The sequence below is a fragment of the Symphodus melops genome (assembly GCF_947650265.1).
Source record: "Symphodus melops genome assembly, chromosome: 4".
Taxonomy (NCBI): domain Eukaryota; kingdom Metazoa; phylum Chordata; class Actinopteri; order Labriformes; family Labridae; genus Symphodus; species Symphodus melops.
Window position 1 is genome coordinate 17,352,977 of NC_136694.1, and position 234,307 is coordinate 17,587,283.

A 234,307-nucleotide genomic window follows, 5' to 3' on the forward strand; every position below is an offset into this window, starting at 1 on the left:
TAACATTCAGTTGACAGTTTAAAAAGTCTAAACCCTGCTGTCAGCGTTAAATTGAAGCTTAGACAAACTTCATTACCTATCAGTGCACAACAGATTACCTGTTTTACAAAGCAACACTGATTCCACTATAGTGCTACATGAGTTCCTTCAGCCCCCGCTGCTGTATAATTAACTCAAAAGAAAGTGAGTCAAAAATGCACCACATAGACAAAATGTTAGCAACTAAGACAGGCAGGCTAAATACAGCTGCTATCTTCAAGAGTTCAAATCCATTAAAGAGATAGAAAGAATCAAACAAAGGCGATACGCTATACTAATAAAAATCATGTCCTTGATCACTCTGCCACTGTAGCAAAGATGAGAATACAAAAAACTTTGCAACTTTACTTGACTTTTGCACCAAAATGGCAAAAGTGTGTCTTTTTGTGCTGCTGAAGAGGCAGCAAGGCCTCCTTACTTAATCATCACCACATGTAATAGCTACGTGTGGTATCAACAGGAGAGGGTTTTCCCTCTGTGCCACCGTCTTTTTCCTTCTCACTTTCAGCCTCCCATAGGTTGATGAGAGGAGGGTAGAGCTCATTCAGGGGGATGGAGGAAGTCTTCAGCATGTATTTCTTTAGAGAGTGGTGGTAGTTTTTTCTCTTCCACCTACGGGCCATGTAGACACCCACAGTGCCCAGGCTGAGAAAAGCTAGCATGGTTGCCATGACAGCTAGCACAGCTACACTGGGATGCTGGTCTGAGAGATCCAAGGCAAATGTAGTGCTACGTGTTGTGACGTTAACACAAGACTTGTGTGTCTGCAGGTGTACGTTGGAGACCGTGAGGCACACCTCGTACTCGGTAGCAGGTTGAAGGTGTGTCAGGTTGTACTCATGAACGTCTACAGGCACACGAGCTGTGTAGGTGATGTGTGGGTTGTCGATCTTCATAGTGGCTGACGCCCATTTCAGGTCTGAAGACAAGACATTAGAATTGACTTTCCAGGAGACCAGGATGGAGTGCGACTCAGTCTGCTTGACATAGATCTTCATCACCTGGGCACTGTCAAGAAGGGTTCCATTTACGCGGACGGTAACAACTCGGGTGTCCGCTCCTTCCGTGTTCTGTGCCACACAGGTGTAACGACCAGAATCCTCTACCTGAACATGGGACAGCCGAAGGGTTCCCTCACTGCTCAAGTGATGCCGCTCTGACACAGTGTCGACCGTGATTTTGGACCCAAGAGGAGTCACCCAGTAGATCTCCGGCTCTGGCTCAGACATGGCCCTACAGTCAAGGCTGATGCTCATGCCCAGTTCGAGGTTCAAGTGGCTTGGGAATGTATTGTGGGATATGAGGGGGAGGCATTGCTCAGGGGAATCCAGCAGCTTTAGCCCTCGAACTTGCTGGTCTCTGAGTTCTGGTGGGGAGCTGCACAACATGGCCAGAGGCTCCATGAAGCGCACTGTGGTCCTGTTGGAACTCATCCACTGAATTACACAGTCACAGCGCAATGGATTGCTATGTAGACTGATTTCTCGCAAATTAGGTAGCATTTCCACTGTGTGCTGGTAAAGGGCAGTGAGGGCATTATTGTTGAGCATCAGGCTCTCCAAGGAGGGCATGTCCCTGAAGGCCAATTTATGCACATATGACAATTTAGGATTGTTTGTTGCCTCCAGCTTAGTCAGTTCTGGTAGGTTGTCCATAGCATAGCGGTCAATCGAAACTAACTCCATCATGTTATTGATTCCCAGCTCCTTCAGACGTAACATGTTCCTGAAATCTCCCTCCTGGATTTTGTTAACTGGATTTTTATTTAAGTCCAAGAATTTCAGATTTGGAACTTTCTGAAGAGCCAGTTGAGGGATTCTGATCAGTTTGTTGTCATAGAAAGAAATGCTCTCAAGGGTATCCAAACCAACAAATGCATTTGCTGGAACAACAGTGAGGTCCATTCCAGCCAGAACAAGACTCCTGAGGCTTCCAAGAGGCTTAAAGTTCATGTCTAGAAGGCCGATAACTGGGTTCTCCCCAATCATCAGGATCTCCAGATTGGGTGTTTCTTCAAACCAGCGGCTGTCTATGACATGGAGCTTGTTGGAGTTAAGATGAAGGCGCAGCAGGTTGTGCAGGCCTGCAAATGCTCTTGGCGAGATGGAACTTATCTGGTTGTGGTTGATGTAGAGTTCTTGGAGACTGGAGAGGTTTCCCAGGCAGTGGTCTGGCAGCTGGCTGATATGGTTCTCTTCTAGATGTAATGTGGTCAGGTGCTTCATGCCTGTGAGGCCAACGGCTTCCACCGTGCTGAAGTTGTTCTGGGATATATCCAGCTCTGTCAGGTTGAACAGCGCCTCCAGTTCTCCAATGGTGTAAGAAATGGCATTACTTTGGAGCAGTAACACCTGTGTATCAGTTGACAGATTCATAGGGATGTGTGTTAGCCTCAAGTCATTACAATCCACTGTGGTTGCCTCCTTGTACGTGGACTGGGGAGTGAACCAAGGGCGGATCTCGCAGACACACAAATGGGGACATTCTTTGCTGAGTATAGGCGACAGAGAGGAAAGAAGCAATCCCATGCACAGCCATAGTAGCGGAGGCCAGGGCTTTGAGCTGACTGCCATGTTTCTCTCTCTGCTCAGACAAAGCCTAAACAAGAGGCAGGGTTCAGGGAAAAAGCTTGCAGGGAAGGTTCATGAGCATTAGTCTTCTTTAGTGCTTGCAAGATGCTGTAGGCACTCTCCAGAGTGGTGATTTATTATCCAGGAGAAGTTATTTGCTGATGTCAGGCCAGAAGATCATATGGTCTAAACGTCACTTGTTAAGCCTAAAAAAGACAAAATAAGAGAAATGTTAAAGCCTGCAAGTTGAATATGATAATAGTATCATTAATTTTGATAATCTGCTTGCTAAGAAAAAAAGTTGAGACAGTCACAGACTAATTTTTGGTTTTCCATGTAGGCCCTACAATGAAGGGGGTAACGCATGAGTAAAGTGCGGTTTTCCACAGTGTTACCCCATAGATATTCAAGGGAGAAGGTTGGTGTGTCTCACGGGGCAGAATGAATCTTTCAAGTTTTCTTTTCTGACATGAAAATTAAAGGTCCCCTTACTTTACATGTTGGATATGAACTAGTCTCAACAATGGCCTGAAATTTCCTCATATTAGTTATGAGAACAATGAAAAGTTTTTTGTGAAATACGCTCTGTATTTATCAGTATCACGAAAAGACTGAGATAAGCACTGCCACCCTGATGTGTTGCTGGCTGTGTCTTCAGAGATTACCCACATGTATGTGCGGGGTAGATTATCTGCATACCAGCTTGGTATCAGTGATCCTCTTGAGCGAGTGTGGGGTGAGCACAGCCGGCAGCTCTGGCTGTGAGCCCATTACACAACAGGTTTAATAATCATGGAGTATGTGCTCTTCACTGTTTATCACTAACTACTGATGATACAGGCCACTGGATAACAGTTGTACACATTTAAAGGGCAAGTGTTGAGGCTGTGCTGTGATGGGAGAAGTCAATGACTGATCTAAGACAAGCAGAGATAGACTGCAGTGCACAGACAGACTGCATCTCCATAGGAATTGCACTATTTTATGCCTTAACTGTCATTTGTGACATTATTTCACAAAAATTACACCACTACATCTGCTCTGACTCATTAATTTGTGTGTTATTTATAGGTTTATTGGTTGTATTTGGAAAAAAGTGATAATTATTCAACAAACAAAAAATAGGCAGTCCCTGTATTAGTTTAATTCATCAAAGATCACAGTGGCTTTCTCTCAATAAAACAAATTACCAGTGTCAGTTTGTAGTATGACTCAGTCATAGAAACTCAGATTTAACCTCACAAATAAACTGAGGCTTTACATTCATTTGTATGTGTGTGTGTGTGTGTGTGTGTGTGTGTGTGTGTGTGTGTGTGTGTGTGTGTGTGTGTGTGTGTGTAGGTGTGTGTTTAGGTGTGTGTGTGTGTGTGTGTGTTTATGTAAGAGAGAGAGTGTGTGCATACAATAGAGAGAGATTATTTTGTTTCACAGGAAAACGACAAGTTTCTCTTATATTAACATCATCTACGCACAAATAGTTTTCTATCTCTTCTGTGTCCTGCAATGTGTTGACAGGTTTTTTTTAACCAAAGTATGCAATTCTTCACTTTAGAATGCAACAATATGGTGTGGAAAAAAACAGCATCATCGGATAGATCTGAAAATGTGAACATGTCAAACGTGTCACTCACTGCATGGTTGAGGCAGCTTTGGCATACAGTGATAAAGCATCACAGTATGTCGACGTTTGTTTCCCCTGGAGTGAAGGCACATCCGATGGGCAATAAAAGGTGGCTAGGGCCTTCAATGACTTGGTCACACTCAAGCTTAACTAATTGATTATTTCAGTGTGACTAAAGTTAGGCAACAGGGCCGTGCGTCAGTTCTGGCTCTGCACTGTGGTGTAACTGCTAATCACGTGGCACCTCTTTCTGCTTTGAATTGATCATTTATTTTCTTAAAGTATACAACTAAATGTTGTTTAAATGAAACTCCCTTCCTGTTCATACACATTGGTTTAAAGACATGTATGTATTCCTATCTGTCTGCCTCTGCCTTTCTTAATGCTCAGGTATCAAATAGGAAGAGGCAGGCAGCGTAATCGCTGGTTTCATACTGAGGCCATAAAACTAAGACACCTGGCACTAGGTTTCTGGCAGTCTGGCAGACTGGCAGCACTGTGGGGATCTGCATCCGTTCCCACCTATCTCTCACTGTGCGTACTTGTTGACCTTACTAACCCAAGGAGGCTATGCTGAGTACATATGCTCTTTTTCACTGATGGCCCACTTCATTATTACTACAGAACACTAATCCATACTTACAGGCACAAGCACACACCTCAGGTACCTATTGTTTGGCACAGACCAGTCTACTGATGGTAGGAGTTAAGCATCATACTTTAAGTTACCTTAAAGCTAAGCTATACTGGCCAAATATAAGATTCCTCACTTTACACCTATCTTACCAGACTCCTGATAGTTTAGAGTTTACATACGTGCTCTGCTTCCCAAGATGAGATACTTAATCCTATAAACAGCCGTCTAAATCAGATATTGTTGACTTTATGATGAAGATAATAGCTTTCATTAGAAGACGTACAACAAACTAAACTTCAAAGCACAATGTTTATCTAACACCAATTCACATTTTTTCCTCTTATCGTTTAAGTACCATAACCTTCACACTTATTCATAATTCCGCCTCTCTGATATAACACCCCTGACTTCTGGTGTATGCAAATGAGAGTAAAAGCAGTATTTTGACCGCATTCATGCATTTTATAATGTGCTTGCTACGTGCAAGAATGACTTTGGTATTAAGATCAAATAAAACAAAAAGCTGAAAATTGAAAATACTACAGAAAGTATAAATGTATCTTAATACTAAAAAGCCCTTATCTAATGTTGGGCCACATATCAAAACTGTTGATGTGCACTTCCAACATTTCAACTATGCAAATCATGTTGTTAGTATTTATGTGTTTCTTTATAAGGTTACAAGGAGGATGTATATTATCAAGAGAAGTTCAGTTTATTTGTTTTTTTTGATCAAAGTCTATGTTAGTCTTGCAATTACTCTCCTCTACACAACATTAATTACACCAGAGAATAAGCGTATTCCCACAGGATCATATTTAAGAGATGATGCTGTTCAGAGTCACTTTTTTGAAAATAAAAATGTTGTTCTCTGGCATGTAACACAGATTAACATTAATTCTCTCACTATCATAGCACGATCTGACCATTTGTGCACCAGCACCTGTATCCTGAAACTCTATCGCTAATCTCTTGGCTAGAGCTGCGAAGAGCAATTACACTGCAAGGAGCATATTAAAAATGCATGCATATACATATGTGTATCTGCAGTGCATCCATCTCCAAACTGCCACAAAACCCATACAGTCTGTTTTCCCACTTGTATTTGGCATACATGCATACACAAAGCACTGGAAGGAAACTAAAAAATCCCTCAACAGATCGGCATTATCCAGCTGTCTGAGCTGACGCCTCCAGCAGGAGAGATTTACTGTCTTTGCTCACCCAATCCTTATGAGTTTTTAATCTATGCACACATTGGACATTAAACACACACACACACACACACACACACACACACACACACACACACACATAGAACACACACATACATCAACAGTATCTGTTATTTTTACTAATTTTGCATTTATTCTCAGAACATCACAGGCCTGGAGGATCAAAGTGAGATGGTGAGATGTAATTGTGGGACATAATGAGCTCAGTATGCTTGATACTGTGGCCTCATAAATGTATTTATATGAAAGGGTCTCTGGAAAGCACAGGGAGCAATAAACTTAAACAGGGAAACATGGTTCTGCAGATTGATGCGGAGAGCTTTTTTTTTTTTTTTTTTTAATCGGTGACCTCTTGGTATTTGTGTGCAGGCGGCAGTGTTTGTTTTCAGTTGAAGAATCCAAAAATGATTCTCTGTTTTGCAGGGCCTTAAATAAATTTGGGAGGTTTCAAGAAATGTTCTTTCACTAGTTTAAAACGTTCCTAGAATTCACGTAATGAAAAACACTTCAGCATGTGCCACTGGTGCAGCCAAGAGGAACCTCACTTAAGAGCAGATTGCATCTTTTTTTATAGGACTCTGTGCTTTGCACCCCCACCCACCCCTTTCAGTCCTCAGGCCCTTTTCATCAGGTGCAAAAGCACTGTTTCTGAATCAGCAGCCCTACAACAGGCTTGCAGACATGCCATCTCCATAGCAACAGCTATGCCACTGGCATGTCTGTTTCAACACCACATGAGAAAACAGCTATTAGTGGAATCAGGAAGCTAAAGTAAGTGCTGAATGTCCAAGAAGGTTACTACAGGTTACAGCACCTTTGTAATAAGAGTTTTCACCAAAGCTATCAGATTTTAGATACAACTTTCAAACTAGAGCTATGATGAAGGGCCTGAAAGCTGAGTACTCCTGCCTGATGTTTTCTCCATGTCTTTACTGCGCTGGTCTGCCTGTGAGATTTCCTGTTCCTGCACCATTAGTATGCAAGCATCTCCCTCCACATCACACAGAGCTTTGGTGCAGCTGCTGATGGCAGAGGTGTGGAGCCGAGGAGGAGGAGGAGGAGGAGGAGGAGAAGAAGGATGAGTGTCCACTCAGTCAGAGAGGAGAGAGAGAGAGAGAGTAAAGAGGGAGAGGGGAGCTCTGTTTCAATTAGAAGGCCACAGGAGGAAACCGCTGAGCTGAAAACACTACAAGCCTGAAGGTAAAATTAGTAAAATCTGAAAACCACATATGGATTTAAAGAAGACTAACTTAAACACTGTGTCTTTAGACTCTATTACGGTTTAAAAAGACATGCACTATTCAATCTGGTTTTCTTTTTTTTCGCTTTCTCTCCTTACACACACACACACACACACACACACACACACACACACACACACACACACACACACACACTTAATCTGTCCTTACAGTTGCATTGCTGGTGAAATGCCAATTTGTCATCACTGGAGAATCAATCAATAAAGCTGACAGTACCAAGGTTACTAATCTCAGGGGAATCCCTTTTTGAAACAATGCAGGTTTGAGAAGACAAACACACACAAGGAAAAATTGACCTCCACCACCGAAAAGGATCCAACGAGACCTGATTTTCAGAAATGTTTCTCTGCTTGATCTGCTTCACAGCTTTGTGTACTCATTTTCCAGCTCTAATCTCATATCAATTCAGAGGGATTTAATTTCAAAATAGTTTCTTATTTCAGTAATGAGTTTAATATGTATGATAACGTCACAAAGAATCAAAGTCTATTTCTAAACCTTTCTATCTAGAATGATTTTTCATTTCATTGCTTGAAAAAAACAAAACTGCTGCCTCCGTTTTTTTTGGGTTTTTTTAATGAAACCTCTAATTCCCATGTTCCCCAATTTAGAGCACGAACACAAAAGGCTGAAGGTCAAGCTGTTGCACCATCGCCTCTGCCTCGGTGGAAGCCTCAGCACCAGCACGTTTTGAAGTTAGGCCTAATGATACAATAGCTCTTGCCCAAACACAGAGACACGTCTTTGTTTGTGGAGGTTCTCACACTCGTCACTACCAGCTGAGGAGATACGTCACTGTGTATTGTGAAGATTGGGGGAAGGTGCCATGGCCCTTTAAACTCTGCAGCTCATAGGGTGACATATGTATCAATTATCTGTGTTACTCCCAAGACAAAGAAGGCTATACATTAATGTGTATGGTAACAAGAAATGAATAATTTGCACCTTGTCTTTACTTTTTTTTTTTAAGTGAAACTAACTCCCATGTGATTTTTTTGAGATGGTATAATCTCAATAACAGGTGCCAGTTTAATGCAGCAGCTGAAACAACAGAGGCCACTTGACAAAAGTGACCGGAACAATACCATCACACTCCCCGATGTCTCAAACTTCTCAGTAGAAAACACTGGATAGTCTTTTTCTTTCTCCTCGGTGTCTTCACTTCAGACATCTGCCAATTTCCTGACCCTTAGACATGCAAATAGGCTCTATGGAGCAACTGAGCCTGCTGTTTCAGCTGCTGTCTGCTCTGTGAGTGATGCTGCAGTTTGTGTAAATGTTACACTGTTAGGTGAACCCTGTGTCACAGATCAGTGAAATGTCAGGGCTGCAGGTTTAATAATGAGCCCCTTAGAGAACCACAAACCACTCAGATTTTTGGATTTGCAACAAAAAAAGTCTAAAAATGAGTTTAAAAAAGGGCTTAATTTAATGAGTGTATGTGGTGCAAATACTCTAGTCCTTGTTATCTTTGATTTCCCTAATCTGATATCTGACTCAGTCATATTATCACTAGTCTAGAGCTGAAAAAATGTCATAACACTCTTGAGTTTAATATAATGCAGAGGCGTGTGTACTTGCAAATCAAATGTTAATTTGTCAATTTTTGATTCGCATCGCAGTTAAATGACAATTAGAAATCTTTTAACATGAACAACTTGTGTGGCTCAATTTTCTATCCAAATTTCTATCCCAACCTTTCTTTGTTTATGCTTTCAGAAAAATACTATTAGTCCTCTCTGCGGTATAAACACGCGGCGCACGAGGACCCACGCCATGAGGAGAGACGCGTTATTGTTTCATTTTTGTTGATCTATGCATTTCCAAAAAGAAAAGAAAGAAATCATGAGAACGCAGACTTTTTTTCTCTGTCTGGACTGAACTGAAATTGTCATCATTTTATCATCATTCTCTACACAGCATCAATTAAAGTAAGCATCCAAAATAAAAACCAGAGATAGATTATGTATTGCAATTTTGGAAGCCTGCATGAATAACCCACGAAGATTGCTCTCACCTTTTAAGCGCCGTATCCTCTCTGCGCGAAGCTGCTGCAGGCTACTGTGTTTGACCCATGCGGTATCCGCAGCTCCGGGATTATGCGCGAGGGGAGCAGAGTAGCCTAGATGTCAGAATAAAAATAATCAGCCGTAAGAACGAGAATGAATCACGTCGGTGGGGAAACAAGAAACCTTGCTCTGATCCCCGGTGCTGCTGGAGACACACTGACACTTCAGCAGCGCTGCAGCGGTGCACCGTGACGAGCAGCTGCCTGGCGCAGGTCAGCTGGATTGAAACGACTCTGACTCCAACAAAACAGGCAACCCTCACCATCTGTTCTGTCATCAACATGCACCATGGGAACCAGAGTCCCACCCTGTCGAACATGAGCTTTGAGGTGCGAGTGTTGCTGTCAGTGATTGTGGAGCCAATGATATCAGACTTCAAAGACTAACATGAGCTGCAGTATTTTATTGTAATTTTTAGAAAGGAGAACTCGTGTTTCCAAAGTTATTTTACATGTAATGATTTCCTTATTAATAACTATGGACTTTAAAAATGTTCAGATACATTTCCCTCCTGTCTTCCCCCCCTCCTCTCACACACATACACATGCAAAAAAAGAGGGAGAACAATATTTTCTGTCAGATCTGTCCCTTGTTTGCATTCTTCTTCAACTTCCTCCTCCTCCTCCCCCTCCATTCTTCTCCAAGGGGAGCAGTGAAAATGACAGTGTTTCATCACTTGATGTTTGATGAGCTGCTTTGGGAGCTGTCTGCTTCTGCTTCTTCATCCGTACTGTAAAGCTATAAAGAAGGAGTGTGATTGTCTCAGTGATGGAACAGGAAAGTGCATCGGACAGTTGTCACCTACAGGAAATATTAGAAAGCAAGATGTATTTACATAGAGAGGTTCAATTATAAGCCCTCCTCACATTTCTTACCTGTCCACCACAAGCCTGTCTCCTCTTGGGAAAGTAGTTGTTTATCTGTTTGACTATTGCATGTATTTTGTGCAAATAAACAAACAAATGCTCTTATAGCTAGTCGACACTTCTTTTCATCCTTTGTCATAGAACAAGAAACATATAGAGGGTCAGGCACGTTCAGCTTCCTCCATCTCTGCTGAATAATCTCTAAACAGAATATTGGATATCTAGATGAATCGGGATGATAATCTTCATGTGTTTTTTAGGGCGTAAAAGAATCCAGAGAAGCACGTTCGACATGTCTTGCCTTATTAATGAAATGCATGAATAGTAAATGCAGTTTGATGCATTTATCTAAAGCTTTATCCAGAAGACAAACAGGTTCAACAAAGCTGACAGCCTTTTAGTTCATCTTGGGTCATGAATCAGGGTGTTTAACCTGATTTAGCTTTAACTAATGTAAGGTTTTGTAAAGTCAGTAATTCACATCCTCTTCTGTTTTGTTTTTATCACAAAACATTCAAATACTCCATGCTCTTTTCTCTGAACCCATTACCAGCTGATGTAGATTTAATCCCAGATATAAAATCACTCTCAACAAAGGTTAAATGTTTACTAAAAGCACACCAGAGCTGTACTCATTAAGAGCTTGTACTTGTTTGTACCAATTTGAATTGGACTATGGAAGTTATTTTTTGTTATATGTAGCCTTAACAAAAAAAATCTAATCTATATGCTTAAAGTCAAAGAAAAGTATTGTTTGAACAGCATCAATTTTTTCTCATGGAGACTTGAAGTATACATTCATGCAGTATGAGACAGTTGTCCTTTGTGGGTGGAATCCTCTTCTGCTATCTGAGTGTAAGCCTGATTTATACTTCTGTGAAAGCTGAGTAACACTGCAATACTCTACAACTATCGGAGAGTCCATGGTGCATAATGAAAGGTAATAGAGTCTCCTTAAGGAGTCAGAAGAGATGACTTTACAAAATAAACTTTTTAGCTGTTATTTCATACATGAATATAACGCTTCACTTCAAAAAAAAATTGTATCCATCTTTTGGCAATTAACCTTATTTTAGTTTTGGACAGAGATAGGTGACAAGACCTGTACATAAAAAACAAACCATCTTAAGTCTTAACTTAGCACCAAGATTTAAAAAAAGAGTGAGACACCTAAACTGGGTTATCCATAACAAGTTCTGTCAGTATTAACTCGTTAATAGCGATTAATTAAGGTCTGAAATAAATGTGTTCATTCATTTTATAAATCGCGATTAATCACACACTATTTTGAACTTTTAGGCGCACCGTGTATAAGCTTCCACAGCACTGTGGACACAGTGATGAAAAAGAACAACACGTCTGCATATTTGAAAAGCTTATTTCCATTTAAAAAATAAAAAAAAACCTCTTACAAAGCTTTGTGGACAAATCAGAAATAATATCCAGCTCTTTTACCATTCCTTTGGCTCTTATAGTTTCTGATCTGTTTCAAGTAAATTTTTCAGTAGTTTAATGTTATAACCTTCGACCAGAAGGTCCATACTTTATTTCAAAATATATTGATTCAGCTCATCATTGATTCAAACACTCTCAGCTTAAGACAGTACAACACATTCAAAATAAAAGCCTAGCAATTTATTTCTAAATGGGTAAGAATGGAATTTTAAACGTGATGAAGAATTTGTTCAGTCGAAATTAACTATTGAAACCTGGCGATTGGTCACATAAAGAATATTGTTTGACATTCCTATCCACAACATTGAAAACTTTTTGAAAATGATGAGTCTTTGTCTCAGAGCTATTAATATATCATGCCTGAATATATCCTAGCTTGAAACGGCTCATCTTCTTTCCAGTCTTCCTGCTTAACTAATCTTACTGACTGCTGACTCCATACATAAAATGGAACTTATCTCAGTTTTCTCGGGGCAAGAAATTGAATAAGGCTTTATTTAAAAACATGCCAAACTGTTTCTTTAATAAAGAGATTTGAGCTTGGAGGACTTCAACCTCCAAGCTGCTGAATCGATATCCCATCCCTGCTGATGAGTCATGCTACAGTGCTATAAAACTACACATTTTATTACAACCTACAACCAATCGTGATCTTAAACTTCTACATAACTCTGTACACCAAAGTCATCTTAAGGATTAGAAAGCACGAATAGGGTAGCTGTTTGAAAGATTCCATCTGAGTAGATGGCATTTACAGATTACAAGACTTAGTCAAAACAAAACCACTGAGTGAAATTGAATTCATTTGGCTGGGAGACCAACTGGAACTTTTTCAAAGAGTCTGTTGGTGTCCAAAAACTGCTCTGTGGGACTGCTCGTATCACTCTGCTTCCCAGGAAGGCTCAAAGTGGATTCAGCAGTCACACTGTGTGCTACTTGCAACCAGCAAATCATAATTTCCCACCATTAACCTGCAGCGCTTGTGGTATGGTTGCTATGGTAACAGCTCCCTCCCAGGAAAGGCGCTGCAGCATATCCACGGGTTTATTAGATCTCTGATCACACAGCTCCCTCCACATGGCCATCTGGGAAAAACAGTCTCACAGAAACGTATGCCCCCTGTTTTACCTCCCCTAAGTCATCATTTTGCCGCATTACACTCTGCTTAATGGGAGACAGGGTGTCAACTCTCCTGTCAGGGCTCAGTTTTAGTTGTTGATGTGGTATACAGTATATTAAGCTATAAGTGTTAAAGAGAAAACGGCAGCTTAGAAGAAGTCAAAAACACAGCTGGTTATACTTTTATCTGAATAATTATTTTTGAGTGTACTGACAGTTTATTTGGATTATGTAAAAAAAAAAAAAAAAAGTATCTTAAGTTGGTACTAAGAAGTTACTGTTAAGATATGAAGTACTTTCGATTCGATGCTCCTGATTAAACTGTTTCTGACTCACATTAAACAGCTTGATGCTGTTGGGAGCTGTAACCGGAGCAGGTGCTTTTAACAAATCTCTCACCTTTTAACTGACTTCACAATTACACTATTCTTGTTATCATCAGCACCTTCTGCAAGATACAGCAAATACCGCTGATAAACAGCAGGTGTTGATCCAATTTCTGGCGGACACTCACACACATACGCTTTCATGTAGGCTCAACGTACACAACAAACCTTCCATCTGAGTCTGTTTCTCTTCACCTGCAGGATGATAATATGAGGCTTCTGTGAGGTGGACACAAAAATGCCTTACAATAGGCAGTCGAACACAACAATAACACAAATTATAGCCTGAGAAAATCCCCTCTGAGTTGTGTCAGCACCTTTAAGTCTCAGGACAAATTGAACATTATGAGCCTCACCGAGGTGGAATTTTATTGCTACAGAGTGTACCGGTGGGGTACATATTGTTTCTCATGTTGGCCTGTGTGGTAGATGCATGTATGGTGGATGTATTTAACATCCTATTATACATTGTATGACTACAAAATACTCTATTCACTTCTATAAAGGGAAATGGTTTCTGAAATTCATTGCTTTATTGTCTGTAGGCTTACTTTGAAGCCAGAAGACGATTGTCTTCGCTTAGTATAGAAACTGGAAACAGAGAAACCATTTGCCTGTATGGGTTCAAGGATAACAAAACATGTACTTATGTATCCCTTATATAAGATATGCTATTTCTCATTCAACAGCACATTGGGGTTTTTCATGAGCCATGGATGTCATCACTGCTAGATTACCAGGCAACCAACGGAGAAACCAGGAAGTTACCACTTCAGGTATAAAGATTTGTTGATTGTACACATCAATATTTAAATAGATTAACTTCTACAACTTATAAAGCTAATTATTTAGCTTTTGGGGTGCTAAAAGATGCATTTTGTTAACTTTGAATAGAGCCAGGCTGTTTCCCCTTCACTTCCAGATTAAGCTGGGCCAGTGTTCGATGGAAGCAGTTTGATTTTGTTTTGACTTGTTGGTTGAAGTAATGTTTGGTTTTGAACATTTGTGAACACATGTGGGTCTTGGATTGATTCATTATCTTTTTTTTTTTAGGACTTTTTTGGGGTTGTTGTTTTTTTTTCCTTTATTTGACATAAGACAGCTGAAGAGAGACCTGAAACGGGGACGACATGCAGAAAAAGTGCTGAGGACAGACCTGAACCCACTGCCACTGTAAAAATGACCACAGCCTCAGCACATCAAGCATGTGACATAACTGCTCAGCACCCCTAGATTGATTACTTTACTGAGACACTGTGTAAAGTTTTCTGCACAATATATTTGTCAGTCATAATCTATCCATTTTAAAAATGCAGGGCAGAGGTCCTCCATTGCTGTTGGCTTAGACTATTTACATCCATCTCTACTTCCAAGGTTCAAGGTAAGGGTGAAATGGCTTAATAGCCACAGAGGTGATGAGGTCCTGATTCCTGTTACACATGTCACTTTGTACTAGTGTCCTCATTAGAGCCCGCCACTTCACAACCAGTCAGAGCCAGTTCACAACAAAATCAACAGATCCTTTTATAATTGCTCCTGAGCAAAGCAATTTAGGGAAGCTCTAGGGACTGGGTTTCATTTGGGTTCGACATACACAGGCCTTGCCTGATTTGTTTTGACCCAGTTCAAGATGAAAACAGTTTCTGAAGCATGAGTGTGTGACTTTTAAAAAAAAAAATTGTCTGCACTCATTTGCGATATAAAAAATAAAATAAAAGTAATTGTTATTTAGATGTGTTACTCCTGTGATAAGATAAAAAAAAAGAAAATAAATTGTATTTACCTATCTCTCAGGTGATGAAGCTTTTTTCCTTCCTTTTAGTCTATTCTGACAACACAATTTATATTTAAATGACATTACATCAGCAGTGTTTACTTCATTGATGTTTTGCAAAATAAAAGAAGAGAACATATTTTACCACCTCCACTAACTTTCAGAGGAGGCTGACAATCCATGTGGAGAGAAGGCTATCAACTAAAAATATGGTTGAATTATGAATTTAATCTAATCAATGTCTAAGTAACACAAGCAATGAGTAAGAAAAGTCTTAACTATTTCTGTCTCATCAATTACTTATTTTCAATACTGTTAGTCCTTTAAACTGGACAGACTGTTTTTGGGCACTGCAAGCATAGGGTTTAGGCTGCGACACATGTAGGTCATTGTCCTCCCAGCAGACAGCCTTGGTTCAAGACCAACCTGTGTCTCTTTTTCTGCATGTTATTTCTAACTCTCTCTTCTTGATTTTCTCCTCTATTGCTTATATGTAAAACACGGCAAAAGTAAAACTAAAAACACAGACAAATGTTTGGAGTTAGTAACGAAGTGGGTGTGCTTTTTCTGTAGGTCAGATCAACAGTCTAGATCTGAACTTCATGCTGGGAAGCTTGATGTGTTTTCTTGTTTACCATGCTGATACTGCAAATATACAATAAATGATAGTTCAATCCTTTATGTGAATAAGTTATGATAAAACGTAATAATAACTCATTGACAAATGACTTCAAACATTATATTTTTAACCAAAAGAAGACACACATTGACCATTTTTACATTAAAACATTTTATTTATTGTTGCACATCAAGTATATCTTGTTAGTCACCTGTTGCTCCAAAGACTTGAGGGCACTATTCTCTCTCAACCAGGAAGTGTCAAACAGAGCTGAACCCAGACTTGGATTCATATGGGGTTGTGTCAAGTGGAAGGTGCCATGTTTGGTAGAAATGGAGGGATGTTTAGGTTGTTGAGATTAAAAATTGTATTTAAAAGGCACTTTTAGTATTTTCTTAACTGACATGCTTTAGCTTTATTGCAGATCGTGTGCGTTGTTTTTAATACTCACCTGAGAGTGAACTGATTTCTACCCCCTTACGGTTGGTTCCAGCTCCTATAAAACAGGAGGATTGAGAGCCTCTTAGGCAGTTGGAATTTGGAGTTGAAGAGGAACAGAGCAGAGCTGGTAAGTTTCAACAAATTATCATAGAGTGTGCAGAGCTGAAGGGCCCAGACTGGTATTGTTTAGAGCTCATTTTCTTCGTTTGTCTGGCACTTTTTGCTTAGGTATTATTTTCATTTTTACAAAGGAGCAAAGGAGGCCTACAGGCCTGGAGAAAACCCAGGAAAGGTAAGTCAGCAAAGGTGTAAGAGTACTTAAATATTCTACTCAAGTAAATGTATCCTTATCCTCTCAAAGTGTAGTTAGACCACTTTGACTGTTGTATCTGAACTTTGTTGATTTGGTTCAAAGGTTTTCCAAGAAGACGGATGTTATCGTCCAGAAGAAGTCTCCTGCAGTCAACATGTCACCATGCTACTGAAGAAACCCCCTGACTCTGAATGAGACTTCATACACGTCAGTCTGCTGTCTTTCATTGGTATTATTATCTTTATAGGCATTTATTTTGAGTATATATTGTTTATTTCTGATTGATTATGAATATGTAGTTTTTGTTGTTGTTTGACAGAGCGACACTGGAATAATGCTGTAGAGAGGAACAGTGACAAGCCATACGACAGTTATCTCTCCTCTCCACACACCCAGACTCTAGTAATACACACAAGAGCTAAGAACTAAAACAGAGTCCTTCCTTTTTCCTGAAGTCAAACAATCTGGTCACAGGACTCTTTTTTTAAAAGGTCTAATGAAGCTTAGCTCTCTGTTCTGACCTAAATGTTTTGATGCATATTTTTAAAGACAATTTGTTTGTTTTGTTTGCTTAGTCATAAAATCAATCAATTTATGAAGAAGATCCTCTTCCCCATACTACATAGTGCACTTCTGGGACATAAAATGTAATATTAGAATGAATCTGTGTTTTTAATAACTAAATTTGCAGTATTTTTGCAAAAACTGTTGATATTCGCCCATATGTTCCGATATTGACAGTAACAAAGCGAGTCCATCTCTATCGTCTCAGATGCTTTAATGTTTGGTAAGGATAAGTTACTTAAGACAAATTTAAGAAATTACATTTATTGCATACTGTACATAATTTAAAGCAGAGTCTAAGTTGTCTGTTTACTACTCAAAACCTTTTGAGCTGGAATCTTTGGGTCACCTTACAGTTTGTTTATTTGTTGTTGTTGTTTCAATTTGACAGTAGCAGCATTCATGTTGACATTGCCCTTACAAATAACACTAACTTTATTTCAATCGTTTATAGGTTTGTATTGCTTATTTTGTATATCACATTAACGCATATTTTAGGCAGTTATGTGTAGCCTAGAATAATGAAGTTGTATTTTTAGTTGCACTGATATTACAAATGTTTAAAATGTTGAATTTAGTTATTTTATTATCTATAAAAATCAGAGGGGTATCATCATTATTGCCACTATCATCCCTTGACTGGTTGACACCTTTTAACACCAGACAGTGTATCGAAATGATTCTGCATGTTGATCACATGACTGTTTCCATGCTTCATCCTCAGGTTGACATTTTCAGTTCAGTTGGAAAGTCTCAGTTGTAGATCTTCCTAAGCCATAAGAAGGATGTAAGTCCTCCTCATTAATTTAAGTTATTTTGTAGATGACTTTCATGGAGCACTACTTTCAGGTTGAAATTTCAATTTGATCATTGCTTTTGTTTATGAATAAAAATCTGCCAAACTTTCTTACCAGCCTGAGCTATTACTGTGTTTAATGCTAGTGCATTGCAACAAATACTGGCATTTATAACACACAAAACATACTGCTAAACATGAATGTTTGATCAGTTTGGCGACAGCATGCAGATAATGTAATCAACAGTATATTTGCATGCTGGTGGAACTTTTAGCTCAAACTTGGCTGTGACTAAATAAACTAGTCCTGTGTTAATTTGTCATTTTCCCCCCAAGCTAAACTCTCTTCAAAAGCATAAACTGCTTGAAAAAGGAATTCAATAAATACTACATTTCATTAAAGTGTGTTTAATGGTCAGTGCCAATAGAATTTCCCGTGCTTTCAGAGACACCAACTATCACGGATTTAACCGCCCTAGCAACCTTGCAGTGTTATGTAATCAGAGCAACATACCCACAAATTTGACCTTTTCCCAGAGAATATTCATATGCTAAGCGATTTCATTAGTGAAAATAATTAAAATGAAAACCTTATAAAATTGCATTTTTTTCAAAGGATGCCATGAATTTAAGCATTTTCGGCTACACAGTAATGTCCAACATCTTGCAACTCAGTTTTCTGGGTCTTAACAGGTAGAATTGTGTACTGTATGTTGTGATGATGAGAAGTGGAATTTTGCTATGCTGCTCTTTTTGGATCTCAAATAGAAAAGGGGAAATCAGACTCTTCCCATCCTCCATCCGTATTCCTCCTTGTTCCCCCTCCCTCTCCTGCTTCAGCTGAACAAAGACAACTCCTCTTTGTTAGCTACTTGCTCTGTATGATGCATGAATATGTCTTCTTTTTTCCCCACTGATGGCAGATAGTGAACCTGCTGCTCATGTGTGTCTATGAGCGGCAGAGATGGGGGGGAGGAAATAATCCTGAAGATAATGTCAGGCCTTGAGCCCACTTGGGTTTTTTTTTTTTCAGACAACTTCAGTAGAAAAAGAATGAAAAGCTATCTCTTTAAAAGTGCTAGCACCTATTTCTTGTTCAAAACGCTCCACCTTTTGTTTTGCTGCTCTTGGTGTTTCTACTTGAAAATATCTCAGCTCAAAAGAAAGCAGTGCACTTTTCCTGTCAGCAGAATGAGTTGTTGTCAAAGGAACAGTACGCACAGCAATTTTCTTTTCTTTATCACCACACAAGCACTTAATCTCTGCAGCTTGTCTGTGTTTTTTCTGCATAACAAAGTGTCCAGTGCTCATAAGGCTTTGGGTTAATGACAAGCTTGGTTGTCAAGCAAGGTGTATACATTAAATATACATTTGGTTCATACTTGGGGGAAAAGGGATTTTCAAGAGAGAGTGAAGGAATTCCGATTCTCCCTACCCCACCCATTTTCCTCCATGGATGGCAGTGCTAATTTGCTGGGGGCTGGTGACGTGGTTCACCAGTCTGTTTTCTGGGGGTATTTGGGTTAGCGTGTAGAAGGGGGTTGGGTGGCCTTCTTTGCTAGTCTAGACTAGATTTGTCTCCTTTGAAAATCTTCTTTGTCTGTGTTTCCTCTTTTTACACCTCATTTTGAGAGCACTGATTGCCTTTTTTTGCTGGTTATTTAAACTGTACTCTGAAATTAAATAATAATAAAAAAAAAAATTGAGGATATTGTATGCATATTTAAATAAGTAAATGTCAGTGGGTAAAGATGTGCATGTGCACTGCAAGAATGTAACAGTGTAGGAGAGTCCCATTTAGAGGTTGAATCCTATGGACTGTTAAGGTCAGTTCGTGAATGGGACGATTTAACTCCATTTCCTGGAAGGCTAATTTCAATAGATGGAGAGCTAAAGAGCCTGAAGAGTGTGGGCGGCTATTAGCCCCTATAAATCTCACTGATTCTAGAGTAAAGATAGAAGTGGAGACAGGGAGAATGTAGTAAGTACGAGTGAAGGATGTCAAAGGGAGAAAAAACTACTCAGAATCTACTTGAAAGTGTGTTATTTAGTCCAACAATATGACCAACCTTCAAAAGAGATGCATGGCAATCTGTTTAACTGTACTTTTATTCAGTGGTTGCCTTAGTATACTGCACTCTTCTTTAGTCATCTTTGTGTTTCTGTGTGGTTTTCAGCTTTCCCTTATCTCTTAGATAAGCATTTCTTAACATCGCACAACCCTACACCAAACATTTTAATGAAATATTTTTGTTTATTTGTTGTTAAATATTTACGTTATACGTTCATACACAGTCTGCAATGTTTGTGTGTATAGACATATCTGCCCAATAAAGCTTATTCTGGTACTAATTCTGAAAGATCAACCTTAGGGCTCTATGTGCCACCATATGAACACGTTACATACACAGATGCAATATCACTATTTACTTGTTGCAGCAGTGTTCGACAAATAAGAGGTTTACACACAAATCAATGCTGGGTTTGTGTGGTAAGTAGAGATCCACTGATACAGGACATCTCTGCACATCTGTACATACAGCCAAAAGCTGTGGCACTTATTGCTTCAGGATTCTTTGCTGTTATTGGAATAATTAGGGATATTTAAAAAAAAACTTTAAATCACACCTATCACACCAATCAACCTATAGTAATGAAGAAAGGTAATTTTTCCAGACTCTGTAACTGTGTTGTCAATTTTTAACCAGTCAAGCGCTGCGTGTTTCCCTGCCACAGTCTTTGTTGTGACATCCAACAGTCAACATCAGCTGCAGTGGAACTGATTTTCTCTGTCAATGCTGTCACATGGAGTTTATGTGTTGTCAGTTATTGTCTCACATCAGCAACGGTGTGATTGAAATGAATCCAAACCAAAAAGCCAAGCAGCTCACATATCAGCTGTGATTCGTTTCTCTACTGTCACACCATGGTAGTTTCCTGTTCAAGATCTGACTTCCTCGTGAAGGCTGCTAATCTGAGTCTGTGTACTGATATCACATTTAAGTTTTCACCTTCAAGAGAAATGTTGTCCCTTTTAATGTCACGAGATCTGACGAAATTGTCCAGGTGAAGGAGAATACAGCAAAGAGCTTTGGAAGGAGAATTCAAATTTAATAGGGCTACTTTTGCATCCACAAGTGAGACATAGTGCACAGTTAAAGAAGCCTTTCCAGGAAACACTATAGAGCATCCAGAAGTAATGGTGAATGGGCAGGACTTTAAATACTTACCATAACTGCTTTAGGCCCGAAATATGTTCAACATTAGTACCAAACGGACACGTACGCGTTCTGATTTTCACTCGCGTTGTCTCTGCTTATACTCGCAAAGTCCAAACGTAACATACGTTTCTTACCGGAGGCCTCCTGTAGGGGGCAGGCAGCCAAATAGAGCTCGGTTTGTCAACCTTTTGTGTGGTCCAGAAACGGATATCTTAAAGATGGTTATAATCATGAACCATATCCATCAAACGCTCCTCAAACATATTGTCCTGTTCCGTCATTTTTAAAAAACCACCTCATATATGCACGTCAACCGCCAAACGTCCGGGGAAACCATAGAAACCAGCGACTGTATATGTTAAGCCCACGAGCGCCTCTAGCGGGACTGACGATATTGCAACTTGCGGACGCGTAGTTGTACCTCGCGCATTTTGGTGCGACCACCAACGCCAGGTACGCAAGTGCGTATCATGCGTTGTCGGCTGCGTATCTAACGTTGAGCATATTTCGGGCCTTAGCCAGCAGGAAGCTGAATTCAAGTATTGGATGTTGATTGGTGCTTATTTAGTCAGAGACTGTGTTTGCAGTCTGGGATATTCTTTTCACTGAGGACTGTCCAGTCAAAATAGATGTATTAACCTATCCAGAGAGTTCATGTTGACAGCTGTTTGGGTGTTAGGTGTTCTCCAATGACGGATTCAGTCCTGTATGTCAAATTCTGAGACATGCATTATAAGTGTCCCAGTTTTCTCACCAGCGTTTTCCTATTTGTTTTTCAATAAGTGATTTACCTTCTGCTTCACTTACCCGAGTGATTATGTTTCCTCATGTTTGTGATTTAAGAGGTTGGATAGCCATAATGTCGTCGGCCTCATTCCTTTCGATCCCAAGATGTCGAGTCCTCATGCTGAAAAAGTGATTGTGAGAAATGAGACGAAGAGAGAAAGGGGTACGGCTGGCTTAAACACAGGTAATGACACGTTTGAAAGAGATGATGTGCACAGTTGAGTGATTTGATGAGAGAGGAGTGGTCCTGTTCCTGAATATGCATAATTAGTCTTTTTTACGACAAACTCTGAACTTTCTCACTAAACGATTTATCAGTGACTGACATCACAAAGGCAGCATCCTCTTCTTTAATACACTGAATATGACTGTGGGAGGGAACCACTTGTAGCCTATTGCAAAATCAGTGAACTCAGTCTCACGAGTGAGACCTTCTGACTCATCCCTGACCCACCTGGAACAGCTGTGTTACCCCTTCTTTACCATCCCAGTGCTGTGGTTCTGGCACTCATCAGAACATGAAATTTAAATATTAACCACCTCCTCACACATACTCTCTGGGAGGGTACAGATGGAGGGTAGTGGTGGAAACGGGTTAAAATGAAATGAGTTCAAGAAGTAGATCTGTAGATCTTCAATGGTTTGAACCACATCCATCTCATTAGAAATTAATACTCTTTTATCATTGAAGTCACGTGGTATGAATTGACCTATCAGGGTCCTGGAAATCTCTCCTCTAGACAAGAGTTAAAATAATGTCAATGTTAATTATGTAGACCTACATAATAATGAAAGTAGGCCTACATATTGAACTAACAATGTATGATCCTTTAAATTCAGAGTGCTCTAGTTGGCTTAAGTTGGCGGATGTATGAGTCATGTTTAACCAGTTTATGAACTTCACTATCATTTAGAGCCTGAGGGTGATGCTGTGGTGACAAAAGAACAAAATAAATACATGACTGATAAATTTCTTTCAGCAGATGCAGCTGAGAAATGTTGAGTTAACTAACTACTGAGCTATCTTGACCTTATACTTAAGTCCGTTTGTTTCATTGAACCAAGGCAAAGGCAATGTACTCATGCCAGAGGTATACTTTTTTGCCAGCTGCGATATAGTATGACACCACAGTCACACTGTCTGCCAGTGGCTTCCTGCTTTCTTCATGGAAATGAGGAAGTGTGTTCAAGCATGCCTGTTGTTCCCCAGTGGAGAGTGAGGTTCCATTTGGTATTTAAATGGGTCAAACTGTGGTGATTTATTCATGCTCTGAGTCTTTAGTGCCACTCAGTCTGAAAGCAAAGCTTCAGGGTCACAGACTCAAACATAAACTCTATACACATTTACTGTATGGAAAATCTATTTACAATATAATTTATCTGTTTAGGATAGTCTATCATTTCATGTCTTAATACCACTATGTGGTACAAAGTCTTGTTGTGGAATATCAGAAATTTCAGGAAATGTACACCACAGATCAGTCGAAATGTAATTGTTATAGTATAGTAGTAGTATGTATGCACTGTCTCTAAGGCCCAACTATAGATACCTGAGAGCACACCCGTCACTATTGGCAGGCCATAGGGGGCCGGGCCCGCCCACATGAATGCTTGTACCCCCCCACTTGAGGCACAGATCTTTTTTCTTTTTTTTTTAAAACTTAATATTAAATTATCATAGATGCAAATTATGTTGCATTGATGTTGCATTCTTTATCAGTAAACCATCAAAAATATAAAGAAACAATGGGATGTTGCAATGTGATTGTGTTTTATGGGAATTTACACTGCAACAGCCTATAACGGACTGACTAGAAAGAAACTTAAACTACATACGTGATGTAGCCTACGTCGCTCCACTCGACGTTACCGTGGATTTCCGAATGCTGGATGAGTTTCCGCTGGCTTACTCGCTTATTTTCGCCATGGATATCAGTATAAATCCAGGCGATGCCGACTGTTCTCACAGCACACCTTTGCACTAACTTTAGGATCCTCTACAGTCATGTGTGAAAACTCATTTTCCATGCTCCAAAGCGTCTTCTCAGCGCATCGGCGCATTATGCTGCTCGGAAGCAAGGCCCAGCTTATTCAGCTTGCTTTTAAAAAGAACCTTAAACAAGTTTAAGTCTGGATGGAAGGATGAGAAGGTTCTCTGACGCTGCACCCAGCTGTACTGACAGGAGGACTGGTGAGAGGACAGCGCTGCGCTGCTGCCACTTAAAGTACTGGTAGTTTCCAATTTAAGAATATTGTTAAAGCCCAGATAGATAGTCAGTCAGTCAGTCAGTCAGTCAGTCCTCTCACCATTTGGCTGTATTCTTTTTAATCTAAATACAACTAAAACTGCCCAGAAGTAATATTTTTACACGATGTAAATCTAAGCCTCATAAATTACTTGTTAAAATCAATACCTAGACAAGCTAATGCTATTGAGGATCTGTCTGTATCAAACATCCTCTGCAATCTCAATGAAATAAGATATTAATAAGAGTGTAATTTGTAGTTTTAAAATCCGATGCATGTAGATGAAGCAGGTCTCGTTGGTGTGTAGCACATGTCCTCCATATTGTGTTTCCTTCTCTGAAATCTGCAGTTCAAATGATCCTCCAAAGATTCTCCATTCAGGAGTTGATCACTTTGGGTATTTTAATAAAGAAAACTGAGAAAAATAAGCAGTAGCATATTTTTAGAAACAAAAAACAAACAATTTAACATACCACACTAGTGACCACGCTCCAAGTTCTCAAGGCAACACCCTCTTTTTAAAAAAAAATACTGTAGTGTCCTGTAATTTAAATTATCAGTATACTGTTTATGGCCTTTGTCAGTTTGCTTCAGGGTGAGCATCACAATGCATTGCTAACTACAGTTCTTAACTGTTATAGATCAAAACAGTATTTTATTGTTGAAAATTGGCCGTAGATTAACAGCAATTGCTTTCAATGCAACTTTCAAATAAAGCTTATTGTTTTCTTAGTGCAAATACTTGATATCTTTCTGATATTGTGGTGCAATACCATCACACTATAGCCTACATTAACATAACATACATAGTTTACCTCAACAGTGTCTCTGTCTCTCTGGATTACTTTGCTTGCTAATTTTGTTTTGTAATGTAGCATCATAGACTGTAAACAGAGACACAACATGTCACCTTGACCTCTTCTAAACTGTCACTATTTCAAGTTATTTTAAAGATGATTAATAAGGAAGGCTCATGGTTGATGAAGAATGAACATTTTTTTGTTGATGTTGTTGTAGCATGAACCGACTGAATTTGCCACCAAAATGATAATACACTCTGTCTGTATGAGTCTAACAAAGAATAGGACCCTTGGATGCTACACCCATGACAAAAGGTATCACAATGTATATAATTTTGCCTCTAAAAAGTCAATTTTGTCTCTTGTTTGTATTTCCTCCATCAACAAGCTCTCAGACGATGCTGTCAGATGTGAAAGTAACAATGACCCCTCTCAATCTTGCTTTGAAATCTGCCGACTGGCGCTTTCATTGACTCCAGGTAACCTGTTTCAGTGAGCACTACAAACGAATGGGAGCATTGTAAAACACTCAAACATGAAGAAATACTCCAGAGACAAACATATACCCTGACAGCCACTGACACTCAAAGTTGCATAGTGTTTTTCCACTCCTGGGAGAGGAAAATGATGGAAAGACAGAGAAAGGAAAGCAGAAGGATGGCAAGAGGTCAACCCCTGACTCGCCTCCAGTGAGAGTCCTCACAAAGACTCCCAGTGTGGTGAACAGAATGTGATTCTTATCAAGGTCACCAGACAGCTGGGTGTAAATCCATTTCTAACATTTATATAGCCTATAGAAAGGTCAGCTCTCATCGATAAATAGCATCACAATCCATTCTCCTGTATCATAACCTTCAGCATATCCATTCATTCTAATGAGCTTTGTCTTAGAGGCTTGTTTTGGACTCTGAAACACAACGCTACCGTTAAGTATGCAAATTTGAGTCTATAAGTGATTACTTTAACATGCTCAATGCTTGTCATGCCAACTTGGTTGAAAAATGTCTTTAAAAAATAGATAGAGACTTAAAATGGTGATAAAAGGTCCCCACTTGTTTAGAATCAAGTCTGTGGCGTTCACATCGGAAGTCCCTTAAAGGACATGATCAACAGGATTCCCAAGAAGATATATTCACACATGTGTTTAATACAAATAATATATGAAGACTTACAAAAGCGTATAGGAAAACTAGAAAACCCCCAATGGTATTAATTGTTTAAAATATCCCCAGTCTCGCCATTGATAACATTTTGTTAGTCACAGAACACATGAATCTGTTGTTGTTAAGTCCTGGGAAATCCACAGTAGTTCCACTAATACATTACCCTCTCAGCAGGCTCATTTGTTGAGACTCCAATAGAGTCGACCAGATGGTCCCCTGAGCCCAGCAGTCGTCCATATTCATGAGGCAGAGTTTGACCCTGCCATCTCTGAAGGGCTGACCTCTAACCTGGACCCTTTAAAACATCAATAGTATATAGAAGAGGGCAGAGGGAGAGGAACGGCACCAGGCATAATAACCCCCACCCACAGTCCCATGGGTGAGCACCCCACCCATCTGACTGAAGGCATGGGATATGTGTGAATGCTAGAGCAAGCCAAACCGGGCAAGCCTTCACACGAGTTCCCAGGCTCTGAACATCTGTCCCGAAAAAACTGAGGAACAGGTTGGGGTTTTGAGTGCAAAGACAATGCCAGGGAATCACACTAATGATGTCAGACCATGTCAGTCTTGTTCAAGAGCATGCCACTGACCTTTGAGCTCCCAGGATGTGTTTGTAAGTTTACCCAACCTTTTGGACCATTCCGTTGGCTTACTTAGTATTTAAAAAACTGCTATGTGTGATTATTTCCTCTCTTTGTTCATGGTTCATGGTGGAATGATGTATCTAATACTCCACACAACAGCAAAACATGTTATTATTTATGGGATTAACAAATGTGTCAAAATAATACTAATGGAAATACTAATACTAACATACTGCAGTTTAATATAACCCCAAACAACATACAGTAACTAAAGAAGATATGTTTATTTTTGTGTTGTATATCATTCTTATTCATCAAGATTAATATCTTGTGTAAAGAAATGGTCTATACACTAAGTTTGACAAAAAGGTAGATCAAATTGTTCTAAACGAAAAAAGATGGACTTTGCTAAAATCTCCTCATTAAAATAATAATTGATAGAATACAGTCAGTTCCTGTAATCCTTAAACACTACAGAAAAAAAACATTATTAAGGAAGCTGTACTGTAACATTAAGTCAGCCAAAACCAACCCACACAGACATATTGTGCGGTAGAGCTCCTGCTGTGGAGGCAATGATCTGTTGACATAAATGTATAAGAAATACATGCAGCTTCTGTTTTTCATTCCAAAAGCACAGCCTGAAGCCAGATTTAATGACTACGTCTGTTTACTGGCAGCAGCTCTGCTGTTACTCTCTCACAGACGTCTTTGGCACTTTCTGTGTGCAAGAATCAGACGCTGTAGTAACCTAACTATTGTTAACAGTCAGACGAGATCTTAAGAGGGTGAAATCCCAAAATAAACCACATCTTTAAGTGACAGCCATGTAGTTTCATAGAGGCTTTTACTGTTTCCTTCATGTGGAGTCAGTCCTTCGAATAACAATAGCATAATGTCTTCTGAGTTTCTTGTCAAGATCTGTCAAATCTGGGAAAATAACTGGTAATGTCAAAGTGCAATTTAGGGGCCCAAATAGTTTGTTCAGATAGAACAATATATTGTCATTCACACAAATTTAATTTGAACACCTAACAGATTGAGCAACTGTTACGATGTTCCAAACAACTCATGAACACGCTGTATCAACATTTGCTAAAAGCAGCTAGTAGAAACACTCCTGTTGTGTTTATTCTCACTTCCTTTCTCTGAGCACTTCAACCAGTCTCTGCTTTTACTCTCTAATCTTCATACATCTATAAATCAGGTTATTAAAGCCCCAGGATAAGGGTGATTTTTTTTGTTCAAAATAGATCATCACTCCTCTTCATTTAATTTGTTCTTACAAGGATGTGTCATAAAAGCTATTTATCGTCCATTCAGCGATGTTCCAGTTCGAATGGTATTAAGTCTCATGATAAGGTTAGATTATTTATGGCAACACATTCTGGTAACCTCTGTTATTTATTTTAGTGAAGCTGCTGTAATGGCACAAACATCAGCTTTGTGGTTCTTTATTACAGATTTTATCTGGGCCTGTTCGGTCACAGTAATTTACAGAGCCGATGTGCCTGCATGGTGGAGATGAGCCAGAATGCAGATAACGCTGCATATCAATCTGACTAATTAGCTCAATAATGCAGGCAGAGGTTAAAAAAACCCTCCTCTATCAGCTTGTTCTCACAACTGAATTTATGGTCAATCAACCAATTAAAAATGTAGTCAATCATCTCATTCAAGACCTTCTGTCTGCAATGCAGGTTCAGTTTATGTATTTAATAGAGACGTACAATGCTCTATCTCATTGTAACTGCTTATTGAATGTGGACTGTAAAAGCAGAAAAAGACACAAATGTGCAAAGCGGTGCTTCCTCTGGCAGGCTAAAAGCCTGCAGAGACAGGATGTACAATAGGGAATCATGCATATAAGCAGATTATGCTCCTCCTGGAGATGATCATGTATCACTTTATTTTTCAGTAGCCAAAAATGCTCTGCAAATTATAGGCACAAAGGGATCTAATTAAGTATTCATTCATAATTTGAGACCCTTCACTGTTATTGTCCTCATGCTCGATAGGCTCTAACAGCAACACTGGAGGTTTAAGTGTCTTTTTCACATATGCTATACCCTCGGGGGGTGTCACACACAGTGCTGACATGCTATCTAATGACATAGGATAGACAAACTGTCCAGGCCTGTCAACATGAAATGCATGCAACTTTTTCCAACATCACACTTGTCACGAGGATTTCTGCTGCTGTCGATACAGTCACTGTCACAGCCCATGTAGGAAGTGACAGCAAGGGAGTTTAAGGAAATTGATAATTTGACATCAGTGACGTGGTCAATGATTTATCATGTCACATTCATTCCATCAGAAATGTCTATTTAAGAGCTTTTTTAAATTTTATTTAAAACAACAATTTCAAATGTTTTTCTTGAATGGAATGTTTGGTACTTTTTTTGCTGCGTCTTCTGACTCCCTCATTAACCTCAAATTGTTTCCAATTTACTATGGATACAACAAATGAGCTACAAGAAGTGACCATGAACTGTTAAACAGTATTTAGCCATTTTCGAAGGCAGTATAAATCATTATCTAAACATAGTTAAAAAATATCCCTGTGGCTAGCATACTTAAGATGGTCTGATCAGGTATCAGGTCAAAATTGGAAAAAAGTCCATATCCCTCAGGAGCAAATATGTATACATTAGTCCTCTAGTAAAGAGCCCTTGAACTCACTGTGACTCTGTGTTGAAGCATTAATGTGAAGGTGTCCATGCTGCCATCCCAGCTCTGACTAAGACCCACTTCTCTCTTGCAGGGATCAAGGCCTGAACAGTCGATATCTCACAGACGGTGGCGGGAACAATGCGATCCACGCAAGCCATTGGTGCCATTTGACTCATTACTGGGAATGGGCAGCCTGGGGTAAATGGGGAAAAGCACAAGGTAAGGAGGTGGTAAATGATCCCACAGCTGTAGGAACAGGAGACGCCACATTAGGTTAGTAATGAAGCACTGAGAGGAAACAGACGGCGGGAGGCTTTTCATTTCTGAGGGGAGTGATTGCTGTGTGACACAAAGTAATGTTAGGTATCTACTATTACTGATATTCTACTCCAGGGTCGGTGAATTAGCAGGTCAATAAGGAAATTCAACCTTTGACCTCAGCCTATGACATTCATCAATTACTCTGCCACCAGACTGCCATGCTTCATTAACTCTGGAGTTGGTTTAATCAGTATAATGACAATGAAACCATTGGGGAAAATGTCTGCGCCTTTTTTTTGCATGTAATTAATCATCACAACAATCTTTGTGCTGTTAGTTTGCAGCGGTAGACATTTCCACTAAAACATGTTTACAACAGCACAAAGTGTACCATGAAGGAACAGATGCTTAATGTTTAAAGAGGCTGCAAAGAAATCTTTACACAGTTACAATAAAGTGTGAAAAACGCTACTATTTCTATTGCAATACAAAAGTCAGCTCACCAGCAGGTTTAATGACAAAATGATTCTGCTTTTACATCAAATGGTCCATTTATTTGCCAACACCCAACCCAAGGTGATGCCCTTTATACTAAAAAGAGTGGCTGACCTGTCTGCCAATCATGTGCTCTCTCAGATGATGGATTAGTTCCGCTCTGTGACCGCACACCATCACTCAGAGGGAGGAGAAACACTCATCAATATTAATTCTTTGTCTTCTCATCTATATTCATATCCTTATTCATATGTATCACTGCTTACACGGCACAGATTAGAGGGCTTTGTGTTCATTTCTGACGATCATTGTTTGAGATGAAGAGGTGGAGAACCACCATGATCTTCTTACTCACACCGACACAGCTCTGTGTCTGCAGCTTGAATTCAATTTGGACTGGAAAAGGAACCCAGGAGGAAATGGAAAGTTTGAGTTATTGTTCCGACCCTGCTCATGAGTAAAAAGAAGCAATGTAAAACCAGTTGTTTTTGGTAAATTAAACTTTTTTTTTTTTTTTTTTTTTAAAAGCAAATTGTGATACACAACAAAAGGGGAGGCAAACTGAAAGGGCCAACGTGTGCTGCCCAAATCAGAGACATAACAGAAAGTATATGAAAATAAAACCTAACTAACCAAATCAAACAACAAATGAACAGTATTCCTAAACCTGGTGTTTCTAACTTAAATTGGAGTGTGTGTGTGTGTGTCTACAAAAATACTAATACATGCTGCATCTGTTGACAATATTTTCCCTTCACATCCTCCTTTCTTCTTCTAGTACCTTGCCTTCCTCTGCCTTTTCACCTTTGCTGTTCATTCCCTCAATCAGAATCTATTTAGCTGTAACTCATCAATAAAGGCAAGGACAGAAGAGTCTTGCACACCCACACACAAACACTGAACGGACACATGAAATAGCAAAGAGAAAACAGAGGCAAAGCTGCTACAGATAATTGAAAATGTTCTTTCGCAGTCATCATTTTTAATGACAGCTTTCCTCTCTTCCTGTGCAAAAACAGATGAAAGACCAAATTATAGAAGAAAATGTTTTAAAAAGAAATCTGAATTGGATGGTTGCCGTACAAAAACATGCCCAAACGTTCTGCCGTACTCTTGCTTCTTTGTTTTTCTGGCAATGGTTACCACACAGACCAGCTACTTAATTTATTATTCAGAGATACCAGCTAGATCAAGCAGGACACACTCTGTCTGCTGTGATGTTATACAGTATTCAGAACACCTGCTTAGGTGGAGCGATAACTCCCAGTGATGTTATACTCTTTTGAACGTCCCCCCTGTGACCCACACGAGCTGGGGAGAGGGCTTTCTGTTTTTAAGCTCCTAAATTGAACTCAATGCCCCAAGACATCCGAACAGAAAGCTCTCTGGGTATTTTTTAAATGTAAGCTGAAGACTCAACTTTTCACAGTGTTTCATGTATGAATGTTGGTGTAAAGATAAAGCTGAGTTAATATATAGCAACACTTGTGAAAAGCCTCTCGTTCAATTAGAATAGCACAAACTGTTGGGTCATATAGTTTACCTTGTGATTTACTGAACAAACACTTTGATCCACTGAGATTTTTTTGTTAAATGTATTGTTCCAGCAACCAGCAGCATTGATCTTTGTCTGTTTTCTGCATTGCTTTTGTTACAGAGAACGCTTAATGTTGACATTTTAAGGCCAAGTGTCATTTTAAGACTATAGAGTTGTTCTTTTCTTGGTTTCAGCATGTATTGTAGCTGCTGTAATCAGCAGAAAATTATTTTTCATCCTGAACAGTAAAAAAGCTCTTTGTCTCTCCTACGCTAAGCTGAGCGAGGCAGAATCTCTGCCCGTACAGCAGGTGGGAGAAACAGCATGGTCTCTCAGGACACAAGACAAGTACAGGACAGAGAACTATGGACAGACTCCTCCTCTGAGTCTTAAATACACTTCACAAATGTACTTTCACATCCCTTTCTCTGGCTTAATTTGTCTTGACCTCTATAAAAAAAAGAGTCCTTGTTTGATTAATATTCCTCATCTTCACTCATGTGAGGATTGATTTTGAAATGCTGGTCCCAGCGTACTAAAAAGCAGATCTTGCTCTGGCACATTCAACAAACCTTTAAACCCTTTAAGATCTCAGCAGGCAGACCTCCAGGTTTAAAAGAAGTAAGAAAAATCCTCATGAAATACATCCCTTTCCCACCTTGCCCCCATCTATTTAGCTTAAACTCACAGCTGCTGTCAGAAAGCAGCACTTTTTTCGGTGTGATTTTTAAATCCCGACCTAAATCCTACATATTCTCCCTGTTTTCAGACTGTGCATATCTGTCTAAATTTGAAGGGATTAAACAGTCTCTGTGCAGTTCAGGCTTGTTAAGGCATATGCAGGAGTTGTTGTACCATAGCTGAGGGTGAATAGTTTCAACAGTAGTTTCGAGTATTGGGCACAGAGTACAGCCCATGACCTCTGCCACTTCAATCCATCTCTATTTTCAAGAAGAGACGAGGACTGCTTGAACTGAGTCTGAATACAGTTTTCATCTCCAGGATAGTTTGAAATGGCTGCTGGCAGTTTTCTACACCTTTTTTTTTTTTCATTTCACTGGAAATATCAATTGTGACCCCTATCCCAGCATTGTTATATCTATATTTAGACTTAATAAAGCTTTTTTTCTTCTGCCTTCTTTTCTTTACCCCCCTCTCAGTCTTATGCCATTCCATGTTTCCATGCTGAGGTACTTAGTTGTCAAGTTTTCAACAGAGCTTAACTTGTGTGACTTAGACACCATGATTAGCTTTTGTTAATGTTCCTTTTAAAATCCAGTTTTGACATTGTGTGAAATAATGAGAAAAAATAAACACACAAATTGCCTTTGCTGAGATGACTCTTATAATACTGCTGGAGAAATAAACAATAACAGAATCTGATCATGCAAGAAGCTCAGAGACAGTAGCAGAAGATGTTTTAGTCAAAATGAATGACTGTCAGCATTCTGTGTGTATTAAAACATATACATACTAAGGACCTTTCTAACTGCAAATGTTTATCTTCCTATCTGAAAATGAGCTGTGCATTTATATATAACCCTTTTAATTCTCACATGCATGCATACTAAGTTGAGTGACCTTTATTTGTTAGCGACAAAAAGCCATCAGTGGAATCAGGTTTGATTACCAGATACTAAAGCCTAGTGTTTTCTTTAGGGACCCAATAATAAATTGTGCCTGAAGATTTACAGACTTAAACAGGAGAGATAAACCAATATAATTTGTGTTTTCCATCTACATTTGTTTTGTACATTTGTTCCATCAAATCAATAATTTGTGCAGTGACACAGTAGTAACAATAGAAAAGGATTATGTTCAAATCAACTCTTATGTACTTTCATTATGCCACAAACAATACACAAAATTCCTCATTCGTCCTTGGGATAGAAGAAATTGTTACTGCTCGCTCAGCCTCTTTCGCTTTGTTCCCCCCACCCACTCCAATCTTGTTTGCTCTGCGACAGGAAGCGTCTGATTAAAAATACTATCAGCACAACCGGAGGCCGCGTGCCTTCTAATCAAACTATAATGGGAGTTTACCATGTATTATCTCTGACGGGGATTTAATGAGACTTTAGCATGCATTATCTCAAAGTGAAATTTAACAGCAGTATCCTGGGGCTTTCGCAGTCCCATCTGTATCTGTTTGCCAAGTCTGAGTCAGAGGAAACAACAGCAGGAAAGGTGAGGCGAGGCTTGTCTTGGGAGCTTGGATACATCCCTGCAACAGATGCTCTACCTCTGTTTGCTGTCGATGCTGGTTTGACTTTCCATCTGGTTGCTTTGCCCTTGTATGTTTGTTTGGAACATGAAGGTGGCAAAATGAGCAAAGAGGCTGTCCTTCAGCTACCAGAAGGCTTTAGTTTGAGCCCCCTTTGCAGCCAGAATCACCCTGCTGAGGTGTCCTTGAACAAAACTGTGGGATTCTGTGCAGTTTCAGGGACAAAGTAAAGTAGCTGACAGGTTAAAACAAATGAAAAGGTTTTCTTTGAAAACTTTTTCGTAAAATCTTCGACAAACAAATAAAGCAAGCTGAAGCTATGTCCTTTTGTTCTGCAGATGAGTGAAGATGGTTCAGTGCTTTGCAAGTATTACCGCCCATTGACTTCCCACATGTTACAGTGTGTCAACACTGTGGTTGGACATGAGACGTTTGTTAATCTATATCTGAGTCATTCCACAAAACCGGTAAGATTTGAACAAGCATTGAATGACTTTTTCATGAACTAGAACAAATAATTAATAGAAATGTAGAATCTGGTTCAGCTCAGTTGTTGCTTCATTTAGTGGGGTAACAGCACTCTAAGCATCAGGACAAGGATCAACCCATCGCCCTGACCTTGGCCTATGATACACGTCTACAGGCTATTCTGTCAGTAACGGCAGAAGGTGAGAAAATTCATCAAAAAGAAAAAAAGGTATATTCAGGAAAACAAAGAGTGTGGTGAGCAAACTATGAAACAGGAGTCATAACCAGCCTTTAGGCATCAGTTCTCAACATTAACTCTATCTTCTTTCAAAAGATGCACTTCAACGTCAACTAGCAAGCCAGTGTCATTTTAAGTCCTATATCGCTATGTAGCAGAAGTAGGCCGTTTCTCCCAGATGTCCTTTATTGTTTCCAGCTGATAACTGATGGGTTGGGATTTAGTCACCCTGCTGAATTCAAAATGTTATCGTGTTTTGTGTTTTACAGTATTCAATCCTAATAATACAACAGTTTAAAATACAGTTTTAAAATGTAAAACTATGGCAAAGGTCAATGGGACATTAACTAGGCAGATGTTCCTAGTTAATGTTAAATGGCTGAAATTAGAATGTAAAGATTGAAGCCTCTGCTCAGATCTCACTAAATGTTATACATCTTTCCATCAAGTTGTGAAGCAAAAACTTGGAAATGTTTCATGGATGCAGTTATTTCAGCTCTTCCATGTTGCAGCAGCAAACAGCAGCTACAGTAATATCAACAGTAAGAGCATGTCACCCTGTGCAGCACACAGTGTGCTGTAGGACACACTCTGACTGAAAGAGGGCCACATGCTCGAGCCATGTGACTGTGTGACCTCTGCCTGATTGTATGTTTGTGTGTGGGTGTTTGCCCTGCTACTCTGGTCAAGCTGTAATGGAAACAATTGATGAATAATTGATTCGACTCTAATGGATGCATTTGTATTTGTATTTGTGTGTGAGAGTGTATGCACTATAAATTTGTTTATATTCAATGTACTGTACCTTTGTGCGTGACCAAACATCACCAGGAGTTTTTTTCATAGTGTTAACCTTTAGTGGGAACCAGAGGCATTATAAATGAATGATCATAATACGAAATGGGCTGATAGACAGTTCTTCCTCCACGCAGCATGTCGCCTGTTAGTGTTTTTTTCCCATGTTGTGAATCAAGAAGTCATCACCTCAGCATGTCAGCCTGTCCACAGGTTCGCTACTGACATCATTCCTGCAAACCTAATTAACAATATCTTCACCATCAGCTGCAAGCTCTTGAAGGCATGACAAGCAGCCAGGAGGGGAGTGTGAAAGTATTAATATTTATGGCTCTATTCAGTTGTGAACAGAGAACTGGACTAAATTAGCAAGTCTAATGCTTTTCAATGCTGTAATGCACTGCAAGAGAAGGGGAAATTGATACAGTATACGCTCTCCAAATCACAGGTGGAGTGCTGCCATCAACACTGATTTTAGCCTAAGAGGCTCTATTTTGTGGTATTTTGTGCCATTCCGCACATTCAGAATGGGATTTCCCTTATGGTGCTGTATAAACTACAGATGGTTCGGGCATCTGCAGTATGGCATTCATCTCTCTCTCTCTCTCTCTGTCTCTGTCTCTGTCTCTGTCTCTGTCTCTCTCTCTCTCTCTCTCTCTCTCTCTCTCTACCCTCCTGTCTCATACTCAGTCCAACAAACTTTTAATGAGTCATAATCTGTGTAGGCAGTGATGAGATTTAATGAGGTGCCAGTAACCTTGGGTTGACTCGACTCCACTGCAACACACATTTTTGATCGAGCACAAGTGAGACGTGGACTTCATGACAGCAGCACCACGCAAGTGAATACAGGATTACGGTTCAGAAAGTAGCTGGGATTTTTTTCGTTTCTGCGTCTGTAGTAATTGGTAGCGATGTCAAACCTCGATTGAAGAGTTTGCAAAGGAAGACAGAACTTTCATATTAGCATTCTGTTGTCAAATTCTGTTCCCACATCTTCCCCAGAGTGGGAGATCCTCAAAGATTGCTGTGAAGGTAGAGACGAGCAATGTTGACTTCTGAAGGGGGAAACAAGTCAGGAAAGAAAAGACAGAATTTCTGATCTGTGACTACCTTCATCTCAGGGTTGTATTTAACAAATTAACACATTTTGTGTCTCACATTAGTTTTGCATTCCAGCTAGTTGATAACCTATAATAACTCAGAGAATGCATAAATTATCATTATGAGAGTTGAATATTCTTCATGCGAAAAGATGAGTACAGCATGTAAATGTATAGTGCAGATTAATGACACAAAACACTGAAAACTGAGTGTAGATCATGAACGCCTCCTGTGTTAACACTTATTAAGAAGTGCCAGTTATCTGTGGCCTGTCTCCATATTTTTGTAAGACCTAACAAGTTGTCATCCTCATCAAACTGGTGAAGAGTAGCTTTGATGGGATGGCTGAGTCATAAGGCGCTGTCATGCTGCGTATGCAAATAAACTACTGCCTTCACTTCACACTTGACAAAGCGATCTCTGTCAGGCCAAAGGGCTCTGTGTTGAATGTTGCCTTTCCACCAGTAATGAGCTACTTTAGCAAATCAGCTCTGAGTGCATGTTTTCAATGGGATACGCACACACACACACACACACACACACACACACACACACACACACACACACACACACACACACACACACACACACACACACACACACACACACACACACACACACACACACACAGTTGAAGACGGCACGTTGCAAATAGCTCCTTGTCCTTCATCTGGGTCACGCTCTCAGCAGTTGAGAAGGGATCTTATTTGTGTGTGTGTGTGTGTGTGTGTGTGTGTGTGTTTGCACACTCACTCTGTGAGGAAGTTGGTAGTTGTGGAATTAATCTGCTTTGTTGATGGTAAACATTAGCAGAGGTAGAAGCATCTTGACCAGTTATAATGACACGCAAGAAAAAATGACATAATTACATTCTATGTTTGTATCGGCTACTGTACGTACAGTATGATTCGTTTAATTTAATATCCTGCAATTTCACAGATCAACATTTTTTTTCCAAGTACTTTGTAACTCTCTGAATAGGAAGTAAAACTATGCTCCATAAACTTCTAACATTTAACTTTTACTGCACCTCTTTAAAACCCATAAACCACAGAAATGAAAATGATCTTCTTGGAATGAAATTGTTGGATTTAATGACCAACAAATGTGAGTGCTGTTTGAGAGCCAATGTCTTTTGTTATAAGCTTAAGATTCGGTAGAAACTGCTAGATGGGATGGTTTGTCAAAAACATACATTTTTCTTTCCATTCATTTAAGACAAGGGAAACAATTTCAGGCTGTGAGGTTTCTATTGAGATTCTTTCCTCTGCATGTCATTCCCAACTCTTTGTCCCAATTTCCCTTTCTATCAACTGTCCTATCAAATAAAGGCAAAAAGTGACTTGTCACAAGCCGATTTTCCTTTTTTTTTTTTTTTTTTTTAAATTTAAAGCAGATTTAAACAGCTCTTGTAGAAGCTCTTGTCGTTTGACACTTCACAAATTTTAAGTGTAGGTTTATACTGTATCTACTGTGTATCAGTTGGTCTGTGATTTAAATATCTTGCTTTCAGAGCAGACAAGATTACCATCCATGGATTGACACAAATATGCCCAAATGACAAATCTATCTTGGTTGATTCACTTGAAGAAATGATCACATCACTTTATCTAAAAGGTAAATCAAGTAAAGAAAAATGGCTGATTTGCAATACCATACCAACTCTGAGTACACTTTGAGTGAAAGCGACTGCTGAATGAATTGTAGAAAATTGTACAATTCAACATGTTATCAGTACATTTACACTATCTCCAAATTATTTCAAACTTGTTAAGTAAATACTAAATCACTTTGACCAACCTTAATCTAAGCCTTGAAACAATCTTTTGACCTCATTCCCTACCACAGAGTCACAGGTAAGGGACCCCTACCCATATGTCTACCTAGAGGCAAGAGACAACGTAAGAGACATTTAAGTGACCACAGGTGCTTTAAATAACTTCAGGCCAATTAATGGACCCGGACCAGGGAAGGAATTGACCTACTTCTATGGGGATGCATTCAAAGCCAAAAGGGAAAAATACACTGACCTAAACAACTGTTCTTTCTAATACAAACCTGATGAAGCCACGTGGGCAAAAGGTGTTGTTTGTTTGTGTATGTTACTTTAAAAAAAGCAATTCAACCTTCTTTTGTGTGGTGAATCTCTTCTCATTTCCTGTCAAACTGTTCTTGCTTGCACCCTTTAAAATCCACTTGCAGGGACTTGGCTCAAATTATAGCAATGCCTAAATATATTCCTGCAGAACTGCTCCCATTGGTAAAATACTATTGGTCTCTCACACTCTCCACACTTCTTTTGGGGAATGGTTAGCCTGACCTGCATTTCTTTTTATTTTTGGACGATTTCAAAAAATACTTTCCATTAACCCACATATATACATTCATTATCATCACAAAAAGGCCCAAGCCAACCAGGAACTTCAAGTATCTGAAGTATATTCTGCTTAGGTATTTATTTTGTTGTACATAATGATGTGTTGGTTTTTTATTCTGCTATTCTTTACACCTCCAATCTACCTTGCAATAAGTATTGTCTTAGTGCAGATTTTTCATTACATACTGTAATGAGCCTTTCAAGAAAGGCCCCAGATGGGGGATTGAAGCACAGAACAATCACACTGCAAGGCAGCAGTGCTACCCACCACACCACTTACCCTCTGTAAGTGCAAAGTAAGAGGGTCTCCACACTCTCCTTTAGGGTCACCATTAACGCTAACTTGCACGCCCTTCACAGAGAAACCTCCTAACACAGTCAGCAGTTTCAAACCCTCCAACCTTGTGAGAAAGAGACAGCCTTACACCTTGAACACCTTAGCACACTGTGACATTTCCTTAAAAAAAAGTAGATTTATCCTTTATTTTGTCATAATCAATAAGAAATGTTCCAGACCCAGGATTTCAAACCACAACCTTTCTGACGAGGTGTAACGTAAACCAATACACCAACATGCTGCCCTGCATCTCTATCCTTTTCCATTACTTCATGATAATTCATATGGACCATAACCAGGGGATCTGAACCAACAACCTGATCATCATTAAAAACATGGCCATACATGGAAACAGTTTTGCTTTGAGGCAACAGAGCTAGCCCAGACACCGCTGTACCATTGGTGGGCAGTGGTACATTGATGTATGGTGGCACATTTTAAAGTTTTGCAATTCTGTCTTTTGGGGAAGTAGAGTAAGAAGCCTATTGCAACAGGGGTGAGCTCTAGCCCAAACCGGCTTCTTGCTCTGGCTCTGCCTCCCTTTGCCACTAAAATCTCTCTGCAGACTCTCTTTTCTGTATCCCTCTTTTTTTGCCTTTGTTTTTTTTGCCTAATTATTTGTTTTATTATTTGTCAATGTACGTTTTCTTTTGCTCCTTGTTTTAATGTGTTGTGCAACTTGTATTTGAATGTCATTAAAGTGCTATACAAATAAAGCTATTGTTACTTTTACCTGGGGCTGAGAAATGGTATAGAGCCAGTTTTTAAGGAGGAGGAACATAGATGTTAAATGTTGGAAGATTTTTTTCCAACCAAGAACATTCAACATTGTCAATATTCAGTTTAGGCGGATAGCAAACACACCGTAGGCCCTCAGCAGCACGATTGCCCTTTATCTACAGTGTGTCAAACAAACGAGACCACCTCTCTGCTGCTCTTCTTCTGAGACCTGCCATCTATCTCTCTCTCTCTGACTCATTTCCTGAAATGGGAACCACTCCTCCTTATTCACCCAACGGAGAGATTACAGGCTGGAACAGATGAGATGAAGAGCTCAGCAGTGCTGAGATATGGACCTTCAGTCTAAAGCAGACAGAGAAGGGGAGGATGACATTGGGCTTATGCGCAAGAAAACTTGAGACATCACACTTAAAGGTTTCATTTTATCAAATAAAAAATAGAGCAACTGTATGTACGATTATTAACACATATTCACAAAGCTAAAACAGTTTTCTGAACTAAAAGGCAGTGCAGTGTCCTTGCTGCCATGTCCTTGACGGAGCAGTCAAACAAACTGATTAATGCTCCAGGAGTGAGAAACACACAAAGGCAAGCAGGTACTTTGGGAATCAATTCATCACACTTTATTTAGTGTGACCCTGACCGGTAGTGGCTAGAGAGCTGCACAATACAGCTCTCAGCACAAATGAATGAGTGTAGTATAGCCCACATGCACCAACAAACATCATTTTAACTCTTTATTTGAATAAATGCAAAGACAGAAAAATCTCTTCTTTTCAACTGTTTAAGATTTAAAATAAGAAAAAGAAATCGGCCTACAACAAGCAGGCCAAAACAAGCATGAAGGACATGTTTAGGTCACATCCATTGCTATTTAGACACATGGGGACGCTTCATTAGGAGTGAGCCATTGGGGTCACTAGGCCATCTCTTTAAAGGTCTGCAGGTGCTGGCTGAACTGGTCAGCATTTTCTTTGGCTGTAAGAAGCTGCTTTTCACACCACTGAACCAAAGCTTGCTGGAAAATCTCCACACGCACGCTCTGGAAGTGTTTAATCTGGGGGTGGGGGAGGAAAACAAGCATGTCTTAAGATGTAAACAAACAGGAGGTTACACAACTCACTTGAGATACTGATTAATATATTTGTGATGATTTACCTCGTTTCTTGCCATTTCACAAATCTGAGCAAACTCCGCCTCTGCTGCTTCCTTCGCCTCCTCCATCTGATGAATGTGAAGCATTTCATCATCAGTGTGCAAGTTAGTCCCAAGAATATACGAGCTATACTCAATTCTCATGTCTTCTTATCGGATTTGGTTGGATCTATCCTCTTGCACAGAATATTAGTAGAACAATACTGACACCTGCTGGTCACATCATAGTATTTACAAATTGTACTGCATTGGTTTGTTGACTCACAGCAGCTTTCTTGACAGGTTTGGCCTTCTCCGCATTCCTTCTTGCATTCTCCATCTCCACCAGTTTACAGGTCCGCCTAAAGAGCATTTCCTGTATGAGAAGTTGTAGGCATGTGAAACTGTACAAAAAAGTTTTAGAAAATTACAACGTATCATATTCAAAAGAGCTACATGTAAAGAAAACAAACAATATAATGAGCATACAAGTACTTGAGAACCAGCAGACAAACCTTTTCGGCCTCTTGGTAGCGTGAATCCAGGTCCAGGCCGAGACCAACGGTGTTGAAATCGTTCTCAGCAACACTTGTCATATTTTTCTGCGCACACACACACACAAGCATATAACTTGCAGATTCCTCTGCAGTGCATTGAATCATCATCACATGTAGTGTTGTTCTATTAAAGAGAAGAAACTTACCTGTAGAGAATTAAAGACTGCAGATAATTTCACACAAGCCCTATAAGAAGGACATGTTAATTTTCTCTTCTTTTGTTGTTTGTTATTGTCTTTTGTTGTTCTCATATATTTCATATTGTATACAGATTTTAGACACATTTACTTTTACTGCATGTGATGTTTGCATGTGACTGACACTATTCTTTGTCTCACTTTGTGAAAGCCTGTTTGTCTGGCTCCTCCCCTGGTTCCACAAAGAGATGCAAGGCAGTGGCAAAGTGCCCACAGGCAACTGCTATTTCTGCAAACAAAGATAAGAGGAGCGAAAAACTAACATGAGACTTGGGACAAATACAATTTGTGATGTTGTTTGGCGAAACACTAAAAACTAAAAACCTGTGCTAAAACAAACATAAACCACTATATCTGTATGAAAATAAATGCCATATAACACAAATTGTAATTGGTGAGCACTTCATGTCTGTGTTTTTAACCCTTCAAACTAAAACAAAAGTCTCCTTACTTTGCTCAGCCAGCACCACATCCAGGAATTTCTGTAGAAAGAACAAAGCCGTATTTGTATAAAACACTATCTGGCCTGCTTATATAAGGGGAAAATGGGAAGTGGGGTGAACAAAAAAAAAAAAAATTGACTGACTCACCTCAGCTGCAGTCTTGCTGCAGCCAGTTAGAAGAACATTGTGATCACGCTCAGTTTGAAAGAACTCATCCACATCCTGCGGACACACACGTATCACAGTAAAAAAACAAGCTAACATACAGGAGCAGAGGCTGTGTCAATTGTTTGTCTGAGTGCCTGTTTTGTACCTTATGGCCATTTTTCCTCTTTTCCTCCACAGCGTGGCTCAGCCGGTTGAAAATACCTTTTCTTAGCTTTTGTTTGCCTGGAGGCTGCACACAAGATCACAAATAAACAAGCAACGTTTGTTCAAGTAAATACTGCTTCTTTTGCAAAGTAAATAAGATGCATGAAACGAAAGCTTCCTCACATGGGAGGATGCCTACAGGCCGGAGAACGATGATGCAAGAAAACAAGATGCCAACAACAACATGAACTACATAACATTTTGTTTGTTTGTTTTAAGCCTTTTTAACCTTAGGACAGTGGATAGAGTCAGAAATTAGGGACAGAGAGAGTGGGGAAAGATGTGGGAAAAGAGCTACAGGTTGGATTTGAACCTGGATTTACATTAGGCGTGCACCATAACCACTTGGCCGACAAAACTCCCAAAGCCAATTAGCATTATGCGTAAACATAATTCTTATTGGGCTCAGACTTTGAAATATTAAACTATAACTCTGTGTACTTGTTCCTGCTGTCATAACACAGACATCACTTTATAATCTCTCTCAGGTCAGCTGATCAGCTGCCCCTGAGGGTGCCTAAAACTAAACAGGAGCTCAGAGGGGACCGCGCGTTTGCTGTTGCCTCAGCACCTTAAACAGGCCTCTTCTCTGTCTGTTTTTAAAACACGTCTTAAAACCCATCTCTTCTCCCTGGTCTTTGACACCAAGTAAGATGTTGATTTTATTTATCTTATGCATATTATTTCTTTTACAGCATACCATGAGTCATGTTTTTTAATCCTTTTAAATTATTGTGTATTATTTATTTATTATTATTGTGCACATCCTTTTTAACTTACTTTGTAAATTTATTGTACATCACGTTGGTCAGCTGTGTTTGTGCTTAAAGTGCTTAATTAAATAATGTGAGATTGGATTGGTTAATAGACTGAATAAATAATTAGTTATTTTCATGGCTTTAAAAAAAGTCAAGCTGTTTGATCACTCTATTTAGTTAGAATCCAAAAATCATGTGAAAACTGTTAACTTTATAGAGCATGTTTGTCTTTAGGTATTTTTGCACACCCTTGGTAACATTTGCACGTGTTTATTCAGTAAAATTAACTTCACCACTTTGTACCTTTGAAACACTTCGGTGTTCTCTTCTCATGACGTTTCACCAGCCTGTTTGATATTTTTTTTTATCTAACAGTACTGTATCTGTGTCCTAACCATTCTAACCAAGCCCACATAACTGATAGCAGACAAGCCTGCACAGAATAGGTACGTCCAAGTGTGGACATGCGGACACCACTGTTGTATCATGTTGCTATTCTGTCTCTTATTTTCCCTTCTGAAACGAAGTGAGTGAAAGTTTAACCATTTATGGCCCGCCTTTGTCATAAAAAGCCATCATGTTGATAATTGCAATATAAAATGATTCCCTTTTACCCGAGGTTAAAGCAAAACACGTATCTGGAAAGAAAGTGAATAAATAGCTGTTCATTCGTGTTCACTTACATCTGAGCTTGTAAGGAAGATTTCCAGAGCTGTATTTTTGCTGAGTGTGCCATGTGCAGCAACCTGCCGGAGGAAGGTTTCCAGAGCTTTACAGTATGGCTGCCACTCTCCTAAACTAAGGAGGCCTGCGAGAAAACCATCAACATTTGAACACCTCATATCACATTGATTCCTAATAAGAAGAAAGACAGTATGATGGAAAATACGGCTGTTAATTTATCTTTTCAATCTTTCACTTTGCCTGTGGAGGTGGTCATTATCACATGCACTCACCCAGCTGTTTCATCACCTTGGCAGATGGGTTCACCTGAGCCTTCGGAGGAAGAGGAGGAAACTACAAGAAAGAAGAGAGTTGACTTTTATTTTTTTCACATACTTATGTTCAAAGTAAGACTGATCTACTGATTTCTTCAGAGACATGTTTTTTTCATGAGGTGCTTGGTCTGATAGGTGAACCAAATAAGGTAAGTGCTTGTTTAAATGTGAAGTGCATGGATACAGAGATTCTACCTAATTATTGTACAGAAACTCAAGCAGCTGAATGACATCAGTTTCCATATTATTAAGAAAAGGAGGGAGTAAAGAAGGAACATGGGGGTCTTTTTAAAAAACAAAAGGCTTCTGATACTTGGTCTGTTACAAGAACTCTTCATTAAAGTTAGAACATTGAGTATATAAAGCTTCAAATTAAAAGCCTAAAAAGATAACATGCTCACCTTGGAAAGACTTTGTCAACAGTTCTACATAAACTGACAAGAGTGGGCGACAGACATGTTTCAGCTCGAACAAAACCTTCAGGTCGGAAATTTGTGCAAAGGTTTACAAAGGGGTCTATGTGCAAAAAAAATGAAACTGACTATGATTCCCTGTATCCCGGGCACGTCCTCCTGGGAGAAAAGATGATGCTGCAGCCACTCAAAGTCATCGTAGATCCGAACCACATGGAACTCTCCTGTCCCTGATAGCTGCCACACACAAGACACATCATGACGCCCAAACTTTCTGCTTGGAAAACATTGTCATTCAAACAAATAAACTGACTTGTCCTTCTGGTTTTACACATGTACACAGCATTAGAGTAAACAAAGTTGGCAGCAAACAAGTTAACATAAGGTTTTCTTACCTTTTGAGATATAACAAGGAAGGTGAGAGTGTCCCCGTCTTTCATCAACTCTGAAACCTTGATGGTGTGGCCATGAACACTCAGAGCTGATGTTGCTTCTTTAAACTCTTCCTGTAATATTGAACATTTAACATTAGTTAAGTAAAATCCTAGAAGTATGCAAGCTAATTGCTACATGTGACGAAAATGTTCTTATTGTATTTTTTTACTTTGCAAACTGAGATTAACGGAAATTAACAACGCTCCTGAACAACAACATACGGATGTCTGCATGGAGTAAAATGCTGTCACATGATTGTCAGAGGTTGGCAGAGAGAACATTTGAAGGCATACTTACCATCATTGTATAACTTGCAACCTAATCGTTCTTGTATTTCCTTCTCTGCTTTGTAAAATTCTTCAATCCCACTTTATCTACTTAAAAACAGCAATAAGCTGTGGAGCTCTTTTGTCTAAATGTTGGCTTTAGAGAGCTCACTCTCCAACCGCTGAGCAGGCACAGGATTTCCTTTCGGTCAAAGTGCACGCTGGTCCTGTATGAAATGAAGTCGAACAGCCAAATGTAAAGTGCTGGCTCAGAGAAAAAGATGTGTAACTTCTATGTTAGTCAGTAACTCAGGAGCGTGGACACACCCACTCAGTAAAAACTGGCAAAATGGTCCAATCAGCCCCCCCAAGGTGTCAACTTTCCTGCCTTAAAAAAAGAAAAGAAAAAAGTAAACATCCACTAAACATACATTTTCCTATAAGATAAACACAGGGAGCCCTACTTAGAGTTATGTTAACATCTTCAATGCAAAACACAGACAACGAGTTGATCATTTAATATGAAAACTTTATTATCAATAAAGACAATGCATTAAACCATAACCTGTACAGGCCAACAGGTACAGGACAACAGTGCAGGTTAGCTATGTGTGGTGCTCTTCTTCAAATTCAACGCCATCTCCAAAATAAAAGCTGAAGACAGGCTCCTCAAAACTGTAGTAGTCATAGGGACTGCCCTCATCCTCCATTTCCTGACCGAAGCTCCAGTGTGAGACCTGCTCCTCCACAAAGGAACTCTCATCGAAGTTATGAAAGAAGTCTGCAAAACTGAAGTCGAAGCCTGACCCATGTCCGTCCTCAGGGTTATAGGAGGTCTCCGGATCATCTAGGAAAGCGTCATGCCCCTCACTGTCGTACAGCCACCTCTTCTCCTTGTCAGAAAGCACCTTGTAGGCTAGAAGAGTAGACCCCAGAGGTAAGACGTTTAGATTAAGAAATGAAAGAACAGTCAGCTGTAAATTCGTTAGGTACATGTCAGTGTGATGCTATAATTGAATTGCACAAATACAATGTTTTTTCTTTTTTTAACCAATGATTCAATTTTGGGCCTTAAATGCATTTCAGTTTACCAGCATCACACCCCTTCAAAACCACAGTACAGGCCTACAATTTTTCTATAAATAGCATACAATGAATTGTTATGCCTAAATCAATTGAGAAAACATAAATAAATCGGCTTTTAAAACTTAAACAAACAAGTTATAACTATTGCAAGCATGGTTTAGCCTACCTTCGGCAATCTCTCTAAAAGTCTTCTCTGCATCTGTGCTCTTGTTCTTATCAGGGTGGTATTTTACTGCAAGCTTGCGGAAAGCCTTCTTTATCTGGCTGCCACTTGCTGTGGGCTCAACGCTGAGAATATCGTAGTAATTTCTGCTCGACTCCGAGGCACAAGCAGGCAGGATTTGAGATAAGCAGAGCTGCAGGACCACGCAGACTTGCATCCAGTGGAAAACACCTTGCACTGCCATGTTGGGCGACTTCATGTGCACAGATGAGGAACCCTAAGACAGTTTCACAATAAAAAAACTTATCAGGAATTACAGCTACCTTGCGGTTTGACAGCTCATCTCCATATGCACTGACAGTTATCTACACCACTACACGTCAGCTGTCTCCAGAGCTGTGGGCTGGTGTAAAATGCTGCAGCTAGAGGAACTAGCTTTGAGAGTCGAGTTGTTTCAACAACACGTGTTCGACTTGGGGAAGTTACAATGCATAAAATGCAACCTGTTTTGATAAACACTAGGCTATATATTTCTAAGCGACATGGCTGTAACTCTCTTCTGTGAGACTTTTGAACCAGTGAAAAAGCAAGCACTGTGAAGACCACGTCCTCGGTGATAGAAAAAGGTGATAACTCACACGTTCAAGTGCGACTCTCCATCAGGACCACTAGAGGGAGACATTAACACTGACAGAAAACGGTTGAACTTGTTATTGTCCTAATAATATGGTTATTTTACACTCAGAAATGTGAGGTAGAAAGAAGACTGAGAGAATAATGTGTCTGGATTTAATAATTATATGAACTCTGGGGAAGTGTTTCAGATCATCAGCTGATACAAAGCAAGTCGGTTGAAAACACATTCATCTTTTGGTTTATTGTTTATATATAACTGTGTGCATAGTATATGGCGATGAACTTGCTCTGAATCGGAAAAACAGTACTCAGAAACACACTTTCCATATAAGCAACACACAAGCGGATTATTTACCCACTGTGTTCAGATAAGATCAGTAGAGCATGTTTTAATGGACTGCAGTTCTTGTAAGGGTCACAGGAGGCAGTTAAGGGACAATTTCAAATAATTCATGATCAGCTAAACCGAACAGAATATTCTGGGAACTGGATCTTGTGAAATTCACGACATTTTAAAAAGTATGACAAATAACAGACATGCATTAAGGTGTTTATCCTCTTTTTTTCTTTCTAATGTGTACTGCCTGTTTTATGTACTCCAGTCCAGTAGGTGGCGGTAATGCACCTTCGAGCTGGTTGCATTTGACCAATTCGCCAGAAAGAAGAAGAAAAGAAGAAGTGGTAAACAAGACGGGGCTCTCAAAAGGAGTGTAAGAAATAGCTCCCTTCTGTTGAGAGTTTTAAGAGATAACAGTTTAAATGTTAGTGAATCAGAAGGCTGTTTCTTTTTCTTTGTAGGACTCAGTCGATACTTATCCTGGATCCTGCTCCTCGCTCTCCAGTTAGACAGAAATGGTTCGCTAGCCAAAACATGCTAAAGTGGTGCTAAGAGCAAGACAGGCTGGCTGCACCAACTCAGCTTTAACGTGACATATTCAGATTGATGAGACAGCACAGGGGGCTTGTTTACCAGCTGATAACCTGTGTGCTCGGTAGTCTTGCTTTAATGTTACCCAAACATTGGCTGTTGCTTTTAATGGAGTGATGAAAACGACACTCAGTGCTGGTTATAGATGTGTCCTCTAATGTGTTTCATTAAACATGTTGCTCAGTTTGAAATATACGAAAAGGAGCAACACAATATACTGACAGGTGAAGAACTGGTACAGAATATCAAAAGCCATAGTTGCTTTATTACCTTTTTGGTTGCTTGATGTTTAATAATAAATCATATGGTAGAAATTGTTTTTGTTGTTTTTCAACATTGTTCTAAAGTGCAGCATCTAAGTAAATGTTCTCAAATACTTTCAACCACTTTGATGATATGTAACAATACTAAGAACTTGTTGTATTCATTATACTGTACCCATCAGATAATTTTCACGTCATAGTTTTCCTCATTTCAAAGCTCAACTTTGGTTTATATTTTGTTCCACAGATCTTCGAATGGGAGATTGCACTTCTCAAAGGAAAAGGTTATCCTACACTTGTATGTGCATGAGAACATTTGACCGGTCACATCAGCCCCATCATACACATGAGTGCTGTTTTCTCCTCAAGCTGGGCCAAGCGCCATGCCTGACCGGGACACATCCTACCTGTCAGGTGGTGGTGGGAGTACTGTTGGTCTGGGTGAAGAAGGAGGACCTGGGTCTGGTCTGGTAGGGGGCTTAGTGGAGGGCAGAGGAGGCTCAGGAGGAAGCGTTGGAGGAAGCTTATCGGGCTCTGGCAGCATGGGGGGAGGAGGGGCACTCGGAAATGGTAACGGTTGCGGGAACGGTGGAAGTGGAGGGCAAGGGACGGGACTGGCTTTGGATGGTGTCTGCAGGGACTTCATACGCAACGTGTGCAAGAGAGGGAAGCGCTGCCGCTTCAGACACCCAGACTTTAACGAGGTGCCGGACTTGGGAGTGCAAAAAAACGAATTCATCTTCTGTCATGATCACCAGAACAAGGAGTGCATGCGCTCCAACTGCCGCTTTGTCCATGGATCTAAAGAGGATGAAGACTATTACAAGAAAACAGGAGAGCTGCCCCTCAGACTCAGAGGCAAAGTTGCAGCACGACTGGGCCTGTCCCCAATGGATCTCCCCCATAGCCGTGGGGAGGTCCCCATCTGCAGAGACTTCCTGAAAGGCGAGTGCCAAAGGGGCAATAAATGTAAATTTCGCCATGTCAAAAAGGACTACGAATATGAGCCTGCCAGGGTTGGAGTGGGGGGTGTAGTGGGTCCTGGTGCCAGCGGGATGGTGAACACAGGCGTAGGGATAGGGGGTGGAGGAGTAGGAACTTGTGGAGGGATGCAAGGACTTGTAGGGGGGGGAGGTGGAGTTGGCAGTAACATGATGGGGATGGGTTGCCCCAGCCTGGGCGGATGCAGAGATCCAGTGATCTCTGGAGTGGGTGGAATGGGTGGAGGTGGGATGAGTGGTTGTCTGTCTATAAATTCTGCAGGTCAGCGGCGTTATGACAGGAGCTCGTGCTCCGTGTATGACCCTCTGCTGGAGAGTGGACTGTTTGATGCCAGCTCTCTGGAGGCTTCCATGGACCACACTGCTCTCCAGCTGAAGAGGCGGCGGTTAGAGGGGATACGTTTTGCAGACGGGATAGGAGGAGGCCACTACGAGCTGGGAGTTCAGGCCACCTTGCAACCACGGCCCCTGGAGTGCAGGTTCTTGGAGGAGGAAAATTCCTTGCTGAGAAAAAGGGTGGAAGAGTTGAAGAAGCAGGTACATTTTAAGATGAAAATTAGTTGATATATTAAGATCTAGTTAATATGTAATTAGGCACTTTAAGAAAAGAAGATATAACTTGTATTTGTAACAACGGATACCAGATACTGAAATGTGCATTATTATAGCCACATTCGTCAAGAAAAAAAAAGTGTAATATATTGTGTTAACTAAGTCAGAGCTTTAAAAAACAAGGATTAAATCATCTTAACAAAGGTTATTGAATGCTGCCCTGTAGCATTACACAGCGTCACATTTGAAAAGGCTTGAAATATATCTAATATATATATATATATGTGTAAAATGATAGGTAAGGTAACATTTCTTGGGCTGTACAGTACACAAAAGCTTACATATTTTTATCCAAACAAGAATATTACCTCTGCATCTTCAGGTGCTGGTACGTCAGTCGAACATTTTTAACAACCAGTGGTTTCATTATTTCATCGACACATTCATTTGAGTAGATTTTACAAATAACAATTACCAACAATGGAGGATTGCAACTTGTCAAATGTGACAGTGTTTATGCTTTTTCCTTACACTGATAATGATAATTGTGTTTCGAGAAAATGTAATGGAAATAGTTTTTTCTTTTGAGACATCCTGATCAGTGGATTCAAAGAGAATTGTCCAGGTCAAGAACTCAGTCTGCAGCTTTTCTAATCCATATCTCTTGTGCATCTCAGGTTTCTAATCTTATAGCCACAAATGAGGTTCTTCTGGAACAGAACGCCCAGTTCCGGAGCCAAGCCAAAGTGATGACACTGTCCTCCACTCCTGCACCCACTGAGCAGAGTATGGCGCCCCCTGTGGGTGCCGTGAGTTCCTACAATCATGGCATCGCTCAGACCCACACCACCCTGAGCAGCGCAGGACTGCAGCCTCGACCTGTCACTCAACAGGACCTTGTTGTTTCCACTGGAGCTCCTTCAGCTCCCCCATCAAACGCTGCCCCACCTACAGCCCCTCCGCCCCACCTCAACCCTGAGATCACCCCCCTCTCTGCCGCGCTTGCACAGACCATCGCCCAAGGGATGGCACCTCCTGTTTCTATGGCACCGGTTGCTGTTTCTGTGGCGCCAGTGGCAGTGTCCATGACGCAGCCTCTGCCAGGCATTACCATGAGTCACGCCACTACCCCAATGGTTTCGTACCCGATTGCAAGTCAAAGCATGAGGATCACCACACTGCCTCACTAACTGATAAGGTGCAAGACTGAAGTATCCACAAGTCGGATAGTAGCATCCTCAACAGGGATTTTTAACAGATGCTTTTGTTGTTCGTGTCTGAAACTGACATCATGAAAACGTAGCTCATAAAAGGGTTAAAAAATAGTTCTCCAGCAGAGGGCAGGAAAGACTTCTACGTGCTGCCCCCTGACTGTGTGCTTTCTGTGCTTTTCAGCAGCCACATGAGAAGGTATCTGCTCACACATGGATACAAATAAAGACCCAACTGGCACGCCTTTAAGGTCACGAATGATGTTTGAACCACTTCTAAAAAACTGCTGCCGCTCTCTACAATTGTACATGAGGACTTTGTGCAGCTTGTGTTTATATTTTTGTGCATCGCTTTGCTGTAAACTAACTTTGATACTTTGCACATTTAAAAAAACAAAAACAAAACAAGAATAACATGTCAACTTTAACTCTTGCTTTGTCCGTAGCTTTATTTACAGTTGCTTTCATATTACTGTTAACACAGGTAAGAAAAACAAGCCATGCCCAGGGATTCAGGTTCTTGAGACTAGCATGATCTTACAGTCTCATTACTTGACTTGGTTGGGTGGAGGCACATTGTGTAAACTTGAATATTATACCATGTGCTTCTTCAGTAGCCTCACATCCGCGTGGCTGTCTAAACAAAGGGGATATGTGATGTTTGTGTAAGAGCAGCCTGGGAATCATGGCTCTGGCATGTGAGCTCCGGGGATTTAGGGATTGAGAAAAAAAATGCCCAGTCTGCTGTTTCAAAACAATGCGGGGATGCAGCAGAAAAGAGTTGATGGATTAAGAAATTGAGAGGTGTTTGTAAAGCTGTCTCAAAATATTACCCTTGAAAATTGAGCACACTTGTAAAATTAACCGGGCAGGTACAGTTACATTTCAAGTTACTGTAAAAGTAACATTTGTATGTTTACATTGCCTTGGAAAATCTGAGTAGACACCGACCCAATGCTGCAGTAATCACGATGATTACTTGATGTTTGATAAGTGTGATGCCACTGCAGCGAAAGAGTCAAAGATGCGTTCAACGCTTCAGACAGAGGGCGTGTTTTCATCTACATAACGGGACTCCTGAAGAGCCAAACACGTCGTCGGGCCACTTCCCCCAAGTCTGTGCTTACTAAGCAGCCGAGGACACAATCCAAATCGGTTACCAAAACAAAAATCAATACCTTAAGATGCGGCATGGAAAAACGGTGAACTAGCGAAGCTGAAGTAGCAGGACATCTATGGTGACGTAGCAGTACGTTTGTCAAACGGTAAGTTCGCCAGCCGACGCTGGAAATGGGACATTAGAGCAACCGTCCGAACACACAAAGACGCACTCAAATAAGTGTTTTTTATTTTTTTATTTTTTTTAAAAGGCAGCTTACTTACTTATATATTGATTTAAGAAGATACCACCATGCAAAACGACAAGTCTGAACCAAGCGAAGCAAAGGGCGCAGCAGTGTGTCCGAGCGCGAGCTCAGCGCTGGTCCCCGCAGCAGAAGAGACGGATCCTCCTCAACCCAAAGGGATCAGTGCGGTCGCGGTGCTTTGGACGTTTGGGAAATGTCTGGGAGCCCTGCTGCCCGTTTACCTGGCCGGCTACTACCGGGTCAGTACCAGCCTGTTGGTGTGTGGGATGATGGTCTACACGGGATGGAAACATGCAAGAGAAGCCAAAGAGGCACGACTGCAATCAGCCATTCAATTTCTCAGCAGCGAGGAGGAGTACACGTCCTCCAAAGTGTCCAAAATCAAACGAGATCTTCCTTCGTGGGTAAGACAATAACAACCCTGCAACTTTTGCGAGTGTCACCTAAAGTCAATTATCCTATCCTACCTGAACCCTCTTTGACCTAAGATAACCCTACAAATAACAAGAGTGGACCCCCAAATCACAACTACAGGATGTGATAGTTGGTTTCCTGTGGCTAAATAAGCCTAATCATAGTTTTCCACACGAGGTGTCACTTTAACGGTGTGTGATTATTATTATTTTCGGGGTTGTTCACTTCATGCACATATATAATAATGTTGAATATTTACTTGATCACTATTTAACTATAGTTTACTTGCTTGCAATGGTCTGTGCCTGAAGTCCTTTTTTCCTAAAGCATAAATCTGTTCCTACATGATTTCCTCTTAGGCACATGTTAAATCTGCTTTGCGTTTGATTCTGCAGTATGTCATGACTAAACTTGTTTGAAAGAATAATTGGAGCATTGCTGAATGCACTGCAGAAAGTACAACAACACCTAAACCTTTTCATCCTTGTGCAATCTCAGTCAAAGGTGTTTGTAGCATTTGATTGAGATTTCACTAATGTTGCATGGAGTGAAACACTGCTTTGCATGTCATAAATCCTGAGAGTCTCCTATGTACCCAAAATGGAAATGTTGTTTACCACATGGGCCTGCTTTGACTCGTGTAGCCACACCCAGAAGAGGTTCCTGTTTGTTATACTTTAATGCTGTGAGTGATTTCAGGGATTTCTTGCACGTCTGCCCAGCATGCATACTTGTCTTCTAACTCAAAAAGAAGCATCGCATCCTCATGTTGCTCTCAAGCATGCATAACAAATGTGTTGTTAATGCAAAGATAAACATCATAACAACCCTCTTAAAGATTTTAAATGATCTTTGAATGGACAGTAGCTGCACTTATCTGCCTTTCTATTCTTTTAGAATGATTTGCCCCTCTCTATGGCCCAGCGCAGAAAGCACAGGGATGATATCAACTGTCATATTGATTATATTGACAGACCTGCATCAGCTATAGCTTATAACTTCCTTAACCTGGGGTGTCTATTTCGGGCTCTCTTACAAGCTAACTGTGCCTTCATTGTCCTTCTCTCTCCCAGGTCAACTTCCCAGATGTTGAGAAGGTTGAGTGGCTAAATAAGGTAAATCAATCAACCAGTGGATCCTATTTTTGCTACCTCTTTGCTCATGTCCCGACTCAAAGGGTAACAGGTTTTCATTCTCTATATGGCACCCACCTCTACGTTCACTGTTCAGCTGCTCTGCTGCTCTGCTGATTGATACTTTACTTTAGTAGGCTCTTTATTAGCTTGTGTTAGCTGATAGATGGTAGCACTGCTGCTGTTCCAGAGAAGGCCACACCTCCCACTAGTGTTAGCACTGTGTCTGTACCGCAGAGATCAGGCCCAGAGCCGAGCAGGCCCAGAGCCAGGCAAGCCTTTCAACATTTCCATTTCATTGCAGGCTCGTTCATAGGAAGGGGGAGGAGCTGCCCACTTCCCCCAAACTAAATACAACTGTGGCCATTGTCTCCGTGCCTTTCTTCTAGCTCAGAAGTTCTACTGTAGAGCTTATAATTTTGACATGTAGTAATAAAATTATTCCTGCAGGCAAAAGCATGAAATGAATTTGCGAGGGAAAGGAACAAGAAGAGGTTTGAGACTCTCTCATGGAGAGGAGGTCAGCAGATTGCCTTGTTGTTCAGGCTGCAAGCAGCCGATGACTCACGCTCCACTTATGCCAGGCAGAAACCAACTCTAGGGATTTTTTTTCTCTTTTCAGTCTCACAAGCAGACAACCCGACCGAGCTACTGATTTCATGTTTTTGCCCTATATGGATCAAACGTTTACTCGTTTATGTGTCACATGTAATATTTTGATGACACATGTGTCACATGTAATAAAATGGTAGAACATAGAGCTATGTAAGGACCTGGAGTAGCAAATGAACAGCTGATAAGACTGAGCTGGCTACAGCTGTCTCTGCCAGTCCTCTTTTGCTGCTAAAGGAAGCGGAGGAATTTAACAGTTAGTTTCATTGCTATGTGGCCTTAATGACAACATTACTTTTAGCTGTAGTCTCTGGTTGCAGGCATGTACACTGTATGCTGTATGGTATTGTATATGGCATTCTGAGTCAAGTATTAAGACGCAAAGCTTATAACCACATTGTGTTTTGCTTACATAGGTGCTGCAGCAGGTGTGGCCATTTGTGGGCCAGTACCTTGAGAAGCTGCTTGTGGAGACCATTGCTCCATCCATCCGCGCCTCAAGCACTCACCTCCAGACCCTTAGCTTCTCAAAAGTGGACATGGGGAACAAGGTTAGGCCAGCAAGAGCTCAATCAAAGCACATGTATGTTAACTGATGAGTGTAGATAATATTGTGCAAACAAATATTCCTTCCGTTTGCTACAGGCCATGAAGGTTGTCGGGATCAAGGCACACACAGAGAACGATAAAGGACAAGTCCTGCTAGATTTGTATATAAGGTGAATCTTATTATGTCTGCTCCTTCGATTTATAAGTCAGCACGCACACTTTTTGAACTTAAAGAAGGGATTGTTGAAAATCACATTCTTGTTTTTTACATCCTCAGCTACGTTGGAAACGTAGAGATCAATGTTGAAGTGAAGAGGTACTTCTGCAAAGCTGGAGTCAAAGGAATACAGGTATGTCTTCTTTAGAGTTTAAAGTGATGTTTGGCTTACTTGCAGAGTTAAAAAAAGACATTCATACAGATATGTTGCCTTACTAAAGAGATAACTGACAACATTAACAACAACTTGCCATTCTGTATATGTGGATCCATATTTTTTTTTAACAAACATCCCTTTCTTCCCTCAGCTACATGGGATGATGCGGGTGATCCTGGAGCCTCTGATCGGCGATGTACCCATAGTGGGAGCAGTCACTATGTTCTTCATCCGTCGGCCTGTATGTCTATTTAAATTCACCTCTATATGTCCTTTTATTGTTGCTCCTCTCTCCCCATCCTTGCCACTATCATGTATCTCAATATGGACTCGCCTGCTTTTCATTCTATTGATTTCTCATCAACCCAGGCTGCTTGGCTACACACATAACATTCCCCTGTCTTATCTTCTTCCAGAAACTAGACATCAATTGGACTGGACTGACTAATTTGTTGGACATTCCTGGACTGAAGTGAGTCATCCAGAAATAACCCTTCATAGACACACACAGCAACAACTTTCTTATTATAACCATCAGACATTTTGTCTATGTACGGGTTTTCTCAGACCTTTGACCAGGCTGAAGATTTTAAAATGCCTCCTCTCTTTTTTTCTCAGTGTCATGTCTGACAGCATGATTATGGATGCCATCGCCTCCTTCTTGGTCCTGCCAAACCGCCTCGTTGTCCCTCTGGTTCCAGGCCTGCATGTGGCTCAACTACGCTCCCCTTTGCCCAGGGTAAAAATAAATATGCAAATGCACATGGATGTAAAGTGTAATTTCATTTCATGTCTGAATCAATGCTGTTCTATCTATCTTAAGGGAATGGTACGCATTCATCTACTGGAGGCACAGAATCTCGCAGCAAAGGACAACTATGTGAAAGGGGTCATGGCTGGCTTGTCTGACCCCTATGCCATATTGAGGGTTGGCCCCCAGACCTTCACCTCCAAACACATTGACAACACAGACTCCCCAAAGTGGGAAGAGATGTATGAGGTAAGACCAAAGGGGTTTATAAGGAGTGTGGATTTTATGTCATCATGTCTCTGCATATAAAGGCGTGAGAAGAATTGTTCATTTATCATTTCATATTGTTCTGTTGCACAAGCGATTAAACTGTTACAGGTGGTGCTGCCAATTTTCACATCATTCATGGTCACATGAGGCCACAGCCCGCGTCCATATAAACCGTCCTGTCAGTCCTCATGTCCCTGTGTGTGTGTCTGGTACATCAGGTCATTGTCCATGAAGTGCCTGGTCAAGAATTGGAGGTGGAGGTATATGACAAAGACACAGACCAGGATGATTTCCTGGGCAGGTACATATGCTGCATAGTTCATGTATCTTGTGTGCATATGTTTAACTCAAGCGTTGTCACCTTTCATCTGCCACCTTTTATGAGCGAGATGAAAAAATAATGTTACCTTTTATGTTCAAGCTTGGAAAGTAAGAGTCTTCGCGTTCAGTGCTGAATCCTTTTTTTTTTTTTTAAACGTAAACATGTGCTTGTACAACTTTTTAGTTACTCAGTCTCACTCTTTTCCTCCATGTAGGACCAAATTGGATTTGGGCATTGTGAAAAAATCCATAGTCGTTGATGATGTAAGTAGAAAGCTGTTTTTTGTCATCGTCACCATTTTCATCCAGAAGAGTCTGAACTCTTATCAGTTAATGTGTGCCCGTTGCTGTCTCTCCAGTGGTTCACTTTAAAAGACACTCCATCAGGAAAGGTTCATTTCCGACTCGAGTGGTTGACTTTACTGCCAAACACAGATAAACTTGAGCAGGTTTGAAGCACCTATTTCCATTAATACATAATAGATGACTTTAGAGTGTTATACATCTGCATGTGGCATTCAGGGCAATTTATCACATTGATGGATTATGAAAAAAAATCCGATTTGTTATTCTCCCACAGATCATGAAGAGGAATGAAAGCATTAGAAGTAAGGCTGGTGATCCGCCTTCTTCAGCCATCTTGGTGGTGTATCTAGACAAGGCTGAGGCACTTCCTGTAAGTCAAATATCTCTACCCTCTCCGTGCCCACAATTGTGTCTGCTGAGTGCTGTTTCCTGCGTGCGGTTGAACTGTGGCAGAACTGTGACTACCACCTGTCTAACATTCCTCAAAGCTGTTGCCTTGGCCTATAACCCTGTTCATACCATTTGTACAGTATATGCTTCAGTGAGGCTGTTAAACACTCACTTCTGCTGTCACATCATTCATAAAAGAGTGGCACACTCTTTGCAAGAAAACTCAGTCGTTGCTGTTTAATTCAATGCAGATTTACACTTCCTGATTAAGCCATGTGCTGTGCTACTTCCTGTTGGTTGTTTTTGCTGTTGCTATGGTAGCCTTGTACACACTATTATTCACGTCAACCACGTGTTTTCAGGATGGAAGAGAAGTCTATTTTTGCTCTGCTCTTGGTCACAGAATGTCACTGTATACATGCCTAAAGGTGTTTTCATATTTATTTTGAACTTTGTGTCTTTAGATGAAAAAGGGAAATAAAGAGCCCAACCCCATGGTCCAGTTGTCTGTGGAGGACGTCACAAGAGAGAGCAGGGTATACAAAGTGGTCAAATTCATGACAGTACTGGAGAGTCTGTTTTCACTTCATTTTAAAGGATGCTCTTTATTCTTGCATGTAGACTTGTTACACAACCGTTGATCCCCAGTGGGAGGAAGCCTTTACCTTCTTCATTCACAATCCTCACAAGCAGAACATTGACATCCAGGTAAAAGCTCGTAAAATTCACCTCTGCACTGGACTTTGTGTTTGGGATTCTGAAAACTAATTGTGGTCTCTCTTTTTGGGTGTTGCTTCACTTTAAAAAAATGAAATAAAAATAGGTGAAGGACGCTGACCGTGTGCAGACACTGGGCAGTCTGACCATCCCTTTGTCCCGCCTGCTGTCCAATTCTAATCTCTCACTCGACCAGTGGTTCCAGTTAGACAACTCTGGGCAAGCCAGTCGCATCTACATCAACACAATACTCAGGGTAAAAAGGCACCAAGACCATTTCACTCCTACTGTCCTACATGACAACAAATAGTGGCTTAATTGTCTTTGACAGCAGTTTTTAAGACATCAAATTGTTGAATTATCTTTTTTTTTCTCTCTCTCTACATCTCCATTTTTTCTTTTACACATAGGTCCTGTGGTTAGATGAGGAACGTATTCCATCCGATGTGTCATCTAATCTGGAGGCTGGACTGTACAAACAGCTGCCCCAACAGACCTCCCCACATCCTAGCTTTGCCACTGAGGTAACAAAGAGCAATGCAATTTTGACTCTGACAAATGGCTTTGTTTTCTAGTTGCTAATTTTCCTTTGTTTGTGCTTCCCCCCCCCCCCCCCCCCCCCCCCCAGGGTCTGCTCAGAATTCACCTACTGGAGGGGCAGAATCTTGTTCCAAAAGATAACATGATGGGGGGAATGGTGAAAGGCAAAAGTGACCCCTACGTCAAGATCAACATCGGGGGTGAAACATTCACAAGTCAGGTTATCAAGAGTAACCTTAACCCCATGTGGAATGAGATGTATGAAGTAAGTAGAATAAGGATGCTTCTTTGCAGTTGGTTGTGAAACTGATGGAAGTTGTGGAATTTTGATGTTTACTGTCTTGTTCACCACTCAGGTGATTCTTACCCAGCTGCCTGGCCAGGAGCTGCATGTGGAGATGTTTGATAAAGACATGGACATGAAGGATGATTTCATGGGCAGGTACAGTACTTACCAGTAGTTTGATTATCAAACATGATGACTTAATTCATCAAAATAACACTATACCCCCATTTCCTGACGTATAGGTTGAAGATCAGTCTGAAGGACATCATTGACTCCCAGTACACTGATCAGGTGGGATCTTCCATGACTGTGCTGCGTGATTGGGTTCAAAGAGTTTGCAAAGTGGTGCAAAGGCCACTATGAAGCTAACCTGTTGTATGCTGCGTGCATGTTTCTGTTTCTGTTCTCAGTGGTACACTCTCAGTGATGTGAAGTCAGGGCGGGTTCACCTGGTGCTGGAATGGGTTCCAACATCCTCAGAGTCCGAGAGAGTGGACCAGGTGAGGATTCTCCAGATAAATCCTGGACCAACGGGCCTGTGATGGTGAGCTCCATCTATACTCGTCTGTTCTTTCCTGTGTTTTCAGGTTCTTCAGTTCTATTCCAGAAAGTCCTACCAAAACAAGGTGGTCCCTTCTGCTGGCCTGCTATTCCTCTTTGTTGACCAAGCGGATGGCTTACCAGTAAGCGTTATATATTATTGATTCTACGGATGATGTCCAGAATATGCAGTTCATGTTTATTATACTTTGATTGTAATGTTCTCTCTCTCTCTGCAGGTTAAAAAGAGCGGCAAGGAGCCCAAAGTGGGAGCTGACATTACTCTTGGAGAAAAGTCTTGTAAAACTACTGTAAGACCTTAAACTTTCTTTAGTTTACAATATGCAGTGTATATTGTTGTATTGTAAGTGTGTCACTATATCTGTCACTGTATCATCTGACTGCTGCACCTCTTAAGGTGTGTGATCGTACCACATCACCTCGGTGGAATGAGGCTTTCTGCTTCATGGTGAAAGACCCCAGAAAAGATATTCTTGTAGTTAAGGTAAGCAACCTTTAGTGCATTTTAAAGATGACCAGAAAAAGTGTCAATGATACAGATGATCCCACTTTGATGCACAGTTAAACCTGTGCTAACAGCCTACAATGCTTCTCTTCAGCTTTCACACAGCTGGACTTTGCCCATTGGTTCCTTGGTGTTTCCCATCAGTGAGCTGCTCTCTGAGCCAGAACTGGTCCTGGACCAGTGGTTCCATCTGGACGGAGCCACACCTGAGAGTCAGGTTCTTCTGAGGGCTGAGCTCAAAGTGAGAGAAGTCTTTGTCTGCTGCTCTGTCATGTTCTCTGCTTGTGTTTTAAGTTTCCTTCCCACTGTCACTTCATCACTCTCCCTGTTGAGCCCTAATCGCTCACGCACCAGCAGTTTCCTACATTTTGAAGGTGAGCTGAGTGTGCGAACACGTAGCATCGATATTAAGGAAACAGCCTTCATCATAGTAATGAAATCTGATGCCTGTCAGCCACCTTATATCCTACTTTTTATTTCATGCCCCCCCCTTGAGAATAAAGAACTCAGGGGTTGGCTTCCTGACATTTTCTAGAAATGTTCATAAGTACGTGTGTGAGTGAGAGCAGCTCATGTTTGTCTCTTTTCCAATCCCTCTGCTGTTGTATCGATTTCTTTTTGTCTGTCTTACTCCTTGTGTAGCTCTTACACCTCTTTGGGTCTTATTCTGTATTTCTTTTAATCTTTTCAACAATGTTTAATATGTATGTTGATGTTTTATCATTGTTCCATTGTTTCTAAACTACAGATGCTGATTCCTAGTAAATGCCCAGTTCCCAGTGATAAGGCTAAGGACATTTCTGAGCCAGAACCTCCTACTGCCCCTGAAAAGGAGACAGAAACAGTTCTGAGGTTAGATAGTTTCACCTGTAAGTTTTCGCTGACTTTATTCTTTTGTTTCTTCAATATTTTTTGCTTCTTTTACTGATGTCTAGGTCAAGTTCAGTGGACGCTCCCCCTGTGGAGACTATAGTCTCTTCACATGAGGATGTTGATGTTAAGGAAACAGCAGCAGATGTGATTGAGGAAGAGCTTGAAGAATCCGCCAGCTCTGCCCTAGCTTTACCTCCTCACACTTCTCCAGACTTAAGCTTCGCCAGCGAGGTAAAACACTTAGTGAAGGACATATTCTACAGAACATCTCACCTTGAAAGGTCAGATAAAAAATAATGATAGCGTTTGATATCCTCCTGTAGGGGCTGCTGAGGATCATCCTGTTGCAGGCTCAGAATCTGGTTGCTAAAGACAACAAGATGGGGGGGATGGTAAAGGGCAAGAGTGACCCCTATGCAAAGATTAATGTTGGAGAGGTCATGTTCAAGAGCAGTGTGATCAAGGAGAATCTGAACCCAGTCTGGAATGAGATGTATGAGGTTTGTAAGAAAGTGGGAATTTAGAGTTGTCATCAAGATGACTATGAAAATTATTCATGTTAACCACCTTAATGTCGGAGAGTGAACTGTTCTGTGCTCATTCAGGTAGTGCTGAGGCCTCAGTCAGGACAGCTGGTGCAGATAGAGCTGTTTGACAAAGACATGGACAAAGACGACTTCCTCGGCAGGTAATGGACAACAGCAAAGTTTAAGCTGTCCGACTATGTGGGCTCATGTTTAAAGACCCAAACTGTAGTAACATCAAAGATACATAGACACCCAAATGACCATTTGGTGTATTTTTAAAGAGGTCGAATCTGCAGTGTGTTTTCCTTCATGACAACAGTGTTTATTATTGTAGACAAAATGTGAAAGATAATTTTTAGGACAGATTGATGTGTAAAATGTGCTTCAATGTTTTTATTGTGAGCAGATTCCAAATCAGTGTGGCAGACGTCATCACTTCCCAGTACACAGACCAGGTTAGTATGCCATGCTTTACTGGATCTTATAATTATTGCTGCTGCGTAATCATACCCTTTAATTCAATGAGTGTACGTCTGTGCTTCAGTGGTACACCCTGAATGACGTCAAGTCCGGAAGCATTCGCCTCATACTGGAGTGGGTCCCAGCAGTGTCCCACAGTGCAACCCTCCAACAAGTCAGTGACATTTTGTGTCATCTTTTGCTTCTTTTCCTTCTCATATTCATGCAGAAATGAATAATCTATGTATATTTATCTTCTAATTCTCAAACATCGTTCCCTGATGAGTCCACTGTGCATGTCTTTCTGTGCTGCAGGTGATGCATTTGCAGTCGCTGCAGTCTTTTCAGAACAAGGCCATTTTCACTGCAGCGCTGCTCTTCGTTTATGTGGACAGAGCTCACTCTTTGCCTGTAAGTTCTTCCTAGTTTGACTAATTGGTGTAAAAAAAAAACCCAAAAAACAAACAATGCCATGTGCTGTGGCACTTCCTGTCGGTCGTAACTACAATTTAGCAATCTCTGAATTTTAGATAGACAACAGTTTATAGAGCACATGTGAATAAAAGATGTTCTGTCGTATTTAACAGTTAGTTAAAACAAACACCTAAGAGTTAATTCATTTAAAGCTGGATGAAATTCAACCTGTTTTGTTGGAAAGTGTAGTGCTGCAGTGTGAGTCAGGAATGTTTATTGTTTTAAAGAAAAAGAACTGTTGCCCCGATTATAATGAACAGAAACTTAGTCAAATATTTGTTCTGTCTTTTCATGTTTAGTTTAAGAAAAGTGGAAAGGAGCCCAAGGCCGGGGTTGAGCTTGTTTTTGGTGACACAACCTACAAAACCAAGGTATGTAACAGATACTAATGACATTGAACAAATACACTTTGGATGAAACCATTGAGTTTTTTTTTTATCTTAGCAATCAATAAATCCTTTTAAGTAATAAAGTGTGATTAACTCCCCATCACAAACTGATGTCCTTTTAAATGTTTCAAAATCTAATGAAGCGGCTACATAAAGTTAAGTAACTTGAACTTTGCTGCCCCCATCTGGAGCCTCTAGAAAAGACACTGGGATTGATAGTTATGCCAGCTAGTACAGAACCTCATTATGACCTTCAGACGACCTTTTTTAAAATAAAATGAAGATCAACTTGAGAAAAGATCATTCATCATCTGTTATTGTTGTTTCCAGTTGAAAAGATCACTTTCCCCTCCTCTCTTTTTTTTCTGTCTGAAGGTATGTGATCGCTCCAGATCACCTCAGTGGAGTGAAGCCTTTTACTTCTTGGTGCGTGACCCCAGAGAGGAGATGCTCATACTGAAGGTGATTTTCTCAAAGTTCTTACAAGCTGTATATGAAGGAAAATCTCTGCCTCTGACCAACATTGTCCATGGTCCTTCCCTGTCCAGCTGTCCAGTGCATGGGACCAGCCTCTGGGATCTCTTGTAGTCCCTGTGAGAGAGCTGCTATCTGAACAGCAGCTCGTCCTGGATCAGTGGATGCCTCTCGACGGAGCTTTACGTGAAAGCGAGATTCTTCTGAGGGCTGAACTAAAGGTAACGGAACACACACACACACACACACACACATTCATATTAATGTTACAGGTTATGCTGGATAACCAATTGTATATCAACATTGTTGACAGATCCTCAGCTCAAGGATGACTGAAGCTCCACAGCCCTCTGTGATTGGTTCAGAGAAAGAAGAGACGCTCGTTTCAGCTGAACAGACATTCAAAGCAGCCAGTGAGGACAAGAAAAGCTCCGAGCTGCCAGCAGACGAGTGAGTGTCATGTGCTTCGTTTGATAATACTTACATAAAACCCTGCAGACTTTACATTTGTCTTATTAAAAACTCGCAAACCACAAAATGACGTGTTTCTCTAAATCTGAGGACAAGTAAGCATCAGGTCAACACTGTATCAAATGTGTAGTACCTGTTGACTAGATAAGAAACAGAAGGATCTTTATCAAAAGGCCCCTATAACACACTCCTCTTAACCCAAGTGACACTAATCAAAGCTAACATTTCCTCATTTAAGTCCCAGTCAGAATGGTTGAGTGTTTTCTGACAGCAGTGTGTATTTACAGAGCTGTTTGTCCACCAAGTCAGTTCAAACACTTTGAAGCAGTAACAGCAGCAGCAGAAGAAGAATATGCTCCTCCTGCTGAACCTGCAGACATTCACAGCACTTCTGATACATTCCCTGTTTCCACAGTGAGTCATAGCACGCTCTCGTCCCTCTTTACTATGTTTAACCTGTCTGCCGTCACCATCATAACCTTCATGTTATTCCCCTGCATGTCGAGGGACCAGCTGATATAGAGGAGCCTTCCTCTCATTCAGACATAGCAGCTAAAGGAGACTTTGAACCGCAAAAAATACAAACAGAGGGGTGGGTTTCACATCAAAGCAAATTCAACATGTTTCCCTTTTATTGAGGAGATAAAGAAGAAGAAAGGCACCTAATTGCGCCCTTGCTTTGTGTTTTTGGGTAGAACTGGTTTGGGAAACCTTGCTCAGGCAACTGTGACTGGTCTTCCTGTTAACACTGTGGGTCCAGCAGAAGTCCCAGAAACCCCCAAAGCTGGGAAAGTTCTTCCACCAAACACCAACCCCAGCCAGGACTTTGCAAAAGAGGTGGGTTTAGTTTTTTTTTACACTGCTAAGCAGGTTGTAAGTTGAACATACATGTAAGCTTTGTGCTTGGCATACTTACTGTATGGTTTTCTGCAATCTTCATCCTGTAGGGGCTACTGAGGATTCACCTGCTGGAGGCACAGAATCTGGTTGCCAAGGACAACCTGATGGGGGGCATGGTGAAGGGCAAGAGTGACCCCTATGTGAAGATCAAGATTGGGGATGTTGCGTTTAAGAGTCATGTTATCAAGGAGAATCTCAACCCAACGTGGAATGAGGTGTACGAGGTATGAAGGAGTGTTCAAACCTTTTGTGTGTATCACTGCGGGGTCAGTGTCCCCGTACAAATATCAACTTTTATTTTTCTCTTGAACAGGTTGTTCTGAAGGGAAACAGTTTTGAGGAGATCAAGTTTGAAGCTTTTGACAAAGATTTGGATTCTGATGACTTCCTTGGCAGGTGTGTATCTTAACCTTGTTTAATAAGTTACCTATATCACTGCTCAATAAATGGACCCTGTTTACAGATATGCATGTGAGTAATTGACCGATGAGATAAACCAGGGACTCCAAAGAAGTCCGCACTTTTATCCATAAGTGCAGACAAATGTCATTGCATCTGGTCTGTCATTTTAATGTCCACATTAAATAAAAAGACTACATAGTCTGTGCTGTTTTTCATAAAGTGTTTGTTTCTTAAAGTTAGAGACTGAAGTAATTAAACAGAGTTGTGTTTTGTTGCTCCAAGGTTCAGTGTCAAACTTAATGAGGTCATCCGCTCCCAGTACACAGATCAGGTTAGTCAACATTTCTAAACACTGTTTGTTTTCATTTCCTTATTTACAGGGAGTTGTTCACTTATTCTGTATCTGACTCCTGTCTCTGTTGCAGTGGTTCACTCTGAATGATGTGAAATCTGGTCGGGTTCACTTGATACTGGAATGGGTTCCTGCTGTGGCAAATGCAGACAGACTGGACCAGGTAAATATTTACCTGTGTCTGCAGCCTCTAAACACTCAAATCCAAAGATTAACATTACAACATAAATAATCCGACCTGACTGGGTGTGCTCTGTGTCATAGGTACTGCAGCTTCAATCTCTCCAATCTTATCAGAATAAAGCCGTCCCCACTGCCGCTCTGCTCTTTGTCCACATGGAGAGTGCTCATTCTCTACCTGTAAGTCTCCTGCATTCTGGTTCCAGACTGTGCAGAAGTGAAAAAGAGTGAAAGAGTGTAATGAAATGTGTATGCTGCTTTCTCTCTTTGACAGTTGAAAAAGAGTGGAAAAGAGCCAAAAGCAGGAGCGGAGCTTATTCTTGGTGAAACAACCCACAAAACCAATGTAAGACTTCTGATGCACAGTCATGTGTAGTGAGTCAGAAGGAGGAATCATCCTTCTAATACCTTTTTTTCCCTTCATAATCTCTCTGAAGCTGTGTGACCGCAGTACCAGCCCTCAGTGGAATGAGTCTTTTTACTTCCTGGTTCATGATCCAAAACGTCAGATGCTTGTAGTTAAGGTAACAGGACATATATATTTGTTTTTAGTATCTGCACATAGACAGCAGTAATACTGAGGATTTTTTCCTTTCATTGCAGTTATCCAGTGGTTGGGACCAGCCAATGGGATCGCTGGTTGTTCCTGTCAAGGAGCTGCTTGGAGAGCCACAGCTGGTCCTGGATCAGTGGTTCTCTCTGGATGGAGCCTTACCTGAGAGTCAGATCCTGTTGAGGGTTGAACTCAAGGTTAGAATCAGAAACGCCTTCTTTTTTCTTTTTCTTTTTTTTAAAAAGTTGATTAAAAAATTATGCCTTTTTTGTGTTCTCCATTTATTTTCAACAGATTCTTGAATCCAAAATGGTGGATATGATCAGTGAAGAGTCTCTGCCCTGCGCGACCTCAGGATGTGGAGCTGGGAAGGTGAAGCTGTCTTTATCGTACGCCTCGCAGGAGAGGAAGCTCAGCGTCATTGTTCATGGCTGCAGGTGTGCTGCTTCAAAACGTTGTGTTCTAAACAATGATGGACCATTAGATGGATCATTTTCATTTACACGCTTCAAACATTAGCTTTAGCTTGTGACGCTTGCCCCCCTGATGCAACATCTAATATGGCTAATGTGAAGTCCAAAGGAGGAATAATAGGAACATTTGAAAACTCGACCAGTACATGTCATAGTAAAAAATGTGCAAAAGCTTCACTTTGCCTGGCAATTCTTTCTGCTGCCGATGAAGTTATACACCTTATAACCTCAAACTTCTAAATAAATAAATGTATCTTAATTTGTTAAATAAATGAAACTGTGATATGTGTGTCTTAACAGAATGGTTTTGTTTTTCTGTGTACAGAGGTCTGACATCTCAAAGTAAGGAGGGGGTAGACAGCTATGTCTCCCTCATGCTGCTGCCAGACAAAAACAAAGCCAGCAAGAGGAAGACAGCAGTGAAGAAAAGAGATCTCAACCCAGAATATAATGAAAGGTAATTAATAGTCTTACTGGGTTTTTTTTGTGTGTGTTTTACTTTTACTGCAAATTGTGTTTGTCAACATCTTCAAGGTTTGAGTATGATCTCGCTGTGGATGAGACGAGATTCAGACGCCTCAGTGTATCGGTGAAGAATAACTCAGCCTCCTTTAGGAGTCGTGACGTCATTGGACAGGTCAGTCTGAAGCTGAACTCCACCTGTACCTCTGATATGGCTTCCACATCAGAATAGAATAGAATAGAATGCCTTTTATTGTCATGATACAAATTGTACAATGAGATTACTTACACATACTCACCTTAGTAACATATAACATAATTTACACAGCTGCAAGCTAAGGTTGACTTACACATGACTGTTTTTAAGATTGTCTGTTTTTTAAATGTCTTTTACTCTGAGGTGCACCGACTACATCAGTAAAATACTATTTGTACTCTATACAGACTCTTAACTTTTCCTTTCTGTTCTTTAGGTGCAGATTGAGTTGGCTCGACTGGACCTGACTTCTGGTGTTACAGAATGGTGAGCAGGCTGCATATTCCCAACACTGCTATTGAAATATATCAATATTTACATATATACGTATCTGAATATTAGTAATCACTCACCACGTTAGAACTATAACTATGGCTGAAAATGTGTATTGTTCCTCTCAGATAGTGGCTGGATGAATCACACATATTTCATATAAAGTCTATGTAATTTGTCTTAAAAGTGTTCTTCTTTCTTCTTCTTCTTCTTTGAATTGTTTGCTTAAATGACAGCTATGTGGATTTCTTCAAGTGAAGCATTGAGGAAGCTAAAGTTAGGAAACATGGACTTTTTGTGAAACATTAAATATGGAGACATCACAGAGGTCATTTATCCCTCAAGCTGAGAATGACAGGTTTCTGTGGACATTTGGAGAGTGTCACTTAAAAACACTGTGAAATGAACATTGATTTAATCCACTGTTTTATTTTACTAATACTATCTCTTTATTTACTCCAGGTTCAATCTAAAAGAAGAAGATGAATAATCGTTTTGAGTGCCGCTCTCGTAGTAAAATGCCGACGATGATGTCATCCCTCTGCTCAATAATGTTCCACTGCTGCAGCTCACACAGATGCCTTCTCCTGCCCTCTTTTGCATACACAACCACTATGACGGCCCCAACTGCATCCACCCATATCTCTGTATTAGCACACAGTATAGTGCAGAATTCACTCCACTGTATATTCACACACATCAGTACTCTCACCAAAGATACAGTCAGTATGCTGAAGTAGCTTCATCACAAGAGTAAAGTGCAAATTCTCAATCATTTAAGATGACTTTATATGAAGACATGATGATTTTGAAATTGGGTACAGTAAGTAAAAGGTGTAACGGTCCAGGTTTTACTTATTTTGTGGTTTTGTTTGCTGTATTATTATTCTTTTGTTTTGCTGCATGAATGTTTTTAATGTCTTCATATCTTGTTTGAAGTGCTGTTACATTCTTAGTATTTTGTATGTGTTGATCATGATTGATCATGAAAGCTAATGCCATATCAGTATTTTGGATCTGTTTACATTTGGCTTACAATTATTTTATATTCACCGCACTTTGCTTTGTCTGTTTGAGAATTGTGTTTGAAGGTGAACTTTTATTATGTTTCTTTTATACGAGGCATGTATATGTTATGCCTTTGTCACTGTTAGATTTTGGTTCTTATTTGATGTGTGTATATTATGACAGATTATGGATCAAGTCCAATATGGTTTGTTAAAAGATGAGGACAAAAATAAACAGATTTTGCACTGCTAATTTTTCTACAGTATTGTATTTAAGATGGTTCAACATTTGTACTGATTTTAAAATCCTCCCTTCAACAGCTAACCCAGTTCATCTTTTATCCGCTGTGATAAATACTGTTTGTGTGTAGGAATATATGAATGATAGACTGTGTTTCAATCTAAACATTAAAATAAGATCATCATAAAAAACAAAACAAAATAAACAACAGTGTCTGAAAAGGATTAAGTAGAAGTAAAATATAGAAACACCTAACCCTTCAACAATTTTCTTTTATTTCTTTATTTATTATTCCAACAAATGTGAGCATCTATTTATAACTTATACAAACGTGTATATTTGAAACAGTGATTGATTCAAATTGTTGCTAAATGCTGTTTAATTTTAGGTTTATACAGCTGTGTCATTTTGTAGAGTTAGAGATGTTGTTGATCACACTCGTTACAATAATCATAGCTGTAAATTACGTTAATTGTTTAGTTTAGGTAAAGAGTAAAATTCTCTGAAGACCACAAACACTATTCATCCGTAAAAGTGCAAGCCTTCAGTGTGACGTCACGAGTCTCGCACAGCTTTCACTTTCATTTAACAGGAAGAGTCGAGTGAGAGAAGCCTGCTGAAGGTAAGGCAACTGCGTTAGTTCAAGTTAAACGATCTTCTGCTCTTAAGAAGGTATAAACATATGTGTGGCGCTGTTTGTTTAAATGCTGTGATAGGCTACAAGAAGAGAAAAGGCAAAGTTATTAAAAGTTGACATTAGTCCGTCGTAACCGAAAGTGCAACCAAGCTATGGCGTATGTTGTTTTGTGCGAAAATCAGAAACCTTAAAGAAATAGTCTTTATAGAATTGAACCATACAACTATTATTCTTTGCTGAGGCCGCTACAAACATTGTTGTCATCGCTGTTGTTGCATGTAATGTGTGTTGCAGGCAAAAAGACTCAAAATGGCAGATACAGATGAGCCAATGGAAGTGAGTTGAACTTAGTTTGAAAGATTACTCTTAAAGTACTATTGATTTGAATGTCTGATTTCTTTGTTCAGTTACAGTGCGATGACCAGTCTTCGACAACTCACGCCAATTGTGATGAGGTCAGTACACGGTGTGCGCATGCGTGTTTGTGCACGCGCGCTCGTCATTATGTTGCCGCGTTGGTCATTTTTCATCTGACGAGCATCCATTAAAAATATTGCTTGTGTGTGTTGTACATTTCCTGTAACGTGAAAGCGAAAGCATAAAGTCAAATTCTCAGGATTGTTCTAATCTTAAATTATCACAGGATCCTCTCTCTCTCTCTCTCTCTCTCTCTCTCATTTTTTTTGTTGGTCTTTTTCCTTTTTTGGGGTCCTATACACAGAGCACATTCTGTATGTTATACAGTATATCTTTGTAAATGCTAAATGTATCACACAAATGTAGTGTAACTGGATGTCATGGAGTTCTGTTTGTGCTAGCTTTCTTATAATACAGTGTCATTAACTGTAACTTGTATATTATTTACTCTCTTACACCACAGGACGAAGAACAATTCACTCTATCTGTCCAATGGTCAGAGGGAACTCAGCCAGAGAAGAGTGATATAACACTGGAGCTAGCTCTTCAGTCATGGTCCAATAAAAACAAAACGAACAGCAACTACAACGTTTCCAAAGTTTTAGAAGATGGGAGAGCTGTGATAAAGATTACACCAAGTCCAGGTGCTGTATGACTGATTATTAAAGTAAAATCTGAATTTTTCTATTCAACTTTCGAAGAGGAATTATTTGTTCTTTCTTTTTTAGACCTGAGAGAGCTTAGGAGTCTGTGTGGACAAACACTGAACAGGAAAGATGGCAAAACAGTGACAGTGATGAATATCACGCTGACACCACCAGGGCTGGAGACACAAATACCAGACAAGCCTTCAACGACCTCTCCTCCTCCTCCTCCAGCCAAGTCAGAGCCCCAAGATGTATGTACTGTGTTTAAATCAATCACATTTATTCCAGGTTAAATCATTTGTTATATCTGTCCAGTAGAAGGACAAGTAGGGGGACAAAGTAATGACATGACTACCTCTACTTATAATATCCCTCCAACAGATCAAGATACAAGTAGAGGCAGCTTCAGACACCTCTCCTCTTTCCCAACTCCAATCACAGCCCCAAAATGTTTGTACTGTGTATATTAATCACATTTAATTCAGATTAAATTACTCTTGAGATTTATGTCCAGGTAGCAGGACAACTAAGGAGACAGAGTAGTGACATGACTACCTCTACTTGTGATATCCCTCCAACAGATGGACACACAAAGTGCAGAGGCAGCTTCAGACACCGCTCCTCCTTCATCTGGGTCAAAGCCACAAACTGTATGTACTGTGTGGTGAATCATTGGGTTGTCACACTAATTCAAATGAACACCTTTCATGACATAAGTGCATTGTATTTTCATCCAGGAGCAACCTGTGGAACAAAGCAGCACCAGCAGTCCAGCAGCAGATTCCACAGCAGATGAAGTGACGCATAGTCTCGCATTGAGCATTTTATGGTACTTGAACTACATCTACAAAAAGGAAATTGAAGATATAATGAAAAAGAATCAGGTTACAATTACTTCAAATGCACAAGTGACATTTAAGGCAAATGAGAATGGAAGCGTTCAAAATGCTGTTTCTGAATTCGAAAAACTCGTCGCCGAGTGTTTGAATGGAAGCGATGGCACAGAGTTTCCTGTCAGCAATACAGATTCAAAAGAGTTAAAGGACGCACTGAAAAACATCCAGGACATCCAGGAGAAGGAGAGCAAGCTTCTGCTGACTTTATCCTCTGAACAAATGATGGTATACGGGCCAATCCAGAGTGTAAGTGCTATCGCGAATTCATTCAAACGATCAACAAATATGAGCCCTTCGTTTGGAGCGTTGAGAGAGCCGCATCAAGACAAGTCACCAAGCATCCGTATGAGCATCAAAGACCCTCTCCTCCACTCTGGGCTCAGTGTCGAGGAGAACTGCTGGAAACTGATTCAAACTTCCTTCGGTGAGAAATTAGCAATGATAAAAGAGAAGTTTGGTGTCGACTTTCAAGAGACAGGCGTCAGTCAAGGCCAAGTACAAGTCAAAGCTCACAGCAACAGAAATGGAGATAATGCATCAATGGAAAGCCACGCTCTCAGAGCTCTTCTCCAACTTTACCAGAAGAGTGCGACATCCCCCCTGAAGTTCACCCAACCCCACGGTGCCCCGGTGCTCAATGGCTCACTGAAGAACTCTGATGCTGCTCACGCATCAGAAGAGTCCTCCAGTGGAGCTGAATTCAACAGAAGACCAGGATACAACATATACTACACCGATGAACCTAAAGGAGAGGGAGCCACAGCTGGAGACAACAAAGAAGAAGACAACTGTCCGATATGCATGGACACATTCAAAAAGAAGAAACAGCTGAAGTGCAAACATGAGTTTTGTGAGGAATGCCTGGAACAGTCAAAGGAACGTTTGGGACCCTTCTGCCCTGTGTGCAAAGATGTCTTTGGTAAGATGGAGGGAGACCAGCCGAAAGGAGAAATGAAATGGAAATACAGTACCATGAAACTCGATGGATACCCAAAATGTGGCTGTATTATCATCTCCTATTATATTCCAACTGGAACACAGACGGTAAATACCTGATTTGACGTATTTGGTGAAATATAATGTCACTTTTAAACTGTTCAGTTCATTTCTTACACAGACGTCAGTTTTTTGAGTGTTTCACTCATTTTGCAGGAAAAGCATCCGAATCCTGGAAAGCTGTATGAGGGTCTCGCCAGACAAGCATATCTGCCAGACAATCAAGAGGGCAAGGAAGTTCTGCAGCTACTGAGGAAAGCTTTTGATCAGAAGCTCATTTTCACTGTTGGGACTTCAAGGACAACCGGGAGGGAGAACCAGGTGACTTGGAACGATATTCACCACAAAACGTCCCCCTCAGGAGGACCACAAAGGTACACCCGAAATATTTATTCTTTCTCTTCTATCTTTATTCTGTTAATGTCAAGTTTAACAAAAAGTTAGAAAATTAACCTTAGTTTTGTTGTATTTTCCACAGTTTTGGGTATCCTGACCCAAATTACCTGAGCAGAGTCCGAGACGAGCTGAAAGCTAAAGGCATCGTGTGAGGAGGAATCGTTTGATCGAAGGATGAAAAGCACACATTCATTGAGATATTACAATTCATAAAGTGGGCTGTTTGTAATCTTTTAAGTGTTCTTAAAAAGTAGCAGATGATTTAAGGTGCAGCGGGTCGCATTTAAACCTTTAATAGCTTGTTGAATCTTTTATTTGAATCCTTCTCTTCTTTATGAAGTATATCCATTTATTGCAGCTGATTGATAACACTTGGTTTGAGATTGTAATGGTTTAAGAATACATGTTGAATATATAGCTTGAACACATAATGTGATGTCACGTTTTCCTTTTAATGATCATTAAACAAAGCCACACACTCATCAGTGTTGTTCGATTTATCAGACACATGAAAATAACAACACAAAACACAGAGCTGTTTTCTGTACAATTTTTAAAATTTTATTTATAACAATATCTGTTATTTAGTTTGTAAAGTACTCCAGCAAAAATTAAACATTATTCTCTTTCCAGAAGAAAGACTGAGCCTCCATGCATTGTGTACTATAAAAGCTGTGTCATTTTTCATTAAAAAACAAAAACAGGACTAATCAGAAGAAGAAAAAAAAAACTATTTTGAAAATGCATGTATGATTTTGCAAAAATGTTCTTTAGGTAAAATGATTGTACTTATCTCTCCATTAAAGACAAACATACAACAGCATAAAATAACACTCGCTGGCAAGTAAGCAAAATAAAAACTTGTTATTGTAGTTACATTAAGAGATTGGTGTTACTTTTCACATGCAGTAAGATATGGCTGACACATTTCGGACAGAAGCAGCATTTTGGGACAGGCTGAGTGTGAGGACGTGCCAGAGCGACCACAATGGTAGCATTAGCAGCAGCAGGGCGACAGAGAGAGAGATAAGAAAGAGTAGAGAAATGCCAGAGAACATATGAATGAACATAATGCACTTAAGACTGAGCCTATACAAAACTGTGAACATACAGACATCACTCCTCTAAAGGATAAAAGATAAATGTAGACACAAATCCAGATGGTATCTGGTTTTTACAAAGGAACTGGACAGAAGAAATAAAAGACAACCAAAAGAATCTTCTGGGTCACCTTTTTTCTTTCAATTTTACTTTAACTGCAGCCACTTCCTTTCAGGTGAAGACCCCTTTAGAAGACAACAAACTGCGGACGAGAGGGGATCCATTGGAGTTGTCTATCTGCTGCGGACCTCCCGTGATCAGCCGCACGTGAGGACGTCCACCCTCACCTTCTCTACACGTCTTTGATCGCCACTGTCCACTCAGCCTGGAATGTTTAACCCAGAACCAACCTCCTCAATCTCCATCATGTCAAATCAAAACAGCACTCATCCTCTCACTTCAGCAACACGAGCTCCAAACGATCACACAAGGTCATAAAAACAAACATACCTGTTTTACATCTTAAGGTATAAAGCCTACAGTATACACTATACCGTAAAGTATGTATCCTGTGCAAGGAAGACAACACAATCATTTCATGAAAATTGTCCTCTGAGAAAAATTCATGTGGAAATACTGTAGTTGCCATCTGGTAATGACATTGTACATGTGCTATACACAAATGGTGCTATCACAAATCTGTCTCTCATGATCTCACTAAGAAACCCAGCAAGACAACAAATGTACCGATTTAGAAAACTTTGAGTTTTACCTTTCCCGCTCAAAGTCAACACAAACAACAAACAGTTGGCACTGGTGAAATGGAACAATGTTTTTTCTTTTCTATACAATTCATACAAAAATAAAAAATTAAAATTGCTCCAATGATAGCATCTTTCCTTCGGATTTTTCTTGTTTCCATTTCATTTTGCACAGAGGTAGTGGCTATTTAGGTAAAGGGTAAGGGACAAAGTGTAAATTAAAAATCTCTCATAGAAAATGTTATTCATTTTTGACCAGAGGAATCTCAAAAGAACAAAATATAATACTGCAATCACATACAAAAGTAGTCCTTCATTTTTGTACATTTATACAGTGTTCACACTTTTTGTCAATTTTCTCTCACACTTTTTAAAGATTTTTTTTCATTCGTTTTTTTTCTTTTTTCTTTTTTTGTTAAAGGCAAGAAGAGGGGTGTGTTTGGAATATCATGATTCAGGCCTATGAACAGTCTATGCCAGGGGGTCCACGAGGGGCTCCTCGTCTCCACGGGATAACAACTCCTTCTTCTCATCTGTGCTGGCCAGAGAGTTTCGACTGTTCTGAGCCCCCATGTACAGCGTGGCATATACTGGGTTTGTGAAGTTTGTGGGCTGGAGGGTAAAAGAACATACACATTACTTGAACTTGCAAAGCCTTTGATGATCTGCGTATGTAAATGTATACCTGGTGTCTTTCCCTTACCTTGTCAGGGTCAAGTGTGAAGTCTACGTCTAGGAGCTCCCCTGCGTCGTCATCAGGCTCACCCTCGTAGATCTTGTAGGCAGGGTTTCCAATCTCGACATTCATGGCCCCGTTTGTCATCCTTTGGTGCTGGAAGCCTTTAGCCCTGCAAACAAAATATAAAGCACACAGTCACACCTCTGTGCCCTCATTGAGATTAAATGACCCTACACAGAGCAAGCAGGGACACAGCCACATTATGTAGTGAAGGGTGAGGCATCGCTTGACTCTCACCATCATCCAGCCAAAGAGAACTTAGCCACAGCACTGAACACAGAACCAGCAGTCATGTAGCACACAACATATTCACAAACAGAGACCTTGAATAGCATAATGGGAATGTAACACACTTTTTTTTTCTTCTTTAGGATAACAACCACAAAGAGATACAACGGATGATCTCAAATGCTGGATTTTTCACATTGCATTTTCCAATCTGAGCTTGGAAGAATGCTGTTACCATCGCTGCCACACTACCACGATACAAACAACAGCACACAACAGGAAGTACAATATGGAACAACTTTATGGACAACACTATGGCGTATCTACACAACTGGTAAGTGCATACACATCTATTCAATGCATATATTCAATAGATCCGCACTGCAGCTGCTCTGATGAGGGCCTTCAGACAGAACTACAGCTCCCATGATCATCTAAGAGTATGTTGCGACATTCACCACAGGACCAAACACTGTACAGCAACGAAGACTTATGGGTAAGATAGAAAGAGAGAGAGAGAGAGAGAGAGAGAGAGAGAGAGAGAGAGAGAGAAAGAGAGAGAGAGAGAGAGAGAGAGAGAAAATCAAGATGCAGATTTGAATGAGACTGTGGAAAGAAGGCGTGGAACCCTGGCAAAAGTTACCGCAAGCGTCTGGAGCCCGTTTTGCCGGGCCGGCTAGACCTGAGGAGCAAAAGACATGCCATTACAGGGAGGAGAGGAAAAGTGTAGGCGAGAGGGAGGAGAGGAAGGAAGGAAGAAAAAGAGGTCTTCATCATTGCTTGTTTTTTTTTTTTTGTTAAATGTGTTTCCGTAACTCACCCTCTGATTCTTCTTCTGTACCAGAACAGAGCTCCCGCAGCCAGCAGAACCAGCAGCAACAGCAGCAGCACTGGGATCACTATGGAGGCCGTTCCTACGAGCACACGTACATGAAAGAATTGAAGCAGTCCTCCTCAGTGTTTTCAAATGAAGGAACTTCTGTCTTCCAATAACAAAGGTCAACTTACGTCCGGTTGAACTAGGTTCAACGTCAATGCTGGCCACCGACTCACAGCGATGCCCCGCCCAGCCAGGAGAACATCTACACGCACACACAAAAGAAGAGGGTAGAAAGGATTGTACATATATTATACAAATATATACATCATTGTAGTAAATAGATATTTTTTTACCACTTTCCTTCCTCACCTACCTTATCCATATCGACTCTACCAACAGCTAAAAACTGCTTGAACGAGCATTATTTATCTGTTTTCTTTTGAACGAGTGATTCTGGTTCAACTTGCTTCTTTAGGCTCTAAAGCCGTGTTTTTGCCTGCCATACAAGTCCTTGACTTCGGAGAATAACAAATCTGGTACCAAGTATCTCAAATGCCCTGCCTGGATGTTTTTATTCCCAGGATGATGGTAAACGTTTAAATCCGAATTTCCCACTAAATATGTTGTCTGCTGTCCAAATCTGTTTATTTGGAACAGTAATATCCACTCAAGGAGACGAACCTGAATTCTGCACTTTTCTATCTATAGCTTTTTGAACACTGATAGCTTTTTTTTTTTTTTAAAAGTGATTCTGTGTGTTTGTATCTCCTCGGATAGTTCTTTTGGGTGGGATTTCATGTCAGTTATGTACAGGATCTACTGCAACTGATCTCCTCACCTGCACTCTGGAAGTCGGGTTAGTGGGTTGATGGAGCACTGGCCATTTGCACAGTACTCGTTTGTATCACAGGTGTAACAGCTGGGTTGGATTCTACCATTGGAGCAGCTATTGGAGAAAGAAAATACATGTGAGTGTCTTTTGGAAAAAGAGCGTACTTGAGATTAGTTTGCTTGTTTTTGTGTTTGTTTGTGTGTGTTCTTACCGGCAGGTGAAGTCTCCTGTAGATGTAAAACTGTTGCTGGGGATACATTCTCCGTCTCTGCAGTAGTGACACTTGTCAACCTCGCACATGCTGCCACTGTACTGAGGCAGACAGCGGCACAGTTTGGAGCCATTTTCCCTCTGCAGACATGTTCCTTTGTTCAGGCAGTGGCCCTCACAGCTCCCTGCACACACAAACACATGGAAGGGAAATGCTGACCAGCTACATTACAGATTGTTTTTACTGCATTTCTAATTGCGTTGTTTGGTTGGAAAGGGATTGTGGACATTTTGTGAACACTTTCAAAAATCCAATATTAGCAAGACAGTCGGAGCACTGACTGTATTGGCACTGGTCGCCCTGGAAGTCAGCGGGGCATCGGCAGGCCGGCTGGTTTCCTGCACTGACTGTGCAGTTGCCTCCATTTTTGCAGTAGTCCTTACAGGTGTGTAGGTTACAGTTTGGTCCTGTAAATCCGATCAGGCACCGACAGGTAGGAGAGCCTGTTGATGAACAGAACATTTAGGGGTTAAATAGATGGGCGACTTCATAGGAAAGCTGAGAAAGAAATGATATGCTACTACAAAGGGAAAAAAACAAAAACATAAAGGTCTGCAAAGCCATATTTTTTAGCTTTCAATAACCCTACAGTATCATTTAATACATTACAAGCACAAGATGAAAAAACTGTTGCGCTGTCCTCTTCTTACCTGTAGGGGAGGGTGTGCATGTGCCTCCATTCTTGCAGTAGTCCCTGCATTGATCAATCTCACAGCGATCCCCTCCGTAGTTGGGCTGGCAGCGACACTTAGGCTGCTTGTGAGCGTTCAGGAAACAGCTGCCCCCGTTCATACACTGCACCAAGCAGGGACCACTGGGGGGTGCTGTGGGTGACGAAGTGTTTTAGTCCTAGAGGTTTACATACCAGTGTCTGGGTGTTGTCTGTACAATAAGTGGAATTGTGTGTCAACTCACAAATAGGAGACAGAGTGGGAGGGGGCAGCTCCACACATGTCCCGTTGTCCAGCGTGCGGCCATTAGGACAGATGCAGACGGGACCACTGGGGCTCAGAAGACACAGCCATTCACATTTCTTCCTGTCGCAGGGATTAGTCACTGAAAAAGACAGGAAGGAAGATTTAAAATGAGGAAAAAAACTATTTCACTCTGTTAAGAGAGAATTCCTGCTGCTGAATGTTGTCTACTCACTCTCAGGTTGCTTATAGCGGTGGTACAACACTATATCTGTGGCGTGGTTCATTCCAGTTGTCAGGTTCTCAATAGGACCTTTACCAAACTTATTCACCCTGAAAACATAGTTGTTGGTGTAGGTGACACCATAGATGAAGTCCTCAAACACATCGATGCTGAACGGGTGATGGAGCTCTGAGTGGAAACAGAGAGGACACGTTAAAAGGAACTTCACAGTGTTTCATTGCAGCTGAGTCCTCACCATGACTGACAATCTGTCTGAATTAAAACAGTGTTTCTCTCGGGGTTCCAATCACCCTCGTGGTTCATTAAAGAGCTTTGGGGGTACCACAGATTTTTATTTAACTGTGTTCATTTAGAAAATAAAATCCTTGTAAAAGTCTTTTAAATTCTTAAAGCTCCTGTGAGGAACATTTAGGTTGTACCTATGTTGGTATAACTTGTGTCTGTTTGCTGTTCTTGTCCTGTACAATGTTTGTGTTTTCTGACATTAAATGTCCTCCCGCCTCAATTTAAATGCTGAATGTTCAACTCACCATGACTACCTGGTAGTCCAGGTGACACGCCTACAAAATGACTATGTTATGTAAGTACTTGTTATTTTAGCCTTATTTCACCTGTTACCTGTTTTTTTAAGCACATTTTACAAAGTGTTTAAGGACCCTTGGATTACAGCACAAGTCGTCACAGAGGAAAGTGTGCCACTCAACTGTTTTTGATGCTGTTTACAGCCACAACTGCATCGCTTCCATTCAGCCTCACACTGCAGATCAGGGAGAGTTTAGCATCGGCCCAGTACAGACGCTCGTTAAAGTAGTCCACTGCTAGACCTGTACACACACAGAGCGAGAGAGAGAGAGCGAGAGAGAGAGAGAGAGAGAGAGAGAGAGAGAGAGAGAGAGAGAGAGAGAGAGAGAGAGAGAGAGAGAGAGAGAGAGAGAGAGAGAGAGAGAGAGAGAGAGAGAGAGAGAGAGAGAGAGAGAGAGAGAGAGAGAGAGAGAGAGAGAGAGAGAGAGAGAGAGAGAGAGAGAGAGAGAGAACTTTTAGAAAAGGTTTGAACGATTAAAGAATTACATGTAATATGTTTTGTGTACAGTATGTGCATGTTTTACCAGTCGGCCACTGAATGTTTTCCTCTACCAGCGTCTCTCTTATGGTTCCGTCCATAGCAGCAGTTTCAATCTTTGGATGGTTCCCCCAGTCTGCCCAGTACATTTTTCTAAAGAGGCACAAGTGAACCCTGTCATTCATCACTGCTCTTATAACCATTTTTATCACCACTCACATTCTTTTGTTTTTCTAGCTTTGCTGAAGTGATCAGCTTTAAATCCCCATAGAACCACTTACCCTCTCTGGGGGTCGACTACAATGGCGTAAGGCTCATCGATCATGCCTGAGATAAGAGTCTTTCGGTGGCGTCCACCGCTGAGCTGGGCCACCTCGATGACATCTCGACCAGAGTCAGTCCAGTACAAGTTCCCCGCCACCCAGTCCACAGCAATACCCCGGGGCATCTTAAGATCTGGGATCTAAAAAAAAAAAAAAGAGGAAAACAGAAACAGAGCTCAGATCCTCCACATTTAGAAACCTAACCTCTCCCTCTTGTGACTTGTTAACATCATAACCAAGCACAAGCAACATTGCATTCAGTGTTTACACACTCACCTCCACATTGGTGACCCTCGAGTCACTTTGGCGGCGGTTTCGGTTGCTGTTTGGTGAGTTGGAGGACGAAGGCAAATCATAAGAAGAAATACGTCCTGTGTGCCAGTTTGTCCAGTAAATACGATTGGTCTTGACGTGCAGGTCCATGGCATCAATGCGCACGTTGGCATCGCCCTGGAAGATCTGCTCATAGCGCCAGTTTGGCATAGAGGGGTCGAGGCTACGTATCTCATTGTCGTCAGCGATATAGAGCACTTGTCTGGGAGCTGGGGAGGTAAAGCAGGTGGAAGAGAAAATTAGAGCTGGACAAGTTTTCTTTGTTTGTGATCTTCTGCTGACCATTTGACTGAAATTCCCTAATTTGCCTGCTTTGTCTGGAGAGTCTTTTTTCCCGTCATGTTTACAGTTTTGCATGATATGCACAGATGGATAAGAGCCACACACGTTCCTTTCTATCAGTTATTGTTCCATCCACAAATGCTACAGTCCTCAACAAATCGGCTGCAGGTTTCACTCCCTTTTCTACATGTCTTCCAAGCGCTCTCCTTCCCTTTTTTCCTGTTTCGATTTGGTTAAATCAGTCATGATCTCAGAGTTGATGTTGGCCAGTAAATGTGCAATGAGGCAAACATTAAAAATAAAAAATGCTTTAAAAGGTAAAATACATATCCAGATGTCGTAGTGTAAGGAGTAGAAGGGGAGTTAATGCAGTAAAATGAAGGGAGTATAGTGAAAAATTTCAAGAAAAATAAAATCCCAAGTGAGGCACAGATACTTGAAATCTATGCTTAAATACAGTACCAGAGTATTGGTTTTTTGAGACTTCACCTCAGGTGAATATATAGAGAAATGTGTTTCATGGGTTACACGTGGTAGAAGTACCCACCGTCAGCCTTGCAGGTGTCGTTGATTCTGATGAAGTACTTGTGGCAGCTGCACTTGTGGGAACCCTTCGTGTTGTTGCAGATGTGGGAACAGATTCCAAACTGCTTACACTCGTTCTTATCTGTACAAAAAAAGACCAACCATACAAAAAAAAAAAAAAAGGCCACATGATTCATGATATGTCATCCTTTTTCAGTCCCCAAAAGCAGATATCAACAAATGCAATCCAAACTGCATGAAGGCTGCACCTTCACATCTGTTACGCCCATTGGACTGGAAGCCCGGTTTGCAGGAGCAGAACGAGTCGGTGCCGTTCACCACACAGTGAGCTTCATCCCCATCTCCGCACACTGTCCTGTTACTGCGGCAGTCATTCAGCACTGTGTCTGCAAGCGAACAGAAGAACAGGCTGTCACACATGACATCACTCGTGTCAACTATTATTAAAACTGAAGAATTACAGTGCAAGACTACAAACCCTTCTTATTGCAGGTGATTTCATCAGAACCGTAGTCCTCACAGTCGTTGAAGTAGTTACAGCGAAGCACGGAGCTAATGCAACGGCCATTGGAGCATTGGAACTCATCCTTTTGACATAACAGTGTGGAAGGAGGCAGTACTGAAAGAGAAAAGGGAGTCACAGAGAGGTGAGGACCCCGTTCATCATATGCAAAGCCAACACAACCTAAGATGAAGCCTGATATTCCTTCGCAGTTCGAATAAAAATTTATTCTGTACTTGTAAACGTGAGTTTTAAGGAAGCGAGAAAGACTTCAGCTTTCTTTTTTAAAGGTCAAACACATGCAAACAAACTCACAGCAGTTGACTTCATCGCTGCTATCTCCACAGTTGTTGACACCATCGCAGCGTTTTGATAAAGGCAGACACACGCGGTCATTATGACAGCGGAACTGTCTCGTTGGCGGGCACTGGAATTTAGCTGAAAGGGCGGAAGCGGAGAAACAATTCAAAGAGACGCGACTTCATTCAAACCAGCTGTAAAATGGCCTCCAGAAGATTTAAGAACAAAAATCACTGGTTCTCACCACACTCCTCTGGATGCTCATCCGAGTTGTCTCCACAGTCGTCCTCACCGTCGCACATCCAGCCAAGCGGTTTACAAAGAGTGTTGTTGCACTGGAACTCGTCCAGGGGGCAGTGTCTACCCACTGAAACATAACAGCAAGGAGGAAGAATGATTGTTACATTGTAATCAGATGCTATCCTCCTCTTCATGTGTTTGCCTTCACATGTTTTTTTTCTTACCGCCACTGTCACATTTCTCCTCATCACTGCCATCCACACAGTCAGCATCGGCGTCACACCTCCAGCGGATGGGGATGCAGTGGCCGTTTTTGCACTGGAACTGATCACTGTCACACTTCACATCACAGCCATTCTGGACCAAAAACACACAGTCATTCTGTTATTGCCTACAACCAGTCTCATCTTCAAAGCAGATTGTTCATCAGTGGTTGAGGGATACCTCGTCTGACCCATCGGCACAATCGTGGTCCCCATCACACTTCCAGCGGCCTGCAATGCAACGGCCGTTCGTGCAGGAAAACTCGCTCTCTGAGCACTGACGAGGCACTGAGGACAGAGAGAGAACGCCTTAGAAGAGAATACTTTAGAACAGACAGAGAGTATAGGCAGGGAGCAAGGACAGGTGGTAAGGAAAGGAAAAGAGAAGAGAAAGGTTGGAAAAGAGCTGACAGCTATAAGAACACGCAGTGCTCTGTTGAAACCAGATACACAGGAAAAAAAAACAAGGCTAATAATTCATACCACGGGATTGACTCATGGGGCACAGAGGTGGGGATGGTACAACAGTCTGGGCTTTAATTAGCGGAGGAGCTAAAGGAGCTAGTGGGATTATGGAGGAGAGAAAAGGCACACAGAACAAAAGACAAGCCGGGGGAACAGGAAGGACTGGGGAAGCGGAGGTTGTGGACGGTGGAGCTGAAACTGTGAAAACACCTACCTCTGGCTCACATCAACAGGCCAGTGTGAAAATGAAAATAGACATGAGATGATGTGAGATGTGCAGATGGGCAGAACCAATCAACGCAAAAATAAATCAACGCTTAACCCGACAAACACACGGTGAAATGTGATACTTTGCTTAACGTGCTGCTTTGTATGTGAACAGTCAGCACACAGATCTTTTTAAAAAAAAAATGTTTTCATGCAGACTTTTGGTTTGTTTAATAGGAGAAAAACTGACAGATCTTACCACACTTGTCTTCATCAGAGTTGTCCCCACAGTCGTTGTCGTAGTCGCACTGCCAGCGGCCGGGTACACAGCGGTTGTTCTTACAGCGGAACTGATACGGCTCACATGTTCGCTCATCTGGGGATCAAACCACAACAGTCAGCACTAGCTTGGCTCTGGTTTCCTACTTCCTGTCATTTTTTTCCCCTTCATAAAGCATTCATTCCTTACCACACTCCTCTTTGGGTTCATCTGACGCGTCTCCGCAGTCATCTTCTCCGTCACACTTCCAGCGTGCTGGTATGCAGCGACCAGAGTCCTTACAGCGGAACTCGTCGACTCCACACGTCATTTGAGCTGAGACAGAAAGACAAACATGTTGACACTGGGTGAAGACTCATAAACCTCTGTTTTTGTGCACTTTTTCCTCTAAAATGTATTTTTCATCGAGCCTCTCATCGATACAATCAGTTCGGTCTTATAAGAGAACGATTTTCATGCTGCAAAGGAGAGAGACATGATTCTAGAGCAGAGGTGTTTCTTTCAGTAACAAAGAGGATGTGTCTCACTGCAGTTGGCAGGCTCATCAGATCCATCCACACAGTCGTTGTCCCTGTCACACACCCACACCCGTGGGATACAGCGCTTGGTGATAGCACACTGGAACTGGTTTGGGGCACATGTCACTTCAGCTGCACAAAAGACAGACAGATACTCAGTTTAATAGAGGAAAAAAAAAATCACAAAATGAATCAAATTAAAGTGACTCCAATAGAAAAGGCCGCTGAAGGCTGCAGTCTTTAGGAGATAATTGATGCTGATTTAGCTCTTCTTATAGCCTTGTGGTCAAAAGTGCTAAAATGTAAATTTGGACTTTAGGATGGTGTGGCAGAACAGATTATTTTATATTCCCCTCTGCGCAGGATGAATGTGCTCAGCAAATGTCATGGCAATTATATTGTGCAACATCATTTGGCTGGAAGATGTCCCTAAAGGAAAGGTCAGAATGGACAGACATCCTCTGGGGAGAATAAAAGGGTTCATCTCTTTCCTATCTGCTCAGTGGATTGAAAGATTTAGCACGTAAGTGGAAACTTTTTGCTTCAGGGAAGGGATAGGCTGAGGAGTCACTGTAAACCGCAGGGTTAATCCTGTCGACACAAACTCAAGCCATGATTGAAGTGCAAGATATGTTCAGCCCTAGACCAGTGTTTCATACTGTTCCAAGTTCCTCTTTGCTAAAGTGACTCTGTAAAAGTAGCAGAGGGCCTAAAGGAGGGCACACAAACTCACGGCAGTCCTTCTCATCCTCTCCCTCTCCACAGTTGTCCTGTCCATTGCAGCGGAAGATGCCGGGGATGCAGCGACTCGGGTGGGTGCATTTAAACTGACTTGGCAGGCACACATGGATGTCTGGAGACAGAGAGACAACAGGAGATGAGTTGCAGTGAAAATTGGTTATCTCGATACACGAAAAACAGGGGTCTCACCAAGAATTTCACAGACTGGGTGCAAAAGAAGTTGCCCTCTAAAACCTAAGTAACGTTTAAAATCAACCTCCCGCAATCTGCACAGAATTTCAATGTTTACTAAAATCTTTGTCTCAGCCTCTTAATGTAAATTAAAATGTCTTTTACGCTCCTGGTCTAAATGCGTTAACCTAATCAATCACAGCAATGTTGCATCCACCTCCATCAACATGGTTACACTGTACTCTATTATTGTGCTATTAGCAATCACGTTTATCAAGATGTATGATAAACAACAAAGGAAGAGAAAAGCAAGGGTGTGTTTTTTTTTCCTAAATGTGAAAGATGTGTGTGTGTGCCACATCGGCAGTACGAGTGTTTCAGACAGCTATGATTCAACGCATAGCATCAACACCATAAAGACATGGCAACTTCACAATAAACAGCAAACTCTCGGTGAGGTCTTATTATACCTCCCAGCAATTCAAAAGAGGCCAAAATGGTGGCAGGACTGTGAGGAAGGGATGAGCACAGTGACAGAGATGTTGCTTGAATAAAGACTTCAACATAAGCGCAGAGTCGCTTTGCTTTGTAAGCACTGGGTTGGACATGTGTATACAAGAAGTGGCTTTATTCAGCTGCTTCATAACTTGTGATACAGTATGGGACTTAATGTAAGCCATGTCTGGAACAAGCTCTTTTCCTTTTCCAAACAGCCCTGAGAAGAAGGGAGCCCCCTGCCTATGAAGCAGTTTTAAACCCAGGAAGAATGACAAGGTGTGAGTACCGCAGTTGGCCTCATCGGAGTTGTCCTGGCAGTCATTGTCTCCATCACAGATGTAGGCGGGGTTGGTGCAGATGCCTGTACCGCACTGGAACTGACCCGGTCTGCACTTAAACTCAGCTACATGGACGACACCGCAAGCACATCATCAACCAAATTAAACACAATCATCCTGCAGAGATGCAGTGTCAAAACTATTATGGTCCGAATGCAACCATCACTCACGGCATTCTGCAGGCTCATCTGATCGGTCCCCACAGTCATCCTCTGTGTCGCACTTCCACCAGAAAGGAATGCACTTGTCATTTTTGCAGACAAACTGAAAGAAGAGAACGGCATTTCATTCATTCAGTGATGTCTTAATAAAGGTCAAATGTCGAAATCAAGAGCATCGATCTGATCTCTATCTCACCTGACTTGCAGTGCAGTTGGACAAGCACTGTCTGCCGTCAGCTGCTAAATAGAAGTTAGTGGGGCAGGCACACTTGTAGCCGCCTCCAGGTGAGAGCAGACACAAGTTACTGCAGCCTCCGTTGTTGATTTGACAGGGATGACCATCCACTGTGGTGACAGGACACAAGTAGAATTCAGAGAAGAGCGCACAAACTTGCAGTAGAAAACGGGTGCGCTTGAAATAAAGGGGATTGGGTGTTACCTTGAGGCTGGCGGTATGGGTGGTATATGTGGACGTCCATGGGTCTGTGTAAGGTGCTTATCAACACTGTCTTGTTGACACCCAGAGTTTTGTGAGCTCTGTTGATCGACTTCGTCTCCCAGTCTGTCCAGTAGATGTACTCCTCAAACAGAGTCATAGCAAAGATGTGGGGGATATCCTGAACCATGACTATAGGAGCACAAGCACAACACCCCAAAAATGAGTAACAGCACACACACACACACACACACACACACACACACACACACACACACACACACACACACACACACACACACACACACACACACACACACACACACACACACACACACACACACACAACATTCCAATTGAGTTCATGTGTTTTTTTACGTGTGTGTCTTTTGGTTCCATCGAGGCTGGCGAATGCGATGTAGTCCTCTCTAGCATCAGCCCAGTAGATGCGATCGTTGACAAAGTCCAGAGTCAGACCGTTGGGCCAGGTGATCTTATCTTCAATTATCACACTTCTGTTGCTGCCATCCATCCCAATCCTGCCAATGTGCGGGCTGTCACCCCAGTCGGACCAGTACAAGTACCTGTGGTGATGGGCTGCATTAGTTTGGTCTCAACAAAATAAAGCAACATCTACTTCTTTTAAACACTCTTTGAATGTAACTATATTTCTAACCCTCAAGTAAACTAAGCAGTGTATTAACTGACCAACAAACAGAATGAAACAAACTTTGCTAGCTTAAAGAAATCTTTTTACCCACATCTGTAAAGTCTTGCTGTGCTGCTCTTACCCGTATCGTACGTCCAAAGCCACCGCGCGTGGCTCCCTCAGGCCGCTGTTGACCAGAACCGTCCGGTATGCTCCATTCAGCTTCGAAACCTCGATGGTGTCCCGTCCTTTATCACACCAGTACAGGTTTCCTCCCACCCAGTCAACTGCCAGACCATCTGGGTTGCTGAGTGACGTGCGATGAAGGACCTAACGCAAAAAGGGCAAGCAGAATAATCTTTAAAACATGTTCATAGATTGTCGAAAACAACACAAACATCAAATCATTTCAAATTGGTCTCTAACACTAACGAGGTATTATCAGCTCATGAACCCTTTACTGCCTCAGTCAAGATCCTCAAACACTGACCTGAACATCGCTGCCGTTGAAGTGCATGCGTCGGATCATGCTGCCTTGTGTGGTCACATCGGTCCAATAAATCATCTGCTGGCGGTAGTCAAAGTCCAGAGCCACAGCATTGTTCAATCCCTGTCAAAAGGAAAGGGGCTGCATCAGTCCGTGCCAAAGATAAGCCTCTGCAGGGTCATTTGCAGGATTTCTAATTGCATCCACAGAACTCTATCTGCAGGTCTCACCTGTTTGAGCAGCGTGTAGTTGGATCCATCTAGGTTCAGCTTTCTCAGGTAGTAGCGGTTGGCAAAGATCAAGAAGGGTTCTTCATCTGCGGGGAAAGAGGCGTAATGTTTGAGTGAATTTACCTTTAACTTCTCCTTGGAGCCATTAATCTTGTCATGTTCCTTACCGGAGGTGGATTTGCATATGGTGGGGTTTTCAGGGCTAAGCTGGAAACCCTCCACGCACAGACAGTGGAAGCTTCCGTGAGTGTTGATGCAGCGCTGCGTGCAGGGATAGGTGGTGGTGCACTCGTCTATGTCCACGCACGTCTTCCCGTCATCCTTCAGACGGAAGCCAGGGTGGCACCTGCACTGTGAGGAGGCAGAGTGCAGACAGAGCTGATAAAGCAAACTGCGCATGCTCATCTGACTTGCGTCTATAACAACAGAACCCACGGCACAGTTCCACGCTGTCCTTTTACCTTGAAGCCGATCTTGAGGTCTTCACAGAGCTGAGAGCAGCCACTCAGTTTGCTGTTCAGGCATTCGTTAATGAAGCAGTTCAGCTCATCTGAGCCATCGCCGCAGTCATCTTTATGATCACAGAGCAGTGTCTCGTTGATGCAGTTTCCATTATTGCAGGTGTAAGCAGTGTCGTTACATTTCTTCTCTGTTTGATGGCAAAATGAAACAAAATGAGAAACAAACGGAGTGTGAATGTCAACCTGTGCAGCTCATATAATCCTAGTATTTTAGCATTGACAGGCCTTTCTAGTTGCCCAATACATAATACCAAACAACGGTGTCAGTATAAATCTCTTTGCATGTCGGAGCAGTATTGTAGTTTATCCTCATTTGACTTCAATTTTCTCATTTACATCCTCAAGCTCAAAGGTGACAAATGAAAATAAGAAACATACATTTGATGCAACAACATCTAATTCATTCTAATGACAATGACTAACTAGATTATTTAAATCAAAGTTTACAGTTAACAAGTTAAAGTAAGAAAACGTTTTGTGTGTCTGGAGCGGTCGGTGTGGATCTAACCTGAGTCGGTGCAGCGAGGGTTCTTTGGGGCTTCATCTGAGCGGTCATGGCAGTCAAAGTCTCCATCACACTCCCATGAACTCTGGATGAGGCAGCGACCATTGGCACAACGGAACTCGTTTGCTCCACATGTTGGATATTCTGCATTGGGGGGACCAAAGAAGGAGAGTTGTTAAAAGCAGGGATGATGGGGCAAGAGCCTTTTTTTAAAATTGGCCCCGTCAGAACTGAGAGGTCATGGTTCCACTCACCGCACTCCTGAGACTCGTCTGAGCCGTCGCTGCAGTCGTTGTCATGGTCACACACAAAGTGTTTGGGGATACACTGGCGGTTCTGGCACATGAACTCGTTGCTGCTGCACGTGTTGTTGAACACTGAGACAGAAAAATATTTGGTGAGGAAAATACGTTTCACAACCCCTCTGATGAACTACATTGAATACATTTGTTGAGATGGTGACCCTTGCACTCACTACAGCCAGCTTTGACGCTCTCGTCAGCCCCATCGGGACAGTCTTTGTCTCCATCGCACTTCCAGCGCTGAGGGATACACAAATGTGACCCTGGACACTGGAAGGCCTCAGGACTGCAGGTTTTGGCTTCTGTGATGGAGAGAAATTCATATATTCAGATATCCTTTAGTGTCCCCATAGGGGAGGTACTAGACATTTTATTAAAGATCATTTTGAATCTTTCCTGTATCCTAGGTAACCAAAAGGCTATGAGCTCCAAAAGGAAGCACATAGTTTTATCAATGCAACATTTCAGGGACAAAACAGGCCCTCAAGTTTTCATACTTGTTTTTTTAGAATAATTCTTTGCCCAATTTTTGGTAGTACAATGCAGTATTCATCAGCAGCTTTTTGTAAGTAACATAGATGGCAAGAAGTAAGAAAAAATGACTATAGAATAGAATAAAAATGTCCACAAATAAGCAGATTCCTTTAAGTTTGAGATTAAAACACATTGTTAGTTTTTTTACTGATAGGTAAATATGTTATCAGCGTTTGTATTTTTATTCACACAAGCTTTGTGCACAACACTCACTGCACTTGCTGTCCTCGTCACTGCTGTCCCCACAGTCGTCGGCTCCGTCACACACCCAGCGGTTGGGGATGCAGCGATGGTTCCCACACTCGAACTGAGAGGCTGAGCAGAATTTATCTAGAGGTCCGAAAAAAAGAATGTCATGAATGCAAAACAGAAGCAACAAAACTAAATACTGGTCCACCACAGCTCCGCTTGTTTAGGAGTTTTGAGTCTCGACTTACCACAGTGAGCCTCGTCTGCACCGTTCTCACAGTCATTCTCCTTATCACAAGTCCAGCTCATGGGGATACAACGACCACTCGGACAGGCGAAGAAGGGCGTGGGGCACTTTGTTTTCCCGCTCCCTGGCAGAAACACCCAACAGTTAAAATAAACTTGTTGGTTTTTCCAATTGAAATGTATTGCTCATATCATTCTGTGAAACACATCTTTTCAATTATTTTCTTAACTACTGCACATGTCGAAAAAAAGTAAAAAAGCTGTGTGTATTCCAGGAGGGGATGAAATACCTGGGCAGTTTCTTTCATCTGAGAAGTCTCCACAGTCATTAGCTCCATCACACAGCCAGGACGGAGCATAGCAGAGTGTGGTGAGCTCACACTTCTGAAACGTCACTCCCTTCACTCCAAGGTGGAAGTAGCTGGAACAATCCGTGGCAGCTTAACAAAGAGAAGAGCATGACTTTTTATTTTTACCAAAGTCTGGGAGAAGGTGTGATCGTGAAAAAAAAAAAAAAAAAAAGTTGATCATTTTTTAAACTTACTGCAGTTCATCTCATCACTGGCATCGGCACAGTCCACTTTCTGGTCACATTTGCTGGAGTTGGAGATGCAGCCACCGTCTCTGCACTGGAACTGATCAGCTGAGCACAGTGTGGCTGTTTAGCAGAAACAAAGGAGTCATTTAGGAGGATCTTCTTTTGAAAAGATCAGGTGTGAGAAAGCCGTTCAAATCAATGGACTTGACTCACTGTTACAGAAGACCTCATCAGAATTGTCTCCACAGTCGTCCTGCCCGTTGCACCAGGAGCTGTGCCCCACACAGCGGCTGTTCACACACCGTCTGTAACCCTTCTTACACACACGGTTTGCTGAGAAGCACACATGAAGAGATACAGAGTCAGTTAACAAGTGTCAACAAAACAAACACTATACCAACACTGTTTATAAAGCTCACCACAGTAGGACTGTTTCTCATCAGACTTGTCCTTGCAGTGGGCCATGCCGTCACAAGTCAGTGTGTAGTTAACACAGTCTCCGTTTCCACACTCAAACTCATCAATGTTGTTGCAGGTTGTGTTGAGAGCTGTGAGACACAAACAGAGTAGTTTCCTTTAACAAGGCAATAAGCATGGAAAACTGAATCCATTCCACACCTAATCCCAGTTCTTTATTATAACCTGATTAGATTGTGATTAGATTAAAAACAAGTCCTTTACACACCAGTATCTCCAAATTCATTGATACAACTTTAATACTTTAATTAATATTTTCATTTTCATTTTCATGCTGTGCTTGGGAAACTTTATTAACCTCTGTGTGATGTCACATCTGCTACATCCGTCTTAATCTCCTGCCTTGTATTATTACCTATGCATGTATTGTCTTCCAAAAGCTTCCTGTCGCCACGGCAACTGCAGTTGACCCTTCCTTCAGAGGTCAGCAAACACAGGTCCTGACATCCGCCGTTGTTGACACGGCACATAGAGAACTCGCCTGTGCAGAGATGAGGAGATTTAGGCAAGGTTAGCCACACACACACACACACACACACACACACACACACACACACACACACACACACACACACACACACACACACACACACACACACACACACACACACACACACACACACACACACACACACACACACACACACACACACACACACACACTGTATCCACATCAGCAGTGACACAGATACACTTTTGTGGCTCTGCTTTTGCTCAATGCATAATTCAATATGACTCAATCTAAATGGGATTTGCAGCTATGACTGCAGACTCTCAGCATGTATGCTCGCTCTGGGTATTGGAGCGTAAGCGAGTACGAATGAGGAAACTTGAGGCAGAAGATGGCTGTAGATATGGAAGAAAGTAAAATGTAGGGTACAATACAGATACTAAGTCGGGAACAAGATGAGGTGAAGAAAGAAATGGAAAAGTATGGATGCAGTATATCTGTCATTTCATAAATTGCTCTGTCGGGTCAGAAAAGCTGCTTCGTTCACATCTTTTCAGTTTGTGATTGTGTCAGTGCAACTCTCAACTGAGAAGGAGGCTACTTAAAAACTTCTCAGTAGAAGGGTTTGATTTTTAATTTCATGTTCTTACCAAGGAATGGAAAACTGTATTGTTACAGATCACTAAACACAACGCATTATAATCTAAAGAAAACGCTGATATGGTTTTTTGTCCAATCTATAAGCTCCATATTGATCTGGGTTCATGTTAAGTTCTATTAGATAACACAATGTTTTACATGTTGAATTGGCAATACATTTAAAACATTAACTGCTGTTTCCAAAATAATCAATTTTATTATTTTTACAAGGAATTTTTTTGGGCAAATGTGAGAATAAATGCTTTGACTTTTAAATAAACTTGTTAAAATTAATTTTACATTCATACAAGATGTCAATACATATGAATAATTCATAAATATTGACATGTTGTGCAACTTTTGTTTAATAGATTTTTCTCACATCGACATCTGTTTTATTCATTAATACACCCCATTTTTATTTTATTTTCCAGATGACCTTTTTGTGTTTTATTATCTCATGATAACCTCCCTTTGATTCTCCTCTATCTTTCCTTTTTACATTCAACATTAAGATCTGTTGCTTATGTACAGCATCGTTCTTTTTATAAGTGCTATACATCTGAAACTGTACTTAAACATCCATGTCAACAACATGTCTACTGAAAAACATTTTTTCTCTCACATAACTTCTAAGACAATAGTAATGACAGACACACAAGCACACTCACACACTGCCAAAAACTGCTACTCACAGCTGTTGGTGTCATTGGCCACAGCGACAATGCCCATTGGCTGCTGGGGAATGTCGGCTCGCAGCACCTTCATATCTCCTCCTGTGTATTTGTCGGCCCGGAGCACAGCCCTCCTCACCCAGTCTGTCCAGAAGATATAGTCCCCGTACACAGACAGGCCAAACGGGTGCACTGGCTCGTTCTTCAAAACCACCTGCAGGGGGAGACATAAGCACAGACTTCATCTCATGTATTCAGAATATTACCATTAAGGATAAACACAACTAATAGCCGTTATTAGGCAACATCAGATTACAATCATGGTGCAGAAAAGTATTTTTCTGAAGCTTGATATGTGCCAGTCACACGTGTCTGCGTGGGAGCATCACTCACATAGCGTCTGGTGCCATCATACTCGCAGCGCTCTATCTTGTCCAGTGTGGCGTCAGAGAAATACAATTTTTCTGCACGGTGGTCAATGGCGAGGCCATTGGGGGTTCTGATGTCATTGCCTATGATGACCAGGACATTGGAACCAGTCAGGGTGGCACGCATAATACTGGGAGACTGCTCGTTCCAGTTGGTCCAGAACATGAGGCTGCAGAAGAGAACGCAGGTCAGTGATGTCCACATGCTGACATTTTTTGCAACAAAAGGCAGGTGTGCTCTGATTTAATGAATTTATTCCAACCTCTGACACTCGTCAAGGACAAAAGCTCTGGGGTGGTCGTCTCCAGACATGGTGACCACAGTGTGCCGGTCTACGGCACCCCAGCGGCTCTGATCCACCGTGTGCCGGGTGATGGTTGAGGTAGTGTAGCTCGTCCAGTAAAGCATATCCCAGCCCCTGTGGTAGGCCAAGCCCTCGACCGAGCCCACATCTGAAAAAGATGGAAAAAGAAGGCAAGGGGAGAAAGATAGCAATGAATACATGAATGTAAAAAAGAAACAGGAAACGCAAAAAAGGGAGAAGACTTGAGAGAAAAGAGTGAAGGAAAAAAAAAAAAAGCATGTCAATCTCAGCACTGTGTTAAAAGGCCAAGTGTGGATTCTGTCGCAGCAGCTCAGTGCTGGCAGACTGTTATGTTTCAGCACAGAGTCAGTGCTGCAGACATGACAGCTTGGTATAAATGACCAAGAACACAGTGTGATTCAAGGCTTTTATTCAGCAAATAGCTCACTAAAAAGGTCACATTAACAGTTGCTGGCTATCGCGTTATTTTCCATTGCACTACCTCATTACCGGATGAGAAGTACAGAATCGGTTATTCTTTCTGCTCCTCAGCGTTGAGCTAAGCTCCCTGCCTGCACAGAGGCCAAAGGACGGACAAGAGTCCACCAAAACTGGGGGAGAAATACATTTCTGTAGCGGAGGAAAGAAACAGCTGCTGGAATTTAGAGAAACAATACTTGCCCAGAGAAGATTTCATTTGAAAACATATCAGTCCGACTTGACACTGTGACTGCAGAGGAGCTGTGAAGGTTTAAAGATTATCGGCTTTCAAAGCATGGACGTGATCTCACTCTATCACAGCTGAGGCCGCAGGATCAGTGAGGTTCACTGCCAGGTGGGACACTTTACACTACACCTCAAAATCTCAAGTGCGAGGCAGGCGGGCAGACATGAATCAACATTAGTCTGGCTCGTGCTAAGAGGCTGTGAATGAAGCCAAGCATCTGGCAGTGCACAACAACAACCTCGTCTCTGCTTTTTGCCCTCGTAAATCAATGCCCTGCAAACCAATGAGAAGAACCATGAAATCCATTCTCTCCTATTTCCTCTTTCTTTGGAGCTGTTAATGAATTGTAAATCTCCAGCTTCAAGCCCTCGCCACTCAAATTCTTGCTTTTCACTTCTGTTTGTCACCATTTTATTGACCACAGCCTATCTCGACGCTTTTTCCTTATTGTTTACAGCTGGCACATGAGCTGAATTATAGCTCTTGAGCTCAGCTGGTTTCACTGACACTTACTTTTTATTGCCTTTATCTGCAGTGAGATTGATAGTAGTTCAGTGTTTCGCTGTCAGTCAGGCAGTCAATAATTACCCTGATTTGTCAAGGCAAACAGTATTCCACTCGGCCTGTCTCTCTTTGGTGAACCACATCTGTGCATGTTCTGTTTATGTGGTGTGTGCACAGACAAAACTTTTAAAAAGCACAGGTATCCTTTCAGAGTGTGAATGTAGGCGATGAATCATGGGAAAATAAAAACTATGTTTGGCTTTAACCGGCCCTCCCACAGAGAGAAGGCCAGCCCATCTCCTGCCGGCCTGCTGATAATCAGTCCAGAGTTCACCTGCAGCTTTACTCACTTTCATCGTCTCTTTACTGTCGTGGTATTTGCCTCTCTTTTCTCTCTCTCTCTCTCTGCCACAATTGCGTTTCTTGGCAGGTCTGTTCCTCGGAGGCTGATTGTGGATCGCCGCGCACTGATTGAGATGTCGTGTGGAGTAACTGCCTGCTCTGAGGTGACAGGAAATCACACAATCGGGGGGCATTTTGCCCTCAGCGCTTGTGTCCAGGGAGAGCGCTGAAATCACCAGCAGCAGACAAATCGGAAGGGGTCTTGACTTCCACAGAGACGTCTAATGTTATTTCAGTCTCGTTTACCACCCTCAGCCAATCAGAAGAGAGCCTGATTGCAAGGTCAGGAATGGATTCACACACAGAATATTTTCAGCAGCTTGAACTCAACTATGAAAAACAATGACAGGAGGAATTAATGAAGGAAACCTTCTTCCACATATTCACAATATAAGAAGCCATGTGAATGTATGGTATGTTTTAAAAGTATTTCTTAATGTATTTTAGTCCTTATTTGTTACTTTTTACATCATCAAGGGATTAAGTGACATCACTGTGATGGAATGTATGTATGAAACTGCTAATGAAGCACTGTTTGACTTGTTATTCCAACATGTACTATCAGTAGTTTTATGACCTGCTTGGGCATATTTGACCCAACCCAAAGCAAACTGTTCACAGTGGGAGCATCACTAAATACAGGATGCTGCTGAGGAACTCTACACGTGCAGAGGATCAGATTGGGAACAGCAGTGGCTCAGGACAGAACAATGTGGAGCAGGTCCTTGTCCCGATATTAGACGCTCTGATTGTCATGCTGGGAGTTGGAGGACACACGATGGTGATGGTGATCCTGTGTGGGAGGCGGCGGCGACGCGGGGTCGGACAGTCTTCTCAGAGTTCCCTGACAGGCACCGGAACGGACGCACTCCTGCTCGCTCTGAGTGCTGCGGACCTGCTTCTGCTCTCCATGCTGCCCTTCCACACCGCCGCCATAGTGATGCAGCGATGGCCTTTCGGGGACGCCATGTGTCGTCTGGTGGGCTTCTTGGGATCGGCCTGCTCCTCTGCCAGCGTCTTCACTCTGGCAACGCTGGCTGTGTCTCGCTATCTGACTGTGGTGCACCCTACCAGAGCGTACAGCCTTCTCTCCCCTCGGCGGGTGTCTGCAGCTGCTGCGCTCCTCTGGGTGCCCGCCTGCTGCCTGGCTGCTCCACAGCTAGTTTTTCGTTTTGTAAGAACCTCAGGACGATCCCCTGACAGTCTTGCTTGCTTTGCTTTCATTTCCCACCGAGACCAGCTCATCTATGGATTGCTTCACTTCCTCGTGGCCTTCTTGTTTCCACTGGTCACCATTGCAGCTGCATACGGCAGAATCTACACGTTTCTTTGGCTGAGCAGGCGGACCGGCAGAGCCCCTCAAGTCGAGCGCTACCAGAACAAAGTGACCCACACGTCGGCCATGCTAGTGCTGGCTTTCACACTGTGCTGGCTGCCGTCCTACGGCTTGACCCTGGCATTACTGGCAGATAAAAGCTCAGGGGCCACAGGCGCCTCACCACGTTATGGACCATTTAGCACGTTCGCACGCCTCATGGCGACTTCTTCGACAGTGATGAACCCGATCCTCTATGTTCTGATGTCCCAAAAATTCAGACAAGATCTACTGGGGCTCTTCAAGAGGAGAGGGCAAAGGAGCAGCGGGGTTGTGGCCATGGCTCCTGCATGACAGTATCACTATGAAATGTACTCTGATTTAACTGAATACTTGAAAAAGGAACTTTTCAATCAGGACTTCTGGAAATCACAAGAACACTTTCACAAGCTGTTTTGCTGGAAGACTTTTAGAAAATAAATGACACAGCCATTACCTTTATGTGGAAAGCTACTGTAAACAAGGCACAGACAAGAGAACGCTCGCTCTAACAACACTCACGAGTCTGAACATTGTACAAAAAGAAATCACGACAGTAGCCCTGGAATGTGCTGCAGCACAGAGACTAGGGGACACAGTCTTGAATCACGTGTCTTGTAAAAATTTTCAAGTAAAGGCACTTTGTTAAAACATTAACAGTGCACCTGTGTTTTATTGAGCTGAGATTGAAGGAAGGAGGATCTATCTATTCTCATACACAGATAATAAAAAAAAAAAAAATATAAATAAAAAAAAAAAAGGTATGTCCTTTTTTTGTTTTGTTTTTTTGGCAAAAACTTCAGAATAAGAGCTGCTTGTTTCAGTTGAGATCAGTGGGAGTGTGATGGGTGCCTCCAGCTGTTTTCTTCTACATGAGCACTTACTAGGGCGATCTGATGTTAACAACAAAGCTTCTTTGTTATAAAAATAGTAAAAAAAAAAAAAAAAAAGACTAATGACAGGCCCACTATCAGCTATGGGAGTGGGAATACAACAAACACATTGTTTGGTAATAAATCATGTGGAGGTGTAGCGTTGAAGAAAGACTGTTATGAAAGCTCAACACAACGTTCTGTGTGGGAATACTCACTCTCTACAACAGTTTTTCGGTCTGATCCGTCATCACTGATCCGCTGGATGTTGCCGAAGTGAATATCACTGAAGAATATTCGATTAGCACCCTTGCCTCCCCCTCCTCTGTAATCAAAGGTGAGCGCTATGACGTTCTTCATGTGCTCTGGGTCCTCGAAAGGTTTTATCGGCGCGTTGAGGTTGTTTTCATCCGACAGGTGGACACTCTTCAGTATGGTGCGCTCTGAGTAGAGCAGGTAACCGTCATAGTCGCGGCAGCCACAGCCGTCTTCAGCTAGCATGCCATGGGCACAGGCACATGTGCGCTGTGCGTTACCGCGGTAAAGACAAAGCTGCTGACACCCGCCATTTTTGTCTTTACAAACGTTCGTTCCTGCAGATGATATCAAATTCATTAAATCATCATCAAGTCTGCAGAATTTACAAAGTGAAATGTTTCCAGTGACCTTTGGTGAAGTGACTGACACGCTCATGTGCTTACCTTGCTGTCTGGCCCTGTTGAAAACCTTGATATCTTTAAGCTGCACTCCAATACCGGTCCTCAGAGACACAGAGTCTGTGGCGTTGTCCTTGCTGCCTCTCTTTATGGAGCCATTAGCATGAGTCCTGGTTCAAAGAAGACAGACACAAATGTAAACAGAGGATAAAGCTTGAAGGAGAGATAAATATTAAGACTCCAGATGAATACCGCTCACAAATAGTTCAAAGAGTAATTTATCAGTGTCTGACCTGTCACTCCAGTAGATGTAGCTCTCAAACACAGACACTGAGAACATGTCCATGTTGTTGTTGGCCAGTACCACCTCCCTGTTCTCTCCAGTTTCCAGGTTAATTCGCTCAATCTTGTCCGTTCTGGCATCGCACCAGTACAGCAGACTCTCCTTCATGCGGACAAACAGTTGTGATTCAGAAAACGCCCGCTGTGTGCGCTTTAACACAGAGATAATAATGCCCTACGGTCTGTAATACTGCACCTCGTAGTCAATGGAGATACCGTTGGGCCAGCTAATACTAGCATTGACCAGGACAGCCCTCTGAGTTCCATCCAGACGAGAGCGCTCGATCCGTGGGTACTGGCCCCACTCTGTCCAGAACAGATAGCTGCACGCATAAACACAGACACACAAAGCAAAGAGGTCACTGTTAGTAACTGATAGTGAAGGAAAAACAACAACAGGGGACTAGAGTTGTTTCCTCTTACCCTTTCTCAGGGTGAACAGTGATGGCTCGAGGTTTGTCCAGGCCCTGCGATATCACCACGTAACGGAAGGAGCCGTTCAGTCTGGCCACCTCGATCACATCAAAGCCTTGGTCTGTCCAGTAGATGTTCCCTGTATTGGACAGACGAGAAACACTGATGATCTTTGCATTTCTTTTATATAGATATCAAAAATAGAAAAAGCTTCCACACATCTATTTCATAAGACAGGTGCATAGGAGAGCACCATGTCCATCAACAACTCCTTAACACTATCTAACAAACAAGTTAAGACTAAGTGTGCATGAGTTTACCTTTAAGCAAACAGATATTGACCTGCATGACACCCACAATAACAAATAAGGGGACCTTAATAAAAATCAAGTCCTAATCCAATTAATCTTTTTTTCCTACTGGGTCTGTTTATGCTTCTCTTCACTGTTTGTAACAGTTGGCACAAAAAGCCCCTTTTGTATTGCTTCAGATTGATCTTCCTTTGCACTCTCCTCCTCTGGGTAATGATTACAGATACACTGACAGCCAAAGTGAAGCAAATGCTCATCTTCATGTATGAATTCTCATCAGGTGTGTTTTACGCCATGTCTCGGGGAATCTCTTACCTGCTATCCAGTCGACGGCGATGCCCTCCACCCTACCGATGCCATTCGTGACCACGTCCTCTCTCCAGGTTTGGTCCCTCTTGGCCCTGCTTATAGTGCTCAGGCCCATGTCCACCCAGTAGATAGTGTCATTGTCTGTGGAATTTGCATACATATGAAATATATAACATGTATTTTTTCTTAAAACATTTTTAACATAAACCTAAAGTACCTCCATGCTAGTGTAAAGATATTTCACAGATGAGGGAAAACATTTACCAGCATGGAAATCAATGCCCACAGCCAGCGATGTGCCAGACACTGGTACCAGAGCGTCCGACTTGTCTGATGGGTCCAGAGGAATTCCACGTATGCCTTCATGCACAGAGTACAGCAGGAAAGAGCCAACACCTGCAGAAAACAAACAGATATAAATCCCTGTTCTGAGCAGTTTCAAGGTTGTGTTGCATCATTTTTTCCCCCCGTTTCTGTCGATTCTCTTGAGTTGTGACGTACCCTCACAGGACTGTTGCCCTGTGCGCAAGCTGTATCCTGCCGTGCACATGCAGGCTCTGGTGGTTGGGGAGGTGGGGAGACACAGCTGGGAACAGTCTCCATTGTTATTGCTGCATAGGTTTGTGCCTGGTAACACATAAGCACAAGGAAAAAAAGAACAAAGCACATCAAAGAGGAGTTGAAGAGATATAAACAGATGTGCTTTGAAATAGATAAACAGGCTTGGCTATTACGCAGCAAGCAAAGTCATCCTTCAATGCTACGATGAAACACATTTATTTTTTGGCTTCGTTATTTAACAAAAACAAATGTTGCATGGGCTCTCAAAAAAAAAGAAAGAAAAGCCAACCTTTCTGTACAGTTTCATTGTAGATTTTCATGTGCATCATGGGGGATGTGCTATTTCTCAAGATTTTCCAGCTACCACCATCCTGCTTGTCACAGGTTCCAATCTGGTCAGTTCCTTGGTCCGCCCACCACAACTTGTCACCTAAAGAATACAACACAAAGCAGGAGGGCAAACATTTTCAAGACCCATAAATTACTCTGAAACAACCCTGAAAGCGGAACATAAAACAACATTTAAAAGGCACATAGGAAACAGAGCAGGTTGTAATTTGTCATGGCTGAACTCGCAGGTTAAATTTAAGATTTTCTTGGAGACTTACCCATGATTGCCAGAGCAGTAGCCTTGGTCAGCTTGCCCTTTACCCCCTCAAGCACCTCCAGTCCGGAGCCGTCCAGTTTGCAGCGGTTTATGGTGCTGTTTCCAGAGCTAATCCAGTAAAGCTGCTCAGTGTCGAAGTCAATGGAGAGACCTGGAAAAACAAAGTGACGGAGTGTTGTGACTAGGGCTGAGCCCACATCGAATACGACTCATTTTTAAGAGCTTCGAATCAGTGGAACACCTGCTAATAAAACAAGGCTAATTCTAGTCCAGCTATACTGACTGTACATTACAAAAAAGACTTTAGAAGGTTCAACTAATTTGGTTTTCACCAAAAGATTTCTATTTTATGTTGGAACAAGTAGGCGTCCTGGATGGAGGGGATAACTATTTTATTTTAAAACAATACTTTTTTTGTATTACAGTCTGTTTTGCAGAGATTTTAAATTGATTTGATATACTTTATTAATCTCCGAGGGGGAAATTGTGCTTTGCACTCTGTTATTTTAGAGACATGCTTCTCACACACTGAGGCCTGAGTCACACATGTGCACAAGCAGGACCTGTGGACATGCATTAATGGAGAGATGTCAGAGTGTGGCGGCTCCCCCCACTGGAAGAGTCCCCTGAGCTGGTGGGGTGTCATGCTCAAGGGCACCTTGGCAGTGCTTGAGAAGTGGTCTGGCACCTTTCCAGCTACCAGACCAACTTCCCTATTTTGGTCTGCATTGGGACTTGAACCAGCGGCCCATCCGGTTCCCAACCCAAAATGTGGAAAAACTTCACGAATTTGCATCATTTAAAAAGCCTTTTTAAATGTAGAGGGAGTTCAGGTACATCTAACTGCTTCAATTATTGTTGTTGGAATTTCAGCAACATGTAAAGCCCGCAACAAAAAAAAAAAAATCAATGATTTGATATGAGCAACTTGACACAACTACGTTATAAACAAACGTTTTGTAACCAGCTACTCTGTCTCCATTTTTACTTGAAGTGAAAAATGTTCTGTATCGTTATGTCACCCTAATGCAGACTTAATAAGTGAGAAAGAGGATGGATCAAGTCAAAATCTGAACAAACAGATTGGACCATGTAACTCCTTGGAAGTGCCATTTCACTAGGGTGCAGTCGCACAGAGCTCGAGAATATAACTCACCAACAGGGCCTTTCTGGTTGCTGAAGAGGATGCTGCGGTTGCTGCCGTCAGTGTTGGCCATGTTGATGGTGTCCCCATCGGTCCAGTAGAGTTTTCTGAAGGATGTGAGGAGAAAGAGAGTCAGCAAAGATCACAGCACACATCATCATGAGAATGTTTAGAGATAATTCACCCCAGATTCTCTCCAAAGGCCGTCTGATTCCACAGATAAGCTTCAAAACACAGCCTGACGAAGTGACTAAAACTACATTGTTATGAGGAGTTCCTGTTGCACTGAAACCAATCCATCTCTCGCCTTTTTTTATATTGAAATCTCCATTACATTTAAGTAGCTGAGAGATCCCATATTTAAACACTAATGTTGACTGGATTTGGTTACTCCTCACAAAAGGGAAAAAAGTCTACTTGGATTCCTGTTGCACATTGTTATGGAAAATTTTACTCCATGTGTACTACATGTGTACTACAAATCTGTCATATAAAATGTATCTGACATGTCTTAGAATACTACATGCACAGCATATTGGGTGTTTTGTTTCCCATCATTTTGTTCCCTTAATTCTGTTTCTTACACTCTGTACATGTGGGAAGAGTCACCCAGGCTCTTTCTCACTGGACTCCATCTCCTTCTCAGCCTTGGGAGATGGTAAATAGTCATGTAGTGTCTTTTCTCACACTAGGGGATAGATTGTGCCCTGCCAGGTGGGCAGTGTCTCTATGTGGCGTGATGGGGGAGTGATCTGTGTAATGTGATGGAAATGTATAAGTGTTCATGTTTGCCTTTTCTCGGGGCCTCTTTCTCTCCTCACCGTGTGAGAGAGGGGTCTTCGAACGCTTATCTTGCCTTCGAATAAATGTTCATTGAGACCAGATCGATCTTGGGGTTCCTTTTTGAATAGATCTTCTCACTCTTTATTTTCACTCCTTGGTAATGGAAAAATTCCACAACAATATCTCAAAGGTTGTTTCATGTAACCTTTTGTATTTGTCGATAGTTAGATGTCTGATTTGAGATCTGTTGATCTGTGGCCTTCGTTTGTAAGCTAGTGTTGTGGTTGTTCTCTAAATCTTCTTATCTTATTTCCTCGCTTGAAACCATGTTCTGGATTACATTATGCCTGGTTACATGAGTACGCATTTACAGCCAAAAATCTGAGTGACATCTGGTCTGTAAATCACAACAAACTGTATGAGACTTTAATAGGAATTTATTTTTTAATGCAACACGTGTTCTTCATTTAAGGCTGAAAATAGTTTTAAAATGTCTTTAAACAAAAGTAAAGCTACGGTTGCAAACTGGACTGAATTAAACCACTGAAAAGCTTTTTGAACCAATCGCTGAGGAGCTGAAATATGATACATGACTGGTGTTGGACGTCTAACATCCAAACCCTCAAATCTCTCACACACCTTTTTTTAGCCTCTGGGGTTTTTTTTCCCTCATACTGTCTTAACCCCTCGCACCAACACGGGGAGAATACAGTCACAATGTGATTGTGCTTCTCTGTTTATAGACTTTATGTAGTGTGTGTTTAAAGGGCATTTATCCTCTGCCCTCCCCTCACCCACTTCCTTTTACCACATCCACCACACCCTTCAACGTGTTTGTTAACAGGCCTTTAAATAAAGTTTCAGGAGCATTTAAACACCCACATGCTCGTCTTTTTTTTTTTTTTTTTTTACAAGTCCGTCCCTCCCTGACTCTCTCTGCCTCCGCCCTCTCCTGGACATCATCATCTGGGCTGTGTGTTTGTGCGCAAGACACAGGAGATGGCCCCAGCATGTGGATCCAGCATCTGCTTCTCATTTTTTCCCCCCACACCAACTATGCACGAATCGGAAACATTCCTCTGCATGAGTAGACTAACTCTTTGAAAAAGAGGAAGGAGTACACAAAGGGCAGAGACATTTCTTAAGGAAATATCCTATCTTCATCCACCGTAAATACTCTAAGTACAAATATTCCTACAGGACAGAAGTCAATCTGTTTTTTTTTTGCTCTTTGCTGTCCAGGTTCTGTTTGGGGAGCTGAGGGGGTAAGAAGTTTCCAGAAGGGATGTGGAGGGAAGAATGGACATTTGCTAAACAAGACAGAAGGGAGAGGGGGGGGATGTGAGATAAACACAGGCACAGAAATAGTGACAGAATGCGACAGAGACACTGACTGTGAATAATTCATAGATAGTCTAAGAGCAGAAGCTTTCTTTCAGAATAAAAGTGGAGGGAGATATAGAGTGAGAGCGACATAGAAGAAAGAAAGATGACATGAGTGGGGAAAAATTGGAAGCACTTCCTGAGTGAAAAACTGTCAGAGGTCAGCGACCATCAATAGCACACTGCTCAGCCTGTCAACAGCCACACTTTATTTCTGAGTGTGTATGAGTGTTTGGGCACTACTATTTGTGTGTGTGTTTGTGTACGTGTTTTGAGTTTTAGAGGGAATCAAGAGGCTGTCTCAGAGAAGTTTGTAAAAGCTTCATTTTTACTAAAAAGCAGTCACGAGAAGTATTGAGTGTTTGAAGGGGGGGGGGGGACCTTACCCAAGTATTGGATGAAGCACTAGACAGTGTGGTTTGTCCAGGCCCTGGATGACAGCATTTTTAAAGGAGCCATCAAGTCTGGCAACATTAATCTGTTTCTTATTGGCATCATAACTGGTCCAGAACAGGTTTCTGGACACCCAGTCCACCGCCAGGCCATGAGCGTTGGGCAGATCTGAAAAACAGACAAACATATAAATCTTTTTATAACAGTTCTAACTCACATTGTTTGATATTCTAATCAAACACAAATCAAAGCTAGAGGACGGACTGCAAAAAGATATATATATACATATATATATATACATACATACATATATATATACATACATACATATATATACATATATATATATATATATATATATATACACACATACATACATATATATATATATATATACATACATACATATATATATATACATACATATTTATATATACATACATACATATATATATACATACATATATATATATACACATACATATATATATACACATATATATATATATATATATATATATATATATATATATATATATATAAAATGTGCTGTAAATGCAGATGGACTGCTTTAGTGAGAACAAAGGTCAGAGCCACAGGGATGTGGTTGGATAATGTGCGTTTGGAGGACTGGTTTACACAACACTCAATATAAGAACTCTCAACAAATACACAAGAACATACAAGAAAAAGTTTTCAAATAAATCTGAGAATTTTTACATTTTCTTTGAATTTCAGAAAGCAACTTCCTTCTTTTATCGTGTTGAGGTTAACCTGGAAGGACTTTAGATGCCGACAAAATTCTGAAAATGAAAAATTCTTATAAATCTCCTTTAATAAATTAGCACAAAGAACCTCTTTGATAATTAATTGTATTTGGTGTTTTTTCTTTCGCTTTCTTTCTTCGGGGGTTCAGAACAGTGTCTCATATTAGCAAGGCCATCAAGCTTTTAAAAACACTATGTGTGAGTTAAAGCTTTAGACATATCTGCCTGTCTTAAAAATATTTAATTTTCATTCCAACAATCTGAGCTCAATTAGCCTTAGAGTACGCTGTATGGTGTGTTCTATTATGCTGTTGCTCCGTACCAGCAGAAACAACTGTCTCCACTCCGGTGCCGTTGATGAAAGCTCTCTTGATGGTCTGCGTGCGGACATCTGACCAGTAGATCCGGTGCTCCAGAGCGTCGTAGTCCACCACGGTCACGTTGTCGATGTCCGGCACAGTGAAGGAGATGATGTAGTTGTAGTAAGGGTTGTCGATGTCCACCCCTCTGATCTCGATCTGGCGAGCGTAAAGCAGGAACTGACGGGATTCTACGGGCAGACGGGGGGGGGGGGAACATGTTGAAACGCATCATTCAGTGACTCACCAAAACTTCAGCCTTCAATGGGAGCAATCAGGAGTTAAATGCAGCTTCGAGTCAAACATCAAATGCTTCAGCGCACTAATGCTAGAGTTTGTGGGGAAAGGTCTTTGCAGCACGGTCGGGTGCATGTGTGTATTATCCCTGCTCACTTGAACAAACTGTTGATCCAATTGCATCGTTGCCTCTAATGATTGTGTCTGGCCGGCTAACTCAATAGCGCGACCATGACAGCGAGAGTGAATTCAATCAGTGCTGATGCATTACAAATGCATCGGTCTCAACAGGCCTATCATCATTTAACCATGTGCAGCTTAAATGACAGACAGGCAGAACAGCAGAGAGACAGAGAGAGTAATGACAGAGCTGGGTCGCAAGCGTACGAGGTGGTGAATGTGGAGAGTCGTGGCTGATGCCCGCATCAGACAGAGTGGGGTTCTCCATTTCATTATCCCCCGAGATAATAGAAAGTGCTGCCCAGAATACTAAACTCTTAACCGAACAAACAAGCCTGCTCTCTCGTTTCACAGGCGGACACTTGGATGTGCTCCTAAGCTGTCACGGCGATAGCAAGTCAACGTGGAGAAAAAAGTCTCCATTGTTTCATCTGTTCTCTTTTATTTCTCTCCCCTCTCTCGAACACACACTCTTAGACAGCACAAAGAAATAGAAATATAGGCTTCTGCAGGTACAGACTGAGACTTTATGACAATTTTGCTGAAGCAAGCAGAGGGGAGCATTGTGTGCTGGTTGAAAGGATTATCAGAGAGCATCTTTGCAGACCCTGCATTGACGTACAGTAAGTGTGTTCTTGCTTACCGTAGCACGTGCGTCTGTCGGGGCCGAGCTTCATGAGGTGAGGGCAGGCACACGAGAAAGTCTGATTGTAGTTTATGAGGCAGAGGTGTGAGCAGGGATCCTTGCCATCTTTAGCAGCACATGGGTTCGGGGCTGTGGAGAAATAGGTACGGAAAAATATTACAGAGGAAAGGACACTCAAACCTCTCATAGATCAGGGTACATTTTTAGAAGTTAATTAGAGTCACCATCATAATAAACATTTTAATTTCTTACGTTTGAAGGCAGCTATATTGAAAAGCTACAACAAAGTCTCCACTACAGTTTGACAGGAGGCGTTAGTTCACGAGTGTTTCTCTCTCACCCTGCGGCTGTCTGGATGGATGGTACACCTGCAGGTCAAACGGTTGCGTGTTGGTTCTCTGAACGACAGTGACGTTGCTTCCTGTCCACTTGTTGGCTTTAGCCAGCGTGTTGGTCCTCCAGTCCGTCCAGTAAACCTCTCCTCCGTACATCGTGACCGCGAAGGGATGTGACAGATACTCGTGTCCCCTCAGAACTTCAATCAGTCCGGAGCCATCGTATTTGGCTGAATAAATGGCATCCGACCTGCGCACAGCACCATTTTTTGTTGTTGTTGTTTCGTTAGAATCTGCGTCGACCTGGGATATTTTGTACATGAATAAATTAATCATGTGACTGTGTTAAGGCCTGTGCCCTTTTTTCTTGCCTGGCATCGATCCAGAGGATGCGGCGCTCCAGATAGTCCACAGTGAGTCCGTTTGGCCAGCCTCCGTTGCCCGTTTCTTTATGGATGGTCTTCCTTCCTTCTCCACTCATCGAGGCTGCTTCAATCCTGGGCAAGCTGGCATCCCAGTCTGTCCAGAAGAGGATCCTGCAAACATTGATATGCAATTGTTAACACAACAAAAAGAATGTTCAAGATCTGTAGATAGAAAGCCTTAAAAATCTTTTTTAACTTCATAAAACACTGTTGTTCTTTAATTAAAGTCACCCATCGCGAGGATCCAAGGCGATGGCTCTGGGGTGCTCCACCTCTCCAGCTAGTAGAGTGGTCCGCATGGTGCCGTCCAACTTGGCCACTTCTATCTGATCCAGGTTGCTTTCCACCCAGTAAATGTTTCCAGCTATCCAGTCCACAGCCAGGCCCTCGGGGGTCGCCAGCCCGTACTGGATTACGACATCGAAACTGGTTAAAGCTTCAAGGATGAAGAAAAACAAAGGAGAGGAGGGGTCAGTTAAGTTTAATCTGCCTTATCTTCTTTAAAGGTAAGTCAACTTCCCTTTTCCCTATTCTGAATAAGAAAAGTAGAAACTGCATTAAAATGTTATTGTGTCTACCTTATTTTCTACAGTAGAAATGTTCGAAGAAGCTGGGGCGGGTTTTCATTCTTTTTGAACAAACTGGATCTCATCTAAATATCTTGTTATTCAATAAAAAAATCATTCCTCTGAGGCTCTTTAATGAATTAACAAAATATGTCAATATGTACGCATAAAAGGCATCAAGCATGCAATTGGCTGAAGGCGATGTTTCAGATTATGCTGCACTGATCTTCTTTGCCTCTCAGTCTTTCAAATTCACGTACATGTTATTTGGATTCATCGGTGAATAAACTGAAATTCCTTGAAGCGAAAGGTTAGACGATATGATCAGGGTAAAAACAAACATGTCAGTACGGGGAACGGAAACAAAAACAAATGCAGTAGAGGCTCAGCAGGGGGGTGTTAGACTACAATTACTGTGTGGGCTTTACAAAAACTAAACATGTGGCGTACTGCAGGGCCGAAGAGACATTTCATCAAGCCTCTTCCTGTCTCCTCTATTTTTCCTTTGGAACCCTAATCAGAGGGAAATGTCTAATTATTTCACATGAGTCATTATTCTGTCTGGAGCAATGAAAACAAACACAACACACACACACACACACACACACACACACACACACACACACACACACACACACACTTTATGTAACCCTGTTGGCAAACCTTGCACAACCACATGTACGCACACATAAAACATTCAGGCCTGTACACATAATATTGTTGTTATTACTGCTTTAGTGATGTCAGGGCAAATCATTTGACACAACACGGCTGTGTTGGATATTTTCAACCCTAGGACCATCTTACAAACACAATAATACTGTCAAAATTGAACTCTGAAAAAGTCCAAATAGTTCACCTGACCAGAGTGAAAAGCTGGTGTGCAATGTCGTATTCAGGGATTAAAATGTTATGACTCATAAGTGTCTCTAAGTCTGTAAAAGTCAATATAGTAAATTGCCCCTGACACGGAGGAGCTTAACTTTTGAGCAGAACATTTAAAGCAAGTCTTACAATCTAAATGTCTCCCTTTACTTCATGTGATGGTTCTGCATGAATTTGTAAATGCAAATACCGTGACGAGAACGGATGTCAACGTTACCTCAGTGAGAAGACTGTGCCATGTGGTCAGTGGAAACCTCAGTGTCTGTCATATTATCCAAAAGAACTGATTGTGTTTAAACTGCTCACCTCCATTCTCAGACAGCTTCCCGCGATATATCTTGTCCTCCACCACGTCCGTCCAGTAGAGGGCGCTCTCACTGAGATGGAAGTCAAGAGCGATGGTGTTTCTCAATCCTGGTACCAAAACACTGAATTCTCCTTTATTCAGATCAATGCGTCGGATCTCGTGGCGGTTGGAGAAAATGATGAAGGGTTTGAAGGGATCTGGGGGTTTAAACCGGAGAGATCAGTGGCCAGGTGGTAAAGAGTTAAACTTCTTGGCTTAGTGGCCGTTGATTATAACTGAAAATACTGCAGAGCAGCTTCGCTTCATGGCGTAGAAACCCTCACATCCACGCTTCACTGCGGACCAGTGAGAGAGGAGCTGTGCTCAAAGCGGCTCTAATCCCCAGTAATTAAAAGACAGTGTAAATAAGACAGGAGTTATCACTAGCGAACAGGCAGCCAGACAGGCAGCAGGGTGAATGACGGGGTGTTGGTGGCTGCTCTTAAAGACCTGGCAGGGCAGCACACAATCTTTATTTCACGTTTCCTATTGGCTAGTAGCTGCAACTATGAACAATATCATTCTAAGATTCTTTTTATAATTTGGTTTTCTTCTCTAAATAATGTGTTCACATGTAATATAAGTATACGGTACAACTGTATTGTAAAATGTGTATTACATGTAAAAACATACATTCTTTAAAAATTTAGATTAAAAGAAAAATTATGAAGGGAGAGAAGGGGTGAGATTAAACAAGTTTATACTTCTTCTAAGGTGAAGATTACATGTATATACAAAGTATTTGAGAGCTCGTTTTGTATGATCTCATTCATTGTTTTTCCATATTTTGCTTTCTTCTCTCTTTTCTTTTTATTTTGCATGTTGGAAATAAAATCAACAAAACTAAGATTAAATGTGTCTGAGCTGTTTTCCTTTATCTTCTACTTTGCCCCCAGATGACTCAAATGCTGCTCATATCTGATCATTAGGTTGTTGTTTTTTTTATTTCTTTATAAAATAATAACAGCCATAAAACATTTCCCAGGTCTTTTAATGTTTCCTTTGTGGACCTCTTCCCTCCATCTTATTCCGGTTTGAGAGGTATTCAAGCTTCTCTGTTTTTGTCTGCAGTGCTCTGTCTATTGTCCAAATGAGTATCGCATTTTGGCAGAGTGAGCCTTCTCCAACCACACAGTTTCCTGCATGGGCGGTCTTCTCCTCTGCTTGAACCCCACACTACACTTCTGGATTCTGCAGACTTGAACTCTGACAAAGCCCAGACCGCAGCCACTTCTATAGCTTCCTCCCTTACCGTAGCATTAGAATCAATCAAGCGTTCTAATTCCTCACTGAACCTCCATTTTCATCCATTCGCCACTTTGCTGCTGTTTTTTCTCTTTTCCTTACCAGTGCTCTTGCAGTTCTCCATGTCAGGCTCCAGCTCCCAGCCCTCGTAACAGGAACACTTCACACTGAACTTGTCTTGCTCACAGCGCTGACTGCACTTCAGGTGTTTGGCGCAGAAGCTCTGGATATGACAGGTCTTGTTGTCGGCCCCTAACTCCATGCCCAGTGGACAGGAACAGATCACCCCCTCGCCAGGGGCCACAGTGCAGTTATGGCTGCAGTCACCATTGTCGAGTGAGCACAGGTCTGTAAAAGAGAGAAAAGTAAAGAAACTCTGACACGAGTGCTATATACAAAGAACTGTTATGTCTCCACTGAGGACATGGTTTTTAGATGCAGAGTTTTGCTTGCTGTTTTTGGCATTCCCTGTCCTAAAACCCAGCCTGTTCTCTGTTGTCTCTTACCGCAGAGTTTCTCATCAGAGCCATCTGCGCAGTCATCAGTGCCATCACAAAGTTTCTCTGCAGGCAGGCAGATGGTGGAGTCGTTGGCACACACATGGTGGGATAGTTTACAGACCAGCGCCTCACAGTTGTCCTCATCCGAGTTGTCCTCACAGTCACTGTCGCCGTCGCACACCCAGGCTTTGCTGATACAGCGAGCTGTGGACAGACAGCAGCAGTTACTTCGAGAACAATTCATCAAGCTGAGTCGAAGTGAACTGCATCGACTTGGAGTGTGGTATCCTCACCAGAGTCCCTGCAGCCAAACTTCACAGCTGGATCGCACATGTGTGTGACGCCCTCGCAGTTCTTCTCATCGCTCAGGTCCATGCAGTCGGTGTCCCCGTCACAGCGCCAGCGCAGAGGGATGCACAGGCCGTCCATTCGACACTGAAACTCATCTGTGTGACAACCTCCAGGCGGACGGGTGGCTGTGGAGAGAAATATGTCATCAGACTCAGGACACAGGAGATCTTCTTTAGATTACCTGCTTCACTCACATCACGACACACAGCGCGTGCCACATCATCATACACTAAACTAATGAGTTATCTATTAGAAACACGGATGGCGAAAAAGTGTTAGCCACAGGAAAGGGATAGAGATTCAAGTATGCAGTCATTGTTTGAGTCATAAACACAGCTGTGAATGACTCATTTTGTTACTCCTTCAATGTTGTTGTTGTTTTAATGTTAACCACAGATAAATGAATCATCAGATTGTAAGAAGGTTTTAAAAATCTCTCTGAAAGACAACAGTTATTATATCACGTAAATGAAATGTATTATGTGCTAGTAGTTTTCTTGTACCCATAATAGTGGTTTGTGCCAGTGTGACTAATAGCAACCAGAGAGCTCTAAAGTCTACTGACTTCATGCTGAAATCCCTCAGCATGTTTGTAGTGCACGGTGCACTTCAGGGAACACATGACAGAGCAGAGCACAGATGCAACCATCCGATGAGATAATAACACCCACCTGTCACAGATGTATTCAATCAATAAGGCAGATACAAAGAGGTACAGGGTTCCCCGTTTGTTTCTTTTTGTCAGTAAGGGCTTTTAACATCAGCTTTAGTTGTTATACTGTCTATGTGACTATTGACTCAGGTATGACGTGGTGGTTAATTCACTCTTACCAGGTATAGTGTTTAAATAGTTAATGGATATGTAAGCCTTGATGGTCTATTTGATCAAAGTGAAAACATGTCGTTTCCCTGCAGGTTTCTGTGTGAATGTAACAAATTCAGACTATCCAGCTCAATATGAGAGCAAGAATGGTCTTAATGAAGCTGCACAGTGACTTTGTAGTTGTATGACGATGTGCTGTCCCTTTTTGTAAGAGAAGTTTACCAACAGTTGAACATCCTTAAATATTAATTCAGACACTGTTTCCCGTACACTGAACTGGAGCTGAGAACCTTTGAAACACCAGTGTGAAAAAAAAGATCTCTGAGGGGAATACATTCTGCTAGACTTCAGACCATCAGAAAGAGCCACCAAAAGGAACATTTATTTATTTTATGTTTTTACTGGTTTGCATATCTTTACTTGAAATATTTAAAGAAATACCACTTTGAAATACAAAGTACAACTCACAGCTCAAAATTCAGCAATTAAAACCGTAGATGTTGGATGAAGCAGTGTGTATTTCATTGTTGCTATGTAGGCTAAGAGTTTCAAGGAGAATACATTAGTGGATAATAATGTAAGGACCATAAGAATGTATTATTGTTTCCAAAACACCTGATCGTGATTTTTAGGTTGTATTGGAGCCATTCCAGTTACATCTTTCTTATATACTTTTTTTTTGCTGCAGTGAAATTATTTAACAGTCAATTAATGTAGGGCACCTCGCCTCATCCTCGGGCTAACACTCACCCTGATTGGTGCAGTTAGCATGGGTCTCGTCGCTGTAGTCCCCGCAGTCATTATCTCCGTCACAGGTCCAGTAATCGGGGATGCAGCGGCCGCTGTTACACTTGAACTGAGCGCTTGAGCACGAGTGACTACAGCCTGCCTCATCGCTGTTGTCCCCACAGTCATTATCTGAAAAAACAAGCAGTCAGACAACACTCACTCTCTCACATTACGAGGCGCCCGCTGCCTCAAAGGAAACATGTGAATATAAATATACAAACAGCATAACACAGAGACGGTGAAAACAATGGAATACAAATGGAACAGAATATGAGAGGGTAAATAATGGCAGAAACTGCATAGATCACACCATGCACCATGAGGGAATGTACCGAGCGCTGATACATTGAGCTTTGGCAGCAGAGCATCATGAGCACTTCACGCTCATACTAATGTTAAAGAAAACTTAAAGTATCACTTCTGCACTTTTTAAAGAAGTTAATGTCATATTCATTGGAGAGAGAAAAATCTATCCTGCTGTTTAACTTGATTGTTTACACTTTCAGTTTCCCTGTGAATTCGGCTGCTCTAATAAAGCGCTTACATTTCATCACATTTAAATAAGCCTCACACCTCTCCTGCAGAAGCCTACAGTTCATCAATGGCAGCAGTTTTTGGCCTCAGCTTGTGGCCGTGTTCGATTAGCAGAGAAGCAGCCCTAACAGTTTATTAAGCCGGCCTAACTGGACGCTCCTAGAGCTCGGCTAGCATCACGGCTGTTTTTGGTGCATGTTGATCTATGCACTAACCGGTCAGGTTCGGACAATTCAACTCATCAGAGCCGTCCCCACAATCCTTTTCTGTAAGACATAACCAATGGAAGACAGCAGAGTGGGCAAACACGGGACAACAAAACCAAACAACATAGAACAACAGAAGACAGGCAAGAAAGTAAAAAACACACAACAAGGTGGCAAAAAGTAAAGTGTATGAATAACATGCAGAGCAAACTGTGAGAAAAGGCAGGGTGTCGCCACCTTAACAGGAACACACAGACAGAGAGAGAGAGAGAGGACAGGAGAAAGAGCAGACACTAACCATTATCACAACGCCAGTTTATGTTGATGCAGCGGCCGTTGTTGCAGGTGAACTGGGTGAGGGGGAAACATGTGGGGTAGGCTGTGGACAAAACAAGAGTTTCAACATGTTGCTCACTTCATAGCAAAATAGCATCTAAGAGGACTAGAAATCCTCCAAAACCTGAGACTGAACCAGACTACAAGGATAAGAGGACCAACCGCATGATGCAGGTTCATCCGAGCGATCGCCGCAGTCATCATCCAGGTCACACGTCCAGGAGATAGGGATGCAACGCCCACTCGCGCATGAGTACTGATTAGGAGGGCAGGTACGAGCTAAAAGGACAACACAGAGGGGATCATAAGGGGAAAAAAAGAAAAGGAGTAAAAAGCCCACTGAGGTTTCAGTATGGGGACGCGTTTGTCTGTCTACCTGAGCAGGTGGTGTTTGATTCGTCCTCGTCATTCCCACAGTCGTTGTCCCCGTCACACAGCCAGCGCAGAGGGATGCAGCGGTTGTTCTTGCACTTGAACCTGTCTGTGGGGCAGGTGTGCTGGTCTGGAGAGAAGAGAGGAGGCATTGAAGAGTGTTGGGGAGAGGAAACGCAGCATATTTAATGTGAGAAAGTGGAGGGATGTGAGGCGCAAATGAGTGAAAGATAAGAGTTATTCTATTTCATTTTCAATTTTTCTTCCTGGACCGGTTTTTAATATGTCTGAGAGAGGAGGTTGTCTGCTCCACAACCACAGACAGACACACAAAGAGCTTTCCCAGATTTCATGTGCTCACACACACACAAAATTAGATGGCTTAAACACACTCACTAGATTTCAGCTCCCTCATTTCATTCTGGCATGGCCAGACTGTCAAATTCAGCTTCTCTGGGATCATGTGACTCAGTACCAACAAGAGGAGAGCTGTTTTGAAGAACTGATACACGAGATGAACTCACGGCACAGCTCAGGAGCCTCGTCGCTGTTGTCCAGACAGTCGTTGTCTCCGTCGCACTTCCAGCGCTCCTGGATGCAGCGGTTGTTCTTGCAAGCAAACTCCCCGGGTTGGCACTGCGGAGGGGGAACGTAGGACGGGTTGGCTGTGGAAGAAAGAAGTTGAGGGGCAAAAAAAAAAAAAAAGAGTTGAAAGAAATGTGAAAGAGAGTACAAAATCCTGCAAAATTCAAAACCAAACTTGTGGAGAAGAGCAATTGGAAGATTAAAAACAAAAAAAAAGCCTGTTGGTTGAAACCAGCTCTCTCTCAACAAAAAAAACAAAAAACTGACGCTTAGAAAACTAACACTTGAAAATAAGTTCACACCTTCAAGGGGGGACAGAACAACAGATAAAGATTGCGCAATATAGGGTCTAATCATTTTCATTGAGACTTTGATGAATTTGTCACTTGTTTTGTGTATTTTTATTTTTATTTTTTAGAAAAAGAATTATTGAGGCCATTTTCCTTTTGGTTCTTGTTTACAGGGATGTAATTTATGGTCGTGCAGCCAGCACCACTTTAAAGCCTGCAGATGCAGTTTATCACTCTGCAGTTATTTAGGATGGTCTGCTTTTAGTTACTATGCACCAAACACCTTTGCTTCAGAAACAAGATCAACATTGAGACAATTCAAAAATGTTTATTTCTGATTTGATTGATTTTAGCTGTTTTTGCTTTTAACATTTTACATTTTCACTAATACTTAATTCAGTCCTCTATTTTTTATATTCATACATTGAATTTTTGTCTTTTTTTTTAAACTGACTGCACTGTTTTATTTCTTGTTTCATTATTTGCTGCATCTTGTTAGGATTTAAATAAATAAATCATGATCATGATAAGTGTATAATCTGAACACAATCAAAGCTTTAAAAATGACCTACTTACTGCGGGGGATTTTATTGGGCTGAATTACATAATGCAGCTGCTTTTGTTATTTTGCCCACCTCTACGTGTTCATTATTTTTTTGTCAAACACTTCCAACAAAAACCCATAGTCACACAGCCTGACTCATCCTCTCCAACATACCACAAATAAAAGCTTGATGTGGAGAAAATTAAGTGCAATGAGAAACAACCTTTTAGTCACACACACACACACACACACACACACACACACAAACACACACACACACACACACACACACACACACACACACACACACACACCTTTGCAGCTGGTGTTATCTGCTGGGTCGAGTATTTGGTCTTCTGCACAGGCACACTGCCGGCCGCCCGGGATGGCCAGACACAGACTGCTGCAGCCGCCGTTATACACACGGCACGCATTAGAGCCTGTAAATGAAGAAACATCAGCGGATATATTAGGGTTAATACACACACAAATTGGTTTCTTTAAAGCCTCATGCACTGTATTTATAGAGTCCTAATTTTCATTTGGAGGGACAGAACAATAATCCCTTGTACCTTGCTGCTGTTGGGGGTCATACATGCGGATTTCAAAGATGGGCGGCCTCTCATTGCGCAGCAAAGTGGTGATGCCAGTGGTGGTGTCCAACTTGTAAATGCTGCCACTGCGATACTCGTTCCAGAACAAGAAGTGTTTATAGTGGCAGAGACCGAAGGCGTGGTTCAGCTCCTGACCTTCGTACACAGTCTGGTGGTGTGGGACAAGCAGCAAAATGGTCAAATATTCTTCCAAAACAGACAGCTGCACTCTGTGCTCAGTGTGACAAACAAACATGTTCATACAAATAATAATGGAACAAAGAAGAAGTGTGATGTTTTCTGTTTTCTCCTTTTGACATTTCAATCAACTATTCTAACATTCTAAAAAGACAGGTTTGATAAGAAAAATTAAAAAAAAGCTCCTGGATCTCTCTGGAAACAAAAGACATTCTCCAGTATGCACAATAAGTACACAATGATTTTATTTATTAAGCATAAACTTCTAAATTCCAGACACTGAATTAAACTGCCTATAAAACAAGCACACAGATCCTTTAAAACAACAAACTCCCCAGGAATGAGTAGTATTTAAAAACAGCTTAAGCCCACACTCTTCAGCCTGAAGGACCACACACAGTCCTCCACTGCTTTAAAATACATTCTTTATGAGATCCCTCAGCAAATGCCAGAGCCCGTCAAAATAATCCCCTGCCTCTATTCCCGTGCACCACTCTGCCTGTTTACTGCATGAAATAATCCTGGTGATGGCAAGCGAGTGCTGACCTTGCGTTCTGAGCTGTTGAGGTAGACCATCTCGATGCGGTCGTAGTAGGCATCCACCCAGTAGAGGACCCCCTGTGGGATGTCCAGACTCAGACCATTGGGCCACAGCACTGTCTTACTAGTCAGGAAAACGTTTCTGTTGGAACCGTCCATCCAAGCCCGCTCGATTTTGCCCCTTTTGCTCTCCTTCGGGTCCTCCTCCCAGTCTGTCCAGTACATCCACCTGAAGACACACAAAAGGGTGGACTGTAATCTTGACTGATGTGGTAGAAAAAAAATGGAATATATATTCAGTCATTTTAAAGAACCTCTGGGCATTAACAGAAGCAATTGCATATTGGTGAATCTCTAGCTACCCTAAAGTGCATAACGCATAGTCATAGTCATCAGAGCATCTCGGTAGCTCCACGGTGTTTCTCAGCTGATCACCCACAGGCAAACCAGGAACTTAAAATACCTGTCAATCTTCTCCACTGATCTCAGCCTGTGAGACTCAGCTGTCAAGGAATATTCTGCCAAACTAGACACAATCCCCCATACTGGAAGATGACTGGCATTAGCATTAACATTTCATATTCCCTATTCTGTTCTTTTCTGCAGGTTTCCCCTCCTCCTCCTCTCTTCTCCCTGAGCCTGACTGATTACAGGCATTAGTGAAGGCGAGTGCCTTTCCCCTGGGAAGTGTGTGGACACACATCACCCTGTCACTAGCAATCCAAGTGTGTGTGTGTGTGTGTGTGCCTATGAGAGTGTTTATTTTTTTATGAGAGAGAGAGAGAGAGTAAGGTCAGATCGATAATACTTATCCATAAAAAGCAAGATTAGGAGCTGTTTGAAATAAGAGATATGTCTTTGTTTTAAAAGCTTTGTAGGAAATCTATCATTTAACACAGAACATTATCCATATGCTTTAATACATATTGGTGATAAGTTTAATGTACAGCCACATCACATTTTTAAAAGTCTCAGTGATCACAATTTACGACTGAAGAGATCAAACACATCTGGAATTATTTGAACGGCTGCCTAAATCTCTTCCCGGCAGAACAGCTCTTCCTCTTCATCCTTTTCAGTGACCTTTATATACTATCTGTGGACTAAAAACATCTGACTCCATCATTCCCCGAACCTCTTTCTCCTCCTTACCCGTTGACAGGATCCACTACGATGGCTCGAGGGTGAGTCATTTTCCCCTCGATGAGGGTTTTGCGAGTCTGTGAAGCCTTTTCCAGCCGAGCCACACTGATGGTTTTCTTAGGCCCATCATCTGTCCAGTACAAGTTGTCAGCCATCCAGTCCACAGCTATGCCCTCGACTGTATGGATGCCTGTCAAACAAACATAATGTTTTTTTAGGACACACACTGAAGCAATACTGACTGCAAAATCTCTAAAACCTCATCCTTTTCATTTCCTACAGTAGCATACAGTACACTAAAAAGAAGTACACAGCATGTATTGTTGAAAGATCAGGAAGAGCTATGCAATTTTGTTTATTTCTTTTATTAGCGTTTAATATATTTATCATTCTTATATTTGGATTTTATTACCATTTAATATATTGATCATTTAACCTTCATAGCATATAATCATAATTGCTTTGAATAGCATTTACATTTACATTTATCATACGTGCATTCGTTAAGTGCCTTTGCACCTGTGAGGGTTGATTATCACAAAATGTTAACCTGTTAATAAATATCATATGGTTTCTGAAAGTGACTGCACACAAATCAAATATACAACTGCTCTCATATTGTACTTTTCTAATCCAGAAATTGTTCCATCATTTTTGTTAAGCTAATTATGCATCTTACCTTCCTTCACAATCGTATCTCTCTCCGTTCCATCAATCTTCTGTCGTCCAATGATGTAGCTGGTGGCGTCGGCAAAGTAAATGAACTCGCTCTCTGAATGAAAGTCCAGAGCTCGGGGGTTCATCAGATTCTCGATTGGAATCATGTATTCGTCAGGCACCTTGGCGTTCAAATCCATGCCCCTGATGACCCCTGGCCGACCTTTACCATACACCAGGAAGAGTTCATGTTCGGGTTCTGCAGAAAAAAATAATCAATCAGAGAAACAAAAAGACTGTAGGGTAGACCTGGATTTATGCACAGACTAAAACAGAAACATTTGACACTAACTTATTTCACCTGCCTATAGCCTGCTCTGCACTGATTTCTGTTGACAAAGAATAAAAAAACTAACTGCTGACTCGTGATTTCCTCTTTTCCAAATAATGTGCATTGATTAAACAAGCAAATAACATGCAAGAACAGCAAAATGCCTAAATGAAAATTAAGTGATTTTCAATCATGGCAGAGAGAGATTAGCAGGAGGAGAGGGCTGTCTATAGTAGAATCAATTGTATTTTTCTCAAGGACAGTTTATTCTCAGCAGGCAGATCGATGTGATTTCAGTATTGGTTGATTGATAGAATATGAAAACACCTCTCAGAACAAGCTGAATCAGCCTGACACCTTTATGTGGAGGTCAGTTCAGAGGTAGAGAGTTGGACCTCGTTCTCTGCTCTTCTTTTTTGTGCACAGCTTTCTTCCAGCCTCAAGCCCAAGGGAGAACCACCTCCCTGATCCAACCTTGGCTGCCCTTGTCTTTAGGTCAGTAGAGCTGAATCACTGCAGCCCCTGACTTAATACTTACAGATAGGGTGGAAGCACGCACAGATCAGCTCTGGATGTGCTGAGTCTACAATACAGTGCAGCAGCCCCCTTCTTTATCAGATATTCATCCAAAGTCCTTTAGATGAGCTTCCAGGCAACATATGTGGTAATATGAATTTATTTGAAACGTGTTTTACTTGAAAACATTAAAATACCAAAGTAGATTTTGCATCATTTTATTTAATCACAATTAAACTGTCTCAACAATGTATCTCAAATTAAGTTAGCTATTCTTAACCATCATCATTAACACAACTTTTAGCTAACCACAAAGTATTAAACCATTGACGTATACTGCTACTTTGCAGAACTATGACAAGCTAAAGTAGCCTTCAGCTACATGTTTTTTATTTTGTTAATTTATACATTAGAAAATAAGGAACTTAAAATTTTGTTTTTGTGTGTTGTTTTTCTTTTTGTTTAAACCTATCTAAACCACAATATAATTATTTGAAGCTAACCGATCCAATAGCTAGCTCACCAGATGTCACCAGTGGTCTTCACAAGGGTCTTTGCATACCTTGTGTAAAGTAAATTAAAGACAAAATTAAAAAGAAGGCAGACATGAAACTAGTTTAACATAAAGATAAGTGTTTAGCTTTTTGTAACTTTAGCTAGTTGCCTATTTTAACTATTTGCTCATTTAACCTAAAGGTTACATCACCCGTTTTAGTTTAAGTGGAATTAAACCATGTAGGCTATTCATAACGTTGTGTGTTTTATCAAACCACACATGTACATAGTTTTACCTTACTCTTAGGTCTGAGACTGGGTTCATTCTGCATCTTTTGAAAAATACTTTCAGGAAAAAAGGCCAACCAAAACACTACCTTTATAACAACTGTCAAGCTAGTCATTACTTTGGTTAGCTAGTAATCTGTTTTACAAATTCAGCCACATGGAGTTACTTTTAATCAGATTTGTTTCATCCATTAGCGTTCGCTTACTTGCATGTTATTAATCAGTCACACAATTGGCATTAGCGCCACCAATATATTTACAAATGTCTGCACTTTCACCCTCTGGATATACTTCTGAAAGCTAAACGATGAGACAACGGCTAGGGACAGCTTCGTTTTAAATTTTTAAATTGTCAGGGTTAGGTATAATTATCTAGTTATCTAGTCTAGTTATGCAATGTTTCAATAAGGTGCCAGTTTCTAAGTGATTTCAAAAATGTCAATAAAAAAATAAGCCTCAATATGTTTCATCACAGTTAACTCATAACTTTTTTTGTGCACCTACCTACTAATTGATATTGGTCTATATTTATATTCTAACAATTCTTGAGCTTTTCATTCCCCGAAACTTTCTATATTTCCTTCAGGAAACTGCAGCCGTACCCTCAGAGGCACATTTCGGCTACCTGAATAAATGTTACCAGTGATGTGTGAAAGAGTATTGCGACAGCTATCTCACAGTAACAACTGAAATCTCTTTGTAGTCATCATTATTTCATTTCACTGTAGTCCTACTCACTTTTGCAGGACTTGCCATCACTGCCCAGGCTGAATCCAGAGCGACAGCGGCAGGTTCGGGTTTTGTGGCCGTTTCCCAGCAGACAGATGTCCGAGCAACCTCCAGCCTTCCCATTCTGGTCCACCTCACATGCATGGCTACGTACTGCACACCACAGAGATGGGAAATTAAGACCAAAGAACCAGAAGCATCAATACAATTTTTACAAGTGCTTAAAATGAAAAAATGCTTGAGTCTACCTGGTGGCTGGCGTCTCTGGTGGTAGACATGCAGTGCTCCTCCTTTGTCTACCCTGGTCACCACTTGGTAGTCTGTGCTGTTGAAGCGGTTAACTCTGATCACGCTGGTTTTCGGCTGCATGTTAGCGTTGTCTGAGTTGGTGGCGTACAGATAGTTTTCAAACACAGTCAGCCCGTAAAGGTGCTCGATCTTGAAGTCGGGAAAATGCAAAGTGAGAAGATAATGACGTTAATGGAGACTCGGGGATAAATAAAGTTTCCTGATTGATTGATTGATTGACTGTAACAGAGCAGTAATGGTATTTGAAATAATGTTTTTTACTAGGTAAGCAACATGTGTTGTGGAAAAAAAACAGTTTTTCACCCACTTTTCCCTCTGGACCTTTTAATCTTGTACAAAGCAGCAACGCCTGATACTATGCTCTATTATTGGACCATGATGGATAAAAATCTGTGATGTTTTCTCCGGTGAGTCCATCCTTTTTCTTATATGGAAACCTTTGTCCATTACTGCCATTATACCATGGCAACTTACCACAAAATATAATTTATCCTCCATGTTTGAAAATAAATCACTTTTTCCCCAGTTAGTTACATTTTACAAGTGACATTAAAATAGTAATCTAGCATGAAGCTGTATCATTCGTTGCCATGGTTTTCTGTTCATTTAAAAACGTGCTGTGTTGTGGTGCATTGTTAACCGTTTACCAGAAGTCTTTTAGAGGGGTTGTTTTACGTCTCTCTGGCAGCTCTCTGACTTTGGTCCTTATATATATTATTTGCTTATGGTACACAATAGTGTTATACGGTGTCGTAAACGGTGACTGCGAGGAACCAGAATAGCTTCCTCTTCTTAAAAAAAATCACTGACAAACTAGCCCTCTATCTCACAAAATGAGGAAGAAAAGCAGGGCTAGGACTTTGAGATCTGACCAAAGATAGTCGGTGACTCAGTGTCCCATGAGACAATGTCTGCAGCAGCAGAAAACCTGAGGTGTCATTGTGGGAGGCTGCAAGGAGCTCGCTGGACCAAAGAGAGACATACACAGGGACACGCACAGTCAGTTAGATAAAAATGTTACTATCATAGGCTGAAGAGCAAATCTCTGCTGAGGTGATAGTCTCTATGAAGACCTGCTGAGCTATCAGACTGTCAAAAAGGGGGGGGGGGCAGATGAGTCCTAGAGATTAGGTTGTGCTCCATGTACAAGTGAGTGAGTCTAGATCGTGGCTCCTTTCCTGTATGTCATTCCCTCTATTCTTGGTGTTCTGATCTAACCACTGTTCTTTCTAATAAAGTGAACACGGCAAAAATAATTCTAAAAACAATAAGCAAAAAAAAAAAAAGACAACGCCATAGTTGAGGTACTAGTTCAGATCAGTTGGTAGCTAGAGTCCTGTAAGCATTGGTCGTATGTTCAACTTTTTAAAGTTTCACCTTAAAAAGAGAGTATGTCAGGCCTCGTAAAAGATATACACTCTTAATAAAACCACCCACACTAAGCCCCATCAATAACAACCTTCCTTTTAACCTTCACTTGAAGGATCAGCAACTTCTAATGTCCTATAACAGGTGCTAACACACACACAGAGAGCAAGAGAAGTGGTTTTGTTTGTCTATTTTCCCTCAGGCTCGGTGAGTAAATGAAGCCATTACTTCTTTACAAATCACAGTTAAAGCCATGGCAACACGTTTAAGACCCTCTGCGCTTCACCGGCACTGCAACATTTATACAACAGCTTCAGTATTAGACAGAATTAATCAGCCACTCGAACAAAAAGGCGAATGTCCACCATCTTTTCTCTGCTCATTAATCAGTGTGTAAGAAGACACCAGGGGAGCAGGCAGGAGAAGCATCAGGTGTGCTATAAATGTAAATGGAGCAATAAACTTTGTAGTTTTTCAAACATTTTTAAGGATTCACAAGACAGCAGATTTAAGAGAGATGATGTGATGCTAATGTCGTAAACAGTAGCTGTTCTCACCAGCAGGCCTTGGATGATGGTGTGTCGGTTCTTGCCCTCATAGTCCACAACCTCGATGTAGTCCAGATACGCATCAGCCCAGTACACCAGCCTGCTGACCAGGTCCAGCGTGATGCCATGTGGAAACACAATCTTACTGTCCACTAGCTTGGTTCTGTTCTGGCCGTCCATGTCGCAGCGCTCTACCTTCGGGATCTGACCGTAGTCTGTGAAGAAAACCTTCCTGTGGACAACAAAGAATCAGACCTGATCAGGACAGATGGGCAGATTCAAGTGGAAAAAAAGTTACATATTTTTTGCTGATTTAGCTTTTTTATGATTGATTGATCAGCTTATCTCTCCACATGGCGCACAATAACAGTTAGGATTTTCACTTGGTCAAAAGTAGAGAGGTAGGAGACATATCTGATGGTAGATAGGCAGGAGTTATGGTTTAAATCCAGTTTGGGAATAATGCTGAGGATTGGCTGAGAATACCTAGTTATTTTGAGGCTCTGGAGTGAATCTGTGCACATTTGTAGTTTTCAGTCAAGGAATATTTTGAAGGAAAACATTTACACTGGAAACCAGATTTACCAAGTTGCATTACGAAAAGGCAAAATCGTTATTTTCCTAAGTTTAACACTGCTGCTTAAACAAAAACATAATTACATTTATCAAATATCTCGGGGGTTTCCTGTCTTAACTAAACCTTAAAAAAACAGCAATGCAAGTCATTTCGAAACCAGTAACCAGCCAACAAAGAAAGGGTTGGATTTTTTTTTTGGGTGAGATTTCCTCCTGGGTTTGTTTTTTTTTTTACAACAGAAAAAATGTGAGATGTTTTGACTTGTGGTCATTGATCCTTTTGCACAACAAATGACTTTACTGTCAAATGTTGTTACTGCTGTTTTTCTCCCCCTCGAATGACCCTGTAGACCTAACAAAAGATAACAGCTCCTGGGAATCCACCTAACCTTGTTAATGGGAGAATCAACTACAGCCAAGGATATGTACAGGAACGCATGCAGCTCCAAGCAACCTACACACATGCACACATGTTCTCCTTTTCATGTACTTATTTTGTTTTCCCTCTCAGACACTCACCAAGGTTATACAAACACAGTGATAAAGGCTGGTGCTAAACGACAGAGCTGTTACAAAATCATGCTTTTTTGTTTTTTTCAAACTAAAATCTCCGGTCAGCATTCCACAGAGAAACACAACATCTGTATTCAATTACTCCAATGTCAAAGACTCCAGTTAGCCCCTCCCCTTTTCAACTTGTTTAAAAAATGTGGTAGAAATGACAGATTACAAAACATGACTCTTATGTAACTGTTAGTTTATGTGGTTTAATTAGTGGAAATCTTGTTGGAAGTATGTGCACTTTGAAAACTAGCACATATTTAGTATCTTTAGTATCCTTTGTTATGCATTGTTTTTTAAACTGACCCCATGGTGGGGTCCAGGGCGATGCCTTTGGGGTTGTACAGCTCCTGGTCCAGAAGGGTGACACATGTCTGCCCGTCCTTGTCACACACGAAGATCCTGTCGTCCACGTCATCGACAAAGTAGAAGTTTCCGGTAAGCCAGTCAATGGCCATCTGTTCCACATCTGGAGAGAGAAGAGGGCGGACCCAAAGTGAGAGGAGAGGAGAGGAGAGGAGAGGGGAAGACATGGACACAGGAGATGCAGGAAGAAGGTATACCATTTCAGTGCGTGATGTTTTTGTACACACTCGCACAGATGAGTAAGAGGTTTGACTCATAGTCATGGGATGAAATACGTTTGTCTGCAATACTGTGTTGCACCTACCTCAAGAGCTGCAAAAACACACATTCACACACACTGCAGATTTTTAGGTTCGGATTTGGTGTAGTTTTCCTGACTGACAAATGAGATGAGAGACGAGGCAACTTCGCATATGTCTAAGTATTATGTCTATCATTCAAAGTTATTCAGACAGACAGATTGTTAGACAGGCTGTTTGGTGCCTCAGGTGTGTGATTTTGAGGAGATGTATCTAAGCCATGGCATTTGTGCTTTTTTTGTTACATTTCTTTTCCAAAATCTCAGCTCCAGGGAAACACTACATCCCTCCGCATAGATGGAAATCAAACATTTAGACGCATTACATGGTTTCACACACATGTTATGGAAAATTTACAGTCCACAGAATTACAACAGAGACTTAGTCAGTGAAAGAGAAAAAAAAACACTAGATACCCCCGCTCCTTCGCAACTATTCTCAATGTGGTTTAGGACCACATAGAAGGGTATGTAAGTAGAGAAAATAGTGGGGAAAAAAAGGAATAACACAAGACATTAATATACCCCTCTCTGTCTCTCCCTCTTCCTTCCTTTCGTCAAACACCAGCTCAGCCACACTGAGCCCGAGCCAAGGATCAGAGACAGAAAGCTATTGTTAAAGCTGAATGAAAGGAGATGAGGGAAATAAAGGTCCAGAATGATCAATTTACTGCAGCCAGTAGGAGGTGGAGAGCAATAAAGTTCACCTTAACATTGTACCTGAGATTCTTGCTCTTTTGTATCCATTCATTCAACTCCATATTTTTATGCAAAATATTCCACAGCTAAAGAAAGTGACTTCTCTGCAAACTTAATGGAATTCATTTATTTAAGTAAGTAGGTAATCAGTTATTAAATGTCATGCAGTGCTAAACAATATATCAAACCACCCAACAGTATAAAAACTGTAAGAATAAGCTCCACAGGGGCTCAGTGTAGACGAGCGGCCATGTAAAGCGCCCTGTGTGCCGAGGCTATTGTCTCCTTAATGGGCCCGCTGCTCCTTCCCGGCACGCCATTCCCCACTCTCTCATCGCCCCTGTTTTCAACTCTATCCACTGTCCTTCTGATACAGACGTAAAAGCCCAAAGACAAACTTTAAAAAGGGGTTCGCTCCCCAATTAAGCTAGCGCAATACTTTCAACAATTCATAAAACAATGACAGTTAACAGGGGTCTACCTGCTTGCATAGTTGCAACTTTTCGTACAAACTAATAATCTTTAAAACAGATTATTGCTCAAGTGAAATGAAAACCAGCTTTACACAGAGCACTGACACATTGTTGAAAAGTTATCATTAAGCAACAGTTGCTCTTTCATTCCTGACTTTGGTTTTGCAAAGGGACTGCCTCATACTTTATCAAAGCATAGACTTGATTTTGTTTCAATAAAGACATCTGAAAAAAGTGAAACGAAACTCGACATGGACATTTAAATGAGCGAGTGAGAGAGGGAGGAAAGAAGGAATGGGGAGGAGGGCTTTACAAACCACAGGATTTGTATTTTCACAGCTGCCACAAGCTCTGCTCTCCACATCCACACACAATAACACTCTGACTCTCACACAACCTCTCCGATTCTGGGCCGAAGCCGTGCTGCAGGGGGCCTTGGTCATGCAGTGGGAGGTGCTATGGGTGGAGGGGTCTAATAAGGTGTTATGTTTACTAAAGGTGACGGGGTCACTGTGATGATTTGGGGAAAAGTTCACTTTGGGAAAATGAAAAAGTGGATTTGCCACCATAAGAGAACATTTCAAAAAAAAATTCCGGATGAGAACTCAAGATTTAAAAAAAAACTGAAAAAGCTTCTCGGCAGAGTGTGAAAAACAGAGGTCAGGGCACTCAAAAACTTTAGTTTGAGTCATTGTGGAAAACAGAGAAAAGAAAAATGCAGAGAAAAGAAGAAAAAAAGGGAAGAAAAAGAGAAGGGGTGATCCAATTTCCACTAAGGCAAACTTGGTCGTTGTGTAAAAGCATTTTTGAGGGGGGAGGGGAGGGGGGGGGCATAGTCCCAAAGGTGTCCTTAATTCTTAAACTGAGAGTTCTCCATTTAAATACTTCCAGCTGCCCAACAACACGCTCATTCACTGATTAAGCAACGGATAAACAAAAAAAAAAAGCAGGGGGAGAGAGAGATTGAGCAATATTGAAAAAGTTTACAGCAGACAAAAAAAAAAAAAAAGTTCATCGCCTGCTTTCCATTTTCCAAAATGGCTCCAGTGAGGTCAAAGACATTTTCTATCTCCTCCCATTCTCCTTCTCTCTCCTCCTCCATGCATCATCCCCCTATCCCTCCCCTTTGTCTGTTCCCCAGAGGTGGAAAAACAGTCTGGATTCATTAACTGCAGCTCTGTCTGTCTGAAACTAGCCTATAAAAAAACAACACAGCATTATTGAAAAAACAGAACCGGCTGCCTTCTTCATTTTTTCCCCCCCAGCTTTCTCTAAACAACTTGTTGTCTGCATGTTTTCTTATTCATCCCCTGTTGGTCCAAGGAAAACAACAGGCCAGTGAGTGGATATCAAGATTATGTATTCCAAATTTTGCAATGTTAGTCAGACTTCTTTCCTTTAATGACTGTTTGTGAGAGAGCAAGTGAGGAGCATACATTTTTACAGAGACGAGCTTGTACTATGCCTCAAACTCTGGGAGTCCGTAGTGTCGTGAGATCACTTGAAAAAGGTTTAAAGCATGATATTGTATGTCTTTTTTTTTTTTTTCAAACTGTGACTGAAGCTTTGACCCTGACTGCCCGAGCATCCCAACCCCCACTATCCCTCGCCAAACTCAAACTGTCCAAAACACTCCCTAAAGCATCTGGTGAAGGCGTCACAGCAGAAAACACACAGGCAGGGGGAGCATGACAAAAAAAACAAAAAAAACAACAACGTAAATTTAGTGTGTGGTTTTGTTCAGACCAAGAAGAAATACGAAGCTAGACAGGAAAATGTGGATACGTTGACGCTCTAAAATGTATTTCATAGCTCAGAGAGGGAATGGTTTAAAGCTGAATAAAGTGTTGAATTGAGAGATTTAAAAATGTGCTGACCGGCCTGCCTTTTAACAGCACATGACCTCTTAAGGAGATTTCAGTCCGGTGTCTGTGCTAAGGAGCCCGCTGTGGCTCGCTGAGCAGGTACTGGAGCTCTTTCAGTACAAGCAGAGAGAGAGAGGGGGCTCAGTGACAGCTCTGGAATCAGCCCTCCTGTGCATAGCTTGACATGTAATATTCCATGTTTAGCCATTTTACTTACACAGGGAGCCTCCTCAGCCCCCCTATGTTAGAATCAAAGAAATGCTAAGAAGATGTTGTTCATGCCCCGGAGTCCCTAAAAGTACAACAACCTGACCCTAACCCAACAGCTAATGTTTAAAATGCACACTGTGTGCTCTGCAAATGGTTTTGTTCATGCAGTCTGGCTGTCTTACATTTTTACTGTCACATGGGCCTTACATCACTCCTTTTTTTTCTTCACGACTGACAATGACTTTGTGTGACATGTATAATTAGAAATAGCAAGTTAGAGACGGAGACAAATATAGAATGAGACTAAGTGTATGTGTCATGTAATTTGGCAGAAGAAAGTGAGACTGAAAAAACAGCCAAAGGGAATGTAATGAAAGTGAGAGAGAGAGAGAGAGAGAGAGAGAGAGAGAGAGAGAGAGAGAGAGAGAGAGAGAGAGCGCAACGGGGGGCGGGAACACATCTGGACAACTCATCGTGGCATACTGGGGTCATGAGTCACTTCAACCACAAGCACATCATTTGATGCATGTTTACCCCTGCCTTTGGTTGCTTTGGGCTTCCTCCATGTTGACTGTTAGCATACACTTGCTCCTCCTGTCCTATTCTGTCACAGTCGCACCAGCGACCCGTCCAAGAGACCCACTCTGTTGTCTTGACAGTCACTCTCGATTATTGGCTGGGACAGACGACAAAATCATGCACTTTTGTGTTGTTGGGTTTTTTTGTTTTTTTTTCCTGCTGACACTGAGCATGCTGTTTTTCCTTTAAGACCTTTAGACATAATAGTTACAGTCGTCATAAACCTGAAGGTTCATACTTGGTTACGCCTGAGATTTTGTTGCTTTTCCTCTGCAGATATTTCGTGTTTATCTTGTATCTTCCATTTAGCTTATAATGTGTAATATTGACACAAGACAATCCCTTCAGTTGTTTGTTTATATCATCAGTTCTGCTCTAATCGTCCATGATTAATGATTAGCATCCCACCAATGCTCTTTAAGGCAGCCCTTTTTGTCCGTCTCTGTGCACATTCTATCCCTGAGTTTGTGTTCAAGAAGGCTTTGCTGCAGTTTGTGTGGGAGTTTGCATGTGTGGGGGGACAGCCGTGTAGAACCCAGCTAAAGCTGCTGGAATTTCCTGCAGATTTTTCTGGTTCTTAAATAGTCGAGTCCAATGTGAGCCAAGCCATTGGGTAAAGCTGCACCAAGTGTAGTATAGTGTTTTGTTTTTTTAATTACCCTGATCATTATTACTTTTAATAAACTGTGTAATAATGTAATGTGTAATTTCATTTGAATGCAGACTGTTGTGGAGCCTGGTTGATTACAGTGTGTTCTGTATGATATGCTAATAACAAAAGTTCCATTAGCAAGGCTCAGCATAAACAGAGAGGTACAGCAGCCTAATCTTCATGTTAATTCTGTGAGGGACACGGCCGCCTCATGCATAATTCCTATAGTTTGGAGCTTGTCTGGTGTCAGCTGATGTGAAACAAACATGTTTCCAAATGACAGCTAAACCACATTGTGCGTGCGTGCGGAGGACAGAGCTGCTCGACCGTCATCATTCGGTGGTTTCATTTTCTCTGATGGTCAGCACTAAGAAAGTCCTTTCTGAAATGTTAAAGCAATCGCTGTCCATGTGGAAAAGAGATTTTTACGAAGACAAGCCACTGCACACTACGCTCATAATTCTTGTATGCAAGTAAAAAAAAATAAATAAAAAAAAACAAGTGAGAAAGAGGCGTAGTAAATCGTAGGTACGTTGCTGTCATTTAAATATGTCTTCGTTAAAACCCTCTGGAAATGTGACTTTAAACAGGAAATTGTCCATGTCTTTCTAACTATTACAAGCCCTGGTTGATAAACAGGTAATTAAATTCTTCAGCTCATTCTAAGGACATGAGGTGAGGTGTGGCAGACTTAGCAGTTAGCATGAGCTGCTAACTGCAAACTTTGCTTTGTTATGAGAATGTAAGCTAAGATGTTTTCATAGTCATATGAATACTTCAAATGTGGTGCCATTTTTTTTTTTTTGCTCCAATTAAAGGTCGTACCATATTTGGAACAGAAATTATCTGTACATTTTGATGCCCCTATGGTCCAAGTCGGTCAACAGAAATTAGTCCTTGAAACTGACAGCAATCGCCCGCAAACAATCTAAGCATCCCGCAAAAACAAAATGAAGTCTTATGATTGGTTTTATTTTTGATTGCATAATTAATTGTAATATATATCTAAGTAAATATATATTTTAAATTTTTCTGTTTGAGAGATAAATAAGGAATTGTCTTGTCTTAAGTTTGACAATGAATCAAACTTTACTTTCAACGTATTTGTAATTCTTTGTAGATGGTCACAATCATGTACCACAGACCCTAAACGACATAGTTGTAAGTACTGACACTTTCATTGGCCTTTGTACTAACTAGCAGCAGAAACAGACTAATGACTAAGTGGACAGAAATGCATGAAGCATAAAGTCCTTTCACTAATGTTTGCAGATAAGTATGATAACACAGACCATGTCAAACCATTGGCAACCAACTTACAAGAAGACACTGTAGTCCAATGACGCAATTGTTTGTATAAATGTGTTGTTTCTGTTGCTGCGTTGCCTCTGAATCACCAAGACGACAAGCTGGCCAAAACTCAGGCCAAAACAGGGCGAGAAACTCTGGTCTTGAGCGATGAAAGGATAAAGGAAGGGCAGAGAAGCTGGCAGGTTGTCGACACTCAGGATCACACGCATGTATACATATCTGTGTACACTTACGCCCCTTCAGATCGCCAGAGGGCAACTTTTCAGTTTCACTTCTCCAAACAAAAAAAAACAAAAAAAGACCGAAATGTTTTCTACAAAGAAACTGAAGTCATGGAAAAGCACAGCTGCCTTTAATGTGCAGCCACAACAATACGTCTGACTCACAGACACAAGAGAAGAGATGCTGCGTACACGTCTATTCCACAGGTCTTTATGCTCAATTCAGTCTGGCTACGTTTTCCTGGAAACGTCTTTTCTGAAAATCTGACAAAGATTAGCATTCAGAGGTGGGATTATTGAAGACCTGTTTCGAGGATGAACTCTATAACACCTTTTACTGATGGGCAAGAAAGAATGTTCCAGAACAAAAAAAAAAACACAGCTCAATCACAATTATCTAAAAGTCTAATTCCTTGGTTAAATGTCGTGAGGACCGACACAATGCAGAAAGCAACGAGGACAAAGCCAACATCTGTTTCCATCTAGCTTTAGTGTTTTTAACAAACAGAAATCAAATGTTTCATATTCATTTAATAGTCTCAGGGCTCCTCTGCTGCAAGAGCCAAAGCTAAATGGACATCTGGTGTGTAACTTTTGTTAGCTTTTCTACTGTTGTCGGGTATTGTGTTCTTTAGCCTGTGCAGATTCTACCGTTTACTGATTATATGTACAACTACTTTACTAATATGTCCCAAGGTTTACTTACGGTGCAGACTGAGCGATATGTTGATGACTCTCTCCTCTGTAAAGCTCTTCAGATTGGGGATCTTGGCACATTTGAGGTGTGTGGAAGAGGGGGCATCACCCACATGGATCCAGCAGACAGTCTCCTGTGCGTAGAGGAAGTCCATGGCAGTGGTCTGTTTGGTGCTGGTGGACAGCAGACTGTGGACCGTGGTGCCGCTCAGGGAGGTGGCCTGGATGTTCTGGGAGTTGGCGATCAACAGGACAGGCAGACGGTCTACTGGCACTGAAAATAACATGGACATGACTTCAAGCTTAACTGAAGGAACAGCTACAGAAAATCCTAACAGGCTCAGTCCTGCTGCGGTCTGCTGCTACTCACCATTCTTGGCCTTGCAGGAGCGGTTGTCTGGTTGGGACAGGTAGCCCTCCACACAGGAGCAGGTGTAGGAGCCCTCGATGTTGGTACAGGACTGACTGCAGGTTCCATACACGCTGCACTCATCGAAATCTGAATCAAATAACAAGTGATAGTTTTACTGCTCAGGTATGACAAATAATAAAGTGGAGTTCTGGAAATGGACAGAAAAAAATGACAAAAATTTAAAAAGACATTTTGTGACATTATTTAAAATAAAATGAAAAGTTTTATTTATAGGTTGATAAGCTTTTAGGGTTTGTAATTGAAGGGAATGCTCCAAACTCCCAGGCACTACCCACTGCATGCTCTCCACTTGAATCAGTTCAACAAAACCTCCGTAAACACTGGTGCAGCTTTCAGAAAAACTTCCATACACGAGGGAAGTTACCTGACAGGTAAACTTACAGGATAGAGTTTGCTATTAATTAATTCAATGTCGGATAGATTAAGTGATGAACAAAAATGCAAAGACAAATCATGGTGGTACCATATATTATAAATATCTGCAGCACATGCCTAACCACAGTTTTCATGGAGGGTGGCCATTGCACAAAAGGAACTCACCTTTGCAGGTCTTTCCATCCTGACTGATCTCATAGCCGCTCTTACAGTAACAGGCAGGTCCTGCTGGCGTCACCGCACAGCTTTCCTGACAACCCGCGAGAGAGCAGTTGGATATAAACTCTGAAAAGACACAAAAAAGGAAGGGAGGGGACAGAGGGAGAAAACAGGGGTGAGTTTTGAGGTCACACATTGTGCTTTCCGGCAGATGACACAGAGCGGTGTGCCTGTAGGTAAAAGGAGCAGGTGCTGCTTAAGTTAGCATAGTAAACATATTTACAGCTTAGCGTGGTGATGAAGTGTGTAAATATTTGATGAGGGGGCTAAATTGTTGACCTACCCTCTCTGTGGCCTATTTCTTGCCAATGAGGGGACACAGAAATAATAAGCAGACGACTTGAAGACACATCAGCTCATCATCAATCAGCATTAGATGAGATCCATGAGAGTGATGATGCACAATGTTTGAATTCATGTCAGCAATTTAGAAACGGACTGAAAAACAAGCAGTCGAATATTCCACCAGGCAGAGCCTCCGATGAGAGGAAACAGTTTAGAGCTCATGAACCTGACACACATCAGGACTTTGGGAGTTAAATATATTAGTGATTTTAAAGATGAACCCTTCAAAGTCTTATGTCACATTGTTTTGACTCACCGATCTGAAAACACAACACATTCCTAAATCTATGACGGATACATTTATGGCTGTTGTGATCCTGAGTGAGAACCAACTGAGCATGCACAGTGAAGGACCACAGGTGATGTGTTGATGTATTTACTGGTGCTGACAGTTTTCACCTGCGGTCAGTGAAATATATATATATATTTTTTAGAGTCAGTCTCTGATCATTTTCAAGCTCATTCCACATCTAATGCATTTTGTAATATCTCTTGAACCCGTCACCTAAACATCAACTGATATCAGTGTTTGTATTTCCACTGAGCCTGGCTATGCATCAGCTGAGTGTTAAAAAAACATGTTCACGCTTTTCACTTTATCAATGAAAGGGCTTTTAATCAAGATTAATGGCTCAAGTTTAACAGTTAATTGCAAATAATCACATTTTTTATGGCAATTTCTATATCATGCACTATGGCTTTTATTTTAAATTTCTGTACTGACTTAAGTTAAGAGTTTTCTTCTTTTTTTTGGTGTTTAAATACAAACCTGCTTTTAAGTTGGCAGATTAAAAGCAGGACCTTCTGGCAGATTGAAGGTCACTATATTCACCTAAACCACAGAAAAAAAAGGAACTTGGTACGAGTCGGAAACTAAATGAAAACAGCTCAAAGGAGCGGTAAAAAGTGAAATGTTTGATGTCCTGAGGAGGACATTACTTCTGACTCGACAGCTGAGCTGTTGTGATTTTTTGAAAGTGAAATGTGACATTTAAAGGCACAGCCGTGTCGTACATGTTCATCACTGCGACTACAGGGAGACACTGCAGCAGCTTATCCACTACAGAAGGTAATGACATTAATCAAAGAAGCTTTTCATGCTGATACCCTAATTTATATTTATATATACTTGGGCTTTTATGTCTTTATTTGATAGGAAAGTTGGAAAACAGAGAGAGAGAGAGAGAGTGGAGAACGACGTGCAAGAAAGGAGCCACAGACCAGATTTCAACCTGGATGACAATAGCCTCTATACGTGGGGGGGAATCTTACCGCTGGTCCGTCAGTGCCCAGTCTAGGCCATGGGCGACTCCAGAGTTTGACTTCTATGGATTTAATCTATAAAACACTTAAGGCTTTTGGAGAGGGATGATTTTCTCCTCAAAGTATAACCCACATTAAACTTTAAACAGACTATATTAGCACTGGAAATCCTTCCGTACTTCACTCACAATCAATATCTGTGCTCTAACCCTGACATCTCCAAAACTGCACACACATCAAATCAAATGAGGACGCGGCACAAGCACATCATGCTACTCTCACACCTTCCAGTCAGCTAACCGTCTCATAATTGAGTTTTCAACAGTGCAGTGTGCATCCTGTGAGATCCACTGAGTCATAGTCAAACAAACACAGTTGTGTCAACCCAGGCTGAGATCTATCAGTCACAAGTGATTCACTTTGCCCAGAAACAGGCGAGGAAACTTCACACTAACGCAACACCTCTGCATAGAGAGAGAGAGAGAGAGAGAGAGAGAAACAGGACGAACAATCTCAAAACACTTTGAGGTTGAAGGAAACAAACGCCAACATTTTGGTGTTATACTTTACTGTACCTACTGTACTCCTGCAGTACAGAAAATGCATTTCCTTATATCAATTCTAAAGTTGTACTCCAGTCTGAAAAGTTTCAAACTGTTTAAAGAAGAACAAATGAAAATCAAGGCTCAGCAGAGTCCCATTGTTTTTGTGCAAGGTTAGCTTTTGTTATCCCAGACTAGATCCTAATTTGCTCTACTTGTAAATAAAGAGGGTTACAGCATATAAGCAGTGCTCTGATTGAAGCTGAATCTGTGTCCATCAGGCAGGTAAGACTATGGAGTCAGGGACTTTAAAGCACTAAAACACTGTTAGGCATACAGAGCAGATCAATTACCATTGACCAATATGAGGAGTTTTAATATAATTTGTATCCTAAGTTCTTATTTTTTGCTCAATGTCATATTTGTATATCTTTTTTATATTTTTATATTCTCAATGTTCTGTTTTGAACGCTGTAAAGCAATATGAATTCCTCTATGGATGAGTGTTGCTCTATAGAAACAGACTCGCTTTGCATTGCATTGATTCTAATCCATAAACAATTCATTGAATAATGTAAAAAAGTAAAAAAAAAAATAATTACAAAAAAAGTAAAAAAGAAACTCCTGCTGCAGACTAGAGGTTTGGTGAGACGACCACAGGTCACATTACAGATGTGCCCGGAATTTTCCAAAACAAGTCTGAGAAGTGTTTACACAACCAACATGGGCGAAAATGTAAACAACCTAAAGCGACACATGCCGCACTAAATATTTGATCATTGGACCAAACTACCTAAAATGACACCTTAGACAACAAAACAAAAATCAACAAGAGATATGACTGACACATTTTAACATACTCTTAATTTACCCTCGAAGTTTAAACCCTGAAAAACAGCTGCTGTTTATTCGAACACACACACACACACACACACACACACACACACACACACACACACACACACACACACACACACACACACACACACACACACACACACACACACACACACACACACACACACACACACACACACACACACACACACACACACACACACACACACAGGCCTGAAAGTTCATGAAATTTTAATGCTCTCTTCCATGTTCCTTGAATAAATATTTCAACCCCACTCAAGGTGTAGTGGTGAAAAATATCAGATATGGAAAAGACTATTGCACAGAGCATGCCAATCGGAATCTCAGAGCCTCCAGGCAGAATACTAAGTTTTCTTTTTTTACTTTGAAAATCAATTTGATTTTTCAGACTTTGTTGGAGCAAAAGATGAGTTCCAACAAAGTCTGCAGGAACAAAATTTGAAAATGGAATTATATTTGAATATTAAAATTAATAACAATATTGAAATGTTTAATTACCATTCCATTACGTAATTTTGTTATGAATAAAAGATTGTTTAAAATAGTTTGGATAACGAGTGAATAAATTCAAGTGAGGATTTTAATGTTCTTTTTTTTTTCCATTTAAAATCTATTCAATCAGGAGACCCTCACTGACATCTTATTTACAAGAGTGTCCTAGCCAAGACGCACGCCGGCTGTCCACACTGCAGCCGTTAAATATTTCAGTTTCCCCCTGAGACCAGCATCACATCAGAAAGGTTTCCTCCCGGTGTTGTTGACACAAATCAAAGCACAACATTTCAATCACAGATGTGGATATTCTTATTAATACATCGTTATGTCCGCTTTGCACAACAAGCCAACAAGCCAACAAGCTGGGCTGAGCGACAAAAGCGAGTGTCAGTGCCTTGTAGAGCCCCCACCTTCTTTGTTCCTCGTCCATCAACACGAGCGACAGAAAGGGAAAGACAAACGCTGCGTCGAGGTAAAAACTGCGAGCTGTGTCGCTCTGCATGCTTTTCATACCAAGTGATAGTTAATCTGTGCCAAGTTTCATGATCAAGAAAATGACATGCAGCAGCCTAGTAGTGCAAGGTTTTACCGCAGTAATTAGTCAAACTGATTTTAGTTATCGTATGGGATAAGTAGTAGCCTACTACATTTTTGCATTAAAAAAAAAACATACTGTATATATTCCAACATTAAAAATGATAAAGCATAGCATAGCATAGCATATTAAAAATGATAAAGCATAGCATAGCATAGCATAGCGGCAGCGCGCGCGTCGCATGTAGCGAGGCTATGGTCCTTGCGCGGGCGGCCCAGGTTCGCGTCCGGCCTGTGGCTCCTTTCCCGCATGTCTCTCCCTGCTCTCTCCCTAATTTCCGCCTCTATCCATTTTCCTCTCTACAATAAAGGCAAAAAAGGCCAAAAATAAATCTAAAAAAAAAAAAAAAAAAAAAAAGAAAAATGATAAAGCATACATTTGAATAGGATTATGGAGGAATAGCTACAGCCCTTCTATAAAGTATCAACTGAGCTTAGCTGGCGCCCCTGCCTGCTAGCTTGTTTAAAACCTATTTGGCTATTTCTTTAAAAGACAAAGCAGCTTGATGAACATCGTTGAATTATCTCATAGACTGTGCTCCTCTGCTGACCTTTAGAAAGATATGACTACATGAAGAACATTCCTCAGTGCTGTTTTACTTCCCTTTAGACCTTCACTCTTTCCTGTAATTACTCATCCCTCCACCGCAGACGCACTGTATACACGTACTGTTTTGCACAATCAAGATCTCGTTCCTCTCATTATGTTCAACAAGATCAGCAGATTTTAAAAAGGGCACCACATTCGTCAGCCTCATCATACATTTCTTTCCGCTTCCAAAATGACCACTTCCCTTATTTAATGCTTCAGAAGAAAGATGTAATGACAGCCTGCTTCAAATATACACAGATAGAGGATGTCACACAGAGGATGTCACACATGATGAGTCATCATCAGGCCGACTCGAAAAGGAGAATAGAGAACACTTGATGAACACAGACAGTGATAAGACATAACGAAGCACAATCCAGTGTTGTTTCCATAGATGTGATAGGGCCATTCTGCTGCTGTTCTTCACCGAGGCTCCACAGTGTGAAGATTTTCAGAGGTGAGAACTGTTCGATAAGGAAGCGATAAATATAACTGGGAGAAGAAAAAAAAAACAGAAAAAAAAACAGCCAGACACCTTTCTCCCATTGCTCTCACACAGACGTGACACACAAACTCAAGAACTGTAAACATGCGTGTGTCTCTGCAGTTGCGCATCGTGTGACAGTGGTACCTCTGCAGTGTGGTCCCTCATCCCAGCCATCGGTGCAGTCTGGAGCCCCGTTGCACAGTTTGCTCATGTGGATGCAGAGTTCGGTTCCTCCACACTGGTACTCGTTGGCAGGGCAGCGAGAGATGGTGCTGTGTGGACCTGAGAGAGACGAACACAGTTTACTGAAAAGGCCAGGACAGAATAAGAAGTGCTGTTGGATTAAAAATAAAAATAAATAAAGATTTGCAAATGATAGATGGTACATATGCTGTTAGATTAGACTGTAAAGTAGAGCCAGATCAATTACTCATCCAGCCAATAATATCACATGACGTGTTGCATCAGCTCAGTTTATCTCTGATATGTGCTGATACAAATACCATAAAAAAAAAAACTACATTACCTTTAGAATAATATGCTTCAATTAAAACCGCAAGCGGTGATGAAGGGACCGAAGCACCCCGCGCATGTCGGCGCGTGTCGCGACCGCGAGAGTGCGAGTGCAGCCGCGACAAGTGGCCAAGCAGCAGGCCTTACAGTCATCGAAGGTTCAAAAATTGGAGTGCGCCGAGACATCAAAGTTTGATGGTACGCCGTGGCCACGCCCTTTGACGAAATAACGTGCGGAGCACAACAAGAGATCTTCAATATGTCTAGAACACACTAAGATTGTGTTCGCGATGATCGGATAAACGCTTTTGGAGGAGTTTGTTCAGATAGCTAACCTGTGAAACGTGAATTTCAGCCATTCAAAAAAAATATGGCGGACTTCCTGTTCGGTTTTGACCATTGGTGCAAGAGGATTTTATGTAGCTCCTGACATGCCCAATGAGCATAAAACATTTCATGTATGTAGGACAAAGAAAGCTTTATGGGGAGGCCATTTTTAAGAATTCATGGGGGCGCCACTGAGTCATGTAGCCACGCCCACTTATTAAAACAGCATGACAAGTTTATTTTTTCTGCTGGGATCATGTGTGTTATGTTTGATGACTCTATGTCTATATTAAGTACTATAACAAACTACTTCCTGTTTATGAGGAACAACGCTTACGTACGACCACGCCCTTTAACGACATATTGTGCAGAGCACAACGAGAGATCTTCAACATGTCAAGATCACACAGACACTGACTTTTTGTCAATCGGATAAACGCTTTTATAGGAGTTCGTTCAAATATGTAACCTTCAAAATGAGAATTTTCGCCATTAAAAAAAAATATGGCGGACTTCCTGTTTAGTTTTGACTATGTGTGCAAGAGGATTTATTGTAGTTCCTGACACTATTAACATACAAAAATATTGTCATGCATGTCAGAGAAAAAAGCCTCTATGGGGAGGCCTTTCAAAAAGGAAAAATAGGGGTGAGCTGAGACATCAATGTTTGATGGTACGCCATGGCCACGCCCTTGAATGAAATAACGTGCGGAGCACAACGAGAGATCTTCAACATGTCTAGAATACACTGACACTGAGTTTACGATGATCGGATAAACGCTGTTGGAGAAGTTCGTTCAAATAGCTAACCTGTGAAACGTGAATTTCGGCCATTTTTGTTGCATTCATAAAAATATGGCGGACTTCCTGTTTGGTTATGACGATAGGTGTAAGAGGATTTTATGTAGCTCCTGACATGCCCAATGACCATAAAAAAATGTGTGTATGTAGGACAAAAAAACCTAAATGGGGAGGCCTTTTTGAAATTTTCAAGGGGGCGCCACTGAGTCATTTAGCCATGCCCACTTTTTATGCCAGCATATCTAGCTTTACTTTTCCACTGGGATCATGTGTGTGATGTTTGATGAATGTATGACTATATTAAGGCCCATAACAAACTACTTCCTGTTTGTGACGAACAACACGTCCGTATGACCACGCCCTTTGAGGAAATAATGTACAACGAGAGATCTTCAACATGTCGAGAACACACTGACATTCTCATTGTGTCAATCGGATAATTGCTTTTGGAGGAGTTCGTTCAAATAGCTAACCTGTGAAACGCGAATTTTCGCCATTGAAAAAAAATATGGCGGACTTCCTGTTTGGTTTTGACTATGGGTGTAAGAGGATTTTATGTGAGGTCTCGCATGCTGAATGTACCTAAAAATTTTCGTGCACGTACGATGAAAAAACCTCAATAAGGAGGCCCTTTTGAAAATTTGAAGGGGGCGCCACTGAGTCATTTTGCGAATTTTCTTTACGAAATGACGAGAATATCAAATTTTTCGCCAGACCCGATGACATTGGAGATTTTGATGAGTTTTCATTCACGTTCAAGCCGTCAAAAATGGCTCCAAAGAGGCGGAACAAAAAAAATAATAATAATAATCATTTGGGTTTCAATAGGGTCCTTCGCACTGGTCAGTGCTTCGGTCCCTAATTAGGGATGTAACGACTCACTCAAGTTTTGATAAGCTACGATTCGCGATACTGGTTTCACGATACGATTCTCTCCATTTATAATGATTTATTTTACAAAATGAGACTGAAGACAAATTATAAGATGATATCCCATTTCATTTTTTCTTGAAAACACTTCTTGCGCTCATCTGGGCGAGTGGGGCTACAAACCTGCATGTTTTGTTTTGGCCTCTGCAGCTGCCATGATAACAGAGGCTTGTAACAACCAACCTCCTCAGCTGCTGACGCTCACTCCACCACTGCAATTTGTCATCCAGAGCACCGATGTGAACCTTGACACCTTTGAATTTTTAACTGAACTTATTGGAATGAATGAATGGATCAGTTTACCACTTCTTGATCGCTGTCAACTACTTTAGATTACATTTTCTCTTCATTAAAGTTGTCCAGCAGCATACTCTGTCCTTGTGTGCAACTCTAAACTAAATTCACTTGACTTGTTCGTTCTGCATGAGCTGGCAATAAGAGCTACTCAGTCAGCATGCAGAAACATGAGCAAAATGTCAAGCAAAAAATAAATAAATAAATCCAAATCTCAATAAATCTCCTGAAATGTGCACGCAGATCCAGCTGTGCCTCCTCAGTCACACAGTTTGTATGAAGCTTTGTACCCACATACAGTACCATGAAGCTACGATTCCCTCTGATTGATCCCACCCTGGGATCCTTGTCAAGTGTCGACTCTCTTTGTCTCTTTCATCCATTTTGTTTTGACTATAATCTGTTCTGTAAAGCAGAAACGCTTTAATATCATCGGTCTTTATAAAATGCGACTCGTTCATTCTGCCAAATGGATGACAGACTTCCTGACAGACACCGGCCTCTCTCTGCGGCTGACAACAATATTTGTCAGAGTGTCGAGACACAGAAATCTTTCTCCACCATCTCCCCCAGTGAGCCGCACATCCAGCTGTGACGACTCTCATCACAAACAGTTATATACACGGCAGCAGCGACCTGTGGCGAGTGTGCTACGAAAAAACAAAACAGAAAAGATGCCGAGTGACTGAGAAACGCTCATGTTCAGCTTCGCAGGACGTGGATAGACGAGCTGGGCCTCTTCACATAAACCCTTTCGTAGCAATCCACCACGCTCAGCCACACAATCAATTTGAGTCCAAGCATTCTTTCAAAAAGTCTTCATTTGAAAGCCTGTGGTTCTCTCTCACACACAGACGTACAGACATACATGTGTGTAGATAACACATTCATGTTGTTCGAAATTGACATTGTAACAAAATTCACTATAGGATCTGTCTGAGTCAACGAAAAAAAGGGTACTAATCACTCCACATGAACTTTTCAGTAATTCATCAAAGTTGTGCATCAAAACACACAGAAAACAGAATATATGGAAACCCTGTAGACAATCGTACATCCTCTTCTTCTACTTTGTGTTCTGACAAATGTTCAAAAACTAATTTGCTTTCATTGACCGTCTCTGCAAGAACATCACAAAGGCAAATTCAGTTTTTTTCTATGTCATCAGAAATGGAAATTGATTTTTTTTTTTTCAAGAACTGTTCCTTTCTCATCCAGCATGAATTGAAATTCATCTTTTGTTTCCTGCCAACTAAGCAGGCAGAACCATTCGGAGAAGCAGTGTAGCAGCAAAAGACGGGCACTAGAGAAAACTAGCTGGTACTACAAACAGCCTATTATCCAAGCAGAGCTGAGCCAAATGACTACCTTTGCTGCATCTGCAGCGTACACACATCCATGCCAGAGGCACAACACCAACACTCCTGCCAGTGGATAGGGATGCAGATGGTACTGTAGAAAGGTTCTGAGAAAGGACTTTAGGATCCATGGGAGAGCTACGTATTTAACTTGGAGGGATCTGCGTTTGGCCATAACTTTTCCCTCCATGACACTAATTCTCTGCAGCTATACATTGAGAAGCATGGCCTGATTACTGAACTTCCATCCACATAAACACCAATGACTCAGCACCAATGACTCAGCACAATTCTTGAGCCCAACTAGCGCATGTGTCGTCCCACAACTCTGTGTTGTACTGTACATCACACTGCTGTCACCACTGTCCCAAGTTTCTCTTGTTTAGTTGGTTGACGACCAACAGACCAATCAGACAGTGGTTGAATTTTGCTTCAATAACAACCACAAATAAAATCCCAACTAAGAACTTCTCATCTGTGCAGTATATGTTTTTACATGATGCTTTCGTTAGGGCTATTTAAAAAAAAAGTTATATTTGAAATATGGTAGACAAAGTTCCTTCGACTCTTTGTGCTTAACTCTTTCACCCAGAGTGAGATGAGAAGATACCTGGTCCTAATGGCTGTGCTTAGCTTAGCATTAAGTATAAAAACAGAGGGAGCAGCTGTGTTCGATAATCTTCTGTGGATGATGCTAACTTGATAACTTTCCCCATATCATTTCCCTCTCTTTCTCCCTCCCTCCTATCCATCTCTATCCACTGTCCTATCTGTCAAATAAAGGCCAAAAAAGACATGTCGATCTTTTGTATTTATGTATGCATTTATAATAGGTTAGCTTTAACGTGTCTTGTTTTTACAGAGGGTTTCTTGGCAGTTTCCTAACTAAATGGAAAGTACTTGTGATTTACCCATCGGCAAGAAACCAACAAACGCACTTTCCTCATTTTTTATGTATTCCTTTATTCTAATTAAATACCTAAGTAAGATGCATGGACTTCTACATTTCGACTTTTTCATTTAAGGCATGAACTTTATTTGAAAACAATCGCTCCTCTACAGAGTTCATCATGCTCGGCAAATGTGAAAAGTCTGTCCCTCCTCCTCTTCACTCTCACTTTCTTTTTTAATCTCCTCCCAACATTTTTTTTCCTCCAACATCTGTTGACCCATTTATAGTTTAAGTGTACAAGAGGAGGAGGGTGATGTGTAGGAGAAAAATACAGAAAGAAATAGATCGAGAAAGAGAAGTGAGAGTGGCAGAGAGAGAGAGAGAGAGAGAGAGTGGCAGAGAGAGAGAGAGAGAGAGAGAGAGGCAGAGAGAGAGAGAGAGAGGCAGAGAGAGAGAGAGAGGCAGAGAGAGAGAGAGAGAGGCAGAGAGAGAGAGAGAGAGAGAGGCAGAGAGAGAGAGAGAGAGAGAGAGAGAGAGAGAGAGAGAGAGAGAGAGAGAGAGAGAGAAGAGAAGGAGAGAGGAGAGAAGACCAAGTGGAACACCTCAACCACAGGAAGTGGATGGTGCCCCACAAGGCCTCATTCTTGTGTGAGCTGGCAGCGGTCAGGCAGGACTGCAGTGGAAAAGGCGTTGCTAATTTGAATTAAACAGGGTCTTTTATTTAACATTCCTTCAGTTCAAGTGAGCCAGGTTAGCTGGCGCAAACTTTGGGAAGTTTCTATTAGCTCTATTTCTTTAAGATCTACACAGGCTGGTCTGTACAGCGTCAACTATTCTGTTTGGCATCCAGAGAAGAAGGGAAAAAAGTCCTGGTGTCTCCATCATCAATCCGTAACTTGTGACAGAGCTAGTGGCTGAAAAAACTGAGGCTGAAGATTTGACTATTCTTTTCCTACAGACAATATGTTCCAAGTCTTGATTTCTCCGCTACGGACGTCACACAGACGCAACCGGATACCACAAGAGATTTTATTTCTTCCAGGTTTAAATGACTCAACAAAATCACCTTGGGACACGCCATGAACTTCAACCTTCATGCAGTGCGATCACATGAACACAGAATCCACATTTCTAAAGGCAACAAAGTAAGCATGAGACCCAAACAAAGACTTTCTTCACTTAGCATATGTCAAAAGTTGATTGCAGCATGACGGATTCCAGACACCTTGCACGAGTCTTTAAGCCGCAGCACATAGATCACATGCACTTTTTCAGTCCGAGGGCGTGAGGGCAGAGGGGGTGGCAAAGGGAGGGAGAGGTGGGGGCTGACAAGAGAACTGCAGCCATTGTTTGGATCACACAAATCCGCTGTGGCCCCCTACAAAGCAGGCTGAGCTGCAGTCCTGTAAGCAGCGTCACGTGCCATGCCTGATCTGAACTGTAACACGGCCAGCGGCGCGGGGGCGGGGTGGGGGGGGGGGGCGAGTGCTGGGAAACTGTGAGGGTCAGGGGCTGATGATGGAAGGTGAAGCTGACCCTTACTTGTTACGTGCCGTTTTAGGATTAGCACTCCAAGATACATTTTGCTAAGTCGAGGACCTTTTCATCGAAAAAAGGTTTTTGCAGTTACTCATCTTGGAAAGCAGATCTTGATCTGTGTCTCCTCTCCAGTAGAGAAAGGATTCCAGATCTGGATCTTGTTTTCCTGAGCACAGAGCTTGTTAGGCTGTGGGGATTTTCCATTTACTTGTTCAAGTTTCCCCCTCCACATGCCGGTCGACCCAATGCTTATTCAGCCAATAACAAACGCACAAACAAATAACAAGATGCTGCCAGTGATGGAGCGAAACATAAAAGGGACTTTATGGGGCCCAGAAAGAGGCCAACAGTAATGAGCAACAAGGCCGCTCACTGCCTTCATTTATTTCTAACATGTGAAAAAATGTGAGAAGTCCGCAGAAAACATCCAGAGTATTAACTCACATTCTACCGACAAGTACGAGATGATTAAAAATAATCCTGCTACTTTTCCCAGACATCAACCATCCAGATTGAGTTGAATAATTTAAAATGTTGATCCACAAATACACATCATGAATAAATATTGCTGCACCAGTTTACTGCCATGCACCTCTTAATGACACTCTAATAACGGGTTTTTCTGACCATCGATGACGGTATGCTCATAAACCAGCTGGCCCTTCTCAACCCACATGACATCGCCGTCGGACGAAGCAACTGAATCCTGACCAAGCACCCCCGAGGCACCCCTTTGCCCCCCCCCCCCCCCCCCCCCCCCACTTCTGCCCCTCCTTCTCCATGGCCTGCCAAAGAAACAGACTTTACACAACTAGGACACAGCACCCAAAAAAAAAAAACATCAACACACAACAACAGCAGAGCTTCATTGAGGCTATGAGAGGACACGGTTTGAGACGTGAGAGTTTGTGTTTTTATTTTGTTCCTCAACAAAGTCTTGACAAAAATCACAGAAGCAGTCGGATGGCGAGCAGCACAATAAGACTGCGCCTCTCTGCAGTGTATTTGCGACCACTGTCCTCGTACAACACATCAACCTGCAACCCCTCCTCTGGATGCCTCGTAAATACTAGAGTGAGTTTAAATTCAGGGTGGCAATACATCCCAAAATACTTGGGACCACACCATACAGGTCGCATAAGATGGACAGCCCTGCCAGATTCCTAAAAGTGAAGCCAATGCGGGTCAGTCTCCCCCGAGTGGCGGCCTTTACCATTAAGCCTGCCTCCTCCAAGTTAACAGATGGGTGTTACTTAACGTCAAAAATTCTCCGCAAACAAACTTTTCTCTTGCTTTCTGCGTAAACCTCAGGGTTCTTTGGGTTTTATCGGTAAGTTCAATGTGTGTTTTTTCGGTAAAATAAAGTACCATCTGAACTTCAGCTTAACCGGCCAATCTCGACAACTGGGGTCCAAATGAAGGAGCCGGCAACAAGATGTCAGTGCCAACCTTCAAATGTTTTTGGCTTCCTTTTGGACAGTGATACGGATTGGAGACATACTGTCCATTTCTATACACAGTCAGTGATTCACACCATTTTAGCAAAGCTAGCATTCTGCTACGCCGGATTTAATCACGGAGAACTCGGTGTCCTCTCCGCCAACCCTTGGTGGATGTTGGACTTCATGCTCCCTACTCATCTCTGTCCTTCATAGCTATCATCACCACATTTTCATGTCATGGGGGGGGGGGGGGGTGGGGGGGGGGGGGGGGGGTGCTCCAGAGGTGGCTGGCAGGGTGACAAGCAAAGCAGGAAGGCTAAATGCAGCTCGAGGAAGCACAACAAACTAAGCGTTCTCCAAACACAGCAGCACCACTGCTCCCCAGGGCAGAGAAACCACAAAGCAAACAGTTCTATCAGCAGAGTAAAATGCAAGATTCATGCAGGACAACACAGCCAGATCCTCTGAACAAATAAACACATTGAGCAGGATTGCTTATGAAACAAGAAAAGTAAAGAAATATGCATACAAAGGAAATCAAAAAGTCGTGTTACTCACTCCGAGCACATACTTCCTTAAGCTTATGTATAAAAGACAGATAATAAAAAATAGACTCACTGCTGACCGAATAAGGCTCTTTCAAAGCAACCCTATTTCAAAGATGGAAGAGACTCATTATTTTATTCATTCGCTTCTTATTTCCTCACAATAAACTGAGAATTAACTAAAAACTATTAGTATTGTGTAAGGGTTTCTTTTCCTTGAAAGGGGACGATACAGCTGCCCCAGAATGGCTAAAAATAAATCTGTTTTGACTAATAGAGTTCTCACCCAGAGAGCAAGAGATCCACTTTAATCATCACAAGTTAAACACCAGGCCTTCTCTCAAGACAGTCGTCCTCATTTGTTACAGAGTTGTTTGTCCTTTGAATGTGTTTTTTAATTATCACATCAATGGAAAAAAAAAAAAAAAACAGCTATGCTAATAACAGGAAAGGCCCAAGGGGGTCAGAGAGGAGAATGAGAGTAATCGTCGTTGTGAGTGCCAAGAAACCCGAGGAGACCCGAGTCAGACAACGGCTGCAGCAGACGAGCTGTGTACTCAATAATGCAAGCCTCTCAAATAGGATGTAGTCATTCATTAAAGCTACTCGTCAGACACAAGAAAAATCCGGCATGAGCTACAGCCAGGTGTTTTGTTTCTGCTTCCGTTAGCCAAATCATCATATTGAAGTTGTTGAAGTCTCTCATTCTTCTGCTTCAGGAACTTCCCTTTTTATCTTCTCTTCGTCTCGGTCTTGCGCCCTGTCCTCCCTCTTGGGTGCCTCCAGTCTGCCCCGCCCCCTGATGGGGAGACGGCCCTGCTGTGATTACATAATGCTCTTTTTAAAATTTAAACCCCTGACACGCTTTTCTTGGCTGAACACTCTCGTCTGCTTCAAGGGGCCAGCTTTGCCCTCTTCTGGCTCAGCCTCAACTCGCTCGGCGAAAAAAGGTCCGGCTGGTGGCCGGCGGATCACATCCGCTTCACCACACCCATAAATAGAACATAAATAGAACATGTATACACATATTAAGTTTACATATGCTGTCCGTCTGTCAGTCATACATCTATGCCGTTACAGCAGCACAATCTCTGTCTGAAATAACTCCCTTTGAGAGCCTTATGAGTCTTTGGCTTACATGAGGTTTGACTTGACCTTATATAAAAACTAAAAGCAACAATATGTCTGATGTTGGTTTGGTGTGTCTTGGCACCCAACGAAGGTCTCTGCGTGCAACTGCACTGTGGTCAGACACAAGTGCATCTGTTTACAAGCAGAGACTGAGAAAGTTGGCAGACATTGTTTAAAACTGACAAGCTACAGTAATATTACAAGACTTCGCCCAAATATGACTCTGATAGCGTCTTCACTCTGTTGTTTTTGAGCTGTGTATACAGCTGTTACCATGACATTTATTAACCGTGGCTACATAGCTAAATTGAAGTGATTTATTTTGCTATAGAGGTAGATTTGCAAAGTTCCTAACTTGGAAATTGAGAAAGGCAAGACCATTTTTTGTGTTCTGATGTATTTCTAAACAAACCTTAGACCTAACTTGGGTTAGGTAACTTTCTGCATCTGGAAATGCAGACAACAATCAAGACAACAGTGACACAGATTATCTAAGCTTCATGCCTCCCCGTCCTCTTTCTCTTAGCCTCAGCTGTTATATCAAACTGCACTGGCTAACATTGAACTGGCCACGCAATTTTAAAAAGAAAGCAGGTTTAAACTCATATCTAAGGAAAGATTAATATTGCCTCTACTTTTTGTGGGAAGCGAAAAGAAGAGAGGTGAAAGCAGAGATTGGATAGGCGCTCGTGCTCACGCTCATGCACAAGGTGCTGCAGGGTGTCAGAGTCTTTCATGTTGAGCCGAGCTGGTTTTCTTTGACATATTGATAGTTATCTGGACTGGGTGGAGGCTGCCTTTGGGAGACAGTAACAGGATCAAACGGGTCACTTCCTCTTCTCTATCTGAACAGTAGAATCACTGACTGTGGGGTCGACTGTCTGCTAAATGACACCACTGATCAAATAAACACCAAACAATAAAAGCCACATGTCTCAGTGCAACTTCTGTGGTTCTGACTTCTGAGCGACTAGATGAAAGAAAGAAAAACTTTTAATTTCCACTTATTAGTTCTTGATTTCTTTTCATAGGAGTCGGTGAGACTCACACTACAATTCAATTCACTTTATTTGTCCCTGCGGGGCAATTCAAAAGCACACAGAGCAGCAACGAACGACAGTGCAGCTCGACTAAAAGTTTAACCAAAGATAACCAAAGTGACATCATGATGAAGTTATCCACTCTGAAAGTGGCTGTTACTGAAGTGTTTCATCTCCTAAAAGCTAATTGCAGCCTAGGTGGCAACTGTCTTTAAACTTCCCCTTAAACAGGCCAGAGGCAAGCGGGACGTCATTGCAATGTTACACACTTCCTGGTTGCGCTTACTGTACGTATTTATTATTTCACACCAATAAAGTGTGCAGTCTGAGGAGCTGCCCTACCTGTAGGCTACGGAGCAGACACTTTGTCTCCCTGTTTAACTCTGTTTTCAATTCTTCATTAATGAGGAATGCAGATCAAAGTACTATGTAAAGGTCATTTGCCCAGACATCCATTTTGTTTTTGTTTTACTCTTTCAGCTTCCCCCCCCCCTATGCCAGTCTGACCCAGCACCCAGGGGTACAAAGAACTGCATTGTGGGGGTGACACAGCAAGGCAAAGCAGCTGCACTGGACAGTGGCTGACTTCCCTAGCAATAGCCAAAGCACTGACAAAGGCCACTGTGAAGCCCTGTCCACATGATTGAATAAATAAACCTCTCTCATCAGGCATGGTTCAATCACCAGCATCTGCAAAAGTGACCTCACAAAGAGCACTTTTATTTCATTATCAAAGTCAATGTAGTAATCAATTTATTGGGGTTGTACATAAAGTTTCGGGAACATGTACATAAAACTCTCTCATATGAGAAAGTTGCATTTTAATTTAGTTTTCAATTCTCACTGTGAGACAATTGTCCGGCTCAGAAAAGTGGATCTGGAATATTTGTCATATTCACCAGTATTTAGTTCTATCGTATGTACGGTACATATGAGCAAAGTAAAGGCAACTTAACCATATTTCACCAAACATTATGATTTTCAGCTTGAACTCAGAGTAACATCAGATTTAACTTGATCGATTACTGACAGCACAGAGCAGTAGTACACGTGTGGAGGGATGGGAAACGTGTGACAAGAGTCTGGATTACATAATGGACGCTGTTTAAGTCAGCAAACAAGATGCTCGAGAAAACTAATCAAATAATTCTGGAAATTTATTTATTTCAGTTTTCAAGAGCTTACCCCAAACTAACGAGTTAGTCAACTGCTCAGTACTCGTCAATTGTCCTGTTTCTAACTGTCAGCCGGGAGTCTTGAAGAAACCTTTATTTTATTTCTTTTAAGTGTGACAGAGAGTATTCAAAACTTCATTAGTTTTGGACCAATTTATTCAGTGCAATTGAGTATGGGAGCGTGTACTGTATGACTGATTTCAAAAGTGCCCAGATTCATTGTCCAGACCAACTTACAAACAATTACTCTCAGTTTAGTTGCAGTGGAGCTTTATCAAGAGGTGCAGCCCAAAATGTCTCACTACAATCAATCACAGCAACATAACATGGTTGTAAACTGCTAGGCTATTGCTAGTGTCAACCGCAATTCATCATATGAAATAACGTGAATTTGTAAGCCAACACATACGATTTATAGGTTGCATTAATTAATCTCAAGCCTGTGGATGGTAAACAAACTGCCTCGAAAGCTATAAACACATCTTACTACAGATAAATGGTGCTGATTTGCCCTACCAGGAAAAAGGTTGAATGGAAATCTCCCAGAATACGAGGACAATGACATACATGGTGTGCAAAATAAATGTTACTTTGAAGATTTCACTCCTCAAAGTTACAATATCATCGTAATGAAAATGATCACACAGTGCAGGTCACTGATCGGTTTGGAATAAACAAAGTGGCAACCTCTGCTGTTTTAAAAATAAAGCCATTGAAGAAGTGCAAAAATCTGCAGTTCCTTGAGGCTGGCTGCAAAAGCCTCAGAAATCCCAGAAACACCCATTTCTAAAATGAACATTTAACAGCAAACATAAAACATTTTTACAGCCTGGTTGAAAAAAACAAACAAATTTGGCTCGATCAAATTATTTCTTTACTGATGACTGATGTGAAGGACAGGAGTTATTCATAAGTGGCGTTTCTGTTTGCCCCCCGAGGCTTAAGACCCCCTCAAATCCAGCTGTCTGGAGCTCCATCGATGGGCCTCAGAAATCTGCTTCAGCAGCCAATGGGTGACGTCACTGAGATTACGTCCATGTTTTTATCCAGTCTATGGAATAGACCTGTGTTTGCCACAAGCCTGAAAAACACCGTCAAAAATCTTGACCTCAAATCAACAAGAGCATTTAAGATAAGTGAAGGACAATAAGGACTAGCATCTCTATTGTCTCCCTTAATTGTTTTTTGTTTTTTGGGTTTTTTTTAGGTTTCCAACCACAAGCTGTGAGACGCCCAAAAGAGCATGACTCCTTTAGCGTTTAGGAATAACCTAGAGTGAGTAGCAATAGATACATCTTTGAGTTACTGTTGTTTCTGTCCCAGATAGAGACAGGGAAGGAGGCTGGCTCACAGATGCCTGTGTAAAGAGCAGGTTGTGAAAAACAGCAGGTTTCTCCATTGCCTTGGGCGAGTCTCAAATGACTTCCAGACCTCCTCTCTGACAGTCTGTTGACGTCTAGACTGCAGCTCCAGCACTCTGCCCTGCCCTCCAAGTCGCCCGCTAACTCTCTACCAAACCGACCTCACACTCACACACAAACACAAACAAACACACACACTCCCCCCCCCCCCCCCCCCATCCACCCAAAGCCCTCTGTCCTCTTAAAAAACGACAGGCGTTTTGAGAGCCAACCAAAAAGACACTGTTGCTTTCATTCCCTCCCCAGGGTTTCTGCTCGGAAGAATCTTAACTCAAATGAAGACTTTAAAACGACAGATGGATGTCTTTTTATAGAAATGCTTTCTGCTTGGGTTTTTTTTTTTTCTTTCTGAAAGCTTTGGCCACTTTGCTCTCAAGGCGGAAAGAAATCACATGAATCTAACAAGATAGACTCGTACATTTCCTTAATGAGCATGAAATGACTTGTGTAAATGCAGAATGACCTCTATCACACGCTGACAAAACAAACCATTGTTTTCTTCAGCCTTGCTGCTGTCAGCCAAAATAAATCTAATATGTTTCAGTCTGTTAGCTCAAGACAGCTTTCAAGTAATTACAGTCTAAAACATTTACACAACACCAAAAAAACATCTGGTACTCAGACTGGCCGAAAATGATTTTTGTCACGTTGTGATGACAAAAATCAAAGTTTTGGCACATATGGCACATTGATTTGTAGATTTGCTCTCTTAATCCGCTGTAATAACTTCCGTATTTATATCTCAGAGGTCAAAAGAGCTTCTATTATGAAAATGTACTTTTATTATTGAATGAGAGAAATAATTGATTACTAACCCTTACATATATTCTCTCTCTCTCTCTCTCTCTCTCTCTCTCTCTCTCTCTATCTCTCTCCAGACTCCAATGTTCTACCCTGTATGGTTACATTTTAACCAGGCTTCAATCTGGACCAGTACGATCATAACAACCAGTGCACACACATGCAACAATGTCTGTATACTTCAGTCTCTTTTCAAACACTTACAAACATCAGGCTCCTCATCAGAGCCGTCTGGACAGTCCTTCTCTCGATCACAGCGCCAGCCCTTGGAGATGCACGTCACCCCGTCTTTACACACAAACTGCTTGGGGCTGCAGGTCTTTGGGGCTGAAAATAGACACAGAAAAAAGGTGATTGAATTAAAAGATTCTCAGATGAAAACCGCTACTTTTGTGTCACTGACTTCGATTGCAGAGGTCTCATTAGCAAGCGGGGTCTGTTGTGGTCGGAGTCAATAGTGGCCCTCACTGGCCCTAATTAGGCCCTGGAAAAGTGTTATTTGGCATAGGGGAAAGAGAATGGATACACAAAGCACTCTCTCACACACACACACACATACGCAGGACATTTACATAAACCTCCTGCACTTCAATATCCAGGTCAACATCCCCAAGCCAACTCCAGTGATGAAAAACGTCTGTAGGATATCAAAAGAACATCTTGTTCAGTACCCCCCCCCAGTACCCCCCCCCCCCCCCCCCGACACACACACACACACACACCCGTCATCCATTTATCTTTCAATCAAAAGCTTCCATTAAAAGAAAGACTCCCCACTTCAGCCAAAGCCAGAAGGAGGAGGGAGGAGGAATATTCAAACCCACGTTAAATGAAGTCCTCTATGATTGGCATATAAACATTTTGACAAAACACACTCGCAGGCAAAGCTGAGTCACCCTGAGGAAGTTCAGCTGAAGCTCTTGATGAGGGGGTTTGATAAAGCCTACAACAGCTTGAAAAAGCCTGTGTTAAAGAAGCAATAGACCGAGGAATAAAGAATAGTCCCATATACGGGAAGACTTGTACCTGTTGCACCGTTTATAACTTTTTTTGTGACACAAAAGAAAGAGTACTCTGATTAGACAAGCGTCAAGGCATTCCATGACCATGAGCAGAAAGATCACACTCTGCCTCCACCAGGTGTTCTGAAGACAGTATACCTGATTAGACAGTTTAACCTAATTAGTGTAGCTGGTAACTCCCTGTATGACAAGTTAAAACAAACAGATTGATGTCAGGAAAACTGACATCCGGTCTGCGGTAACCAATGACACAAACATTGAATTCTTCCAAGAGTGCAATAGAACCTTTGGGTTGCTTGGCAACCGGTCAGTTCCAGTTTAGATGTGGAGCTAGTTAAATTGTTGGAGTAAAGAATTACAATCTGCTGCTGTTTCACTTTTTTTCTTCTATATGCTGGTTATTTACCGGTTGTATCAATGAGATACTAATTACTTGATCCCGATAGGCTAATTAGACATATCAATGGTGTGCTATTCCTTTATAAAAGACTGTTGTTAAGAAGAACAAACTGATACTATGAAGAGCGGACGTTGGCAGGGACGTGGCTATAATAACAGACTCTGCATGATTAACTGTTATCAGATTAATCCTCGAAAAGAAGTCTGGTTGATCTGATGTTGGTCTGTTTACTGTGAGAAAAGGAGAAGGAGGCGATAACAGCAAAAGCCAGAGGTTATGAGACCCAAATCTGCAGGATATGGCAGAGAAATCTAGAAGACTGAAGATTGGGACATCAGGTTAATAGGGATAAACGCAGCTAATTAAATCCCGCAAATAAATCAGCAAAGAAGAAAAACGCGAGACAGTAAACAAAGACGGCTTTAGTCAATAGAAACAAAACAAAATGTGTGGCGTACCGTGACAAACCATATTGAACTGCTGCTTTGAAAATCTCACTGTATACATACCTTATATTTTACCTTTTGAATATCAGTGATCTGGGAATGCCTTTCAGCATATTTCAGATCTCTTTTCAACCAACAGAATTTCTAACATTAGTCTGTTACTTAGGTAAGAATATATTTCACCGATTAGAAACACAAATGTTATGCGAACTTAACATTCTGAAGGTATGTAGCATGACGAATAGAACAGGAGGAAGACAGTGGTAGAAAAGGGGTGGATGATGGGATGAAGCAGGATAAACTGGCTTGCTGTATTTACATTATAACCAAGCCGCCAACACCAGCAGTGAGGGGGATGGAGCTCAACCTAAATACCATGAATTCAACTTGACATATTGCCGCACACATGGACACACTCTCCACTTATCCACCTCTATGTACTGCTGTGATCAGTGTGCGTAAATGTGTGAGTGTGCGGGCGAGTGAATGTGTGTGAAGTCCTAAGGATTTGAATTATTCATACAATGCAACCAGGCATGAGTCAAAGAATTCTCTCATTGCTCACCATCTCTTCCTATTTTGTACAAGTGTGCATGTTTATCTGTTTGTTTGTTTAGTGTTGTCAACAACGAATTTTGCAGGCAGCTAGTCGGGTGTGTCGTTTGTTTAGATTCTGACAAACTAAAAACTGACATGTCCATAACCTGGCTTACAATAATGGCTGTGGGTCGAGCTCACACCAGTCTCATTCTCAACCACAAGATGCAGCTGACAGAAAGATATCGGGGAGCATAGGAAGTAGGTCAGGAGGTTAGCTAGCTGAAGGTGAAGGCAGGCAAGCATAAAGGAAAGGTGCAACTGGAAAATCAGCTTGCTGTGATGGTTATTGAAAGGCACGACACACACAGAGTGCATGTTGTACCATTAGAGTCAGTCTCTGGTCATCCAAAATGGAAGTACGACATACAGGAGTTAGATGTCGTGATTTTTAATATCTGCTTACTTCCTTAGCATAGGACACTGGGGGTCCTCACATTTCTGTATGATATCTATCTGGAGATACCATCTGCTCTAATTATTAGAGCTGCTGAGACTAGTTCACACTGCTGGTGTTTTTAAATTGTGTAGAGGTATATTAATAAAGTTCTTGTTTCTGTATTTTAATTGTGTTAATAAGAGTAAGCTTTAACTCTTATCCAGCCAAAGTTAAAGTATTTTCCCCTTATTTGTTTTTTGGGTTTTTTTAGGTTGTTTTAACTGCTTAACTGACAGCAGGTATTACTTCTGTCTTTTGGTTGCAAAGGAAATGATAAATGGCCAAACGTATGAAGCCGAAAATAAATTTTACAAAGTAAGATATAACATAGGATGAAATAAAAGTACCTTCTGGATGAACTGCAGCTATGAGACCAAATGTAGAGGGCGAAGTGAAATACAAGTCAAAGGGGGAATGCTCTCACAGCTCGGTTCAGGGCATTAAGATCTGAGAACTGACCAAGCTGGGCTGGGATACTAAGATGGGATGGAGGAATGTCACACATGGTATCAATGAGCTGCCTGTGTGTTTACCAAAGTGGTGGCTGCAAGAAAATGCTTTGGGTCATCGCCATTTTGGACAAATTACAAACGCACTGCCCTCTGCCCCCACGGCTGTCTGCGAGTCCTCCAGGATGAGCTCAGTCTGGTTTGAGGAAGAGTACAAACACAAGCCTCGCCCCCAGCCACAGCCCGATTTCCTCCGACACCCACAGCATTGCTATAAATAAGCTGAAGGCCTGCCCTCTGAGATCAACCAGGGAACTACAAGCTCAAGTGGACACCAGCACCTCATCACACATCACTCAACAGAAGTTGAAGTAAAGGTGGACTTCAAGTACTGTTGACAGAGGTGCTGAAAGGAAGCCTAAGCAGTATGGGATCCAGCTTTCAAAACTGTGTAAGGTATCATACTGAGAGATCATCCTTTAACTGGACAACAACAATTCAAGTCCCCAAAAGAACAACAATCTGTCACAGTTACACTGCTGTTTTTTTCTGTTACTGACCAAGAGTGATGACCTCAAATTAGAGGTGAATAGGGATCAAATAAGTAATTGCACATTTGTATACCCTGATCAGCTATCAGCCCCATTGTAAAAACACTAATAATCCACAGTCATGCTAGCAAAAATAATACAAAGGTCTCATTCACACACACACACACGGACACAATCCAAAGAAAGTACACAAATCACTAACAGCACATTAATTAAGGCACAAGACTAACGTTTCGACACACTGCGTCTTCCTCAGAGTCAGATAGAGACTATAGAGACGATAGAGATATTTGAATACCAATTAGCTACCATGAGGCAAAGGCTAACTCAAGAGTAACTAAGAGATACACAAAAATATTATCTAGAATGTATTTGTTAGCATAGCCTTCGAAGTTAACAAGCTAACATGCAGAAGCTTAAAGTCGCGTTAGCTAGAATATGTTCCTCTACAACTGTATGGAGTGATACAATCAAACTGTTATGCTAGCTTGGAGGTGGCAAATGTATGCATGTACGTAAGCAGTTGTACGACACTTGCTTAAGAGTTATCAGATATGCGGTTTTATCTTGAAACAAATTCTCATGTCGCTCCAGATTTTCACTTTTAACTTCTTTTACTGTCTTTTTCACTTCTGGTCAAATAGGAATTGGTAAAATAACTTAACTCTATTTTATATGATTTTTTTTAACCAGCACTAGTAGGTAGCTCAATGTTACAACTACATTTACATCCATTTACATCCATGCATATGGTTAACATACCAAGATTGGCAAGCTACCATGCAAAATTGTCAATGCAAACATGTTTAACAAGCCTCTTAGGCATTTATAAATAGAATCGCGATGATGACTTTAATTTGCCATAACTGGCTGCTTGCTTTTTGAGAAAAATAATACCTGTACTAAATTTCATAAAAATCCATCAAAATTGTGTTGAGATACCATCCAATTGATTACAAGATTAAGCCTGTGGGAAACGTACAACAATCTACAATTATTCACCAAATCTTTGAACAAATAATTCAGTCGATTTAAATGGCAGTTAGACAGGCCCATGTTGCCTTCATGGAGATATGCTAGCACATCTCTGATTCTTCAATACTCTTTTACACTGTGGATGATTAGCTTTGGGTAATGTTTGTTACACAAGTCTAATTTCTTAATCTTGACTCTAACCGTCTCAATAGTCTGGATTTCCCTGAATGTAGTACATCAGGAAGAATAGATATAATGAAACACAAAGCAGTCAAGAGTATGCACAGACTGGAAAAATAACTTCTTAAAGGCTGTGTCCACACAGATCAGGGGAAGTGATTCTTTCTGACTTATCAACCTTCATAACTGATTCATCCAAAACTGTTGAAAATAAAACAACAGGCAAGCTGCACAAAAAGCACCAAGTGGGTGTGCTGGATGAAGTGAGTGTAGGGTGAAGTTATTCGAAATGGTAAGAGAGTATGCTGCAATGTCTGAGAGGGGAGAAACAAAGTAGTTTAGTCTACTGAAGAGAATTTGTACTCACAATAATAAAACACTTCAACAGTTTCTCAAGGGTTGAGGATGTTCCTGTTATCCCAAATACTTCTGACACAATAAAGCTGCATTATCTTTTTAAATATTTATCAAAGGCAGTTTCATTAACAAAAACAATGTTGGATTCTGTGTAAGCTTATTTGAACATTGACGCCAATTGGCAAAACCTTGAGTTTAACATTGACTGGAAATGAGAGAAATAAGCAGCAGAAAAGTCATGCTAAGCAAGTGAACAAGAGCGCATCAAAAATGAACATTTATGAGCATTTAGATCCAGTATAACTGGAGCCACCTTCAGATAATGATCTCCTTTTTAGATTTAAATAACACTGGCCAAACCCACAGTCAATCTAAGGAAAACATACAGTACAGGAAGGTACTGTGGGGGGGGGGCGTTGGAGTCTATTTTGCCTACTTTTGGGGGTTCTCTGAACCCCTGTCACCTCCTTATTCTCCTTCACAGACAAGGCAAGAGCGTGAAAGGACTTTGAATTGAGGTAGTGAGGGGAAGGACGTGAAAAGAAGTTTTCCAATTTGTCATGTAACAAATAAGCTAATACATCCCAGCTGTGCCTCTTACATAAACCCTTGTAGCAGGGTTAGAAGAAATACACAGTTCACAAACAATTATCAAATTGAAATGTAAAAAAATACATATAATTATGTCAGAGAATGGACAACATAACCTTTCCATGTTTAAATAGCAGAAATCTGGTTTACAATTTTTTTTGAAAGATGGTAACAAATGTAGACGTTTGTGGATTGTGATTGAGTCATGTTGTAAAATACGTGATGTGTTTTTGTAAACACTATTTGAGTTTGTAAGTCTACAGAAGCTGAGCAGAATTAACATCAGGAATGTGCTCATGTCTGGTGCTAGTTGCCAAGTAAAATGGAGTGTTGGCTAGCTGGATAGCATAGTCCTGCTGTGACTGTTATATTTTACAGGTCCGAACTGAACACAAACTCCTCCAGTCTGTGTGGCACTGAGAGTGAATGACTGAAGCGGAGTAATTAAATGAGAACTTCATTAAGAGCTATTTGGAAGTCTGGCTGAAAATTCACCATGTCTCAACCCTGGGGTGATAATAAGCCATGACATGCCATTTGCCTATGGTCAGTGTTAGGGATCAGAGAGAGGAGGTTATGACCTCTTTCACATCCACATAAGGATTAAATCAAATCTGGCAGCGGAGTGGGGACAAAGACAAAAAACACAAGGTGTGATCCACCTATCAAGTTAGTCAGTTTAGACAAATCCCTTTGCTACACTAACGCTAGAGCCCACACTGTTCATAGCTGCACAGGGAGAAAACTGACAATTAAGCCTACTTAGTATGTTGCAGAGGGAAACATATTAAAGAAGATTATATGAAATTCTTTAGTGCCTTTTCATAAGACCCGGGCAAGTTTCAAGTCTCAGAGTGACGCACAAGCTCCACTTCACTCTCTAGAAGGTTCTCTCAGATTCAGGATTCCGGTGCGAAAGAAACCTGAGCACCTCACATAGCACCTACAACTAACAAAAAGTGGTCCATACCATACACTTGTGATTAAGAAACACTGAATTTGACATTTTAATAAAGAAAGTCTAATGGAAAATGTTAAACAGACGTCAGAGGTTTGTGACCAGAATTGTGAAGCAGGGTATTTCAAAGCAGCAACCATAAAAGAAAACACTTTTAACTCTTAACTCCAACAGTTTGAGTTTCCAGAGAGCAAACAAACCTGTTTGCTCTCTGTATTAAGAGAAGACGGATGTCAGTATCTTGTCTTTCCAACAAATGTAAGACAGCTACTTAGCTTTGCTAAGTTTTGTTAAGCCATAGCTGAGAGACTTGAAGGGGAAAACATGTAACCTAGCCAAGTAACTGCACCCAGCCAAAAAATATTCAAGTAACTTCCCGTTACTGTGGAATGGTGGCTAACCAGACAAAACCTGTTAATTAGGGAACTTAAAATGGGCTGGTGAGCCACATTTGGGCACATGTTGAGGGACACATGTCAAATACATTTATTAAACAGTGTCAGTTGACAAATAACGTTTTTTGAATTGAATTAAGTCTACTAACAGTACAGCAGATTATTTCCAAAGAAGCTGGAAATGCGGAAAACTAATGACTGCCAACACATAGAGATGAGCGTGGGGGATAACCTCCACAGTACATACAAAGATAATTTACATGACAACGCTGTACAATACTCAGAATTGCATTCATAGATTGATTGGATGTGATACACCCACGTGGCTTTTGATCAGGCGGAGGTCAGAAATAACTACTGTTTGTCCACTACAGCCCATGTGAGGAGATTTCTGCCACAGAGTGAAGGGTGAAGGCCTGCTTGAGGGATTATAGTTACCATTAGGCTTATTTTAAGGTTATGGTTGGGTACTTTGTGTTAAGGATTAGAAGTTTGAAAATAATTTAGGGGAATAAAAGGGGAACTGAATCTTTTTAGGTTTGTTATAGGGACGCACTGATACCAATACCAGTATTCAGCATCAGTCCGATGCCATATTTAAGCACTCGTATTCGTAAAACTACGCGGCTACAACGGCACCGATAACACTTTACAGCGGGCGCACCCCAATCAAGTTAAGCGGGTAGAAGCGAGATGTCAGTGGTTTGGAGATATTTCAGTTCACAGAGGTTGTTAAAGTTCGCAGCGTGAGACAGCTACAGCCAACTTTGCACTATCTGTCCGTCTTTTATCATCTTAAAACTAAGTTATTCCTCCATTTAAGTGGCATTAATAAGTACTCGTAACGGTACTCGGTATCGGTACCCAAATCTAAGTACAAGTACTTGGTTTGCAAAAAAAGTGGTATCGGTGCATCTCTAGTATGTGAAATTGGTGTAAATATGGTCAGTAACAGGTTGTTCACAAAGGAATTAATTTTAGTAAATATTACTTTCTTCTGACACATACTACTCTGTATGTCTTATATACAATCTTACCAATGAAGACGCAATTTGTTTGCAAATTATTTAGAAAGTATGATCTCAAAAATAGATTGTTACAAGTGACACAGGATCAGTAATTAAGTGTTTTTGATACTGAACTAAACAAAGCTTTGGTATCAAAGCAAAGCAAAGCAATTTGCACATGACTTATAATAACTTATTGTTTCTGACATGGTAGCATGACATGGTTATTATCAGTACATGCTGATTTCTAACAATGGATCACATGGACATACATGGGTGTGATTAGTTGTTTACGTGACACTTGATTCTCCTTAGCTCTGCTGAAGTGTATTTAAGCTTGGTGTTTGTTTGTTTTTACCCTACTTATTTTAGTTACCCTTTGTCTACTCTCACTGCTTCACAGGGGGTTTTTTCCAGAGCTCTATAAACCCGTAGTTTGACACTCACTTGACCATGTATGCCACTCTTTTCTCATATATTGAGTAAGGTCTTTTACCTTTTTCTTGTCAAGTGTCTTAAGATAACACTTGTTCTATACAAACAAAGATTGATTAATTGACTGCTCATCTGCTTGATGCATTCATATACAATAGTTTGCTCACCTTTTTTTTCTTCAACTTAATAGGTTATACAATTTCAGTGTACCGATAACTGGTTTCCTTGCCAACTAGTTACAAAAAATTGGACACACAGTATTTCAAGTTCTTAAATTTCTGATGTAGTTTCTTTCAAGTAATCTTTTCATTTGTGTATCAACTGGTTGTTGTTGGTTGTACACACTGACAATGTTACTGACTGAGTAACATGGATTGGCTGGTATTGTTGGTGTTTTACTAAACACTGCACTGTACAGACATATATAACAACTTAAAAACAGTGAGGTCCTTGAAATGTGAACGTCTCTGTAGCCCATAGATGTAAAATAACAGATTGTCCTAGCAGAACGGCTTCCCTTTTAGCATTTGATCAGAGCTATGAATCTAAGCGACTGCCAGAGAGGCCTTTGCATTTTACTCAGCCTTTCTTTAACAAAGATTTAAATCTTGTCTTTCTACTGGCATTGAGAGCTTTGTGTCAACAGCTGCCTGTTAAATAAATTGTGAATACTCTTGGCCATGATATACCCTAACAAGTTTCTGTTCATATTCTTTCAGAGGGCTTCCCGAGACCGTCTTCTATCTTCAATCCTTAAATAGCTTTATCTAGATAGTGTATCTCAATCACTGGGTCAAGATTGTAAAGTGGGTCACAGTGAACTGAACCTCCCTGCTGCAAAGAGCTTAAGCAGTAAAAGAAGATCGCCTTTATAAGACTTCACCAAGGTTTTCAGATGATTTAGCATTTTTTGGAACATTTAATTTCTGATTTGAAGTGAACAAAGAAATTTTGATGCATCCAACAATTTTGACCAAACTTATTTTATTCTTGCACACATCTATTGGGAAGATTTAGTTTATGATGTCTGTATTTGTACAGTATCACTGTTTCTTTAAGTCTAGTGATTGTATTTGAATTCTAAAAGCCGAGCCTGGGACAGGGGTTGCATATTAGCCACAAACAGAAACCTGTATGCATTGCATATACATAGTATGTAATACATGAAGCAATATTCATTGTATGTTTCCCTGTTAAATAAAACAAATAAAATGAAGTAAAATAAAGGGAAAAGATCAATGCCACACTAATATTTATGCTTGCAATACATAGCTGTAGCCAAGAGTTTGTTAGTGTAACTTAACTTTCGGATTCTACTCCAGTTGGCTTAAAGCTGCAGTAAGGTGAATTTAAACATTTTAATAAGGCTCATTGTAGTCAAAATGTTCAGCTAAGCTAACCCAACAGCTGACAGGCAATATACTGATCACAAATAGTGTGTATATACATGTATATTTTTAGATTAAATGTCAAACCATTACTTTAAGGCTTAAAATCCTGCGTTGATATCATGACAGAACAAGACAGATGGAAGAACTTATAGTGTTGTATGTGTTTTCACAGATTGACAGAACTAATGTGGCCATTAAAAATAGAAACCTCTAGGACACTACGGTTTCAGATATAGGGTGATGTACTTGTATTGACAATTGTTTTGTTATTAAGGCTTGTGTCAGTGGAATCTATCTGCAGTGTTTCCAGCATTTCACATAATCAGTGTACTAATGTGACTGAACTTAACTTTGCCTCTGAGTTGTTTTTCCTGAGAAAAAAGCTGCTGAACAAAGTACTAGATTTTATATCTGCTCAAATATGCAGTCATGGCTGGTTTTCAGTGTCATAGAAGCTATTTAGCCAGCAACTGACATTCTTTCAGTAATGCTCTTACACATACTCATAGCAGTTTTTAAATATACTTGTCTTCTGTTATTTACACTAAGTGCTTTTCCGCTTTTAACTCTTGCTAGCGTGACAAACACTCAAGAGCAAAGAGGGACCCCCCCTCGATGTCAGTAAACAGCTATGTGGAAACCTTTTGGCCATGTGGATGCCGTTGTAAAGGCAGGGTCGTATCAACAACAGCCAAATGCTGGGCCAGTTATAGGACTTCCACCAAATGTTGCAGGAGAGGAGTCCACAGGGGGAAGAGTGGCAGTAAGTGGAAGCACTGTTATTAAAGAGGAAAAAGCCCATGCATTAGGATGTGTTAATCAAAAAGGTACGTTTAAGATTTTAAAAAACCTGAACTAGAGAAACTGGTATATTAGATAGATAAGACTTAATAGAAGTAAAGGGTCTGTTTATAAAAAAATCTCTTTTTTTTTTTAATTTTGTGACGTTTTCAGGTCTTTACCACCATTTTTTGCATTCAAATAATCTCTTTTTACAATGACATTACAGTACTTTCATTAAGTGGAACAATGTAAATTCTTTCATTAAGTTCTTTTTCCACTGGTTCCCCAATTAGTGGCGTCTTCTGAACAATTCGAGACTGTTCATGGAGGTCCCCTCTGGGAAACAAAGAGCAGTTTGGACCCAATTAAAGTCAGGGTTTGTTGGTGGCCTGAGGACTTTGCTCTGGCTACAGTACTGACATACAGTGAGAGAAAATCTTCAGAGGTTTGGAAAATGGAAAAAGAAGAATTCAAAGCAAGAATGAAAACTTTACAAGTAACATGTGTGGTTCAAATGGGCTCTGTGGATTAAAGAGGAAATCAAAGACGTTATAAAAGCAATTTAGCCATGCTTGGCAGAAGGTAACATGCTCTCTAGCTTCCGATACAAGTTACATGATCAAGAAATACATCAGGATTACGAGGACCCAATAAAAATCCAAGTTATTAGTTAAGTCTCATTTTCAGTTTCACTGATTCATACGAGTCAACTGTTGACAATTTCAGTATGTTTCCTCAGTCAAGCACAGCTGCACCCCAGAAGCTTTTCCAGTAAAGCAAAAGACAATCTGTTACACTGCACAGGGCTGACTCACTGTATGAAGGCATGATTACTGACAGAGAGGAACATTTCACGAAAACAATAACCGTGAGTTGAGGGAGAAACTGTCTGATGGCAGGATTTCTCTGCTTATGCTGTTTGACTGAGGAGGAGGAGGAGGAGGAGGGTGAAACGGCAGGTGATTGGAGGCTACCTCAGTCTATCTTCAAGGTGATCATTTACGTGGCTTTTGCTCCCCAAGAACCTCACAACACTGGATTGCCAAGTCGATGGGACTTCAAAGGCAGAGGGAGAAGCTTTTACAGCCTGACAACACGTCTCTAAAACACAGCTCAGTGGTTGAATTCAGTCATGCATGCATGCAGAGTCTTACTGAATTTAATGAAATGTTAAATTTAGAACCCTGATTAGCTTTACAGCAACCATTCCATATTGGAAACATTTTCTAACCAGTAAAACTCATCTAAAAAGTATTCCTAGACCAGACATTCCCAAGATGAATGGTAGGCATTAAGTATCTTTCAAAAATAGAGTCCCTTCTTTTTTTCACCTGTAAAGAATTCAACAAATCTGTGTGCAATCAGTCTTCTGTGATAACGCCCTTTTCCTTTTCTTACCAAACAGAGAACTGTGTGAGTGGGACTGTGTGGCTTAATCGTTTCCAGAAGTTGTTCCAGTCTATGAAGGTGGTATGGGGGGGGGGGGGGGGCTGATTTCAACTGTTCCCTATCTGTCTGCAGATCACAATATGAATGTTGGCATTCAGGGGGTCCTATAGCCCACATCACGTTCACTGACTAATCAATCTGATACACAACATTGACACAGTGCAACACAAGCCTGTTCATGGCAACACTAAACATCTGAGCTGTTAGGTAAAAAGAAAAAAAAATGGTGATCCATAAATTTGACATAGATTGATATAGTGATATAAAAAAAAGGTTTATTCAGCCCAATTTTTAAACTCCCTCTCCAACAAAAAATGTAAAACTAGAGTTGTTTGCCTTCCAGGTAGGCCTACTGATCATAAGCTACTCCCTCCTTAACACTGTTGTCTGTTTGTTTCATGATACATGCAACCTGTTGATTTTTTTGCTGAGGCTAAAGTATTGTGATATCAGATCGCAGCGTTGCCTGACTGAAAGCAGTTGCAAGATAGGCCTTCCATATATCAGGCTGTATTGGAGGTTGATACTGCTACAGGTATCATAAGGTATGAGTGTAGAAGAACTAGAGAAGAAAAAAACACAAACACTTTAAATTGTCATCTGGGTTGAAAAAAAAAAAAAAGGTTACCGTGTTGTAAGATTGAGCAACGGCACTGCTGTCAACCCATCAAGTCACTATAAACTGATAAACTACAACTCAATTAAAACATATGTTGCTGATATTTCTAAAGATATGACGCCAGGTACGGCTTTGCCTTTGTCACTGAAGCAATCAAAACTATTGTGATGCGAAAAATCAAAGCATCAATCTGCATACCGGGGCCTTTGCTACAGTTCCATCACTGACTGTCAGTGTGAACGTGAGACCAATTAGAGGGGGGGGCTTGCGAAAATGTGCGATCACTGTGACATTGCAATATTCACGTGTGGTAGAGGGGGACAGAAACAAAAGAGCGCTTTAATTGTCTCGCCTCGGTTTCATCCCCTCCACGTATAGCTTCACTCAAACAGAGCAGCGCTTCCTCCAAGGTACAGACTTCTTTACTTGCACGCAGACACATAAGACAATAAGTATTACTATAATCACCATGACCACAGTTATAGTTAGAGGCATTTTATTTATATCACTGTGGTTTATGGGCCAATCAGCGCTGCTTACCATCAATAGCCCTCCCTGGAGCGATTACTTCCAAACTGTGCAACAATCCCAAGAAAAGCAATCCAGTTGCCAACATGTTGGCCGTGGCGCGCAACATTGTAGCCTATCTTAAAGAAAATGAGTCATTAATCGCCTCTTGGTCCTGTCAAGCTGGAGGTTGCAGACAGGCGACGACGTGTAACCAACCGAGCCCAGGCTATGATGCTCCTCTTTGGAAATCCGCTTTCTGGGTGCGCAATGAAGCTGACAAGGATGCTGCTGTATGCCCACTCGGGGGGGGGGGGAAAGATTTTTCGCAGTCTGTCAAGGCAGGAAAAAATAAAGCCGAGGCTTCTCCCAGCCCGGGGTTTCTTTAGGGGCTCCACGGATGCATGGGCAGCCTTGCCACAAAGGCTGCTAGCAGGCTGAACCGAGCATCAAGCTAGCCCGGCGTGCAGGAGAGATGCAGGGAAGCTGGCGCCTCTGGTCGGGCAGTTCTCTGTCTTTTGTTCTCACTGTGTAGAAACCGCAGGAGGAGATGAAGAAGTGGATATATTGTTACTCTCCTTCACACCAGCACCACCACCGCTGCTGCTGCTGCTGGCCGCAGATTGAGCCTGAAGCCTGCTGAGGCTCAGTCAGTCAGCTCTGAGTGACGTCGCAGCAGCAGCAGCTCGCGGGCCCTCCCCTCTATCCCTCTCTCTCCCCAGCACCCAACACACCCCCCCCCCCCCCCCCCCCCCCCCACCCCCCCCCCCCCCCACCCCCCCCCCACCCCCCCATAAGGACCCATCCAACTCCATCAAACCACACTCTGATCTGTAAACCTTCAGTCCAACTTCTCCTATATTTCTGGTCATTTCTATTAAGGTTCTTTTAACTTGCACCCAAACTTTGTGTTTTACCAATATTTGTATTAAAACAAGTGGAAAAGTCGTAAAAAGTGAATGTATCTTTTTTTTTTTGCATAAGCAACCAATAATTTGCACGAGCTAATTTCGTTCAGCCTAGTCGTTTCTCATTCATTTGAATCTTTAGCCAAAAACTGATAGATTTTCAAACTTTATGCAATAACTCCTAAATCATTTTTAATACAGGTCGATTTTTTTTTCCCCTCAGAAGATGCATAGAAATAAATATGGAGAAGCTGCTGATCTTTCTTAAACTACATCTTCAAATCAAATGTACAGGAGTTTTAATAAAGCCAAGAGAAACAAATTGCTTTTTAATTATGAGTGTGTATCAATAGGGGGGCTCAGTCCTCAGCTCCTGCAGCTACATTTCTGATGTGCTGCTTCACTGGCAGCGTATGAATGTGTTTCTGATGGTCACTTTAAATAGCAGCCGTTACGATCAATGTGTGAATGGACAGTGTAGAACACTTTGAGTAGAGATAGATAGATAGATTGATTGATTGATTGATTGATTGATTGATTGATTGATTGATTGATAGATTGATTGATTGATAGATTGATTGAATAAAAACCATAATAACATATCAGAAAACCTTTTAATAATTTAAAAATATAATTCTGACTTGAACAAGTAAAAGGAACACTTTATCCTGTGTGTTTTGTTTTGACCAACCACCTACTCTCCCATTTTTTTCTATTTGGCAATATCTTGTGTGCTTGTGGATCCATGAATTCTTAATAGGAGAGTTTGAATCTGTATTCAGTAGACCCCCATTTCAAGGACTGTCTTCTTTCAAGTATGCTGACTTTATGTGGCCTTCAAGTCCGACTGAATGTATGCCTTTATTGACATGAAACAACAGACGATTGTTACATCATCACATAATCCTGCTTGCAGTCACAGGGGGACAAAAACATGGACCAGCATGCAAATTAATTTTAGAAGGGTTGGTGGCAAGTTGTGTCATTCAAATTCTAGCAAAAAAGGGCTACATTATGAGAGATTTGAATGAGTCTTTCATATGGCCTTTTTGTCTCTAACTCCTGCATGTAAGTCAGAAATTCAAAGCAACTCAACAGAAAGAAGGAGCCAAATACACAAAGGTTTTCATAAAAAAAAGAGCCAACCAGGCGAGGAAAGCCAGGTTTGTTTGTAAAGCCTCCTTTCATCAACAAGGGGATTCAAAGGGTTTTACATAAGACATTAAGAATAAAATAAACTTCAGACAAACGTTGCTTTAAGTATGTGCTACTTCAATGACACATGCTGTTTTTGCTCCATTTGTCGTACCTGTGTTGAGTTTCATATAAGACATCCAACACAAGAGGTTCAGAGAGTCATTCTCCACAAAATCTCACTGCGTAATTCAAAACAGCCAAATTTTGTGTTATGGACTCATGACATTTCACTCTCCCAATTCTACAGCAATGACTTGACATTTTATAGCTTTGAGACATAACATTTTTGTCATCTCCTTTTAGCAGATTTATCCCAATGGACATAATTTAATCTGCTTTTATGATGTGCTCACAACACCCAACTTTTTGCATATACGTACTGCTGACAAACACATTTTCAGTTTTATCAATTGTCTTCCCATTTAAAGGATTATGATGTTCAAACACTTCCAAACAAAAACACTGAAGATTGAGGCCCCACACTAAGTAAAATACATTAAATCCCACAACCTATATTCTCAGCTCTCCAAAACTGTCCTGGCCTAAGATTTGCCATTCTGCCTTTCTAAAAGTCACTAAGCAGAGCAGCTTTGTGGAAGCCATAATGAGCAAGACATTTACAACGTCCCTCTGAGTTTCCCCCTTAATTATTGTGAGTGACATTATCAACCTGTTTGGATCCCGTGTGCAGCCAAAATCATTGGATCCCTCACCAGATTCAAAACTAAGGATACTGCAAACTGTGTCTTTTGGAATTAAATCTTGGACAGTGATACCAATATAATGATGACTTAAGATATCCCTTTACTGCATTGCTATCTTGACAATACCCAATTTTGCAAAAAATCTCCCTTTAAGAAGTAGTGGGATAAAGACACTTCCAACCAAACATCTCATGGACTCAGGTTCCATCATTTGTATAATTCCATACTCAATCAACCACATAGTTTTTATTGGTGACATAAGGTTTGGCTTGTTACTTTGGAAACCCAGCTGAAAAAAACGTCACATTTTCTTTGGAAAAAAAAAAAACCCTGAACTTTTATTTAATTTGAACAACTTTGTGGCTTTCATTGCTTTTACAAACGTCAGAAAACTCCCCACACCCTTCAGAGTACTAACATTCTTTTTTTCAGATTTAACATGATGTGAAAAGATTAAAAAGAGAAGAACATAAGAGATAATATTAGATTCTGGTAATCTACAGCAGGTCATCTAAAAGGGAATGGATAAAGGAAGTGAATCTGACATATTTCCATGGAATTGGGTTTTGTTTTGTCTTCCACAACAAAGCTGTGTCATCCAAGGTCAGGTCCCAATTCTGAAATTGTAACGACATAGGAACGCGGGTTTTTTTTGTTGTTTTTTTGTGAGAAATGTTTTTTCGAGGAGTAAAACGTTTTCAAAGTCGTTTTAAAAAGTATAACCACATAAAGGTTAAATGTTTCATCTTAACTTTTCATTTCACTTTTAAACATAACAAGGTTCCTCTATTAAGTTTCACATTGATAAAGTCCATTGTGAAAGAACAAATTAAAAGCAAATTTGGACTTGTATAAACAACACAAAAGTAAATGACACTCAATTAGATCAATGTATTACAAATACAGGCAGGCTTTACCCTTCTGTTACATCAGGACAAGGACATTAAACAATCCTGTTGTTTAGTTGGAATCAGTCACTCTGAAGCAGAACAAGCGTAACTGACCTTCAGCCTTCAAACACTGGCCTAATGGTCTGCTCTGAGGTTTGGATGAGTACAAAGTAATTTAAAGTCACAAGTTCAAATCTAGTCACAGGTTAATTGCTCCAAATGTAAGCTGGAGGACTTGTGACCTGAATCCACAGCCAAATTGCAAATCATAAACTCTGGGAAATGTCATTTACCTCAGAGTTATCACATCTCCTCTTCTATTGGTAAGTTTTCACACCTATTCGTAATGTACATGTGCCATTCCAGTGGAAAAACACAGTCAGGAAACATCTGGCAAAGAACATTAGAAGAGAAAGAAATGCGTCGACGTGTCTTGAAATGAACAGACTTTTCAATCCAATCATGTTGACATCTTTAGTATGTTTCGACAAGAGCCCATTTAGTAATTCTGTACCTGAAAAAATTTAGGCCAAGGCATTCCTATGAAACTCTTTTTATGTAAGCTCTTTGGCATTTCTCAGTTTTCTGATTTAGTTAAGGAGATTTACACCAACTGGTTAACAGCTCTTGTCTGTGAAATGCTGCACAGCACTGACCCCTAGTGGGTCTGCATTGGCTGTATGACATTTTGAAGAACAATAGATCCTTTGTGTCCTTTATTCATTCATTTTTAAAGTAATACAAATAGAAAAATAAGTTATCCCATAAAGAGTCTATCACAACACTTTACAGAGCTGTATCGAACAGTGTAATTGCAACCATCTTCTCTTGATTTTAGGGCTTTGCTTTCATTTTATTTATTGAGCCGTTTCCTGTCAGGCTGCTGGAAGGGAAACAGCTCTTTTGAACAAACTACTTCATTATCTGAAATGAGGCTGTTATGCTTTCAGAGGCAGACAAAGTGCCACTTTAAACAAGCTTTGTCATGTGATATGACAAATATTTTACTGATTCAGTCTTCAAAATGTTTTTATTTTCCCTGAGTTGTTTAGCAAGATTTCAAGTGCTTTCTTTTTATCTGAAGGGTTCCTAAGGGTTTTCATTCAGCCAGGGTAAACAGATGTTTGTTTGTTTTGATTTGTTTTGGTTTTTCGCATGTTGAGCATTTATCAGGTTATTTGGGTTAGATGTAAGAGAATGCTGATGTAAGGTAACTTGGACATCTGATATACAAATTATAAATGCTGGTTGTGTAGTTACTTCTGGACAAGTCTGCTTACACTATGATCAGTGTCAGGATCTGAAAAATGTCCTATACTTTTACATTTCAACTTCTCCAACAATTCTGGCTCTGGGTTACCACTCCTCCATTAAAGACACTAAACTTATATCGAGGATTCGCAAGAACATACAACTGCACATTGAGGTGTCACAGTTAAAAAATAAGTGTAGAATTACAAAGCATTGCTTGATGGAAGACATATAATACTCACTGAAGTGGAGCTGAATACATAAATAATCAATAACTCTGGCGCTTACACAGACATTCCTTTGGCTCACTGAAGAAGACATGTAGTGTTTCACACAACCTGTCAGCAGAGGGAAGTATAACACAGATAACAGATGTCGCTGATCAGCAGTCAAACTGTCCTTTTAACTTCAAAGTCCAGTTTTTTTGCAAATTCAAAACAGAGTTGAAAGTAAATTAGTATCAGTGTTCCAAATAATAATTTTACAAGTGTGTGTGTGTGTGTGTGTGTGTGAAAGAGAGGCTCAGAAAGAGGAGTAGAGCTGTAGTTGCTCATGATGATATTTGACCCCTCAGTCGATAGAAAGTGACTCACTGATTCTATATATATGTGCACATCATTCATTAATCTAGCACTGTGCCCTCCATTATTGCTCATTTATCCCTCAGCTATTTGCTCCTCCATCTGCAGCTCATTTTCATTGATCTATGCCACTGCAGAATCATGTTGTAACATCATCCTCAATCTGTCACATGACTCATGTGTTGCATGTGAAGGATTCATTCATAACATCATTTTCCTTTTAACTATACGGATTTGATTTTCAGAGTTCACCTCAAGTAACGTTCAAAATAAAGTACAAGAGTTTTATTTTAACATTTATAGTAAAACCTTAAGTTGTTGCCATGTGTTGGTAGCCCCCAGTATTTAGAAAAAACAAGACAACATCAAAGTAAAGTATCAGTGAGTGTGAAACTGTCACCATAATGCAGTACAGGACAACAGCTTTCACTTTCTCTTCGCAGGATTAAAAGCTGGTAAACGTGTTTCAGTAGAGCGACAGCGAATGAGCGATTCCTCTCCCAGCAAGATCAATCTTCACACCTTCACTGTTACATTTCAGCAAAGTGCAGGTTATTAGTCTCCTGCTAAAAGAACTGCCCTGTTCTGCCAGCGAGTTTCTATCCAGGGCGATTTTATTGACGGAGTAAATGAAAACACCATTCATCTGGTTTGTGTCACGACTGGAGCAACTATTTCATGCGTCATTCTTTCATCCACAGCTCGGACCCATGATGCACCTCCACCCAGCTCACTGCAGCTGTGATGGAAGCCAGGCTGGAGTAAAAGAGAGACAGGTCACTGCGTTACTCATACGATACATGGCATTTCTAATTATCCGAGCAATCAACGATAGACGGCTTAAAGATTTCACATCAATATGTATTTTCATCTGAACACATCAGACAAAACAAACAAACATATCTGCCACACACATCCATAAATGTAGACTGCATCATGATTTGGGCCAACATCATCACTCACCCTTTACACTCCCTCTCTCCCTCCCTCTCCTCTGCATTCGTCAGTGTTCTCGTCCTCTCCTCCCTCGCTGCAGAGCCAGATGGATTACCTCATCAATCAAAGTTCCCAGAATCACATCCTGTGCGTGTGTGTCCCACCAGTGCAGAGTCTCAAGTCAGGAGGAAAACAGAGCAGGGACATCACTGCAGCCATTTTAAAACAACTAAAATGTTTTTGGTTTTTTTTAAATTCTTTTTTTTATTTTTTTTATCAGCTCTTCTTTTCAACTACTCATTCAGAAGATGACTCACAGAACACTGCGTGCCCTTGCATGAATTCCTCTTTTGCAGCTGATGGAGAAATGGGCTTTATAAATGGGGGTACATGGGTAGTTTGACACATTGAGGATATTAAGAAGAAATTAGAGGCGGCTTACTATTTGATTTCTGATGCATGTGTTTTACAATCAAACGTTTCAAAAGTCCAAAGTTAAATTCTGGGTTACAGTAAAATAAATGACCATGATGTAACAGATTATTTGTAGCAGTTATATAATAAAACTCGGAACATTTTCTAAACAAGAACTTCTTGCGAGTCGATCGAGCTACAAGACATTGAAAACAAAATATTTTATAGATTTATTTAATAGAGGGAACATGCTCTTCAAAAGAATCCCAACTTGATTCAAATCTAGAACAGTAGGTTATTAAGAAGGTTTTAATATCAATGACAGGGAGAAAGGGAAAACATATTCTTTCATCTGATTCTTCAACAATGTACAAAGAGGTTAAAACTAAACGTTTTAAAGATCAAAGTTACAGACGGCATTTCTTGAGGACGTCCAACAGAGACAATGCTTTACTGGGTTTAACAGTCAGTAGTTTTTTTTTTTCCTCTTCCGAAGGAACAATTATGGACCAGGCAATGCTGATAACACCTTAGGAATTCAAGGCATGCACAAACAGCCCTTCCCCCAACAGCTTTGCCTCCCCCTCCCCCAGCTCACCTCCCACCCCGCTATCCCTTATCCCCTTCCCTCCTTCTCTCCTTCCCTTGCTCCATCACCAGACTTTCTCTGTTTCTACCTCTTAACACTCACATTTGTTGCTCAGATTATTTCCAGCTGCAACCAGAATCAAACAGCAGGCTCAGGAAAAGTTGGAAACCTCATTTGCCAAAAAACATAAAATGGTGGAAAATGGTGAAAATTGGAGTTCAGAAATGTTGTCAAAAAGAGATATAGCTATGATAGCTTTTTGTTTTGTTTGTTTTTTATGTCTGGTTAGATTTTTTTGAGGTATTGTGAATAACTGTATCCAACAGTAACGACTGAATTTCTATCATCAGAACTTGGATAATCCAGTAAAAAAAAAATAAAATCTTTAATGCAGAAAAGCAAACACAATGTAAACCAGTTGACAACCTAATTAGATTACCTACGTGCATACGAGTCTTAAAATAGATGTGGCTTTAAATCAAGTGTGAAATATTTATTTCATTTGAACTTTGAAGTTTGTTGGAGCTAATGTCAATGTGACCATTATGTTTTTGATGTTTAAAAAAATATCTATTGAGAACCTATCACCATGTAAAATCAGGTGATGGTGGTTGTGTTTGCAGATGACATTAGACATTAACATACATTTATTCTTAGCCCTTAAGCTAAGGACAGTTTAAAATCCCAAATCTTCACTGCCAAGTGCTAAAAAAAAAAAAAGAAAAGGCAATCACGGGGCGTACACCATACATTTTTATCACACCATTTAACACACATAACAAAACACTGTCCTGTTTTCTGAACTGGAGATTTTGACGTGTTTCATCCACATACATACATGTATACATTCACAAATGAAACAGACATTTTTCTACACAGTGTTTGTTTTGTTTATGTTCAACCATTCCCCTCAAGCCTTCCTCACCAAAACTTCCTCTCTCACACTCTCGCGCACAAACACATTCCAACCACAATGCTTGACGGATTGTCTGCCGTCTGAGTGTGTGTGTGTGGTCTTCTCAGTGGATGTGTGAAAAACAACTCTCTCTCACGTGAAGCATTCATACACATTCATCTGTTAGTCTGGAGCTGTTTTACAAATATTTTCAATGTTTCTACTTGTTTGTTTCTTTACTTTATGAATAACCAAATAACCTGCTTTATGACTTGAATATGTGGTATTTTATCGTGTCATTAAAAAGCTCTGTTTTTAATTTACATAATTATTTCAGAAATTAACCAGTGGATGAAAGGTTTATGTCTGATGCTAACAATTATTGATAAACACTGATAAAAAGCTGTTCAACCTCAGCTCCACGTTTACAGAATTTCCTTCTTCGTTTCTATAAATCAAAGCATGATTGAAGATTAAGAATGTGTTTTTATTCTTTTAGTATACTGAACGAATAAGAACACACTTTTCTTTACATACACAACTTTCAAAAGTGAACTTTTCCTTTTGTCCACCTTCTGTGTGTTCACCTACTGTTTGTTGTCTCTCCCCCTCTGTGAGCTACTGTGACCTTGAACCCCACACTGACAGTCTCAATGACCGAGTCCCTCACTCACACATGAACTCCCTGAACCCACGCGCACACACACACACACACACACACACACACACACACACAGACACAGACACAGACACACACACACACACACACGCGCACACACACAGACAGACACACACACACACACACACACACAGACAGACACACACACACACACACACACATGATCAGCCTCTATAGCATGGGGGGTGAACCTCTGTCATCAAAGTGGGCTGCTGTTTGGGGGAAAGGAGGAAAGGCAGCCTGTCTGTGTGTGTGTGTGTGTGTGTGTGTGTGTGTGTGTGTGTGTGTGCGTGCGTGCGTGCGTGCGTGTGTGTGTGTGTGTGTGTGTGTGTGTGTGTTGCAGGCAAACGGTGGAAAGGTGGTATTTCCCCAACTTGTGCTGTTGTCCTTAAAGGAATACTTCACCCATTTACATGAAGCTGTGTATCATTAGAAACATGGTAGTAGTTTTGAATGGTCATGAATCCAACCCTCATTTTGCCCTGAGACGAGAAAAATGTGTTTTTCTTTGCCTGGAAGTTTTCTTCATGTGGTGCACAATGACGCTTTTTGCATCACATGAAGAAAACTTTCAAGCAAAGAAAAACACATTTTTCTCTTCTCAGGGCAAAATGAGGGCTGGATTCACGACCATTCAACACTACTACCATGTTTCTAATGATACACAGCTTCATGTAAATGGGTGAAGTATCCCTTTAAATAAGTTATGTTAGGCTGCATGGTATTTGTTTTGCTGTGTTAAGTGCACAATTGAAAACTAAGACAAACTGTCATATTATGCTTTTTTTTAAGTATTATTTAAGAGAAAGGAACTTCTTCAAAAAGATAGACCATGAAGTCTCAAATATATGGAATAACCTTTCATCTCTGTTTTGAAACTCACAAATGTTAAATATTCATTTCAAGATGAAAAAAGGCGCAATGCAGCATCTCCTCAATCCTCATTAAACACCATTAGGCAATTCAGCAACTTTCACTCCCACATTTACACTTATGAGCAGTCACACACAGACGGCTTAGTTACCCTAGAGGTAATAAGGCCAGAACACTTGGGATGGAGGGGGCCGGGTTACTTAGCAACCAGCCTGTTGACGTTCAAACAATGTTCATGTCGTCAAAGCGGTGCGTCGTGCCAGACTGAGGTTCTGCTGAGTGCAACAATGTCACTGGTGTGTTCCTGAACGCAGCTCACAGACAGGCAGTCTGAGACTGAATGAAGCAGCGCTAATTTAATGAAATACTGTTTCCACCACTTAATTTGTCAAAAAAAATAAGATGAACAGAATCATTCAATCTTCATCTCATTTTTAGTATACTATAACTGATTTGAACTTTGTATGGGGCAAGAGGCAAACTTTAGTTTCAAGGATTGGCAAGGTCGTCCAGCTTAGCTCTCTCATTTAAATAACAGGCGCATACATTCTGAGGGAAAGTCAATTCTGCCCACCAGCTGTACAACAAAATCAAAGTGCGGTGTGAGAATCAGCATGCAGCATGCTTGCTCTCACATAAAACTGTGTTTGGTATCACCTCTATGTTTGAAGAAGATATGTGCTGCTTGTTTTTTGTTTGTTTGTTTGTTTTTTAATACTGGACAAAAAATGGTTTTGCACGCTTGACCAAACATGCCTTTCATAAAATGTGATTTATCGTGCACAAAGCAACAGTGCACTTGAGCAAATGTTAATAACTGCTTTGCATAGTTTCTGATAACTTTGACAGCCACCACATTTTATGAATCAGGTTTCAGCAGTAGCCTGCAACAGGAGAAAGTGAAAAGGTTTATAAATATAGCAGAAGTGGATAACAAGCCTGAGTCTCTGAGTAGTCAGCCTTAGATAGGATGTGAAAGGTAATGTCAGGACAGTGCTCATTCACACTCTAATGGCAAATGTTTAGGTTTAGTACCTTGTGTGTCTGCTATTTAACAGATTTATTGGTCTGTGAACTTCAGAGGAAGCTGAAGGACAACGTTAGCGCGGGAACCAGATGCAGTGGACTTGCTGCATTATAAACCAGGACTGGTCCACATCGTCTGCTCATACGTTTACTTTAAACCATTTGGAAGACCTTTGTAAAGGTTTCCCCTGGCATAATACCTCCACTTCCTCTGATTAGGTGTTACGCTGCATATTTTGTAATCATGGTAATGACAGAAGTGATGTCTTCCTTTGAAGGAAATCGGCAGAATCATCAATACTTTCAGCACGGATAGGGTAGCACCCAATCAACCTGGAAATAGTGGAAAATATTTTAGATTTCTTGCTGGTAAATTAAATCAATGAGTGAGAAGACATTAATAAATCCTTTGTTATGGCTCTGATTACACAGATTAGTAGACACACTGAAACTGTAACATATTGTGTGTTTTAAAGGTGCCCCTGAAGGATTTTAAAGCCTCCTCTTGCTTTGATGAATTATTTGAATTTATTTAATTCACCAAGGGAACCAGCAGAGATCTTTAACTAAGGTTGTTTTTTAACATCGCTTGGGCAATTTTGTTTGTAGGGCAAATTTCTACTACAGAGGTTAAAGAGTGCTGAGCAATCAATACAAACAAACACAGAGAGAAGGTTAGACAAGCAAAGAAAAGGACAGTCGGAGAATCAAAGAGCACAGACACACACACACACACACACACACACACACACACACACACACACACACACACACACACACACTTTATATAGCTTTATAAACCTGTATTGACTCAATATTTTTTTTAAATGGAGGCATATATTTTATGATTCATACAAACTGATAGTTGTTGTTTTTGTCTATCAATTTTTTTTGTTCTTGTTTTATAACTGAAATTACGAGAAATGAGCAGTAAATACGTTTGTTATGTGTCTTAAATTGTTGTTGCAAAAGGGATATCACTTCAGAACTGAGTACAGGAAAGTAAAGCAGTGTTTTACAGACCCCCATATTCACATATGCCCCCCAAGAACTGACAAAACAAGTCTTTTATTTATAACAGTTGAGTGAACTTTTTTTTTTCTCATTCTGTCCCAGCAAAATAAAATACAAGTTGCTGTGAATAAAGCTACACTAACCCCTTTTTCTCTGTGTGGACCTCCTTGGAGTCTCGTGATGGGACCTCTGATGTAGCCCGGGGGCCAGCAGTGGGGGCCCCTGTCTGCCTGTCCTGCCGCCGCAGCAGCAGCACCACTCGCAGTCAGTCAGCGGGACTCCAGGCTCTCACTTCCCCAGCTGCTGACGTCAGCTGGCAGCCTGGGCTGAGCTCACGGCTCCGGACATAGCGCCGAGAAAAATGCTGCTCTCCGTACCGCCAAGGGCAGGAATCAACCCTTACAACGGCTATAACAACAGAAACAGCAAAAAGGTAAACGCTTTGGGGATTTCCCTTTGTTTTTTGCTTGTTCGTACTGCAGGACAAGTCGCCCGCGTTTGTCGCCACATTAAAAGGCTTGTGACAGTAAGCTGCAGTGTCCTTGAAAAGCGTAACGTAGTGAATTTAACTTGGGATTTGGTGGAGTGAAAACACAACAGGGCAGCCGGGCTCCGTGTGTGTTCGTGCGTGTGTGTGTGTTAATGGGAAATTCGCTTTCGCTCAGTCTTGTCATGTTTGCCGTCTGTTAGTGTTTGTGCTTGAGTGTGTGAATGTGTAATTCAATAAAGGATGTCGATACGGCTCTGCTCACTCATTTGTAAAAAAAAGTCAATGGTGGAGAGCAACTTTTATGGGTAACTGTGCCGCGTCCGGATTGCGCGTCCGTGCAGAGTCTGGATGTGTTTATGAAAGTGGGGGTAGGGTGAGAGGCAGGACAAGAGCGAAGGATGGGAAAAAAATTAATTCGGCATCTTTTCTTCTGCGAGCCCCCGGGGGACGCTCATATCTGATGTTAAAATCAGGTATTCATTGTCTCCGCTGCCGCGTAAGTTTGCAAAGTTTTTTTTTTTTTTGTTCCTTGTTTCCCCTCTGAAAGCGGGATATGCCCCACCCCTCGAAAAATCCCACAGACCTTCAGGACTACATTCCCAGAATTAAGAATCGCGCTCTCGTGGTTGCGTTCAATGTTGACTTCGTCACATTTGAACCCATTAGGCCCGATGTCAGGGAAGGACTTCTCCTGTTTAAGAAGCCTAAACGAGGTTTGATGGGAAGAAGAAAGCAAATGAAATGCCTTGCCTGCGCTACAATCACATTTTAATACGACATTACTTAGCAAAACGATGCCTGAGCTGATTTTTCACTTCTTTTTTTTTTTTACATAACTTTTGTGCTTCAAAATAACCTATTTCCCCTGTTTTGTATTTAAAATGGGACATTCTGAGGATGCATGTATCACGTGTAGGCTATTCTCTCAATAGACCATCGTGTCTCAGGGGTGATATTATGTGATGCTACATGCACTGGATTCCCAGCAGCTCTCTGCTTGCACAGATTGTGTTGCTGCCTCTGAATGGCCTTATGAAAATGTATATAGTCTTCCTGTGATCTTGGGAACCGCCTGGCTGCTCATCCTCCCAGATATGATGTCAACACTCGTGTCTGTCTGAGGAGAACAGCATTGTTTGAATAGTTTGATTTACGCTCACATACACACACACACACACACACACACACACACACACACACACACACACACTAATGCCTTTTTAAGAAATTATATCCTATTTTCCTGTCTATACATTAAAGACACGTATTCATCTAAGTATCAACTATAGCTTTGACCTTGTTTCATTGCTGTGAGGAAACCATTTGAAAACCAATTCTTTCCCTAAACTATCGAAGCAAACCATTTTTAGCTCATCCGGGACAAATAAAGAACTTTGAATGTCACTTTTAAAAAGAGTCTCATTTCTGGAAGCGTTTCTAAAAGATGATACTTTTTTCTTTTTTTTTTACCAGTCTATATGATTACAAATGGTTTGCTTAAAATGAGCTGTCCTCATTTTTAACAAGGTTTTCTTTCTTTACTCTGTTAATTAATCATTTTCACCCACATCAAATTGCTGGATTATCTAATTTGTATGATTGATTAATCAGTTCTAATCTCTTTTTAAGAAAACAATTGTGTGTGATCTGTGATACCAGCTTCAAAGATTCTGTTTTCTTTTAATCCTTCATGACATTCTAATGAATATCTTCTTGTTGTGGATAAAACAACAACCGTCTCATTTTGGGCTTTGTCTATCACTGATTAAAATGTTTCACCATTTTCTGACAGATTAATCACCAAACTCATCCGACATGATGGTTTATTGAAGAATGACTTTTTTTAGTAGAACAAGCAATTTGATGATCGTATTTCAGGTTGTATGAGGATGCAATCCTAACCCTAAAAATATATATATTTATTAACCCTCAAAAGCCTTGTGCCCTCATATATTCATGTATCCTGTGTTGAATGAGTTGGTGATGTAAAAATCCTGGGGCTGCTGTTGTGGATATTAAATCACTTTGCTGAATCAACCACATTTATGGAAATACATTTCCCTTTTTTAACTATAAAATTCACCTATAGGAATTGAAAGAATCAAGAACGATGAAAAGGGTATGAGAATAGAAGTTGTTGTGACATGCTTTTGACTTGACTAACACATTACTATGAAGAATTAAGGCCATAAAAAAGGAAGTAAAGATGTCTCATCCTGTTTTTTTTAGTGCTACCAGGCTCCTCTAAAGTTCACAAAGAGGTCAAGTTCCTGTGTTGTGATTTTTATGGTTTCTTCCTCCCTTTTCCAACCACCTCCTCCCAACTCTGTGATCTCTTGCTTGCAGCCTGCCATACCTGATCTGCACAAGTACATAAAATAGTCTCATCACTAATGCTCTAAAGAACTCTTCGGGTATGCCAGGCTATTGCCGACTATGACGATGACAAAAGGGTGTTTGGTTTCTGTTGTGCTTCAAGCCAACTGCTCCTATCCTAACCCGGAAACTAATTTCTCCCCTCAAACTAGAATGAATGTTCTCAAATCAAATTTGGTTGGTATGTGTGTAATGCTTTCTGGATGGAAAAATAACAGGAAGCAATTTTGGGCATTTAAAGATATCACACATCTTTCTCATACCCCTGTCACAAGGCTTTTCATTCTTGTCAAAGTCGGCAGGGGTCTTTTCAATAAAAAAGCTGTCTGCTGTGATTTGAAGATCTAATGCCTGAGCACACAATGTATAGATTACAGTATCATACCAAAAGAAATGAAAGGAAACACAAACAGGTGCTGTGAGAGGTGACACGATGTAAAGAGCCTCATTTTTTTTTACCACCCTCAGAAGCCCTCAAACATCACCAGGGCTTCATATTATTAGTTGTTTTTTAATGTGTGGGTCCTTACTTTTCAAAACACACCAAAGCCCATTTCATAGTGCAATTCCAGCCATTATTCTTTCAGACATTCATATTGATTATGCAATAGCATTATATTTGTGTCCCAGTCTGTGAATTCATATTGCGTTGTGGAAGTGCAGGAGATCATAGCACAGCAGGAGCTCCACACAAACGGCGCTGCTCCACCGATCCTGTCTCACCCCTGTAGCACCTCTGTAGATGTCACATCGTTTTGTCCCCCAGTTACGCCTCTACAACATTTATATCGAAGGCAAAACGTCATAAGGATGTAAATATTGCGCCTTGAAAAGGTTGTCTGAAAAGGGCTAGAGCCATTTTTCCTAGATATGCTTGCTTTTGTAAAAGTCCTCCAAGGCTTTATGTAGAGCAGGTGGTGATGATTCACTTTATTCCTAACACTTGGGTGAGAGCGTCATGCAACCGGCAAATATTACATATTTTATTTACAACATAGCGGTTATATATATATACACCACTTGATTCCTTAAGATGATTAAGTGATCAACTATCATATAGCTGGGACCATTATGTGTAGAAAAGAAAAAAGAATATCATACTTACGTACAGTAGTTATATGTGAAATCTGTCAGCGTGAAGAGAAGGGGACAGGTGATTAAGTTTTGCATGATAATGATAAAGTAAAACTATTAGTTTTGAATATCATTGGCCGAAGTCCATCATGTGAGGTTATTTGTGACAAATGTGCTGTGGTTGAAATGTCCCATTATAACATAGAGGCTTTAGATCTATGATTTTGTGTTGCCACGGTAACGTTTCACTTGTTTTAGTTGATGACAGCTTATACCTGAGAGGATGCACTTTTGCCAGATTCGATGTCAGCCTTTGTCTAATTTACAAAAGCATTAGTCCTGTCAAATGCCAGATTTCATGTGTCCTTAAAAAACACCAACATGGGGGATTTTTTTGAAAGTCACTGGTGTATCTGGATGGTTGATATATAGACTAATAAGTTCAGTGAGATGCACTACTGTACCTACAGTCTGTTCAAACATGGTCCAAGTTAGTACAAGCCGAATCTCTCATTCAACAGAAAAATAAATAAACCCAGATAGAAACTTGCTCTAAAAATATGTTCTACTTTTGAAATCCCTAGTTATATTTTTCATGATAATTAAAAAAAAACATTTCGATGCCCAAGACTGTCGATGAAATTGACCTCACAGTGACAAGTCTGCAGCATTACTTAGATTTTTTAGCCCTACGACCATTTATTCTTTTTATTCAACTGCTTTCATACTTATGGTGTTGTTGAGTCTTACAGCGTTCTTTGCTCCTTTTTCCCAGTAGGCAGCAGTTCCCAACAAAAGAAGCTCCAGGTTTTAGATTTTGGAGGGTCCTGACCATAGACCTTGATATGTGATTGTAGAAAATCAGAACCAAGCCATGTTTGGAGTTGAAGTGTCATTGCGATCTGATTTCTAAATTTGCATTTTAGTGCAAAAGGCATATACTATATCAGCTTTCCAAAACCCTTTCCACAAATGCAAAAAAAAACAAAAAAACAGGGAGCTGCAAGTGAAGGGTTGACCCACATAAATCATGGATAAAAGTTAAAACACACGTTGAAAGAAGGGCTAAAAAGCAGTTTAGTGCATTAAGGAGAGCACCTCCAGGCTAAAGTGACGATCATTTCCAGGTATCCATGCTCATGTTTGTGTTTAGTGTTTTTAAAGGGTTGCTTTTAAATTGACAGCGGTTAGCCATTGTAGCTGTTTGACTGTGCGGGCTGTGCAGGTTCTTCATCGTATGATATCGTATGATAACTGTAATGGAGTTCTCTTACTGATGCCCATGTCATCACCACGGCAACATATGGTAGGCTGCTGATGCCCTTATGCTCTAATCCAATCTGATCACATGCTAAATATCGCAGACAGTCTTTCTTATGATGATGTGATTTTAGAAACAAATCTGATTGCCTGATGTATGAACAAAGCCATGAGAATGAGACTTAATGTCTGTGCCATTCTGACTCATATGATAAACTAATCCCACCTGTATTAGATTTATATTCCTCATACACAGGCTAATACATTTGCTGTGTCTATAGGTAATGGCCAATTGCGAACATTGGATCATATGGCTGTGAACTTTGAGTCTCTTTGGAATCTGGTTTGTTTTTGGACTGTTGTTCCTGTGGTGATCAATAAACAGTCAAAGTCAATAATTACAGGTTTAAGCAAGGAGCAAAGCACAGTGTAACTGACTACCACTCTTATGCTGTTATTTCACATCGCCGCCTATCTACATAAAAGTTATAAAGGCAGAGTGGGAGATGTATGAAGTCATAATGCCTTGAAGATAGCCGTGCAGGTATGTACTGTCACACCTCTTTTGCTCCCACAATGTTGTAGCCTGGAGTTAAATCTCACACTGAGACACAAACATGATCGTGTTAGTTTGTTCAGCGTAGAACATCTTGTTTCTGCAACTGTATAAAAAGGACTACAAACAGCCTTAGAGAGAATAAGCACAATGATATTGACTTTTCATTGTCCAATTAGTTACATCTTGGTTATGTACTGAAAAAAATTCCAAAATTCATGTCCATTCATGTGAATTTTCTTCAGGAACATTTTCTGCTCAGTATGAATCTTGGTCCCAAAAAACAGGACTGTATCGGGACTAAAGCGTCTTTGTGGTTTGTTTTAGTCACGTGTGTGTATCCATGTGTGTATCAACTCAACTCAAAAACAGGAAATACAAGACATCTATAAGTCCTTTTCACCAACTTGGCTACTTTTGCTCGTGCGAATTCAAGCAGCTGGAGTGAATCTATCCTGACTGAACTCTCCTGTACAATCACCTTTGTCCCTATGGCCTCAAACCATATTTGTGTTTATCTATCTCCTTGTTTATTGTGTCAGATGTTTTGGATTGGACCCCAACTACAGTTCCAGCCAAATGAATCAGCCAAGGTGAACAGGTAGAGAGGGAGATCAAGTCCTTGGAGAAAGCACAGCTGTCAGAAATCTGATGCCAGGTACTGCAGTGATGCTAGACAGTGTGCCTTGTGGTTTTCTGGATCTCTCGCTGAGCCGAGGGCCGCTGTTTGCAGTATCTGATTCCAACCTCCTGAGCTCTGGACACCTGACCTAGCTTGAACTCTGTGTGTACATTTGCATTTGCACCAGGCATTAAGTTGTGATCAACCTTTAAGAGACAATGCAGTTTGAAGATTAAATGGTGGATATGAAACGACAAAAGAAAGGGGAGACTTGCAGACAGAAAGGAAGGAAAGAGGATTCAGGAGCGAGTCTGGGCGTGTTTGGTGTCCCTGTCACCTGGTTGGAATGCAGAGCTCCTCATTCAAATGGCTGTGCGATAACATCAGGAGCAGACACAGAGGATTTCCTGTCTGCCGCTATACTGCAGCTTTACTGCTTTACTAGACACACATGCTGTTTTCACATATGCGCTCCTGAAAATATCTAGATAATTTCAGGACGACTGCTACAGAGATTCTCCCCACCTGTTCACATGCTCCTCAAAGCGGGAGACTTTCCCTGTCAGACGGGGGTCTCCTGAGGTAAGATGTGGAAGTTGAGGACCAAGCAACATAGTCCGCTATATGACACTGTAAGAAGAGCAACAAAAAAGTAGTTAAGCACATTATTCACGTCCTCCAGAACTTTGCTTTTGTTTGATTGTTGCCCCCCTTCTGTTGCAGCTTTTTAAACATTGCAATACAAGATGTGGTTTGAACATTTTTTTTAAATTAAATTGCAAGAGAATAATTAAAGGTGACATTGTGATGAGTTTTATTAGTTTCCAAAAAATGTCAGTAACGCTAAGATCTTGTTTTAGTGTTACTAAAAGGAGAATCTTCTTCTTGTTTTTTACATTGATGCTAATGTACTATTCTTATATGATTGATTAGAGAAGGGGGTAACTTAAAAATTGCATGGATGGGAGATAAGCTAGATGTTTGTGGAGGCTTCTGAGGTTAGCTCAGCATCTTTATCCTCATTCAGCTAGCCAAGCTATACATCAGGGCATTAAGGTAAAGAATCCGAATATCAATAACAGAGCAGAGAAGACACTGGCAAACAGAAAACATAATGCAGTAGTTTAATTACGTACATGTAGATTGTCTAATTCTCCTGATTATATCCTGCTGCGTTCTCACATCAGCTCACTGGACTTTCTGAGGGTGAAACTACGGATACAGTCAGAGTGAAAAAGGTTGTCTGTTTGCAGACCAGCATGGCTCTCTACTGAAGAGAAGAGAAGACAGGCGTAGCAGTGGGGAGCAGGCAGTCAGACCCCCCAGCAGCCAGGAAATCCATGGAATTCAGAGGTCAAACTAGGGTTGACTTGAGAAACCCCACAGGGAGAGACGGGCTGTTTTTGTAACTACTCCATACATGCTGCTATCAAACATAGTGTGCAGTACTTAGTGCATACTACGTTCGACAGACTGCCAGTATGTGGTTATTTTGTGGCATGCCAGGCATAAGCTAATCTAGTTTCCAGTCTTGGAATGCGAACATAAACAAAAACCAAGCTAAGGGCAACATTGCTACAATGTGGCATCCACTGAAAAAAACTGACGTGATGTGTTTTTCAGGATTTTGAAAATTTAAAAATGGTAATTGGTTGTATCTTTGTGAGGTTTGGTTTGATTATTTGCCCTGGTACAATGGCCTTTCCTGTCTGTCAATTTGATGTCTGACCTGACGCTTTGAATTGTGGGAAACAAGGAAGACGAATCAGTTTGACATCTTTGTTTTTTTTGGCATACTACGGATCTCGTATTTGTTCGCATACTGCAAACTGCCAAATAAGTACATACTATACTACTATAGATGTCGGTATCTAAAACAGCCACAGAAATGAAAACAGAGGTGGAGTGAGACTATAAGGAAGGTGTAACATTGAAAGATAGAATACTGTAAAGATACAGCATCCAAAAAGATCAAATTAAGTCATGACATCATTCACGAGAGCCTTTTAAACCGTTTATGTTTGATGTATTAAGAGATTAAAGTCAGTCTGTACCAACAGCATGCAGTATTTATGTATCAGTGTTAATTTAGATAAAGACAAAATTTTATTTATAGAACTTGTACTTATTTATCTTAAGATGAGTCTAAAAATATCCTGAGATATTTTGAGCCTTTCGTCATGCATTTGAAGTGGCTCAGCAAAGGAAGATAAATAAAGCATCTGCAAGCCATCAGAATAGTGTAAGATTCATAGACACTTCAATCTTCATTGATCTCTGACCTTTCCAATTATATGACATTATGCAAGAGTTAAAAACAAAACAAAACAGTGTATCCATTTGGTTTTGTCATAATCTTATCAAAGTTCCTCTTGCCTTCTCCTCGGGTTTAGGTTTCAATTCCTATCATGTCAACAGTTTGACCCAAGTGACTTAAATGCTGAGACTGTCAAGTAGGATGTCCTGAATTAGCTGTCAGAGAACATACAATGACAAAAAGGAATTAGATCTCCTTACATTTATGCACTTTAAACAAATTTGAAGTCAGCTACATTACACAGAAAAGAGACGGGGCTTTTATCTGTCACAGCATGGACTTCATGTTTGAGTAAGTCAATTCTAAGTCAAAGACACCAAACAAGTGTTCTATTAGAGCATTTACACTTACAGAAAACTCCTGATATTTGTCGGATGAGCTGTATGTGTGCACGCTAACAACCACATTTTAGTTCTGACCTCACCTGGAGTTTCTCTCTAGACCCCTAGTATTTCTCCGCAGCAAGTCCAAGTGAGCCGATGTGAGAACGCAGCAGGATATTTTCCAGAGTATTCCCCCAACGGGGAGTGATGTTTATATCCTGTGAGTGTATGCATGACATGCGACCACTACGATCACTGTGCCTTTAATTAAACTGCTCCATTGCATTGCCTGTTCGTCAGAATTTTGTTCTCTCTGTGGGTCTTTTGGAGAGCAAGTTCCAGTTTTGGCTTTATTACCTAAAATTTCTGTTTGTTTGGGATATGGTTAATCATATTTCACAAGTGATTTAAAAGATGTATCATAACGTCAGCCAAGGTTCTATGATGTCATTTAGCTCTTAATACTTTACCTTTTCAGAGAGCTGACAGAGGGGGCAACAGCTTAGGTTCTTCACTTCAGGATGAGTTAGCCTACTTTAACCTTTCCTAATGTCTGTTTACATGCAGGTGAACAGACACTGCTTGATTTCAATGGTGATTCATTTGTTATTAAGCTGAATGAGTCAATGAGGTCAATACAAAATCAAGTTCATTTATTACTAAAAGAAAATAAAGAGTTTTTTTATTGTCATTATCAAGGTCTAATGCGTAATTTTTTGATCTGAGATCTTATGCATCTTTTAAAAGTTGTATATTTGGACAGGAGCGATTTCCATTTGTGTTTGTGGTGAATGCTTTTTTTTCCACATTTATTTATTTTCAACAAACAACAACACCGCCACCCAAACAAAACAAACAAACAAGCAAGCAAAACCAATATGACAGTTGGATAGACCAACGAGAACAGAACAAACAACTTAAAATTAATAAAGTTATTAGGATCCCTTCAGTTTACATAAATTCAACAAAACATTGCCAGTCCCAGTACGTTTTACATATCTGCATGGCATGCTGAGCCTGCCTCCAGCAAAGCTGGCTCCGCCTACACAAGACCCATTAGTCCTCAAGTCAATCCACCGCCACAGGACCCCCCTCTCCCTCTTTAGCTGTATGGAAGACCTGTGCATGAACACCAGGCTTCGTCCCACCCAGGACACCGGCCAGGAACCAAGTGTTTGGACCTCCCACCTGGCATTGCTCTTTACATTTTTTTTTGCATCTTATCATTCATAAGTACAGAAAAAGTGTCCCATTTCGCCTTATGATGTTCTACTTTATACTAATTTATAGCAATTATTTTTTCCAATTTGTTTTGTGGTGAATGTTTGTGAGTGCATGAATGCATGTGCTTGCTACAGTGTGGTGATTTAAAGGGTGCTGCTGCAAAGATCTTCTCCTGCAATGAACTGAAGCTTGATTGGGAAATGGCACTTTGGCTAAGAGTGCTTGAATGAGATTATAGCTCTCTGCTGTCCTGTTCTTTCAATCACAAATGAGCTGTCTTCAAGAATGTACTCATCATTACTTACACTGGAACAAGACAGATAAATACACGTTCTCCTTCAGGCTGGTTAGTGCTGTTTTACCTTGGCCCTTCAGCATTTTTCTTTTGTTGTGATAAAAAAAAAAAAAAATGATTGAAATGTATAGTGAATGGAAAGATGAGTGAAGAAAATTGACAAGATATTGTAGCTAAATATAGCATCTTTGCAAACAATGATTTGATGATTTGAAAATTATCTCATTTACTCTTTAAAATCAGGGTTTAGAGGCATCCATTCATCCAAAAAGTACCATTTATAAAGATAGGTTGACAATGTATGTTGCTGGTGTTAATGTCCTTTTTCTCATTGACTACGTAAATATGAAAGTGCTGAAAAGAAAAAACAGGCCTTTATGCGTGTTTTTATTGAGCAGGTTGAGTCTCCATCTTGCCCAACATGAACAAATGTGAACTTTGCACGTTTGCTCGAAAGTAGAAGAAGAGAGAGGCCTGTTGTTGAATGGCGGCCATGCTGCTGGCAGAGTAGAGGTCAGAGTGGCCTTATGGGTGGTGTCTAATTAGCAGGATTGGTTGATGTTGCTGGTGGTCCTGGTATGACAGATGCTTCCTGCTGGGCTTTTCCTAAACACCACTGGTCTGGTCAGTGACCCTTTCTGTGCTGCTGAAATTAACCCATTGTCCCCTTGTCGTCTCTGTCCAATCGCTCTTTTAAATGAGACCGCCTCATTGAACCAAGCTCAGACAGAAACCATGTTTTTTTCTCATTCCTTTGTATCCAACATGGAATTAAAACCTTTGCCTGTTGGATTAAGAATATCTAAGCTATTCTCTCAAAGCAAACACACATTTGCCAGTTCTGGCATGTCTGGTCTGCACTCAAGTGCTGCTATTTATTGCATGAGTCTTGTTTGGAAAACAGCCAATAGAGCTATTCTTGGAAAGTGTGCACTTTTAATGTGACTTCTTGACAGGCTAAGTGATAATGAAACCACATTTATCCAAATAAAAAAAATATGAGTCTGCATGGTTGCACAATCTTTTGGTTGATTTCTCCAAGGATGGCAACTATCCCATTGTGAGCTGGGACAATGCACTGAGTAAGAGCCTCTCATGCTCCCAGTCGTGAGTCATGGAGTAGTTGCCTGCCATCGTTTACGATGAGTGTTCACCGGCTCTTAGTCCTTGTAAACTGATGAAACAAAACAGACCAACATGAGACTGGTTACGGAGGTATCCTATCAGAGCAGACATTCAGAACCAGAATACAGTCATGTGACAATGTGTTGTTCTTTTATCTTTGCTGTCGTCTTACTTATCTCTTTCTATTGTCCTCCTGCTTCATTCTGATGGATGGACGTGTATTATAATGTGGACTGTACTGAACAATGCTTGTAACTCAAGATATTGTAACTTAAATGCTTGAGATAGAAATAATTGCATTGCAATCATTATTTATCCTGCCAGGCTGATATCATGTTAGTTTTAGAGTTTGAAAATCCACCAGAGGATTTTTTTTTCAGTTCAAAAAGTAAAAAAGAAGTTACTCAACACAGAGAAAAGCATAAGAGGCCCCTTTTCACTATATAAGGTAGGCCGCCAAGAGGCCCCACATTCCCCTTAGAAAGTAGTATTGGTGAGTGTTGACATGAGGGCTGCGTGATATTATTTTAAACAGCTTCCACATAATCATCTGCCTCTTCCAGGATTACCTTCAGATGCTCAATAAAACTCCTTAAGTTTCTTTCACAGTTTAAATTGAATAAAACATTGCTGTACTTGTCCAATGTTTGTTCACGCTTTATATACTTGTTCGACAATGCATTTGTAGTGTCTTCTTGCTCATAAACTAATCCAAATGTTGTTGTTTTTTCTGTTGCAGCAGGCCTATGTGTCCTCCAGCCACCAGATGGCGCCCCCCAGTCCCAACACCAACAGTAGTAGCAACAGCAGTGGTGGGGGAGGGGAACAGTTGAGTAAAACTAACCTGTATATTCGTGGTCTTCATCCTGGGACCACGGATCAAGATCTGGTCAAGCTCTGCCAACCGTGAGTCATTATCAAAACAAATTGTTTTTATTACAAAGCGTTTCTTTTGGAAGCTGCACTGCAAATTAAAATGGAAAATGGCGTTACATCACACCAGATCTATTGTGTTAATTAAACCCAAGATATTCAACAACGAAGAAGTGGATTCATAAAGAACAAGTGTTACATTTTGGGAAATTGATTTTATACTTTTAGGTAAATACTTAATATCATGCCCGATCTTGCACACAATCATCTTAACAAAAAATGATGCACTCTTGCTCCATCCAAAAGTCATTAATACACATTGTAAAATCTCTTAAGCTCTGAAGATAACATACTATTTCTTATTTGTATAACTTTACATACAAAGGATAACTAATCATTTAATATGAAACTGTTTCCTCATAAACAAAACCTCATGGCAACCAACCCACAATGGAAGTCAGTGCTTCTGGAAGTTAGTCTTAAATATGTCATTGTCTTAGACTCTGCCAGGCTGATAAGCATAAATCAGAATTTGGTTACAGTATTTGGTGCACCAGACGGGCAGCTTCAGTTGGATATGTTTTAAGACATTATGTTAATGTCTTAAAATATTCATTCCACACGGCTTCTGCTGGTATCTTAAGTAAGAAGAGATGAGAACCCGACACCCAGGACCCAGACAAAAACAAGGAAGTAAACAAAGCAAGATATACAGTAAATGCAAGGTCATTTAGTTTTATTAAAGCTTTAAATAAGCAATAGTAACATACATTAAAGTCCACGTCAACTGGTACAAGTTTATCTTTTGATCTTATGATACTCATCTTTGGCGCTTCATACATACCTTACATACCTGCCAACATTAGGGTTTCAGAATACGTGAGGGTACATTGGGGTGCTGTGTTAAAGTTGAGGCACAAGTACTGAAGTTTGTGTTGTTTACACTTTCTAATGTAAACCTGATATGAGCAGTAAATGGCTCAGTTTAAACAACACTTGTTTCAGTCATCTTTAAAATCTTCCGCTAGCTTCACAACAATAACAGGGATCCTGTGAGTTTGTCTCTCTCTACCTCAACACTTTAGCATGTCAGAGAAGATTGATGCCACAGTTTTACCAGGACGTGAGGGCGCTTAATATTGAATAATGTTTTGGTGCAATAATTTGTTGATGCAGAGAACGAGAGACACAGACTACCAGCAGATGAGAAACATAAACATGAGGCTGTCCTCTCCCAACATTTTCAGCAAGCTTTCCACTCTCCTCAGAGTGCAGCTGCACACACACCCTCTTAATCAGGTTGTGGGTTGTTAGGTCGTGGTGACAGAGGGGTTAAATTATCAAGTAGTTGTTAATTGTTTGTGCATGTGTATGTGTGTGTATGCGTGTGTATTATAGGTCATTGATGATTTGGTAACTTTGGTATATTCAGATAAGCATATAAAACCTATTGGTCAAGTCATAGGATTTTTTATAATAGGGTGTAGTCACTTGTGAATCACTTGTGACAAAATATAAAAAAGATAGGATCGAGAGATGACATTAAAATATGGGAGAAACCTAGGAAAACGGGAGTGTTGGTAGGTAAGGCTATATAGGAGGAAAAAGTCATGTAGAAACCAACTTAATGTGAGTGGATAACATCTGTTCTGTCTGAAGCTTTGCTATTCATCTGTTAGACACATGAAATGAAACTGTTTAAAACTGTTAATGGATTTTTAAGAAAAATTAGCTGTTTATGCAGGAAGGAGGCAAAAGTGGTTTACGAATAAACCACAACAAATGTTTGATTGATTCAATATTGATAATCATGGTAATACAATAATTTGTCAGCAAAAGAATTGTGTATTAGAGGGAAAGAGACCGAAGAGGGAACAAATAAGAGTCTGGAGAAGTTTTGGATCTGGAGGAAGAAGAAGAAAAAGAAGAGGAGAGGCCAGAGAAGGGTTCATGTCCTGATCTAACCTTCAGCTTTTGTAAGGCGGACTTGACTCCAAAAGCCATGAATGTACAGTACGCACCCCAAGGCAAACAGCCATGCCTCTATAGTATGTCAGCTTTACACACACAGACACACACACACACGCACACACGCACACACTCATAAAACCCAGTAATAAAGCACCCAAACTGGTTTTGACTGCTGCAGGCCAGGGCTGTGCGTGTGTGACAGAGATGTGGTTTTTGAACTTTAGCCACACATCCATCATCATTGTGGGTCAATCACAGGTACAACATACCTCAATGAACAATCACTGGCCATGTATAATAGAATCTGACTTTCATGACGTAATTATACCAACAACACAACCCTTGCCTGACTTATAATTAGTATTAAAACTTTATATACCCATATACTTAATATTTTTATTTTCACGTCTAAACATTCTGACCTTAAAAGAGGAGGCCTCAATTAACATCTGATAATTAAGTTCATATTGGAGGGCCAGTGAGCTGCATACACATGGTCAAAGCTGGAACATTTAAAAAGAACCTGACATCTGTGGTTGGAATGTGAAACAAATTCTCCAGGATCTACAGAGATGTCATTGTGGAGAGGAGACACCGGTTTTGGAGGCAGGAGTCGGGGGGCTCCCCATGAAGGGGAAACTTAAATGAGTGGGAAAAGAGTTCCTGCTGACGTAGAAATGTCAGACAGCACAGAAATGTGGGTCAGAAGTGCCATTCAATTCTGTTTGCTCCACTGCTGATGTTGTGCGGCAGAGTGTGTGAGGTAAACGAATGGTCGCTATACTTTTTGATCTTCGATTTCTGCTCAAGACACTAAGTACGTTTACATACAGAGTTGAGTCAAGCTACAGTAAAAGCTCGATTCGGCCATTTAACTGGAATACTGTCTTTATCCTCGAAAACAAGGAAAGGGAGAGAATTGACACAGAAGTGTCTGACTCTGCTGCAGTAGATTGTTATTTCCCATTTCAGCTAGTTACTTTTCAACTTTCTTTCAGCAAGCAGCAAACTGACTATGTTTATTCAGGACAACATTACCAACTTTACAGCTCAGTACATCACATTAGGAGTGTGAACATTTCTGGTCTGATACCAATATCGGGCTGTGGATATTTGCCAAGTGACAACCTCCAGTGTTGAAAAAATGAAGCCATTGCGTAAGTGCAAAATCCTACAGTTTGCCAAGTGTGCTCTTGAAGCAAACTGCTCCAACAGCCCTAGAAGTCCTGTAAATACCACGACCAAAGAAGCAAAAAATAAATACAGTTTTTAAACCATGAATTAACATATGTACAGCTAATATAAATAAACAGTCTATGGAATCTGCCAATACAAATCTGAGCCGATACTAGTGTAAGATTAATATCCTCTAGTTATTGTGAGCATCGGTTTTGTTGCCGTTGAGCTTCAGGAAGTTCCTGCTCATCCATCTCCGGATCGAATCTCCGGATTGGAGAAATGGATGGCAGACAGTCTTTGACGAGGGAGGTGGGAAAAGAAAAGTGATCTTATGCTTCTATGTCTACACATTCGCCAGCAGCAAAGACTTTGTAGGCATCAAGGATTCTTCGACAGTGAAGTCAGCTGGCATCTTCTACTTATCCTTAATAGTTTGGTTTTGGGCAATAACAGAGCACAACTCTGTTGCACTTCATTGACAGCTCAGAAAACAGCAATCCTAACACAAAGCTGCTGAGAGGGGAGTTTAACGACTTATTATACTCGATATATTTTTTCTGCCCAACACTGGTGCTTTGATGAAAACGTAATTTATTTTAAAAATGTTCTTCTCCGTCACTGGTCAACTTCTGATTGAGAAGCAGTGTTTATCTTTGTAGTTTTTTAGCCTCGAGCCCCCCCCCCCCCCCCCCAACACACATCCAGTCTCAAGTGTTCAGTCTTTCCTTTTTTAATTGAACTTGTCATTCTAACCACCACCTCTAAAAACATTAGCTGTAGTTGTAGAAGTTGTTGCCGTGAAACTGCGTTGCCTCTGTTGTCAGCATCCTCCAAGCTGGCTCTGTCTAGTAAGATCCACAGGCCCTTTGATTATCTAAGATCTACAATAAATCATCGTTTCATTTGATCAATCTTTTGTGTACTTGCTAAATGACGACTTTGCAGCTCTGAGATGACAGTAAGAAACTATAGACATCGTCAATGCAAAGGTCATCAGTTTAGCTATGACTGATGAATCTGTCAGCCCTGCAGAAGTTTGCTTTGTACTGTTTCTATTCTTGTCATTATTCACAATAACTCAGATCAATGACTCTTGTGTTGACGGACTGTACAGTGTTGAGATTATAAGGTGAACTAATCAATTCTCTACTGCAAAGATGGATAAGATTAATGTGTATGAATGTTCTGGTAGCTTGAAGGATATTTTAGCATAAACACTTAAAAGTCTGGTTCTCTGTATGTCCGTCTAATCTGAGTCATCTGGGCAAATGTCCAGTAAAAATTGGTGGGAGTGTAGGACCCAGCGTCAGACTATAATGCGAGGGTGGAAAAACAGAGTGAGGGAGAGGGAGGTGGTGGGAAGGAAGGCCAACCAGAGGGGTGAAGTATCAGGTTACAGTGTACATTCCTCCCAGACACCATGTCGCCCAAACAGAAGAGCACCAGCCACCCTCATTTGCTGGATTTACCATCACATGCACAGCCTTATAACACTCATCCTTCAGTCTCTCAATATTAAATGAAATTCTTCATTTACTGCCTTAAGGGTGCCATGCATAGTCTATGCGTGTGGGTTAATTCATTACATGACTTTTCTTTTTTTCTGATTGTCCTTTGTTATGCTTTTTTTTTCAATGTAGTTCGAAAAACAAGTAAAGACACCAGCTCATGTTTTACACAGTATCATCTAGAAGGGTGGAGGCAGATAAAGTTTTCTGTGACACTTGATTGACACAAGCTGCATGAAAGAGCTGGTATTCATGTTTACACCTGTAGTCAGCCGGAGGAAGTGTGACAGGATTGGTATGTGTATGGTGGGAGCAGATTCCTCCTGTTCCTCATTCATCACTGATCCTGTTTTTCTGTCTCACTGTGTGTCCCTAAAGGTATGGAAAGATTGTGTCCACCAAGGCCATCTTGGATAAAACCACCAACAAATGCAAAGGTAATTTGCTCCTTTTTTAATGTTTGAATTGTATGCTAATTTAAGATTTCCCCCCTTGCTCCTAGTCTTTATGCCAAGCTGAGCTAAACGTTGCCTGCTTTGCATGGCTTTGACTTAATAAAGAGAAATCAAAGTACTATTGATTTGTATATTCAGCTTTGCAAGAAAGATAACTTTTAAAACTAAATAGCTTCACTGCAATGTTGATATGTCTGTTTCTGTCTAACAGGCTATGGCTTTGTGGACTTTGACAGTCCAGCAGCTGCTCAGAAAGCTGTTACAGCCCTGAAGTCCAGCGGGGTCCAGGCTCAGATGGCTAAAGTAAGAATAAGAGGATTGTCGATAGGTTACCACCATTTTTACCATAACATTCAACGATAACCCATGGGTTCAACTTGTCAACTTATGTCTTTTCTGTCAATCTCTAAAATAACGCTCCTCAAAGAGCCAGCTGCTATGTAATCTCTGACACCCCCCAGAAGTCTTAGTCCCCTGATTCACAAGTATATACACCCCCCTCTGTCATGTAAAAGATGAACTGCTGCATGGTGAAGTCTGATTGGCAGCAAAGTGTCCTGTTGGCATGAGTTCAAGATAAACTCTGGCTTATTAGTAGCATGTGCTTGGATATACTGTACTTCATTGGGCGAATCTTGGCCTATAATGGACAGTTGAAGGATTTGCCTTAATGCAGCTTGTACTTCCTGTCCTTTCATCCTCATGTTGTTTCTTTATAGCCACCCCTCCCAACCACCCTGACCCACCAACCCACCCACGCTCAGCCCTCATCTCTCTGCTTGTGTATGTTGCTAACCTGCTCCTGTCGTAGCACTTGTTCTAAGCTCTTTGTCCAAGTGTTTTCAGTCAAAGCAACTCTTGTCGGCCCATTAAGCTGATCCCTCTGGCTCTCAGCCTCCCCATTGAGGTAGCCCAAGGGAGGGTGCTGCTACACCCACTGTCAATGGGACCGGCACAATGGGCGGGCATTGTCCATGGTCTGGGCCCAGGCCTTGGGCTGACACTAACACTTAATACACTCCACCCTGGTGTCCCAAGGCCCCTCCCACTTTGTCACTGCATCTCCTCTGTAAGAGTGCCAACACAATCCTAAGTGCAACTGGACACCAAGACTTGACTCACCCAGACAGCATGTGCTTAGTCAGAGGTGTTGATAGCTACGATAAAAACCTAAATATACACTGCTGCTTCACAGTCACTGTGTCACCTTAGGTCAGAAAAAACAACCTGCATTCCAAAATCAGTTCAATATCAAACTCTTCACCTGCACTGTACCGTGTGTGTACATTCTCCATGGCTGCTGCATACTGTTGTTCACAAACACGACAAGCCACACCTTGTAATCCCTGTCCTCAGAGAATGCTTGGTCCTCAAACAGGCCAACCGCCCCCCAGGCTGCCGGCCCAAAGGAGCAGTATTGCATAAGGACCAAGGGAACTATGGCAAAGTTTAAAAATAGGTCCCTGTCTTACTTCCCAGCACCTCCCTATTCAAACTCAGACGTCAGCATGCAAGTGCTGTTTGACACACAAGCAGGCAAAACTGACAAAGACAGAGACACACCTTCAGAGACAGGGCTCACCTAGGGCCAGGCACAAAAAGCACTGTGACGCATCAGCAAAGCCCATTGACATTTGACTGGCTTGGCCTGAGTCCAACTGCATTGTTATATCTGCAGCAGGGTGGATATGTGTTTGAATATGATATTGGATATTGTGTGTGCAAGCAGAGGTAAATTGTAAATATAAAGTAAAACATGATATGAAAGGTCCTGTTTCATTAAGACTTGAACTCCATTAATGTCATCTGCAGTGGATCCCTGTGTTACATTATAGTCGTATTGCCACACCCAAGATGACGACAATCACAGAAAAAATGCCAGGTGGCATAGAGGAAGCTGAGAAAAGAGGCACGTCATACAGGCAGTAAATCATCAGTAATAATAGCTCTCGAATCACTTTGATAGCAGACACCCTCAATTCCATTTTTCTGGATCAACAAACTTGTTGAACACCTGTCAAATCTGTCTGAAGAGTAGTAATAGCATCTTTTTCCTGGCTGTTCTCTTCAGTTTAATGTAAAAGTACTCTAATCTAATCCGTTTTCTTCCCCTTATCAAGACTTTACAGGCAGCAGAACTATCTGACAGCACTGCGTGTAAGGGAGAGGGCACAACATGTAAAAAGATAGAGATGAAAGATATTTTGATGAAAGAGAAGAGCCAGTTAATCAGCAAGCACTCATTTATCTTTTCTCTTCTTTCCTCTTCTCTGTCATCCTCCTCTTTCATTACCCAAATTACTGAAGACTCCCACCACTTCCAATCATGTCAGTTCCCTCTTCTCTGTACGGAATATCAGCCTTTTAAGCCACTTACTTCTCCCTCCCTTCCTCTGCTCTTTGCTCTTCCTTTGCTCTCTTGTTTTCCCTTCCCCTCTTTTTAGCCAGGCCTCTTTTCTCCTGGTTGCCAGGCTCCTGTTGCTCTCTGTACTCTTTAACTTCATGCCTGACTTCCTGTCTGCCTCAGCACAGTCACACAAGGTTTCACTGTCAAGCTAGTGCTGCAAATCACGTCTGTGAATAATCTCTTTTCACTCTAATTTTCTTGAAGCTATCTCTTAATTAGACTACCTTCCTCAGGAATGTGACTTAATCTTTGCAGACAAATTAATTTCTGCATGTCAGTAAATGTGTGCTAGTGGAAAAATCTGTCTGTTGAGGCAACACAGGCTGACAGATTATTCACAGATTCAGTTTATTCTCCAGGCCTTAATTACCTGAAAATATTGTATCTGTATCGTATCCTATTTAAACTGATGCTAAACATGGTGCACAGATATGATGAAGCATTAATGTGTCGGGAGTCATGGCAGGTGTTGATGATTACTGCAGTGTGAAAAATATTTTGAAAGTGGCAAGAAAATGTTCCATTTGCAAATGCAATCGCATAGATGTTTGGAAGTGTGCTGCTAAAAAAAGATACAATTTTTATGAAGTACTTTAAGCTAAAAGCTAACAGTGAAACAACTAAAAGTGGTGATATAGTAAATAAGAATAGGTGCCTCCATTCAACCTTTGTATCAACATGTTGTGGCATTAAAATGTCGTGTCCGATTAATTATTTATTTTTTAAGTCTCCAAAAATATCTGATAGTAGTCTACTAACTTCACAGCAACAAGAGCAGGACCCCACCAACCTCTACATCTCCAACCTGCCAGTATCTATGGACGAGCAAGAGCTGGAGAGCATGCTCAAGTCCTTTGGCCAGGTCATCTCCACTCGAATCCTGCGAGATGCTAACGGGACCAGTCGCGGTGTAGGATTTGCAAGGTAAGACTTTAACACCTTGACAATAAACACTACTTTATGATGTTGTATGAAGATGATATATTTGTGTTTGAAATACTTTGAATGAATAAAGTTGACTGTATTTCAGAATGGAGTCCACAGAGAAGTGTGAGGCAATAATTCAGCATTTCAATGGCAAATTCATCAAGACTCCACCTGGAGTGCCTGGTGCGTGGAGTGTTTGTTTTGTTTCATTGGAACCAAATATTGTTGCTGGATATGTTTGTTCCCCAGTGTGATCATTAAAACCTGTCCTCTTGTTTCATCCTTTGCTTTTGCAGTGCCCACAGAGCCCTTATTATGTAAGTTTGCAGACGGGGGTCAGAAGAAGAGGCAAAACCAGGGAAAATACCTGCAGAATGGTAGGCCCTGGGCTAGAGATGGTGAAACAGTAAGTTGGTCATTTTTTAATCAGGATACTAAAAATGATCTTCCCTTGTGTTCTTGTTACATTCCTTGTTGTAAATGAAAGAAATAAGTACTTAAAATGTGCATTTTGACTATTGCTGCTCAAACTGCACTCGTGTTTGCATGACCTCACTGGTTGTGAATCCTGTGTATTGTTTTCCCAGGGAGGAATGACGCTTGCGTATGACCCCACAGCCTTACAAAATGGGTGAGTGGTATGCACGGACTGACTGGAAACAGCCAGAAAACAAGAGTAGTTTTCAAACTGTGGTTAAATACTACCCTCTGCTGGGCATTGCAGTAACACAAACATGTTGTTAATGTGGTTGAACACATACTGTACAGTAGATTGTTGTCACTGTAATATTATTTTAAATGTTTCTTTGCCCTGTCTGTTTGCCAGCTTCTACTCCTCGCCCTACAGTCTGGCACCAAACCGAATGATCGCCCAGACTTCCCTCTCACCCTACATGCATTCTCCTGTCTCATCCTACCAGGTGGGACTTTCTTTGTATTTAGAATGAAATCTGTTTGAAAAGGTTATGGTCATTTAATTTGACCTAAAATCTCTTCTTAAATTATTTCTGTTCCTTTCTTTGCCATACCACTCAATATGGTGTCCATGTTATTTAAAGACGCTGACAGGGGTTTACTGGTTATGAAACAATGACATTCATTCTGATGCTTCATTATAAACTACAAAGTAGACAGGATCTTCACCTGGCAGAGTAATTTGATGCAGTTAACAACTGCTGCCACACTGTTGGATGCCAATAAAGTGATTTATTGTTAACAAACTGAAACTCGTTCTACATTTTTGTGTAGCATGTAAGCTAGTTAAAAAAAAACATGACACGCTCACATGTATAGGTACAGTTCTCAGGGGATGCCAAAATCAACACTATGAAAGTTCCTCACAGCTACTGTAAGCTATCATATACGTGTGGAAGAAATATTTTGACACATTGGACGTTGACTGTTAAAAGAACAGATGAACATTTCTGGTGAATTTGAAGCTGTCTTTTTGCTCGGTAGGTACACAGCCCATCCTGGATGCACCATCAGTCATACCTCATGCAGCCAGCTGTGAGTATCCCTCTTTCATCACCCTCTCCTTCTCCTCAAGGACCACATTTACACTCAGCCACTTTTGAGCAACCTTGGCTGATTGAATTGCTATCTCATAGCATGAAGCTAAGTGTCAATACAGGCAATAGTCATTCAAGCGGGATAAAAAATACTTTGGGATGCTAAGCTAAAGTACTAGTACAATTACTAGAGGTTTAATCATTTAACATGTTTGTTTATCTTTAATAACTTTACTATTGTTACTCCCTGTGCAACGGTTATCCCTTTCCCAACTGCAACATGCTTCAGCCAGGCTTCGGGCTGAGTCCACTGAGAAGGATATCAGCCCAGTTTTAGCTTGTCTTCACTGGCTGGTTTGTTATTACAGCCCTGTATTGCATAGCCCCTCTCTTACGTTATCAGGTCAGGCCCCTAAATCAGAGTTAATGTTGGTCGGTATTTACAGGCTTTTGGCCAGGGATCATGTGGAGTTGTTCAGCAGATATTGATCTCAACAACCAAAATGTCCAGCCGATAAATATGCCAAAAAGACACAACTGAAAGAGAGTTGACTGGGTGGCTTTATAAAACATGGAGCTGATGAATAAGCTACTTTTAAAATAGAATAAACAGGGAAAGAGAAATGAGAAGAGATAAAGTGGATCAAACTGCTGTATTTAGGAGAGGAGAGGCGTTGGGTGTAGGCGATTGTGTGTATGGAGAACTGACGATTGACCTACTTTGTGATGGACTTAAACACGTTCATGATTCGGTTGGTGATCACTTACCTTTGTGTTTTATTGTTTTTCTCTGCTCTTACAGGGGACAGTTCTTACCCCAACAGTGGAACACGCCATGTCCATCCAACCCACGTCCATGATGGGACCTCTCACCCAGCAGCTGACCCACCTTTCCCTGGGCAGCACAGGCACAGTCAGTACTTACACACAAACACACACACTTAAAGCAGACACAAGCTATATGCATAATGAACTAAACTGTCCCTTAGCTAATGTCCTGAAATTAACAAGATCAATATTTGTGTTTTCCTTTTCTGCCTTCCCTACAGTATATTCCGGCCAACACATCTATGCAGGGGACCTACCTCCCCCAGTACACCCAAGTGCCTCCCTCCAGTGTCCCTGTGGAGGTATGTTAACCTCAACCTCAGCTGCCTACATTGAATATTTCCATGAAGAGAAAGAATGAAAATTTGAATTTCTCATAAGGACATATTTGCTCAGACCAGGAGTGACAGAAGAAAGCTTTAATTCTTTAGTGTCCTTTTATAAATAGATTTTGTCCTAATTTGAATACAGACCTTGAGTGTTAATTGAGAAATTGCATTGAAATCAGTTTCTTTCTCTGATTCATACCGCTGAGAGTGAAGCTTTTGATTAATTTCCTTTTGACAGCTAAACTAAGACTCAGCAGAAATGGATAAACTGGCAGTACTTGGGGGTATATCAAGTTTCTTAATGAACTCAAAACAATGAAGTAAATGAAAAGGGAAGACTTGGCTGGAAGCATAGACTGTATAAAACATGGGTGCAGTCTCTGTGACAACACCCATTGGATTTTTAAGCAGACTTATAAAGCCCACTGATGGGGGTCACCATGTTGAATATGCTGTCTCACATTAACTTTTCGAGAGGAATGTAGGGAAAGTAAACTGAAATCAGAGTGACGTTTGATACATTTCAACCACTCCTTGATTTATTTTTAAAAAATTTAAAAAAAAAAACTCTGAGAAAATACGTCATTGTTAACAGATTTCACCAGTGAGATCTGTTTTGGGCTAATTTGGCTAATTATGTCTATTTGATGGGGAGGGCAGTGAGAAAATATGGCCTTTTTAATTAATCAAACCTGTTTCATTTTTACAAATTGTCAACAACTATCTAGAAGCCTTAAAGTCATCAATCATCTTTTTCAGGAGAATGGTGGTCAACAGCAACAGGTTTCCATGGAGACCCCTGCCGAACACACAAACTACTCATACCAACACAACAAGTGAAACAAAGGTAAACTCACTCAATCTGTGCTGCAAATCTGCAATCAATCCAATTGTCATGTATACTGATGAATAGTGTCGAATTACCACGACAGTTATCTTGTGACAGATTACATACAAAGGTCTGCACTGTGCTCTTTGTCAAGTTCCATAAATCAGGCTGAGATCAAGTACCAAGAAGATGAAGTAAATGGTAAAATAATTATGTCATCATTTTTAAAAAGACTGGTTATGTCATTGATAATATAAATCAACTCTTGTCTTATTTGGAAATTACAATAAACATGAGCTAAACCTTTCTCATGACTCAAAATATAAAAAAGGGGATTGCACTGATTATCACCTTTACGCCAGTTTCAGGCCAAACTATGACAAACTATGAAGTTGTTGTTTTTCCTTTTGATATAAGTTTGTCTTATAATTTTAAAGACTTATCCTGTGCTCTGAGGGTTTATTCATTTTGCTTTCAATGAACTACTTTCTTAACATTTGATTAAATGACTTGATATTCAGCACATTATGGTTTTTATAAATATTCATCAAGATCCACCACATACTGTATGTCATCCTAACTTACTGTTTTAGTTCAGGAAACAAATAACAAATGCAGATTGAAAGAGCTGTAAGCTGATTCATGAGAACTGTCAGCTTATTTAAGTGATGAAAGGCAAAGTCATCTGTTTCCTTGGGTTGTCATCATTTAAGAACAAATGCCATTTAAGAAGTGAGAACTGAGTTGGTGTTGTGAAGGAACATATAAGAGGGGAATAATAGCTCCACAGCATATAAGCTAAAACACATTCATTTCACCACCATTGTGCTGCAGGATTGTGTTCAACTCTTTTGCATTGACTGTTTTTAAGCGTACAGACACTTCCATGTCAGGAACACTGAGAGACTGTTTTAAAGTACATATTTGCTGAATATTTCATGCTGAAAAAGCACAAAAAACCACAATTCAATCCAGTATATATTGACTTTGGTGCTGTGTATTAGGTCGTGCACCCGACTTAGATAAGCGATAGTCCTCAAAGCGGATGGCCCAGTCTCGACCCATAACACTTGTCGTTCTTCGCTCTCTCGTGGTAGTTTACGACGTTCCAATGTTTTGTGGCTTCCAGCAGGGTGGGGCCAAAAGCAGGAGAAAAAATCCATCTGCTGAAAGACAACTGTGGCCCACACCAAGCACCCGGACTTGAACATGGATAACAAAAGGAACGTGTGTATGTGTGTGTGCGTGTGTGTATGTCTGTTTTTTGTTTGTTTTTTAAGAAAAAGTACAACACCTAAAATGTCTGACTTTCCTGCTCACATCCTCAAGAGTTTTTCAACCAAAGGTTGGGAATCTTCCTCACAGAAGCTAAGCTCTATTTTGATTACTGAAAAAGGAACATAACAAGAAGCTGAAAAAAATTTAAGAGAGGAGGAAAAGACACAGAGCATTATTTTTGTGCACGCAATGTAACAAATTCTTATTTTTTACAAAGCATTCTGGATGTTTCAGGGTGATTCAAGAAAGAGTTGAAACACAATGTGTCTTTTATTTTTTTGTAAAATATGCAAACTTGTATGTTTGTTTTTCCTGATGTCTGTTGTTTGACTTTCTATTGGCAGCAGCAGGGACAATAATTTGTACAGATTTCAGAACGTACACAAACTTTATTGGTTTGATGTGTCTTTTCATTAACCGTTTAAAGCTACTTCTTCCTGTAACTGCTGCAAAGACAATATTTACATTTAAAGTTTAATTTAACTTGCAACCATTCATTCATATGTGAACAAAAGACAATCAATTATTTGTATTTATATTGAATTAAAGTTTTATTTTGTGGAGTTGTTACATCATTTAGACATACATTTATAAGGAAGCTATTTAATACTTACGTTTTTAAAGTCAAGTTGAGAAGACTCTAAAGGATGTGTGCCCAACATTAATAAATACCTCTTACATTTCCCCATGAAATTACATCAAAATTGTCATGTAAGACCTGAGTTAATACTAAATGTAGTTGTGTTGTGTCATAGACCATTTGTTGTTGCATCCGTGTCAATGAGAAGTGGTTTTAAGCGGTTCTATTATGACATCATTGGTTACATCCTGCTTTAGAGTTGATTGGTTACTGATAGAGTATGTGTACTAAGAGCAATGCAGTTACTAAATTATAATGTAGTTTTGCAATAGCAATGAGGGAAATCAAATAGAGAACTAATAAAATCCCTGAGAGTAATTAGTGTGATAGGAAAGGGAACTGTAAGTCTGTTTTTTTTTTCCAATGCTGCTGCTGAGTTTGATTTTTCTTCCAGTGATGTTTAGTTTGTAGAAAGTTCATGTTCTTTGTTTTCTTTTTGTCTGTCACTTGAAAACCTTCTGAGCTTCTTTGCCTTATTTTTGATGAATATATCTTTGAAGTAGATTGGATTTTAGCTTTAGGATGACCTTTTGATAGAAAGTAGATGTTAGTTTTATTTTTCTCCACCTTGGGATTGACGCTGTTTTCTTATGCACATAGATTTTTCTCTTGCTTTGTTTCCACACGCAACAAGAGAACAACTGTTCTTCACCTCGTGTCTTCTGTCCTCATATTGTGTGGCCTGTGTAGAAAGCCTTTTGATGAGGAGTGCTGAACCAAACGATGACTTTTGTTTAGTACTGATCCAAAAGATTCATACTGAGGCTGTCTCTGCATTGTTGCTCAAAGACTTCATATGTACAAGCCCAGATATGCTTTGACAGTCCATCCAAATATGTTGAACTTTAATTTATACAGAGATCATAAACTGTAGATATGTAGATAATAGGAATCATGGTTTTACAAAAGTACCGCTCACTAGACCATGGAAGTGCCATTAAAGACGACTCTTAAAGACTTTAGTGAGACAGTTTGTCTGAATTAATTTGTGAGTGATCCAAAACTCAGCAAAAACGATTTGAAGCGAAGCCTTAATGTTTTCTCTTAGGAAGAACTGCCTTGTGTCTCATAGGATCAATACGTAGTTGTAAATACTATGGTAATTATGACAGGCTTATTTGAATGCCATTCAGGTGGCCGTTGCGTCAGACAAGTTAGCTGTACGGTTGCCAGGTGCTTTTCCTTCCTGCTCCTCAACCATCCATATTCAATCCAGTGGGGAAAAAAACAGTGTGATCACGACTTTCTCAAAGCTTGCAGTTTGATGATTCTGTTTTTGTCTTTATATATTTTCTTCACGTTTTTGTGTGTTTTTTATTCATTTCTACAACCAAAGATGTTGTCGCCACCAATCTTTTTTAGCTCGTTGTCTCTGAATAAGGAGCTCTTTTCTGGTTCTGATGGTTGGTAACAGGCACAGAATTTTCTACATTTTTTATCTTTATTTTCTTTTTAATGCAATTGTTCTCAGAATACTCCAAACAAAACAAAATATTTAGTCTTCAAATTAAAAGGATTTTTATCACCCTGTGTTAAACAGTTTTCCTCATACCTCATAGATTATTTGAGAGTACACATGACTCTTTGATTCCTCAATAATGTGTGAGAAATACAGACCAGTTTTCAGACACAAGAGCTAACGTTGTATAAAGTCCTTTTTCTCTCCTTCCACTTCTAATCACACAATTTGTGTTCTTTTCTTCTTCTGTGTTTTGTGATCTTTTTTATGATTTATGCCATGTCCAGAAAACACAGTGATAACCAATTGTTCAGATTCAGTGCGCCATGAAGGAAAATGTCATGGATATTGTTTATATGTTCAGAGAAATGATATTCCATGTGTTAGCCATTACTTTTAATACGAAAACAGGTTTTTGAAACTATGAAATGACCACTTGTTACAATGCAACGTTTATTTATTTTGTTTTTGTTCTGTTTTTATTTTCATTTTAGATTTTATAAAAGATATTTTGGTGCTCCAAATTGAAAAAGCATCAGGAAAATCATTTAATCTTAAAAGCGGATGAAATTTTAGGACTGCTTCGATCAATGGTGTGCAGTATAGAGAGCACGCAAAATTTGAAACAAACAAAAAGTTGCTTGCACTTATTATTCAGTTGACACTAATTTAATATGCTCTATTTGTCAATAATGTCCATTTAATGGCTTATTTCATAGATTCAAAATGTTTTGCTGCTAAAACAGGATTTCTAAGCAGATGCTAAGATGTTGCCCAGTTTGGATTTTTTAAATGTGCATATTTACTTTGATTTGGTTACAACAGAATATCCATTAGTTTTATGTTTGCAACAACAGCATCATGATAATCATGTACAGAGTATAGAATAATAATAATAGTACCTGTTATTTCGTATTCTTACTTGATTTAAAGAAAAACATGTTGACATTTTTCAACCTGAAAAAAAGGCCTTGTTGCTCCTCACTTTTGAAACCAACTTCGTGTGAATTCCAGACATTTTGGAAATCCTCTGGGCTCGTCTCACTCTCCTGCTTGAAAACACTTTTCTTATTTATACAAAAACTCATTTTGTACAGTTTTGTTAGAGGAAAGAGGTTTTGATATTTGGTTATTTTGCAAAGCCACTTGGCTACTTTTGTCTTCCTGTGCCAGAGATGCTAAAATTGTCTGTAACTCGTGTTTTTTTTATTGATTGAGATAAGATTGTTTTTTTCTTGGTTTTATCTTTGAATTTGACCACGTCAATTGTTTCCTTTTTTTTAAAAATAAAATCCTTGTTTCAATGAATGTTTGAACTGTGCTTTATGTCTTGTGGTAATTATTAGAGTCCAGAGGCTCCATACTTTGCAGCAGGTGAGTCTTGGCTGTGGCTCAGTGGTAGAGTCGTTCGTCTCTCAACAGGAGTTTTGAGTCCTTGGGCAAGACGCTTAACCCCAAGTTGCTCCTGCTGTTTCGTCTGCAGCATATTTATTTTTTTGTATGAATGGATTGGTTACTATTGATAGACCTAATACATATAGCAGCTCCTGTTAATGTGAGTGGATGGGTTGGTATGACCTGCCTTGTAGAAGTGCTTTGACTTACTCTTTTCTAATCTTCTAATTACTCACTATACAAGCTAAAGTCCAGTTACCATTTAAGCATCTTGTGACTTCAGATGAAAATGGGGTCACTGTTTCAGGTTGTGGGGGACATGGCCCCTCAATGTTAAAAAATATAAACTGAAAAATACTTGTTAGAAATATATTTGTAGTATGTGATGAATGAGCAGCAGTACTTGTATATGTTCTTTTTTTATTTACTCATCTTTTTCTTAAATTAGCATTACTTGAAAAAAGCCTACGTTCATTACTATGTGCTTACCAAGATTGTATCATTTTAAAAAGTGTTCTTATTGTGCTACAAAACTTAAACCCTTGATGTGAAATGTGCAACATAGTTGTGTTGCAGTATATTGTACCTACAGTAAATCTTAGTACTCATTTCCACCACACACATTTAAGACACTGTACATTGCTTGTTTTTATTGCTTTATTTATGATTATGTCAGAATGAAATAGACAACTCAACAACAAGTTTAAATGCTGTGATTTCACTCTACAGTTTAGATATTTTTAGTAACAGTCATTATTCTATTTTACATTGTAAAGGCCACATTAAAGTTACAATAGAAATTGCAACTGCTCTCTAATAACCACATGTAGTTAAAGGATGTTTTTCTATGTGGTTAGTGTCGTTTTTTAGCTTTCAGAATTCATACAAACAGTATTTTCCATAAAAACACACGTACACAAACTAAACTTTTTTATACGAAAATATTTTACACAAATACAGTTAACTATTAAAAGTTTTGTTGTGTATTAGAAAGGAGTATAAAACAAACTGAGCCTTGTCTACAAAGGTTTTAAAATAGTCTCTGCTTAAATTAATCGGTTTCTTGAATCTTCCCATTTTTGGCCCCATGAGTAAAACTAATTACATCTGTCACATCACAACTCTCTTTGGTAGGTTATTTACTTATGGGTTTGGTGAGTGTTTTGTGTGTGTGTGTGTGTGTGTGTGTGTGTGTGTGTGTGTGTGTGTGTGTGTGTGTGTGTGTGTGTGTGTGTGTGTGTGTGTGTGTGTGTGTGTGTGTGTGTGTGTGTGTGTGTGTGTGTGTGTGTGTGTGTGTAAACCATAGACTGTAAAAATAAACACACACTGGTTCGGGGTCGGGATCACAGTTGGCTCCTGAACATTCTGAATACAGACCATCAGAATGTTTAAGAGTAAACTGAACACTTACATTGTGGTATCAGAGAAGTGACAGACCTAGCACTATGGGTTTGACTACCATAACAGACCAAACAGATGGTTCTTACTTCAAAGAAAAGGGACAAAACTTCAATATAATGATTCAGAGAATTATAAATCCCAGATGTTGTGAGGGGATGTGTGTTTATTAGGGGAAAAATCCAAGTTGTGATGCTAAGAGTCTGGATATTGCAGCTGAGGGGCAAAAATACATGTTTTAATCACGCCCTCCTCCAAAAATCTGTAATAAGAAGCTAAACAGGTAGATAATGTCCAGGTAGATACTGAGTGTGGCAAAGACGTACTCCTCTGGACTGATAGTGTAGCGCTTGTTCCCGAGCAGCAACTGAGTGTCAAACGCCAGGAACTGTAACAGAAAATGAGACGGGTGGGGAAAAAAGTAAGTTAATGATTTAGAAAAATATATTGATTATTTGGTTTTGCTATTATATCTGGTTCTCACCAGAGTAAAGAGGATGGCTCCTATCACAGCATAAATGGCATGTAACCATGGAACCTGTGGTGCAACAAAAACAAAGCATTACAAAACCCAGATAAGAAGGTTAGAAGGATGCTAATTGAAAAAAGACAGTACAGAGCACCACTAGATTATCCACGAGGTTAATCCCTCCTCACACACCTGAATATGGACAACAGCACAGAGGCATTAGGCTGCAAATGCTGTTTAGATAACTGCTTTGAACTGCTTCTGGAAAGTTGTTTGTAGACGTACAGTAAAAGGGTCAGGGAGGGACTTACATATCCAAATGGGACAGCAATGGAGATGGTGATGGCACAGAGGAGCATGACCATACACAAAGAAAACAGGACACCTTGACAGGATGTGACGTCAATCTGTGACAGACAAAAAGACAGGTGATGGATTTATTTAACTTTTTGTCATTCTGTTTTGTTACTTGGATTCTGTTTGAAGTTTGGTTTAAGCTCTTCTTCTCACCTTGCTCTGGAAGCTGAAGATGGTGACAGAAAGACAAACCACGGATGTGATTCCCAGACACAGAACCACTGACTTAGTGTTGTAAAAGCTAGAGAGGAAAGAAGACAGTCACGTTTTTATTGACTTTTATTATGAAAAGGCTTGGATGAGTTGTCTCAAATCACAACATGTATATTTACCTTGACATGAACCCCATCATGAAGGCCATGCTTAAAGTCTGATGGGAAAAGTAAAGATGAAAGCTATCATGAGTATCATGTGAGTGTATAAGTAAAGTACTGTGTATTTTATTACATTGTGCTGTTATAATGAAGAAAAATACTCACAAAGAGAACTAGCAAAATAATGTTCCAAGGGAACTGCCTCCTGTTAAGATAGAAAAAAAAAGTATGTTTGCACATACATTACATTACGAGTATAAATAATAGTTTGCCTTTTTTTAGTGATACCCAATTAATTTTTTCGTATGTTTTTTTTCTTTTTGCGTATTTCTTTGAATTGTCTGGATGTTATTCAAAATGAGGGCTTGAACTCAGTGATTTCTCATGGTGTCATAGGGTTGAATGAATCAAAAAAAAGCTTACCTCAGCTCTCCACAGCAAGACAGTGCGATGTAAGTGGCAAAGAACATTAAACTAAAAAAACGGGGAAAAGAAATGTATTAGTGTATTTTGTACGGCCTTGAACTTTGACCCTTCACTTCCTGGACAACTAAGCAAGCTGTGGTGAGCGATCTGAGCAAAACTATTGATGACACAGACGAGCAGAATGGTGGATTAAGTCCACAGAGATTTCTATCCATAATCGTGCCAGATCCACTCAGTTAAGACTTGAACATTGTATTTACATACCACCTGCTCTCTACCATGGATCATAATGTGTCTTCATTTAAGTGCAATAAAAAGTAACTATTTTCATTGTTTCTGGCCATGTGTTGAGATGCAAAGATATTGGTCTGACACTGTGTTTTAATTATCTGTTGTTTTTGGTGTTCAAATGGACTTAAAATGAATGTGCTCCTCCTTGGTTTTCTTGATGTTCATATTGCGAAAGCAATACTTTTGCCAAGAGAAGGACAGGTGTGCTTTTCTAGATCAAAGACTCTATACCTACACAATAAAAGTCCTTGCGCAACTTATAATGTAACATATTCATGTGAATATATTACATTCATTCAATAATACTTGTTGGACCATTTCTATAAGGTATGGGACTCGTTTTACTGGTCCTATATGTTGTCAGCTTCTATATCTCCTTTTTGTCTCTCTTATTCTAATACCAGCCTTGCTATAACCTTGCCTTCTGTTTACCTTGTTGGTGCTACATTTCTTAGAAATAGTTGGACTGAGAGGTGACTGGGTCTAGATATTTCAATGTACTTTTTTTTCTTTAACATTCGTGACAATCTTTTAGTTTTGTTTCTTGTTATTGCTGCATTATTTTGTTTCTTGCTTTGTGTGTATTTTTTTTAAACTTGTGCTTAACAATTTTAAGATACTTTTTTTTTTTTTTTAAATCGAAGTAACAGGAAAAAAATGTTTCTTTGTGTACACTTACTAAGATGCCATGTACAAGCCAGGATGAGTCTGAATATAATATCTCACGGGTGCACTGTATAGGAAAGAGAAAAGCAATGAATTCAGTTAAGTTTTAAAAACACATACTTTCATTTTTAATGGTGACATAGAAAAGCCAACGAGTAGGCTACATACCAAAATGAGAACAAAGCCACAATTGCCACTGTGACAAGCAGCTGGACCATGAGAATGGCATAGACCTGCAGGAAGACAAACACCATGTCAAAGTACTTGAAGTGTCACCATGATGGGTATTTTATTTTAAATAAATGCTTTAGTACCTTCCTGATGAAGGTCCGCCTGATGGTCTTGTCATCCCAGACAAACTGGGCCTCCATCTCACCGTAGCCTTGAGAAGGAGATAAAGCAGGAAACCTCTTACTTTTCATAAAGTCATTTTCAACATGTGTGAAGTCCAACCATAACATAACACTCAAACAAAGTGTTTTTTTTACTTAATCCGACTTATATTATCCACCAGTATTTCTATTCACAAGTTGAAATATGATTATGATTATATATGCTGTGTACAGTCTATACAGGAGTCAATACAGAGCTTGATGACATTAGTTAGACAACACATCTTTTTGTGTTTAATAGAATGTTAAATGGTCAACCAAAAGGAGTTACACGGAGAGTTATTTACCTGCTGTCGCCTCCTGATAAGTAGGGGGCTCATTTTCATCAATCACCTGCTGGGATAGAAGAAATGTTTGCATGGACATACCAGTATCTAATCAGTCATCAAAAGCATCATTCTTTCCATTAGGTTTCATGTTTCACACAAGAAATATCCGACCGGTGGTTTCACTTTTACCAAAGTTTCGTTGCTGTTAAAGTTTCCTGTACACAATGGCAGATTTTTCTACAAAACTACCTCTATGTTTCATTAGGTCAAAGGATTAGGACGGATCTGATGGGCCTCCATCTTTTTGTAGCCACTGCCGATAATACGGTACAGAGAAACCAATCTGTATTAAATATGATTCCTCACACTAATTGAAAATTAAAAATGTAATCGTCATAATTTGTTTGATTATTTTTCCCTTCTGTTATATCGTCTGTGCAATTCTTTAATCTTCTCATTCATTTTGTATTCAAGTTCAAGGAACAGACAGAAAATGAAACATTAAATTGTATGAATCTTTTAAAAAGATCAATGAAAAAGTGATACCACAAAGCATGAAAGTAAAAAACATACCTTTCCCTTTTTCATGATTATTCCCTTTTTCCCACTTATGACGTTGTTGATGAAGAAGTCTCTTCTCCAATCACAGGTCAAATATATTTTTGTAGTTCAGTAAATCCAGTGTTTATAGGAAACAACAAGATAGTCTTCTCTTGTTAAACACAGAACTGGTGGTAGGACAAACTGCAAGCAGAAATGTTGTCTGTAGCATAGATGTTGTTCTGAATTTATCTCCCGCATGCGGATTACTTTGAAGCTTTAAAGGCCTCCATGTGGTTAATCTCTTTCTAACCCTGATCCCAGGCCACCCCTATCATCGGTCTAACAAGGACATTCTAGCAAAGTCCAGGTAGCCTAAAAGACTGAGATGAAGCCAGACCATACCACTACTGTTGCTAAACAGGGGTGTTTTTCATGTTTCTCTTGAATGGCACAAAACTCTCCAACAGTGTTTCAGGACAGTTAATCATATTAGTACCAACTATAATGACTCAGAGTCCTTACCTATCTGAATTACATGTGCATTACACAAGTTTTGCTCCACTTCAAGGGGGGCAGGGGGAGGGGGTGTGGCTATGACATGAGAAGAAATGTCATAACCAGCATTTCTTTATTAATATGGTAAAATCTTCAACTACGCATATTAAAAAATAAAAAAACGTACACATGTACATTCGTTTATTAACACAGTACATTCATCGACAACGTGGCTTCATAGTGTTGTATACAATAATATAATATGATGCTTGACTTTTGACTTCAAGTTCAAGTATGTCATCAATGTTTTTGTCCATTCCTGTAACTATTCATATGAATAAATTGAACAAAACCACTTTGGACTTTACTTAAATTATGTGTGCTTGAATAATGTGGCTACACCACAGTAATCTGCAGAGTATATGACATCATGTTTTGCGTGTGTGTGTGTGTGTGTGTGTGTGTGTGTGTGTGTATTTGTAAGAGACTTGCTTTGTAACAGGTAAATCAGACTAATGAGATTAAAGTTAAGAACATTACGGAGCACACACATAACCAGAGATAATGAGATGTACTGACAGCACTAACCTTTGATCTAAAGATGAAATGAAGTGTTATCTGATAGACAAAGAATTTAATTGATTTTTTTTTTTTTTTAAAACACAGTATAAAATAAGGCTCCAAATAGAAAAGTACTGTCCACATTTCAGGGTTTTCACATGTTCCTTGACACAGTTCCTGTCTTTATCATTCTGAGACCATAAACAACAAGTTTGGGATGAAGGACATCATGTCAGGAATGTGGTGTGGACGTGTCGAAGCAGTATAACTTCTTTTGAAAGAGGATATGAATAGCTGAATATAAAGATTCTGACCAGAGTGCTTCAATCGCAATGTACGCAACTGAAAAATAATCGCTGGCCACAACAAAAAAATGTTTTTTTGTTTTGTTTTCTATATTTGACAATTGTTAATAACCAAATAAAATACAATAACCCAGAACAAAACAAGAAAGGAATGTAAAAAACACGAAGGCCAGTCCTGTAAAATAGCATGCTATTATTATCAATGTAGATTCTATTGCGCTTTCTGAATCAAAGTAATTTACTTGAACACCCAATTTGATCCTTGAAGTTATTCTGAGTCACACTCCTTATCAGTAGGTGGCGCAAAATGCACCAGTTCGTTGTTTGCCAACTACCATTAAAACTTAACGAAGAAGCAGTAGAAAAAGTAGCTGTGTTTGTGGGTGCTGTCTTGAGTTGAGTGAGTGCAGTTTAGTGTAACTGTAGTCGGCTCACGTCTGTGTCAGTTTTTCGGTGAGTGATAATCGAGTACTATTTCTTTTAAGCACCAATCAGCATGTAGCCTATCTGTGTCTGTTCCCATCTTTCTGCAAAAAAAGTTTTGCAAGGTCCCCAGAACATCAGAAACAGAATCAGCTTTATTGACCAGGTATGTTCAACACACAAGGAATTTAACTTTGGTAGACTGTGCTCTCTCTGTACACTGTAAACATTAAATAATAACAATCAGCTAAATATATGAACAGTTAATTTAAGACTAATATGTAGAAGACTAAATAAGATAATAGTGCAGTGATGAGTAGTGCAAAAAGGATGATGGAGTAAACATGAGGTAGTTATCTTTTGCAGTATTTACATAGGAGAGTGTGTGTAGATGGTCATTGAAATTAAACAATGTATACATTCACAGTGACAGAGTAGTTCCAGGGTTATTTCACAGCAGCAGGTCTGACACTCTGTGACTGTTTAGTGTTCATCAGAGTGACAGCCTGGGGGAAGAAGCTGTTCTTATGACAGGTTGTTTTGGCATATTATGTAACACCTGCCAGAGGGGAGGAGCTTGACCAGTCTGTGTCCAGGGTGTGAGGGGTCTGCTTTCCTGACCCTGGACCGGTATAAGTCCTGAAATTGGGGGTAGGGAACACATATAGACTGTAAAAAGACCAGTCTGTAAAGTGCAGCATTCTTCCAGCATCATCACCCCAGTGTTTACGCTTACTGCCACCAGGTGGCATCAGCAGATGAGAACATGTCCTGCGATTGATATTCAAAAGGGAACATGTGCCAGACATACAACGTTGTCATTTACCTTAATTATGTGCTTTTGTTCTTAGGGAGGTATATTTACCATTTGCAGCACACCGAAAAGACTAGCCTATAGCAATTATTCCACTTCCACTTGACATGTGATAGGCATACTTCCCAATTCCAACTGTACAATCCACCATTCTTACAAAGTAGACAGAAACATTGTTAGAGTGGGGTTTTTTTTTATTTGCAAACTCTATCTGCTGTTTAAGTAAACATGACATGGCCGAATGTCTCAGACCAGCTGTGAGCTGATACTGTTTTCCTAGTGATTCAAATGTCATGGTGTTGCCCTGTTTTGAAGTCTTTTTATGATTTGATTAAATGTACAACAGAAGTAGAGGCATTTGTATGTTTTTTATTCACATATGGTATGAGTTGCGGATATTTGTGTCTCTCTGTCTACTTAAACATGACGTCACGGCCAAAAGAAGTTTCTGTTGTTATGGTTCTGTCCAGCAGGTGGCATGTGAAGACCACTATCCATTTCATAGAAATTACTAGAACACTGGTTGATATACTGCAGAGATCTTTTTTTTTCTTTTTTCTTTTTTATGGCTAAGTTTGAAAAAAAGAAAAGGTTTTGGAGGCAGCTTTTGGTTGAGATATGTAGAAAACAGTGGCCTTTTGCGATGATATATATATATATATAATTATTTTTTTTCACTTAAAAGCGAATTTTGAATGAAAGCATACATGTAATTCTAAATGTGGGAGAATAATCTCCTGATTTTTAAAAATGAAATCATAGAAGGGGGAGGGGCTGCTAGTCACAGTCCTTACTTTCTTCTGTATATTTTAGAGTAAATGTGAGCTTCTGTTAGGATTTCATTAAAGAATATCAGGATATGAATAAAACATTGAATAAAAGATGAGATTGATGAAGATGAGAGTCCCCCCAGTGGTGGTGGATTCCTCTTGTGTCGTCTTCAATCCTGACTAATCATCTGTGGAGCATTTCCATGCTACGTCCTTAAAAACCTCCAGTTCACGTGTGTTTCACTGAACATATTTCATGAAACAGAGTCCATCTTAGTTAAATGTTTTCTTCCCAATGGCTACTTTGTTGGCTTTATTCTGGAGTTGCAAAGAGCATCCACTTCTTAAGTGATTGTTATTGAAATTACATGTATTTGTTATCACACACTAAAAGATCAAGTGGTGTTTCTTGTTAGCAAGGAAGCACCCAATTGCTCTTAACCCTGGAGCACGATTGACTGATTGCTTCTGTTGCTAAGCTACAGCAATACTAGTGGTAGAATCACAATAGGAGGAAAAATGATAATAACGGAGTACAAGGAAAATGCTTTATGATGTTATTTAATAATAGTACTCTATGGTGTCACCATAAAACATTTACAAAATATTCACAAGGTGATACACTCAGTTGACAATACATATATCTCAATTATATATCTTCAAATAAAAAGTTTGTACTTGGAGCGCACAAAGTAAATGCTGCTTTCTCTTTACAGTCTGTATAGCAGTCTATTAGTCAAGATATTATACAATGTATCAACACAAACTTCATTTACATATTTTATAATCTGTAAACTAACAAGAACAATAAAAGTAATGTACAAAATTTACAATAGAACACCTTAACACATAACCCCTCATACATGGTCTAAAATGACCAATAATTTCTCCCTGATTATCGCATACAAATACAATGCAGCTTACTCTCATTTCTTAAAAATGTTATTCACTTCTCAATCACGGATGATTTTTATAAAGATTTCTCACATGTTGACATTTTGTGAGAATAGCTTATTTCATTTAAACAGGGCATACACGTCCTTCCAACTGCTTGTCATATATTTCTATTGCTATGTTATATATTCGACCTCAAGAGGTCTTCTGAATGGATGAATGGAAAAAAAAAGTGCCCTTTGCACAATATAGCATGGATTTAGTTTTTATAAAATGGTAGATGGTGAATGTTTGTACATGTTTCTGTTTCCCTGGGCAAGCGTATGTGCTTCCCACTGTTAGCCCTTGTGAGCTGGGTGGAGTTCAAAGTCTGGTGAGGAACAGCAGGCTCTTTCTTCTTTTTGGTCTCCGGAACAACAATACTGACAACTATGACTTGGTGGTCTCATGTTTACTTGAAAACCAGAGGAAGAACACAGTCCAGGTTGTTGTTAGGCAATTCTGAAGGAAGAATCAGTTTGAGTTCAGGAGCCCACTTTCCTGCCGTCTTTCACTGATTTCTTTATCAAGATCATCTCTCTTTCATTGCATCGGACTTTGCATGGCCCCCACAACAACTGTCCATCATGCATAGGCCAGTGTGCTGGATGTGGCAGGCCAGGCCAGGCTTGCATGGGGAGGTCCCCAAAGCAGATACCTCTGTTGAGTTAAGCTCTTTGAGCTCATGGATCTATGCGGAAAGCTAAAAGCTTGTCAGAGTGGTGGTTGTTCAAGGTGCGTAGGTCTGGCAGACGTAGCAGCAGCTTTGGGAAGAGAGTGCTGTCATCTGGGCGACGACTGGTGATGAGAGAGCGAAGAGCTTTTATAAGATTCTCCTGCAACTGCTCCACTGCTCCAACCTCGACGATACCAGAGCGATCTGGAGAAAGAAAGGGGACATTTAGATTCGGCACAGGACAAAGCGTGTCAACAGTGTTTGCTTGTTTAAATGTATGATGACGTGTCTTACCAGCAGAAACGAGCACAACAGCCATGAAAAGGGCCATCTCATCTGGCTCCAAACACATAGATCCAAGCTTCTCGCTGAATTCAAACATGCCGTCCAATAAGGAGCCCATGCCAAGAGCCCTCAGCGATGCCAGGGAGTATGTCTGCCCATTAAGGAATGTCACTGTCCTCTCCTTGGGATCAAATAATGAGCAGAACCTCACCATCAAAACCTGTGGACACAACCAGAGTCAAGTCAAGATCAGATCATACGTAGGCAACAGAATAAATAGTAAAGAAAATCTCCCAAGTTACCACCAAGAAAATGTAACTGGTTGTACCTGGAAAGTGCCGGATTTGAGTAGCATGACCTGATCATGCTGGCTTAGGTTCTGGAAGCCTGGGATGCTCTTTGCAAACTCCACTACCTCTTTAACAGCAGGAGTGAAGCATTGGGAGAAAGACTCCCACACCTCCTGACTTGAACGACTGGCTGGGGCCACTGGACAGGAATTGAGTGGACAAGCCTACAGAGGAAAGGGGAGAGAAAATAAGTAAGAATGTGTCATGGACTTTTCATTGACAATCAATAGATGTTCAGATTCTGGATATGACAAAAGGAGGAGGACAAAAGGTCTCACCAGCACTTTGGCTCCTCCGTTCAGCTTCCAGGGACAGGGACTTTGGTTCTGAGAATCTCTGGCTATGTAGCTGCTCTGATTGGCTGAGTAGGCCTGAGATGATTGACTGCCACTGAAGGGACACTGATTCTGATTGGAAGAGAAGTTGTACTTGGAGTTGTCGACATTGGTGTTATTGGAGTTTCTGTTGTTGCTGGGTGCCATGGGGCAGGTTGTGGTGACATGGTAGCTTGATGTGATGTTTGCCTGCTCGGCCCGAGCTGTGTGCTGCGTCTGGGTTGTCGAGTGTGACATGGAAGCTTCTTGAACCTGATTGTTTTGAACTGAGGAAATGCCTGTGTTACTGCTGACAGCTGCCATCATGGGTAGGTCCTCTTCGGTTTTAATGAAGCGATTGCGGTAAGACTGTGATATGGAGCCTGCTCCTTCATTCGTCTGATTTGGTGGACTGCAGGGAGCGTCGGACGGAGATGACACCTCCATGTCCATGGAAGCTGATTCGTTGAGACTGTTCATGTAGCTTTGCATCTCATCCAATAGTCGCTGCTTCTCCCGTTTGGGAATACGCCCAAAACGCACAGCTGAGGACAGAAGAGAGCATCCTCTGTTAGCAATTAATGGCATCGAGCTTTAATACCACTGCCAGATTCTTAATGCCAGAGATGCAGAGTAACATTCAGACACGTTAAATGATTATCACATTTTACAATTCAGAGAAACAAGAACCTTTTTTATACCTCTTTTATATTTTCATGTCTGACAATTGAGCAGTAATTTCTATGAGGATTACTAATCCAGAGACCTTTATTTAGTCTCTGAATACATTCAACCCAATACAGACACTCTAGCCTTTATCCCATCTGATGGCCTCATCCTCCTTTAATCTAACCTTTACAATCCTCCCTTCCCCCTTTTCAATACTGCACCTCAACTGGCAGCCCTATTAATAGTCCGCTGTACGCACCACCTCCTCCCCCCACCTCTCTCTCCCTCTCTCTTTCTGTCTTCATGTTGAGAGCTCACTTTCTTTCTTTTCAGGGGAAGTAGGTCACTGGGTCGACAGCACTGAACAAGATGTCATTAGCAAAGTAACAAAGTGAGAATTGGAAAGGTAGAACAGAAAAGAGAGACAGCTAGGTGAGGTGAAGGGAAGGGAAAAGATTGGATGCTTAAAATATGTACCTGTGCCCAGGGACCATGTTAACAACCCAAACATGAATATAAAATGTGGCTTTTGGGGTGTATAGCAGTTTTGTTGTGGGCTTAGGTAGAACATTCTGTTTATATTCTTGCTTTCATTTTTCTGCACATTCAGAAAATTTAAACGTGTAAAAAGATGTTGTTAAGTAAAAAAGTAGGCCTCCTGTTCATGTGATCATATAAATCAGCAGGTGATTTCTCATTCCCATATTTTGGCTTTTTTGGGTCAGCTAAAAGTGTTTGCTCCATAAAACCCATGATTTATTATCACCCAGTTTAGTCACATCCCAGGAGATCTGAGTCCTACAGTGAACAAAAGCAGCAGAGCTGATTAAGTGTAGCAATAATGTTTTAATTTCAGCTAAAGCTCTGTAGGTTTTGATTATGAACATGATGGAATAACATGTTTGTTTGTAAATGTCAACACTGAAAAACAATAGCATGGGCAGCGTTTCACATCTTAGTGAGCACATAGAGTAATCAACTCGCTGTGCCCCAATTTCCTAAAATAAACTATATTTGTCACAGTTTCTCCGTGACTGATGACTGCTGGGATTTCAAATGTGCCCTTCCCATAAATCAGACAGCATGCATGGAGGGAGGGAGATGGAAGGGACAAGAAGGCGAAAGGAGGAGAAAGCAGAAAGAAAGATGAAAGGAGATAAAGAGAAATGAAATATCAAGATATGGTAAGAGGAAATGTTTTTGTCAAACCTGCAATAGGAATTACATTTATCTTAAACGCTAACTATTATTAATAAACCTTGTTTATGTAGCCCCATGAAAACCATTCCTCTATGCTATGAAAAATAAAATCATTCAGTTGTAGTTGCCATATGAGTGACGATTTTGTTTTCAGGACATGAACAGTCTCTCACCATCTCTGGACATTCCCACGGAGAGACACTTCTTAAAGCGGCAGTGCTGGCAACGGTTTCGGTTCATGCGCATGATTATACACTTCTCATTCTTCACGCACATCTTGTAGTGGATATTCTGCTGAATGCTGCGTCTGAAGAAACCCTGGAGAAAGCACAACAAGGACCACGAGTTTGAATAGTGTCTTAAGTGTCAATGTGTATGTTCTTGAACCTACTGCGACATGATATTTTGATTTGACACTAAGAGATGAGATATAACACAAGCTTGGTTTGCTCACCTTGCAGCCTTCACAGGCATGCACACCGTAATGGAACCCAGATGCAATGTCTCCGCACACCTTACACAGAAGCACCATACCTCCGGTTTCTATGAATGAAGCATATATTCACCATTAGAGAAAGAATGCAATAACAAAGTACCTGCAGGTAAACATGGAGGGTAACAGGACAGAAGAAAGAGAGGAGTACTCACTGGTAAATGTGCCGGTGAAACCACAAGGTCTTTTGGCCACTGTGGGATGGCTGTAGGTTGCAGATGATACGGTGGCAACTTGGGCAACAGGAGCATTGTTTACTTCAGGAAACTGGAAGACCATTCTCGGGGAAGGACTTCCTCCGTCCCGTTCCCCTCTCCGCTTCAGAGGCCCGATCTCCTGAAAGGAGTTGCTCTCTGGCGATGAAGGCTGCGAGTGGGAGGAGGGTGACTGAGTTTGGTATCCACTTGAAGGGCTGCCAGGGCTAGGGCTGGCACTGCCGGATGAGCCGGCGTACAAGATAACACCACCTGGAGAAACAAAGACGGGCAAGAACTTAGCTTTCCCATCTTCATGTAGGTCAGAGCACACATGCGAGTAAGAGTGCAACTATTGAGCAATGCTCCACTTTGATTCAGCGAGCCTACTTGGCAGACTTTAAAGCACACAACCCTGATCATGTTTGGATAACAGATATTTGATCTGATGAATTATTTTGAAAAATATGTCGGCTACAGAAACAAAAGCTCTGACCTGGATAACTAGATACAGGCTTTGTATGCCAATGGGCTAGTTGCCAGTTGAAGAGTTCGAAGTGAATTAAAAAAAACTAAAAACACAAAGACCAGGCAAGATAAATACAATTATGTTGCTTGAACCAAAATTCACAAATTGTACAAATGTTATGTATATATTATGTTAATAGACTGTCTGAAATCTAAAAGACAAACCTCTAATATAACATTGTTGCAAAAAGTATTTCTGGACATCAATTACAAACAGAACAACAAATCAACATGACATGGCATAAAATGCTTTTAATATGTTACTGAGTCAGGCCATAAACAAGCCTTTGTGTAGGGCTGTCACATCAAGTCGGAAATGCCTTATTACCCCTCAACACACCGCCCACTCCCTCCTTGTTTTGATGACAGTCTTCTTCCCTTTCAAAACGAAAGACTGCCCCTCACGTGCAGGCAGAGCCAGCCAGCTGCCTCCCTGCTTGCTTTCAGCATCGATGTTTTACTCCTCTCCCTCCTCCCCTTCTTTTCAATCCTCCTCCCCTCTACTTCCCTCCCTCCCCGCTCTGGCTGTGGGCCTGCAGACCCATCTATCCGCCAGCCACCTGACCGGGAGCTCACATGGACTCTTGACACAGTTCCCGCCCGGCTCACAAGGCTCTTTGCGCAGTCCCGTGTAGACAACAGCAGCAGTACAATAACAAGCGCTGGGGCTGATCACGTTTGGAATAGAGAGCTGCTTTAATGCTGTGACTACAGCCCTAGAGGAAGCCAGCAGGACACAGTTAACTGGAGTTTCTGCATTCCACAATAAAACTGATTTGAAGGTCACAGTTACTAGTTATTAGAATTGTTATGTTTGTTTTATCATTAAAAACTATGAAAAATGAATTTTCCCATTATTTTTGGTGACATCATTTGCAATTGCAAGCCATCATCATCATGTGAACTATTGATATATTTCTGCTTATATAGGTCCCCTCGTCTTTATTTTAAAGTATGCCCTCCTTTCATTTGTCATTAGATCCCTGTGTCAGGTATCCAAATACTGGAGCACAACTGCCTGCCAACCAAGTTGCTGCCCATAAGCAGAAATTGTCTGCAAGCATCACTATCTTCGTTCAGAACCTGGGCTTGTATCACAATGATAACTTCCCCTTTAGGGGATCTAATAGACAGACAACTAAATGACAATGAGTAGTTAACCTTAGTTACACAGCTGCACTATGTAAAGTAAATAAACTAGTTTTATTTCTTATCTCCAACAATACCCTTGAACTTCTCACTCTGTCATTCTGTGCACTTTTCCTCTAGAGGACCTTGACTCATCGAAGAAAAAAAGCCTCCCTGGGCTCTTGTGCTTTCTCTCCTTGAGAAAACACGTGCTGTCTGTCTGATTAGCTTTTTAAGTGCCTCCTTAATTCCACTGCTCACACGTGTCAACACTGAATGCGAGGTACTCTAAGCTGTGTGGCTTATGTGTGGTGGCAGCTTCTGTGTCAGAGGTTCACATACAAATGTTGCATGTGCAAGTTTCTGGTTTTTGATGGAGAAAGATAAAGCTTTATGTGGACATGTGCATCACCTGCAGAGGGATAGGGTCACACCCTACTTGCCACATGAACTCCACACCCACCGTCTATATTCACATTCTCCGCCCCTGTGGCATAAAACCATTCCATGCAACCATTTCCTAGAATCTGGTGTGACTGAGTGCCAGAATGAGCACAGGTTAAAACATGTGACCTGTGGATACACACAGGGCCTTAAGAGCTCCAGCATAAACAAAACACTCCTACGCCCCTCCTTATTTGTCATGACTTCTCCTTATGTCTCGAAAGACATGCATGACAAGGAAACTATAGACACCATGCTCATAGTCTCGGGGGCGGAGACAGCTTAAGTTTACTTTTTCATGTGAACATTTACAACTGTACATACACGTGAAACAGCTGGCCACATGTCATGTGTATTTTCAGGAAGGCTTTGCAGGAGGACTGTTCCTAGAAAGCAACAGGGAGCAATTTATGATTTTGGTCACGTGAACCTCCATGAATGATTTTTTTTTTTTGCTAAACATTATTGATTCCATTGCATGTTTTCCACTCTGGACTTGTGTTTCAAAGGTATTGTAGGTTCACGAATGCATGTGTGAAAGACTAAGTGAAGAAGACGTAGTCAATCCTTGGATGGAATTACTATCTGTCACAGAATCAGCTTTTAATATAAATAAACTATGTGTGTGGATGTCTGTCAACTGACTGGCAACCAGGGTGACTCTGGTTTCAGGATTGATACAAGAGCCTAACGTTAAGTTCATTGTTTCTGTTGGCAGGAAAGACCTGTGACTCATTGATCTACTTAGACAAACAGAATATTTGTACCCTAAAATAAATGATAAATGGAATTTAATTCTGGGTAAATGAGAAAAACAAGTCTTCTTATGATCTATATATTTTGATCAGGCCATGGTCAACTCTGAAAACTGGAGGTTATATTTTAGACTCTTTATGAAAGTATGTATAATGTACAATAATTATACATCTACAATGACTCCAAATGTTTCATCGGGAAAAGGCACCATAAAATGATATGAAACTATATAACAGCCAATCCTTCAATATATTGAAGAAAACTGCTGCTTTCCCACCCCTGACAGAAACACTGGTGGTCTATGAACACAATAACGATAGTGTTATCCCACATAACAGGCTGAAAGGTTGCCATATGTGGGTTATTAAGTCGTCCGCGTACCATACAATAACAATTCAACATTAGAACTGTCATTTATTCAACATTTTAAACCTGTTAGAGTCACCACATCAAGAGGAAACATTCAAATATTGCTAAATCTCTCTGACCCACTGACCATCTATCCGCAAATAAAGAGGAATCCCCGTGCGAGCTCAGATAAAGAGGAGTGCACGCGGCGGAGGGGAGCGACCGAGCGGGGCGGGGTTGCTAGGGAATCAAGCGCATCACGTGGAAACAGAGGCTGTATACACGTGCTGTGAGCTCGAGGCGGGGTAACTGCGCATTGAAAATCAGGCGCATGATTCATCACGACGGATAGGATACTACCCATGATGCACTGGGTGGAAAACACAAGAACATACATGACAATCACAGCTGTAATACGCTGTTCAAGGACATTTTAATGTCTCGATCATCCTAATTTAATTAAGTTGGCCTCTTGTTGTCTATGTATTAGGCTGTATCTCTATCTTGCACCAAATAACACGCCAAAATCCGGTAACCTAATAATTTCATTTTTTTTCATCGCTCTCGACCTTTAGGACTGTATTGCCCTACTTCAAATAAACTAGGCCTAAAGTGGGCTGTTGTATGGCTGTTTCAGTCAATATCTGCTCAGTTAAAACATCAGCATAAATTCACAGATACGTTATTGTCAGACCTTTACACAAGACTATATAATCTGTAACTGAGCCACAAAGTTAAAGTTTAAATATTTCTCTCTTTTTTAGCCAACAATGTAGGCTACTGTACTAGAAGTGTACGTTTACTCAGGACCCGGTTTTTCTTCCAGCCACCTGTATTCATGGATGAATAACTTGGCACAGGTGATTTATCTGTGACTCAGGAGGCGTGACTACTCCCTGACACAGCGAGCCTACTCACATGTTTGAGGAGCGTTGGTTGGTTCCGAAAAAGTTGCCCCTCAGCCAAAGATACTACAAACTACCAAGTGAAGTGACACACACTACTGAAAAGGAAACGAGACCACACAAGTTCCCGTAAATGCCTCAGACCTCAGTCCAACACGATTCAAGATCACTATAGTAGCTGCCCCCAAATTTAAGTGACAGTGACATTCAATGAAACGAGAATATGTCCAATAAATAAATAGGTTAAGTGATATTGTTCACTGTGCCATCGTTTTGGATTGCGAAGTGAGTTTGTTTACATGCGGAGAATCGGAAGTCTACGACAAAGATTGACGAGAGAGGACTTCCCCCCCTCCGTGCTCAGCTCACTCACTCCCAAACTCTTCCTTATCTAAAGCCCCAAAGCTTTTGGCAACACGCCATCTATTACACAGCAAAATTACACTTAATAGCATGCAATTTTAATACCACAAATGATAGAATGACGCCTCAGCTGGTAACTAACAGATACTACCCAAAGCAGAACGTTTAGTTGAAAACAGATGCAGCTTCTATTTAAACGTCACTATTTTATGATAAATTTAATGCCAAGGTGCACAGGCTACGTGTTCTCTCTACTATTTAAATTAGCTATTGATTGTATTTAATTCATTGAAAGAAGAAGGCTATCTAAAAATCGCATTCACTGAATTATATTTAAAAAAAACGTATGATAGTTACATGTTAAATTAATCAATGTTTAATTCATTTAAATTAAACTATTCATGTACTGTTTATTGTCACGGTATTCAATGTAGAGAGGTGCAATGGCAGCTTATCTTTTGTCATAATGCACCACTGTCTGCATTTTTTGAATGACCGTAATCCTAAAAATAATTCAGAAAAATATTCGATATTACTTACCACCAGGACTGTGCTCCATGATTCCCAGAAGGTCGTTGTTCTGTTGTTCCGTGCTGTTTAATTCTGGAAGCTTAATATTGGATTGATTGCCACTGCTTGACACCGAGGAGTTTCGTTGATATAGGTGAAAGAATCGCAAACTGCCAAGGCATGGAGAGTGTATCCAAAAGATTAGACAAACAGGAGTGTGCACAGGGCATTTGGGGTCTTGAGCTAACCCAGTAAGCGTAAGACAAAAAAAAAATCTTTAAAGAAATTGGAACAGGTCTCGGTTTGATCCAAATATCTTCCAATGGTGAGTAGATGCACAGGGCAATATCAGCTCTCCGTCTATGCTCCGAAAGATGCCTAATGTTCAGATATCACTGAGCAGGGCTTCTCTAAATTACAAGAGGTCCCAAAGCATCCAACTGCTTGCCATGTACAGTCAACATTAAATCATGAACAGAGTGGAAGTACTTTAAACACTCCCCACTCATCAATAAGCAACACGCGTCTCAAAATAACCAGCACGTTTTCAGGTGCCTGAGAAATGTGACCAGTTTTTTTCAGCTCCCTTTTTTGTGTGTCCCGTCAACCGCCTGTTTGTTGATGTGTGTTAGGGATGTCTCCCCCCCGTATTTGCCCCCCTCCTTCTCTCTTTCTGTCACGCTCTCTGAAAACATTTCACCCACCTCCTTTCTTCAGGCCCCCACTCTTTTTACTCTTTCGCACTTTTTCATTGGCTGAGAGCCCCGCGTGGAAACGGCACATTGGGCTTGTTCTACATTGGAATGCTGGTTAAAGCTCTACAGCATGTGCGCATGGCATGTGAGCTCACGCTGCCCTACTGACACACATTTTATGCTAATGAGCTGCATGGGCTTGGCGATAACACAAAGAGGAGGGAAAAAGGAGAGAGGTCTCACTCCTGCCTTGTTTCCTGTGTTCACTTCACGTTCTTGCCCTTATCTCCAATTCAGTTCAAACTGGCTTTAATTGGCAAGGGAAACATCCGTCTACGTAGCCAACGCATGCGAAAATAAAACACGTTATCCTAATTTACAATTAGTGAGGCACTGAAAGATGATTTATAAGCTATAGCACATTTTAACAACAAGGCCATTCAAAGTGATTCACACAAGACATGAAAAGCACCATGACAAAGCGAAAAATAAACGTAAGAGTAGACCATTTAAAATCACTTCAACAATCCATTAGCAATCACATGACAAATGAAAATATGTGAAAACAAATAATATAAAACAGAAATATGATATTAAAGGGGGAATAAGTAAATAAATCCAAAATATATACAATCATTTGTTATTGAGAATTTTGGTATGGCTGTACAATAACATAATTGTATTATCATAATTGTAAATGTTGATAAAACATTTGGGGTTAAACCTAAAAATATACAATAAAAATGATTATTTGCTCTAAAAATATATACATTTAAGTATGGATAACTCAAGATAAAAATCTAATGGACATATTGTTGACATATTGTCATTGTTAACTTTTTTTATGTTGGTGACTAGTGTGACATGTAGGTTGCTGATGTCTTGGTACTGTGGACATGTGATTAAAAAGTGAAGCTGTTTCCACCTCTTGTTGAGCACAGTGGGTGCACAGTCTGTCCTCTTTAGGAAGCCAGATCTGTTTGAAGCAGCCTCTCTAAATGGTAAGGCTGTGCTCCCAAAATGTCTGTAAATAATCAAAGATTTCCTCTGTGTTTAATCAGTCACAGTGCACAAATATTCTGCCACTGTATAATCTCTATTTAGGAAAAAACAACAATTTAATTAGCTTTTTTTGGTTTGATTTTTTCCAGTGTATTAAATACTTTGATTTGTTGTTGTTATGTCAGTTGGTTTATTCAGTTGGTTTTCTCTGGGGCAGAACCAGCTAGATGAGGGAAGAGCTCTCAGTTCAGCCTGTCTGAAGGTGAGGGCTTTAGTATGGAGTATAGGGGAGGTCACTTTTTTTAGATGAGTATAAATGTGTTTTATCTTGATTCTGCTCTGCATGTATTTAATGTTTCCTGTTTGAGACAGAGAACAGCCCAGGTCAGGGAGAAATTGTGCAGAAGATCCAGGTGCAGTTATAGCACTTCCTTGAGCCTTCCATCTGTGAACAGCAGGTATTTGACTACAGTGTCTAAAAGAGGAGTGCCAGGTGCTGCAGACTGTCCTAATGCCCTTGCCGACTCGTTGATGTAAATATGTAAGAGTATTGGACTAAAGTGCATCCGTGCCTCGAAGTCTGTGTGTTTTTGGTCAGCTTTACAGCACACTTGTTGTTTGTGTACATTTAGATAATATAATGTTTGATATTTTCCTTCAGTTCCACTTCCTAACTGTTTAAAGTGGAGACCCTTAAGCCAAATTGAATATTTGGTTTGTTATATTTGATTAGCAGGTGATTTTGTATTTCATTCTCATAAATAAATAACCACTGATAATAAAGCCAACATTAATACACAGTACCATTTTTTTTAATGCTATTACAACATCTATCCATCCACTGTTTATCCGGGGCTGGGACGTGGGGGCAGCAGTCTCCAGTCAAACAGGAGCAAAGGGCCCCGAACCCAATACTTTCGTAGCACCCCCGACACCCCTGTCACCTTGGTCCTGTTTGCCTTGGGAGACCCTACTGGAGGCATAAAGCCCCGACAACATAGCTCCTAGGATAATACTCCAACTCCCTCATCATTATGGGGTAACAGTTCAGGGGGAAGCATCATACGTTCAACAACTATATCATTTTAAAGTTTTTAGGGAAATCATCTATAGTTATGGGTAGGTATATAAACTATATTTTAAGTCATGTATCTTAAGCTAAATCTGATATTTTGAGCTTAACAGTAATTTGTTCCATCATTCTGACTAATGTCATTGTCAGGCCTTCATGCTTACGTTGAACCCATGAGGGTTCAACCCTTTTTATATGTCTGCATCTGAAACATTTACTTTTACATCAGAAGTAAGGGGTAATGGCAACAAGAAAAAAAGGTAATCAACTCAATACTGAATCAATCATTGTTACTATATGAGATTAACCTTTAAAGATCCCCAACAGGCAAATTTAATATAACATGTCTAAGATACAGATCAGAGAGGGAGGTAGAAATGAAAATGAATTAACAGATATAAAAACATAATCTTCAAGGAAATGACTTGAATAAGCTTGTGTCTTTATCTAGCACAATTAAGCAGTTGACAGCACGTGAACAGGCTTTGACACGCACCTCACAATGTAATAAAAAAAATCACGTTTTTGCTTGTATTAGTTTCTGTTTCTTGAATTCATATATTGTGACGGTAACGTTAGAAATATAAATAATAACACGTCTTCACGTAAAAAAACAACAACAATGCAGCGAAATTCATAAAACGCAACAATAAACTGCTATGGGTGGGGGTTCAGTCAAAAGCCTATGCACGTGCCTTACCTTCTCAGCTTTAAGCTGCATGAGCAGAGCGCATATGCCAAGGCTTACGCCCACTCTATGGAACCGGAAACTGGTGCAGTATTTTAACGAGAGAGTATCTGTATTGCCAGACATAGACGATCTTTGCACATTAGCACTCGCCGGAGCTGGCACGTGCGGGCAGGGCGGTGCTCACCGTGACTCCCGCAGTCCCTCCCACTCCCCGTCACGTTGCCTTTCTCGTTACAGATTGTGCTTGTTGAAAGCCAAAATATCGCTGGAGATTGGCTGAGACCGAGAGAATGTAGGTCAGGAGCTGCTTGTGCAAACATGAGCAGCGTAAAATAGCCCAAATGTGCCTAAAACCGCAGTGTCCTCACAGAACCTCTCGAAAGAACGCCTGTTGCTCCCAGGCACATGCCCACAGAATTATATTGAGGTCACGTAACTAAACTATGGGGATGCTTTAATTCAAAGCCTTTTTCCCTATCCTCGACAGTTGAGGTAAATGAGACACTCCTCGCCGCTGCGTCAACGTGTGGGGAATTAGGCCATGGGGTCACTGTGTGTTTGATATAAAACTCGTCACCTGCTTTGGATTTCACTGTCACCTGCTAGAAGCTGTCATACACAATTGCAACCAGGGATATCTAGGTAAAAGAGCAGTTTCTTTTCACACACACACACACACACACACACACACACACACACACTGGTGTGTGTATGTATATGTGTGTGTTATAGTCAAGTAGTGCAGTTTGGCTACTATATTTTTTATTATTATACTATTAATACCACAAATAGGGACTCCATCAGTAGTGTGAAATAATTTCTACATAGTAATACACATTATCACTAGACATCGTCAAGTATGTAATTCTTTTTACCTAGTGAGTGTTTAGCAACACTACAAAGGCACAAACATTTGATCATTAGCCTGTTGTGTCTTGCACAAGAGCGTAGGTTTGTTTGTTCCTCGTACAATCAAAGTACGTCATTGATATATTTCTCTTTATTAGGCCATACTAACGATTACGATTCCTAAATCTCTCAGCAGCTGCAGCCTTCAGTCTCAGGGACTCCGCATGTACGTCATATATAAACTGTCTTTGGTGAAAGTGCGTGCATGTTTTTTACATTGTCTCTTGTCTTTGTTCTCCTTCTTAAACTTTTATGCTGCTGCCTTGTCCAGGAGTCGCTTGTAAAAGAGGTCTTGTATCTTATCAAGAATATTTTCTTGTTAAAACATATATAAATTGTTTAATTGAACCCATTTTGTAGCTAATGATCAATTAATGACTAGTTTATTCTGAAAAGGCAATACACTTATAGGCAGTGATGTGTTGCCTAAACAAGGGTATAATATTAATTTCTTTCTCCAAAGTTGTTTTTTTTTAAAGTGGTGAAGCAGATCATAAACAGCAGAGTATAAACACCCTCTTTTATAAAGAGTGATGTGCAAGACCACATTTACATAGTTAGTGTGTACTACCCACAGAATAGTGAGTCATTTCTTCACCATTGTAAGAAAAATTTTGCAGCATACTGTATATTGTCAACCAAGAAATGGGTGTACCCTATATGGAGACTGAAAAATAAGTGGGGTTCTCCGTATATATTTGTGTATATCCCTGCAACACACCAGTGGTTATAGGAGGTAACTTGAATTATCTTGAAACCTGATCAGTTTTTTAAAATATAATTTCTTACTGAAATGGGTTGTATATTATACCTTGTTGTAAAATGTTAGTTGTATCCCTTATATTAATCATTTAGCAATGAAAACTCTTATGTACTTTATTACATTTAATTAGAGTGAACTCATGCACTAACATTTCAGTTATAACCCTGTTCCTACTAAATACTTTACCACCCCACAGAAAACTGGGGGTGGTAACAAAACTGGGTTAACGACTCAGCTCTGATGACTCTGATGTGAGTCATCATTAGCATGCCACACAGGCTGACATTTGATCCAGATCCTAGGTTAGAACTGAAAGCTAAACCTTCTTTAAGATATTCAACCAGTCCAGTTGCCTTTGGATCAAGCTTTGAACAGTTTTAACTAAGTTTCTCCATGTTAGGCCTATTTATACATCTTCAATACATTTCATGTAGAATTGTCATTTAGACAATTACCTGAATGAACAGCTTTAAAACAACTTCTACATCATGGGTGACACTTTTATCCAAAGCAACATACATCTGAAAGTTAGGACAGCACAAGCAAGGACCTAGAGAGTGCATGTGCAGAGCCTCAGTCAACTTATTGACATCATGTACAAATATAATAATAAAAATAAAAATAAAAGTATTGGGAGCTCACCCATAATTAATCACATCATAAGGCTGTTGGTTAGATATGGCTTATATCCTTTGAATATTATTCAAGCATGCAGGTCAATTCTTTGTCAATATTCATTTCTTTTATTATCATGGTTTTGATAAAAAATAACTAATGTCTCTTGTATTTGAGGCTTTTAAAATTTTCTGTAATTTTTTTCAACTCATCCACATCCAACACCCGATTTAGTAATGAAATAATTTAGGATTAAAGAGTTTGTATTGAAGGGCTAATTTTCAATGGGTTTTGATTATTTGGTCCATGTTTGCCTTCAGTGGACAGGACAGCTGAGGAGGGACAGGACATGAAAGGAGGAGAGAGAGCAGGAGATGACTGCAAATGGCCACAACGCCAGATTAGAACCCGCATACTGCTTTCCTGCATCCAGGACAGTGGCCTCTGTATATGAGCGCATGTCATAACTAGGCTATACGGTGCCCCTATTGTAATTATTTCTAACCAAAGAACTATATATTAATGTTCTTTAAGAGCCAACTTATGTCCCTTACCCGTTTTGCCATCCTTTAATACTACACCTACCCCTACAGGGAGCCCACCCTGAGAACAGACGAAGTTTAGTTATACAAACTTCTCTTGAAACCTGACAGACAGCTGCAGTGGATGTTTAAATGATGGTTTGGCGCCTCTTAGTGGTTTAATTTGGCTGTGCAGATCCCTTTGATAGAAAAAGACATGAGAAATCAGGTCATTAAGACAAGTTATTTGGGGCATGCACTTGGCAAGCTAACTTGAGTGTTGCATTGCAGAATAATAAAAATGTAAATGTACAAAATACTTTGAACATGAAACATATGAAACATTTTATTCAGTACTTTTTAATTTGTTGTAAGATAAACCTGGTTGGTAGCAACATAGTCCCTCTGTGGAGGTTTGGGATGATATGGATATGTCTTAAAATATTTAGTCTAAGGGTGTGGACCACAAATGTACTTTTATGGACAGCCTCCCTCAGCCTCCTCTCGTTGAACAGGATGAAGCCAACATATCCCAGTGACGGATGTTGACATATTTTGAATTTAGAGTCTGCTCAACAGGGATCAGTTGGAAGAGCCATGGCAATGTCATCATGCCACTTCTACTAACACAAAACACACATCTAGCTTCAGATTAAAACATTAAAGATCCCCCAGTTGGCCCAGTCAACAGTGGAACCAATTATTGCGTTGGTTTGCAGCAGACACTCAGGGTTAAAGAAGTTCAATGACAAGTGGGGTGGTGTTCAGTCTGTTTCTGCTTTACTCTAATTTGGTGCAAACAGCTCAGCAGAAGCCTTATTCTTAAACAGAGCTGTCAATCAAGAATTTTATACCGTTTTATGGCAAAAAATAAAAAAACAGATCACTTAAAGACATTTTTTCTGATATTAAACCTGGACTTTTTCATACTAAATATGACGTACAGCTGAGTAGGCTGTTTAGCATGTCGTGAAATCATAGCACACCATTTTGCGTAGGCTTATTCCACATACCCGGATGTATAGCCTACTAGTGTCACGTTGTAGCAGGCAGGAAACAGGAGAGGTGGACCCAAGTGCAGAATAACCAATAATTTTATTTTAACAAAAAGGCAAAACAAAAACTTACTTAGCAAAAAAACCAAAAATCCAAAAACCAGGAGGAGAAAACACAGGGAGCAGGGAGAAGCAGCAACCAAAGACGACGACATACGAAAGACACTGACAATGACAATGAACCGACAAGAAACTGAGGCAAACACAGAGACTAAATAGACAAGGGGTAATCAGACACAGGTGAGACTAACGAGACAGGTGAGGAACATCAGGGTAATCACAAAGGTGGGAAACATAAGGAACAAAGAACACAAGACCAGAACACTGAGGACAAGTATAGTAAAACCCAACACTGACACCACCTAAAACCAGATATACAAAATAAAACAGGAAACACTTAAAACAAGACTAGGAAACATTAAACACCAAACTAAGAACCTGAAAACACAAGTAACAGGAAAACAAGCCTACAGACAACATAGAAGAACACAAGGATACAGGGAAACACACTCAGGACTAAAGTAAACCACACTAGGAACATACATACACAGAACACGAGGGAATTAATGAAAACTAGAACAGGACTAATACAGAACAAAACCAAACCATGACAACTAGATTCGAACAACTGAACACACAACTGCTCTTAAGAGAAAGTCTGAAGGAATTCAAGTGGTTCTAGATGCTCAAATAGGATCTTGGACATTGTGTGGACATTATTGTGGAGGAGTTGGATGCTCTAAGGACTGGCGTGAAACAGTATTATTCACAAAAATGAATCACTTTTGGTGGACACAACATATTTTGCACCAACCACTTTGGGGTGTCCAAAGTGCGGCCCAGGAGCCATTTGTGGCCCGTGAGGGGATTTTTTTTGCTGCCCCCGACTTCAATCAAAGAATCAGAAGATTTTGGCTCGAGGCCTCATTCAGATGGCATATTTTGTAATTTTTCTTTTTCATGTTTGCGAAGGCAAAGAACAAGCAGACTTTAACCATTTAATAACCTGAGCTAAATGCGGAAAGCTTTTACAATAATAATAAAATAAAAACACACATTACATGTACGGTAGGCTAAAATCTAATAAACAGATTTTTTTTTTAAAGTACAAAAAATCTAAGT

At 40.7% G+C, this 234,307-nt stretch overlaps 11 protein-coding genes across 20 annotated transcripts in view; 5 read left to right on the forward strand and 6 right to left on the reverse strand.

Annotated features, from left to right (window-relative positions):
* LOC306822188 (leucine-rich repeat neuronal protein 1-like) overlaps nt 1–10,167 on the reverse strand; it is an 11,326-nt gene extending 1,159 nt beyond the window's left edge. Inside the window, exons 1-2 of the mRNA XM_079341014.1 lie at nt 9,382–10,167; nt 1–2,815 (exon numbers count right to left, since the gene is read on the reverse strand). The exon at nt 1–2,815 is cut by the window's left edge and continues 821 nt beyond it. Of these exons, the coding sequence (XP_079197140.1) occupies nt 465–2,612 (2,148 nt within the window). The 5' untranslated portion in view covers nt 2,613–2,815; nt 9,382–10,167 and the 3' untranslated portion in view covers nt 1–464. The remainder of the gene's footprint in view (nt 2,816–9,381) is intronic.
* Nucleotides 10,168–40,431: 30,264 nt separating this feature from the next.
* Nucleotides 40,432–47,319, reverse strand: LOC306823152 (sorting nexin-5). Of its 2 annotated transcripts, XM_079342539.1 has the most exons (15): nt 47,284–47,319; nt 45,428–45,623; nt 45,091–45,201; nt 44,825–44,932; nt 44,241–44,301; nt 43,968–44,092; nt 42,468–42,551; nt 42,302–42,376; nt 42,163–42,193; nt 41,853–41,940; nt 41,661–41,700; nt 41,473–41,559; nt 41,244–41,333; nt 40,982–41,047; nt 40,432–40,880 (listed from the first exon to the last, which is right to left on the reverse strand). In XM_079342539.1, the coding sequence occupies exons 2-15, from the start codon at nt 45,431–45,433 to the stop codon at nt 40,743–40,745; spliced, it is 1,110 nt and encodes a 369-aa protein (XP_079198665.1). In that variant the 5' UTR covers nt 45,434–45,623; nt 47,284–47,319; the 3' UTR covers nt 40,432–40,742. The 2 variants fall into 2 exon arrangements, with proteins under 2 accessions (XP_079198665.1, XP_079198664.1); XM_079342538.1 differs by lacking the exon at nt 47,284–47,319 and having other exon boundaries at nt 45,428–45,754.
* Nucleotides 45,905–47,296, reverse strand: LOC306823154 (dnaJ homolog subfamily B member 9-like). Its single transcript, XM_079342541.1, has 2 exons — nt 46,649–47,296; nt 45,905–46,312 (listed from the first exon to the last, which is right to left on the reverse strand). The coding sequence occupies exons 1-2, from the start codon at nt 46,902–46,904 to the stop codon at nt 46,002–46,004; spliced, it is 567 nt and encodes a 188-aa protein (XP_079198667.1). The 5' UTR covers nt 46,905–47,296; the 3' UTR covers nt 45,905–46,001.
* Nucleotides 47,320–47,896: 577 nt separating the features above from the next.
* zc3h10 (zinc finger CCCH-type containing 10) lies at nt 47,897–51,479 on the forward strand. Its single transcript, XM_079342534.1, has 3 exons — nt 47,897–47,991; nt 48,720–50,010; nt 50,703–51,479. Exons 2-3 carry the CDS (start codon nt 48,856–48,858, stop codon nt 51,213–51,215), a joined length of 1,668 nt encoding a protein of 555 aa, XP_079198660.1. The 5' UTR covers nt 47,897–47,991; nt 48,720–48,855; the 3' UTR covers nt 51,216–51,479.
* An 803-nt stretch (nt 51,480–52,282) lies between these two features.
* Nucleotides 52,283–69,110, forward strand: esyt1b (extended synaptotagmin-like protein 1b). The gene is made up of 52 exons (XM_079342528.1): nt 52,283–53,007; nt 54,091–54,132; nt 55,179–55,313; nt 55,408–55,481; nt 55,589–55,661; nt 55,837–55,926; nt 56,102–56,157; nt 56,304–56,424; nt 56,509–56,685; nt 56,925–57,007; nt 57,243–57,291; nt 57,387–57,476; nt 57,608–57,703; nt 58,188–58,259; nt 58,345–58,431; nt 58,547–58,696; nt 58,851–58,964; nt 59,069–59,245; nt 59,337–59,422; nt 59,509–59,557; nt 59,677–59,766; nt 59,854–59,949; nt 60,046–60,117; nt 60,225–60,311; nt 60,427–60,573; nt 61,081–61,184; nt 61,268–61,436; nt 61,529–61,705; nt 61,811–61,893; nt 62,139–62,187; nt 62,277–62,366; nt 62,507–62,602; nt 62,965–63,036; nt 63,430–63,516; nt 63,603–63,749; nt 63,842–63,978; nt 64,287–64,413; nt 64,506–64,591; nt 64,695–64,836; nt 64,947–65,123; nt 65,213–65,295; nt 65,584–65,632; nt 65,727–65,816; nt 65,918–66,013; nt 66,108–66,179; nt 66,271–66,357; nt 66,437–66,583; nt 66,681–66,823; nt 67,185–67,316; nt 67,394–67,496; nt 67,795–67,844; nt 68,313–69,110. Exons 1-52 carry the CDS (start codon nt 52,648–52,650, stop codon nt 68,338–68,340), a joined length of 5,496 nt encoding a protein of 1,831 aa, XP_079198654.1. The 5' UTR covers nt 52,283–52,647; the 3' UTR covers nt 68,341–69,110.
* An 88-nt stretch (nt 69,111–69,198) lies between these two features.
* On the forward strand, nt 69,199–73,569 carry dtx3lb.2 (deltex E3 ubiquitin ligase 3L b, tandem duplicate 2). 5 transcript variants are annotated; one of them, XM_079342533.1, is made up of 11 exons: nt 69,199–69,720; nt 70,018–70,071; nt 70,143–70,190; nt 70,616–70,796; nt 70,881–71,050; nt 71,181–71,249; nt 71,381–71,449; nt 71,537–72,317; nt 72,375–72,739; nt 72,848–73,065; nt 73,170–73,569. In XM_079342533.1, exons 2-11 carry the CDS (start codon nt 70,045–70,047, stop codon nt 73,237–73,239), a joined length of 1,998 nt encoding a protein of 665 aa, XP_079198659.1. In that variant the 5' UTR covers nt 69,199–69,720; nt 70,018–70,044; the 3' UTR covers nt 73,240–73,569. The 5 variants fall into 5 exon arrangements, with proteins under 5 accessions (XP_079198659.1, XP_079198655.1, XP_079198656.1 ...); XM_079342529.1 differs by having other exon boundaries at nt 71,537–72,739; XM_079342530.1 differs by having other exon boundaries at nt 70,030–70,071; nt 71,537–72,739.
* A 56-nt stretch (nt 73,570–73,625) lies between these two features.
* LOC306823146 (low-density lipoprotein receptor-related protein 1-like) lies at nt 73,626–166,715 on the reverse strand. 2 transcript variants are annotated; one of them, XM_079342522.1, is made up of 90 exons: nt 166,099–166,715; nt 152,719–152,841; nt 138,450–138,587; nt 133,055–133,174; nt 132,452–132,580; nt 132,092–132,355; nt 125,018–125,180; nt 123,584–123,806; nt 121,598–121,787; nt 121,359–121,502; nt 119,013–119,249; nt 118,343–118,523; nt 117,197–117,419; nt 116,432–116,621; nt 116,174–116,299; nt 114,965–115,105; nt 114,445–114,570; nt 114,231–114,347; nt 114,031–114,111; nt 112,954–113,121; nt 111,323–111,505; nt 111,036–111,233; nt 110,632–110,877; nt 109,245–109,442; nt 107,719–107,923; nt 107,434–107,598; nt 107,068–107,312; nt 106,725–106,856; nt 105,628–105,855; nt 104,532–104,706; nt 101,992–102,086; nt 100,837–100,986; nt 100,518–100,658; nt 100,169–100,294; nt 99,932–100,063; nt 99,674–99,808; nt 99,057–99,186; nt 98,830–98,956; nt 98,585–98,736; nt 98,337–98,461; nt 97,854–98,228; nt 93,735–93,924; nt 93,437–93,641; nt 93,065–93,257; nt 91,635–91,760; nt 91,222–91,350; nt 91,016–91,135; nt 90,809–90,922; nt 90,555–90,704; nt 90,267–90,389; nt 90,043–90,159; nt 89,469–89,597; nt 89,248–89,370; nt 88,997–89,137; nt 88,429–88,616; nt 88,135–88,318; nt 87,968–88,053; nt 87,741–87,860; nt 87,393–87,580; nt 86,980–87,185; nt 86,605–86,793; nt 86,362–86,510; nt 86,175–86,268; nt 85,953–86,069; nt 84,990–85,109; nt 84,266–84,388; nt 83,928–84,053; nt 83,718–83,834; nt 82,968–83,074; nt 82,748–82,880; nt 82,528–82,650; nt 82,299–82,421; nt 81,960–82,100; nt 81,730–81,867; nt 81,483–81,602; nt 80,597–80,862; nt 80,279–80,460; nt 80,044–80,150; nt 79,642–79,761; nt 78,929–79,105; nt 78,695–78,835; nt 78,430–78,603; nt 78,061–78,222; nt 77,720–77,903; nt 77,515–77,622; nt 76,865–76,938; nt 76,677–76,770; nt 76,500–76,538; nt 75,593–75,737; nt 73,626–75,501 (listed from the first exon to the last, which is right to left on the reverse strand). In XM_079342522.1, exons 1-90 carry the CDS (start codon nt 166,193–166,195, stop codon nt 75,361–75,363), a joined length of 13,710 nt encoding a protein of 4,569 aa, XP_079198648.1. In that variant the 5' UTR covers nt 166,196–166,715; the 3' UTR covers nt 73,626–75,360. The 2 variants fall into 2 exon arrangements, with proteins under 2 accessions (XP_079198648.1, XP_079198649.1); XM_079342523.1 differs by lacking the exon at nt 76,500–76,538 and having other exon boundaries at nt 166,099–166,714.
* On the forward strand, nt 95,208–97,420 carry LOC306823153 (galanin receptor type 2-like). Its single transcript, XM_079342540.1, has one exon. It carries the CDS (start codon nt 96,053–96,055, stop codon nt 97,076–97,078), a length of 1,026 nt encoding a protein of 341 aa, XP_079198666.1. The 5' UTR covers nt 95,208–96,052; the 3' UTR covers nt 97,079–97,420.
* An 11,585-nt stretch (nt 166,716–178,300) lies between the features above and the next one.
* Nucleotides 178,301–207,186, forward strand: LOC306823151 (RNA-binding motif, single-stranded-interacting protein 2-like). Of its 3 annotated transcripts, none has more exons than XM_079342535.1 (14): nt 178,301–178,455; nt 190,424–190,590; nt 195,594–195,652; nt 195,882–195,973; nt 198,844–199,001; nt 199,108–199,187; nt 199,301–199,410; nt 199,592–199,635; nt 199,831–199,924; nt 200,463–200,513; nt 201,318–201,428; nt 201,565–201,645; nt 202,432–202,519; nt 203,631–207,186. In XM_079342535.1, exons 1-13 carry the CDS (start codon nt 178,384–178,386, stop codon nt 202,510–202,512), a joined length of 1,200 nt encoding a protein of 399 aa, XP_079198661.1. In that variant the 5' UTR covers nt 178,301–178,383; the 3' UTR covers nt 202,513–202,519; nt 203,631–207,186. The 3 variants fall into 3 exon arrangements, with proteins under 3 accessions (XP_079198661.1, XP_079198662.1, XP_079198663.1); XM_079342536.1 differs by having other exon boundaries at nt 203,634–207,186; XM_079342537.1 differs by having other exon boundaries at nt 190,427–190,590.
* A 726-nt stretch (nt 207,187–207,912) lies between these two features.
* faim2b (Fas apoptotic inhibitory molecule 2b) lies at nt 207,913–212,630 on the reverse strand. Of its 2 annotated transcripts, none has more exons than XM_079342178.1 (12): nt 212,429–212,630; nt 211,874–211,919; nt 211,509–211,576; nt 211,363–211,427; nt 211,208–211,261; nt 210,235–210,285; nt 209,977–210,016; nt 209,830–209,867; nt 209,651–209,738; nt 209,452–209,547; nt 209,156–209,209; nt 207,913–209,059 (listed from the first exon to the last, which is right to left on the reverse strand). In XM_079342178.1, exons 1-12 carry the CDS (start codon nt 212,441–212,443, stop codon nt 208,910–208,912), a joined length of 765 nt encoding a protein of 254 aa, XP_079198304.1. In that variant the 5' UTR covers nt 212,444–212,630; the 3' UTR covers nt 207,913–208,909. The 2 variants fall into 2 exon arrangements, with proteins under 2 accessions (XP_079198304.1, XP_079198303.1); XM_079342177.1 differs by having other exon boundaries at nt 211,874–211,922.
* A 3,681-nt stretch (nt 212,631–216,311) lies between these two features.
* Nucleotides 216,312–226,678, reverse strand: LOC306822132 (nuclear receptor subfamily 1 group D member 1-like). Its single transcript, XM_079340900.1, has 8 exons — nt 225,893–226,678; nt 220,842–221,153; nt 220,648–220,736; nt 220,367–220,511; nt 218,289–218,869; nt 217,989–218,174; nt 217,670–217,880; nt 216,312–217,579 (listed from the first exon to the last, which is right to left on the reverse strand). Exons 1-8 carry the CDS (start codon nt 225,909–225,911, stop codon nt 217,383–217,385), a joined length of 1,740 nt encoding a protein of 579 aa, XP_079197026.1. The 5' UTR covers nt 225,912–226,678; the 3' UTR covers nt 216,312–217,382.
* Nucleotides 226,679–234,307: the final 7,629 nt, after the last annotated feature.

Bases quoted from the DNA above. Each gene is read 5' to 3' on its own strand.
- LOC306822132 (XM_079340900.1), bottom strand. The intron at 220,737-220,841 runs GTGAGTACTCCT...CTTCATTCATAG, and splicing joins TTTCACCGGCACATTTACCA to AAACCGGAGGTATGGTGCTT. The intron at 218,175-218,288 runs GTGAGACCTTTT...TTTCCTCTGTAG, and splicing joins ACGGAGGAGCCAAAGTGCTG to GCTTGTCCACTCAATTCCTG.
- LOC306823146 (XM_079342522.1), bottom strand. From the start codon at position 166,195: ATGTTGCGCGCCACGGCCAACATGTTGGCAACTGGATTGCTTTTCTTG. The intron at 113,122-114,030 runs GTTAGTGTCTGC...TTGTTTTTTCAG, and splicing joins AAACTGGCGTTGTGATAATG to ATAATGACTGTGGGGACAAC. The intron at 98,229-98,336 runs GTAAGCACATGA...TATCATCTGCAG, and splicing joins CAACAGGGCCAGACAGCAAG to GAACGAACGTTTGTAAAGAC.
- LOC306823152 (XM_079342539.1), bottom strand. The intron at 42,552-43,967 runs GTAAGTGAACAC...TCTTGTGTGCAG, and splicing joins TCTTCCTTACAAGCTCAGAT to CCTCCAGGCAAACAAAAGCT. The intron at 42,194-42,301 runs GTGAGTCAGTCA...TTCTTTCTACAG, and splicing joins GCAGCAAGACTGCAGCTGAG to AAATTCCTGGATGTGGTGCT.
- dtx3lb.2 (XM_079342529.1), top strand. From the start codon at position 70,045: ATGGCAGATACAGATGAGCCAATGGAA. The intron at 71,250-71,380 runs GTTTGTACTGTG...TCCCTCCAACAG, and splicing joins TCCAATCACAGCCCCAAAAT to ATGGACACACAAAGTGCAGA. The intron at 73,066-73,169 runs GTACACCCGAAA...TATTTTCCACAG, and splicing joins CCCTCAGGAGGACCACAAAG to TTTTGGGTATCCTGACCCAA.
- LOC306823151 (XM_079342535.1), top strand. From the start codon at position 178,384: ATGCTGCTCTCCGTACCGCCAAGGGCAGGAATCAACCCTTACAACGGC. The intron at 195,974-198,843 runs GTAAGAATAAGA...CTAACTTCACAG, and splicing joins TCCAGGCTCAGATGGCTAAA to CAACAAGAGCAGGACCCCAC. The intron at 199,002-199,107 runs GTAAGACTTTAA...ACTGTATTTCAG, and splicing joins CGCGGTGTAGGATTTGCAAG to AATGGAGTCCACAGAGAAGT.
- LOC306823153 (XM_079342540.1), top strand. From the start codon at position 96,053: ATGCTGCTGAGGAACTCTACACGTGCAGAGGATCAGATTGGGAACAGC.
- LOC306823154 (XM_079342541.1), bottom strand. From the start codon at position 46,904: ATGAAGTCGCCCAACATGGCAGTGCAAGGTGTTTTCCACTGGATGCAA. The intron at 46,313-46,648 runs GTAGGCTAAACC...CTACTCTTCTAG, and splicing joins TTTTAGAGAGATTGCCGAAG to CCTACAAGGTGCTTTCTGAC.
- esyt1b (XM_079342528.1), top strand. From the start codon at position 52,648: ATGCAAAACGACAAGTCTGAACCAAGCGAAGCAAAGGGCGCAGCAGTG. The intron at 57,292-57,386 runs GTAAGTAGAAAG...CTGTCTCTCCAG, and splicing joins AATCCATAGTCGTTGATGAT to TGGTTCACTTTAAAAGACAC. The intron at 62,188-62,276 runs GTTAGTATGCCA...TCTGTGCTTCAG, and splicing joins CTTCCCAGTACACAGACCAG to TGGTACACCCTGAATGACGT.
- faim2b (XM_079342177.1), bottom strand. The intron at 210,017-210,234 runs GTAAGCTTTTTT...CTATCTTAACAG, and splicing joins TCTTGCTGTGGAGAGCTGAG to GAGGCAGTTCCCTTGGAACA. The intron at 209,060-209,155 runs GTGAGAACCAGA...TTTCTGTTACAG, and splicing joins GAGCCATCCTCTTTACTCTG to TTCCTGGCGTTTGACACTCA.
- zc3h10 (XM_079342534.1), top strand. From the start codon at position 48,856: ATGCCTGACCGGGACACATCCTACCTGTCAGGTGGTGGTGGGAGTACT. The intron at 50,011-50,702 runs GTACATTTTAAG...TGTGCATCTCAG, and splicing joins TGGAAGAGTTGAAGAAGCAG to GTTTCTAATCTTATAGCCAC.